Raw genomic sequence first — 288,358 nt, forward strand, 5'->3', positions numbered from 1 at the left:
TATGTCGAAACAGTATTTTTACCAGTTTGGTTGCTTGGGGGTTTTTTTTAGTTATTATTAGGGTTTGGGAGAAAATGTTAAAATTCTTAACATTATTGTTAAATAAACTTTACAAGTATTAGGCTTTTGGGAAGCTTGGAGTGGAATGTAAGTCAGACATATGCTTATATTAGTTGCACTCTACAGAAAAGTAAGCAAGCCACAAAACAAGGAAATTAATATGCATTTCTTCCTTTATTTCTTTAAATGAGCAAAAGAATCTCTCAAAAACTTTCTACTGAATCTTTATATGTCAATGTCCCAATTGTTGTAATGATAATAAGATTAAAATACACCTATACATTTTAGAGGACAAAATACCAGTGTAAAGAAAAAGAAATTAGCTTCTTTCTTTTCAAATATCTTAGTGTATATTAAACAACTGTGACCAATCAAAGTATGTAGAATTAAATGTAAGTAACAAATTGTCTAGTTAGCTCATGCAGTCTTTATCCTGGGAGATTTTCAAGCCCATACTAGATATAGTCTTAAGCAGTCTGGTCTGACATCATAGCTGACTCTTATGTCCGGAATGTTGGAACAGAGACATCCTGAAGTCCATTTTAATCTGAATTAGTCTGCTCTCTTGGCATCTTAGGCAGGCAGTGACATTTAGACTGTGGAGAATTTAACAGCTTTTTTTTTTTCCAGATTTTCATTCTATCAATAATTATTCTACTGATTTTACTGTTTTCTAAAAAACAGATTCTACTGTTTTCTAAAATCCTCAGGGAGTAAAGAAACCCCATTACTACTACCACAAGAAAAAAACCTCTCTGTACTCAAAATATCAACTTAAAAAAAACCCCTGAAACCTGCCACACGCATATTCACATATTCACGTTAGCAATACCAGTTATTTTCCTTATTGCAACAGAACCTCGATTACACAATGTGTTAGATCAATCATTTCATAGATAGCGCTTTTGAAAACAGAGCTGAAATTTTAAAAAGCATTAATTGTATGTGGTAAGTCAATCATGTAAACAAAAATGACAAAGTAAATCTGTTCATTATATTTGTCTAAAGGAAAAACTATCATAATAACTTTGTTTCTCAAAAATGTTTCTTACTTTATTTTCTCCTTAGAGGAAGAGAAAGAGAACTTTTTTTACAACACATTATTAATTAATGTGATTTCCCTTTGATCCTCCCTAATTAATCAAATATGCATAGAAATAAATTTCCTATCCTTCATGTTCAAATATATTTTTTACATTTATTCCATTATGGCATTTGTTACTGTTTTTGTGAAAATTTAAAAGGTTTACGCTTTCTTTTCTGCTGGGTGGAATGTTATAAAACGTTGCTGAAAACTCACAGCTCCCAAAGCATAACAGCATGAATAAAATTTACTTGCAAGATTGTCAAGGCATTTTACTTAAATTCGTTTCCCTTTTAGATATATAGCCACCACATGGAACCTTTCTGGCTAATATGAGTCCAAAGCAATGGAAAAAGAGGGGAGAACTCAGTGTATTATTCCACAGTATGATAAATCATACTAAGAAATATTGAGTAGTTGTGGTTACTACCAGAGCACAGGAGTACTATGAAATTTCTTGCTTTATTTTATAAAACATTGAACAGTTCAAAACAACTATTGCTTTGAGATGTCATCTATAAATCAACACAGGCCAATGACAGCAAAGTGATGGATATCCACCCGTCTAAGAGATTTGATCATAAGACACAAGCTAAAACAGTGACAAGGCAGAGATAAATGTTTGTGTTCAGATTAACATCCCAAGGTCAGAATGCCTAGGCATATCAATGAGGAATTTCAGCTAACACTCTAAGAATATTAATCTAGAAATGTGTAACAGCAAACTGAAAAAGATATTGAATTTTAATGACATTGTCTATTTTGATTGTCTAAGAAAATATTTATAGTGTACTAATCACACAGAGATTGGAATTTGTTCTATCACAGGAACTTGTTTCCTGAAAATATCAGCATTAACTTGGGTTTTTAAGACAATTTCATTTGTCATCTGTTTATTTAACAAACATGCTGTTAAAGTATTAAGGGATAAACTGTACTGTAAAGAGTATTTTTGAATGAAAAAATAGAACAATATACTGTCATGACAGTCATGCAGTACTAATTCTAAGATGACCACGTGTTTTTACAAAGTCTTGTTAAGTTTTTACAGGATTATTTAACATTTTCATTTGTAGAAGTCAATAGCAGAAGATAGTGGGAGAGACATTTCAAGAACATAGCAATTAATGTCAAAAGAACATATCAGCTTCTTAAAGTAGAAAGGGTATATTAACTCTATTTTAAATAAATGGTACCTTGTTCAGTTATAGAAAATATTTAAAATGTAATTTTCACCCTTAAAAACACCTGAATAATACTTCTAGTATTAGATTTTCAGTGTGAATGAGTGTAGGACTTCTTTTAGCAAAATGCTCTTCAATTCACACTTTTCTATCTGAATTTGGGGTCAAGTCTGTAAGAGTGCATTTTTGTGCTGATGTAGGTTTGATGTCGGCTCTTTCTCTCTCTCTTCCTTTTTTTTTCCTTCTCTCTCCCTCATCCCGTTTTTTCCTTTTTTCTCTTTCTCATTCCCTTTCTATCTCTCTCTTTTTTTTTTTTCTTTTTTTTTTTTTTTTTTTTTTTTTCCAGTGCAATGCTCTTCCAATTTGTTTCTCTGCATTCTGTGGACTACAGTAGTGAGAAAAAAAAATCTGAAATTACAAATAATTCATCCAATCTAAAATAACTCTCAGGAAAAATGATTTTGTGAATTGTACTAAGTAAGTCATTTAAATTGTGTATAGTCATGACTGAAATTTGCTGGATTAACGATCTTTGGGCCTTGATGCTTCTGTAAATGCAAGCTGAAATTAAAGTGTTAAGCTTAAACAAAACAAAATAAAAAGAACGCCAAAGCCCTTCTGTTTAAGTATTAGATGACAGAGTTATTTGGAAATGTAAGTACTCATATGTGTACATGTGTGTATATATATTTATACATGTAAAGATATACATCCTCCCTTTCCAAGTGAATCATCCTTTATGCATTGAACAATTCTAAACTAATAACCACTTTTCTGGATTTATAAAATTTAGATGAAGACAAATAAGTGTTTTATTTATTGACGCCAGCATGTCATTCCTATTCCTTTTACATTCAGCAATAGTAGTTTTCCCAGTTTTCAGAGTTTTGCACAAGCTGATATATGTATTATGTATATATCTACACACATAAAAATCCCTGTAAATTAAGCTTTTACAGTTATTGCAGATGAGTGAATAAACTAAAAGGTGCAATTTGAAATAGACAAAGAGGAAAAAATTTTAATCTGTTTAAATTATTTCTAATTAAATAGGCAGGTATTCTCATTTACAACCACTATTTTGGTGGGATATTACAAGAGAAAGAAAGGGTTGCTGCAGGAGGAATTAGTGGAGCATAAGAGACATCTTATAAATCTCAGTAAATTTAAGTAAGATCTGAATCTATGTTTAAAAAAGAAATAAAAGCCTTAAATAACAATTTTATTCAAATATTTAACCCATATTCATATTTTAAATTTAGAAAACAAACTGAACAGCTCCTATAGCTCATGAGCTTACAACAAAGAGGAAGGACATATGGTTAAGCAAAATTGGTCTGAAAACATTTGATTATTTAATATGCAGGCTGGTTATTTAATTTGGCTTCACATCCTTACAGAACCAAAGCTGTTGCCAAGAAAATCTCTGGAACCCTCTGCAGGTCAATTTTGATGTATTAAATCAGTGCCAGAAGAATCAGAAAATAATTATTAATCACTATCTGTGAAAAATCCAGTGAAAAATGTTAACATGATTGCAATCTTCATGTCTTCCATTTCATTGTTATTCTGAAAGTATTTCTGAACATTTGGGAACTGCAAAAGAACATGCTGTTCAAAGTTATAAGGAGGGGAAATTGAGTAGGAAACTTGTTTCTAAAAAAGGATTGGCATTACTTTGTCTGCAGGGAGATCAATGAAATAATGCACTGTATTTAAGTGCTTCATCCAAGAAAAAGAGAATAATATTAATTATAGCCTTTAGCTCTTTTCATGGCAATCCTTTGGTAATTATAGTTCAAGAGAAAGAACAGAAGTAATTTAAAGATGTGTTTCTTCATAAGATACCCAATTTTATTTTTTTTCTTAAGAAGGAGTACATTTCAAAGGAGAACTTTGTTTTAAGTTAGATATGCACTGTTTGCACAGAAGTAATGAAATGAACTGTAGCAATATTTTTGTAGTGTATGTTATCCTTGCAGCTACATCCATCTCAGCAAGCTTGCTTGTTGATAGCATGTTAAATGGCATTGTCTTTGATGATACCTGCTGAAGACCTTACAACTACTGTTGGTGAATTTTAATGTGAAATTTTATAAGGTTTGTGGTTTGGTTTTTATTTCCTTTTTTCCTCCTTTTCTTTTCATCTATGGAGTGCCATCTTACAATGCCTAGTAAAATGTTTATGTAGAAACTTAAGACTCTCTTAGATAATAAAATCTTAAAGACCAAACTCAAGACACCAGGCAGTGATTTAAGCTAGAAAATGTATCTGAATTAGTGCAAGTTTAAAACTTTTTGTAGTGTGCCTCATCACACACACATGGTAATGAACTTTCTTAAAAAGATGAGACCTCAGACCACTAAACCAAATTGGGCATGTTGCTTATACAAAAAAAGAAAAAAAACCTCTCTGAATTTCATTTAAGACCTGTGATACCTTGCTCACCAAACTCACTAAAGTTAATTATTAAATAAGAACTTTGTAATGAAGAATAAAACAGCTAAATGCTCTGGTAATCTTCAGTTTTTAAAGAGCTGGTTAGAACCATGAACAGTTTTCTATATAGAAATTGAAGAAACCTTACTTGGGGTAGAGTGAAGACATATTTGTGGCTTAACCCTTACAGCCAGCTCAGCCCTACACAGCCACTTGCTCACTTCCCTTCCAGCAGAACCCAGAAGAGATCCGTGGATTGAGATAAAGAGCTGCATTGGTAAAACAAAATTGTTCATGCAGGCAAAGCAAAATAAGGAATTTATTCACTGCTTTTATTAGCCAGGGAGGTACTTGGCCATTTCAGGGAAAAATAGAGACTCATCAGGTGCAATGGTTACTTGAGAAGATGAAGGTTGTAACTCTGAATGTGTCCCTCCTTTCTCCTCCTTCTGTAATTTTATGGCTGAACATGGCATATATATGTGTCTATTTGGGTCAGATTTCTCGGCTGTGTCCCTGCTTAAGCTCTGGCACTCCCCAGCCTACTCAATGGAGGGGCAGCATAAGAAGCAGAAAATGCCTAGATGCTGTGTAACCCCTGCTCAACAGTAGCTAAAACATCCCTGTGTCATCCAGACTGTTATGCTCAAAAATCCAAAATACAGCACCTTTCAGGCTGCTGTGAATAAAATGAATTCCTAGCCAAAACTAGTATACTACCTGAAACAGCCGTATTGCATTAAGTAAATGAGACAGAAAGCAGTAGTAGATGGTCTCCTGACATAGGCATTTTTATAGTAGTTAGAAGTGAAATTGTTGTTGTGAAGAACACAAATGCTTCATAGCACCACATGAAGTTCTCCAGATATTATTAATTGTCTAGCCCAAGATAGCAATCTGGGCTTTCACAACCAACTCTGAGAAATACATGCTTTCAAAAGACTATTTTAGCTGCTCTCTCTAGAGACTATTAACCTTTTTGCTGTTGTTCCACTCATTTTCACACCTGGGACCTCACATTTGCTTTCCAACAGAGATCTGCTTAAAAAAAAAAAAAAAAAAAAAAAAATCCTTTCACCCCATTCGCTGATGATTCTTGAATTGTTTTTGTCATTCTAGTCTGAAAATAATTCTCCTGGTTTCTAAACTCTGCATTTTATCAGGCCAGGACTTCAAGATATCATCTCCTAGAGGTGAACTCTAACCACTAGATTAATGGTTAATGGAACTATGTGAAATATTCAGTTTAGATATGAGTTCCATATGTTTGCAGATTTACGTTGAGTGTACCAGCAGGATTAGATGGCTTGCATCTTTGTTTGCCTTTGACAACATACATGCTTGAATCCAATTTAGATCATCTGGATTTATCCTGTGAGATCACCACACAGGTTCTTTTTCACCTGAACTAAATTTCTCGCATTTAGTTTTATGTTTGTTGGTTTTTTGCTTTATTTCAAGTAAAATAATTCATAATTCTGTTTGATGAAAGATTTTTTTTACCTTTTTTCTTTTTTTAATCTTTCCATCTCTTCTTATGCATTCCAGGAAGAGAAGGAAATAAATAAGTATTTTAAAAAATAAAAAGAATCTGTAATCACCCTTTCATCTGTTTGTTTATTTTCACTCAGTGAAAAGGGTATTTCTAACATGCTTTATTTCCACCTAAAAGTTATTTTTATGTGAGATTAAACTATTATTTGGATAACTTTTGTAAATTTTAAAAGGTAAAAAAATCAAGACCTTTTTTTAATTCATTAATCACTTTGATTGTGTGTAAGGACTTAAAGAGCACAGCTGCCTGTCTCAAACACTCTTTAGGCCACAGAATGACATTGCCACGAGATAAGCACACAGAAGGGAGACAGGATGTTTCTAACCGCAGGCCTGGCAGAAGTGAGATCTGGGTCGCACTTCCTGCTTAATGCATCCAGACAAAAATTCCACTGTGGCAATCTGGGTAAAGAAGCAACTGCAAGTACACATATCAGTGGTCAAACAAAGATCACCTCAAGTTATGAGACAGATGGCATCTAACACCAACAATGACCAAGGAAGCTCTCCTGAATATGCCTCCCTGGATGCCTGGAATTTGGACTGGAAGATAAGCTACAACAGCTGGGAACTCGAGATAAGATAAAGATGGTACTATTGTCTGGGTGTTATCTCAGACCTAGGGGAAGGTAACAAAGCTGGAGGAGAAGAATGGATCACTGATAATGGACACAAAGAATGCAGAATTTATGGGCCACAAGGAAAGCCAATTCTGCTGAAATCAACTCTGACTGGGTGAAAGGCAATTGTGGCAGATGGAGATTCTGACCATGGACTCACTGAACCAAGCAACTGACTGACTCAGGAGAAGAGACAGACCAAGCATGGGGCTAATTAGCATTAGAAGTGAGGAATCATTTAATCAATGGACTAAGAGAACTGTGTACCAAATGACATTAATTATCTGCTCAAATCCATAAATATTGTAAAGTTTCGAATGACCAGCCTCTTTCTCTCTCTTCCCCCCTCCTCTTCCTCTCCCGTCTCTCTCTTTTCTATTTCTTTCTGTGTCTCTGCCTCACACTTTATTGTTTAATAAAACCTACAATATTGACTTTGGTGTATGGTCTTGTTTGCACCCTAATTCGAGCAGAAACATCTCTCAATAATTGGATTTCAACACTATGTCTCACTTCTGAATGTATATTTCCACTCACATAGCAAACGTAAAAAAAGTCATTTTCAGTGGTAGATAAAAAAAGGGTTTTTTCTAACAATTCCTGAGGATTCTAAATGTTCTCTTTGATGATCCAGAGTGAAAAAAGAAAATAAAAATGTTAAAAATGTGATGATATTATCAATATAAAAATCGGACTGAATAAATTAGTTGCCTTTTTTGTTTATTTTTATTATTTTATTTTGATGGCAAAATATTTACCTATTTTTACCTTTAAAACTCTTTGTGAACAGAATCACATGGCTATTAGCCTAAGAAAGATACACATTTCTTTTATTACAATTATAAAATTCCGTTTTCATATTTTTATGGAATTTGGATGTGCAGAAAATAAGTAGGATTCAGAACTGACTGAAAATAACACTTTCTTGGTAGTTTCCACATTGCTGTAACATTTTGTTTCATGCAGATAGATTTTTTCAGACAAACACATTTCAAACACACTTAGAGCACTTAAGGCATTCAAAAAACATTATTTAGTAATGAAATCATATCTAAGGAATATGTTTTTGAGACAGAAGAGGATTTTTTTCCCAGCTTTTATCACTCCACAGGGTATGATATGAAAGTACATCCCTAAGTGAACAATTGTGTTTTACCTTAATCTGTGAGATGTTCAGGGGTATTCTTGCAGACAATTTTCCCCTTTCTCCCTGGAATTGTAGTCAATTCATCTTTTCACTAGGTCTGTTTATATTGTTAATGGTTCAAGGAGCATTTGAGTAGGAAGTAGTTAATGATGAGACCAACATAAAAGCCTCGGAGCTTCTCTGTTCAGGTAAGCATTGATGGAACTCTATTTTATGGTGCTATTTTTGTACTCACAACTGTTCTTTGAAGCATGTGAGCCTGAAACATGGCATCCCACCCAATATATTCCTGAAGATGTTGCTACAGTGCCTGAAGTATCTGTTGCAAAGCATGAACAGTTGCAAATAGAGATTGTAGTAGGAATGGTGTGAGATATCTGCAGTATCTGCAGTCTTTTTATCCACCTCCATTAAGACAGCATTGGTTTGTGCTGCAAGCTCTTTATATTTGAAAATGTCTCTCATTGCTTCCTTCCTTGTACTTAGAGAAGGTCTCTAATAGAGGCTAGAGATAAGGCTGGTAGTGGAAAAGGAGGTTAAGAAAAAGTTACAACTGTAGCTTCTACTGCTGTCTTTTTTAACCTTATATTTAATAAGGTGAGATTCATCTTCTCTGAATCTCTCCTTAGTTTTTCCTTAATCCATGATTATGATTATAAAGTTTGAGTAACAGTTTCTTATTTTGTTTCTGGTAGTTAAAAATAGTCTTTATTTTTAGGCACATAAAACTATCCCTAAAATTTCCCTTACTTCCTTCAAGGTAAAGATGTACACTATGGAAATCCTTTTACCTCAACACTTCTATTGTGTGTGTATATATGTGTATGTATATGTATATATATATATGTATGTATATATATATATGTACACACACATATATATGGATATATATATGTATATATATATATATACATACATACATATTATATATGTATATGTATATATATATATATATATAAATATAAGCTAGTCACCCTATTTGTCTTTTTAGGCAATGGCTATAAACTGGCATGTCCAGAACCTGACTCATTCTGAGTAGGTGCCTTTATCTGGTAAGATTAATCTAGATGCTGTAACTCTATTTCACTCCATTATTTATAAAAATAATATAAGAAATGGTGAACAACTCAAATGTAAAAAATCCGTATGCAGTCAAAGGAATTCTAATTCTGCATTATTTGAAAACAACAGGCAGTATGTTTTGTATTTCACTTTTCCAGGACTCAGAAGTGAATTCAGCTCTGGAAACAATTTTAAGTGAAAAAGTATTTTCCAAACAACATAGAAAGACAGCTATTTGACTAAAACTGATTATACAAAGACTTTATATGCAAAGATTTATATATATTTATATACAAAGATACATAAAATTGCATTGTATAGAAGTGTATGTAATAATATGGGCAGAGTATTGTAAAGATTGGTTCCTAGATTGTGGTTCTAATATTAGAAGCCAGATCTAATATTCAAGCCAGATCAAATTCAGTAAGAAATAGAGTTTTCCATTAGTCTAGACTAGGATATTCATGATCTTACTGTCTCCCATCCACTAACTGAAGAAATATAGTTTTACCTGTTTGTACAATTGTATCCTTGAGTTTTTCCCCCTGGAGTTTATTCAGCCTTGAATTCTTTATTCCTTCTGCAAAACCATCTAATTTTGGAATGAGTATGTACAAATATTCCTGAATGCACATCTTAGCAAAGAAGAAATTTTCAGTATTAAAATAAATTGTTAATAGGGATGAATTTATAAAAATAAATGTTTTCAGTGTTGTGTTTTCAGTGCTGTACTTTCAGTACAGAAAAAAACCCCAACTGATAGGGTGAACAAGTACAGATGATAGACAGAAAAACAAAAACTAAGGGAGGCAGATATTTACTTTAATTCACAGTATTTCACTCTTATTTGAAAGCTTACAGAGCAGTAGTTAAGGAAGAGGAAGCTGTCAAAAACTATATTATCAGCCTTTGCATTTTACATAGCTGTATTTGAAGGTATCAGCTTGGGCATAAACTAACTATAAAGAATATATGAAAATCAGAAAATAAGTTTAACATTGTAACATTGATTAAGGCAACACATAATGGGTTTTTTGTTTTTGTTTTTGTTTTTGTTTTTGTTTTTAATGTGGACCAATACATGAAACCAGTTCTTTTTTGTACTAAAACTATGCTTTAACTCAAATTTAAATACTATGTAGAGCAAGCTAACATTAATGTTTCATAAATAATTTGAATCACTTTAATTTTCATTATTTAACAATTGTTTGGTATTTGGAAAGCCTATGTGTAAACAAGTTTATCTCAATAAAGCAAACAAACAAGGAAACAAATCCCTGTTTTTTGTTGAAAACATCATAACAATGGAACCAGCATGAGTTTATGCTAGTTTATTTATTGTTTTTATCCCCAAGATGTTGTCTGTCATTTCCAAACAGTTTCTGGAACATTACTGATAGCAGTAACATGCATTTAAACTTTTGCCAAATTCCACTGACATGGCTCAATACACTGTAAGAGAGTATTGTTGAAAGTCCAATGGTTTTGAGTATTGTTTTTCTCATACTGCTAAATCTTACTGTTTATCTAATATATCAGTGTGCAAGAACAGCTACCAGTTTAGAAATACAATATCAGTAGAAAGGACTAGTCTGACTCCTAGTTATCAAAATAGCAGTTCTGTGGTGGAAGATAGGCATGCTCTTGATGATCTAGTCCCTCCATTTTATTTTTAGCAAACAGCAGGCTTGCTTGCCTTGACAGTTTTCTAAACAGGTAGGAACAGATTACTGTATATTTAAGATTTTGAAGACCAACCACATTCTGGTCTGCATCAAAAAAGGCAAGATCAGCAGGTCAAAGGAGGTGATTCTCCACCTCTATTCTGCCCTCAGGAGACCCTGCCTGAAGTACTGCATCAAACTCTGGGGCTCTCAGCACAGGAAGGACCTGTTGGATTGAGTCCAGAGGAGTGCCCTGAAGATGATCAGAAAGTCAGAACATCTTTGAAGACAGACTGAGAGAGCTGGTGTTTTTCACCTTGGAGAAGAGAAGATTCAAGGGAGATTTCACTGAGGCCTTAAAGGGGCTTATAAAAATGTGGAGAGCAACTTGTACATAGGTAGAGAGTGATAGGACAAGGGGGAATGGTTTTAAACTAAAGGAAGAGAGACTTAGGTTAGATGTTAGGAAGAAATTCTTTACTCAGGCAGTGGTAGAGCACAAGAACTGGCTGCCCAGAGAAGCTGTGAATGCTCTATCCTTGTAGATGTTCAAGGCCAGGTTGGATGAGGCTCCTATCAACCTGGTCTAGTGGCAGGTGTCTCTGGCCATGCCAGGGGGAGTTGAAACTAGAGGATCTTTAGCATCTCTTTTAACCAGACCATTCTGTGATTGGTGGTTTTGATAGGACAGGGTGCAGCCACTGGAGCATGTCAAGGGCTGACAGCCCAAGCTGGTGGCAGAAGAGGAGTTAAACAGGGCTACAGCTGCAGACACTGCCATGGCTGGAGGTTTCAAACACCCTTTTGCTGTAACCTTTATGATCAAAAAGACAAACAAGGAGACAGAGAAATAAGAAAACCCCATAGCTGTGAAGAGGGAACACATATCTATTAGTCTTCTTTCTTATCTAATAAGCAGAAGATTGGAGAGCTAGGAGTGAGAGCATAAATTCTGTAGTGTCTGTACCAGCAGCAGTGTCAGGTTCAGCAACGATGGTAAGACTGATGTTGGGATTGTGATACTGCTGTGGAAATGGTGATTATGATCCCCATGACTTCCTCTCTCAAAGAGCTAGAAAGAGCCAGGCAGCTCCTTCCTTTTAGTAGGCACAACACACTCCCAGTGTAGAACAAACTGGGCAGGAACAGTCATTATTTCTGTGCTACAAAATCTTGGAGATTAGATACAAGGTAGTTGTTTTTCTTCAATCAATATAGCCGTAGTTGCATTCTCCTCTCCTCTCCTCTCCTCTCCTCTCCTCTCCTCTCCTCTCCTCTCCTCTCCTCTCCTCTCCTCTCCTCTCCTCTCCTCTCACAATTTTATTTACATTTAACAGTGCAAGATGGTCAGCTATATTTTTTTAAGCTTGTAATTCTCTCTGTCTAAAAAAAAATATTTTGCATTCTTCCCTTGACTGTATTTAAAACTACATTTTAGTACACATAGTAGCCTGGTGCTGCAGCTTGTCAACACAGTTGTTATATACTTCCGTAGTTAAACTACTGCTATATCTTATCTAGAGTCCATTTTCCATTCTCTTGCTACTTTTGACTTAACTTATTCTCTGACTTCAATTTAACTTACAGAATATAATTTCAATATTGTTTCAAAGATGTGAAGAATATTTAGTTGTTTTTAGTTTTCACAGATACAATTACAAGGTAGTTTACAACTAAGCATAATTTTGATGTACAGTAGTTGCCTTTTTTCCCCCTCCAACTATCCCAAGAGATGAAAGCAGACCTTTAAAGATAAAAGTGAATTTAGAAATATAATGAAACTTAGCTTTTGCCATAAGCTTTGCTATATACCATGTAAATTTACTGCTTCTGCATGTGGTAACCATACTGTGCATTTTTCCCTCTTGGATAATGTGCTTTCTCCTACTTCAAAGAAACCTAAAATAATTGGACTTGTGTTATATGTAGGAAACCAGGGTGAAATTAATTGAAATTGATGTTAATTGTATTATTTTCTTAATTGCTGCAAATGTGGGTCAACACTACCATGGACTTCATATAGATTTTAATAGAACTGTGAATTATAAGATATTTTTGGATTTGCTTCAAGCATTAAATTCTTTTAGAAAAATAATGATTGAATCTCATATGTAATGCCATCCCAGTGAGAGTAGATTTTGAGTGCCATTTTATGAGTGGATATTCACTTTGGGAGTGTACAAGACATGCTTGGATTGTTGTTCTAATGAAAGAACTCAAAGTATGTTTTCTAGCAAGACTTACCTAGCTTCAGATAAAGACTCTTGTTACAGATAAAGAACAGGGTACGGTTCAGCTGTTAGCATAAAGGTGTCTAGTGACATTTCCTTGGGGTGCTCACTGTGATACCCAGTTGCTGGTGTAGAAGATCAGATACTGCCCTAAAGACCTATGTTACACCTCTCAACTCCATATGAAAGCTTCCATTGCCTTAGGACATCTGAAATGGCATTATTCATCTGTGTCTAATGGAGATGAGAAGTCGTAAAGGAGATTTCAATTACTTCAAGTAATGTGGGTAAATGTTCATGCAAGATACAAGCAATAAATTAGATGTCATCAATAAAGTGCTTCTTGGGAAAATTAAGCAGGCTACCACAAGAAAAGAATAACTTTTTCTCCTATCAGTGCACAGGACTGAGATATAATATCATGAAAAACAAAACAAAACCAACAAAAACAAAACAAACAAAAACTCTCCTGGTTTACTCAGAAGTAAAATTCTCATCGGAGGAAAACAGTACATGTGAAACTCTCAGCAGTGAAGTGTAAGGTCGGTAGAAAAAAATGCAAAGGAGTGGTGTAGTTATTTCAAAAACTCTATTTTAAAAATGTACTGCCTATTTACTATTTTTAAATTATTTTTATAATTATTACCACTTTAAAAATTTGTAAAAAAGAAAAGAATAAAAGAGTAAAATATTGCATGTGCCATGAAGGTTTTTCAAGGATATTTTTTAAAAAATTAAAAAATAATTTTAATATCACTTTCTACATGAATCCAAAACTAATTTGAAGTGGATAAATAAAACCCTAATAGCATAAATATGGAAAGGTATCAAAAGTTCATTATCAGAGAAAGATGACTATCTTAAATAAGAGGCATTTCAAAAAGGAAAAGATGTATTCAAACGAAGACAGCATGAACCCTAGAGCTGTAAATGTGTATGTTTAGGAATGTATGTATGCTCCACTAGCTTATTTACACATTATATATGGATGAAAACATCAGTGAAACAGATGTTAAAAGATTTTGAAAAATATCTCATCCGAAATGCTGATAATGTCTGAGAAGGAAGAAAACTCAGAGATTTTGTACTGCTTAAAAATTACCAACATACAACAAGAATTTAAAAAAGGGATACCTCCTTGCAAGTTCATGTATGAAATTGTGAATTAACTAATTAATATGGCAATTATCACTTCATTTGTTTTAACTAGAAGAAGTAGGAAATTTGTTTGTATTTCTAAAGTATCCCAAGTATGGTATGGGGTACAGGCTGCAACTCTGACTAGCGCAAACTTTAATAAAGAATATGCTTTGTACATATTTTTTATCGTACTTATGCTTTAGCTGTAAAAAGGGAATGGATGTCAACTCTTTTGCAAAAGCAAATCCGCTTCTAGGACATAAGAGGATACATAAGAGAACACCACCAAAACTACTGGAACTACATGACCAATAACCTTCAGCCCCTGAGAAGGTAATAGAGCAAATGGTTCTGGAAACCATTTCCAAACATGTTAGGACAAGAAGGCGATTAAGTACTGGTGAAATGCACCCTGAGTGCTGGAGGTTTATGTTCTCTGCTACAAAAGAGACAGGCATATACTATACCAAGTCCACAGAAGGCTCCTGGAGGTGATTTGGTGAGTGAAACATCTCTCATACAAGGAAAGTCTGAAAGACCTTGGACTGGTGAGTCTTGAGAAGAGAAAGCTCAAGGGCAACAAGGTGTATAAATACTGCTGGGAAGGTGTAAAGAAGACAGAACCAGACTCTCAGATGTAACAGGATGAGACACAATGGGCAGAAACCAAAATATGGGGCATTTTGTGTCAACATAAGAAAATATTTTCTTTCTGTCAAGGTGATCAAACACTGGAATGTAGATAGGAATTTATTGTTAGTCTGTAATTCTTAACAATTGAATCAGAATGCCACATTTATTTTTCAGTTACATTGTAGTAATGCCAGCTTTTCCAGTTAAAATTTATAATGGAAAAGCACTTTTAATAACTATCCAAAATGTTTATGGCTTAAAAATAAATATATACACACTCTTTTTGATGTTTTTCTTACTTGTTTGTGTTCTCTTGGCGAACGGCTGGTCTCATCTCTCTAAAGCATGGATGTCCTAGCATCTAACAGTGAGCTGTCAACACCAAGAGTTTGGTGTTCAGAGAGAGTCTGATGCTCACTTAAAGTCTGAAAGCTGCATACTTCAGCTTCCACCAGCCATTACTAAGCAGTAACATTTTCCCTTGATTTCTCATGTCTGTACTTTATGTGGTATTCACAGATTTTCAGTTATAGTATGGCTGGGGCAATGGTCACTAGACCCCTAGGCAATGTCTAAAGTCAGGTCAGACCAACAGAAACAGTGACAAGCCCATAGGTCCACCACTGCCTTATAAGTACAAAATCTATGACTCTCTATTATTAAAGTCTAAAATAATATTTACCACTTGCTGACTTCACACTATTTCTTACTTTCTTTTCCTAAACATTTAGTGCTTCCATAAATGGAACTTAGATCTTAGGCTCTTAGGATGCATGATCTTTTGAACTGAGAAAAGTCTTGTACAAGGTGATAGTCTGTTAAGGGTTCATGCAATTTTTACCTCAGGATTGCCTCCAGAAAGTAGTTTTCTAAACAGAGGGATTTCAGAAACTACTTACTTAAGTGGTGCTAAGGTCAAACCAAGGCCTGAAACAAATCAACTGACACAGTCTAAATAACTGATTGATCTATTTTAAGAACTATATGTGCCTGAGATTTTAAAGGGTCTGCCCTTCCCCTTGCTCTGGTTATTTCTGCTTTTCTCCTTGTTCTTTGAAGTCCAGAGTCTGTTTCACATTGTGCCTTATTCCTAACTTATAACCCATGAACTGGTACTTCTGAAGAAACAAGGCTTGTCACCTGATGCTGAGGTACTATTTCTAAACATTTGAACATAGGACAGTTGAGTAGAAAAGATTAGTTCCCACTGTTGGCCTTGGCATTATGAGGTTTGTTTAGGGGTGTTTGTTCTTAGTGTTTACCACTGAGGGTTCAAATACAAAGAGGAAAGATTTGTTTTGGTTGAGGTGTTTTTTTTGGTTTTTTTTTTTTTCTTTTCTTTCAGAACTTTAATTGTCCTGAGCTTTATTTAAAAAATTTCAGAGCCAAATTTGGTTATGAAGAATGGATTCTTTGACAGAGATCAGAATATTGGAGTATCAACCTCAAGAAAGAAACCTATATTTCTCTTAAATGAAACAAGCTAAAATGGTTGTCTTGAAGATATTTAAGTAATTTAAAGAGGGACATCACATTTAAATTTAAAGATGTGTATTCTTGGAGTTTGCCTTTTCCTTGTTGTTTTTCCTCTTGGTTTTTGATATTTCTTGCTAAGTAGTGGTTTCATGTCCAGGGACTACCTCTACTGAAGATATTCTGATCAGAAAAAGGATTTGTTTGCAGTCACCATTGAGTTACATGAACAGAAAATATTCTGCATCAGCAACCGGTCCTGCTCAGAGGACCATTCAGAGTAGCAGCACCCCGATCCCTTTTCTATGTCTTTTTATCTCTTTGCCTCACATTTACTGTTAAATAAAACCCATATTACATTTTCATTTGCGCCTTAATTCGGGCAGAGGCATCTGCCACCTGTTGGATCATAACAACAGTACAGGATATCCTTACAGCATATCCTTACCTTTTAGTGTGTTTGATGTTTCTATTTTTTACAGGTATTTAATGTAATTGCATATGAGATTATCTAAGAATTTTTTTTAATTGCTATTGTTGATACGGTGTCCAATAACCAACCCCAAGAAATTGCATTTCCTATTTCCTTTGTATTGTATTCAGGTATTTGTTGCCAGTTAAAGTAATAGATGTTCCTGTGGTGAAAATTATAAAATTTACTGCAGGGGATAGAAAATAAAAAGGACTAAACCCAACTGTGTATGACAGGTATACAGCAGTGAAAATCTCTGAGGAGTTAGCATTACATGAATACCCTATTCTAACAAGTGTGTTGATGTTCATGTTTTGCAGAAGGAGATTGAACTTGATGACCTTTAAGGTCTTTTCCGTCTTCAACAATATTTTTTGCTGTTTGTTTTGGTTTATTTTTGTTTTGTTTCATGTTCTTTTTGTTGGTTTGTATGTTTGTTTGGGTTTTTTATTGAAAAGGCCATTTACCAGATGACCTTAGAAATGCACATATTTTTCATTCACATATCCTTACAGTATCTATCTGTAAATAAACACAACAATAGAAAGAAGTAGAGCCACTCTCTTGCTCCTCCTGTACTCTGGAGGGATGGGGAAGAGAATCAGAAAAAAAGTAAAACTTGTGGTTTGAGATAAGGCCAGTTTAATAATTGAAATAAAATAAAGTAAAATACAATAATACTAATAATTACAATGAAAAGGGAAACAGCAGAGAGAGAACAAGATAGAGCATGAGAAAATTCAAGAAAACAAAAATCCCAAGTGATACTGTCGCCTACCAATCCATCCTACCAATCCCCAAGCAGCTCACAGCCTACTTCTCCCAGTCAGCATTCTGACCCTGATGTCTTATGGTATGAGAAATCCCTTTGATTGCTTCAGATCAGCTCTCCTGGTTGTGCTCCCTCACAGCCTCTTGTGTCCCTGCTCACTGGCAGAGAATGGGCAATGGAGAACTCCTTGACTTATTTCAAGCACTACTGAGGAACAACAGAAACATTAGTGTGTTATCAAAGTTATTCTCATACTGAATGCAAAACATTACACTAAACTGTCTAGTAGGAGGCAAATTAACTCTATCCAAGCCAACGGTAGGCCAGCCACTAATGATGTATGTGAGAAAGCTTTACCCTGACAGTCTACCTTTTGCTGTCTCTGCTTGATAAAGAGATACCAGCAGTGTCATTTTTCATCTGAGTGACATGTCCAGTTCTCAAACACCCCAAACAGCCTTATAGCACTATACTTGAATCACTTCCATGTCAAAATCCTCCTTGTACTGCAAATACTTGAGTGCAGGGTTCACTACTTCGTGTGGCACCTGATGGCAGCTGGCTTCCATCTTATTAATAGAGTCCAGCAGGTGATTGCCTTTCTCTTTTTCTTTCTTTCTTTCTTTCTTTCTTTCTTTCTTTCTTTCTTTCTTTCTTTCTTTCTTTCTTTCTTTCTTTCTTTCTTTCTTTCTTTTCTTTCTTTCTTTCTTCTTTCTTTCTTTCCTTTCTTTCTTTCCTTTCCTTCTTTCTTTCCTTCCTTCCTTCCTTCCTTCCTTCCTTCCTTCCTTCCTTCCTTCCTTCCTTCCTTCCTTCCTTCCTTCCTTCCTTCCTTCCTTCCTTCCTTCCTTCCTTCCTTCCTTCAGGAGACTGTTTATGGCTCATGTTTAGCTTCTCTTTCACATTCCTGTGCCTTTCCAACAGTCTGCTTTCTAACCAGCAGGAGCCTAGTCTTCATGGTTGCACTGGAATTATTCTATCCAAGGGCAGGTCTTCCCATTTGCTTTTGTTGAATGTTGTGATGTTCCTCCAGTCTGTGGATGTCCCTCTAGGTAGCAGCTTTCTCCATTATATCAGCAGCTCCCTACAACTGGCTATTGTCTTTGGATTTGTTGAGGCTTTCCATCCCACCTTTTTGGTCTTTAATTACATTACAAAGTCAACAGAGCATATTTTCTCTTCCTCAAAGGCTATCAAATGGACCTCGTTGCTTCTTTGTCAGCTGTTCCTATTCACTTCTTTGTCCTTCCTGCAACTGGTCATTGCTTACAGAGGGCTGCTGCAGACTGATGGGCCTCTAGTCTCCTAAGATTCTCTTCTTCCCCTGCTCAAAGAAGAATTGAAACTTGTCTTGAGAGACTTCTCTGTTCATACTTAGAATAATGTAAAAGCAAACTAATGAAATTACAGCTATGGGACAATTTCCATGAAATACCCTGCCCACAAATGCAAAAGTGATTCACAGGAAGAAAAATATTTCAGCTTTTTTAAGATTCCATGTTTCACCACATTGCTTCTCATTTATAAAAACTGTAACAACTTCAAAGACTTGCTATGCTTCTTGTAATCTTCTCTAATCATTAGCAGCCAGAATTCTCACTGTCCTGACAGCCACATGACTGTTGCAGTACACACGGGGAGAGACCTCTGTCCACAACTCTCCTTTCAGGATATCACTGGTGTCAGCCTGTTTTATTTCCACTTCGACAGTAATGAACCTTACCTCTGCACTCACCAGCATCAGCGAGAGCATAGCAACCTTCAGATTGTTCCAGAGTGCTGTCATATTCCTGACATAATAAATTTACAATAAACTATGATCAGCAAAGACAATGGTCAGAATTCATTCTCACTTTTACTGATGTAAATCCAAAGAGAGCTGAAATGAGTTAAAATGTGATCAGATGACATAGAACTACATTCTCACATGGTAATAGAATTTATCATTTTGAACCCTGAAGTATAATTCTTTAAGTCTACGTTGGCCATTTGATATATTATTGACCTTTGCCAGTCTAGCTGATGCTTGGCATCTGTCCAGTAGCATATACAGCCCTGTGTTTAATAATATCTGTAATATATGTGAATTTCAATGATAGCATTAAATGATTCTTTCGCTCTCTCTGTCTCAAAAAAAAAAAAAAAAAAAAAAAAAGAAGGCAGGTAAAATACACATGGATCTAAAAAATACAAGGCTAAGAGAAATTTTCCAGCTTAAGGACTACTGTGAATCTGACCTTGTACTAGCTTTATATTGCTAAATAATTAAGGAGAGCACTTGATTCAGAACAAATACTTAAAATTAATGAAGTCCAGCAGTCATTAATCCTGCTAGAAAGAAGTGGCTTAGTAAGGACTTCAAGGTTTTCTCTTTCTATTAAATCTATAGCAAACATCAATATTAAATCCTATGTGCAATATAAAACCCCAGAATTTGACTGTGGACATATCATGTGTATGTGCTAGATTATGAAAAGTAATTGAGAGTTCTTATTAGTTTGAAGCATGAAAAGGATTCCTACAAAACATAAACACAGAACATATGAAAAGTTCAGTATTTTTTGGTTGTTGTTTAAACCTTTATTATTACTGTTATTCATTGATTTTTATACTTTTTTTTTCTTTTTTTTTTCATTCTGGGTGTGTTGTGTCTAATTGAAATGGAGTTCTTTTTCCCCATGGCAGCCATCACAGCTCTGTGCTTTGCATTCGTAAGGTGTTAGGGTGTTAGTAACACCACACTGTGTGTTCTGAACAGGGCTGACAGACTCAGAGCTCTCTCCAACACTCCACCATCACCAGAAGTTTGTGTGTGGGCAAGATGTTGAGAGGGCATGTAACCAGAACACCTGACACAAATTGGCCAAAGGGGTATTCCATGTTGTATGACATGTTCAATAATAACAGCTGAGATAAAGAAGGAGAAAGGATGGGAGATAGGGTCATTCATAATTTGTTATTTACTGCATTTGCCCTCTGGGGTAACCATGGCATGTGCTGATGTTCTACTTCCTAGGAAGTGGCCAGACATTGCTTGCTAATGGGAGGAAGCGAATAAAATTTTTGTTTTATTTTTCTTTGTGTCCTCATGAAGTTCACTGCTGTGTTGGTAACTTGCCTTTCTCTTGACCCACACGGGGTTTCTTTTATCTTAGTTTCTCCCTCCGTCCTGCTGAGGATCTGAGCAATAGAATGGCTTGCTGGGTGCCTGACATCCAGCCAAGTTCAAACAGTTACACTGGGGGAAAGTAAAATGGTATTTTTTGAATACACAACATTTAGACTTAGGAACTGATAATATTTCTAATGATACTGCAGATTTTCAGGTAAGTCAGTTGAGCAAGCATCTGTCATTTTTATCAAATGCACATAAGGTATAAATGTTCTGATTCCATTCTATCTTAGAGTTTAATTAGTTCCTGTCAAACTTTAGGTACTGGCAGGCAGGGAGGCAAGTAGAGTTGGTAGAAAGAGGTCAAATAATTCAGACTATCCTAGAGTCACTCCTGTGCAGAAAAGAGAAATTTTAAAATTAAGAGAGATGAAGAATAGTGCTATACCTTTGAAAATGGAACCAAGACCTATAGAGTCAGTTGGTATAACCCTCAATTTAGTTTGCAGCTTTTAGGAGTGTTTTAGGGGACTTTTTTAGTTTTTACAACTTCAGAAGTTTACAATTTCTAGAGATTCTAAAAGAGTGAACATTTTATTCCTTGGAAATGTTCAAGGTTAAGTTGGATGTAGCTTTGAATGACCCGATCTAATAAAAGCTATCCCTGCTTATGATATGGTGACTGGAAGTGGTTCATCTTTAAAGTACCTTCCAAACCAACCTATTTTATGATTTTTCACTATTCGGTAAACTTTAAAATGGGCTAATGTAATTGTTAAAAAAACTCAGCCCAAAACAAAAACCAAAATAATAATAGTAATAATAATAATAATAATAATGATGATGATGATGATGATGAAACTAGACATAAATAAAATTAAAGAAATTTAACATGCATCTACAAAAATATTTAATTTAGAACATTGAAATTTTCAAGTAAGAAAAGAGTTCAAGTATGAAACTGTGAGAGTACAACAGAAATTAATGAAATATATTTCTATTTATAATTTAACTATCTAATAATGGAAGTTTAGTCATGAAGATAAAAAAAGTAGTCTCCTTAATTAAATTCTGAAAAGGTCAATATAGCTTAACCTAAATTTGGTCACTATTCATGTGTATCTCCTTGAGTAGAATTTGTGGTTTGTCTTGTCCATTTCCTTATCTTTTCCACTGCTGTTTTTTACTTTAAAAAATCACAGTATGTGCTACTGGTATGCCTTTTTACTCTACCATTATAGTAGTATGGAGATTGCTCTCAGTCAAAAGATGAGAAGGTGGTGATGCTCATTTGAGATTTTCACACTGATAAGATTATGAAATTTTGACAATAATTTTTCTGATCCTACAAATGATGGAGAAATAACACAAAATGTAATAATAGGCATTACAAGATAGACTTACAAGCAAAAAAATTGCCAGAGAAGAATTTTTTATATGAAACCATTTGAGTTTTACTAGAGATATGTATCTGCTCTCATCACTCTATCAATATTTTTTTTCTATATACACACCCTAAAAATACAGATATTTCTTATGATCAAAATAATAATAAATATTTTATACTTATGCCCTTTAAGTTACTCAAAATCCCTGATTCAAAGACCTATGGGGAACAAAGTAAAGAAAAAGTAGAGCATAAGTTATCATATAAGTATGCTTCTAGGTTAAATAATTTTAAAATCTTTTGCTTAGTCAACTTAGTTTCAAACTTTCACTTCGTACTGCAGGAAATAGCAGAAAGTTAATGGTGTTGTCACACATCTAACAAAATAAAAAACTCCTAGTACTTTATCTTCAAAAAGTTTACAGCTAGTTCAGGTTAGGATTAATTTCAAAGAAATGCTTAGAGCTCTAAAAGTTAACCTTCAGAATCTCCTCAAGGATCACTTTGTAATCAGAGAGAGGAAAATAAATACCTGTAGAAGAAATTTAATGTTTTTATAAGATAGATAGCTACCATAAATTAGATGTGGAGATATTTATTCCTCTCCTTCGGCCATAATAAGACCATAGGATAACTTGGATTGCAGCTGCTAGGGATCTAAATATAGATGAAATTGCTCTGTGCCTTTTTACATGCCAGTAAGTTTAAAAGGTTCTTTTCCATTAAACTCAACTAACTTTAAAGCCCATTTCAAGGAATAAAATGCATCTACTCTTTGTACTTAATCACACTTGTCAGGACTAATAAACACATCCAGGACCATTTTTTGACACCGAAGCCAGGTCCCACAGAAAGGTTCGTGGCCATACTATTGAACTCTGTTTATCACTGGATAAGTGCCCCCACAGCTGCCAAAGAGGATTTGACTCTTGGCAGGGTGACAATGCAGAGTCAAACTGTTCCTGGGGCTGTTCCCACTCGTGAACTAGGTAAACAGCCTGTCACAGCACCTGTGAACACTGTGCCACTGGCTTCTTTTATGAAGTGATTAACTTTTTGTCTCTCAATGCACTTTACTGAGGGTGCATAAGATAGAAAATTACTGACACATTGACAGACTTCATTACTAGCAGGGCTTTATTTTGCTATTTAACCATGTAACTATTACGGCCAACTTAAGTGAAATGAATGACATGAAATGAATATGAGTTAGGAAGAATAGCAATAAACAAGTGGTTTCTTAGTACACATGTCATTGGTTTTCAGATGTTTACAGAGACTGCTGAAGCACTGTGCAGACATACTTACTCAGTTTTTCAGAGCACTGTAGGAGGAGGGAATACAAGTGACTTTTCTCCTGATAAGTAACAGCTGTGTTAATTACCCAATTCAGCCTCGCTCCTGATAGGTCACAGCTGTATCCGATAAAGAAAACTGTGATAAAAGGGAGTGGTTAGCTGGTGAGGAGAAGGGTCATGAAGGAAGAGGGACCTTAAGAAAGAGGGGAGGTGAAGATAATGAAGGATGATGGTGATCCTGATCCTGGGGTGAGAGAATCACTGCTGTGAGATCAATCTGAGTCTGCAGTCAGAGCCTGTTGTTGGAACCTGCAGTCACAGTCTGGCTGGGTAAAAGCCTCCACTCAGAGTCTGCAAACCAATTCCTGCAGTCACAGTTTAGCAGGAAATAACCCGCAGTCAGAGGCTGCAAGGGAAACCTACAGCAGGAGCTTGCTGCAGCCAGAGTCAGTGAATGGTTGGAGTCAGGATGGCTGAGCTGTAAAGAGGAATAACCCAGGATCCTTTTCATGCTGCAATAAAGAAGAAGTCTGCATCTTGGCTCATTTCTACCCTCTGACAAGAGGGCTACTGCAACAGAGCTCTATAAAGTGGTGAAACCTTATTTTTTCTACTCTTTTAGCCCAAGATTTTAGCTCACTGTGCTTGCTGGTTTGGGATGGAGTAATTTTTTATTTTTTTTCCTTGATTGCTAGTATAGGGCTGCCTTTCGGATTTGTGGTGAACACAGGTTTGATAATATAGAGATGTTTTGCTGTTGCTGAGCATGGAAGGAGATGCAGCTAGGTCAGGTGACCCAAACTGGCCAAAGGGTTATTCCAGAACATATGGCATTGTGCTCAGTATATAAAATGAGGGGAAGAAGGAGGAAGGGGGAACACTTGGAGTGATGGCATTTGTCTTTGCAAGTCAATTTACGTGAGAGCAGCCCTGCTCTCCCAGAGATGGATGAACACCTGCCTGCCCATGGGAAGCAGTGAATTGATTCCTTATTTTACTTTGCTTGTGTGCGTGTCTTTGTCTTAACGTAGGAATTTCCTGACTTTTACCCTCTGTCTCCCACTTCAGTCTGGTGGGGGAGTAAGCAAGTGGCTGTGTGGATCTTGGCTGCTTACTGAGATTAAATCATGGCAATGATAAATAAAATTTCAAAATTTTTTTATTTTTTTTTTTTTTTTTTAATTTTTTAACTCACTGTGTCTGAATTGCATATCCTATGTTTAACAAAAAATATCCTGGTTTAGTAGCACTTAGAGATAATTTTAGGGGTGGAGAACAGGAAAACACTGGTTTCTGGCCAAGAAAAAAACTCCTGGGTACACCAGATAACAATGAAAATTAAAAGCAAAAGTGACAATAGTACACTCTGCTTATGGACCCTGTGAGTTAACACTTGTCCCTGCTACATAGAAGAAATTACCTGATGATTATTTAATGCAAGAAATCCCTTGACTTTGCAAGTTTGGATCCATTACATCCCAAAGTTAAAAGTCTTTAACTTCTGAACATTCAACCATTGAGCAAAATTTAGGAATATTTATTTTCCTTGAGAAGAGCGTTATGCTTAAATGAATATAATATATGATTTATTGATTTTTCTTTAAATTTCACCCGATATTTTTCACCAACAAGTTTTTGAGATTTTTTTCAATGGAAAATTTTATTTGAGCATGTTTACTTTATCATGCTGTAATGTCTTAGGAAAAAACCCCAAATATCTTAACATTGCTTGAAGAAAAAGCAAGAGAACTGAAGAAATCCCCACCGATGTTTGTGTCAGAATCACTGCATGCTACAGAACTTCGGACCAAATGCTGGCAGGGAGAATAAGAGCTAAGTCTTCAAATGCAACTGTCAGAGGCTTTTCTTCTGAAAATCAATTATAAGTATCGGAACTGATTCTTTAGTGGTTTCATAATTAAAGGCTAATGGTTTAAACATCAAATATATTTAGTAAGCTCTTTGTGCTATACTTTAGTAATTAGACATAAGGCAAAATTTTTCTCCAAATACCAGAAGTTGATGATATTACAGAATGTCGGTCAAAGCTAATTCCTAAAAGGTACACATTTTGGGGAGTAAACAGAATATGCTATCAACTATATTATACCCTTTATAAAACTAGGTCTGTGGACTAAGTGCTAGAGAATTTATTGAACAAAACCTATTTTATTGAACAAAAAAGCTTTATGCTTTAACCTATACTATTTGTTTAATCATAATTTCTCTGCTCTTCTTTATCATCATGCCTTTAATTTTTTTTTGCTGTCTAACAATGAATTTCCTTTGTCTCATTTAAGTTTTTGAGATATTCTAGAAACATAAATATTTGGGTTTGGATGCTCAAATATTCACTAATAGTTACTAATGACATAACAAAAATGGTAAAAGGCAAAAGCAAACTTACTCAAATTCTTAAGAGCTAAAAATCCCAAAAGACTTCGGGAATTCTACTTTTTTCTATGTGACTTATGCTAAATAACAGCTGAAACACAAAAACTTTATGCATGTGGGATGAGGTACATATATATTGATACATTTAAGTTGAAAAAAATTATGAAAATTAAGAAAATTAAGAAATATCTCCTTCTTTCGGCATAGGGCTAGGGCAGAGAGATCCGCACTTGGGACCTTAAGTTTGTGGAAATAATAACATTGCAGCATGCCACACCAGTAAAACACCATTTTGAATTTCAGCAAGACTGATACCAAATTAGCAACAAAACCTGTATGAGCCATGGCAACAAGAGTTTTCTATTTTGTGAACAAGAATCAATTATTATAAAAGAAATCCATATAAGAAATATTATAAAAGGTTCTCCCTGTAGTCTTTTCATCAGACTTCAAAGGGACTTTTCTCTAACACATTAATAATATACTATAAATCAAAGGTTGCACTTATGTTGCAATATTAGCTGTAAGAAGCAAGAGAACTGAAAGATGCACGCTCTAAGAAGAGTAGCCTTTGTTTCTTCTGAAGAGAAATAATCATTTCAGCAGCAGACATTTTCCATGGGCTTTTAAATTTCAAACAGGAAAGGGAACGAATCCTACATTTTCTGTAGCTATCTGAAATAAGACAGAGAAATCAATACAATCTGAATGAAATAGAAATTACTATGCCAATGTGATTTTTGCAAAGATTAAAGATTGGATAAGGAGAATACTACTGGGTAATGAGACGGGTACTTCTTCACTATTCATGGGTGGGGGATAATAATAGAAGGGCATGGCTAGTTCTAGCGTCTACATTACAAAAAGAAAATGTTAAAAATATAGCACTCCATTATGGCAGATCAATTAAAACAGTTACTGAAGAGTTTGAGATTCATATGTATAGAATATATATATAGGAATATATATCTACATAGAAAATGAACACAGTTTAAAGTAGAAGAAAAATTACTTCTTTGAGATGATATACCAAAAGAAAAAATCAAGTGGACTACTGACAGACAAGCTTGGGTACTTTTTTCTAAAAATATATCTAGTTGAATAATAAACTAACAAAGAGAAATTTCATATTTTTTATTTTATTGAAATATTTCTTCTGTTTTATTTTTTCTAATTGACTATATAGTGCTCACAGTTCTAAACAGTAGTAATTGGAGCTGGTGATTTTAAATTTTAAAATTGTATATATACTTCCATTTTGTTTGTGTGGTGGGGTTTTTTTTTGTGTGTGTGTGTGTTTTTTGTTGTTTTGTTTTGGGTGTGTTTTTGTTTTTTTTCTCTGAAGGATGCATGTGAAAAGTCAGGGCCCTATAAAATATAATTTATTTGTCTTTAAATCAGCCAAGGAGCTACAACAAATAGCAGTAGTACAGTCTTTTTTTGGAACCTGATCCTGTGATACAATCTTTCACTGATTTTTGGAATTTCTTTTATACATATGAATACCCCAGCCCACATGAAGTTATCAGTAAATTGGCAATATTTTTCTTGAAGTCTCTCTCAAGCATTCCCACTCTCTAATAATAATAATAACAGCTTGGTTGGGTTTTTCTTTTTGTTTGTTGGATTTTTTTAAGGGAAAAGCTACATATTTCAAAGGTTTATTTATTAAAAAGCTTCTCAGACTTAAAACACAAATTACTGTATTCTTGGCTTCATAGTGGAAAAAAAAGCAGTGAAGGTCAGATTTGTGCAATACAGAGAGGAGGGGAAAAGGAGACAAAAAAGAAAGAGCAGATGTCAAGAAACATTTGATTGTGCAGAGACTCATGAACCTGCAGAATTGCCTATGAAGCATAATTGTTGAGTCAAAATGCATTGAAAAAGCTTCAAAAATTAGATGGTATCCTAAAGAGACAAGCAATGCTAAAATGGATTTTGATGGGTTGAGTTATCATTGGTCATTTCACGACAATATCTTTATGTTCTGTGCTTACGTTTTTTCTTTCTTTTTATTGTATAAGAAAATATTCTACTTTCCGCTAAAAATTTTTGAGTGTATTTCAGAATAAATTTAGGATTATGTGTTCATCTAGAAATTCCATAACAAGATTTTTTTGCCCTTTTTTTTAGAAAAGAAAAAGAATGAGGAAAAAAAACCCCTCTTCCATCAAGTCAAAATTTCTGAAGTTAATTTAGACAGAAAATTTTATTTGAATACTGTGGAAATGTCGTCTTTGCTCTTTCTCAATAGGAAAATAAAATTAAGCAATTTGGAAAAGTAATAGGATTTATTTCAATACACTCATCAGTACTAATCTGTATGTTGTACAGATATATCTGCGAAAAAGGAACCACCTTAATTGTCTAACTCATTTATGCCAGTCCCAGAGAAGATAATGAGATGATTAATCTAATTAACATCAGTAGAGTTTGGTTTATATGCTAGAAATATTAGTGGTGTTTGGAATGCTTAATAAGTACTCAATTATAATTAATATTTCATAATCCTTACTCTTCTGTTGATGTAAATCCTTAATGCTTTACTAAAAATATTAGTACCATGTTCTTCTTTCATGCAAAACTTTTAAAAAGTAAAAACTAAACTTAATGTAGATGTTGCAGAGACTTAAAATCCTAAAATGTATTTTATATAAAATATATTGTTGTTGCTATATAAAGTAGCAATAATTTTTCTTTTAAATTATGAGAAAAAATAAGAGTTTAATTCTGTTTAATTTTATTTCATGTGCTATATAATTTATTCTTTAGTTTTTCTTTTAGGTTTAAAGCTATAATTAGTGAAGTTGTCTTGATAGTTGGTGAATGTTAACCATGTATAGTTTAGCTGTTCTTTCATTCCAAACCAGATAGAAGAATTTAAATAAATGCACAGATATTTGTTAGTTGGTTTTCAGTTTTTGTAATTGGCAGTAAAATGTTTGTGACACATGCACAGTTACAGTATTTACTCCTAATGATTAAAGCATTTTTACTGCTGTTGTGTTGACAGCCATATCCCTAAAATAGGCAACTTTCTCCTAAGCTGTAATACAGTTCTGTGTCTTTAAAGGTTAATTTTTAGACTAAAAAGGAAATCAATGAACTGCAGCTGGGATGTAAGTCAAGTCATTTATCTTTTCCACAGCTATATTCTATTCTTAAAATTCAAGAGACAAGCAATATGCAGAGCAATTTTCATTTTTTTCTGGGCAACTCAGATTTTTTTTCTTTCAAAGCAACCTATTAAAAATTCATCTTGGTGGGAAAAAAATTGAATTGTTTCAAAATGTTTTTTTGTGGTAATATCTCTCTCCTTAATCAACACGTCCAATATAAAAAGAAAGCAAAAATTTGCTAATCAACAGAAGCTATCAAACAAAATCAAAACTCTCAGTGTTCCTTTGGAAGTTCAGTCAATAAAACATTTAAGAACCTGGGCCTAAGGTGTGCAGCTGCATGAGGGAAAGAACTTTACAGAGAGTAAAGGAGTAGAGAGGTTTTGAAGAGAAGAGGATTTTTTTTTTTTGTGACACTAAACCATTATGTGGTCTTGGTGACACCATCAAACATTAGAACTGGATCTGAGCAGGAAAAAGCATCAGTGAATGAAGTCAGGCACTGGGTGCAGATCTTCCACACAAATTCATCAAGCTGTTTCAGTTGTTTTGCCAAGAAAAATAATGGGCATAGATTGGAGAGCAGTTCCCTTCAGCTACAGCTTGCAAAAGGATGCCTCTTCAACAGGAGTGACCCCTTCATCTCTACATAGTCCTCTCCCGTTAATATCAGATTGCTTTTGTACTCTCCTGCAGTCTCGCATGTTCTGGAGTCTTGCCCTGAGACTCACAGCACGTCCTCTACTTTAGAAGTTTTGTTTAATGCATACAATGGAATCATCACATTTCAGACATTTTGAACAGGCATGAGTGTACAACTCACCCAAACACTGATAACAAATACAGGATCATAACTGATGCCAGGGCTCTGACAGAGTGCCTGGGGCATTTAGGATCCTGGTAATCTGGCAACAGCCAACACACAGATGTCTCTTTAATACACACGAGAGTTGCGCTGCCTTTTGACTCCACCAGAGTGATTTGAGAGTATCACACTACATGGATAGTATGGATGGCATCCTGCCCATGCTGCTGCTATCAGTAAAGGGTCAGGATGGCAAGTGGCAGAGTGCTGGCAATTTGTCTGTGACAATGATCTTGGTAAAAGGACAATAGACCAACAGTCAGGGTATCAGTACTGCATGAACTGAGATTAAATTTGTACTGATGACAGAATATTGTGGACTGCACCCCAGCTGGTTAAAAGATTTGAGTTCTACCTACTTTAAACTTGAATTTACCCATGCCACTTATTTCTGGAACCAGAGATTGATGCCTGCCTTTGTTTTATTCAGCAATATAAAATACAGCCATAGCATCAGGTTCAAATTTTGTCTCCAAAGTCAAAGTAGAAACTTTAACCTCAGTCCCCATAACCCAGGTATTGCCAAACTCATCAGATTACAACTAGGGGGTACATATGTCTTGTTTTCCTCTTCTGAATATTTTCTATTTTTTAATAATAATTAAATAATAATTGCCTCTAAGATTAAAAAAAACAAAAAGCTTCATATACACAAAAAAATAATTGTAACTTGTATTTCTCTGGAGAATGTTTTTTCTCCAGGACCCCTGAAGCCTGTAACCATGTAGGCTTCAAACCATGCAATTTGACCTTTCCTTCTTTTCTTGACCCAATTGGCTAAGTTCCTGCCATCTTCCTCTGAGCAGGCTAGATAAGGCCTTGTTCTTCCTCTTTCCCCCTCTTGCACCCTTGGAACCATTTGAGAATAAAACACTTTGGAACAACCCTGGGGGTAAGAGCCTCTTTTGGATCTTCTGTATTGTCCCTGATATTCCCCCAAAGCCTCCCAAGGTATTTAGACAAGGAGTCCCAGGGGGCTGCAGAGGTTTGTTTCAGTAACTGTTACGGGTAGAATTCAGTTTGCTTTTTTTGTTTTGTTTTGTTTGTTTGTTTGTTTTTGTGGGGGGTTTTGGGGTTTTTTTGGGTTTGTTTTGTTTTGTTTTGTTTTGTTTTTTGTGGGCATGACGACCATCTCGTTGTCTTCTTTCACAGGACTGTTTCATTTAATGTAAGTGGGAATTAAGCTTCTAAATCATATAGGTATCTTATGAAAAAGTGCAACATCAAACAAGCTGCCTGAGCACAATACAATGATTAACCTTGTGGTAGCTACTTGTATGCTTGAAAGTTATATTGAAAATAAAATCAGAAAAAAAATTACAAATAGCTCCATTACAGGGCAAAGAGAATCTTTTATTCTTATTTGAACATTGCTGACAGCATGAGCTATAAAGAAAATAAGAACTGTGTTGTAGAAAGCATTTTTTATTCTCTTCTCATTTTTCATTGAATAGTTTGGAATAAGTTTCCCTCTCATGTAGTTTAACCAAAAAAAGTTCATCTGGGTTTAAAAATCACTTCCTCGCTGTTAGGTTAAACCAGTTCTTCTGAAAATCCATCTGAGTTTATCAGTCATACCATCTGCATGAATGTAGCTAATAATTTTTAAAATACATTTCTTACACAAAGAATGAAAGCTAAGGACAATAACACTGAATGAATTAATTAGGAATCTGTAGAGTAGGATAGAAGTCTTTATCAGGAAAAGTAGTGCATAGTAACACAGATCTAGCTATTGACTATGTAAAGAACAACATAAATCAGTCCTACTGTCTCTTGGTAGGTTTCCAGTGTGTAAAATTAAGGTGCAGATCTCCTTGTCACAAGGCATTATGATTATTATAAATTTGTGGAGGAAATAATTCCCTTGATGGCCATTAGAAAACAAAAATATCACTTCAGGCTTGTGAATTTGCAGATTGCTGGAGGGTTGCAGAATAGTCTGGGAAAATATCACTGCATGTGAGTCCTATTACTATGCTGTTTCACAGTAGTCTCCTTTCAGCTCCTGTTTAAGACAGAATGCTAGACTGATGGCCCTCTGGGCTGACATGCTGCGTAGCTTAGACATTTGTATGATTGTTTGTAATTGCGCTTTTTTTTTTTTGTAATAGCTGAGCTATCCATAGAAACAAAAAGTTTTCTGAAAACATATGCCTGTGGATTCTGAAGACATCAGGATAGAATAAAGCTGTACTCTATTTTTAATTAAAGGATAATCGTTCCTTCCTCTTCAAGATTTTTCAAGTTGTCAGACTTGCCTTCTGCTTCTACAAACTCTTCAACATTACATTAATTACCTACTTTACATTAAGAAGGCTTTGCAAATTTGAATTTGAAAAAGGCAGATATATTGTTGCTGAAATCAGCGACACCATTCTGTGTTCAACAACAGCCTGTGTCAGTGTGTTAACAGCCTGGGGGTGGCTTTTGTTTTAGGGTGTATCAATTGCTGCTGTAAGTGTTTCCCCCTGAGTTCATTCACTGTTCATTCATACTCAAAAAGATTGTGAATGTCTCTCCTACATAGCCAGGCCAACATGGAGGATGCGTATGCACACAGGTCTGCCCAAGACAGCCTATGAAACTTCACAAGCAGGACAAGAATTCTGATGAGATCAAGGGGCTTTAGCTGGTTTACACACATGTGCTGTCCTCTGGTGACTGGATCTGCCCAGCACTGTGAGAGTGAGCACATCATGAAGACCACTAATGGGAATCCAGACCACTAATGGGAATCCCATTGTTATGATGATTGAATAGTCTGTTGCAATTGCTGTATCTTGCTAAATATAATACGCATTTTCTTGTGTCATTGTATCACTGTATCACACATTTTACCACACATAAATCAGAAACACCATGTAATTTCAGCTATCATTAAAATAAGTCAATTTGATATTAAATAGTACACCCTCCATGGGTGAAATACTTTGTCAGAGACTGTTGGATTCTGACATTGATGCTGAGGTCAGGGGTTGTTTTGGTTTTTTGGGTTTTTTTGTTTCTTTGGTTTTGGGTTTGGTTTTGTTTGGGGTTGTTGGTTGGTTGGTTGGTTTGGGGGCTTTTTTTGGTTTTTCTGTGTGGGTTTTTTTTGGGTTTTTTTTTTTGGTTTTTTTTTTTTTTTTTTTTTTTTTTTTTTTTTTTTTTTTTTTTTTTTTTTTTTATGTTGTGTTTTTTGGTTTTGTTTTGTTTTTTGGGGTTTTTTTTGCAATGAACAACATTCTTAGAAAATTACTTTTCTGGTACATGGAAATAAGTCCCAGAAAAGCAAAATAAAACCAAAATCATAAGTGTATCAGTTTGAACTGGTATATATATATACCTATATATATATAGGTATATATAGGTGTATATATATATATATATATAGGTGTATATATATATACACACACACCTATATATATATATATATATATCTAAAACTGCATTTGTGCACAATTTTGTGTATAACGTGTAGGATAGAGGAGAAGAACTAATTCTTCTAGCTGTGTACAAAGACTTTGGGTTTCTGATGGCTTCAGAATCTCTGGGCAGAAAAGCATCCCCGATATCTGCACTTGGTGTCTTGCTTACTGTCATTTCTGTTCATAACACTTCCCTATCTAATCATGGTGTAGTAAAGAAAAGCCAATGAGTCATGAGATGAATGAGACTGCAAGAGCATCATACAAGTAATAGTATTAACATTAACTTTTAATTTGGCATATTGACATTAGGAGACTAAGTCTACTTTGGGAAATTGCAAAGCTTACAGGGTAAAATCAGTATTCTCTCAGTACCAAAGTAAGGTGACTATAAACACTGTATGTTTCCCACACTTTGTCACTTGCAGAATGGTTGAGTTTGTCTGTTTTGTTTTGGTGTGGTTTTTTTTTTTTTTTGTTTTGGTTTTTTTTTTTTTTTTTTTTTTTTTTTTTTTTTTTTTTTTATTTTCCAGAATAGCAATGTAAAACTTTTTCAGATCACTATGCTCAATGACTGTTTCTTTCCATAAAAATTGCCAAGCATTAGCAGCTTGCTGTCCAATTAATTATTTTTATAGTGAACTGGTTTTGTCATCTGTTGTCCCAATTACAAACACTAAAAGTTTTTCAATATGAGTGAATATTTATGAATATTTGCTAGAGCTTCAAATTTCATGCTAGTTTAAATGTTGCTTTTATCACCATTATATGAGATGCTTATGGGCCATTCTCTGTAAAGGTACATCCCTTGTCAAGATATTTTGTGGTATTACAGGATTGCGGGGAAAAGACTTCCATGGATATAGAGTCAGGTCAATTTTGTTTGGAAGAGACACATGGACATCTGCTAGTCCAGTCCCCAAGGTCAGCTAGAGCAGCCTGCTCAGGGCTGTGTCTGGTTGGATTTTAAGTATCACCAAGGATAAACTCCAGAGTGTCTCTGTTTAAACTTTTCTTAATTATGACAATGTCATATTAAAAAAAAAAAAATTCCTCTTACGCGTATCTTACCTATGCTTAGAGAAAAAAACTGCTAGTTTTATAACTCATTCCTATATACAGAGAACATTTCTCTTGACTTTCTGTTCTATTTTATCATGTTTCTGTCAAAAAAACACTTCTCTTTGTGAGGAAAAAATCAAACAAAACATTAGAAGAGAAATAAAGAGGTGGAATATGAACAATCAAATTAAGGCCTAAGAATGCAGCAATTTTTAGATTTTGAACTGAAATATAAAATGATCATAGGCCATCTATCTGGATTCAAGGAAATGTATGATCTTTTGCTAACAAATTAATTCTTTGGTACAAATCCATCCTCTAGCATAATTTTGTAATTGTATTTTCTAATACTGCAATAAAATATGATAGTTTATAAGGGATATTTAAAAAATTGCTTAATGGACAGAATCACATAGAAGAAAAATAACAAAATGTTCCTGCAAGACATTTTGGATGTTTGTTTGAGTGTTTGTTTTGGGTGTTGTTTTTGTTTGTTTGGTTGGTTTTTATTTTGGGTTGGTTGGTTGGGGTTTGTTGTTGTTGTTGTGTTGTTTGCTGTTTTGGTTTTTTTTTCTTCTTTTTTTGTGATATATGCAGCAATTACAAAATTACTCTAGAGGTTTGACAGATAAGCCCAGTAAATTTCAGTAGTCCAAATGTTTCAAATGCTGTGTTTTGTGGGTTGATGATGCACAACATCAGGTTTCAGAAAACTCAAAACACAGTAAATTAATGTAAAGGGAATAATATTTTGCTTTTAAAAAATTTTAAAATTATCCCTATCACAAAATTACAGAAATAAATCAATGTATATACGTTTTACTGGTGTATGTCAAAGTTTTTTAAACTCAGTTTTAGCATTTTTAACTGATATATTTGTTTATATATCACAAATTTTGTGAATCATTGCGAGTCACTTTTTTTTTTTTTTTTTTTTTTTTTTTTTTTTTTTTTCCTGGAATAACATAATATGTGTTAACTAGTCTGGTTGAATGTGTAAAGCTCAGACCCTTAGTTTTGGGAAGAGACTCAATATTTAGACCAATATCCAGATAATTAGACATTCTTCACTGATTACATTGAGACTTCGTATACCTGGTGATTCACCGAAAATGAAATTTGCCAAAAATGAAGCCTCAGAATAAAAGCTATAACTCTAAGAGTCTACAAGTTTGTGTACATATATGATTGAAATGCTAAGTATAGGGTTGCTCACAATAATAAACTATACATATATTAATATTTCACCAAGATATCGATGTCTAACATATTCATTATGACACTAAAATGGTTTGTGCCTAAATAAATACTATGCAGTAAAAGCTCTTGTTCATCCTATCAGTATAAACGCATCTAACACAGGCTTGATTCCTTCAGAAGCAATAAAAGTGTTTTTGCAAGAACAGGTTGCACTTATTTTCAAATTATAAACATTGAAGATAAAATGTAAGTAAACTCTATTTTAAACATTTACAAATGACTATTCAGCCTTTTTTTTTTCTTTTTTCTTTTTTTTTTTTCCTTTTTTTTTCTTTTTTTTTTTTTTTTTTGGTAACTCTTCCTCTTACTACAAGGCATGGAGAACAAGACATGCTACCAGAAAATTACCCTGATTGTTACTAATGTATTGAAAAACAGTGAAAAAAATGCACAACTCTTTATAGACTCTATTTTTTTAAAATTGAAACATAGAAAATGCATACTTTGTCTCTACATCAGCGTTCTGCCTTCTGTAAGAACCCTTCAAAAGGTGAGCAAAAAGGCTGAAATGCCTCATATTGTAGAGGATGTTTTGAGTGATGAAAAATTTGGAATATTCCTGTGATTTCCCTTTAGTTGTACAGGTATTAAATCCTTCTGTCTACCCTTCCAGTGTATAGAAATAGTTAAAACTGTATTCTTCTTCTCTGAACAGAATGTTCATTTCTTTTCTATATGCATAATATTCCAGTAGTAATGACTATGGAAATACCAGAGGTAATAAGGCCTTTCTTTTCTAAGATATCATTTATTAGCTATGTTCATTCAGTTCTGTATTTAAAAAACAATTTAAACATTTTCAGAGGAGAGAAAAGTGTGATTATTCAGAGGATGAATTCAGACATAGATTCAATATTTCTACAGAGACAAAACCTCTCTACAAACAAGCTAGGTAAATCTAATTTCAATGAGTTTTGCAAATAATCTTGTACGGTAAATTCAGGGTTCCTTATATCTATTAACATCCTGATTGTTTTAGCTGATTGAAAATACATAAATGGAATAATATATAAATATTTATTTTGAATATATATAAATAATTGTTTATTGGTTTGAATCTGGCCATTCTGTCTTTGTTATATGTATGGTTTATGTGCTGAAACTGCCTCTGCATTTTTATTCTCTTAGTCTCTCATATCTATTTTTTCTATTTATCCCTCTTTTTTACTCTATTTCCAGCATGCACAGCTATCTTTATAAAGAAGTATTTTAAATAATTCTGAGATATATTTCTGTGTGTACTACAGGTTTTAAAACGAATATGATTATATTGGAGATGTGACTAATCTTCAAATCTACTTCTGTCTCTGTGGGAAGCAAAAGCTGGAAAACAGAATTCTGTTTTCATATTATGCAGGAAAGATGCATGGATCCTTGGTCACCAAGATTTTGTCATTAAAACGTCTTAAAAGGGGCTTTTTTTTATTGAGTGTGCTGTCTAAATCAGCTTTCCCATCAATTTTTGCAACCATTTGTAGTCAAAAGTAATGAGTGTCTCAGCTCATAAGTTTCAAAGTAATGTATTAGAAAATCAAAGTAAGAGTGCACTGAATGGAAACTGCATTGAACTTCAGAAAGCAATATTGATAGGTTTTTTTTTCCTGCTGAGGCAATTATGGTGAACAGCAAAACCTGGTTTTGATGCTTTCAGCTGTTGACAATTTAATTATTGCAAGAATTTTCTTAAGAAGTTTCTTCAAAGTATTAATGTGTTTTCCAACACAAAGTTAAGTTGCTTTTCCTTTTTTTTTTTTTTTTTTTTTTTTTAACAAGGAATTATAAACTGCTACTAGATTGCATTTAAAATATAATATGTGTGAAAGCTTTAAAACTAGAAATATGCTTTCTCTGAAGGGAGCTGAATTAATAAGGCCAATGCAAGACGTCCAGTATTTAAATATATATATTATGTCCAGAAAATAAAGAAAGAGTAGAAAGGGGGAAATAGAGAGGAAATCAGAAAGGATTGCCAGTCTTGTTAGAGTTGTTGGAAAATACTCAATGTCCTTTTACACTATGATGCTGAAGATTTCTAAATGCCCTGTCAAGAAGGATTTGTATTTTAATTAATTAATTAATTAAAAACTATCACCTTGCCATGATACAGCAATTATTATTTTCTATTGCATTTTGGTTTTCTTCTTATTGTATTTTACCTACAGCTGTCAGAAGCAGAAATACTGAACAAATCATTGCTTAGGAAAAAACCCTGTACTTGCACAAAACTTCATGAATGAAATGAAAGAAAAGGTGCTGAAAAGATCTTGAGAAAGTTATATGGTTTGAAATTTTCATTCACTCAAGATCTGAAATACAGAAAAGTTGGAAGACTCTCCAGGTAGGTATTTATTGATTGTATACCCTCCCGTGTTGGAGACTTTGCAAAAAAAATTTCTCCTTAAGTACCTGAGTGTAACTATAGGACAGGTCTCAGAAGCTCACAAAATTATTTAGTGTCCTGTTTAATAGGGAAATATTTACATGTAATTATCTCTGCTGGACTCAGTTGTAAACCTCTATGACTCACCCCAGAACAAAAATAGTTCAAAAATTTTTTATCAAATTTTATCTCTTCTGAAGCTGCTTCCTCCTTTCTCTCAAACCATACCAATTTTTACTGTGTTTTTTTTTTTTTTCCAAAAAGCCTATTTTTTCATCTAAGCCTATGCCATTTTTCATGGGATTCCTGCTTTCCAGACATGCATATTTACCAATGATGTGAGCCCGAGATTAGCTCCGTTGGTTAGAGCATGGTTCTAAAGGTGATAAAAATACCAGGGTTGTGGGGTTAATCCCTTCATGGGCCGTTCACTTAAGAGCTGAATTTGATAGTCCTTGTGGGTGGTCCTTTCCAACTCTCAATTACTGTGAACTGAAGATGATTAGCTAAGCCAAATAATAAATAATGGAAGGTCATGCTTCCCTTTGCAAAGGTATAATAGCACAATATTTTTGTGAAATGAGTAGTATCTTCCATCATGACAAAACAGGAAATCAGTGTTGTCACTATTAGAGAAACAGGCTCAAAAAAATGCTGTAACGTAATTGAATACGAGCAATCTGTGGTTCAGGTGAGATGTGGTGATAGGGTTTAATAAAACATACATAAACGCTAGAAATGTAGAGGGTATTCTGCTACGGGTATTAGGCATTCTCCTAATTCATGTTGTTTTATGTAGCAGCTCACGAAAAAAAAAAAAAAAAAAAAGACAAACGAACAAAAAACAGGAATCAGAGACCTTGAGTCAGCTGTTGTCTAAGAAACAGAAATTCAAAAGCACTCACTATGTATGCAGTTTGTCCCTGATTCATAAACCTTAGAAAAAAAAAATTATCTCTTCACGGAGGATTGGAAAAAGCCTCATAGGATCCCAGAATCTATAGACAATAACTCTCTAATCACTAAAAGAAAAAGCACTTAGAAATCTAATTTTATTTCCAACAAGTTTTTTCCTTTATTTTTCAGTAGTTATTAAAGGAAAGAGGATAAATTGCTTTAATGTGAATTGTTTTCACATTGTTTGCTTGATTTGCGTAATTGTTCCTGTAAATATAAATAGTGATTTATATGCATCTTTTGAACTGTAGGTTATAATAAGTTTTAAATCTAAGTTCTTTTAGCTGGGGGGTTGGTTCATAGTAGCTGAATTTACTTTTAACTTAAAAACATCACTGTCATAAATATAGACTTTTACTGGAGGTGAAGAAAATGTGCTAATTAACCTTTTCTTACAATAAAATCTAGATTTATGAAGGCATTAGTGTCGCTATGTTAAGCAGATCCACCAGGGAGAGCAAGAGCTAAAACATTGAAAACTGCAGTGGAACTTAGTATTAATTTCAGGCCATACTTGCAACTGTGGCAAAGAAACTTTAAATTACATTGGTCATCTGCTTTAACATTCAAGTTTTTTTGGGTATTGAGTTAAAAAAAAAAATCAGCTAAATGAGCCATCTCTAGACTGAACAGTCTCAGCCATCTCTGGCTTTCCTCACTGGAGGAAATGGTCCTTTATTATCTTCGTGGCCCTTTGCTGGACTGTCTCCAGTATGACCATGTCTCTTTGTACTGGAAATCCCAGAACTCTGCACAGGACTCTAGGTGTGGTTTCACTAGCCCTGAACAGAGAGGAAAGATCATCTCCTTTGACCTGCTCTGTCTAATGCAGTCCAGGACACCATTTGCCTGCTTTGAAACAACAGTATATTGCTGCTTCATGTTCAAGTTGGTGACCAGCAGGAAATCCAGGTCCTTTTCTGTCAAGCAGCAATCTCTCTGTGTGTGCACAGCAAATACTGGTGCCTTGGGTTGTTCCTCTCCAGGTGCAGGATTTTGAATTTTTCCTCTTCAATTTCTCCTTGTTGAATTAATTTTGTTCCTGTCAACCCACTTCTCCAGATTATCAAGGTCACTCTGGATGACAGCACAACCCTCTGGCATATCAGCCACTCTCCCTTGTATTGAGTCATCAGGAAGTTTGCTGAGGGCGCACTCTGTTCAATCATGCAAATCATTAACAAAGATGTTGAATGAGATCAAGCCCCTTATTAGTGCCTGGCTAGCTGCTGACTTCCAACTAGATTTTGTGTCACTGCACACCACCCTCTGGGCCCAGCCTTTCAGCCACTTTTAAATCCAGCTCAATCCTCATCCATCCCATACATCAACATCTTGTCTGTGTGAATCTTATGGGAGACAATGTCAAAACCCTTACCTGTAAAGGTAAACAATATCCACCGCTTTCCCTTCAACTATCAAGTTCATCATAGCTATCAGGCTGCTCAGGCATTTTGCTTTGGGAAATTCATGCTTGAGTGTTCCTGTTGCCTGTCTTCTTGTGTGTGGAAATATTTTCTAGAATTAATTGGTCGTTCACCTTCCTGAGGATCAAGGTAAGGTTGGTGAAGTTCCTTAAGAACTATTTTTGATAATAAAAGTCGTATTTGATTTTCTTTAACCTTCAGGCACCTCTCCTAATTACCACAACCATTCAGAGATTATCAAGAGTGGCCTTGCAACAATATCAGTCATCTCCATCAGTACTTGTGAGTATATTCCATCAAGGATTTTGGATTATATAGCCATTTTGCATAAATATTCTGTACCCTGATCCTTTTCCAACGAAGTAAAATCTTGCAGCCTTTGTCCTTGGTATCAGGCCCCTGGGATCCCTGAAGACTGATCTTAGTAAATACTAAGGTAAACACTAGTAAATACTAATTTACTTAGTAAATACCTACTAAGGCAAAGGTAGCATTCAGTATCTCACCCTTTCCCATGTGCTGTGTCACTCTTTTCATTCAGCAGCTGGCCCATATTTCTCTGAGAGTCTTCCTTTTGTCACCTATGTATTTACAGAAACATTTCTTGCTGCCTCTGACATCCCTGGCCAGATTGAATCACAGGTCTTTGGTAAGGAAAGCATGCTCTGACAATGTCTCTGTATTTTTCCCAGATTACTTGCCCTTCCATCTTCTGTAAAATTCCTTTTATATATTTGATTTTTTCCAGTATATCCCTGTCCTTCTTTTCTTTTTTAGATGGAATACTAGAGAGGTGATTACTTTGGAGTAAGGTGAACGTGAATGGCTTTTCTTAGCCCCCTCTCTATTCCAAGGTCCTATCCCATAAGAGTCTTTCAAGAAGATTTATGAAGAGGAAGTGATCCCTTCTCTTCCTAAGGGATCCCTCATCTTCTGAAGTACAGTTAAGATCTTGATGTTTGCTCTACTTTGAACTCACAGGATCCAGAACTCATTACTGAAACACTGATCTTCGTGTCACCAACAAACCTTTGATTTTAAGAAGCAGAAATGTTTTTAAATAATAATCATGCAATTTTTATTTCTTTTAATTTATTGATTTACTGATAAAAATCATAATTTTGATTACCTTAGGGAAAGGAGAAGAGCAGTTTTGAAGTACATTTTCTATAGACATTATCTAAATTATGAATGGAAATTGTAAACTAAGCATTAACTTTTTTCTGCTTGATATGAGTAAACCTGTAGTCGCAAAAGATTAGAGTTGGGGAAAACAGGTACATATTTTTATTAACAATATAACAAAGTGTACCCCTGCAGCTTTATTAGTGGTTATTCTTGCCAGCATAGACTCAAAAAATTATGTAATTCCAATATCTATCTGTGACAGCACCAAGACATGTTGATTTAAGTTGATTGTCTGAAAAATTTGGGCTTACAAATTTTTTGGGAGAGATGATGACATGGCTGCACATGGAATAGTAAAGTACAAGGTTGGAAGCTTTGGATTTGTAAGGACTTAGAGAGTATGGTTACCTGTCTCAAATACTCTTTAGGCCACAGAATGACATTGCCATGAGATAAGCACACAGAAGGGAGACACAGGATGTTTCTAACCGCAGGCCTGGCTGAAGTGAGATCTGGGTCGCACTTCCTGCTTAATGCATCCAGACAAAAATTCCACTGTGGCAATCTGGGTAAAGAAGCAACTGCAAGTACACATATCAGTGGTCAAACAAAGATCACCTCAAGTTATGAGACAGATGGCATCTAACACCAACAATGACCAAGGAAGCTCTCCTGAATATGCCTCCCTGGATGCCTGGAATTTGGACTGGAAGATAAGCTACAACAGCTGGGAACTCGAGATAAGATAAAGATGGTACTATTGTCTGGGTGTTATCTCAGACCTAGGGGAAGGTAACAAAGCTGGAGGAGAAGAATGGATCACTGATAATGGACACAAAGAATGCAGAATTTATGGCCACAAGGAAAGCCAATTCTGCTGAAATCAGCTCTGACTGGATAAAAGGCAATTCTGGAAGGCAGAGATTATGAGAACATCCACTGAATGAAGGAACTGACCATGGACTCAGAAGAGAAAGACTGAGCATGGGCTAATTAATTAACATTAGAAGTGAGGAATCATTTAATCAGTAGACTAAGAGAACTGTGTACCCAATAAGCATTAATTTTTTGTCTCTTAAAATCTATAAATAGTGAAAACCTCGGGACCCCGCACCACCAAGAAGCTCAGGGGTGTAGAAACACCAGCAGGTTGGCACTGGATCCATGGATGGTCTATCTTCTGTTTGATCTCTCTGTCTCTCTTGTCTCTTTTCTTTTTAACTCTCTACCTCAAATTTGTTGTTGAATAAAAATCTGTATTATTGACTTTGGCAACTTGTCTCATTTGCACCTTAATTCTAGCAGAGACATCTCTAAAGAATTGGATCTTAGTAGACATTTTAATATTCATCTGAATATTTTCCCTTGAAGAATTTCACAGTGGGACATTTTAATATTCATCTGAATATTTTTCCTTGAAGAATTTCACCTTACATCTGTGTAAAGATACGTAATACTGGTAGTTTAACAAGGGCCTTTTTGTTTTCATTTAGACAAACCAATGTACTGTTCTCCTCACTGGGAATTTTACTGGGAACAAAATGAGAGAAAACTAAAGTTACATTCACATTCTAACAGAAGCTGTAGCAGTAGGGAATCTATAGGATAAAAGGCAATTGCTACTACCTGGATGGGATGTGACTGACATGCATGGAACATTCCCAACACAGCCTGTAACCTTAAGCACATGCTAAGGGGGATGACATGGGGGATGGAGTGGAGTTAAGACACCACGGCCAGGCCAGGCTCTTTGGTAATCCTTGAACGGAAGGGAAGCTGACAGCACCAGGTAGTGGATACATGAGCACTGTACCCACTGAACAAGTGCTCCAGATTTTATTGACTATACCTTAAGAGTAAAATGAGAGAATTTTACACCAATTAGTACAAAAGCACCTATGAACAGAGACACTCAAGCTCCACCTAAATGTAAAAAATGTGTAAAAGTGAGTCAAGAATGGATAGATGAGAGTCTGCTATAACTTGTGGGATCAGAAGGGCTGAACCTGTACTTCTCTCCCATAGAGACACCTAATGGTAAGAATTTTATGAACATTAAATTGTTATCTTGAGCTAGTTTTCCTTGTCCATTTGAGTGTGTCTCTATATTGCTTCAAATTTGTTTTTTTGCAGACGGTTACTATCACTAGAAATTTTCAAACATTACCTATCATAATTTTCTATTATCTGTGTGCTTGTTAATGAAGTGTCTTACTCTGCAAACTCTTTAGCATTAGTCCCTCAAGGATACTGGCAGTTGCCAACTGTGGATAACATATTTGACAAAAGCAGGGAGATCCAGGTCTCCATGTCTAAAGTGTAATAAAGGAGCTGATTCTGATACTGTTGGCAGGTATCCCTGAGCAAGTTGAATCACTCTCCAATACAGTGGAGTCCTGATAACAGGACACTGACAGACTGGTCAGGCACAAGGCTCCTGGCTTTCCCAGGGCATTGGCAGACTGAGCAAACATAAAGGATTCAGGAGTCCCCTTCACTTTTATATGACACTAATCTGTGCTTCATATGATATTCCTAATTCATACAGAGAATAATTTAAATCCAACTATCAAGAAGATGCTCTATAGAAGCCTCCTCCTTCACACACCAATCTTCTTTAAACTACTTCTACTTAAAAGAAGCCGTACTGAATGTGCATTATTTATTTTTTATGTTTACACTAGGGACTGTGAGCATGTATGTAAGTCTGTTTGCTTAAAACCCACCTGTCAAATGTGCCTCACTGTGAAGGATGTCCCTTATTTTAGGCTCAAACCTGCTGTTATGCTAAATTTATTCCTTTAAATTGCTTGTATCAGAAATGCTGAATCAGTATACTGAAGTGATTCAGAATGTTACGCTGAGTCCGCTTTCCCTGTTGGGACCGTGACAGTGGGCATCGCTGCTGGGATCACTTTCACTGCCAATACCCTTCCTCACAGAGCTGACAACATAGGAACTTTCCCACAGAAGATATGTGCAGGGAAATAATATTTTACAGAGCCACGTAAGAACAACTAGCAGTTAACTCTATTGTCTTGAATATTTGACAGTTCAATTAATCCTTTATTTCACTGTCCTTCCTCTCCTATTTGCCAGTGGGATAAAACTACATAGGTTAATCTTGAAGAAATTCTAAATGCTTCTCCTAAAAAAAAAATCATAATTTATTATTTTGTCTTCCCTGAGAAATGAATGCAAGGCTGACCGGATATACCATCAACACAAATAATCAGCTATTATATATTGTATTTTTAATATCAAGACTTTCCTTTAAAAGTAATTTGAAACCAAATTAATTTAAAGATGCCAAATTCAGTCTTTTACTGTCTCATTTCTGTAAATAACCTTGCTACACTGTAGATGACTTTGCACAAGGTCTTAGTTTTTTCCATTGTCTATCATTTTTCCAATGCTTTTTTTAGAAACCTAAGACAGTAGTAATGAAAATACTTTGTACAAAGCCCACAACACATCAAGCATAGTATATTGAGAATTAATTAAATACTTTTCTGTGGGGGGGGGGTTTGTTTTGTTTAAGATGCAAGTGCAGTATCATTGCAGTATCTGATACCTGTAGCAGCTTGACCATTTTTTATAGCAGCAGGAAGATTAATGTGGTTGTATAATAGCCTAATTAAGTATAAACTTGGTTTCTCAGGTGTCTGAAAAGTCCTTGAGGTTTCTGAAACAGAAAGATTAGAGAGAGGATTATGGTTTCTGATTCAAGAGCCAGAAAATACTTATTTCACAAAGAAGATTTTTATTTTTTTAAGGAAGAATCAAAAAATGCAAACAATATGTATTTAACGGAAAGCCTTTTTATTCCCCTTTTTAATGCAGAGTATTTAAGATGCCACACCCTAGTTGCAGCAATAGAATATATAAGGTCTAACATTTTTAATATTAAATAGTCATTAACCTGTGTTTCTATTAATTTTTCTGGCTAAGCTGCCATTCTCTCTGACAGAGTGTGATTTATTGCCCAGAAAACTCAGAGGCATTACTAAATTTTGGAAAAAAAAGTAACAAATCATAGACTGAAGTGTAATGATTGGTAAGTAAAGATTCTTTTCATTCTCCAGAGAAAGAAAAATTTGCTAACAAGAAACATTAGCTGCCTTATAGTAACATAGACACAATTCTTCTAAAGCATGAGCTTTTGAAGAGTTTCCTTACCAAATAGAATCTTTAAAGAATTAATTGTGGGGAATAACGTAGTTTTTACGATCATATTTTGTTATGTTTTGTTTCCCGTTGCTTTATGTTCTTTTTAAGTCCAGGCTACATATGCTTTACTTCAATTTTACCATATGATTGGATTGAGTATTTTCAGCACTGAAGAATGAATGTGCTTTCATTCTTTTTTCCTTTCAGCTTCTTTCTGAGAACACGCCAAACTGATCTTCACTTCAATGCTCAGTCCTGCCAAGTGGCCACAAAGGCGGGTTTTAGACCTGTCCATTACATAAGGAAATCTCTCACTGGCTGTGTGCCTGCTCGTTTTCATCCTGCTTTTCTCTTCCCTTCTTTCAGAAAGTTGCTTGGTTTTTTCTGTTTGTTTGGGGGTTTTTGGTTGGTTGGTTTGTTGTTGTTGGGTTGTGTTTTTTTTGTTGTGGTTTTTTGTTTTGTTTTGTTTTGTTTTGTTTTATTTTTTGTTTGGTTTTTTTGTGTGTGTGTTTTTTGTTTTTTTGGGTTTTTTCTGTTTTTTTTTTGTTTTTTTGTTTTTTGGGGTTTTTTTGGGGAGGGGGGGTGGTTGGCAGGGGGAAGGGGGTGGTACAGATCCACAGATTTCTTTGTAGACTTTCTGCACTGTGCAGCAGAAACAACTGAAAATTTAGATTAGCTTCACGTTTTTCCTCATGCTTTCAGTAAATTCTCCATTCTGATTTTAGATCCTTTTAATTTTTCCTTGATTTTTTTTTTTTATCGTTGCTTCACTGAGGAAACAGATTTGAGAAAACAGGAAATCATGTCTTCAATACAGTGCTGTTTTCATCATTTTACATTAATTACGACTTGTTTCTTATTGATTGCTTGTTCCATTTTTCCTGTGCCATTATTTCTATTGGCTTTTTGTCCACTATGCATGACTTCTTACCACAGAAACTTCTGAAAAGCATTCACAGTCAATCTGCTCATTGTGCTACATTTTTACTTCTTAGTTTTGTACCCAGAGTATGAACATTATCATTCTTCTCCTCTCTGCTTCTTCTTTCAGCACAAATTTAACACGTGGTTTTAAAGTTCATTTCACTTATAATAGCAGTAAATTACTCAAAAAAAATCTAACAAATAAAAAAACCCCTTTGGTACTTAATGCTGTTGCTTACAAAAGAGCAAGCTACTGCAATTTGAAACACACTAGCTGTTAAACCTGTACTGCAGAAGCAAACATTTAAAATTGTCTTTAATTTGAAAGATATTAATAGTTTTGCTGCAAGACTTCTTCTTTCTACAAACCTTAGGAGTGTGGTTTTGATCTGAAACAGAAACAAAAGCATTGTAGTTTATCTGCAATGTGAAACTACCTCTGGCCACATCCAGGTTATTAACAAAAATGCACCTTCTGCATCTTAAAAATGATGCACTGATATCATGATACTTCATTGTTTCAAAGATGGGAACAGTCTGTCAGCAAGCATAATTGCATAGACTAGTTTTCCCTGTGATTGCAAAGTAAAATGTAAAGGAGAACATTTTTTTTTTTTTCTTGCAGAAGAGCCCCTCTCTCAACCACCAACAAACGACTCCACAATACCTCAAAGAGAAAGAAATATTTCTTTTAAATTGTTTAGGCAAAATTACTAGAAACAGGAAACATGGAAGCAATCGACAAGACAGCTTTCTGACAGCTTGCTTCTCAAACTCTGCAGTGACATTTTGTTAACAAGCCATTCATTTACTGCGATGAACAGCACAATTTTCATATCCTTTTGACTAAAGTATGTCTTATCCCAGTACTGGAAAACCTGTCATATTCCCCTAACTACATCTATGGCTACTACATGGACAATGGTTTCACTACCAGAAATTATCCAAACTGACTTTCTAAAGATGATGTTGCATAGCATAGTGCATAGAACTTCTATCCCAATACATATAACAAAAGGTTTTTGCTTTTTTCATTCAGGCTTTCAATTTAACTGTCCCTCAGAGAAATCAGCAGAAGTTGTTCTGATGGGTTATAGAACAATAAAAAGTATTCAGGTCTTTCCTCAAAGCTACATGTATTACAGTACCCTTTCTTTTTAACCACACAGTAGGAGCTGTATCTGGTTTCTAAAACTGTAGAGTTACAACTAACAGAAGAGGTAAAAAGTAAAAAAATCTTTTGAAATTTATTACTTTATGTAGACAATTCTTTCAGTCAAATAATAGAAATTTAAGTCCTGTTTTGTTTTTTCATTAAAATGATTTGTCTTTTGTCCGTTACCGTCAAAACTTACATGGTTTTCAATAAGGGAAATTGACAACTTTTCAGTCTGCAGTTTTTACAGAAAATGAACCCCAAACCCCAAAACAAAATCAAGTTTCAAAATTGCAAATCTTATCTTCCTACTGAGTGTCATTTCTAGGGGTTCCAATGAATATATTGTGTTAATGAAACATAATCAACTGGGAAATTATTGCTATTTTTAAGATTATTCAAATTACCCTTTTTATAATGTTTATTCAGCGGAATATAATTATCATAACCCATTGTAAATAACATATTATGCAATTTATGTATGTTTGGTCTTTATTATGTAAATTTTGTGGTTCATGTTTCTTGAATTTGTCCCAGCCATTGCCTCAGATATGGAAAACTGCCAACACAAGTTTTTTTGGGTTTGTTTTGTTTTGTTTTAATCTGGATTTTTTTTTTTTCTTTTGTTTTATCATTTGAGGTAGCTGTGTTGGTCCAATTAGTTCACTTCTAATATTGTATGATGACTGCACATAAAAATGTACCTGTATTTTTGAACATCTTAAATATAGTAGTAGTTTCTGTATATTGGATTAAAAACAATAATGCTTTGCTCAGTATCTTTCATGGAAGGTCAGATAACATAAAAATATAAGTTGTCAGCATAAATATATTTTAAATTTATGATCTTGTGCAAGGGTATGGTTTTCTATACTGCATTACTTGACAGCAGTTAAAAAAATTTCACAGAGACTCAAGCACTGTGATGTGTATATTTTTATACCTCTCCCTTCGTAAAGCTATCCCTTTATTTTCAAGTGCCACCACCTCATTCAGCATCTATGTCATTACATTTTGCCATTACTCAGGGGATTTTACTGCTGCTGCAAAATTGTAAGCTGTGTCTTTATCACTACACCTGATGAATGTGTATACTGACAAGCCATCCTGCCAAACAGCAGATATAATTCCACTTCACTCACTCTGGTAAAGACTATAACCTAAAATAAAGCTTAATCATATCCAACACCCATTAACAGTGAATGTGGGTCAGAAGATGAATGTTAAAGATACTGACTGTAGGCCAGATATTTCAAAACCCTGAGTAAGAATATGCCTAAATTTAATGCTCACAGTACTTTGTGTGAAGATTCAAAGCTTGCATCTTCCATTTGAAAGCCTCACTGAGGAGACAAGCAAAAAGATATTTTTAAGAGTCTGTAGTTCCTAGGTAAAGTCAACTTACTTTCTGTCTTCCAAATAATTGAGCAAAACTCAGATTTGTTTTTTGCTTGCTGTGGTTTTATTGTTTGGGTTTTTTTCTAATCCAGTAGTGAATCTACCTGCTTTTTCAACTGCCTTTATGTTAAAAAAATTACATACAAAGAGTGAGATAGAGGTCCAGTTCCTTTCTACGTGTGAGTAGATTAAAAACCATATTTCAATTTTCCACTTAAGTGCCCTAACCATCGTGTAAGCTACTAAGTCTATTAGGATGGTTCCACTGTGCAGAACATAATTCAAGAATCATTGAGTCATACAAAGAAAATGTAAAAAGAAGCACAGCTTTGTAGCTTTAGTAGTTACAGACCTTAGCAACCTGGGAGGGAGATGAAATCTAGTGCCAACTCATGAGTCAGCTTCTGTGATTTAACCAGTGGAATTTAAAGCCTGGACTTTTCCTTCTACTTTTGTATCAGCTGTTCTAATCCCTACAATTCGTTTGTTTGTTTGGTTGGTTGGTTTGGTTTGGTGTGGGTTTTTGTTTTGTTTTGGGTTTTTTTGGGGTTTTTTTTTGGTTGTGTTTTTTTTTCTTTTCTTTTCTTTTTTTCTTTTTTCTTTTTTTTTTTCCCTAGGTCCTTTGTAGTAGCTGCAGGAGAAAATCTGATTGTAACCCTAAGTATCTTATCATAACATATATGTTCATAGGAAGTACAAAACCTCTTTAGATAGGGAAAAAAAATCTACAACATTGCTTGCACAATTTCTGAATTTTTAACTGGTGACTTGTTTAATAATTGGAGTAGATCAACTTATCTTTGTATATATTTCCACATGCATATACATATTTTCAATAGCTGTTTACAAAAGTAGCTCCTACTAATAAAATTTTTGTATACTTCAGCCACATCAGCACTGGACTGCTGAGCTCTAACCAGTTCAGAAAAATTCTGTTACATGCAGAAGCGCATCTCAAAGAAATTAAGGAAACTACTAGTTAAAGTGTCTCTCAATTCAACGATTTCTTTTGTGCTTCACTGTTAAGAAGCAGGTGATAGAGGACTATCAGGTTTATGATTTTGAATGCATACACTTATGTTCAGTAGAAAATCTAAATTTGGTCTAAAAGCTCCACTGTATCTGAAATTTCTGTAGTTTTTACAGTTTTGTATCAATCTGAGATCATTATTAATCTTGCTAAGTACATATATAAAAAATACATATATATATATCTGTTTACTAATAGCCAATCATGCATGCATAGGATGAAATTTTACAACAGAAACTATTTATAGAATAGAATGTGCCAAATATGCTGGAAAATAGATTTAATTAACTTGAACAAAAATCAATATAATTTTGCATTAAAATACACATCTAAAGAGTGTAGCTTCCAAATAAAATAGTTAATGACTGCCATAAAGAGTAAATACAGAAAACACAAATCCTTTTAATTGTATATCACTGCTTTGTAGTGTTCCTATATGTGACACCACAACTAAGTTGTTAAAATCTACTCGTACAATTTAAATATATTAGTACCATTAACCCAACCAAACAATTCTAATGTTTTGTACTTTAAAAGATCATAGCTCATGCTGGTTTTATGAATTGTTTATGGAACAGGGCAGAGGGATGCATGAGGCATGCATGCTTTAGACAAGAAAAGATCATAAAGGATTTATGAAGGTAGGTATGTTTGATTTGGGTAGTAATTAAATGCTGTGGAGTACCATGCTGAAAAATCATCTCTGACTGAACAGAGAACTGATACTCTATGGCATTTTATATAAGGCCCTGGAAGGTTGGGGTTTGTCATAAGTTTACAAATTCATGTTTTACAAGGACTTCTTTAGCAGTAATTCTTAGATGTCTGCATAATAAACTTTTCAAATCCAGAGATACATTAATGCACATTTTATTACAGTAACATATAGCTAACATATGTCATCGAACTGGGCCCTGTGGGCACCCACTCCATAACAGCATACAGGATTAAGGAAGTAATGTGTTAGCACTACAAGCTAAAAAACCTTTGCTGCTACCTGTCTGTGCCTGGCTTCCCCATGCTGTCAGATGATCGATGTTTTTAGGCAAGTGTTGCAAAATCTCATTCTCCACATCTACTGTGTTGATGGGAAAATGTCTACTAAGTGATACATAAATTCCACAAAAGTGTAGTGTCTTTCAGATACTGTGAGTGCAAAATAAGTTTAAAGCGGATATTGAATGAAATTAAAAAAAAATCTGGAAAGTTTACTGCAGCTAATTACATATGGAAATTACAGGACCTGAATCTAGAATTAGATTCTTAAACACTTGTGTTCAGTGCTCCCTAATTATAGGGATGTTTAATTGTGTAATCAATCAACTTTTGACCTTAAGCTTTTGCACACATTTAAAGACGTGTTTTTGCAAAACAGCAAATGTTTGTGGCTATCCCTAGCATAGTATGCAAAAATTTTGTCTTTTTCTGTTAAACCACATTTGCATGTTGTAAAAGAGGCCAGGATTTTTTTTTTTCCTCTGTCCTCACAGCTGTGTGAAATGCTGATTCACATTTGTAGGGACAGATTTGCATCCATCTCAGATCAGGGTGGCCTTGACCATGTTATTTGCATCGAGTTTGTTATTCCCCAGACCATGTCTGATCTCTTCTGGGAGTGTGATAGAGGGTGTGGGACAAAACACACTGAAAAGCATGCAGGCAGTCAGAGAGAAGCGTGCCCATGTTCAGGGCCATGACTTGATTTTGAGGTTTACTGGGACAGATGCAGCCTGAGAGGCACAATCCTGCGTATCTCTTATCCTTAAGAATAATTTTTAATGCTCTTCAGGACCTTATTGCCTATTAAAGTCTGCTGTTTAAGAGAAGAAGTTTGAAGTCTCTCTGGAGAGAGTAGTTTAGGGCCAAGTCACCTAAATGTAAGAATAGTCACCCAAAATATCTGAATGCAGATCCTGAGTTTTCTTATCAACACCTCTTTGTGTACCAATTCTACATGAAAGAGCCCTTGCATGTGTTAGGGTATAGGACTCATTCCTCTTGGACTAGCATTTCACTTCTCTGAAGAGCCACAGTTCTTCTCCACAGATTCAGGGTGTTGGTTTTACCTGCATTTTCTTTGACCCCTGTATAATAATTCTGCTTGATAAGGCCATTGTTAATTAGATTTTGATATTTTAAAATTTAAATAAAAATAAGATTGTTGTTATAGATAAAAGATAAATATAAAAGATATAAAAAAGATATAAAGATAAAAGATATACATAAATACTTGGATAAAAAAGTGGAACATGTGTTTTAATGGAACATGTATTTCCCCCAAATTCAGAGAGCAATATTAAAAAGATTTCTTGAGATCATTGAAAATGAAGTAAAAATCAAAAGAAATACTTATTTCTCATTTTTGCCCTTTTTTAATGGTGACAAGTCTGAAGAATATTTGAAAAATGAAAAGTAATTCAAACAAGATTCAGAAAGCTTTAGAATTATGCACTTCAACTTCTTGACATACTTTGCATTTATTATTCAGTCATGGCCATGAAGCTGGCAAATATTCAGGTTAAATTCCATGCTTACGGATCTGCTACTACCATGGATCTACTATGGATCTACTACTGAAGTGAATGTTAATTCACAGAAAAATATTTTTTATTATGAGTTTTGTCCTGGTTTGGAGTAAATTAGGGAAGAACCTCCAAAAGGAGTCCCCTAAACCAAACGTCCACCACCCCTTCCCCCCCCAGCCCTGGGTTCGGGAAGGAAAATACCTCGGAGGAAAGTGGAAAAACCGGTTTATTGACAAAAATACACTCCCCAACACCGAATAGTGGGAAAAGACGGGTTACTGTGATGATGAGGAGGGTGCTGACGCATCTGTTGCGAGCCCCGGGACTTCTCCAACTTCTCAGGTCAGGTCAGGTCCGGAGCCGGTTCAAACCTTGGGGGGGGCGGGGAAGAAGGAAGGAGGGAAAAAAAAACCCAAACAGAAGCAGCGGGGGGAAAGAAAAACGGCGGCAGGGGCAGCCGGAGAGCAAAGCAAAGCAAAGCGAAGCGAAGAAGGCAAAAGCAGCCGAGCCAGCTGAAGCAAGAGCTGAAACAGCCAAGCAAGAAAAAAAAGAAAGAAAGAACTGCAGGTCCCGCCCAAGAGGGCGGGGTTCAGCTGCGAGACATAACAACATATCCAAGATATGGGATGGATATATGGGATAGGAGGCAGCTCAACCCAGAACAGTTTCAATACATATTGGAAATACAATAGTTGCTTTCTTGAAGTTAAAATCTACAAGGTCATAGACAAATCTTTAAGAGACACTTTACTCAGCAGAAAATTCAGGACAATGGCAACTTCCAGGACTTGCATGAATACTTGCATGAATTCCATGTTCTTTCACCAGATATTTCTTGAGAACCTCATGAATTTCTAAGACTTTATTAGTGCCACACAAATCCTTTTTTTTTTTTTTTTTTTTTTTTTTACATATGTTGTATTGCAGATACTCTTTTAGGTTAATGACACTTTTGAAGTATAGGTTTAATTTTACTTCTCATCATCCTCCTCTAAATTAAATGATCTGCTGAAAAGTACACCTGAAAATGTCTATTCTTTCCATATATCTCATAGTCATGTATCTTCAGTCTCTTTTCATTGACTCTGAAATGAAATTAATCAACATAGTTTGTCTTAGACTACATATCAAATTTAAAGACAGTTAATGTTTGCCAAGATAAATCTCATTCTGGGTCAATGATAAATGGAACACCTTAGCTATCATATTTCTTAGTATATAGTGCAAACATTGATTTAATATATGCCCATAGTCTATAGACATTTATATAGTTTTTATTCATAAATAAATTTTTAATGTGAAATACACTACAACCTATAGTGGAGTGAAAGGGGGAAAAGAATTGATACAATTCCAATTTTTTGGTTCTCATTAGAATTTGGAATATTGTAAAGGGTGCAGTACAGATCTAAAACAATTACTTATATTTGCATTTGAATTATTTGAAGAAGTCAGAGACAAAAGTCCTCATAAAGTCTGATTAATAACAAAAAATTCAAACATCAAAAAAATCTGTAAAATTACAGTCATTTCTAATAGATTAAAAAATGCTCAGTCAAACCCAAAATTACATATTTCTGTATATGTGTATTTCTGATATTTACAGATACATCTATAATGTAATGATTTCAAAGAACATGGTGGAAGTGAATATTTGTATTTCTCAAAGACCAACTTTTGTCAAAAATATTTAGTCTTTTGAGAATATATACACTGTTCATCTAATCATCTATTTGTTAATTTTCAAAATTCTTGAATCCACTGTATTATCATAGGAATTTAGTTGCTATATTTTCTTGATATAGACTAACAAAATAGACTTAATTATTTAAAATCTGAGCTATATGATCAGTTTTCATAACCCCTTAGCTATGTTTTAAAGTAAAAAAACCCAATCCAACATTTTTAGTGTTTCACTAAAATGATGGTGTTCAGTATGACTATTTGCTGTCTTACTTCAATGGTAAAACCATTATATACCTCTATGTGTATTACAAAATTTCACAATACTTAGCTCAATGTAGCAGCACTCCTGACAATTAAATATTTTAAATTTGCAGGAAAACAAATGCTTTGTGAAGCCCTTTAGCTTTGCAATAAATCGGGGGGGGGGGGGGGGGGGGGGAAGGGACTGATTTTCTGATTGATTCAGGTAATAGGAATAAATTATTAGTCCTTATGGTAGCAAAGAAAATTAATCTTTTGAGCACAATAAAATAAAAGGGTTTTGGCTTGCCTGATCCGAACAAAGTAAGATGAATTTTTAATACAGCAAATTAATTAGGCACATAATGAGGAATAGGATGCATAATAACTCTAATTCTGATAAATAGCAAAATAGTTCAGATCCTCAAAGAAATAAATATCATCCATCACAAACACACCTTAAATTCTGTTTGTTCAGGAATATTAATGGCAAGAGAGCCTGCACAGAAGAGTTAGATAAATTCTATTTGCTGATTTTGCTCAGCACAATTACATTACGTGCTGACCCTCATCTGTAACTTTTTATGAAATTGATTTTGGGACATTATTCATTTCTGAAGGTGTTAATGTACCATAAAGGATTTGTATTATCGTTAAACATACTGTCTGCGCCAGGTGTTACATGTTATTTGCTTCTGCCCTGAAGATCATTTAACAGCTTATAAATCTTTATGGCCCCATGATGTTTTGCTACAATAATTTGCATATTTAAATAGCTTCTGAATTATGCATTCTAAAAATAAGTAAAACCCCTACATTTTTGTTAATAAAGAACATGTATCTTCTGTTTTACAATAGCCTTTGTTACAAATGTCAAGCAATACTACTATGGGAAACAATAAAGTTGATTAGGAATGCAAACCAAATTTTTTCCAACTTTTGACAGCATAAAGTTATTTCATTGTAGATTAGGTAGTTGATCAGTTTAAGACCTTATTTTATGAGGAGTCTCCAGGAGTTTTAAGGAATTGCATAACTGTGTAACTATTTCACTAGAACATCATGGATGCCACCTATAAGTCTGCTTTGAAATCTAGGAACTAAATATTTATAAATACAATCTGATATAATATCTTCTATAACATAAAATGGATTTGGAACTCAAAAAGTAACTGATTTGATAAATTTCTCATTACATCTTCTTACTCTCTGTATCTTTATATATTTATTTTAATGGATAGGTTTATGCACCAAAGGAGTCTACTGCAAAGGTAGGAGCCTGTCTTTTTTGGTGCAAAGAGAGGGAGGCTTGGGGGAAAAAAAAAAAAAAAAATCCCAAACCAAACCTGCGCTCATGTCTTCAAAGAGCATTTCAAGAACAGTAGAAACAACAGGGACTTTATGCCAAGAAGGAAGCTTCCTCAGGGAAGGACAAAGAGAACAGGTAATCATCAGAATTCACAGAAAAAGATTTCCTATGAAGGCAGAATAGAACTTCACTTTGCTACTTGATCCTCAGTTCTGGTCAGCTTGTATGCACTTTTTATTATTTGCAATGTCTTGATGTTTCTGATGTTGCTGTCTTTGTGGTCACGTGGTGGTCTGGGTGATTCATGTGCCTACTTTGAACTATCTTTTCAGCTCGAACTGAAATTCATGGGAGAGTCCCCACTGATTAATTTTGTACATCTGAGCCCTCCCTTTTAAACAGAAGGTAATGTCAAAATCTATCATGTTTAGGTTGAAATTTTTGAAATTTCTTACACAATGTTAGTCTGTCTATGTAGATTATGCCCATATATTGTATATGATGACTAATAGATATTTATTAGCAAAATAAATATCTAATAAATAGATGATAAAACATACATTGACTATTAGTTTAGTTAATATAAGGCAATTATCATAAACCTCACTGAAAAACTTATATTATTTTCACATGCTTTTATTAATTAAGTCACTTTTTTACCTATGTTGTCAGTGCTATTTATTTTTTAATGAAAAATAGCCTATATACTCACAGTAGTAGTATTGATTCTCTCATGCGTAATTTAAAGTTTGTATTTTTTTAGGGCTGGCTTTCACAATATTCAGACAGCCTAATTCTTTAACTTTCTGTTAAAATTTAGAGACTATATACTGCATATACACCAATAAAGGCAAAAACTCTGTGCCCTCAGTACCATTGAATAGCTTATTTATATAGCCATTGATATATATTCCAAATAGGAGATGGTCAAAGATGATGATATGAACACAGTTCTAAAATTCCTGAAAAATAATTTAGATGGGGTTTACAAAACTTTAGGATTACCAATTTGATCTTCATAATAAAGGTGGTACATGTCATTCCAGACTATGTGAACAATGCAGTTTATAGTTTATTAGGAAACAAATTTACCTATACTAAAAGTATGAAGGTAGGTCCTGTGATAGATTTTATGAGAAATAACAGAGGCTTTAGTATTCTGCACACTGCTTAATAAGGAGTGAATATAGGCTGTTGGTCACTGTTCATCGTTGACAAAAAAGTCCTAAGAAAACAGTATTAACAATGTTTGGTGTTAAAGAAAAGAAAACCCTATTGAAAATCTTATCATACAGTGTTTAATCCTGCTAATCATGGTAATAAAAATGCACAAAACTAAAAAATAACTTAAAGCCATTAAAAAAGATCTGTTTAGTAAATTCTAATTCTCTGATAATAAACTACTGCAGAAGTAGTTTATATCTTTCATATGTCATCTGTCATATGGTCTGTCTGTTCATATTCTAATTATAGTAAAGGATAAATCTAGTACACAAAGAAAGGTTTTGTGCATTTTCTCTTTTTGACCTAAAGACTAATTGAGTATTCTATTAAAAACATATTTCTGAAGCTGTTTCATACAAGCTGTATTGCTTTTAAAGGAAAAATGTATTTAATATAGTAATCACAAATACTAATATTGTGGAGCAAGAAGATACAATTGTTCCAATATAACTGGCATGGGGATTTTTTATTAGTTTGTTCTTTTTTTTCCTCATTTATTTGATATTGAGATCATCATGGGTTTTAAGTTACGTTTCTTTTTTCAATTTCTTATTCATTTGAAAACAAAACAGTGGTTTCTTAATATGTCTGTACTGGCACAGGACACATCTGTAAACATGCCTTGACAAATGTCGACTCTATCTAAACCCAGTAACTCAGACAAAAACCCAAGAGTTTTCCTTGCCCAGAGAGAGCTTCTCCAAGGCTTTTTTTCTTACAAATATTGAATTCCCAAGAAAGTATGGTTAGAGGATGTCCTTAAGGGCTCTTGATCTACAAATTGCAGTATCTAAAGGAAAGTTGGAAAAATAAACCATCAATTTACAATTAATTTTCTGCAAAATATTGCTAATAAACTTTGTATTTATGAGCTGCAATAGTAATATAGTATATATTATTCCTTTTGGTTGTATTCTGTTTTTCCGTTCCTAAGTTTGTTCTATTTTGGCTGGGTCAACAACAGGTGGTCTCTTGAGTAATCTTTTTTTCTTTTTTTTTATAATTTGTTTTTTCTTCTCTCTGTTCAGTCTGCTATATGTATTTCTTATTTATTTTCCAACTCTATTTCTCTCCAGTAATTCTTTCTTTTGATTATCTTCCTTGCCTTTTCCAGAAACCAAACTTCAGATGGGATTTATCTCTTCTTTATTTGTCCAAAAATTTAGACATTAAGCAAACAATATTACTGCATGAAAATTAAGGGGGAAAGCTAAGGACACTGAAACACAGGACAGTGACTCCTATATACAAGTGAATGTCTGAAAACCTGAGACATTTATATTCCTCTCGTTTTTGGTAAGTGAATATATACATATATCAGGGAGTTGCAAGGAGTTGCAGATTGCTATGGAGTGTTTAGATGACTGACAGATTCCATCAGTGCTAAACTGTAAAATTAAAGTTTGTCTTCGTTTAGAGCAAATTCGGGAGGAAACTTTTGAATGGTGTCTAAGTATATTCACTAGCAAAATATTTCCTTACAAATTATTTATGATAATTTCTGCTTATATAAAGCTTTCACTTTTTAGCAATTATATTCTAAATCATATATAATTTGTAATTATACATTTCCATAGATCTGAAATTGAACATTTAGCACTGACACCTATCTTGTTAAGTCTTATTTTTAGGGTCCAGGTGATTAGGCATGAGAACTTATCAACCAGAGAGTGGTAGCTAGCATGTGAGTTTTCCTTGCTTGCTCTTGCCTGATGGTTTTATGATGGTGCAGTCTTCTCTGCTACTTATTGAACATATGTGATCAGGCTCTAAGTCAAGCCGAGTGATTTCCAAAAAACAACAACGAAGCTGGTAAAAGATCTAGAGAATAAATCTTGTGAGGAGAGGCTGAGGAAATTCGGATTCTTTACCCTTGAGAAAAGGAGGATCAGGGAAGCTCTTATTACTCCGAAACACCTACCTGAGGTTGTGGGAAGGTGAATGTTGGTCTCTTCCCCAAATGATAAGCATGAAGATGAGAGGAATTGGCTTTAAATTGTGTCAGAACTTGAATATTAGGAAAAATTTCTTCACTAAAATGTGGTGAAGCACTGGAGGAGGCTATCCAGAGAAGTGATGGAAACACCATTCATGGTGTGATGAATCCAACGACTAGTGTGAGGTTATCTGTGACTACAGGTTTTTCAGAAGGCACAGGCAAGGAGGGAAGGGCTGAGACTCTCTACATCAAGACGTGGATAGCATAAAGAGCTCTCTGAACAACAGACATAAACAGGTTGAAAGTTTGTGGGTAAGAATCAGACCCTGAGGCAACAAAGGGAGCCTTGCGTTTGGTGTCCACTACAAACTACCTGTTGTTGAAGCCTCCTTACTCCAGCTTCAGGAGGTAACATAACTGCAGATCCTTGTCTGCAGGGGGACTTCAACCAGCCTGGTTCCTGCTGAAAATGTAGTATAGCTAATCTTGGAATTCATGGAGGGTAACTTCTTAGAAAAGATAATAGACAGCCCAAGTGCGCATGTGATACTGTAACAGATGATCCCCAATGCAATGGAATTACTTGGTGATGAGAGGAGTGGAGGCAGCCTGGGCTGACTATAATCATACACTGGTGGAGTTTACAATCCTGAGGAATATGGGCCAGGTACAGGGCAAAATCAGGACCATGAATCTTGAGAAAGCAAGATTTTCTATTTGCTGGATGGTTTCTCAGACAAATAAGGGCAGCAATTGGGACAGATTTTTAGATTAGTTGTGCATATTCTTTGGAGCAATTTGAACAAATAGAATTAGATACTATAATAAAAATGTTCTCTTTTCCTTGACGATCTGAATTACCCTGGTAATTCATTATCAATTGCACTGCCTGAAATCAGAAAACAACACAAAATAACTCTGTCTAGTGATTAGTCTCTAAAAGTCTTATACAGGATGCAAATTAAAATAACTAGATGAATTATCTCTGGAATACAAAGCAGACTTGACAAATCTACAAATTTGGATTTTATGTGGTCCTTTTGCTTCCATAATTCCATTTAATCTTTTTTGGCCATTTTTATTTCTTTATTGATGAGGTCTTAAGGATCATTCAACTGCATGGTTAGTTTTTTTTTGAGAGAAAGAAGGAGCTAAAATGTCTTCACTATCTCTTTTCTAACAACAACTCCTTCAGCCTTACTTATTAAACTCAACAGATTAAATCTTGTGTAACTCTAGGCTGTAGTGTCTGACTATGTCTGATAGGGATACCAATCCTCCACTTCAACTCATACTTGCTTCTCAGCTTGCTACAACAGCCATATCAACAACCTAGTTCTAAAGCAAATCTACAGGACTCATGGAAAAGGGTTGTAAACCATGACAGCTCTACTGCAGCAAGAGTAGAGAGTGCTCCTGTGTCTTACTCAGGCATTAACCTTTCCCACTTAATATATAAAAGCTTATGTGCGGTGGAGTAGATCCCTCCTATTTTCTTAAGCATTTCAATACATATTTTAGGACTTGATTGACGTATTCTTGAATTTAGTGAAACTCCAGAAATCTAAAGAAAGAATCACCTAAATAAGGTACTGAAATTGGACACATAGTTTCTCATTAATAGTAGTTTCCCATGTTTTTGACTTTTCTTCCCTGAGTTAAAAAATTTTATTTATGTATATAGTCTAGCGAAGAATCCTTCTCTACCGGATCTTCAGTGTTTCAGGTTGGACGTGGTGTAGATGATCCATAAGTTTTAAAATTTAGAATTAATAATGGCAATCTGAACAGCAATTCCATTCATATAATGCACTGCTATTAGCACATGCAAATTTAAATTCCTAAGGGGTTAGAAGTATTAAAAAAAACTTGTCTTATGCACAATAAGAAAAAAATGTTATATTCTCTCATGTTAAAAATAATGTTTTTCTTAAGTATTACCAGGTAGATGCAAACTATCATGAAGTTGAGTTTGCTTACTAGGAAGCTGAAGGCCTATTTTACCACACAGAAGTCATTTAATGCTAAAGAGAATTCAGACTCAAAGTTCTACTGGTTTTCTGCCCAATTTTCATTACTAGTTTTGCCTTTGCAATTAAAAATAATGATGGACTGATATAAAATATATGCAAAAGTAGCAAGAAAATGAGGGATCAGCTTATTATTATTGCTGAAATGTGAGAATAAAATAAGCTGGTAAAGTTTTATTCAAAAATTATTCAAAATTGTTCAGTAATCAACAATCATCAACAGTCTTTTACACTGAGCACAAGTCGCCAGTGACTGACAATGATAAATGATATTTATTTCTGTTATTCAGTTGATGATAATGTGTTATTCACATATGAATAATTTTATCTAACCATTATATTTTCCAAGTTATTTGTATTGTTTAACCATTATTTAGTAATGGACAGTTCCTGAAAGCATGCAAGAGTCACTGAACTTAATTTTTCCTCCCAAATTCAAAGAATGCAGAAGGTCTATCACATTTTTTCTTCAAAGAGAGAGATATCTAATTTAACACATTTTATCCAGATATTTCAGTTTAAATCTTATAATGAAAATATTACAGATGAACAGTAAAGCATTCTTTTTTAATGTCTTTTAAAGTATACACTTTTTAGCTGCTGCTAGATGACAGGGAAATATATCTTGAAGCAAAAAAGTATGCTATGTGACCCAAACTTCTACTGATGTAAGTCAGAAGAATCTTCAGAATTTAAATTATCTGTGCAGGACCAATCTAAGGATGTTATATATAATTTTTTCAGTAAGCAATTGATATAACTACATTTTTGCTTGGTTTATTATTGAAGTAACTGGCCTGTATGACATTTGAAATATTTATATTCAAGTCAATCATAAATTTAAATAAACCTATTATCTGCTAGCAATTCCACTTCCTATTGATTTTGTTATATCACTTCTTATCTTAGCTGTCTAGCAATCCTTTGACTTCATGAAGAATCACAAATTTTTTCTAGTTTAATTCCAAACCTTCACTGAAACCAATGGTTGCAAAATTTTAATATAATAATGTTCAAACATTATCTTTCTAAAGATAATTTCTCTCTGATTTTCAATCATATGGACACACATATGCCTTTAATTTTTCTTTCTAAATGGTTTTCATTCTTTGTGTATATCTAAGAAAGATGAATCTTTTCTTCTCCATTCTCAATTTTGAAATTTTTGTCTTTTCCTCTGAAATGCTGTCTATGTGTATATTTTCTTCCCTCCATCCCCATCCAGTTCACCTAAACACACACACTCAGGAATAAAATACATTATTGGTTTGTCAGGTGTTTTTCTAATTTAGAAAGACTGACAAAACAAATTTTAATTCATGAAAAAAGTAGAAAGCCTAGTAAGTCAATAGATTCTCCATAATCTTTCAGAAGAATGCCTAGATTTTATTTTCTTAGCAGCTCCTGTTTTATTTTTTTCTTCTTAGCACCACAATGTGAAGTAGAATAAAGATCTTGAAGAGGTTAATAAAATATTATCAATTAACAGTTTTATATGTCTTCTACTTCACTTCATTTAATTTTAGCCACCTAAAAATTATGCCTGTAAGACTATGTCTGTACAACTAAATTAAAGATGATCTACTAATCCCCAGACCTAAGATCAAATGTTAAAGGTTTGGAATCCATAATATTTAAAGCTGGTATTATTTGTGTCAGATTTGTATGAAGATGGATTAAAAAAATAGTCAAAACCAGAGTCAGGAAATTATTTAAGAGTTAACAATGTGAAAAAAAGACTTAAACAATATTAGAAAGAAGTGTTTAGTATTAGAATGTGCTCCCTGGGCTGCTTTTGTTCTGCAGTTAGTATGTACCTTATGTCTACATTTATTTTGTAAACTCCTTCTACTACTACGGTAGAGATACATATTTCTGTTGGTGTGTGGGGTTGGGGGGGGGGTGTAAAAAAGTTGGTATTTGTAAAAGGAAAACTAAATAAAACTCAGGCTTGACTTGAAGACTCGGGAGATACCACCCTTACTAGCTGGCTGGACGAGAGTCTGCTGTGGTTCTCAGAGATGTGTCTTCGAGCACTGAGGTTGAGCATACGCGCACAAAAAAGCTTGCCTCAACAAATACACACTATATGGACCCAGAAGGACACAAAACCAGGTGGACAGAAGTTTTACAGGCATACCCACAAACATAAACAACACACAAATAAATATGAGCAAGAGCAATTAGGCCAACCCTGTTCCTTCTTAGGGCTATCCGTTAGTAAAATTTGGGTATCAGAATGTACTCACACCATCATGAAGTCACATGCCCAGCCACATTTACTGATTTTTCAAACATTGCCCTTCAGATCATCCAGTTTCCATGGCCAAAACTTGGGTGTTTCACCTGTTCTTCAGCTTAGAGGCTATGTCTTTCCAGATGCTGGACTCCATCTCTTTCTCTGTTAATCCTGAAGTTTAATATTGAACCACTTACTGTGTCCTCAACACAAACAGAATAAAAAATAGTTAGGAATGGAGTCTGCTAAGAGGATGGGATGGATTTTGACAATCAGTTACACTAAAATCTTCATTAAAATCATATTCACTAAAAACTTTTTAAAATGTAACTATTAAACAGATATATTATTCTGTATCTTTGCAATGGTGACCAGTCTTCCCCTGCAATCTCTTGTTTTACACAACAATTGCACAGTTTTAAGATATATATTCACTGACTTACCATGTTTGGTATGGGAATAGGTATGAAGTCCTTGACTCTCTCTAATTAAGATTAATTTCTGTATGCCAAAACCAAAAATCATTGAAGAATAATCTTCAATTTCCTATGTGTGAGTGATTGCACTGTAAATTCTCTTAGGTAGCTGACATTTTCCTTCTGATTAAATGAGGTTGACTGCCTTATGCTAAAGGTGCAACATTCATCTGAATCTCAGGGACTTTTAAACCTTACTTCTAATATGGATGAATTTAGTCTTTGAAGACTGAATGATGTAATATATAGCTTCATAACATTTACACTTGTGTTGGGTTGACCCTGGCTGGATGCCAGACATCCACCAAAGTCACTCTTCCATTTCCCTTCACAACTGGACAGGGAAGTGAAAATACAAGGAATGGTTCATGGGCTAAGATAACGTCCAGAAGACATATCACTCACTAAATACCACTGGGGACAAAACAGGCTCAAATTTGGGATATTAACAGAAGTTATTACTAAAAAATCAGAGCAGGATATTGAGAAGTAAAACCAGATATTAAAACATCTTCACCCAACTCCTGTCTCCCATTATAAATGAGTGTTTTAAGATAATTTAAAGAACCAGCAGGAAAAGTATCAGTAAAAACAGATTTAATATAAAAGTGACAGCACTGACTGCTGCGGTCCAGAAGAGCTCAAAGGTTCTTATTTTGGACTGTTGTTTATAGGCTGCAACAGGGTGGGTTTTGGTCATAACCATGTTTCTTCCTGGCCTCACTTTGGATCAACAACTTTCTCTAAAATTGTGAGAAAAAGAATGTTATTTCATTTAGACAAAAATAATAAGAAAAAAAGGTTCCAGGGGTGTTCATAAAAAAGAAAAGCAGGAGCTCATTAGACAGCACCAGTTCCTGGCAGCAGCTAGTGTTTCCATAAGGTCAAGAGGAGCTCAGCCCAAGTGCTGTTCATCAGTTGCCAGGGCCTAATGAGCAGTTCTCAGATCATGATGTGAAAGGCCTGATAAAGGGGAGTGGGGGGAGGATTCATACCTCTTTCTAGCTCTACCTTCTTTCCCCAGAGGTGCAAGGAGATAGGCAACAGGGGTTACAGCTGGATCATCACACATAGTTTCTGTGCTGCTGAGGGAGAAGAGTCCTTCCCCTTCTACAGCATGGATTCCCTACAGGGTCACAAATTCTGACAACACAACTGCTCCAGCGTAGGCTACTCTTCCACTCTTACAAGTCTGCAGATCCCCGCCAGAAATCTGCTCCAACATGTGCCTCCCATGAGTTCACAGCCTTCTCTCAGGCATCTACTTGTTCTGGTGTGGGTCCCTTCCATGGGCTGCCAGGCGGATCTCTGCATGCCCGTGGTCCTCCATGGCTGCAAGCGCATAGCTGGATCACCATGGTATGCACCACAGGCTACAGGGGAATCTCAGCTCTCGTGCTGGAGCACCCCTTTCTCCTGCTTCTTCACTGATCCTGGTGTCTGCAGAGTTGTTCCTTTCATGCATTCTGACTCCATTTTTCTCTGAGAACAATTACTTTTGCACAATAATTTCTTTTTCTTCTTCTTAAATATGTTATCATAGAGGTGTTGTTGTCATTTCTGATTAGCTCCAGCTTTGGCCAGCAGCACATCCACCTTGGAGCTGGCTAGCATTGGTTCTGCTGGACATGGAGGAAACTTCTAGCACCTTCTGTAGACCAAAACTTGGCCATGCAAACTCAGTGCAATACTCAAAATTTTCACGAGTTAACATATCTTAAAACATAAAGAGGTATATAAGACAGATGGTCCTACCTACCAGTTCTGTCAGTTAATTCTAAGTAATATTATCAGAGTGGCTTTTGGTACGGTGTCCCAAATTTCTCTAAATGCCTGCTTCAAAGGGCATCTCATGTCCTTTAAAAATCAAGTGGAGAACATACTTTACAACTTGTAACTCTAAGGTAAGCCACATGGTACAGAAGACAACACCTGGATTAAACACATACATGACAATCTTTTGGCATATTGCATAGAAATAGAATCGCAGGAAAAAATAGCCTGGTAGTTCAGGTCCTTTTCTGTTGATCATTATAAATTTAGCTCTCAGAAAATGTGGACTATTTAAGAGGTGAATCTGTTCTGTAAAATCAACACTTATTTTTTACACAAGAGATTGAAAATTTTCCATTCATTTGCTAAACTTTCATGTATATATTTCTTTTTCCCCATACGACTCATTTTTTTCCATCTGATACACTGAAATACCATAATAGTGCATTATTATAACAAAAGTGCTATAAAAGCGTCTGTCAACAATGCATAATCTATAAGAGCTCTGATCACTGTTGTGCTAGTGATGCATTGGTACAATGCATCATTGGGATAAAAGCCAGAGGGAACAGAAAAGCAACAACAGGAGATCAACAATTTAAAAACTGTTATGATTCTTTCTTTCTGCTTCTGTTTGTATGCACATATAAATATTACAACAACAACAACAAAAAACAACAACAAAAAAACCACCCCATAACCATCTTTTCCAGAAAAGATAATGAAGGTGGCCCATTAACAATAACTGACATCTTATTATGCAGAATAAATTTACATGTTTTCTAAGAAATCTTTTCCCTTGTATTTCATTATTTTAGATATAGCTCACTTTGAATTTCCTTTGTCATTGGTGGTTGTCATCTTTTCAGGCTTACTTTAAGTTTACTATAAGTGCATCTCAAATACCCTTTATTCATCAGGAAATACTTTGCCTCTCCCACTATGAAATTCTATGATTCAGTCATCCTGAAATAGAATAAAATCCTTTTTCATTCCCTTCTTACTCTCTATTTTATCATAGTAAGCCCAACTGGCTTCAATGTATGTAAGTCTTTTCACTCAAGGACACAGTGTCAATGACTGGCAAAAAGGCTTCAAAGAGTAAAAGAACAGTTTTCCCTTCAACTTAAATAGCAAAAACCGAAAAAACAAAAAACAAAATAAAACCAAAAAAACAAAACAAAACAAAAAAAAAACCCTGAATGAAATGACACAAAAAATAAATCCACTTATGCACATAGCCTCTGGATACTTGCCTTTTACATTTTTTTTTCTCATTTGAGTTAATCACATTTCTATTTGGAATAGAAAAAACAACCCACATTGTTTTTCTGTGACAGCATCACATTGACTTCTTCTTTTCTCTGTCACATACAGGCTTTATAATTAATTCACATCTATATATGTATTAGTTTCTGTACTTCGTCTTTCCTAATTCAGAAATGTTGAGGTTCTGCAGTTTCCTTTGATACTAGTTTTAGTCTTGAGAAAAAAAAAAAAAAAAAAAAAAAAAAAAAAAGACAAACCCTGTTTTCCAGATTAAACAGAAACGGTATATTCAAATTAACATTTTCCATGGATGTATCAAAGACTTTTAATAAGATATCCTTTCTTATGTGAGTTACTCTTTCATTTTGTGTCAATTTTGATTCTGATTTAATTCTATGAAGTCAGAATAATTTCATTACTTAAAAAAAAAGACATATAAAATATAAATTTCCTCATTTCTTTTATGAAGAAAAATATTTTGTGCATTTTTCCCCACCTTTGGCTGGATTTACTACACTGGAGAAGGAAACATAGCTTGCACTTACTACTTTGAATACCATTTTCCCCCCACTTTCCAACAAAACTGTTTTTTCCGTATCTTTGTTACCTACTTACTCTTTATATTTATTTGAAGCTGAAAGCTAACCTGTCCTGATTGGAACTGAAGTAAAAAATATATTGTGATATTTTCCTTTCCCTGAATTTAATATCCAAATTTGTTTAATTTCATCCATTTTTGTTCTTCACAGACACAGAACTAGTCAGTTATTATTACATCATCGTGGTTAAATAATTATGCTATGCAAAGGATACTTATAATGGCATTGTAAATAATTTTTTTCAGGAAAACTCCTAATTTTTTTTGGCCAGGGATAAAATTTTCATTCTTTTTAAAGAAATATTTAAAATAATCTTTCAATTATTTTTATCTTTTATTTGTCATTTTTTAAAAGGTAAAAAGTGTTCTTATTTTTGACTTTTTCTGTAGAAAACCAAGGTACATTCCTTGAGCTTCCATCTGACAGAAGGAAACTTCCATTGCCAAGGTCAAACTATAGTAAATTGAAATATATTATGAACCTTGAAAAACAGAATATTATTAAAATTCAAGTAACCTTCCAAAATGCAGGGGTATTATCATTTACCTCTATTATAAAACATTTTTGATTAACAGGTTAAAGTAAGATGAAATGAGAAGTTCAGAGGTGTAATCATGTAATTATACTATGGTAGATGAGGTTTTGAAAGATTATGACTTTGTCTCACACATTTAGGTAGCTTATGTGTTGCATAATGCCTCACACTGCTGCAGTTTGTGGTCCATATTAAAGATTTTTTGAGGGCTATTTCAGAGAGAGACAGCATAAAGAATAATTTATCCAAACTCAGAATTCTGAACTACTTAATTAAAGATGCTGAGTTCAAAACAAATTTCATCCCTTAATTATTCCTTTTTCTGAGCTACACATTAAGATGCTAGATATGACCCAAAATGGTTATTTTATGATTAAAATCTGTGATAAATGCTCAGATTTCATTATTTACTACTACAAGAGACTTAACTTTAGATTTTATTTAACAAAGTATATGGCTGATACAGTAATTAGCTACTTCCTCATGTCACTTTATTCTGTTCACTCAGATGAGCAAAATCAGTAAAATACCTCATGTTTTTCAAGTTATTTTTTCTCCTTCATATAGGTGCTAAAAAAAATCATAAAAAGTCACTCATTTGAAAATGTTGTTAAGGAAAAGAAAAATCAAGAAAAAGTCAAAGTCCTGTTTTAGTTTCCCTATCTATTCCCACTTGATCCTTTTTTTTGTTTGTTTGTTTTTGGGTTTTTGTTTGTTTGTTTGTTTGTTTTGTTTGATTTTTAATAAAATATGTTTAGAATAATGTAATAATGTAACAATTGAAGTACCTTTTGATGCAGCTCTAATTTATTACTATGTATTCATGAAGTACATATACATACTCTATGAATCACTAATTATATTGATTCAATACCAGATCACAAGATTGGGCAGCTATGACAATCCACAGGTCAACCCACCAGTAGTCAAGAAAGGACTGATCTGTGGTCTCTTGCAAAAGCTCAACCCACACAAATTTGTGTCCCTGAAGAGAATCCACCCCAGGGTTTAAGGGAAGTGGCTGATATTGTGGTAAGGTCACTGTCTATAGTATTTGAAACATCCTGGAGATCAGGGGACATCCTCATCATGATAGAAAAAGAATAAATGCCGTCTACAATAAAGGCCCAAAAGAAGACATAGGAAAATACACACCCACTGGTTTTGCTTCATTCACTGGAAAAGTATTGTAAGGAATCTTCCTAAAAACTATTCCAAACCAAATTATTCAACTGGTAGGGAAAATACAGCACTGTTTTACAGAAGGCAAATTATGCCTAATTAACCTGATTTGTCAGAAGAGAGTAGACTTCAGCAAACTGTTCAACACTCTTTCACACAGCCTTGTCCTGACAAATTAGCAAGATACAGATTGGATGGCTGGATGGTGATATGGGTGATAGATTGACATAGTATAAGCTTCTGCAGCTTTACTTTGTAGTGCAGAACCAAAGAGCCCAATACAGGCTGGATCTGTGTGTCTGGGGAGCAGCCTTGCTGAGAGGGATCTGGAGGTCTTGTGAACCAGGTGAACACAAGTCAGCAAGGGTGATGCTGCAGTAACAAAAAAATCAGATCATGGGCTACATCTGCAAGGGTATTACTGGCAGGGAGAGAGACTCAGCACTTGTCAGGCCACACCTAAATTACTGTCTCCAATTCTGGTCTCTCTAATTCAAGACAGATGGAGACAGACTTCAGAAGGTGGGCCAAGAAGATTAACAAAAGACTGGAGAACACTCTGATGAGGAAAGACTGAAGGACTTGCATCTTTTCACCTTGTAGAAGAGAAACTTCAAGGGGAACTAGTGCTTGAAGCTTTCCTACAAAGAGGATGGAGACTCTCTTTTCACAAGGAGATGCATAGAGAGGACAAATGGGTGATGGGTATAAGTTGTACCTGGAGAGGTTTCAGATTGATAAAATAAATAAATTACTTATATTAAGAAGATAGTAATTTATTTGGACAGCCTCCCAAGGGATATAGCAGAGCCTTCATCTCTGTATGTTTTCAAAATGCAAGTGGACAGGGAGCTAGGTGATCTCATGTTGGCTCCTTTTCCAGCAAAATATTGTACAGACAATATTTGCCCATCCAACCTAAACTGTTCTGTGATTCTGTGATTCAATGAAGTAGAAACCAAATGGACCCAGACTTTTCTAGAAGACAATTTTTTTCACTCAAGTGTTTATTTCTTACAATTAATTGCATTGAAGACACCTAGAGCCATTTCTCAGATTTGAGGGGTTTGGGGTTTTGCTGTATTTGGGCTTTTTAATTTGTTCAATTTTTTGTTTAATTTCAGGAGACATCTGCTTTTGTGGTATTAAACTCCTTTACACTTTTTATTTAGTGGATAAATAGGAGAATCCTAAAGGAACTTCTTAAGCTTACCACTTGTTTACTTTTGAAAGGCTAGACTGGCTATTGAGGTTTCGCTAATACATGTTATCTGGAAACACACTCCAAGACATCTAATGGTATTGAAAGGCCTTAGTGCTTCCAGGTTGCTGCTTTAGGGAGTATCACCCTATAACACATCCCATGTCTCTGTGCCACTCTTGTGCATGTGTCTGATGCCTTAGGGTTCCCCAGGTGGACCTGTTTTTGCATGGGCAGATGGAGGCAGTCTGTGGTCTCCTGCAGGTGGAAACCATCAGCATCTGTGTTTGCTCAATTCTCAGGCTGAATATCACCCATATGATCAATGCCCCAACCAACATCAGGCTTAGGAAGTAATTTATTTATGTGTGTATTTTTCCATTCTCTAGGACTTTGACTAGTAAAATTTCCATAATCTTGTTTCAATTTTGCATAAATAGAAATAAGCACGCAAATTTTATAGACAGTACATATTGTTAGAGTAGTACTTGAAGACTATATTTACTAAGGAATATTCATTAATTACTTCCATTCATATCTTTAGGATTAAAAAACAATAAATATGTTATGGTGATAGTAATGACTGATGTAGTTACATGAAGAAGATAGTATAACATTGAATAAAGTTAGAAAGATGATTTATTTTCTGTAAAAACAGCTCTAAGAGAATTTTTTCTTCTGGGTTTATTTTATATTTTCTATTTTTTTTTATGATGAAACAAGGGAAAAATCTGAGGTGGTGTATTGAACAGATGCTGTGAAAAATTAAATCAAAATATGTAATGCTATTTAATAAATAGGAAACAGTGCTACTTTGAGATTTGCCAGATGTTCCTGATACATTTAATTTAACAAATTCTGTTATACTGATTGCCTGTGGTATTAAGCTTTGGAGAATCACAGTATTTACCATAGTCCAGCCCCTTAGGCAAATGTTTAAAGGAGAATCAAAGGGGAAAAGAAAATATTAGATGCAATATGACATACAGAACAACAATAAAAAAACAATCACTAGTGAGATATCAAGAAGATGAAAGAAAGAAGATGATAGAATAAGGTAACCACTGAATGAAAGTTTCAAGAATGTCTTTAGTGACAGCACAAAAGGTATATTGCTTAAAAACTACCTAATAGGAACTGTGCATCTGTGCACATGCACATGCTTGCTGGGGCAAGAATAATATCTCATAGATCTGATTTGCATTTTTTTATCACTTTGAATAGAATTTAAAGATTACTGGGAAAGTAAATACATTATTTCCATAATAATTTTGTCCTTTGTTTTAAAGCAATATTGTTAATGTCTGAATGCTAATATGCCTGAAAGCACAATATGAAATTTTATTGAATGCATCTTGCAATAGTAGTGTTATTTACTGTTACAATAGCTAAATACACAGTAAATATTGCATCAATATACTTGGAAAAAAGGCAAAACATTGTATTTTTTTCTGAAGTATTTATGCAACGAGTTTCAAGTACTATAGGGAACTATCAAGTAATGAATGTAGATAATAAGGGCTTTCACAACAGACATAGATCAAACCCCTTTCATGGAAGTTTTATTCAGTTAATAGCTAGCAAGAAACCAGAAATAAGTCCTATCCAAGATCTATGGCAATTTGTGTTACACCAGTGTTAATAATGTTCATTCTCTCTATGTAATCAGGTATTTAGCAACTGTGCTCGGGCATCTCCCTTTTGTAACAACAGGAACAGGTAGGAACTGTGACAAACTGTGCTGCGCATATACAGTTAATTTCTAGAACTATTCCTTTGAAATATTTTCATACATATATATTAGCTCTACCTACACAACTTTTTGTTTTATTATTCTTCAGTTTAATACCAATTTAAACCACACTTGGAAATGTTCAGTGACATTTACATTATTGCTCTTGGTTTCTTGAAACAGAAAGTTACCTTTCAACAGGATTCATAGAGCAATGATCCAGAATCAGATATTCACATTAAAGTTTAAAGGAGTTAAGAGCAAATTATACGTTCTTTTCGGTATTTTATTGTAAAGTAAAATCTTCAGCTAATGAGAAATAACATAAAATACAAATTACCAATAATATTTAGCATATATATTCAGCATGGAAGAAATAAATACAGAAAATAATTTTTAAAACACAAGCAATTGCCTTCATAAAACTAATGTATTTTTCTTACTTTTATGACACTTTAGAAGTGGTTTTTGTTCATATTTTTTGTTGCATAAATAGTTTTAATAAATAGTTTCAAAAATTGTGCATCAGCTTACATCTCAGTAAAATTAAAAATGTTATTTAAGCATATCATTGGGTAAAGTGGTTTTGTATGTATTAATATTTACATGTTATATAAACATTAATTTTTGTTATATATATAATGTTCATATGTATATTTTAATATTGCATTTTTTATAAAATTTTGCATTCTTTCTCCAAAAATAAAGTGCCCAAATCAGTCTAGATGTAGTTAGTGAAAGTTTAGCAAGTGCTACAATGCGACTATTTATTTATTTATTTATTCTGAAGCACTCAAAATTCAGGTCAGAAACAGCTGAACACAAGCTCCTGGTGTTATGAAGAATCAAGTCATGTCTGAATGCAATTAGTAATTCAATTGAAAGCATTGGATTGACTTTTTTTTATTTCAACTACCCTCTTATTCCTGATGGAAAGTTCTTTTCTTGACACAGATGAATTTTCCTTCAAATATCTTTGAAATATAGGACTATTATGTAAATCCAAAGTAATAAAGAATGACAGAAGATGCTAGGAAAACATTTAGCACAAAGCTAGCTATGGAAATGTATGTGAAAATGTATAGATGAATGATTTATGTTTTAATTGGGAGAGGAAAAAAAAGAACTTCTCTGAAAACCTTGGATATTCATCATTTCATGTAATATTTCTAATATCAGCTGTCAAGAGTGATATTGATTTCTGCCACTAAAATCACAACTACAAGTGCAAATCACTGTATAACTAATAAGACAAACATATTTTAGTGTACATTTTGAAGGCCTTGCAAAGTGCAAAAAATTTTTGTGATAAAAAATGAAAGCAGTAAACTGAACTTTTTTCCTCAAATATATCACTGTATGCATCATTTAATAATGCACAAGGGAAATCTCCAGAGGGCAGGTGATGAAAGTTTGTCTTGATTAGTTTTTTTAATGCATATTTAGCAACTTCAGAAAACCAATAAAGGTTAGATACAAGTATATTGCTAGAACCTTGAAGAACTTCAGCTGGATGTTTTTCAGCATTTCTTCATGAAGAGACAGGAAGAAAATATTTTCTTTGCAAATTTTTGTGTTATCACTTGAAATTTGAAAGAAAAAATAAAATATTTATTTTCACTCATATTCAAAAGAGTAACCTCCAATTATTTTCTGAATATACAGGAGGCAGTTTTGAGAATGCAAAATTAGCTTATATTCATATTTCTCCTATCCTAGAAAATGAATGTAATGTTTATAAATAGATCTGAGGAAAGAAAGTACTCTGGAATATGCTTACTCCTTATTTAAACAGTTAAAACTGTAAAACCTGAAGAAAAAACCTGTTCATGAACACATTTTCAAAATACTTCCATTATTTAGATTATTTTTGTGAATTGCTGCCTTCTTGCAGATTTTTTTGTTTTCAACTTCAGTTTCTTTTATCTTATCCTTTAACTTCAGCTTTTACTTCTAAATTCAATAAAACTTATTTGACACTAATAATGAAGCTGAAGCAGCAATGTAACTTAGAAGTAGTCAGTTCATCAAGTAAGAAGCATCCCAAGGAAGAGCAAGCACTCCTCTGAAGGGCTTGTGACCCATGGATAGGATCTTGCTTGTGCTGGTGCACCTCTGAAATTATTGCAGCCCCTTGAGAACCAATCCTGGAGCACAGGAAAATATGAAAAGGGAGAAGAGTAAAAAAGAAACTGTTATGTCCTGACCCCAACCTACTGTGCTGCAGAGACTGAGTTATTTGCAGTGAACCTGGGAGTGATGCCTAGCCTAGAAAAGTAGCAAAAAAGGTGGTTTATTGTTTGTTTTCTTTTGTTTCTCGATGCTCAAATCACTAATTATTTATGCTAATTGAAAATAAATTGAATTATTTTTGTCTTTTGACCATAACACCAATTGCTAAGTTTTCTCTGTTTTATCTCCAGCCACATGTTTTTTCATCTGTTTTTCTGAAAGTCTCCTGTTAAGGAGAGCAAGGGGGAGAGTGGCTGGATAGAATTCTTCAGTGGAAATTTGAGCCTGCAATGAGTGAGACTGAGCTGATGAGGGAAGCAAGGGAAAGTGAAAATCACTTCCCCAAAAACCCACATAAATGTCATTAGGAAAAAAGACTAAAAGTCAAAACAAATGCAAATCAGAAGTTCACTGTGTAAAAGCGGCAAGAAGAATGAGGCTTATAAAAATTAATAGCACCAGAGCACAAGACATTTTGATATAGAGCTCAAAAAAAGAAATATACTCAGATACAGAGGTGATAAAACAGGGTAGATTGGGCTCAGACTCAGAATCTTCTTTTAGTGGGATTCTTAATGGTTTATAAAAGGTCGCTGATATGGAAAACATGAAGTTATGCTTGTATTTTATGGAAGATAAAGATGAGAACCATGCTTCAGCCTGGTAAATATCTCTTTATCGTTATTGGTAGAAGGCCAGAGACATTACACTGGCTGACACCACAATGTATAGGATTTGCCTGAGCTTGGACTGAACTGAGCTGGCTCCAGCCTGCAGCAGTTCTCATGTGCTGTATATGGTGTGATGATAAGGATGTGGCTGTATATTTTCTCTATCATATTCTATCTCTGGTTAATAACAGTGTATCAATAGCCCCAGGCCAATTCTGAAGGAGACTACTTTGAATTTTTAGATGGACCCCATAGGAAGGAAGATTATTGTTGCAGGAATAATTTAAAAAGAAAAATGAGCTGACTATAAGACTAGGCAAGAAGACTCTAAAGCTGTGGGCATAAAGTTCCTCCAAGCAAGGAAACAGTAGTGCTGCTGAATTGGAGATTCCTGCATCTACGCCACTTTCTGAGGAAGACCAAAAGTGCTAACTTTAGGACCAGAAGTGGCTGTGGGAGAATAAAGATGCTACTTAAGAAAAGAGGAAGAGACTAATGAAGTTCTGACAGTATTTTTTGCCTTTTTTTATGAAGCTTTTTCTATACTAATTAGAGACATCTAGACAATTAGAAAATTACAGAATTCTAGAACATTAAAACATTAATTTGACTATCCACTTATTTAAATATATATATATATATATGTTTGTGTAGCAAATACTCTTTTGCCCATAATCTCATTTTAAGATTCTTAAAGTAACAAAATCCACCAGTATATTTTTATGGTATATAAAAATCTCTGCTGTACAAAGAAACATACAAACCAACCCTCTAGAAGCACTGTTATTTTATTAATACATCACACCAAGTTTTCTATAAACCATTACATGCATGTATGCATATTTATATATCCATATATATCTATATATATTTGTAAAACCTGTTTTTTTTCAAGTGAGAAATTAGCTCTTCCATGTTGTTGTTATGACTAGCTCACAGAGTAAACACAGAAAAGCTACTAAAAGTGTCTTTCTTTTATTTATTTTTTAAATATAAAATTGAATAATATTGATCCTATTGATTATGTGCACTTATTTACAGCTTTATTTTATGAACTAAACTGCATTACAGTTACATACATATAGTTGTCTAGTAATGGTTTTGTCAATAATTGAATGTTTGGAGCTGTCCATGGGAAATTATTGCTGATTATTGAAAGCAGACTCTATTTTTACTCTCCCAGTGGATTTCTGAGCCAGTGGAATTTGGTTCTTTATCATGAAAAGCCATGATGATTTGGAAATTCCAAAATCTGTTTTTGTTTCTTAATGATTCAGATCTTTGAAATTTAAATATAAGGTCTGTGAAAAATAATTCATCCTTCTGGAAAAAATCAGTTCCTTGAGATGAGACTAAAGTTGAGTTCAAATTTTGAGACTGAATTTTCTCAAGTTGTCATAGCCATATGTGTTATATCATTATGCTTGATCTTGTATCACATCCAAATGTATAATTCAAGATGCAAAATTTTTTCAAATGCAATAATTACAAAATGTTTTTGCCTCTTCTTGTCACTTTTTTTTTTCATCCTGGTTTATTCCTGAAATATTAAGATGGGATATTTAAATCATATAATATGCTTTAGGCTTAATTAGGTTATCTGAGAGACAGAGTGTCTAATGTTTTCCTCTCTGAAAGAAACTGACCTAACACTAAAAAACTATAGAGAACTGTTCAAAGAAAACCAGAAGACCTGGGTGTGATTTGGAAGGTTTGAAAGAGGATGGGAATGAAATGCTTCATAAAGTTTACCACATGCATTGAGCAGCAGTAGAAATAATTAAATACATTTAAAATGTACTTAAACTAAAAACATACATTTTTAAAGGAAGTAGCTTTCATATCAAGTTCTGGTTTAAGCATTAATATTTTTAAACTTTATTGTTAATAAGATCTTCTCTGAGAAGAAAAGGGAAAAAGGTTCCAGAGACTATTTGGCTAAGTACAAGACCTTCCTGCACAATCATGAATTCAGTGGGGTTTTCAAGATATGAAGGTGTTCCTATTCTGTTTTTGTAGTATCAATTACTATATATTTTATCTCTGTTCTTTTCCCACATATTTTATTTAAATTATAACCTTTAGCCTGATATATACTCCATTAGTCAGTTTTTGACTACAGTTAGAAGGCTGTATTGGCATACGACTTGTAGCCGATATTTTAAATTTGGGTAATTTTGATTCTTCTAAATTTAAATTATAGTCTATGACTTTTAAGACCCCATTTTAAGTGCTGTTGTTTTAAATATTTTCCATAGAGTGTTCTTGCATCATTCCATTTCCTTCTTTCTCCTTCAGTGACAATGTCACAGGTTTTCTCCTTCAAATTTAATCTCTTTTGTCTTTTAGACAAAGATAAAACAATCTTTATTGGTGATCAATTACTAATCACAGAATACAATCTAAAGGGTTGACTTTACAATAAGGACATTGCCAGCTTTTATTGCTTGTGTCTAAAGCAAACCTAATGTAACAAGGAATAAAAGGCATATTCAGTTACAAGTCCAAAAGAGCAAGCACATAATGAATAGATCGATAGAATAATCAATAGACTCAGAAAAGGATGAAATAGAGGGTAAGTTAGTCTCACAATTAGTAAGCAGATGACAGTTCATAACAGCATCTCTAAACAAAACACAGTCACTTTTCTGTGTATTTTGAGAAAGAACAAATCTGATAGCTAAATGTACATAAAGAGAAAAATAAAATGGCTTAAGTGACTGAGGACATGGGATAAGAATATTTAAAGTAGAGTAAACCCACAGATGGTACTTCAGAGTATAAGTAACTTTTATTTGATTGAGGAGAAGCACAGTGGAGAATATTTAATCTGATTTTGTGATGATAAAAATTGTAGGCTTATGTATAGTGTGATAAAACGGATCATTCTAGAAAACTAAGCATACTCAATAGATCAAATATGAAAAAATAGCTCCATAAATTCAGTCGAATTCCAGCTAATTTTTTTGGGAAAATACTACCACTTTTAAACAATTTTTCCTTATGCACAGCTTGCACATTAGTATATATTGGATCCCTGAAGTCTTGTACTTTGGCTTTTTTTAAACATATATTTAATACTAAATATACTTATTCATACATCATACAAGTATTTTCAGAGTGATCTGGCCATTATCAGTGGGATTTTAAACTCATGCTGAACTGTACTTCTTTCATTAAAAAATAACTTTTTCTTTTATAAATGTTATCATAGCTCTATAACTCTTGGAGAATCTTTTTATTCTTAATCGTAAAAGGGAAACAATTTGTTTTACATACAGTGAAACTAATACAGCAGAAAAAAATTGATGTTTTTATGTTAATATTTTACATGGATCATGGTGAAATAGCACCACGCTGCCTCTATTTGAGAAGAAGCTTTTTTATGAAAGAGCATAATACATCAGAAAGAAATATTTCTGTCAGCTGCATGGCTGCATCCTTTCTATTCCAAAGAAAACTTTCATTTGTATTGCTTGTCCCCCAAACATAGCAATCTCATGGCTCACATCTCTGTACATAGTGCATTAATTCTGCAGATATTGGACTGTTTCATTAACCAATACTCTTCCTGTTGTGTCTAACTGTATGAATTTGCCTTGTTTCTGACTTCATTGCTCTACCATAATTCTACTTCTATTGCTTTCTGCCTGTATTTTTGGCCTTTACACTTTCTTATTTTCCTGAAGAGAAAGGTTGGTCAACACTGCAGGTAATTTTAGATTCATTTTTTGAAACCTCAGACCCCATATTCCCAAACTAGTATTACAATTATCTCAAGTCAGCAGTATGTGCAGAATGTGTAGCTTGCTGTATACTTTTTTCAAGGGCTGTAGTCAGACAAATTTCCAGTGTTTTCAGTGTGCCCCTGTCAATAACTGCAGGGAGGCAGAGTCAGAATGTATGTGCTGGTTTTGTCTGGGGGAGAGTTGATTTTCTTCACAGTGGCTGGTATGGGGCTGTGATTTGGAGTTACCTGAACACAAGATTGATAATTTAGAGATGAATTTGTTATTGCTGAGCAGGGATTACACAGACCCAAGGCCTTTTCTGCATTTCCTACTGCCACACTGGCAAAGAGTGGGCTGGGGGTGCACGGGATGCTGGGACAAGACACAGCTAGGACAGGTGACCCCAATTGACCAAAGGGATATTGCAGACCATGTGACATCATGTTCAATGCATAAAGTGGGGAAAGAAGGGAGCAGAGGGGATGTTTGGAGTGATGATATTTGTCTTGTCAAGTCACCATTACCTCTGATGGGTCTCTGCCTTCCTGGAGATGGCTGAACACCTTCCTGCCCATGGGAAGTGGTGAATTAATTCCTTGCTTTGCATGTGTGCTGCTTTTGCTTTTCCTACTAAACTGTCTTTATCTCAACCAATGAATTTTGTGTCTTTTACCCACCCTTCTGATTCTCTCCCCTGTGCACTAGTGCTGGTGTGGGAGTGAGCAAGTGGCTGCATGGGACTTGGTTGCTGTCTCAGGTTAAACCATGAGAATATATTATACTTTTTCCTTTGTGTATTCATGCTGATCTTTAAACTCATGTATAACTTCGGTTTAAATAACTATAGATATGCCAAATGTTGAGTGTTTCTTCTTTTTGAACACGGCTTGTGGAGTGCTTTCAGCCACTCAGTGTAACCTCTATATGCAATAGTTTGGTCCCCCTGCTCAATGGCCTTGGTCTTGTGGTTCCTTCCCCCTCGGTGTGTCTCAATGCCCTCACCTGCCCTTTGCCCACCCCCAGACCCTCTACTTAAGGGGAGACAGAGCTGGAGTTCTCTCTCTTACCTCTCTTGCCTCTCACCCTCTCTCTCATAGCTTTCTCCTCCTACCTCAGCTTGGGGTAGCAGGAGGAAATAAAATTAACTCTTGTGTTCAACAAAAGAGACTTGTCTTCTCTGTTTCCCTGCTGGCACCTGCACCTCCCTGGACATGATGAACACTGTTGCCACATGAAGCAACAAAGGATGTCAGAAATTCACAGCTTTTGGGTGGGACTGAATAGTAAGAATCACTGCTCTTCTCTGTGTCATGGTATTTGAATTCTGTCAGAAAACGAACAAAAATACACAATAAAAAGCAAACCTGCAGAGCTCCCAAATTTAGATAGAGATTTCCAGTAAAACCAAATACAATGTAGAATGGAGACTATTAGTAGGTAAATGTTTTCAATCTGTTTAGAGATCTGCAGATGTACCAATGGAAACCAAACCGAGAACATGAGCAAAAACTGGGAGATATAGGATAAGCCTTCCACAACATAATAGAAGAATATAGAGGAATGGAGAAATAGATCTCTATTTCCTGACTGGAACTGTGTGAGGCTTTTGAAGAAGCCCTATTTTCTGCACATGCCAATTCTCATCAGACACCATTAGTTCTGCTGCTTTTACCAATGGAAGTGGTCACACAAAAGAATGTGCGGAGCTCACCATGGCTCCCTTCCAGCTATTTGTGGCCATGACCATATTCCACACTGTTCTGCAGTGATGCCTTGCTCTATGCTGTCATGGCAGTTCCTACTTCTCAACAGGTTTATTTCTTCAATACCAAATTCATTGAAAAAGAACCTGTGAACCAATTTCAACTAAAGGAGAACTTAAACTCACTGTCATCATGTATTATTACACTGTCTATGTGCCTAAGAAAAGGCCACTACAGTATCTTGAGAAAATATTTGGTTTAAAAAAGGATATGCTTTTCATAAGATTTATTGGAAACACTTTCTGACTCAGTTTTCCCATTTTAGGTTTCAGGATACTGTAATTTGACAGTCCTGTACATATACATGCTGAATTTTGTACCCATCACAAGTAGATAAATCTTCCTGTCGAGGTTTTTAACTCATCATGCCTCCTCACCCACCTATATACAAAAATTATGTGCCCAATTTAGGAATTTATGTTTGTTACACAGCTGAAATTAAGTTGCAAACTAAGTTGAGTAAAGTGGATCCCTTAGTAGAATTCACAATCAAGTACCCCAATTAATATTTGCAAGTTATGTTTTTTTCTTTAGGAATTTCATAAAGATTAAATAATTCAGCTGTCTGAACATGAGCCACTGTGTGCCCAGGTAGCCAAGAAGGCCAATGGCTTCCTGGCTTGTATCAGCGATAGTGGGGCCAGCAGGACAAGGCAGTGATTGTCCCCCTCCACTTGGTAGTGGTGAGGTCACATCTCAAGTCTCACGTGTATTTCTGGGCCCCTCACCTCCAAAAAGACATTGAGGGATGGGAATATCCAGAGAAGAAGGGAGCTGGAGCTGGTGAAGAGTGTATAGAGTGGGTCCTATGAGGAGCAGCTGAGGGAGGTGGGGATGTTCAGCCTGGAGAAGAGGAAACTGGGGGGTGACCTTGCTGCTCTCTACAACTACCTGAAGTAAGGATAAGCCTCTTCTCCCAAGTTACCAGCAATACAGTGAGAGGAACAGGCCTCAGGCTGCAGCAAGGAAGTTCAGGTTGGACATATGGAAGAATATATTCATTGAAAGGGTAGTTCAATATTGGAACAGGCTTCTCAGGGTAGTGGTGAAGCCTCAAGTGTTGGAAGAGCCTCAAGCTCTGGAAGTGTTCAAGAAACAAGTGGACATGGGACTTAGTCCTGTGGTTTAATTGACATGGTGGTTTTCAGATAAATGATGGGCTTTATGATCTTGGAGGCCTTTTCCAATTTTAATGGTTCAATGATTCTATATTTCTGTGATATTGGCTAGCCACACAGATCAAAATAAGAGGTGCTATTAGATTAACCTTTTCAGTTCACTGTCACATTTTTGGTTTTCTTCAAATAGAGTTAAAATACATCAAAAGTTTCACGAAGTGCAATTATAACAGTGTTTGTTGTTATGTTGCACATGAACAGCTAGATTCAATGTAAAGATCACCTGTTTGCTCCAATTACTTAGTTACTTTTTATAACTCTACAGAGAGATAACTTTAAATGAATGTATTGAAAGTGTTATTTTTCTATTTGTGCTTCAGTTTTACTGAACTTAGATCCAGTTGAGGCAATACCTTAAATCATCTGATATTTTTTATATCCAATGTTGAATATCGCTTCATACATATGCAAAATCAGTAGATTGTGCTTGAACATACATATATATATAACTGTATGAATGTGAGTGAGCATATATTTACATTTAGATTTACATTGTTATGGTAGAAATGATAGCACTTTCTGAGGCTTTACAGTCCATTTCCACCACCTGACCTTTTCAAACACGTGCCTGCTCTATGTAATAGAATAAACCTAGTATCAGCAACAGAAATATTCACTTTTGCCTCCATTGCTAAACTAACTTTTTAATCAGGTCTTAAATGTATACAGACCATTATTTTTTTTCACGGGATGCTAATGAAGTGATATCCTCTGATTACATTATATCCTGTAGCAATTTGGCAGGATGGCATTAAATCAGTGATTGCTAAATTGCATAAGCAGCCATTGTTATTATTTTTCTTCCATTATAAATTTACATGCATTTTTCCTAAAAAAGTTTCTTTCTCTTTTGGTAAGCAAGGAAATACTGTAGTCCTTCAAGAAACTACTGATTTAGGTAGTTCATAGGGGAGGATGCCAACAATATTATCTAACTATCTCATTTAATACAAAGTATGTAGAATAAAGGCATCAGAGCTGTAAAAACCTCCCAGAGGGAAAAAAACAAAAAAAAAATCAAAAAACAAAAAAACCCAAAAAACCCCCATACACCAACTGACCAACCAAAACCCCCAAAACTAAAACAAACAAACAAACAAAAAAACCACAAAAAACAAAGCACCCCAAAAACCCCACAAAAAAATAAACCCACAAAACCCCCCAAACTAAACCAGCATATTTGATTTATGAATACAGAAAATGTACCCTCTAATTTTTCTTGGAAATAATGCAGTTGATTCCTTTTAGCTTTCATGACAAATTTATTAATATTATGCACAGATCAGATTAATCATTGCAATGAAATATTTATTTGTATAAATATATACAAATTTACAATTCCAGAATTACTGGATATCAGTCACTAGAAAAACATCCATTTATAGATATTCTGATAAAATTTTAAATAGTTTTGACAACAGGATTTCTATACATGAAGATGAAGCATAAATGTGTTTGTCTAAATGATCAATTTTTTTTCCAGATACAGCTGTTGCAGTTTCAGCACAGTACATTCTCCTTTGCTACATATTATCCCAAGGTTTGAAAGTCCCACCACCTCTTGCGCTCAGAAAATTTACTCCCCTCCCAGCCAAAATCAGCACAGTCTGCCAACATCATTAACTGTTTTTAATCTGTAGTGCAAGTAAGAACATAAAGAAGCTTAAATTACCAATTATTTTGTTTATTTGTCTTTTCCCTTAAGCACTTTATACCAAGCATGCTTGTGAGAGCAATTGCTAAGTTACATGTATTTTCCTAGTCTTGAAAGACAACTAAGCTGAATGATTCCCTTTATGTGGATAAATTTCAGCTAATGGAACCTCAGCTAAAGGACTCATTATCATAAGAATTAAGCCACAATATCCTTCCAAGGAAAAAGAACCAATCATTCAAGCAAACAAAAAAAAGCCCTACCAAGAGCAAGAAGAAATCTAGACTAAGGAAAGAAATTATATCATTATAGCTTTGCAATAAAAATAGTCTGCATTCATTCCGTTTACCCTGTTTACTACCATCTGATTTCAGAGTAGCTATCAGTAAAGTTCACATCAATGCCAGCAATTTGTATTCAACATCAAGGGCAGTGTTAGAAACTGCAGAGATGATACTTAGTCAAAGAAAAGACTGAGACATGAATCTGTAGAGATAGATCTGCAAAAATTACCTGGAGAAAGACCAACCAAAAGCTGAGTTGACAAATACTCAGTATGTTACAGACAAAACTTCCCTACAAAGGAGGGGTCGTTCCATAGGGTAGGAATGACAGATAGGAGCAATTCTACTTTTTTCTTCCTGTTTTTCTCCCTTCTTCCTTTCTTCCTTCCTTTCTTTTTCCTTTCTTCCTTTCTCATCTAATTATCTCCAGCCATCCATTTTTAAAATATATAAGGATTAATATTTTATACTCACATTTCTATGAATCCATTCCACTGTATTATCTACTTTTCAAAGTTTATATATAACACTAAAATATAATCCCTATTAATCTTGTTTACAAAGTTCATGATTCTATTCAATTGAAGAAGTAACAATGACCCTGTTTTCACACAATTTATAGAATAGAATATTTTTCCTAAAATATTTCTGAGATCTATCCTAAATTCTAAGATTTCTGTCTGATATATTGTATAATGAAGGACTCTGAATGCCTTTGAAGTTGTTAGCTAATAGCAAAAAAAGATTACAGAAAAATTTAGATGTAATGCTGCTTACATTAAACCCAACACTTTGTTCTAAAAGGAGTAGAATTCAAGGTCGTAAATATGAAATGTGATAGGAAGAAATAATACCCAATATTTTGGCTTCTAGTATCTAACACACAGCAATTTCCAATTTTTTTTTTTTTTTTTTTTTTTTTTTTTGTCATAATTCTTGAACCAAGGACCTGGCAAATATTCAAAGCTGCGCATTGGAAAGTCATGGTCTCTTTTGTAAAAGAGACTTTGTCCTCTTGTCCTCACCAAACATGAGTATTTATTTTTCATTCACTGAACAGCTTCAGAACCTGGAATAGGTTCAAAAACTCGAAACCTACCTACCAATACTATTCAAGAGGAGTAGTATTCAAGGTAGAGAGCTGTTTCATCCTGGGAGAAATGTGGAACAAATCATTTCAGCAAAAAATCCTGAATGTGGTCTTTCTACATCTGAGCCAATAGCTTCATAATAACTGTGAGCATATTTACAGGCTTTCCAGGTTTTACCTATGCTGTAAAGAGTACGGGTAGTTAAACAGAGACAGCAGTACCATTTTCTATCTTTTGAAGAGAGGATTAGAGGATTAGATTTCATTCTTGCAGGAATGAAATCTAATTATGGGTTAGCAATTCTACTTTCAGTTACAAAATTATAAAAAGATAAGAGAAATCTTCCCTGTTTGCAATTTTAGCTATTGCCTTGATATAATTATTTTTAGTAGATTCTAGTAAAACTTTTTTTTGACATCAAGGTAGTTCAAAAAATAATATTTCTCAAAGTGTATACTTAGATCCATGTATGTAGATTAGAAGACTATTTCCATTTTAAAAACAGTAGTTTTAATCAACAATGATCTCTGTGTGACCCAATGTTCATACAACTGTAATTGATAGCAAAATGGAGAAAGAAAGAGGAAGGAGAGGTACACGAAGGTGCAAGAAGTGAGGTACACGATCATTCAATTTGAGTTTTATTAATGTGAATTGTTTCTAATTACTACATCTTTATTAGTCACAGAAAAAGTGGAATGACACAGAATAATGTTAGAATTGTTTTTCTCCTCAAAATACTTTGAATTAAATGTTATCTCCTAATGGACAAGGAGCTATCATTTAATATACCTAAGGAGTAACTGCAGACATTTCTTTGTAATATCTATAGAATATAGCACTAAATAATATAACCCATAATAGTTTTACTAATTCTAAGTTCATTGAAGAAAACATGATATTTTTGCTGGATTTTGTTAGCATAAAGCATTCAATAAATCTACAATGTTTTTCACTTTTTAACTACTGTTTATTGAAAACAATTTTCTTGAAAAAAACCTGTGCTAAATAGATTAACCTTTAGACTTTCATAGACTAAGTACTGCCACTGAGCACATTACATTGATATTTATTCATGTAACCTAAAGACTGAAATTAAATTCTATTCTGACAGTTGTTGAAAATACTTAAATCAATCATTGTTCATTCCTCTTATTTATTAGTCATGGGATGCTCTACACCACTCGGATATTCCTAGAAATAATACAAAAATGTTGGAGGTTTCCAAGGAGGCCATCTCCTCTTCTTCCCCTTCCTCCTATTAAATGAAAAATCCAGATTTTATTGCTTGCTTTCCTTTGTATTGAAAATGTGACTCATTCAACCTGATAATGGAAACATAAGCCATGAGAAATTAATGGTATCAATTTCAATTGCTTTATAATGTTGAATTAAATAAATGTACATAGATTTCTACTAGTGGAAAAATATTTCTGTATTTTATTAATTTATTTATTTCTGTAGATTTCTACTAGTAGAAGAATATTTCTGTTGATCTGATGTTAATACAATGTTAATGTATGTTTAAATGTTACATTAAAGTGAGTGAAGATAATTAGCATGCACAGACCTAAAAGATGAAATCAATGTTGGTAAATAGTTCATGCCTTTAAAAATCTCCCTCCAGAATGGATGGTGTGTGAAGAAGAAAAGACTTGTTTGTGATAATGCTTTGTACATTGTGTACCTTGCTCAGTAGTGGCAATCAGGGTGAATGTTGTGGTACTGTTCACTGGAATGTTGTGTGATACTGTATATAATTCACAGAAGGAGAGTATCAAGGCCATCCAACTGGAAAGAAATGAAATAGCAGCACAGTCACAGTCACAGTCTTGTGATCTGCTGTCCAGCCTGGCTGCTTACTGCTGGATCTCGTCTCCATGAGCATTATCCTTGGTTTAGCTCTTTTCACTGACCCATGTCTCTAAAAACCAGCTATTCAAGTGAGCTACAAACTTTTGACCCATCTCCTACACTTCATAGCACTCTTGCACAATAGGAAAGCATCTGGCCTAATCTTTTGCCCTAAAAGGTTTCAAACATGACTTGTCAGAATAAAAGAAATCAATGGTCTGTAGAAGGATTTGTTACACATCCTGGAAGCCTGTAATTGATTAAATGAATTGAATAAAGAAAAAAAAAAAAAAAAAAAAAAGACACTCATCAACTCCCAAACAGCCTTTGACTTAACAAAATTTTGGCAAGAGTATTAAAAATTAGCTCTTACTTTTTTTTAAAACAATATATGTATACTATTGATGATTCTCAATTTTTATAGAGAGTTAAAGCTCTCTAGAAATAAGAGTACTTCGTCTCATTTTAAAATTGACAAAAAGGCAACAGGAAACTCAAGACCAAAAGTGATACAATTGGGTGACATTTTAAAAAGTAAAACTGCTAATGAGATATTATAATAATATATTTTGTATTTATGATGTGTAGATAAACAGATGAACCTAAATTCTATGCACATATTCGTCTGCCCTTGTACTCTATATATTCTATGTTTAGTTCATTACTTGGTTCATTTTAAGTGTGTTAAGCAGCAGTTAAATAGGAAATTAAAAATACCGAGTTACCTACCCTCCCTATCTGCTCCCTCTCTGCTCCCTCCCAAGCAATAAATTGGGCTTTGAATAAATAATTCACCTTACTTCTATAAAACCTTGTTTGTTTGCTTGTGGTCTGACTTAGGCTTTAGTTAAAGTTAATGTTAGTGCACCTTCAACATACTCAACAATGCTTTGAGTTTATCAGAAGACACTGTTGATGGAATGTAGTTTTATGGTTGCTATAATACCACTCCATATAAAGAAGATCTATTCTGACTAACTTCAGCATCTGACTTTCTCTAAAATAGTTGGCATCCTGGGTGAAATTTGTTTAATCTCTGGGATGTCACATCAGGATAGCAGTTTATCTCAGTCCAAATGAATACCCTAAGCAGGTCAGATGAAGTAGCCTCTGGAGAGGGCTATAAAAAATTCTACCCTCATAGTTAAGACCATATATATAGATGTCTATATTTTAAAGCTAGCTGTCTTTTAGAGATTTGAGCTTTGTTGATACAACTTTCACCTCTGGTATTTTCCCTTTTAATAGATACTTAAAATGAGAAGTGTTTTCACTCTGAAAGTCTTCAGGAGTACTTATTTTCATTGACTACATAGGGAATGCAGGCACTTACTTTCAGCAGATGCATTTTTCTGTATTATATATTTAAGTTGTGATTCAATAGTATAATTTTTCCTCTGTGCATGTATGTGTGTGTATTCCTCATGTGTGCACCTGAACTGAAAGTGACTAAGATTTTCAGTATTTGCTTATACACTTAGCAACTTGTAAGAATAACCTAGCACAAACCACAAAATTTATACCAAGTATGAAAGCGCTACATAATCAATATTTTTAATTAGTTCTCAAAAGCCAAATAAATAAATAAGAGTAACTTATTATAAGTGAAATTAACAGTGTGAATTCCTATTACTATATTTTAAAGCTGTTGTGTTTTTGTTCTCCTAATATCTATGGCATGTAGAACAACCAGCAGCCTATTGTTTTTCATTAAGCCAAAGAAGAGGCAGGGCTGGAAAGTATATTTTCCAGTAGAGAAATAGTTTCAAGAATACTGAAAGATATTGTGACCTCTTGAACCTGGAAAATGAATGTGCTATAGCAGTAATATAATACTAAGGAGAATAATATTTCAGAGATTATTCAATTCAGTGATAACTTGAATATGTTTGATTAATAATTGAATTAAATTGCAGTCTTTTCTCATCTTATAATCTTGAAACTCCTGCTCTGAAATGTAGTTGATTTCCTTCCCTAATACTTTCCAATATCCTCCCCTAATGCTTTCCAGTATCCTCTTAAATGGTACCAAATATTTGGTCTAAGTTAAACTGAGTATGTTTACAAACACAGTTTGTAAAAGTGGGGAGGCAGCCAGTGTGGTGCCCCACCCTGATAATTTTGGCGTTACTTTTTCTAGTCAAACTGTCCCCCTGTGGGTCTCTGAATCCTAACCCTAGCCCTAGCCCTTACCCTAACCCTAACCACAATGCATTCTTGATGCTGCATCTGAAGTCCCTATCAGCCCCTGCATCTGAAGTATGGCTCAGATTGTAAGAGTGTTGACGCAGTCATGTAGTCACATTATTGTGATCCACTTGGAATGCCTTTTCCAGCCCAAGGGTCCCCAGAAATGCAGGCTCTGTGATTCTCTGAACCACGACACAAACCCTAAATTTAAAGGGATCTTCTTGTTCCTCTTTTGAGTTCCCTGTCATTATGGGTAAACATAATTAGAAAAGTGTGGAAGCAACAATATTGGTGCCCTGCTATGACCCTCTTGGCATGCTTTTCCCAACCCCAGTATCCCTTGGACTATGGGCTATCTGGGTCTCTGAACTCTAACCTACAGCATAATGAATCTTGGTGCTGTATCTGAGGTTCCCATCACTATGAGTGTTCCAGAATAGAAAATGTGGAAGTAGTGATTTTTATGTCTGTTGGATATAGGTAAAGCCTTATAAAATAAGGGCCTTGTTACCTTTGTAACATCATGGCTCAGGCCTGCTACTTCAGCTAAGCAGAAAAGGACTATGGGGAAGTGACTCAGCCGAATCAGAGGTAGAAAAATAAGTTAAATAACCATTACCTGTTCACCGTGTGGTGTATGGTGGTTGGCTGGATTATGCTTGTTATGATTTAAAACTATGTAGCTGATAATGGGCTGCTTAAAAAGACCTGTTTTTTTGCAATAAAGGGGCTTTCCTCTGCACCTGCCTGGGGGCTCTGTGTTGCTTTGCTTTGTACAGATGTCCTGTCATGATCCACTTGACACACCCTTTCCAGCCCCAGCGTCCCTGAAGCTGTAGCCTCTGTGGCTGCCTGAACTCTAACCCTAATCCTAATGTATGTACATGTAATACTGTAATAAGCTGCAGCTTAGTTCCCAATCAGAAAGGGCAGCCCAGACGGGGAAGTAGAGGCAGTCAAAAAGCATTTTTGATATTTATTTTAATTTATTCATAAGGAATTATCCATAGCTTAGTGAACTTTTTTTTTGTTTAACCACTAAGGGCTATGAACTGTGGATGTTCTTTTATGAATGTGACTCATAATTTTAATATAATATTTTATGATTGTATATATATATAAAAATTAACTTCCAACACCAAGACCTTAAGTCCTTTCAAGTCCTTTTGACTTGTTTTCAGTTTTCAGTAATAACTGGCTCTATTTTAATATGTACCAAAGAAGCTGACTGTCAATTCCTGTGTAAAGAAACCTGGTATTTCAGAAAAAAAAGAAAAAAGAAAGAAAAAAAAAAAAAAAAAAAAAAAAAAAAAAAAAAAAAAAAAGCTAAACAAAAAATCTGTTTGGAAAAGGACAAAATAAACATTAGAAGCATTATATTTGTACAGGTATATTAATAAACCTTTTGTTACAAAGCTAGTTGTTGATTTTTACTGGAAGTATACTAATATTTTTCAATGTTTCGTGAAACACTCATATATTTACTAAAGCCCAGCTTGCTTAGACATACAAGAAATGAGCAATTTCCTCACCCAACATTAATCAACTAAAAATCGTTGCCTTAAAATCAGGCATCTAATTCAGACTACTCATCTAAGTCTGCTTCTGTAGTCAATGTGCGGATTCTAATATTTACTTAATTTTTAAAAAAAAAAATCACTTTCAAACCACTTAAAATGGTCTAATTAAGTAACTTTAAACTTAGACAACTGTCAATTTGGATTTCTTCTTCTGACCACAGTTTGCTTTTCTTAGTCTTAAGCAAACTGTTTAGTCTATGCCTAGACCTACACCCCTGCCAGCTAAACCCTTTGGGCCTCAAACTCCAGTAGCCTAAACCCCTTCTTTGCCTCTGTTAATATGATGAAAAACATTAACTACAGAATCGTATAATGAGAAATTCTAGTGTATAGTACTATATTTATTTCCTCATAAAGAAATAAACTTTGAGGGCCAAAAAAAGAAGGAACTTGAACTAAGTTAACAGTGCTCTTGCTTTATGAAGAGAAATAGAAAGGATATTCATGACTGTTCCAAACCTGCTTAGATATTAACTACATAAGAAATAAATTCTACTCTATTATGGATTAATCTTTGACAGATATAGGTATTTCTTTTCTCCCTTTTAGCAATAGTAGGTCAGAAATTTATTTAATTAAATATTTTATATTTATAGTAGTCACAAGATTATTAAAGCATGTTGGAATTTTTAAGCTATTATTATTTTCTTAATTGTGCCAAAACTCATGCCTGTAGTCTTCTGCTAAACCCAAATATTTATGCTTTGATCTATAGATGTACACACAAAAGTTCTGTTTTAGCAACAGCAAAGAGTGTTGACTGGTGAGAGTTGCTAGAAAGTATTTGCTAGAGGATGTAGTTCTGCCATGTAAAATGTAACTATCAAATAATCTCCCTGAATATTGTTGTGAATACATAATTTAATATCTTAAGAGAAATTATTTCATGTATTTTTAATGTATATGATGGTATTTTCAGTCAACCTGAATTAATTTCAACATTCTGTATTATGAAAAATGCTTGTGTGTGTGTGTGCATGCATTTTATTTTTCAGCATCCAATATTTCTTCTTTTAGTAATATTTAAAACCACATACAAATACTGCATTCAGAATCAGGCTCAAAACAGTGTGGATTCATTCAAGAGCTTGTTCTTAAACACAACAAAACAATTTATAGAGGAAAAGGATACGTAAATAAAATTTAAGTTTAGTTCCTGGAGAATGATATAGAAAAACACTGTCAAACTTTCTTAGTCACTTGAAGTTACTTTAGAACCTAAAACTGAAGATCGTGAGCATGCATGCATTTACTGCTGCAAATGTCTAGATAAAATACAGCAAAATGCAAAAGAGACTTAATGTATTCAGCATGCTTAGAACAAGCCGTATTTTGCATTTCATAACTCTGTGCTGTGTTATTTCAGTTACGTCACTTAAAATCAAAGGATTTTGAACAAATTTTAAAGGAGAACATTTTCTAGGAGATAAGAAAACATGGATTTAAATTTCTGTGGTGGCTTTCTTCACACCCCAGGGGATTACCACAGTCACCAAGCCACCAGATATTTTGTTTAAAACTATGGGTTCCATATCTGCCAGCAAAAGCAGGCACTGTGCTGCTAGGAGTGTCAGAGACGTGGCACCAGAGGTGGAACAGGCTAAAGAACAGCTGATTACATTCAATATTATAGCTAGAACATGTTGTATGTATAAGGTAGAGACAGACTAAATAAGATTAAATTATTATTTATTTATCTTACACCTGGATATCAGTAAAACAAACCAGCATATTAAGCAATTCATAACTCTGTAAAACAAGATATATAATGTCAGCAGTATATAAAATGTTACTGCAAAGGAGATTTGCAAGATAGATCCACAAGCAAGGCTCAGGAAAACATATGCAAGCAGTAAAATCTATGAAAGAATGTAAAGTAAGAAGAAACAGTATTTGACAAAATGTTAACAACTACAGGTACTACAACATCATTTTTGATGAATTTAACTGTTAAATCACGTCATTTTTGTTGAAGAGAGATCTGTGGAACACAAAACATCAGTGAAGAGAGAATCAAGATGGCATAGAATGAATACTCCTGCCTTGTTTCCAGCTTCCCTTGTCAAAGAGTTCTCAGACATGATCATCTTGATCTAAGAGAACTAAGAGCTGTACCTATCAATTCTGACTATACAGTATCAGCTGTTGGTTTAAATTTTAAGTCTTAAGGACTTTTTTATATATGTAGTAACAATAATTAGCAATGACTGAGAAATAAGATTGGCAATGTTTTTGCTAATGGATAACAGCACAATAAACTATTATTCTAATATTTAAAACTGGCCACATCTCCATCATTTCAATTCAGAATGATTTGCAATTTCCTTGCTGAATGTTTGCATAAGTAGCATGTAAATATAATGTAATCATATATGGAAAATGCATATACAGATTTTTTTAATTTTTTTTTTTTTTTTACAGAAATGTCTACTTTGTACTCAGTCCTTCTTTCTGATGCTGTATTCACCTTCTCAGTATACCTTTGGGTACTTTCTAGGAGGACAAAGACAAGTTGGCAGCATCCAAAGCTTTTTCTTGGGAGGAGCAAGATGGTCATGGAGAAGAAGCTCTTTGTTATCAATAGAAGCTTCTGCTTGTTGCTCTATTTGTATGATTTTTTGCTTAGTTGCTTGAATTTTTTTTTAATCAATGTGTTGATCTCTTGTTCTCTTAGCTAAGGTCTGAAAGTTATCCATCACCTTCTGCAACTTATCTGACCTACTGGATTTCTGTTTATTGCACCTTAGAGTGCCAGATCTTTACCAGGTTAGTTATTCTTGGGCATTCAGCTACAATAACTCTATGTTTTGGCTCAAGTAACAGTTCTGCAGTTAACCATAGAAGTCAACTGGTCTTTTAGCACACCTTGAAACACCTTTTAACCTTTCCACCTTGTATTTGATTTAGCTAAATATACAGATATATTCTGGGAAATCACATTGGAAAAATGTAAGTTTTTCAGAATCTCTAAATCACTTCACTTCCTAGGATATTTTTTTTTGTTTAATTTCACTTGATCACTGAAGAAATATGTCTCTATTGCAATCTTCCCTTGTCTTCTAAGAAAAAAAATAGTTTACAACTTGATATACCATAGTTATTATTTAAACCTTGTAATTGTATGAACAGCAGAACTATCTCATCTGAAAATGTATAATAGTTTTTCTTTAGTAGTTTCATTCCCTGAAATACTGTGATCAGTCTCTGCTAAGATAAATGCTCATCTTTGTATGTTTTTATATGAACTTTGTATGATCTTTACGGAAATAGTGAAGGACATAATTCAGACAGCGTTAAAGACTTCCAGCTAATAATTACCAATATGAAATCTACACTGCCTTTTAGAAGTCTTTTTATACTGGTTTTGAGAGTTTTTTACATTTCAGGGCTCTTACGTGCAATACAGCAAGTTGATAATTAATTGCTTTGATAAAAGATTTGTTCTTATTTTGCAAAATATATTGATAATTCTCCTCCTATCAGAAGAAAACGTAGCTGAAATGTACACTGAAATGTACACTTCTGCTTCTATGTCTGAAAAGAAAAACAACCTAAAGAGGCATCACAAATGATCAAACAACTTGAATTCATGTGTGTTATTTAGTCCTTTGAAAATTTTCAATAGATTGGATCTCAAACTAACTGAAAGCTGAAAAAAAGCTTAACACTGAAAGAATTAAATTTCATCTTTGTACTATTTCTGTTGTATTCAGGGAAAACAGATATTGTATCATCTTTATGATAGGTAGTACCGCATCAGGAAAAAACGTCATACCACAGGGAATTCCTTCTACCTAGAACAGGTTAGCTAATTCATCAAGGAAATGACAAATAAACAAACAATTAAAAAATTCTCCTAGTTAGTGGAAGTAGAAGCATAAAAAATAATTCCCCATGTTCTTTTCCTTTCCACATGATTATTATATATATATATATATATATATTTTTTTTTTTTTTCCAGTTTGGTAAAATAAAAAGAAGTTTTACTATCCTCCTTATATATGTTGATAACACATTGCAAGAGCTGATTCATGAAGGACTAATAGTGACACTTCTTCACTGTAATTATTATACAAAAGAATGTTGTCTATTGTCTTTACAATTAATAAGGAAATATAATAATGTAAAGTATGACATTTTTTTCTTATTATCCTTAGAAGGAGTTGAGTACTTGTAATCTCATTATTTCTGCAGGATGGCTGTAACTGTCTATGTAATATTCATGTGAATTTTACTGAAGTGGAAGAATATATATGAGTAATCTCATTTTCTCTGCTATATGCTTGTAGGAGTACATACATAACAATACCATGACTACACTTGGTAATAAGATGTATAATATTGAAGCTTGCAAGTTTTTGCTTTTAATGAGGTTTAAATTAGACACAAGATTCAAAGTTGCTCAGCTGTTTCAATGAACCTGAAATAACTAAAGCATTTTCAAGAGAATTTATTGTTGTTGCACCATGATACCTGTTCTACAAAAAAAAAAAAAAAAAGGTAAAGTAGAATTGCTTTTATGAGTCATTAGCTAGATTGTGGAGAGTCAGAAGCTAATGAATACTAATTAACAAAGATTTTTTTTTTCTTTCTTATTGATTACATTTAAATTTTCTCTTAGATTCATGAGTGTTTCTGTAGAAAGAAAAACTTGAATTTTATTCTCAAAGGATGTTTTGCTAAACATCATTATTTCAGAGTTAAAGTTAGTAAAAATATGTAGCAATGGCTGTTGCTTGTGTGCTTTTGGACACTTTCACTGACTGCCATCTTTGTACATATGTGGTATCAAAAGTAATCTCAGAAACCATAGTAAAACATCACTAGAATTCTGAGACTATATATGTTCTTCAGATAATATAAATATTATAAATATATATATTATAATATAAATATTATAAATATAAATATTATCAGAGTTTGATGACTATGATTTGTCTAGATTTATTCTCTACAAAGAACAACATTTTTACCCTTACTGCTTTGAAAGATGGCTGAGTTTTTGCGTGCATGGTCTACACAGTCTATTGTTCAAAAGTTATTCTAGATAAATAGACCTCCTCGTTCTCTTTTCCGTCTCTTTTTCTTTTGCTTTCTCTGTCTCTCAATCCCAGCTCTGAACCATCTGGACCATCCACGTGGCCATCCAACTCAGTATCCCAGGATTGATGATATTCTTTGTTCTTTCCTCGTTTTGCCTGGGCAAAGCGTGGTTGCTGTATTCCAGCCTTACTCAGCACTGAAGTTTGTTGGGGGAGTGAGGAGCTTGTGGAGATGTTTGTCGCTTGTGGGCCAGCACCTTTGACAAATTTGCTGTGGGAGTTGAGAACTTACTCAATTGTACTGTACAGAATTAAAGACTTGTTAGCCTACACTAATGCAGAAGTGAAACAGATTTCCCTAATACATAGTCCCAGGTCTTTGTGCACTCCAATGAGAATTTACAAGAAATATCACACCTTTGCTTGTGGGTTGTGACAGCGTGATGACTCTAAATTGTACGAAAGTAGGTTTACATTTGAGATTAGAAAGGAATTATTTACTTTGAGGGCGATGAGTCAGTGGAGCATGTTACTCAGAGAATATGTAAATGTGCCATACCTGGAAGTGTTTAAGGCCAGGTTGGATGAGGCTCTGATGTGTTGAAAAGTGTCCTTGTCTATAGCATGGGGAAAGTCTTTAAGGTCCTTTCCAACCCAAACCATTCTATGCTTGGAACACTTATATATGCCAGTCTGGTGTGGAACATGCACAGGAAATAATCTCAATTGAAAAAATAAAATTCTAAGTGTTTCTCTTTGATATTATTCTTACTAGCATGATAGTATTTTATAAGTTTATTCTGTGAGAAGTATTTTTTTTTTAACTCATGCAATGCATCACATACTGCTAATGTAACTGTATGTTCCAAATGACAGAAGCACACTTGTTCTTTTTCTTTTTTTTTTTTTTTTAATTGTTAGTTTTTTGGGGGTTTTGTTTGTTTGTTTGTTTGTTTGGTTTGTTTGGTTTTGGTTTTTGGGGTTTTTTTTGTTTGTTTGTTCTGTTTTTTGTTGTTGTTTTTTTTGTTTTGTTTTGTTTTGTTTTTCTTTTTTGTTTTTTTGTTTGTTTGTGTTTTTTGGGGTTTTTTTGTTTTTGTTTTTGTTTTTTTGTTTTCCCCTATGTAAGGCTTTCCCACAAAAATAAAATGCCCTAACTACTTTTTTTGTAAGATTTTTTAAAATATGACTTTGTAGATTCAAAACATTCTCTACCCAGGACTATTCTAGGGATTAATGCAAACATTGAACTCAATCTCAAATTAAAATATTTCTCTAATGAGAATTTAAAAAACAGCAATATAAACCAAACAAACATACAAACCCCACTGCTAACAACAAAAATGCAGCCAGACCCTAAAGTGATGCACCCAATTTCAAATAGTTTAGCACTTTCACAGATACAGAGATTGTTCACTCAAATGGAATATTCAGCCCTTATAAATATTTCCTTTTCTGCTGGCCCAATAGTAGTAAATTAATAAAGATTTCAATCAATGCATTACTGCACATCTTTCAACCAATTTACTTCAAAAGACTGAAAGATTTAAAATGGAGGTCAGGAAGCCATCCAGAACATCCTTCTTCTAAAACTCATGTAAGGTCCTTCTTTTTGTTGATCTAGGATAGAATTTAAGTTTGTCAGATCATTGCTTATCAAACTATAATGTCTTTCATCTTTTACACTGTTAATTTTTTTGCTTCACAAGACCTTACACATACTCAGTCTTCAAAGGGAAGAAGAGATATTTCTGAATTAAGGTCTTCTCCTATGCAGGGACATAAAAAAATTTAATTAGTGGTTGGGAAAGATTACTGGAAATACTTCTAAAGAGATCTCATAACTACTCACTAGTATGGCAAGCCCATTCATCGTGAGTTTCTTTTTCAACTTGAGTAGCATATTTAGCAAAACTCTGAATCATAACTTCCATGGGGAATGGGTTAACTACCGTCCAGAAACCTTTCAGATGCATTTAGCAAGATGACAAAAACATGCTTTGCATAATAAAAACCAGAAAGTTTGTTTTTTATTATTTGTATAATAAAAAACAAAAAGTCTTGTTTCTATTTCACTAGTATATTGTCAAAAAAATTTCCAGAACCCTGGAGAAAATTGATGTATGTCCTTGTAATTTGATTTTTTTTTAATTAATAAACCACTTTCAGAATATGAAGAAGGTAACCGAGAATGATTACAGATATAGGTGTCCTATAATTGCTGTTGTACTGCAAATTTGCATTATTTTTCCTGTTATTTTTTGTTAGTCAGTAAGTGATTGATTTCCACCCCCCCTCCCCCTCAGGAAACATGTTTGTCTTCATTAATTGAAACATAAGACTTGGACTTTTATCCTTTTAGTTTTATTTCGAAGTAGAAGCAATCATAAGAATCTTTGTTCTTGTAGGAACTGATAATGATCCTCAACATGTAGCAGAATAATTTCTTTTCAATTTAGAAGAGTTTTGGTGATCTTCCAGTAGGAGCTGATCATATCTATTGATTGACTCAGTGAACAGTAATTCATCAGGGAAACCTATGTCTGTCATTTGAAATTCCTTTTATTAGTTCTTATATCAATGTTTGAAAACTGTCATGGTTTCACTGCAGGTATTGTTCAAAGAATGTTATTAAGATGTTAAGGGGATGCTATTATCAGGTTATCTGCATCACCTGATTACTAAGGAAAAACCCCAAACAAGCCCAAAGCCCAAATTACAGACTTATTGAGAAATAGAAGGTCAGTGTCAAGATTGTGAATATAGTCTGTTGGAACAAGACAAAATTAGAACTGAGATTAAAATGCTTGAAGTATGGAGTAGCTATAAACTGTACTGAGGTTTTCTGCATTTCCTTTTATTTTTAACAATGTATATTAGAAGACTAAAAAGATGATGAAGGCAAATTCTTTTCTGGTATAACTGTATTCCTCTGGATAGAGTAGTTATTTGTAACTGCCTATCCCTGTTGTGACATTGTTGTGATGCTTACTGACTTCACTCAAGGCTTTCAGCTGTATAATATACCTCCATAATTCGCTTTACACTGACAAAGCCTGAATCTCATAGCAGTGTTGTAGCTGTGAGTGCCTAAAATAGTGATGGCCATCACACATTACTCATGATTTAGAGCATTCATCACAAGATGTGTGCCTTGTGGAAGGAGCAAAGGGCCATCTCTGACTCACATTCTTTGGTCAAGTAACTATGTTTGTTATTCTGAGGAACACTGTTTCTGAGAACGAACTGAAATAATTCTATGTAAATGCCAGTCAAAATTTAAACCACTAGTAGAATTGAAATATCAGATGTATTGTAGGCTTAAGAGCTATGACATCTGGACTGTTTCATTTCACTCTCTTCCTAAGCTCCAATGTAGATGCCTATGTCCTCTGTAGGAGAAAAAGTTTTTCTTAAGCTAAGTGTTAAATACAGGCATATTAATATCTATTAACTGGAACATGAAAATGTCAAATGATGTTGTATCCTAAAGGAATGGTTTCAGAAAAATTATCATTTTCTTTAAATCCTTTCACTGCATGTAAGACTGTAATGGCACGTCCATGGGGCTTTCATGAACAGACCTATTTAACTCAGATGAAATTCAGGTATCTTTGCATGATTCCGGAGTAGTTACCATTTCAGGGAGAGGGAAGATTAGGCCAATTATATGCATATTTTACTTTCAAAGTTTATGTAAGACTTTGTGGATAGCAAGACTGATAGTAAGAATATAATTGGGACTCTCATATGTAACAGTAATTATCAAACTCAATAAAGTACAATTTAACAAGTAGTAGCAGGGCTGACTGTTAAATATGGATGATAAGATGTTAAACTGGTGTCCCATTTTTTGAGTCTAATTCACATTATATGTAAAAATCAGCCTGTATTATTACAAATTTTTTGCAAAAAGAAGACACTGAAACTATGCACTCTGAATAGAAAAATAAGCAAGCTCATAGCTGTTAATTTCACTTTATTTTGAATTTTGAAAATTAGTGGAGCAGTACTGAAAAACAAGTAAGTTTCTTTTGGATATAAAAACTTTATAGCTATCAGAAACTAAGATTTGAAAGTTTTGACCTCAGTTTTTATCTGTCTTCAATGGAATTTATATCACACAATAGCTCCTGGCTATATTTAATCTTTTTAAGGAATTGCTTCTGACTGCAAATCTAATGAGATTATGTTGGGTTGTGATTTCTTTTAAGCATTATGCAAAGTTATCCTTAACCAAAAGTGAAAAATTCCAAAGGTTACTCTCTTATTCATTTAAATCATTACAGTGGACTGATAACAAAAAATATCAGAGGGATTTATTTTTTAATTATAGAACAGAACTATGGTGTCTTGTATTTGTAGGAGTGTAATTAATTAATCCTACATTCTCTTGTATCCTAAAACTTGCAGATTTTTCCTGAACTTTTTGCTCAGTTTGGACTGGTGAGGGGATCTTGAATCCCATGTTTGGTTTTCACCATGAAAAACACATTAAGGTGCTGAAGCTCATTCAAAGAAGAGCAACAAAGCTGGTGAAGGATCTGGAGCACAAGTCTTATGAGGAGGAGCTAAGACAGCTGGGGTTATTAAGTCTGGAGAAAAGGAGGCTCAAGGGATCTTATGACTCTCTACAACAATCCAAAAAAGAGGTGGTAGTGATGGGGAAATCTGTGTTTTTTCCAGATAGGACAGGGGGAAATTACCCCAAGATGCTTCAGAAGAGCTTTAGATCATACATGAGGAGAAATTCCTTAATAAAAAGATTTGTCAAGCACTGGAACAAGCTGCCCAGGGAGGTGGTTGAGTCACCATCCCTGGAGGTATTTAAGAGACATGCATATGTGGTGCCAAGAGACTTGGCTTAGTGGTGATCTTGGCACTGCTGAGTCTACATTTGGATGCAATAACCAAAAAGGTATTTTCCTGCCTAAAAATACTATAATTTTGTCCTCATTTTAAGAAAATATTTTGAATAATAAGGAATAAATAAGCAGAATCCAATCTGAAGCTATCAGCTGGCATTACTGTTACCCAGAAGTGATTTTTGTGAATTATTAACGTTATTATTCATATATATTAATATAGATACTAAAAGATCAACTTAGAATCGTACTATATTGTTCCCACTGTGCTATGTAAGGTTCAGTACACCTCAACAAATTTTTGGGTGTGTAAAAAGCAAGCTTTCACAGATGCTTTGATTACTCAGAGAAAAGAAAGATGTTTGTGTCCTTGAACACTATCAGAAAAATACTTAATCTATTTAACTTTCAGGCTTGGGTTAACATATGAAGATTCACTTTCTAGAAACAAGCAAAAACTTCTGCCTATCTCAATATACCGTTCAGGAACATTATAATTAGTGAGACCTGCATCATTTTGGGTAGCCGAATGTTGATATAGCAGATTGGTATTTTTCTGAGGAGGTTAAAGTCAATGCATATTAGATGACCATAAGATTGGAAAAAGTCTATAATAGATGGAAAATAATATATTTATAGCAAATTTCATCTCAATTCAGTTCTGCAGGGGAAATGGGAAGCTTAATTAGAAACTAGTACTCCAAACAATAGCATGAAGTAAAAACTGTTTTGGAAGGACAGCACAAGAATACGGACAATGATACTGGATCTGCCACTGGAGGAAAAGACAGAGGAATAGAGTAAGACATGACAGAAAAAAAATCCCCCCATAGTGTTAACCAAGGCACCTTTAGAAAATGTTCCTGTTTCTATGTTTTAAGGTGCTCCTACCTGATGAGCAGTTCTACCCTAGACCATTAGGACTTAAGATGAGAAATCTAGGCCCTAATATCTCCTTTTGAATAAATTGTTTGTCTCTGTCTTTTCTCCCTGCCTTAAATTTCCTCAAATCATGTCTGATTATGGCTAGTTTCCCTGGTATTTAGATATTATTGAATGCAGTAATGAAAGAAACCATAGAGATACTTAATTATCTACACAGCAGGTGTCCAATGAAGAAACTTAATTCTAACCTTTTCCTCTGTGATAAGATAATTAGTTAGGTGTAATTGCTGCTAATACATATATTCACTGATTATGGTCTAAAGGCTGTTTCTGTGAAAAGAAAAAAAAGATCAAAATAAAAACAGAATAAAAAATGCAAATCTCTTCTATAACACTACAGGAGTGCTGTTTCTTGCTTCTAAACAAATACAGCCATCTCTTAAAGAAAAGAAAACAAACCTCAACTTATTTTACCCCGTTCTATTATGAAATAATAATAAATTTCACTACCTGGATTAAAAATCCTAGCCATGAATACACATCTTTTCACATTAAATTTATAACTAAGAAAAAGCAGGTTGTTGATATTCCCACCAAGTATTATATTCAAGTAGGGAAAAACCACCAAACATATCAACAGTACTGCAGGAATTTTGAGAGTAAGTGACTCTGTGACCCCACATTCTGGTGAAGAGTGGGGAAATTAGAAAAGAGTGTGGGGATTACTTGTGATAATGAGATAAATACAAGATCTGCAAATCAATCACCAGTGACATTGTTTGTGATACTAGCATAACTTCTCATGTTTTGATCTCATTATTAAACATTAAGAGGCTGACATAGTTCACAAAGAAGTTTTGAGAAGATTTGCATTGATTATGTAGGCTTTCAGCCAGATTCTATTGGTGATGATAAAGCAAGAGCCAAACATTTATTTGCAGTGATGTTTGAGATTCTGTGTCTGAGGGGACATTTGCCATTGTTTAGTGTTCATACTTATGAGGTTTTATAGTAAAACAGGGAAAATATTGATAGAAAAACAAAAGAACCCAGGAAGTTTTCTTCTTGCAATGCAGTTTTGCGGCTGGAGAATTCATTGTGAATAGAATACCCTGGGCACAGACTTGCACCGTTCATGGGGCTCTGAGAATAACGGAGATCAAATAGAGGCTATTTTGGAACAGATGTAATAAAAAAATTTTCATTATCTTGGATTAGCTTGCCAGTACTTACCAGTAACCTTTAGAAATGCAGTACTTTCAGGACCTCTCTTAAATTCTTCATGTTAAATGGAGAAAGGGCCATAGTCAGCACCTTTAGAAGCTGTTCAGACCTCTGCAGGACCAAACTTCTCTTTTCCATTGTCTTGTTTTCCACCCATATTTGACACAAGTGGCAGTGCAAAGGTTGGTTTCTTTTTTTTTCGCCCTTGATCAGAAGGGGCTCCTTTTCCTGTACTCTTTGTCTTCAACAGTTCTTGCTGATGCTAGAGCACCTTAAGGTGAAAGTTAAATTCTTGGGTTTTTTTAATTATTTTTTTAATATGGTTAATTATATGAGAAGGCAGCTCTAAGGTTGACAGCATAAAAAAATCTAAAATAATTTAATATTATTTTTCTGGCAGAAGTGTTTCTTAAAAATGAAGAATCATACCTAAAAATACCTTATGATGATTTCAATACTGATAGAAAAATGCTAAAATCTAAATTTTAACCATAAGCAATATCTAAAAAAAGTAATTTTGTAATAATTCTCTCAGAAATAAATTCAGAACATTTACTTATGAGATGTACAGCTACAAAGTAGGAAGAACACTGAAATAATACTGAAATACACTGTCAGAGAGAGCTGGGAAGATTTATAGTTGGACTCCAGTCTTCCAAACAGTAAGTATGAGCTTAATGTTAGTACCACCTTTTTTTATGTAATAGTTACTCAGGAATTTTTCATGCAGTATATCCTGAGACTGTCTTCTGAGTTCCTACACATGTTTGGTGGAGATCCAAAAATTGAGTAAAACTGTTGTTTTTGTTGTTTTTCAAATATACGTGCATGTCAGTTTTTAAACTTGGATGCATGTATTTTTAATATGTTAATATATAAATATTTATATATCTTTACAGGCTTCTACAGTTCTGAAAGTTAGTTAGTCTCAGGTAAACTTGTTGACTACCAAATATAAATATTTGCCTTTATTAAAATTATTGATCCTGAACACATTGGGAAAGTAAAAAGTAATTTTTGACTCAAGAGACATTTAATGCCAATATAACAAAGTCATACTTTGCACCCATACTCTGATTTCTTTTGAGTAAATATTAGGCTTGAAGTTTCTAGTGCTAGTCATTCCTTACATGGACAGATACATAAGAAACTTCTTTAGCTAGAGACAAAGAAATAAAACATTTTGCTTTAGTTGTTTCAAAAATTATGTTTAGGTGTGGTTAAAATGAATGTAGAGCTAGAATACTGATCATTATTTAAAAGTACTGCCACAAAATTATTGCCATTAGGTACTAATTGACTACTTGACTACTAGGCTACTTCCTTTATTCATATTCATGTAATATCTAGAATCTAACGAGGCCAAGGTCCAGGTTCAGTCCATAAGTTCATACACTGTAGTTTCAACAGAACTAAATGTAATGCACAGAGATCAGCTGAAAGCTGAGGTATGTGCCAGCAGGTATACCCAGGCACATTCAGATATCAAAACTTTTAACACATCTTTGGAAAAATGAGAGAATACTGAGCCTCTGGGAACTGGTAGAATGCCAATTCCTGCAAAATTACTGCTGGAGCTCAGAACAGCACTGGCCTTTTCTGCAGTCTATATGACATTGTTACAGCATTTGGACTAGTTGTCTCAAAGACAAGCAAATCACTGCTGCTGTCGACAAAACATTGGATTAGTTTCAGGAAGTGGAGTCAGCTGCTTTGCCTGCTCTTAGAAGAGTAAGGAAGTTACAAAAAAGAAGTGGTAATCTAAATTTGCTAAAATCAGTGGAATTACTTATTTAAGATTAAACATATGCTTAGGACTTTCCAAGATGGGGACATATATTCTTGATTTAAGAACTTTATTTTATTGCAATCAATAAAGAGAGATATGGCAAACTGAGGAGGTTCTCGCCAGAAGTTAGTTTCAGTCTTTCTGGTGCTGGAAAATGCCAGGCATTCTCATTAACATTTATCAGAGGACACATCCATCTCTTTTGACCACTGTCCCATTTTCTCAGTGTCCCATCACATTTGCTAAATGAGGAAATAGATGTTGAATGCACAAAAATGTACCATTAATAAAAGCAGTCATAACTGTTTTAGCATATGCCTCATTCACTGAGGGAAATTGAGCCACACAGTTACTAAATAAAAGAAGGATAATAATATTGTCATTTATTATTTGCGTAATAATTTTGAGCTATGTATATAGTTTGCATAGACTGACAGAGAAATGCAGGCTTTGAAGTGCATTTTTACATATGAGAGTACAGAAATTGAGCCACAGGACAAGCAAAATCCCTAGCTTCTGCTGGAACACTGAAAATATCTCTAAATGTTTCCCTTTTTTATTTTTTTAATTGCAAACATTATTATTAACAGCATTTTTTGATAAAGGTATACAAGCTTCAAAACACATCTTTTTTTTTTTTTTTTTTTTTGTAAACTATATATAGAACATCTATTGCTCTTTAAAGCTTGAAAAGGAACCTTCATTCATTGCACATTATTTGGTAAACAAACCCTATGACAATACTCCCCACTAAGAAGTAAAGGTTGACAATGAAGACTAATAAAACCACATTTTTAAAATTCATCTCTCTGACCAGATAAATTCTAATTCCACATTTTAATTGAGCTTAATGAGGTTTCACACTGTTTATATGTTCTGGCTATACCACTGTAATTAGTACCAAGGCATTACTCACTCTTGTGTTCATAAGACTTTCATTTTAGCCTTTTTAAGAGGTCCTGATACTTTTTTGCCTCATTGCTTTGCTTTATTGAACATTATATGACATAGCAAGTAGTTAAATATATTTATGGAAGAAATTAAATCACAAAAAGGGCATTAATGGTCAGGCTTGAATTCATAAAAGTAGAGAAACTAACATTAAGGTTGAAATCATACTTGTTTTACCTCCTTATGCCTTACAATGGCAGCTTTTATAATATTCAAGTACAATATACTATATAGTATTCAAGTTCATCTATTCTTTTTGTCTCCATATCTGTGTACAATGTGGGGGAAAATGGCAATATTTATACTATAATTGAGCATTTACTTTTATTGGGAGTCTTTCAAGAGCTCAGTACCGTACTGATTATAGTTTTAGCTTTTTAAAAATAACATTAAAAGAGTCTATATCTATATATGCAAATACATCGAAGTAGTTTCTGTTTAAACTATGATTCAAATATTTTGATCAATGTATTTTTATGTGGGCAGTAAAATATCTCAAAGATATTTAGTCACAAAAAAATTTTATAATTGGCATAAGAAATATACTCAAGAACACTCTCATGCAGATATTACAAATTTATCTTTTTGATAAATTCTTATAAATCAATCTTAAATTCTACACTAAAAATTTGTTTTAAATGATGTGAAAAATAAAAATTATTTTCTACTGCACATTAGCAGAAGAATGGCTTTTCAAGAAACTGTGTTAACTTATACCAAGGAGATCTACTTCACTATACCTAGTCTTGAATAGGAGAATAGCCACAAAAATGTATCTTGTTCTAAATTAAATTACTTTTAAAGGTGAAAAAGAGATTGTCTATGGGCTCAAATATACAAAATATTTTCATTTAAAGAGCAAGACTATGTATATTTATAGGCAACTTATATTCAAAAGCATGCTACAGCAAATTGTTTGACAGTTGTAACAAAAAATCCATGCATTAAAATGTCCTGTAAATGCATTTTGCAAAGATGAATCTTTTTTCTTATTTGGAGATAAATTCCCAACAATAATAAAATAGTATGAAAGGATAATTCAATTGAAACAATAAATGTTATTTTCTTATTTATGACCTTTATTTAATACCAGAATAGTTCAGTTCAACTTCTGAGAACTGGATCTTTCAGAATACCCCTATTTGATAGCCTTTAAGACAATTCACTGATATGACACAAAAAACCTATTTTCAGGGAATATCGGTCCCCAAAAATCTGAGAAAGATAAATCAAAGATAAGAAAAAAAAAAAAAAAGAAGAAGAAAGAAAGAAAAAAAAAAAAAAAACCCACAAAACCCCCACAAAAAACAAAACAAAACAAAACAAACAAACCAAAACCAAAACCAAAAAAACCTGAAGAACTTATGGCCATGAAAAGCCCTAGAGTGACATGGCAAAACCCAACAAAAATAAAGTATAATTTTGTTAGTGTGGAACAGGGAATCTTTTGGTAAGAATTATTATAATTTTCTCTGACAGAGCATCAAACCAGGCCTCTTTTTCAATCTGTCCAAACATGTTCTTTGAAGGACTACAGAAGTTACAAGGTAAATATGTAGGAATCCAACCATTATTGGAATATTAACTTAAGCAGTTGATTCTTTGTGGAGAGAAGCCTCAAAGCTAACAATAAGATATATCAAAACCAAAAGGCTTTCAAATCACTTTACCTCTTCCTCTGTACGAATTCTACCCTTTTGCTACCTAAAAGTTTATTTCTGTCTCCCCAAGTCCTGCCAGCAGCCTGCTTTTCACAGAAGCATCTCTGCTTGACCTATGTGTTTAATTAGGGATTATTTTTTTCTCTGTCTAATATGTTCTTCTACATGGAAACTTCTGTTTCTTAGCATGTTCAGTTAATCATAATGGAAGGACTAATTTACCTTCTTCAATACTTCTTTAATACTACCAACGTCTCTTCTAGTCACTAAGTAAATAGTAAAAGAAGAGCAAACAGTATAACTAATGCCAACAAGGCCTTCTGAAAAGGTTTCAGCACCATGAAATAGTTCTACTTGCAAATGAGGGTTCTAATTTCTGCTTTCTAGTCTTTCTCCATTGTCAAATGAAAATATGAACACCATTTTCAAAATACTCTTAACCATTACAGAATGCTTGAAGTAGTTCAGTAATTGTTATCGTGCTTTTAATTTAGTATCAAATGTTCTAGGACAAGAGGACCTTGACAAATTTCAGTGTTTGATTTAAAGGGGTGGAAAACCAGCTTTTTAATGTGAGTCTGCTGTCATTAGAGAAAAGTAGTATTGCCTCAGGAAAAAAAAAAAAAAAAGTCAGATTTTAGAAAGAAAGGAATGATTACTTTGAACTTTCTATGGTAATTTAAAATTATGTGCAATTAGATTGACCACCAATAGTTTTAAGTATTTTGTTTTTGGAAGGACAGGACTTTCCTTCCCTACTGCAATGGTATGTTAGAATGAAGGAACATAACTTTTGCTCTGCAACAGATGTATAACATTTTGCTAGTTAATTTCTTGCAATAGAACTTGGGTAGAAAAGAACAATCTCTTTCCAAAAAATGACTTTTCCTGTATCGCATTTCTATTATGCAATGACAGCAGATATCTCACTTCAGCTCTCTGAATGTGTCACTCTGTGAAGGAAAGAAATTGTCACTGTGACGAGAGAGTCATTGAGTATCAGTGACAGAAGTTTAGAATAAATATCTATTTCCTCAACCTTCTTCCTAGACATCTCAATATTTCCTTGAGAATCAATGAAAATACATAAGGCAAATCTAAAATTTAATTAAATAACAAAGAAGGGAAAACAGCCATGAAAAAATACATTGAATAGCATTTTTTCTTTTTCTTTCCTTGTTTAATGTTGTCTGACCAGTTCGAGGACAGGTTATTCAAAGTATTTGATCACATGAAGGATTGATTAGTAATAGAATTTTTTATTTTGCAATCACCAATTAGCTTTTACAATCGTACATCAAAAGATCATACACATGTTCACATTACACTGTACCTAGTCATGGACAAAAGGACTCTTGTGAGGTCTGCTTGGACTAGCCAGTTCAAAATAGGCAGGATTAATGTTTTTTGTCAATTAAATGATTCTCCACTTAGAATTCCTCTATGGATCAATGCCGTCTCTTCTCCTTTTTTTGGTTATTTTTATCCCATGTCAAGGCTAACAGTAAAACCATCATGCAGACAGCAGAGAAAATTTTGTGGTATTAGGTATAAATTAAGAAAATCATTCAAGCCAGGAAAAAGGCTTTACAATGTGGAACCTAAATTCATAAAATATTCCTTTCACTAATGATAACATTGAGAATTGCTTGCTCTTCATAGACAAAGTGATGTTATACCAGTGTGGTAGAACATTGCTGACATAAGCAAAACTAGATTAAGAGATTGGAAGTTGAAATGAGAAAAAAATCAATCTTGAAATAAGGCATATTTTCCTAGCTGTGATGGTAATTAAACATTGGAAAAGCTTCCACAGGAGGCAATGGACTAACTGGTGCCTGCAGTCTTTGAAATAAGCTGAGCTGTCTCTAAACATATAACGATTTCCTCAAGCCTTTCAGATAAACGTTAGGCATGATATAAACTTGAAAAGAAATTGCTGGAGCTGAGTGTTCAGAATGGCCATCTCTGTCACCAAAACTTGTGATCGTATAAGGCAGTTATTCGTGCTTTTCTTATTCACCTTTGAGGAGATCAAGATAGTTAGTCTTGTCCTTAATATTTGCAGCTCTATGTAAGAAAATGAATACAAGCCAATTTCAACTAATATGTGGTTATATTCTCCCATCCTGTCTTTTCCCTTCAGACTTGGAGACTGACACAGTAAATTTTCATATTTTTCAGCTCTCTACTATGAACATAAGATCTAGGTTATATAATGTGACACTGAGAAAGAGCAGATCCTTTCCCTTAATAGTACATAGACTCTTCTCTAAACAACCTATCTTGCCCACCAGTTCAAGCATAAACACAGGTATTTTGGGTTGGAAAAAACACTTTTTGTTCAGATGCAAATCAAAAGGCACTTTGAGAAAAATGTTCGTCTTTTTATACATGTAGGTATGATTTAACCAGTAAGATAATACAGGAATTGATATCATAATCCTAGTAAGTTTTACATAGTTAAAATTTCTTCTCTTTTAATAAGTCTCCAACACTGAAATCAAGATAATGATATTTTTGTTCCTCATGGTCCCTTCCTGAAACACAAAGTCTACTGTCCTCACAAATGAAAGGTTATTCTACTAATGAAGTACTGCTCTTTTGTAGAATATTTAGGTGAAACTTCATGGAAAGGGTCATAGAAAAACCAAGCTGAACTATTTTTGTATCACATCACACATGGAGAAAGATGGAAATTTTTTTTTTTTTCAGTTTGGCTCTTAAAAATGTGTAATCATACAAATAACATGAACTCATTTATGTGCCATTTGCATACATAATAGAAGCTAATCTTATATTTAAATGTTTAGGTGGGTAAGAACCAATTTAAAAAAAAAAAAACATGAAAATTATGGATTAATTTAGGGGACTAGAAGAATGCTACAAATATTTTAATAATGTATTGTGTAATTTAAGTTTGGATTTTTCCATTTGGAAAATCTCCGGAAATCCATAGAATCATAAAGCTGCTGTTTAAAAGATATATCAGTAAGAGCAAATTCTGGCAGTGTTACAATCTTTGTGATTAATTAGTCCTGCTTTATGAGAATCTTTCTTTGCATGAACAAAACAGACTGAGTTTAGTCTACATGTTTTCTCTTTGATTGAGGAAAAGGAACAAAAGGTTCTCTCTGGATTTTTCCTGGAATAAAAAAATAATCTGGGCTACATAATTCAGTGGAGAAATGTCCTGTTCTTTTGGGAAGAACTCACTCCTGTTCCTTATATACAGTATTTATATAAGCATATAGTTGCATAATTGCAGATAATTTATAAATGTGTGTAAATGAATAACCAAAATCAGATAAATAAATAACACAAAAAAGAACAAAGGGGAGGATTAAAAAGGACTAGCAATCTTAAGAAAAACAGTTGCCAAAAGATTGCTCTCTAAACAGCAGACATGGTTTGCAAATGTCTTCGGCAAAAGTTCAAAGCAGAAATATTTTAATCAATCATCCTGCTTTTAGGGACTATAGCAAACAGTTTATCCAAATTGTTTTAGAATATGACTGTGATCATTGTTGGCTGTTAGGCAAAGTATTTTTAAGAGTTCAGAGCACCAACTGTAACATTTCTTTTCAAGATTAAAAGAAATAGGAGAAAGTAATAACACAAAAGGTATTACAGACTCTCTACACAGGTTTTTATTTTAAAGACAGTAGGAATGAATACCTGCTATGTTTTCAAGAAAATATTGTCAGCAAAGTTTTTAGTCAAACTGAAACAGTTAAACTGAAAAATTAGTGCAACAATAAACATATTTATAATTGAATATTCTTTAAGATGCTCTTTGTATTTTCAATTCATTTGATTACTTTAGTCTTCATTGCCTCCAAAAGCTCATAAAATTGAATTATACAAGAGTATGCATTCGTAGAAGGCCATATAAATTCACATATGAGACTAATTTCGCAGGGGAAAAAAATAGGAAGAAAAGGAACCTTGCAATGTCTAGGGTTAATAGGAACATTCATTCAGCTCCAATTAGGCCAACCCTTTCCATTCCCATCCATTATCCTCCTGTCACAAGTTCTCAGTTTGCCATGTGCCTGAAGGAGCACTCCGTGTGTCTTGCACTGACTCCACAGCTGGCAGTGCTTCCCAGGTGCCCTCTGGGACAGAGGTGGCAGATGCTCTGACAATGACCTGCAGGTACACCAAGTTCCATTTCTACCTCTAGTGCAACTTGAAAGAGATTTTTTCTTTTTTCTGTCTTTACAGAGTTCTTTGTTTTTCTTTCCCTGCTACTAGTTTTTAGCAGAGGTCTTGGCAGGCAGGGAGAGAGCGCAGCTCTGAGATCTTTTTAAGAGAGGGCAGTGACACAGAGAATTACAGCAAAGTAAAATAGAGGTGGGCAGGTGAGTTTGAGTGAGCTGAACCTACTCTAGGGACATATCTTCCTGTTGCCATTGCTTTAATTTCCTAAGAAGATATCATTGAAGAGAACTTCCCTATTTTGAATGCCAATGTGTGTAGATATTCAGAATCAATATTGCTTCTTCAGAGGCAGATAAATTAGGATTAAATACAGACATCTACTTTTAGGGAAAGGATCTGTATTTGGAGATGCACCTTTTTCTCAAAGGAACTGCCAGCTAGGTATCCTAAAGAGTGTTCTTCTTATGTAATATAAACTGATAGTAAAGGATTATCACATATATATCTGAAATATCAGGAAAAAAGTATTGAAAGAACTAAAATGTTGAAAATTTTCCCACTTGGAAAAGCAGTGATTCAAAGTGATTCAAAGATTCTTGAACTCCCTACACTTTTTCTTCTAGGATGAAAGGGTTTTTTGTGGATAATGCAATTAATTTATCTCTATCACCTAAGAACAGAACATCCCATATATTGAAGTGAGATATGTAAATCACACAGGCCTTTGGAAAAAGAAAAAACATGCTTTTCCCCTGAGAGCAGGGTAATTTGATTCAAATTTTTTCGCTAAAATCACAGGAGTGATGAGAGAGGTATTTACTTAATTTAAATACATTTCAAATCTTAGGTTTTAATATTTTTTCTAGGCAATGAAAAGGAGAGGAGGTATGATCTCTCACATTGAAAAGCAGACTTTTTTTTTTTTGTTTCTCATCAATAAACATTTCATTTGAGTTTTTGGTTATGCTGTTACCACATAATCTGCTCAGGTAAATTTTAGGTACTCCAGAAAATTAAGGTCTTTAAGAAAGCTAAAAGTATCTCACCTAGTACTTTTATCTCACAGAAAATCAGTGTTTGTAATAACGATTCAGTCTGAATTTTGTTGATCCTCCCCACTGGATGGACTAGTATTTGCATTTTCATTTGCTTTTTTTCAGAGTGCTTTTTCCTTGAGAATATATTCGTATTCTGAACACTAGTGTTATATTTCAGAGTAATATGTAGAGCAGAACTGCCTTCACGTGCAAGTGTCTCTACTTATTTCTTCTGCTTTTTATGTTTTAACAAGAGAGTGAAAAACCCCAAAATGCCATATATTTATACACTTGGGAATTTTCCCTTCTTATTTTTATAAAAGTGGATTTTTATATAAAGTGGATTTTTAAAACTTGATGCTACATAGGTCATGCCTCAGTAACTTCTTTGTTTGGCAACTTTGATATCCCTGACTGTTGATGGCAATGATTTATTTTTATTTTCTTTTCTTATATTACTTGCAGTGGACTTTATTGGACTGACTACTGTATCCATTTTTTGTGTCACTTACTGATTGTGAATTTAAGGGAGTAATGCAGGTGGGATTCACCTGATTATAGCCTAATTATCTACAAGATACAAGTCTACAGTTAAAACAATAATTTAGATTATGCTTGTTCCAAGTGAAGAGAAATACAGCTCATTTAGCCAATCTGGTTTAAAAGTTAGCCCATTGACTATGTGAACATTCTTTTCCTGGAAGTAACTTGGCTGGACAGCTTCCAAATAAGCTCATTTAAGAATATTGCCTATCAAATAGAAATGCGTGTGATTTGTTATATTCCAGTCTAACCAAGTGTTAATCTGGACAGGAATAAGGAAATCTGAAAATCACAAACTAGAGGGACCAGTTTATATCTATCTTCTACAAGTCAACACTTAAGTGAAGTGAATTCCATTCTTTGCCAATCAGTTCATAAGAGGTGCTCACTACTTCCTCACTGCCTGACGTGCCTTCATTGCACTTAGGTTGTGAGAAACCTTCCTCCATGTAACTTCTTTGAAGATCTCTCACTAGGTTAGCAAGCCTGTTTCTAAATATACTCATGCCTCACCTTGTCAGATGCATTGGTCCTTGTCCAATAGTCCTTGTCAGACTCAGAGTCCCATATAAAAGCCAAAGACCAGTTTGAAACAGGACCTCTGCAGAATGAAATAATCCACTGCATAAATTACTTCCTTCTTTCCCCTGTCGTAACATTATTGACATATATCACAGAGCTGCCACTCCTCAGTCCAAAAGCTATGAAATCACTCTTGAAAACACCTCGTGTCTTCTCTGATGGTACAGCTGGTGCACCTCACAGCTAAGCAGCAAGGGGCAGTGCTTCAAGAGTCAGATCTTGAGTCTTCCTGCAGCATCCTAGGTCTGAGCTCCCCATGAGCATCTGATCTCCTAAAACACATAAGACAAGTTGGTGTCTGGTTAGCTTCATTCCTGAAGGAGGGTCTCAGCGAGTTTCATCTGGATTTTTCTCTTATGCAGTCTCTTAGTTGAGGCTTTTCTGACTCTGATGTCTGCTGTGACAGGTCTTGTCTACAACCATCAATTTCTATTGCACTATTAAGTCTCGAAGCATAGAACTGCAACTAGAAAAGAATCCTTCATGCTTCTAAAAGTTTCAAGTTTCCAGAAAATTCTACTTTAGAAGTCTGCATCCACTGATATATTTGGAAAAATTATTTTGTGCATCCCTCCTTCCTTGTGCCTACATAGACTCAGGATCCTTCCCCACAGACTCTCTGTGAAGACCCTATAATTATTTTAGTCCTACTAGTTGGTGTAAGATCTGTCCATCTCTTCTTCCAGCTACCAGTCATGGCAATTCAGCAGTGTGGTCAGGGCACATCCTCCTTGTGTGAGGCTGCTCAGCACTAGGAACTAAAGATCTGCAATAACATATTCTCTCTGGATCTCTCTCTGGGTCAAGCCCTCTGACAGATCAAGGCAGATTTTTGCCCAGAGACTATGCACTGAATAACTTTGACATGACCTTTACATGACCCCATACAGTCTTGAGGAGAGTGTCTGGACTCCTCTCCACCCCTGTTGAGCTAACTATTGCAAGAATGACAATGTGCTTTAGCTGCCTTTGCTGTCCTTTGCACTCTTATAAAAAGATTGTGACTGCTGATAGCAACCCCACTGTGCAAAAAAAATATTGGTTGTCAGACACTATAACTCTCTGAAATCCTTTCCTCCAAGGCAAATTGCTACAACTTCTCCAGTAAGATTGCCACCTCTTGTATTTCCAAATAATTGCGATAGAGACTGGTTCTCCCAGCTGTGAGCAATACCATAAGTTTGAATTAAATATTTTGTATGAAGCAAACCCTCAAATGATATTCCGTAAGAGACAGTAATAATAATATAGATAATAAGCAACAAGATTTATTTTAAAACTCTGTTTCTAGGTGATATGATTTAAGGGTTAAAGGGGTAGTGTTAGGTTGATGGTTGAACTTCATAAACTTAAAGGTCTCTTCCTACCTTGACGATTCTATGAAAACAAAATGTATCATTTTTTGAAACTTCTCTGACATCTTAGTATCATGCTTTTGAGATGCTTTTAGTGACAATTCAATTAAAATGCATTTTTGATGTGAACGTAAGATTTTGTTTACCTAAAACTGAAAACAAAAACAAAAACAAAACCAAAAAACTTATTTTTGCTGGTAGTTTCTTAATGGTACATCAGTTAGTGGCTGAAGTGGTTGAGCAGTTTTAGTCATAGTTATTGTGTTCTTTGTGAGCTTGTGTCTCTGTGTTTAACTTATTTTTTTCTGTGTCACTTTTTTTACCTTTGAACTTAAGTGATTTTTGCCCCTGAATCCTGTAATGAAACAGATGCTTTCACTTTCTGCATGTTTTTGGAGATTTTTCAGTTTTAGATACTATAATTACCATAAGGTATTAGTGTACCCTCTAAAACCCTTAACCAGTCAGAATAAGTCCATCTGATGCTATCTGTTCAATAATATTACACCCAAAGTGCAAAAGGGTTGGCAAGAAATGTGAAGCAGATGGCAAGTCGTGGTGGTGGTGAGGATGAAGAGGTCTAATGGGCTTGGGAAGTATTTAGAATACCCACAAAATCGTCATGGAAGAAGAAAAAAATATTGATAAATTAGCAAGTCACAGTTTACACTTCACTTTTCCCAGCTGTAAAGTGTTTCAACAAAATTGTATTTTCTCACATAGCAAAAATGGTAGTCATTTCCTTGAAAAAAAATTGCTAAATGACATCACCAAATTTTTGCTTTTCTTACTAGTACTTAAAAAAAAAAGTTTTCCTCGAAGTTAATGAATATACATTCTAATGAGTATTAGAAAAAATCCAAAAGAGAATATGAAGCAATCAAATTTATAAAGGACAGCATAGCTGAAATACATAATAAATGGTACCAATTGTTATTAAAAATAAATTGTGTGACTTTTAAATAATCTATTGGTATAATATTTTTCACAGTTGTTTCGAATTTGTAGCTCCATTTTGTTAACAGAGCTCATGGTAACTTACATAGAAAGTTCACGGACACAAAAAGAGAAAAGATGGAAAATATTTATTATGGAAATTTGTTCAAACCCCAGAAACCATCACATCTCATGTTGGAGCTTTTTCACTTACTAAAATATTACCAAATAAATCAAAAGAAATTTGTGACTCTGTTTTCCTGTAGGACATACAAGGATGAATTTCAATTATTCCAATAAAGGGAAAAAGGAATATCAGAATGTATAACATCCTAATACAAAGTAGGAATAGTCTTTTATTCTTTGTCATCACTAAAAGCAGTAACAATTCTAAAGAAAAGCACATTTCAAAAGCTAGTTACTTGTTTCTGAAGAAAAACGCTGTTTACCTGATATTCCTGCTTCACAAATGAAATAGATCTTAGTAAGTCAGAATATGGCACAGTTTCATGCTGTAGACTGGACCATAAACAGACCAATATGCTTAAAAACCATACGAAGAACAATATAATAGAACAATTTCCTACAAATGTAGGATCCAAAGCTCCACTCCACAAAAGTATTTAGAACACTACACCCCACTGAAAAAATAGCTTTATAGAATTCTCTACTATTTTTTAAGCTGCTTTATATTTCATGAGTGATAACAAGTAGATTGAAAGCTCATATGAAAATCCAAGGATTCTCCTGCTAACTCTTTTTTCCTCTCAGTTCTATAATTTTTTAGGCTCCTGTATGTAGGAGACACACAGATAGGGATAGTGACAGGATGAATCGAGAGGAAATGTGTGTATTGTGTGTTATTCAGCAACAACTAATATATTTTAGGAAAAAATTAAATAGTCTTAAGAGAATAATAGCAGAATCTTGAAACAATTCAGTTGATCCAAAAATATTGTAATTTTTAAGGGAGTGAGGCCAGAGTGAGCATGTTCTTTTTCCAATTACTCAAAACACCAAGCAAAAGGAAGTAAGCACTTGAGAATATTAGGTTGTTTCTTAAGGATGAACCACAAGGAAGCAAGAACCGCACTAAGCACAGGAAACATTAAACAAGCATCCATCAACACATATCCAATTGTTTGTGACTAGTCAGATAATGTGGATGGCATGGATTTAGTAACAGCAAGAGTAGCAATTAAACTGAATCAGCTCCAAGGGCCACCTCTCCTCTATAAAAATGTAGAAAAATGAGAATTGTAAGCAATGAATCAGTCATTACTTAATGTTTTCAAATTGTGTAAACAGCAGCAGAAAAGGACTTTACAATGTTAAAAAAGGTGTCTGTGTTGTGATCTACTTCAAGTAGCATGCTGAAACAAGTATTACCACTCAACTCCGCCTCCAAAATGTGTATTTGAAATTGACATTTTTCATAGGATGTTACATTTCTGTGAAACTCATTTTAGAGACTGATACTGATTTGACCCCTTATCTATTAAAATAGTTATCCTCTTAAAAACATGGCTGAAGAATAAAATAGACTTGTGAACTTTCCACAGTTTCTTGATAATCCAGAACATGCAGTCAAATGGCAGCATCCAATTTAGTTCCACTTCAGGAAGGTTGAATTCACAGGCCCAAAAACAACAGGAAAAGCTGAACTATCAGCCCAATATCCATTCTGAACATACCTCTTTCCATAGACTGCGCCTTGATATTTATAAAAGTGTGTAAGTAAATTTAGTTTCCTCTCCACTTTTTCAAGGAATATATAACTATCTTTCTTGGTCTAATTTTTTTGGATACTACTGTAGATAATTACCTTTTTACAGTGTTCAGGCATTTTTAAGCTGTTAAAGTTTCTATTGCTATGTCTGGCTAGAACTGAAGATTGGCCTTGCTTGTCTTCAACATAGTACAAGAATATGCCGGAGTAATTTGTGAAACGTTTTGAGTATTGGCATTGTGAATTTCAAGTTTTGAACACCATAACATTTCTCTTACTTATTAAGAGTGAAAAAAGCAATTACTATCTTTACTTTAGGAAAAAGAAGGAAATAAATATTCTAAATAAAAAAGGTAATTTTATGATGGACTGAAGGAAAAAAAAAATCATTCAAAAAAAAAAAATTAAAAAAATGTATTAATAGGCCTGGAAAAGAAGTATCATGGAAGAACACATCTGTCTCTGTGTGTTCTGGTTGTGGCTGGGGTAGAGTTAACTCTTCACATTAGCTGATATGGGGCTGTGGTTTGCATTTGTTATGAAAATGTTGATAACTCATTGTTATGGGATTGTTTTCATTACTGTTGAACTGAACCTACACAGCCTCAAAGTCTTTTCTGTTCCTCATCCCACTCCACCAGTGAGGCTGCACAAGTTATGAGGGAAAACAGCTGGGGCAGCTGACCCAACTGATCCAAGGGATATTCCAGACCATATGATGTCAAGCTCAGAGTATAAATTTGGGGAAAGAAGAAGGAAGAGAAGTTGGGGGGACATTTGGAGGTATGGCATTTGTCTGCCTGAGTCATTGTTACGTGTGATGGATCCCTGCTTTCCTGGACATGGCTGAACACTGACCTGCGATGGGAATTAGCGTATGAATTCCTTATTTTGCTTGCATGTCCAGCTTTTCCTTTACCTTTTAAACTGTTCTTATCTCAATCCACAGTTTTTCTCATTTTTACTATTCTGATTCTCTTCTCTATCCCACTGCAGGAATTAAGTGAGTCATTCTGTGGTGTCAAGTTACTGGCTAGGATTAAACCATGACATTGCAGGAAACAAAAGAGATAAAAACTGTGAAGCATACAGAAGGCGGAAGAACTAGAGAATGTCAAAAACCTTGTAAGTCAAACCTGACTGAATAATATAGTTTCCAAAAAGGCTGCCTCTATTACTCTTTCATTTCAGTTTTCCCACAGTGTAGCAATAACCATCACTCAAGTGCCAAATATAATGTGTCTACTGAAATTATAATGTGGGAATTATGCACAATAGGGATTCACTGCCTATTCTATTATGATGTTTTACTGCTTCTATGAACATAAAAGACATTAAATTCAGTTGTAGAGAGAATATATCCACCCAAAATTCCTCAGAGGAATTTACACACTGAGAAAGTCATCATTCTAAGAGGAAACTCTTGAACCGGGGAGGTGAAAACTGTTGTATGTCCAAGTTTTCCTGGAAAGAAACACTATCACCAAAATTCTGGGAAGGATGCAATATTCCATGCTGCTATATCAAGCAGTACAACTTGGATCACCTTAATGCTCTTTAATGGATGTCTGTTCTGTCAAATGTTAGGTAATTTACTCAAATTACTAAGCCAAATTAATTCAGAGATTTCTACAAAAATGGTATTTAAACAATCCCATCACACATTAGAATTCTCCCATTAAAATAATGGGCTATCCCTGATCTAGGACAAAAGACAGAGAAAAAAAAAAGGTTCAGATTTTATTCCTCATCATATATACTATGAATAGTATATATGATTCTAATCAGTTATTCTCAAAACAAAGTCCCCATAATTCTCAAAAAAATTACTATTCCCATAAAAAAGAAGATAAGAAATAGATGAGTTTGCTTTGGTGGCAGTAAATGAATCATGGCTTAGGCATCGTGGCAGACATAATGACAGTGACGTAGTGCATCTGGATACAGGTCAGCAAAGTTGGGACTTTCAGAAACAGCACCCGGACCCAAACCAGCTCAAAGGCCAGGACTTCTGGTCAGTCTTACAGTCTAAAAGGGCTGAAAATGACATGGAGAAAGCAATTAATTTTCCAAATCTATGAAGTTTTGCGCATGTGTCCTCCTGTACTTTACGAAACAGGAATAATTAAAGAACAAAACAAAACAAAACAAAAACAAAACAAAACAAAAAAAACAAAACAAAACAAGCACACCCCCCAAAACAAACAAACAAACAAACAAACAAAACCCACAAAAAAACCACAAAACAAAAAAAAACACCAAAAAACCCACCCAAACCAAACCAAAAAACACAGAAGAATTCTGTTTACTTATTTTGGAATACAATTATTCCCCCTTCTCTCCTTATTTAAGTCTTACAATATACTCTGAAAATCTCATAATGAGCATTACATAAGCCTTAAAGATTGTAGATTTTTTTTTCTTACTTATTTGGAACAAGAAATACCTTTTATATTTGTTTTTCTAATATGCAATTTATAAGTTTTGCATTAGTGCTTATAGGTTTAATCTACAAGAAGAGAGAGAATTTTTATGTATCCCTACTTAAAACCCAAGATTTAATCTTTTTATGAATATTTGCAACCATTTGTGCTATAAATGTCAACATTATGTTTTATTGCTATCGAAAAAAAAAGTGAAAACACATAAAAATATATTCCTACATAGTGTTGGACTATGCTCATTTAATAGCACTAACTGTTAAAGGACATACACATTCCTACAAGAACATAAAAATGCTGCAGCTATACCTAATGGCAATGACATATTTTATTGTAGATATGTTTATTCTTATGGTATTATGTGCATATAGAGGTGTGTACATATCATATGCAAATAATGTAATCTATTTTGTATACACATATTTAAGGACGGATAGCATATAAGTACAGTATACTTTTTCTTGTGTGTCTGGTAACTTCATCATGTTTAAAAGCATATTCTAAACATCCACTTAAAAACAAACAAACAAACACATATCTAATACATATATTCAAATATTATATATACATTTTTAAATTAATTAAAACTAATGCTCAATTAATGTTCAATTAAGCTATTCACTGTAGGATTCACCAGATTATCCATCTGATAACCTATTTTACTGACCTCCAGCACATACTTAAAAATGTGTTTATACAGACAATTTTTAACATATCCCATTACTATTGAGTTTCATACTAACATAATTTGTTGAGAAACTTCTGTCTACAGTACGTTGCTTTTGGTTTTGAACCTGACCAATATGAAAGTAATAGGCTTGCACTGAAAAATAACAATATCTAGATTTCTAAAACTAGTGTCATTCCCACTTTAGTTGTTTCCCACATTTTCTTTATTAATTCAGTCATCGACTGAATTGTAACCCATTCTCCCAGAGGATGCTTGGGCACTGGAACAAGCTTCCCATGGAATAAGTCCCACTACCAAACCTGCCAGAGTTTAAAAAGAGTTTGGACAAGCCCTCAAGCACATGGTGTGAGTTTTTGGGCCTGTCCTGGGAAGGGCCAGGAGTTGGACTGAGTTGGATTCAGTGGTCCTTATTGATTCCTTCCAACCCAGAATATCTTGTGATTCTATGATTTCGAGGGTGTTTCAACTAGTTCTAAATCCAAAAAGAATCTGCTTTAGAATGTCCTAACTCCAATACATTTTGTAAAGAGATCTCCTAATATTTGCTTAAAGTGCAAAGATTTGCAAGTGACCATTCTCTTATTCAGAAACATGCACATAAACCTTGCTGAAAATTGTTAAAAACCACCAAATATAATATTTTTAGAAAACTATTTGCTAAATTGATAAATTGATAGAATAATTAATCATTTCTATTGTTGAGCAATGTGCAATAGAATAAAATTTTTGGTGGGGAGAGAAAACCTTTTTCTTCATAAAAAAGACACATTTGTAAGAAAATATATTACCTCCTACGAGTATATTCTTATATTTTATTGGATATATATTATATATTTGTGGATGTCATTATTAGCCATTTATTAACATGTATTACACCTTTCAAAAGTCAGAAATTTTGAGTATTTGAATATTTCTCCATTGATTTTTAATTTTATCATTCATCCTTATACTTCTACTATAAGCTTCTTGATATTATAATTAATATATCATTCTGAAATTTTGGGGGGTTTGTTTGTCTGTTTCATATACGTAGTTGTTTATCTGGTTTCATAGATTATGTGCTGACTGTGAGGAACTTTACATCTGTCCTGAAGGATCTGACATTTTCTAGCATGTGTCTATTCTCAGTAGTGTTAGAGAGAGCTTGCTGCATCTTCAGCTATTATGCATAGAGATTGACCTAAACTTCAGCTTCTTGGCAGATGCAGGACACATAACTGACACAAATATAGATGACAAGCATCAGCACTTTATTATTCCCAAGTACCATATTTTATACCCTCTTTCTCGCATGCATGACGCCTGTGTGCTCTTTTACTATTTTGTGATTGGTCAATACACCTCAGCATTCCATGCTTCTTTTCCTTCAATTCTGTTCACCTGTCTTACGCAGCTGCACCCCATTAGGGATGAGGTTCAGCCACAGCTCCATTCCTAATGTCCCATAATCTATTCTCCTACACTTGACTTTGACATTATAAGGTCTTTTGTCATACAATCAAGTCTTCAGTCTCTTTTGCTCCTTATCAGGCAGGTCAGAGCACTGATACAACTACTAAAGGGGCAGCTGTACAGTGAGGCTTTCAGAAGGAAGCTCAGAAATTAAGTGATCTGTCTGGAAAAATGGACTGTGAAAGCATTCAAAAAACTGATGGACTGAAACTCTTTGAAAAAATATTGCTAAACACAAAGTATTTGTATTTCAGGGCCTAAATGCCTACAGCAGTAAAACATTCTTATTGATACAAATATTTTAAACTCTCTATAAATATTCAATAAAGTATAAAAATTTAATATACTAAGGCAGTTAAGTTACTAGGTGTATGCAATTTTAGATGGATTTTCCTGTTTATGTAGAGTATCTACTAATCAGGTGCATTTTTTAACATGTTTTTTTCTATTTCTGTTTAAGGACTCACAAGGATGATCAAGTTGAACACTTAAGTGAATGGCCCATGTAGGGATTGAACCCACAGCTTTGGTATTATTAGCAATGTGCTCTGACCAGCTGGGCCAATCCCAGGGTCATTATGTGTAATAATTGAAAAATGTCTGACCAACTTTTGATACTTCAATGCATTTTATAATGCTTTTGAATGTAGAACAGGAGGATTCTGTAAATTGCCTTTTCTTCTATATCTTATCTTGATTTTTTTGACTCAACATTGTTTAAATTTTCTCATTTCTTCAAGACTACCTTTTGTTTATAAATAAGCTCATGATTTTTCTTTTAAATATACAAGTAATATCTTAAAAGAACTTAGACTACTTAGAGAAATAATGAGAGAAAGTAAAAAATATATCTTGTAATATTAATGTGCTATACTGATTTTTTAAAGTTAATTGCTTTCTCTGCCTAGCGGAAGATGCATATCTAATGAACATTCTCAACCAACTTTGTGATCCTCACATCTAAAAAACTGCATCTGTATAAAATATCTGAACACATTTTCACTTGAGCCAAAAATATCTAGCCTCAAGCCATAATCTTCTGACACCTTGTGTGTTTTTTGAAGGTGTCCCCTAATGAAGGCCCTCCCATATTAGATAGCTCAGAATGTGGTTTACGTAGAGTTAGTAATTACTCCACATCGCTACACACTAGTGACAGAATGGACCTTGAGTATATAAGTCAGTCAGTGAATGTTAATCTTAAAATGGCCCAAATCCCTGTATCCTAAATCGAACTTTCAAAATCCTTGCTGCTTTGCTAAACCAGTAGGACTGCTACCTTGCAGTTAAATACTATGCTTTTTGCAATAATTTCCTGTCTTACATGGTGAGTGCTCAACTAATGAAGATGCTGTTAAAAAAAAAAAAAAAAAATAAAACACCCCAAAACCAAAAAAAATCTAGATTGCTCATTCTTAACATTTTTTTGGAATAACTAGTAAGCCTATTAAAAACAAAAGCCAACACAACAAAACACTAAAGTAAACCCACAACAAAACCTTAACATGTCAGTATAAAGTAAAAACTAAAAAGTAAAAACTTTTTAACCAAATTATTTATTTGATCTACTTAGAGTTTGACAAAGATCTTCTATTTTCTAATGAATTGTTTCCTGGATTTCACACAGAAATAGAAAATAAACAATTTCACTGGTCTTGCAGAACACTGATCCTTCACACTGAACTTTCCATATGATCATGGTTTTTTGATTCTTGTATTTTATTAACACATTGTATTTGTAAAACTCAAATACTTTCAGTAAACACATTTACTATTATGTTGTAACATGAAAAGAGATAATATATATTAATAAAAAATAAAAACTGCTAGATTTTAAGAAATTTTTCCAGTTTTGGAAGTCCTGCTATTTGAATGAAAGCAGAGCGACAGGCAGCAAGAAGAGTATTATGAAGTAAGATGTTCTAAATTTAAAAACCAGGACTGAATGTGAACTATGTGTTTTAGCCACCATAAAAAATTAAAAGCAAGTATCGTTTAGGATCAGTGTTAAGCTTTCTTTTTTCTTCCCCCTAATATATTTTCTAAAGTTTGAAAGTTAGGAGACTATTTAGCAAGCTTTACAGAAGACAAAATATTCAATTATTAGGACCAGTTACAGCTGCAAAAAACTTGAAATATTTAAGGCAGCAGTTAAATGGGTAAAAGGATTACTAATGAATTTTAGTATCAATAAAAGTGAAGAAAAGCACACAGGGTAAGAATTCAGATTATTCCTATAGCCTACAACTATTTCAGATAATGGAACTAGCCAGGAAACTAACCTTGGAATAACTGTTGACTGCACAGAAGAAACTGCTGCTTATACAAATATCATTAAATATCTCTTGGAAGAAATCAGAATATATAGGGGATGAAGAAGCGAAATATGCAAAGAATACTGTGGTGACCTTATTGAAATGTGTCTAGGGGCTTAAAATGCTTGTAATATATTGGAAAAATCAGAATTAAAATGTGTTCAAGAGAAGGATAAGGGCACAACAAAAGAGTAGAGGAATCTTTCAACAAACATGGAAGGATTATTTTTAACTTTATTATATGTCTTAGAAGAATAGGACAAATAATTTTAAAAATAAATCAGAAATGAGCTGTATGAACAAGACATATGAGTGTATTTTTTCCTACCTGCCTACAATCTCAACAAAATCTAAACAAGTTAAATAAAAATTAGGAGTGTTAAATAGCTAAGAAAATATTATCTCATGCACTGTTTAATGAAGTATAAAATAAATTTTCTAGAAGGAGTCAAATAAGTAAACTTAAACCACGACCAAATATTAGAAGTTCCATAAAAAGAGTATGAGCTTTAAGTTTAATGGGTTTAGCTCAACATTTTCCTCCATACAGTTTAAGAAATCAATGATTTGGATATGTCTAAGAAAGAAAGATAAATACATACAGCATTTGATAATGATTTTGAACTCAAGAGATCATAGTTTTCCTCTGACAAACATCACTGAAAATTTGCTCACAAAAATATTCACTGTTTTAATTAATAATTTAAAAAGTGGAAGTTATTAAATTCCACAATTCAAATATTAAAATATTATATTCAAACTGGCAATCATGATGAGACAATATAGGACAGATTATCCCATTTCTTTGCACTATAGTGTTCATTTTTTCTGAAACTCTTTCTTTTGGCTTCTCTTGTAGACAGGCAGAAGTAGAAACCACATAGTCAATACTCTAAGTACTGCAACTAACATATATCCATAAATAATTCGGTCACAATGTAACTCTGAAAATCAATGACCAAACTATATTCTCTAATGCAGAGTATTATGGCTATTTTTATGCTACTTTCTCTTTCTTACCTTTATGCCAGAGTGCTGGAACACATGCCAGAGCTGTGGACCGCTCTTATGGTACTACAGATTTTATGGATGAAATAAATTGTCAGTAAAGGAGTTTTTTGTCCCTTACAATGCAAGAAAGTGTTTTAAAGTGTTTCTTCTAGGAGGCACCTATGTTCTCTTTTAATTACAGATTTTTCAGTTTTTACTGGGTCCCAACCTTCAGTGTATCAAAGCCTGTGGTGGTGCATGTTTTGGATTTTACTTTGCCTGTTCGTGTTATATGAGTTTAATTCTAGAAAGTTTAATGTAAAATGGTTTGTTCTTTGTACCCCCCTCCTGTTCCTTTCCCTTTGTTCATCCCCAAGTTGTTTGTCAGATAGTCATTAAGTGTCAATCATTAGTTACATAACCTTCTGGTCCTGTCAGTCACTCTGGGGCCTGTCCCTGCGTCCAGAAAATTCCAAGAGAGGCATCGAGTGACTGGGCAGGATCAAGGGGATCCCCTCCCATTTGGTTATGATTTGATGTTGCACCTGTATGTCATGTTAAGAGTCACTCCTTACTTTTCTGTTATTGGTTTGTCGCTGTACCCATCCCTGAGACCCACCCCCCTTTATAAGTTGCTCCCCTCACACTCTCGGAGTCTCTTCTGACACAGAGCCCTGGGGTGCGGATCCCTCTGATCCAATAAACTCTGTAGCCCTGTCTCTGAAGAGTCCTGCCTTTTATCTCCTGCCTTCACCGTGTCCCTGCTTTTGGTCAGCCAAGAACCCCCAGTGTCATCGAGGTGCCAGGGCTGGCCAAGCTGGGACACACAGGCACTGCAACAAAAGCCATTGGCTTAATCAGGTACAGAACTGTGGAGGAGATGTCAGTGGATTGTGAAACTCTGCCCACCTTTCCCCAGTAGTTACTTCACAGTATGCTCTCTTGGAACAAAAAAACCCCACAAAACAATGAAATACTAGACGAGCACTGTGTTGTAAACAATCTAGCTAGCTAAAGAAGCTACCTCTAAAAGGTTTGACTTTCATCCTCTGAAGTAAAAATTATAAACAGTGATATCAAAGACTATAATTTCAAGTGCTTATCCTGAAATGTCTCATAAAAAATTTCCAGTATATACCTTTTCCTAAATCCAAGTTTGCTTTTAAGCCTGTTTTCTACCTCCATGTCTGTCTTGTTTGGGGTTTTTTGTTTTGTTTGGTTTTCTCTTTTTGATTCTTGTTCCCATTATTTATCTCCTACTGTCTTACTTTTTAATTTAAGTATTTGTGCATATGAAAAATAGAATTTGTGTGTTCTTTTTCTTTTTCCAATCCACTTGATACCTCTCCTTGTACTATTAAAGGAAGAGCATATGTGGTGCCACCTGAAGTTTTCTTGATTGCTATGGGAGCTGAGAATAGAGTGCAGGCTGGTGGTCTGCTGTCTGCTTGCAATTCCTCTTAAGAAAGCTGACAATATCCATAGGAGATGAAACACGTGTTGCATAGAACATGAATGGATAATAAAGAGTGACATATGATTTAACCTACAAATACAATATCAGCTTGCGGTGCATCTATGATTGAAGATGCTTTTGTACTAGATTTTGTCCCCTTAGGATTACTTTTGCTACTCTCTTCATAGATGCTCAGGTTTATTTAGGGTTAGCAACATATACTGTCCTATGTTATTCTAAATAAAAGGCGTATAAATTAAAGTAACATAAGGAGATGAAAATAATTTTGGCTCTCAGTTTTGTGTAAATCCTCCATTAATTTATCAGAAGGTTCTGGTAATAGAAACACAATGCTGCATACAATTTACATCATCAGATCAAGGCAAGAATTAGCTACTAGTTAAATCCATGCCAAACTATGGGCTACATGATATACTTTGCCAGTAACTTTGTCAAGTGACACGTGGAAAAAAAGAATTGTGTCATCTATTACATTATAGCACAAAAACAGGTTATTAAATTCAGTCACTCCTACAACTCAACATCAAATAAAAAAGCAGTAGATTTCCATACCTATACACAGTCCCCTAACTAGTTAGTTATCACAACAAAGACTGCAGAATGAACTCACATGTTGCCCTTGTGTGGTGCAGCAGATACTCAGGGTTGAGATAAAATATGTTACAGACAATATAAGATTTTTCTCTATTCTACCCTGCCTGCTATTCTTTCTGCCATGGTGCAGCAAGAAGTACAGAAATAAAGAAAGAAAAACTGTAAAGATCAGTGCTGCTGTTCACTTTAGCACAATGCTCTAAAGACAGGAAGGGTTTTTATTTTTACATGTGGACGAAAAAAAATGAAGACCAGATAAGGTAAAAGTCCTTCAGCTTACAATGTATAAAAATACTTATTTTCTTAGCACTGATGCAAATCTGACATTGGCAATTTTTACATATGAAATAGGTGTGGATATATACACAGTCACAGTGTATATATATATATATATACACATCTTTCACTATATGTCTGAAATGATATTTTGTTAGAAGGGTTTCCTTGGGGTAAACTTTTGAGATTTTAAAAAAAGTGCTATTTGCTTCTCAGTTTTCCAAGTCTCTTCTTGAGACATACATATAATTTATGAAGTAACATTTTTGTACTTCACAGATGTGTAATTGTTAGCAAAGAACATATTTTCAAAAATATTTTAGAAAAAAAAAGTAATGGGATTATCTATAATTGAGTCTCATCTATAATAAATGAGAAACAATAAATCTAGTAAATAAAGATCAAACCATTGCTTATTTGGAACTCATAGACATTTTTTGATAATTAACCCACTTCTCTGAATAAGGATCTATTGTATAGTTGTGATGTTTCCTTACAGAACAGAGACAAATGTAAACATCGTATTGAGGAGATGAGGGAAATAGCAAAAGATTATTTCCTATGTACCTCATTTTAGATTGAAGCAACAAGGCAATAATATAAGTCACTGAAAAGGGTAAAACCCAGACAAGTGAGTGTCCCATCAGTAAATCCTTTCCTGCTTAATCGAAAAATTGTTTTTTCACTAAAGGGTAATTCAATTTTCATTACAAATGCTCATGCCAGTAAACTGCCTCACAATGTTTAAAACTTTAGTTTTTGCTTTCATGGCTTATTTAGACACTTCAAGTTTGTCTGAGATGAAGCACTGAATGTAGGCAAGACTGATAAATTAAATCTGTTATCTTCTCTTTTTTTTTGTAATATTAATTACTCCTTATATAACAACATCTATTGGAAAGAGTTTTAACATCTTCTTACCATGTCCTATATACTGGAGGATTAATATCAGCTAGTTAGAGGCATAATATAGCAAACATATTATTTATTATATTATTCCTGGTTTACATATAAAAATCTTGTTATATTTAGACCTCTGAGCCAACTATTACAGTGCAATGATAAGGGATGCCTTTTTGTAAACTCTTCTCTATTCACAAGAGTATTTGAGGTGTTTTTTGTTTGGGTTTTTTTTGTGTGTGGGTTTTTGTTTTGGTTTGGTTTTGTTTGTTTTCCTTTGTTTGTTTGTTTTCCTTTGTTTGTTTGTTTTCCTGTTTTTTAAATTTTATTTTGCCAGGATGGGAATTCATGGAAATTCAGAAGTTTTACACTAGAAATCAGTGTTTTCTACTATCCATAGCATAAAGGTTCTTATCTTGACCATTATCAAATCATTAATATTCTCACACATATAATGTTACTAAACTACATACCAGTTCTCTATTACAATTCTTAATATCTTTGAATTTTGGCTTAATTTCAGGAGAACAAAAGGGAAGGATACTTATATGGTTTAGGTACAAAACTGAAGCTTACCTAAGCAAAATTTGAAAATGTTAGAAACAATTGTGGCTTATCATATCACATATATTTTAAAGTACATTTTTAAAGTAAGCAATAGAAATGCTAATGTTTTTATAAATGGCTTTGCACTGAAATTTCAATTTGGGAAATGAGAAAAAAAAAAAAAGTAATAAGCTACAGGATGCTTAGAGAATAGTTGTTCATAAGGTCAAAGAGGCTGAAGTTTAAGGTTTTTTCTTTTTTTTTTAATTGGAAACGTCAACAGTATTTCCGTGGGTAATTGAAAGGACTCATGATAGAGTTATAGAAAATGCTGAGTTGGAAGGGACTCAGCAGGAATACCGAGTCCAGCACCTGGGCTTGCTCAGGACACCCTAAGCATCACACCAGGTGCCCAGGAGAGTTGTCCAAATGCTTCTTGAACTCTGTCAGGCTTAGTGCTGTGACCAGCTCCCTGGAGAGCCTATTCCAGTGTCCAGCCACTCTCTGGGCAAAGAACATTTTCCTGACATTAACCTAAAACCTCCCCTGACTCGGCTTCAGGCCATTCCCTTGAGTCTTGTTACTAGTCTTAAGACTGAAGAGGTTGGTACCTGACTCTTCCTCATGAGGTCTCCCCTGTCTCCTCCATCTCCTCCTCCAGGCTGAAAAGACCAAGTGACCTTACCCACTCCTGATAAGGCTTCCCTTCCAGATCATTCACCATCCTTGTGGTCCTCCTATGGACACTCTCTGATAGTTTAATGTGTAAATGATTTGATTTACCATACCTACTCAGGAAAAAAAAAAAAAAAAGTTTCATTTACCTTGTTTGTTTGTTTGTTTGTTTGTTTTGTGTGTTGTTTTTTTTTTTTTTTCCTCTAATTTAGAAATAATGGCTGCAAATAGTCACTGCAAATCTCAAATTAAGTTCCATCATTGTTGGAGTCGAGGGCACAGGGAAAACCTCTCAAATTGCCCTGAGGGGGCCAAGATCCTTGCTGGGAGCCCAGGAAAGCACTGCCTTTGACCTTAGTCCATGGGAAAAACTTCTAACACTTATGGATGAAGGGAAAACAACAAAAAATTAAAATTGTAGTTTAGTTTGTCACAGGGTGAAAATTGGTAGTTTTGGGTTTTTAGAATGGAAGTAGATAGGAGCAACATGGAGAATTTTGGGCTGTGACTTAAGGTCTTCTTCTTTGACTCCATCTTCTGCTGTGACAGTGGCACAAAGATGTTGGTAGAATGTATGTGATGTAGAAATTGTGTGTCTAGAATTGGTGGTAATTATTGGCACAAAACTGTAAACATCAAATATTTTAAGAGTTAATTGGCCTTGAAACCTTTAAAAGACCTTGAGTACTAAGCCTCGTGTTCTTGGCAGTGATATCTTTCAAAGCATTAAGCCTGGTGTAGGGTGGTGCTCAGACCTTGAGATAAGAAAATTTAATAAACACCTTTTAAGACTGAAGCTGCAAGTCCTGCTCATCTTTTAAACCCTGGTACAGGACTTTGAAAGGAAAAAAACCAACAAAACAACTTATTAGGGAGATTTCGGACTCAAAATACAAAATACCATCATTTATAGTTCACAGTATAGAAAACTCCTCACAAACCACAACTCCCCAAGAAAGCTAAAGAAAGAAAAAAAAAATTAAGAATGGAATAGAATATAGTGGTCTACTAACAATGCAAGTATACTTACACATTTTTATTTCAGTTATTTCCAGATTGCCAGTCTTTAAAGTTCTATTGAGATATGTGATGTCATCTCTTCTAGAGAAAATTATTAAAAACTTGAAGTGGAGGGTTTTTTTTTCATTTCTGTTGAGGTTGCTGTCTTGTAAACTTGTGTGTGGTAAAGATTGACTTAAGTCAGGGAGTTTGTTACTTATTTTCCATGACAGAAGTATTTATCAGAGTAAATTACTTTGAATTTTTTAATAGGAAGAAAAAAAAAGTTAAATTAAATTAAATTAAAGTTAACTATATACATTTCCATTACTCTGACTTTCTCAAACTCTTTCTTTCTTTAAGCTTCTTTGAATCTGAATTTATTTAGTAAGTGTTCATGGTAAAAATATTGAAATAAGTATCTCATTCAGAGTTCTGAAAGGTCTTGGGATATAGCAATTTTTATTGAAAATTTATCATGGTTTTAATCATTGCTTTAATCTGATTTGTCAGTAACACTGTTGAAAAATTGTTCATCTGAATTATTACACTGTAAAGTAACATATCAGCATAGCTGATATAGCCATAATTACTCAAATAAAATTCAGTATACATAACTTGTAAAATATTATAAGTTGTAAAACTCAATATAGTCAAGTAATTCCCCAGCTTAGGGTTCCTGTTGCATCTGTTAGTTATTTCCCAATTACAAACACTGTGAATATGGGTAGACAAGAATCCTTCTTGTTAAAGAAATATCACACTACTCTGCTTGAAATAATTCAAGAGTGACTTGCAACTCTTATTCTGGATATTATTGCATCAATTTTGTGTTAGCAATTTAGTGCTGTGTTACCATTGCCACTTTGGTGTCTGCAAGTCCTAAAATTATCCTTATTTACTCAAAATCTGTGGGTAGACATGACCACATCTGTGTCTGAGCTGGAGTCTGGCAATCCTCCAACATAGCTTGGAAAGGGGCTGATGCCCCAGGCAGAAGTGAAATGGCCTTTGGCTTTGTAGGTGTGGTTGGAGGCTTCAGGAGAGATTGTGCAGAATTTATAAAGTCTCTTAGGGCCATGAAAGTGGGCCCTAATTTGCAAAGTCATTTAAAACTTTGAATCTTTGTGATTACCTTTGAAAGCTACTATATATAATATCATCAATTTTTAATCAGAACTCTCAATAGGGAGCTTTACTCAAAAGCTGATGGGATGACATAGCCTAGGGTTTTGAGATACTTCTTCAATGATTTGCTTCTATTTTGAGGGAAATTATGTGTTTGTGAAAATGTTTGCGTGCGTGCATGCATGTTTATTTGTCCAGATCAATCTGTCTTGTTTTAATGCTCTTGCAAACCTCCTATATGATTCTAAAACTCACATATTGATCTTAATTATGCCATGCAGCATATTCAACTGCCCCAGCTGCATTCAAAAAGAATTAAATCTTGGACTATGCCACCTAGATGGAAGTATTAGGGCAATTAAATCTACAGGATTAAATAACGAGCCATGAAGGATGCTAGTTTCTTGAAAAAATTGTAAATAACAATAGCTACTGTTAGGTGGGAACTGAAAATATGTATTGGATGGTTTCACCAATAAAATTATAATTATCTTAAAACTACAGACTGAATAGGTTTTTTTGCTTACAGAGATAACGTCCATAAGATATATCACAAAATGATTGACTGTTAATGATTACACATGTTTTAAAAGGAAAAATTGAACAGTTTTGTAATCTCAAACATTGATCTACACATTATGGTAATCCTTAGTTGTATTGTGCTGTATAGTTGCATGCTGATTCACTTAAATGGAGAGTATGTATAAATGCAATACAGATGAAGCTTCAAGCTGATAATCTGCAACATTACATGAGATAAATAATTTCAGTCTTCTATTCTCTTCTGTTTTTCCAACATATAATTTAAGTAATAAATAAATGAATGCTACAATCTGCAATGTTCTTGAAGGGGTAATATATAATTCTTGCTATTATGCAAAACAAAGAAGCAATCTTTTTTTGTATTTTCTTCACATATCTTAATATATTTGTGCATGCAGATTTCTGTTTTTAGTTAAAAAGAGTCTAAGACAAAAATTCACAAATCAGATTGTTATCTAGTCAGCTTTCTCAAAGACTAAAATTTATTTTATAAAACTAAACAGAAAGCATTAACTTAATATTAAGACTTGCAAGCTGGTCAAGAAATACAAATGCACTGACCTAACAAAATTAGTTATTGCTGAGAAGTGTATAGTAGTGATAAAATCAAACTCAAAACTTTCCTGATCAGAGACTTCCACTGTGTTGAGTAGACCAGGTCAATGTATTTTTCACTGTATTACATTTTCATCACAAACTGAATTTTAAAAAAAAACAATTAAAAAAATGAACTTGTGGAAATGTAGTGATGATAGATTTCTTTAAAGACAGACTCTAAAAGACACAAAATAAAATTCATTTTATTCTTCTTTTCTTCTGAATATTACATTTATATTCTATTGTATGGTACTTTATGACACCTAAATCAAACTAAAATGCACTTTTATCAAAGCTAAAAGATTTTCAACCAGAGTACAGTTGCTTCATTGGGTCAAATTTTCTTTTTTTTTCTGCAAACAGTTCCTCCCTTTGTGTGATAGTTTCTGTCATTCTGTGCAAGGTGTTCAATTCTCTGCATGTTGCTTTCAGATTTTGGACATTTTAGTCAACGTAATTTTTAGTATTTGAGTTTTTAAGTGACAAACACTGCAGTGCTGTGATACTGAAGTACTTTGCAGATGAAGATATTAGATAGTTAGGCATAAGTCAATAAAAGAGTGAGTGAAGCAGTTAGACAGAAATACAAATAAATTATGCTTCGTGTTAGCCAGTCTAAATCAGGAATTATTATTAATACATGTTCAAACTGCTCCTCCAATGACTAAGAATAGTACTTAAAGGAGATAATTTGGTGAGCATAATGGCTTACTAAAGTCTTACAAAAAAATACAACTTGCCTCTCAGTTATTCTAATTAAATGATTTATCACTGGAAATACGGCAGCAGTATAAATTCACAAATTTTATTCATGGATTTTATGCATAAAATAATATCCCTGTGATAAATCCCTGTGATGCATGAGGAGTTTAACTAGTAATAGTGCTGTATTTAAATTAATAATGTAGCTGAATATGATGAAAATGTTATAATCATTTGAAAATATTATTTAATTGAATCTTCAAGCTTTTCCTTCAACCAACATGTAGTATACGTTTCTACATATTTTAAGGGAAAATATTCTAAGAAACGAAATGATTCCTCTACTGTCCTCTGTTTCACTGTGTGGAAAAAAATTACCAGTGAAATCTACTTTTTATAGAGCAGAAGAGTAGATTTCTCCTTTCCTTCCTCATAAAGGCATGAATTACCTTCCATTCAAAATTCATAATCTCCTCAAAGGCAATATATTTTCTTAACTATTACACAGAAATGAGATCGTTAGCCAGTTAGTCACTAGGTCGATTGGCAAAATAGCTATTTTGCTCCTAGCAGATGTCTCTCTATCTCTACTCATCTAAATTGCCAGAGATATGGAAGTGTAAGCAAGTCTCTAACTCACACACATGAGTGAAAAATACTTGTTTTGCTATGCTAAAAAACTATTTATCATGAACACCGTTTTTATATGCTGATAATGTCAAAGCAGAATCCCTGATGTGACAGAAACTGCTCTAGTGACAGCTGTGCAACAAGCAGTAATTGAACATATTTAAAAATCTATCCCATGTACTGAACAGATTTCAGTGTCTGCCTTGTTTAAGGTCCACTGAGTTGTGAAATGGTTGCTTCAGTCACACAGATGTTAATATCTCCAGGCTCTTCTTTGTTGTTCCTCATTTGCATATTTGCAGTAAGTTTGCTGCTCATGAAGTCAGACACAGCTACTTGTCACTACTCTCTGTTAGAATAATGCATCTTGAAGACAAAATACAAGAAACTATAATTACACCTCATTAAGATTTAAGGAGAAGAATAATAAGAAACATACCAATAGGTGTTCAGTCACCAGTGCTTCATTACTTTCTTTACTGTTTAAATACCTTTCTCTGATGAATATAAATTACTTAGGGAAAACAATATGGTTTTGAATCAGTTTGAGAACCTCTCTTTGTCTGTTCATCTATGAACACACTCTGAAGTAATAAACAAGATATTGGAGTTTTATATGACTATGAAATGTTATACTTAATCATTCCATGGCAAAACCTGGTTTAATTTAATTTTATCCATTCTTTGGGAATCACAACATGATTCTGAATTCTAAAAAAAAAAAAAAAAAAAAAAAAAGTGAACAAAAGACACAGAGAAATTAATTAGTAAATAATAATAATAAAAAAACTAAACTAAAAATGTATTTGTTGAGTGGCTAGAAATTCCAGCCAACAAATTTTAATATCAATGAAAATTCATCTCTGAAATACAATATATATCTACTAATTCTATATCATTGCCAGCAGGTCAAGGGAGGTGATCCTGCTGGTCCACTCAGCCCTGGTGAGACCTTAGCTGAACTGCTGTGTTGAGTCCTAGGCAGTTGTCTTAGTACAAGAGTGACATGGAGATCCTGGAGCCAATCCGGGTTAGTGCTGCAAAGATGACCAAGGGACAGAAGCATGGGTGCCAAGAGGATGGATCCAGACTCTTCCTGGTGGTGATGATCAATAGAATAAGGGCATAAGGACAGGAGCTGAAACACAGGAAGTTCCATCTGAACATGAGAAAGAAGTTCTTTATTGTGAGAGTGACTGAGCACTGGAACAGGTTACCCAGAGAGATTGTGGAGTCTTCTTTCCTGGAGATACCCAAAAGCCATCTGGACACAATCCTGAGCAAGGTGCTCTGAGGAAATCTGCTTGAGAACAGAGGTTGCATGAGGTAACTTCAGCGGTCCCTTCCAAACTCACCTACTCTGAGATTCTGTAATTCTTTGATCAAGACATGAAAATCCTACATGTTTAGGTGTTTAGAGGGGATTTTTTTTTTTTCCTTTACACAGCACAACAGAAAAACACAAACTGATCATGCTGATCTCATCACATTGTTTTTTTTATTGTCATATGGAAATATCATAAGACACAATGCATACAGTGATAACAATGATATAACAGCTAAAACTAAAATTTGAGTTCCAGGAAGTTTTTATTCTTGTTTATAGATCCACAAGTCACTCCTATTGTTTCTCTTCAATGTTTGAAAATTCTTTATGTTATAAGAGCTTTTAATCTAAAATTATTATACTTATATTCCCAAGGTTCTCAACAAATCTCTATTTATTTTATCAGGTTACAGGTAGACTAGAATTTTTGCATTCTAGTGTGATGAGTTGTCCCTGTCTGTCTTCCAGCCACACATCCAGTTGCTCTCTCCGTCTTTTTCTTTAAAGGTAGAGGGAAGGAAGTAAGAAGAAAAAGTGTTTGTGTTAAGATAAAGACAGGGAGATTGGTTATCAGCACTGAAGAAAAAATAAACGCAACTTGAGGAGGATTAATTTAATTTATTGCCAAGTAGACGTGACGAATGAACAACAGAAAAAAAAAAATCATCTCATTCCCTTCTTTCTCTTCCCATTCTATTTTTACCCAGCCTCAATATTTTCTTCTTTCCAGAGTCCTCTACCTCCTTCTTATCTCAAATATGTGCAGGTAGTGGGGGCAGGGATCAATTCATAAGAGTTTGCCACATTTCCATCTTCACATTTTTCCTCTCATCCACTGTGAGTCCTTCCCACAGGCTACAGTTCTTCAGGAAATGTTCATATCTGCTGATGTGGGTGGTTCATGGTCCTCCTCATAGAGGCCACCATGCAGCATCCCTCTGCCAACACTTTGTCTGTTGCATCCAAGAAATACAACTTCCAACTTAATTTTACCTTTACTTCATAATACAAAATTACTTTATCATGGACATTTATTTTAAAGTTTATTCTACCTACAAATGGAAATACATGAACTAATATAGACCTAGTATTCTGCTACTTACAGCTGAACATTGAGATAATGTCCTAGTAAGTTAAAAGTATTTTTGGCTTTCTGTGGAAAGTTGGGGCACTGACTATAATGAAATGGATAAGGTTAATTGCCAATTACATGACAATAGCTTAGAGGGTTTTCTGTTAAACAACATTGTTTTGTTAACCTGAGAAAATGATGTGTTGAACTTATTTTGCTCACAGCATGGATGACAGCTGTGCCCAGCTTTTTAAAAGTAAGGAAATTACCACAATTTGCAACATTGAAGATTCTGAATATTTTTTTCCTTCTAGGAAGCTTTGAAATTTAGGGGATTTATTTTAATGTGTTTTTTGTTTTGTTTTGTTTTGTTTTGTTGGTTTTGTTTGAGTTTTTTTTGTGATTGGGTTGACTTTGTGATTTCTTGCTTTTTCTTTTAGCAAGAGAGGCTTGGGAAATCTGTTATAAAATGGAATCTGAACTTATATGAATTTTTACTTTATTCTAAAATCCCATGAGGTGTGCTTTTACAGTGGTACACTTTTAGCAGAGAATTTACAAATTAGAGCAAATAACAGTTAGCAGCATATATACATGGGGATTTTGTAAACCACTGTGGTGATAGTCAACATTAAATAGGTTAGTGGGAGCTGCTAAAAGAATACAGCCAGCAAAAATACCTAATGACACAACAGCTAATGGAGATTAATGAGACTGCAGCTAGTATGATCAGCAAGGTGTCCATTAAGCTGGTGTGGCTACTGGCAAAAAAAAAAAAAAAAAAAAATCATAAAGTTCAGCAGTAATTCATGTGAAACATCATCACTATCCAAATTACCTTCAGCAGAGAGGGGTTGGAGAAACCTGAAAATTCAGCCCTATTGTAAGGAACGAAAACCTGTTCTCAGAGGAAGAGGCAGAATGAGTTGTTTTACCAGTCACTTACTGGAGGTAAAGGATGAAGACTTTATCACTGCTATGCGATGTCGGTTTTGGGATTTTTTTTTTATTTTTTTTTAGAATTATTAATTGTGAATGGAGCTCAAATGCAGTTTAAGACACTAGAATTAAAGAGTCTACACCCTATATGTGTAAGCAGATGCTAAGAGTTCCTTAATGCTTTAAAATCTCAAAATACATAGGCTTTGATTTATTTAAACAGGTATCGATTGTATCACTAAAACAACATTTAGCACTTTTTGAGATGCCTCCTAACCACCTCGTTGCTACTTGAGTCATGAGTCTCCTTTAATCTATTTCTCTTGTTTGTGTGGCTGTTGCCAGTAGGCGAGAGCATTTCAGGTGGTGTTAGATATCTGTGTTTGTCTCCTAGTTGATGTATTCAATGAAGCCAGGAGGATGAATTTGGCTCCTCCTGAAGCAGATCTTTACTCCTTCAGTTCTGAAATTTCTGAATGGAGCTGACAGCTGTGACACAGAATCCACATACTTTCATGTCCTTTCATGTACTAGATTGGTAGCTGTACGTTAACTGGGTTATCCTGTGGTGTCTCAAATGACATAAAATGTCTGTTTCAGCCTAAGACAAAATGTAGTCTCATGCCCATTCTCTGTAATGGGAATTAAGACATCTAGCTAACAGTCAGAGCATTCATGTAGGTATTTAGATTTAAGTGACATTATCAAATGCACTCAATTTAGTAGGCTAGATTTCTTTCCTTTGCCACAGTCACCTAGTGCCTTTTCAAACATCAAAGGATATCCAGCCTAGCAACCCACTGACACTCCAGGCAGGGTATGGGTCCCTCACAAACCTCCTATGCTACAGCAACTCCCCTATACAGAACTCTTGAATACCTGTGAGATGTAAACAGCACTAAGTCCTTGTGTTCTCAGGTTTAAGTAATTAAATAAAGCCTATCTTTTTTCCCCTATATTTATTGTGTATTCAAATAGCTTAATTTACTTAATTTCAATTTTCTCTGGAGAAATGGGGAATAATATTTTGTTGCATCTTTTTACAGTAGAGTTCTTGAATTTTATCCAAGACCCACTGCTCTTAAAAATTGCAGCAGTCACAGTGGATAGTGTAGAGACAAAAGCTCCTTATAACTTACAATTATTAGTGATTATCAATGATTCTATCATATCAACATATTTGGATGGAAAAAAGAAGAAAAAGCAGAAAAAAAAGAGAATTATTCTTAATTTAACTTCCTTTATAAGGAAGTGCAGACAAGGAAGACTGAAGAGAATGGAGTTTGTCAGAAAATTGCAAAGCCTGTCCAAAAAAGTCCATAAAATAAGGTAATTCAGATTGGTTTCTTTAAACCAGGAAATATTAACAGTTAACTCTGTAAAGTTTTAAGTAGTTTTCCTTTGATTAATAAAAATGTATTTTTATATCTTGTACACAGGTACACTGAAGAACATTCAATTTTCCATCTAGTCAGCAGCATTTACTTGGCTACAACATTCTATCTCTCTCATGTTTTGTAGGCTTATTACCTACGTGACTCAAAAGGCCTAGACACAAGCTTATTTTTCAAGCCATCTTCAATTAACTTTGCATTTTACTGGCCTGATTTATTACTTCATTATACCTGAAACACTTACAGGTGAAAAATGTGTGTTGCTTTTCTCCACTATCATCACTGCATTGTTTTTAGAATTACATTTTTGTTGTTGTTTTTTGGTTGGTTTGTTTGGGGTTGGGTTATTATTTTTTTGGTTGTTTTTTGGGGGGGTTCATTTTAGTCTATGGTTTTATTTATGTTTTTCCTGATGTTACTTGGTCTAAAAGATAAGGATCAGTTTTATAGAATGATGTACAGACCCAGCCTCAATGTAATATTTTTTGGTATTATGAACGTTACCTAACCAATTTGGATTTACTTGTCTTTTTAAGGGGCAATCACAATTTGTCAGATTGATTCATTGCCCTCATCCTTCACTGACTTTCCATAATGACATCCACATCATCCAATATATTTTTTCTGATTGCTTAAGTTCCCATCACTTTAAACAGCCAACACATTTTTGTGGTTTGGTTTTTTTTTTTTTTTTTTTTTTTTGGGGGGGGGGAGTTGTTTGTTTGTTTGTTTGTTTGTTCTTCTTCTTTTTTTCTTTTTTCCCTTGCTGGAATGCATGTGAAACCACTGGAGACAACACATTTCCTAAAGTACTACAAGAAATAAAATTGCATCAAAGCTGTTTGCTTCAATTAAACAGTTGACAGAAGTTTAAAATAAAATCAATTGAGCAAATCAGATAGTGCTATTAACCACACCAAGTCAAACTCTGGGTAACTCTCTCTCTTTTCAAAAAAGCTAATGTGACTTTAAAAGACGAAAGGTCCCGCTCTTTTTCTAATTAAATCACTTCATTGGAAATAGTCTCACTTTTCTGAGATGCATGTAAGTAAGTTTAATCACAAGTTCCTGTATAATATTAAAAGCAGAAGACACATCTTTAGTATATACAAAATATAAACATTAAATTGGCAAACTAAAGGTTTAATAAAGTACTTAAATATATTACAAAACAGAGCATTTAAATTTTGTATTACAATAGATGGGGAAAAGTGTTTTATTGAAGTAGGTGCCAGGTTAAAGTTAGAGAACTTTTTATGCAAATAATTGGCTGTAAAATTATTACATATTTTTAGATTTTTCAAGTAGGCATAAGAGTTAGGCCAAGTCATTACAATGTCAGCTACAATAAGACTCCCCAGTGAAAATAACAGGAGGCTTTCTCAGGAGGCTATTTCCATGACTGCTGCTTCCACAAGGCTTCACTGAGACCAACAAAAACATGGATAATAATTGGCTAGTACATCTCTAAATTATATCTTATTAGTATTTATGCCACTCATTTTAAGACAGAAATGGATCAGTCACCACCCCTTGCTTTTTCCTCCATTGTTTATCACTATAAACTGAGACATCAAAATGTAATATTGCTATAGATAGTAGAAAATAGTATGTGTGTTATAAAAACAGCTCCATCTCAATTTCCTGCTTTTGTTTTGTTATGTGTTTGCTAAGGCTGTTTCAGGTGGAATCTATTTAATTAAGTAAGTTACTCAGTCTTCTTCGAACATTGGAAATATATAGCTATATCCCAAGTGATATTTATCCCATCTTGAAAAGAAATCTTAGAAAGTTTTCAAAAAAGATGAATCCTTTGGTAGAAATTCTTAACTCAATTAAGTTAAGAAAATTAGCTTATTTTCAGGTAGCTAAAATCCTAGTTGTCACTTTTTGATTCTAAATCTTCGGAAGTCAAGGGCAAAAGTTTCCACCTTAAGAGGAAAGCTAACTAGCACATAGAGCTCACTCTTCAGTCTCTAACCATTTAAGGTAGAAATTATCTGGCTCATTTAATTTACTAATTCAATTTTTTTGTATTCTTGTTCTATATCTATTTTGTATTCTTATTCTATAATTTTTCTGAAGCAAATATATAATTTATCTCTCTAATGTTCCTCTCTCCTTGGCTGGACTGGTCAGGCCTGAGAAGAGAAGTATATTTGAGCCTTGGCACAATTCCCCTCATCTATCCCTGCTCCTAATGCTGCTTTTAATTATCTTGGGAACCTGAGCATGAGGGAAACTGGGGGGACTTTAGTGAGAGGAAAAGTGAGGCCCAGAGGACAAAGTGTGAATGCAGAGTCTGGGTTACCAGAGTCTGCAGTGTTATGGGGATTTGGGCTATGCAAACTGATGTTTTTCTCTGTGAATGGCTGATTCCTTCTGTGTATCTCCAGTGGAAATTCCTGTGCACCTGGGCTGGAGCCACAGCAAGTGGCCAAAAGCTGTGTGGGATCCAGTGGGAATCATTTATTTGATGCTATTGATGAAAAGGTGTGACATGAACCTCAGTGCCAGGGAAGTGACATGTTAATGCTACCACAGAGCCCACACACCGTGTGTGGAGACAGCTCAGGAGAAGATGAACAAAAACCAGGATTATATCCCATGTGCTACTCAGCTCTGTCAGAGACTGCTTGGAGTGAAGTCTGTGAGGTGATTGGGAGAGCTGATAGAAGGGACAGCTCTGAGAAGTGCGTGGTACATCAGTGACATCCTAATAATGATCTTTGCACAGAGATGAAAAGGTATCATTTTCCATGGCCTGAATGTCTGTGTCTGGAAATTCTGTGTGTTTGTGAAACAAGCAGTGCTGAGCTCATCTGGCTCTGAAATACCATCTCTGCACCTTATCCAGGAACAGTGTTGGGGTTCTGAACAGTTTCATAACAATCAGTCATAACGCAGAAGCAAACCTTGGCAATATACATCTGTGGCAGGTGAGGAGACCGAAAACATTCTTTATTGTTCTTGGAGAACGAATTCAGCAATCAAAATCCACTCTCTTGGCATAAAAATACTTTAATTTCAGCTCTGCCCTAGACTATCAATGTTAGGTATTTCTCTGTGTGTGGCTGTGGGTTCTCCCCCCATAGCTCTCTGCAGGTTGGTGCTAATTAAAGATGTTCTGGAGGGTTCAGATGTTTTGGTGCCCAGGCAGGGCGTGCAGAACAGGCATTACAGTGCTGACATTTGCTGTGCTAGAAAGTCCAAGGGATGAATTTGTGCCAATGAACGTCACGCCTTTATCGGGGATGATCAATTCTTGTTGTGCTTGTAGCAGAGTCTGGTGCCAGAGGGGTTTCCAAAGGAGACCTTGGTCCGTGTAGGCCGGAGGCCCCAGTGCTGCAGCTCCCTCCAGGCTGTCTCCAGCCCCTCAGGGTGCCCGGGAGCAGGGGTTGCCCACAGCCCAGTGCACCCTCGTTATCCCTGGGGCTAGCCAGGGAAGAGCCATGGATGAGGCTCTGCAGGCCCAGGCAGGCTCAGCCCTGCTCCCTCATGGGATACCATGGGACAGGGCCCGTGGGGATTTGCCCCTAGAGACACCAAGTGTGTCCAGAGAAATGGCAAGGAGAGAGTGACCTTTGTCAGTGGGACCCCTCTGTGCACAGGTGTCCCCACTGCTGGGGTGGCTTTGCCAGCTCCCCCAGGGACCTCCAGCCCTGGGAACCTGGAGCAAGTGAAAACCACAACTTTGTAAATGCTGCTTGTGCCCAAAGCAAATGCAAAGACAACAGAGATGTGGAAAAAAGATTTTTATTTTCAGAAGAACAGCAACAAACATGAACTGCAGAACAATTTTAAATTGTAAGAATATTTGTAACAGGAACAACTGTTTGAACTTATTTACCTAAGAACTTATCTACCAGAATTTATGAAACATATTTACAGAAGACAAAAGAAGTCCTAAAACCTATATGCCAAAGATAACAACAACAAACAACTCTAAAACCTATGTAGAAAACGGTGGCATCTCTGTCTGGGATTTTCTTCAGACCTGGAAGAAAAGCAAATGCCATGGTCACTGCAGTCAGGCACAAGGGTGTTCCATGTGCTCCCAGGCTGGCACACAGCTGGCACAGCGGGGCTCTGCTGCCAGAACTGAGCCTGCCTGGGGTTGGGGATTGTGTCCCTGCTGGGACGGAGCTTGTGTGGCCACAAGCAAGGACAGGGCAGGCTGGGGATGGTCACCAGGACCCAGGGCACAGGGGGTACCGTGTTCTTGAGCAGCCCCAGCCTGGGGTCAGAGGGCCCACTCTGCCTGTGGGGAGCACATACCAGTCCTGCTGCTGGCACGGGTCTTCATACCAAGACAATGATCTCCTCTTCCTCATCACTTTCATCAACATCTGAGTTGTCAACGTCCTCTTCTATTTCCAGCTCTGAGGCTTCCTCCATGTCCTCCTCCACATCCACCTCTGTCTCTTCCTCTCCAGTCTCTTCTCTGTCCACTTTCTTTTTCTCTCGTGTGTCAATCTGCATCTCGGCCTGCACACCTTCCTTCATATCCTTCGCATCCACTTCCATCTCTTCCTCTGCGTTTGCTTTTCCATCCACTTCCATCTCTTCCTCTCCTTTCTCTTCTCCGTCCACTTCCATCTCCTCCTCTGTATCAATCTCTATATCCACCTCCATCTCTTCCTCTGTATCCTCCACATCTACCTCCATCTCTTCCTCTCCATTGTCTTCTCCATCCACTTCCATGGCCTCCTCTATATCAATTGGTGTATCTATCTCCATGGCTTCATCTGTGTCCTCCACATCCACCTCCATTTCTTCGTCTCCGTTCTCTTCTCCGTCCACTTCCATGGCCTCCTCTGTGTTAATTGGTATATCTACCTCCATGGCTTCCTCCTTGTCCTCCTCCACATCCACCTCCATCTCTTCCTCTCCAGGCTCTTTTCCCTTCTTTCTTTGTCCTCCTGTGTATCAATCTTTATCTCCACCTCCACGTCTTCCTTGATGTCTGTGGCAGGCTGCAGAGGTAGCAAAACCTCAGAGTGGGGTCCCTGTCCCACACCATCCCCACCGAGCTCCAGCCCACCCAGGAAGTCCAGGGGTGTCCACCTCCCTGGAATGGCACCATACCATCCTCAGGACAAATAGGAACATCATGGAGAGATGGGTCCAGCCAAAATCCAGCCAGGCGGGAGGTCTCAGGACTGAGGCAGCCTGCAGAGGTAGCAAAACCTCAGAGTGGGGTCCCCATCCCACACCATCCCCACCGAGCTCCAGCCCACCCAAGAAGTCCAGGGGTATCCATCTCCATGGAATGGCACCGTACCATCCTCAGGAAAAATTGGAGCATCGTGCAGGGTTTGATCCAGGCAAAATCCAGGCAATCGGGAGCTCTCAGGGCTGACAGGGGTCTCAGGGAGCAGGTGAAAGGCAGGGAGACAGGAGCGCTCTTGGAGCGAGGGCGAAGGGTGGGCTGACACAACGGCCAGTGGTTGTGTTGTGCTCGTTGCTGGATGCTGGAAGATCCACTTGGAACCTGGACTGTGACATCACAACTGCCAGGAGTGTGAGGTCAAGCTGAACACTGGAGACCATGGAATGATGGAAGCCCTGAACGGTTCGGCTTGGAAGGGAGCCTAAAGATCCTTGTGTTCCAACCTGAGCAATCTTCCCCCAGACCCTGTTGGTTGCAGTTCCTTGGATATTCCCAAGGATGGGACATCCACAGCCTCCATGCACAGCCTAGGCCTGCGCCTCAGCAGCCTCAGATTAAATAAACAGCTTCCTTAGATTCAGCTTACATTGCCGTCCTGCAGTTAAAGCCATCCCCCTTCCCCTCTCACCACAGGCCCTGTTGAACCCTCTGTCCCCATCTTTCCTATGGGACCCTTCAAGCCCTGCAGCGAGGCCTCCCCATGGCCTTCTCTTTCCAGGCTGAGCATCCCCAGCCCCACATGGCCAGCAGTCAGTCACATCAGGGGCAGTCAAGGCTGCAGGGTAGCAAACAGCATCAGGGACTGAGAGATGGGAGCTTTAGAGCCAGGTTTGTCTCCAAATGTCCCAAATTAATAATGGTGGAGGGGACGATGGTGGGACACTGGCTCTGTTCTAGCTGGTGAATATTTTTTTTTTCCTGCTTTTCTGTCATGCTGACCCAGGTTTTGCTGTTTGAAAGGAAGCTTGGCACAATATCCATTGTCTTGTCCATTTGTGAAACAGCGAGCAGACTCTGAGCAGGCTGATCATGCAGAGCAAAACCAGCAAATATAGTGGTGATCCTGAGCTTGGGGGCTGCAGCTAAACACAGTCAAAAGTAATTCCTGGAAAGCTGAGACTGGTTTACATTTTCTGGATTTTGGCTGTGGCAACTTCACCAGTCATTTTATAACAAAGTAAACAAGAAACTAAAACCAAAACCATAAAAACCCGAACAAACCAACCAACCAAGCAACCCAATGAAACAAATAGATAAAAACCTCCCCATCAAAGCAAAGGGAATGACGAGTTAGGATTAGTTGTGGGGATATCACAGCAGGGGAATGGCTGCTTCCCACAGGATCACCATAAAGAACCACATCTAACTGCTGCTCCAAAATATACCCAATAGGAGCAATCTAAAAAGTGATACGTGGCAACTTTTTGGGCAGCTCTGCATTAAGGTGAAGGATGAGCACACAGTGGTACAGATCCAGCATTCCCCATCCTCCAGGCTGCTGTTTGCTCCTGATGAGAGACCCTTGTGGGACTGTGGCCCCTCTCAGCGCAAAGTAAATCATTCCCACAGCTCATAGTTGAGCCTCTGGCATTTCCAGAGTGACATTCAGGCACAATCCTACTGCCAGCTAAGCATCCGTGGAAGCTCCTGAGCATCTCCATGCCTAGAACCACAAAATAGCTCAGGCTCTCCCTGAACTGGGTTTTTAGGGGTGGTTTCGATATCTCTGTGAGAGTTTTTCATCCTCAACACTTCTGACTTTATAGCCAATGATGCATTTGGGTTCCTTCCTTACTCCTGTGTGCCAGTGAGTAACCATCCACATGGGTGGAGGAGATTGAGTGCAGGAAAATTCATTCCTGGACTGCCATTTTGCTTCCCTGCCACTCAGTTGAACATGGTCCTTATCTCGGAAGGAGTTAGAAGAAGTGTGTAGGAATTTTGGCTCTGAGAGGAGCAGAAGGCACATTTTCTACCCCAAAATCCCAGCTGATTGCAGTTTCCCTGGCAAACCAGTGATTCCCATTCACCTTCCTGGGAAGAATGTGAAGACCCATTCAGAGCTCACAGGTTCAGCTGGCCTTTGGCTTTGTGTACCTCATTTCACACGTCCAGTTCTAAGGGCCATTTAAAGGGACTCGAGTTTGCCTTGCTACCCAGAAGTGCTGTAGTTATTTCCAGGAGAAAACCAAAAAATGCCTGTCCTGTGGCATGGTTGAAATCTCACCACAGCTGTGACTCCGTGAGCAGACAGGCAGTGTTGTTTGGAGCTGTAACAGCTGAGAGTGTGGCAGAGCAGTTCTTCTATAATTTTTAGAGTCCTGAAAGCATTGTTCCCGAAACAATCTTTTTCTACTGGCTTCTTTCAGAAACTGTGGAAGAGAAGAAATGGAAAGGAGCAGAGGTTTGCTTAAATGGGCCTTTTTAAAAAAAAGTCTTACAATAGTGTCATCTTGATGCATGACACTTTAGTAATCGGGTTAGTAGCACCTATTTCATCCCACCATTGAGGTGGGATTTAAGACTTCCAACAACACAAACACTGGATTTTGGTTTTCCAAAGAGCTCAGTTTTCCACCCCTCACACCCTGCCAATTTAACACTGGGATTGTCTCATCCCAAGCACTGACCACACATGTCTGCAGCACCTTTCCATCCAGGAATGGTGTGAAAAAGGGTGGCAAGCCCCCTTTTGGATGTGACAAGATTAATTTTCCACATCAGTCCTTTCTTGCTGTGTTATTTCCTCCCGTTGTGAGATGATGTGCTGGGATCCCTTGCAGTGGGATTTGCTACTAAGTGAAATGCTGCGGGTTTTTTTCCGCTTTTTGTCACATCCCTCTTGTGCCTGGAGCTGCTAATCTTGTTCCAAACACTGAACACCTTTTCAGCTTCTCTCATTATACCTAAATTTGATAACTGCTTTGATTGCACCCCTCTCTGATGCAGGCTTTTCCTCTCTCCTTGGCTGGACTGGTCAGGCCTGAGAAGAGAAATATTTTTGAGCCTTGGCACAATTCCCCTCATCTATCCCTGCTCCTAATGCTTTTAATTATCTTGGGGACCTGAGCATGAGGGAAACTGGGGGAGATCCAGATCAGTCCTGCCGCTGCCCTCGTTGCTGCAGAGCCGCGAGTTCTCCCTCACGGGGGTTCTCAGGGACTAAACTGAGCTTCTTTGGTCTAGGGCTGTCCCTCCTTCCAAGTTCTCTAAGGTATGGCACAATGCAGGAAACTGTCCGTAGATGTCCCAGGGTGCTGCCGAATTACTGCTGTCTCCTGTGGGTCTCAATTCTATGTCGGCTTGTCCTGGCCAAGGGCTTGCGGCACCCATTTTGTGCTGGCTCCCTGCAAAGCTTTCTGGGAGTCTCGGGGATCTCCATAATGGCGGCCGCAGTTTGAGGGCAGGGCAGACACCGGCAGGCAGCAGGAGGTGGAGCAGACAGGAGGCAAGCTAAAGAACTAGCAGAGGCTCAATTCGAGGTAAGGGGCATATAAGGAGGAAGAAACTGGGGTCTGGGCTACAATATTTGAGGGAAGGTAAGGGGCATACAGCATAAGGGTCAGAAACTGGGGTACAAATGGCATACAAGTTACTATGGGTACAGGTGCACTTGACATACAGTACCCAAAGCTTCTAACACTGTGAACAGCAACATGCAACCAGGAGTCTCCTAATTTTATTCACTTCATTAGGTATTTCTCTGTGTGTGGCTGTGGGTTCTCCCCCCATAGCTCTCTGCAGGTTGGTGCTAATTAAAGATGTTCTGGAGGGTTCAGATGTTTTGGTGCCCAGGCAGGGCGTGCAGAACAGGCATTACAGCGCTGACATTTGCTGTGCTAGAAAGTCCAAGGGACGAATTTGTGCCTTTATCGGGGATGATCAATTCTTGTTGTGCTTGTAGCAGAGTCTGGTGCCAGAGGGGTTTCCAAAGGAGACCTTGGTCCGTGTAGGCCGGAGGCCCCAGTGCTGCAGCTCCCTCCAGGCTGTCTCCAGCCCCTCAGGGTGCCCAGGAGCAGGGGTTGCCCACAGCCCAGTGCACCCTCGTTATCCCTGGGGCTAGCCAGGGAAGAGCCATGGATGAGGCTCTGCAGGCCCAGGCAGGCTCAGCCCTGCTCCCTCATGGGATCCCATGTGTTGTGGTTTTGAAAACAAACCAAGTGAGAGGCTCTAAGTCAGAAATAAAATTTAATGAGAGGAAAAGGAAAATAAAATAGAATAAAATAAAATAAAATAAATACAAAAAGAAAAACCACTGACAGAGTCAGAATACAACCTGATCAGGGTGATGGAAACAGTCCAGACGAGGTGGTCTTCCTGAAACAGAAATCTTGTAGAAAGGTCTGGTACCTCCGGTCCTCTGGGAATCCAGTGTTTGAGGGCTACTTCTACTGTCCCAAATCCCAGCTTATATCCAGGTGAGAATGCTGGGCTCTTCCCCATGGGCGGAGCATCTCACAATGGGATGATGAGTCATGGAAGAGGGCCTTGATGGCCCATTAAAGTCATGCAAAAGGCATTGATGGGCCATTAACTGAAGATGGTGATAGAATACATCTTAAACTACAACCCAGGACACCATGGTACAGGGCCCGTGGGGATTTGCCCCTCCAGACACCAAGTGTGTCCGGAGAAATGGCAAGGAGAGAGTGACCTTTGTCAGTGGGACCCCTCTGTGCACAGGTGTCCCCACTGCTGGGGTGGCTTTGCCAGCTCCCCCAGGGACCTCCAGCCCTGGGAACCTGGAGCAAGTGAAAACCACAACTTTGTAAATGCTGCTTGTGCCCAAAGCAAATGCAAAGACAACAGAGATGTGGAAAAAAGATTTTTATTTTCAGAAGAACAGCAACAAACATTAACTGCAGAACAATTTTAAATTGTAAGAATTTTTGTAACAGGAACAACTGTTTGAACTTATTTACCTAAGAACTTATCTACCAGAAATTTATGAAACATATTTACAGAAGACAAAAGAAGTCCTAAAACCTATATGCCAAAGATAACAACAACAAACAACTCTAAAACCTATGTAGAAAACGGTGGCATCTCTGTCTGGGATTTTCTTCAGACCTGGAAGAAAAGCAAATGCCATGGTCACTGCAGTCAGGCACAAGGGTGTTCCATGTGCTCCCAGGCTGGCACACACTGGCACAGCGGGGCTCTGCTGCCAGAACTGAGCCTGCCTGGGGTTGGGGGTTGTGTCCCTGCTGGGACGGAGCTTGTGTGGCCACAAGCAAGGACAGGGCAGGCTGGGGATGGTCACCAGGACCCAGGGCACAGGGGGTACCGTGCCCTTGAGCAGCCCCAGCCTGGGGTCAGAGGGCCCACTCTGCCTGTGGGGAGCACATACCAGTCCTGCTGCTGGCACGGGTCTTCATACCAAGACAATGATCTCCTCTTCCTCATCACTTTCATCAACATCTGAGTTGTCAACGTCCTCTTCTATTTCCAGCTCTGAGGCTTCCTCCATGTCCTCCTCCACATCCACCTCTGTCTCTTCCTCTCCAGTCTCTTCTCTGTCCACTTTCTTTTTCTCTCGTGTGTCAATCTGCATCTCGGCCTGCACACCTTCCTTCATATCCTTCGCATCCACTTCCATCTCTTCCTCTGCGTTTGCTTTTCCATCCACTTCCATCTCTTCCTCTCCTTTCTCTTCTCCGTCCACTTCCATCTCCTCCTCTGTATCAATCTCTATATCCACCTCCATCTCTTCCTCTGTATCCTCCACATCTACCTCCATCTCTTCCTCTCCATTGTCTTCTCCATCCACTTCCATGGCCTCCTCTATATCAATTGGTGTATCTATCTCCATGGCTTCATCTGTGTCCTCCACATCCACCTCCATTTCTTCGTCTCCGTTCTCTTCTCCGTCCACTTCCATGGCCTCCTCTGTGTTAATTGGTATACCTACCTCCATGGCTTCCTCCTTGTCCTCCTCCACATCCACCTCCATCTCTTCCTCTCCAGGCTCTTTTCCCTTCTTTTCTTTGTCCTCCTGTGTATCAATCTTTATCTCCACCTCCACGTCTTCCTTGATGTCTGTGGCAGGCTGCAGAGGTAGCAAAACCTCAGAGTGGGGTCCCTGTCCCACACCATCCCCACCGAGCTCCAGCCCACCCAGGAAGTCCAGGGGTGTCCACCTCCCTGGAATGGCACCATACCATCCTCAGGACAAATAGGAACATCATGGAGAGATGGGTCCAGCCAAAATCCAGCCAGGCGGGAGGTCTCAGGACTGAGGCAGCCTGCAGAGGTAGCAAAACCTCAGAGTGGGGTCCCCATCCCACACCATCCCCACCGAGCTCCAGCCCACCCAAGAAGTCCAGGGGTATCCATCTCCATGGAATGGCACCGTACCATCCTCAGGAAAAATTGGAGCATCGTGCAGGGTTTGATCCAGGCAAAATCCAGGCAATCGGGAGCTCTCAGGGCTGACAGGGGTCTCAGGGAGCAGGTGAAAGGCAGGGAGACAGGAGCGCTCTTGGAGCGAGGGCGAAGGGTGGGCTGACACAACGGCCAGTGGTTGTGTTGTGCTCGTTGCTGGATGCTGAAAGATCCACTTGGAACCTGGACTGTGACATCACAACTGCCAGGAGTGTGAGGTCAAGCTGAACACTGGAGACCATGGAATGATGGAAGCCCTGAACGGTTCGGCTTGGAAGGGAGCCTAAAGATCCTTGTGTTCCAACCTGAGCAATCTTCCCCCAGACCCTGTTGGTTGCAGTTCCTTGGATATTCCCAAGGATGGGACATCCACAGCCTCCATGCACAGCCTAGGCCTGCGCCTCAGCAGCCTCAGATTAAATAAACAGCTTCCTTAGATTCAGCTTACATTGCCGTCCTGCAGTTAAAGCCATCCCCCTTCCCCTCTCACCACAGGCCCTGTTGAACCCTCTGTCCCCATCTTTCCTATGGGACCCTTCAAGCCCTGCAGCGAGTAACATTAGGAAGAGCAGTGCCAGCAGGTCAAGGAAGGTGATCCTGCTACTTTCTTCAATCCTGGTGTGGTGTATCTGGAGTGCTGTGTCCAGTCTTGGGATCCTCAGTACCAGAGAGATGTGGAACTACTGGAGAGGGTCTGGTGAAGGGGAATGAAGATTAGGCGACTGGATGATCTCTCTTATGAGAGTTCCATCTGTATGAGGAAATATGAGGAAAAAATTCTTTACTCTGAGAATGATTGAGCACTGTCACAGGCTGACCAGAGAGGTTCCGGAGTGTCCTTCTTTGAAGATACTCAAAACCACATGTGGGCATCATTCAATGCAACCTGACCTAGGTGAACCTGCTTTAGCAGAGCAATTGGATTAGATGTTCTCCATAGATTCCTTCCAAAGCTCCATTGCATAGTTCCATGATTCAAAACAGAGACTACCCAGTTTCATGGCTAGCAGTAGTCAGCACTTCTGAAGCTTTGGGGCAGAGCTTAGTCTGAGCTGTTGAGGAACGGTCTTTCCCTGTAACATAACACTATTAGATTAGGCAGATGCTTTATGGGACTTGGGGAGTTCTTTCCTGCCCAAATATCAGGGTACTGTACTTCATGGAGTATCATTGACTCAAAGACACATCATAATACTCGAGAGAATAAGTGGTGTGCATTAGAATATTTGCATACATACAGAACTGTGGGAAAGTATTCTCCCAGCTGTAAAAACAGAGGAGCAAGCTCCTTTAAATTCACAGCGTTTCTATGCCAGCTGATTCATGATGAAGGCTGAACATAAAGGAGACATCAACACTGTGCAACTGAGCTGATAAGAAATTAAATTTCATGTACTATCCTATATTAAAAAAAAGATTTAGATAAGACACCAAAAAAGCAATATGTAATATAATAAATTAAATTACATTTGTTTTATTTTATTGTAAATACATAATATACTGAAATGTTTTCTCTTTTTTTTTTTAATCTCCCATATTTTCAGAAACTTATAATAAAAAAAAAATTTCATAAGAAAATATTTTATCCATGGTAAATTAGTACCAAAATGACCTCAAAGATATTCCAAAATATTGATTCATTTAAGTGCAATTGGTGGAACCATAATTGATAAAAAATAATAAAAATAAATCTTAAGAAATTTGCATTTTTAAGATCTTTTATTCTGATATAATTTTCATTTTGAAGCTCTCACATCTTAAGCAATTAAAATGCTTGAATAATAATTTTTTTTAAAAGATTAAACAAAGAATTTCAAATTAAGCTAAACATCATATTTGTTATTTTTTAAATTATAAATGGTAAGGAAAGAAGAAAAATTCTAAATAAAATCAGCAATTTGGTAGTATTTAATCTTTAGTTTTGCTTTTTAACAAAAACATCTAATACTTAATATTGAAATTCAGAATATAAATATGTTACTGCATTTTTTTTTTATATAGTAGGTGGGAATGTTATGTGGATGTAGGAGAAGCAAATCCTTTCATAAATATATGGCTAATGAAGAGGACATTAATTTAATCCAACAAATAGTGAGTCTCAAGGTTGCATCTAAGATTGTTCAAGTGCAATTGTTGGCATTTGTGGTGACTGGAGTGTGCTGTGAGATGTGGCGTTCACACACCATAGTTTCACCTGGGCATGATGAAGACAAAAATCACCGTGGCAGGACAGCATGCAGACACCTGGCCTAGAAAAGGGGTGTGTGGAGTAGGGAACACCCAAGAAATGCATGTCTGGAAAATACAGTCAAGAGAGGGTGAAGCATACTGGAGGTATGAGCCAAAACTCTCAAGCCTACTGTAAAATGGGTTGTGAGCTAGACTGTATTCTTGATTTGCCATTTCTTTTGAACTAGCTAGCAGTGTTAATGATTCAGAAGTTTGATAATGAAGAAAAGATTTTTTTTTCCCTCTCTCTACATATTCAGTCTAGGATGCAATCGGACTATAATAATTGGTGGAATAGCCTTAAACTGCCTATTGACAAATGCACTCAATTTCAAGACGAGAATATTTCAGCATGTGAATTCTAATGGCTAACTATAATTTTTTCTCTGTTGCCTCAATAGGAGAGATAAGAAGAGAAAAGGGAAAGCAGGTATCATGTTTGAAAATAAATATATCTGCTAACACAGAAATTTCCAATGAAATGACAAGAATGAGTTTTACCCAGCTGTGCAGAAGTAATAATTTGACAGAAGGAAAAATGAGTTCTAATATTTTTCTACATCTTCCAGCAACTTTAGCTCCTCTTATATGCACAATGAATAGATGCTTCTTGTCTGTCTGTAACTGTAAGGAAAACTGGACCGTGATCTTTGGGGTTCTACAGCCAGAATATAAATATATAATAAATATTTAAACTATGAGCTTTGTAAAATTCTTAAGGGGCTCTTGAACACAAGGATGACAGTGCAGACTATAGGAAAACTCTTTTCTAGATCTATTTTGTAATAGCAGCAATAACATAAAGAAGGGTAGAATCAGCATGAACGACAGTACCAACAAATAATATTTTGCAAGTTATCTAAACATTAGGTAAGGATCTTAGTTCAATAGTTCTTGATTCACAGATGTATTTTTCCAACAGCTTGAGTATAAATGCCATGCCTGTGTTCCATTGAAGTTAGTAGCAATTAACTACATAATTTATGCTAAGTACCTATCTAGGTTTTTTGAAAAACAGGGAATGTTTTCTGAAATAAGAACTTTTTCAATAAAACAGTGGCTGAATTAAGAAATCTGGAAACTGCATTTGATAGACAGGAGCAAAACTTTAATGTGTTCAAGGAAGATTGTTAATGGAGTTTCATTTTATGAGTGATTTCAAGTTTTTTGGGGTCCAAAATGTTCAATTTGTTGAAGGAGAGAACAAGGACATACTATTTATTTATGTTTAAGTTCATGGAAATAAGACCTAACATATTCTGTATAAATCATGGTAAACTGGCAGGGTGAAAATCACAGAGAGTATTTTTCAGATCATTCTGCTTCAGACCCATCATTAAGCTGACACACATTTCATTTCAGGTTTGTATTTTTAAATACTTACAACAGCTGTGTGCTAGAGATTTATGGATTCTAATTTTCACTGTATTGTGAATAACGAGCATTGAATATTTAATATTTTTGTATATCATTCTCCGTCATACTTTATAAGGGTGAAAAAGAGAGAAATACAGACTTTTTAATTTTCAGTCTTTATTTCCATCAAGTTATTCCCAAAAATCTGATGAGTATTCCAGAAGTGATGGGTGTTAAGAAAAAAAATAAAAAATACAACCAAATAAACATTGAAAGTCTGCTGATGTTTTTCAGTAAAACTTATCCTACTTTGAAATGCATTTATTCATCACTAACATAATAAATGTATTAAAATGAAGTAATACATCGGCATACATCATGACAAACAAGATACATTTTCAAATTGTCCTAAAAAAAAAAAAAAATCATACCAAACAAACAAACCAAAACCAACCAAACAAACAAGTGGGATGAAATAATTAATCAGCATACAGATCTTATTTTTTTTTACATGGCTTCTTCATTTCTTCCATGATTAACACAAGGTTTTTAATTTCTTGTGTACTCTTCCTGTTTCTAAAATACTACTCTCCTGTTTCACCTTATATAAAATACTTCTAGATAGAAATAAAAGAAATAAATCATATGCATCAATAATCACAGGCAAAAAGCAACTGATAGAGAGGAAAGATGGCTTAGAAGGGACAGACACTCGTCAGCATTTTTCTGACCAGCATACTTTTTCCTTATTCTTTAATTACTTAGTTATTATGAGTTTAGATCTGGAATGGGGGAGGGACGAGGGAAGAAAAATAAAAGAAAAAAAGAAGTAAAAGGAAGAAAAAACAAATAAAAATAAAAACAAAACAAACAAAAACCTATAATTTTTAAGCATTATGTTTTCTGTATTCAGTAGTAGAGCCCAGAACATCCTTTCCCTAAAGAAAATCAGAACATAAGTAGATAAAATAAGTGAGACAAATGAGTCTTCTAGTTTATGTGTGTGATGCTTATTAGGTAGAATAATGCAACCAATAAGCATAGATATATAAATGTGGTGAGTGCACATACTTGGGAGCTTTAAACAAACCAGCTATATATGTGAATATTATTTCAGTCATTTATTTCAGAATGACATGGCAGCTTTATTTAGAAGAGTATTTAAGTCACAGGCTTGACTGTCTTCTTATTTTATTGATTATGAAGGCAAAGCTAAAATGTTATTGAATCACAGCTACATCACAATTTCAAAGTTTAATTTCAATGGATCAGAAGACTGTAATGTATTAGCAAGGACTTCTGAAAAAGCTATCTTTTGTTTGTACTGAAAATTTGTCCTAGTAGGAAATAAGAAATGGAATCTTTAAAATATGTACTGTTCAGTAAAAAAAGATTAGGCAAGAAAAGAGCTACTCTAATATTATGCAATGAAACAATACTACACACAAAATAGTGTTATTCTAAAAGAAGTAGTTCTGACAATACATTTTCACAGATTGAAGAAATCATATTTCAGTGACATCTGAAACAAAAAATAGGATTAAAACTGTTTCCATCAAACAGTATTCAGAGACATATAAACATCTCCCAGCCAATAGTATCCAATCCAAGTAAATTCCATAAAAAAACTGGGCAGGATAGTGAACAGAATCATAAGGGAGAAGGCATGTTTTATGGACTGTCAGACAAGACGTCATGAGCAAGATGTTGATCTTGCTGGACTGAAATAACTATGTAATAACTGTGTATTTATAGCATTTATCTCAACTTCTACTATAGTGGAAAGGAACTCTCACTGTAAAGTGGAGGGGTTGGACCCATAGTGTATTTTCTCTTAATCAGTGAAATAAAGGAACATAAAATGACTGTCACATGCTTTACATGTCTAGCATGGGATGGATCCTTTAACATCTATGGCATTATTTTTTGGACAATGCTATTTATAATAATGATGAAATCACAGGACAGAAAAGAAAATAAATGTAAAGATACTGATAGACAAAAAACCCAAAAAAACCCCACAAATTTGTAAGTCCTCCTGTTTTTTGCAGCAACAGAGGAATTAAGATCTTGTATTTTCTTGACATAGGTAAAAAGACCTGAGTCTTGAACTGAACTTCCTTTTCGTATAATAATCAGTATTATGGAGTTTCAAACATATTTTTATAGCACTCTGTTTCCAACTGTACAAAAATCCTGACTCTAAATGACTTAATGAAGCAATCCGATGATACTGATGACACTTACCTCTGCAGACACATATCAAGAAGTTTTTGTTCACATTTTTTATTTGATCATTCCTTGAAAATAATTCAAATAAATTAAGATGGACATATCTACTGATTTTCTTTTCCTGTTCTTGTAATGATGCTATTACGGATCAATTCTCCAATTCAGACCTATTACAAATGCCAGTGTACATTTATGAGATGTTGTGACAGAGAGGTGTTAAAAATCAAGAAGGCACAGCACCAAGATTACAGTCAAAAGAAAAAGTGTTTTATTTCCTACATTCTGTATAATTTGCTGTTCATGGTTACATCCTCATATGAGAGAAGATATGGAGAGATTGCTTTTCATGGCTAAAAATGTCATTTTTTGCCATTGAGAAGTTTTATATAGCTCAGTATGTTTCTAACTAAAAATTCTAAGTTAGCTCCTGTCTTTGAAAAATGTTTTGAAATATCTGCCAAAGTTTCAGAGTTTTCTCTTGAAAAACTATCATCATAATCACATTATTTTTTTCCAATAATTTTCACATTTCAAAAGAACTCAAAAACTAGAAGAAATTGGAACTTTTTTCATCATTAGAAAAAGAGTTTTCCTAATTTGATATTTCTTTTCTAAACACAGTAGTAACTTTGATCATGCAGAAAAAATCTATGACATGGTTATTCCTTTGTTACCTTTTCCATTGCAGTCTAGAATGGCAATTAATTATTGAATACTTATGTATATACACCTATTCTCACTGCCCAAAAAGTTTTATAGCACTATGACATATAAAATCATATAAAATATAGTGACCAATCATTTGTAATTTGGTAAATTTAAAAATGTGAATAATACTTGTTTCCATTTTTATCACTTTCCATGAAAGCGTAAGTCTCAATCTGATGGTTATGTGATTTAATATTATTTCAAGATCTTATCAAAATATCATATCTTTTTCCTTAGAAAAGGTTAATAATCTATATTAAAATTTTTGAATGTGTCATTTGTATGCATTTCAGTGGGATTTAAGCATCATATGTGAATTAATAATGTACATAATTGTCTGGATTTTAATTCAAGGTTCATTAAATTGTCTCATGAAAATTCAGTGGGATTTAATTTTACGCAGATATCAGAAGAACAGTTGCTGCAACTATAATTTAAGCTCTCAACTTTATGGAATTTACAGCACTGGGTAAGGCACTAAAGATGAGATTCTGTCTCACAGACTTCACTTTCTGTCCTATGGCAAGAATAGTCATAGTCCTTTAGAGTTCATATTTTATATCCTTTAAAATATTCTAGAGTAAAACCTAGTTCTCTTAAACATGTACACTTCCATCATAGAGCATTCTTTATTAAGAGAAAATCATCATAAGCTCTTTCTTACTTTTGCTCAGAAACTGTACCACAATCAGCTGTTCCTGATGGATAGGAGAGGGATTCATTAAACTCTTATCTGGAGATGTGCTACAATGCACTGATAACCGAGAGGTCTTGGGAGGCATTAGGAAAATTTAAAATGGGGTTTGTTTCCAGCTTTTTACCCTTTTTATTATAGATATAATGATTTTCCTTTGTCAACAGGGATTAAAAATATGAAAGTGTTCCCAGGGCTCCAGACAACTCCTTGACAATAGACAGAAATGAATAGTAGAGAAAAATACACGCAAATTTATTTTCCACTAAATACCCTCTTCCCATGGATATAGTCAGATTACTACTAAATTTTAACATTTGGAACCGAAAGCAGGATTAAGACTACTGGTCTTCCATTTATTCTGCTTGGACAGAGTGTCGACTTATCTCTGTGGATGATGTGCATTATAAATTCCATCACTGGGCCTTATTTATCCTATCTAGCTGCAAGAGTTGCCCTGAGAATGTTTTGTGGTCTGTGGAGAAAAAGAGACATGCATATAACGATTTTTTGGCCCACCTACAATCTTAACCATATTTCAGATGTGTCTATTTTGCATGTTTGATTATAGAACGGATTTAAGGGGATGTGAACGGGAATGCTGACTTTTGAATTTACTAGAAGCAAGTGTGTGAAAAAACCTCACACCCTTCCATAAACAGAATGGGACACTTTTATGGCACTAGGGATTCTTCCTCATCTCCATAAAAATTATAATTAAGAAAGATGCTTTTAATAGCAATAAAACCTTCTGAGAACAATAGGAGGCTGTAGTTCACATACCAAAATGGTATTTGCACATAGTTAACTAGATTTATATGGACTTTACTTGACTAAATCATGGCTTATATCTGAACATATTTAGAGGATATTTTCTTCAATTTATTTCCCTTCCCTTTTTCGTTTCTTTCCTTTCCCTTTTTCTGTTTCTTATATTTCCTTTTCCAGTTTTTTCTCCCTTTTCTCCCTTTTAATATATATATATATATATATATATATATATATATATATATATAAATTTAGCCCTTTTTTCCCCTTTATTTGTAGTAAGCAACTTCAGTGAAATGCATGGAATATCATGCATTCATGTATGTATCAGAGAGAATCAGAATCTTTTCCCATAAAAGGCCTCATATAATTCCCCACATACTTCAAATTACATGCAAGAAATAATTTTTTAGGTGTTTCAGGCTTGGCTAGTTGATCATATAATTGGCACACTTATAGATTTTGTTGGTGCTCCCCAGAAAAATTTGTATGGGTAAGAGTTTACTTATGGAACCTTACATTATTTTATTGGTCACACAATTCTCCTACTGTGGCATTGAAACAGCATCTGTAGTAAGCTCGTAAAACTCTTTCAGATAATTGATGAAGTATAGATATTACCCTGAATCTGATTTATTTTTATTTTGCCAAGTCATATACATTGCTTAAGAATTGTCTGTTCAAAAACAGTGTTCTGTAATACTAGGTGAGGTAAGAAATTAAGTCAAGCAAGTCTCACAAATGTTTAACAAGCAGTGACTAAGTAGTTTGTGAGCAGCTATGAGATAAATAGTAAATATTTGATACTTAAGATGCAGGAGGAAAAAGAAAAGTTCATCTCACATTTTCCTTTATTTCAATTCACCTTTTACACAGGCATTACCATTATTTCTTCCAGATGACTCTGACAATTCTGAGATACCATTTAGTAAAAGTCCACAGAACTGTTTCTGGATCTAGGATTCATAGAATCATTAAGGTAAGAAGAGATATCTAAGATCATTAAGTCCAACGTGTGGAACATCTAAAAATGTTCTCTGTTGAAACTATGCAAATAAGATGATACACCATGGATGAGATAAGTATTGTCCCCAAGTGGCAAAGTTCATAATTTTTTTTAAAAAATGCTATAACTTGAGAGCTGAACCATAGTTTGAAATCTTTGTTTTAAAACAGAAGACTGTCCATCATAATCAGGCTGCTACCAATAATCTGAGATTCTAACAAATTTTATAGGAACATGTGGAGTCAGATATACCACACAATGCTTCTCGTTAATAGAAAATGGATGTGAAAGGGAGAGAGCCAAGATCTTTTTTATGTAGATCTTTGTATCAATTCTACATTGGTGTTGAAACCTAACAAAGGTGCTTAGGATGAAGAGAGATCTACCTTTTTTTTTTTTTTTTTTTTTTTTTAATTTGCAGTGTCAGTTGATCTTTTGAGTAAATTACACAAGGCTTATGCATGCATGTGGTATGAATATGTGTTTTATTTGGCAAAAGATTTTTCTGGTTCTGGGAGATGAATTCACAGAGAATGGAGGTACAGTTTTCTATATATGCCATAATGTTTTATGGATTTTCTGATATCAAAAACAAAAGACAGGAAAAATCTCTGAAAAGAAGGTAAACATATTTTTATCAATATTTCCATCAATATTGATATTTTATCAATATTTCATCCTAAAAAAATCTTGACTCCAGTTTAATTGAAACTACATTGTAAAGCTTTTCAAGAAGAACAATATTGTAAATTAATAGAGAATTTTTCTTCTTCCAATTAACACCAAGTAAAATATATCATGCTATTTCTAAAATCATATTTTAGTAAAAAATAAATCATACCAGCAACATTGTTTATCTTACCTGAATTTTCCACTTTGTTGACCCATACTACTAATAATACACAATAATAAAATTACTAAGTCAGCTAGGGATCAAATTTTATACTTTAAAAATACTGGCATTATATCTAATACTCATTTACAACACATGATAAAAGAATCTGAAATTAAATACAGAATTTAAGGAAAATATAGCTTAATAAAGATGAAAACATGAAGTGTTTGGGAGTATCATTTATCAGGCAATGAATTCCATCTTGCTTCAGAGATTGTACATTTTGCTGTGACCTTCATTTGCTATTTCCACATTGTGCTAAAATTACCTTTGGGCTTTGGTACAAAAAATTTGTAGTGTAAGTTTGGCACCAAATAAAAAGGCTGAGAAAAGGTGATGGAACAATCAAGAGTCATTAATGATGAATGACTAGTGGCCCTGAATATATGGGTTTTCAACCGGGCTGTTGACTTTGACTGATATTGAGTATAAAAGTCAGGGGTTGAAGTGGAGCCTTTGATTTCCCCAGTGCAAACATTTAAGGATATTGCTTTCTAAACAAGGGATGGATCACTATGACATGGAGGGAAAAGAGATCAAGATTCTGAAGAGCAATCAGCTCTGCTTTAAATTTAGACTTTTTCCTTGGGCCTTAACGTCTCCAGTACCATAAAAGGTGAAAGCCTGAGAGATTAGGAGATGCTTTTACAGTCTCTCCATTAATCCTACACAAGACTTTAAGTAGAACTGAAATCTTGGGGGAAAAAAAAATCTGAGCTGTGGAAGGCTCAGGAGGGCTGTGAGACCCCTCCTGAGGTTTAAGATTGCTACAAATTTAAAGGACTTACACCTTCTGAGGTGTTCTGAGGAACAGGAGAGAAGCTGACAAACTGACAAACACAAACTCAAAACTGAAGAAAACCAGGAGAGGAAGATAGTGATGCCATCAGCAATTAATCTTGTCTTACCAGGAATTTGGGTTGTTTACCATGGAGGCTTTAGCCTCCAAATTTAGCCATGGAGGCTTCTCTCCTTTGCTTTTCTCAGAAAGACTGCTCAGGGATTCTTCATCAGTGGGGAAGACTAAAAACAATATCAGAAAAAGACTAAAAAGGAAGTCAGAAAAGTGGACCAGCTATAAAATAGCACAGACTGTATATTTTTAATTGTAATATATTTCTCTCTGTTTTTTAAAATTATTTCAATGGAGGATTATGTATTTCTGATGTATAAGTTTTCATTTTAACTGAAATACCTTAATTTTCAATTCAGTTGGATTAGCAATAAATTATTGTATCCATAAATTGCATTTCATTTTTGCCCATTACAAATTTTATCTTAACAACTCAAGAAAGTGTAACTTGATTCTAAGGCAGTATCTCAGAACAGATTTATTTCTATGGTTTTGTGTGTCTCATTCCACAGAATGTAGTATCATAAATTAATTTAATTGGGTGAGTTAAGACTTTTTTCATTAATGGTCTCAAATATGTTAAATATGCAAAGTATTTATGCTGACTTTATCAGATAGAAACAGAGTATTGCATCTTTTGATGTAACTCTTCCAATCAAAATCCAAGGGAGCACATAATAATAAAATCAGTATAATTTGCTCACTGCTGCCTCATTTTAATTCCTGGAGTGTTCCATGAAGCCTGTGAGATGCTTTAAAGCAGATAGAACACACCAATGCACTGAAAATGCTGAAATTATGGTAGAAGGAAAAAACCTAAGTGATGACAAAAGTGGAGCTTAATCTTCTTGATATTCTTCATTATTCAGGGATTCTTTTCAAAATCTGTTTGCAACTCAGGATTTCAAGAAATCACAGTTATGCAATTGGGCTGATGGTATAGTTTAGTTAATTAGCAGATTTTTTTCTTCGCTGTTTATCAGCTTGAACCCTCTTGATGTATATAATTATAATTAAACATCTTTCCTCAGAAAATATCAGGAAATAAGGTATCCAAATTTTTTGCCACATCAAAAAAACACCCTAAATGTATGAAAGCTTCTTTTGAGATGATTCCATCTCTTACTCAGATGGATTTGATACTTGTGATGGTTTTAGTTTACCATGTAAATTCAGAAATATTTAACCTATTATCCTTTAAAAAAAAACCCCCAAAAACCTGTTGTTTCTGAAACCACTGTTCAAAAACAGGAGGAAACACAGTTATTGAAATAAATGTCTAACCAAAGCAAATCTTATCTAACATGGAAACATTCTTAATGATGATTTGCTAATCCTTTCCAACAGGTGTTTGAAAAATATAAATAGCATAATAATACAACAGTGATATTAATTTTGTATGGGGTGACACAGCATGAATCTTACTCCCCATCTAAGTCCTAGGTCTTCTTGTAATCCATCAACCACTGCAGCATGAGAATTCTCCCAGGTTTATTTTCATACTAAACTATGTTTTTACCCAAACAATTTGCATTATACTGCTAGCAAGATGTCTTCTATGCTTTTTCTCCTATTTTGTATGTGTTATATTTTATATATTTATTTGAGAATATCTCTGTGTCTCAAAGAGGACAGAATTTAAATATTGAAGAAATAATTTTTCAGTATAGCTGGTGACTACTTCTAACTGACTTTTAAAAATATTTCTCACAATTTATAGAGTATGTAATTACCAAATTATTCATAAGTTTTTTAAAAATTCTTAAAAAATTCAGTTTACTGTAAGAAAATTCATGGTCTCATGTTTGATAAAATAAATTAAAGTAGAGAGAAATCACTTCTTATAGTACAGGTTTTATCAAGGTATCAAGGAATATATACTAGTAATCTGTTACCTTGATTTTTTAAAACAGCCACTAATCCGTAAGATGTCAGAAATTTTCTACTTACCAATAAAATAAAAGGTAAAAATTAAAAAAAAGAATCAGTGAATATCTCCTGAATTATAAAGGGTTTTTTTTTCACATTTAAGATCATGTAAATTGCAAAAGAAAAATGTTCATATATTGAAGTCAAAGGTAGACTCAAGTCTTTCAGTATACCTGTCAGAAGCTAAGAGTACTGAATTTATTATATATAATAGAAATATTGCTTCTCCCTGAAAAAAATAGTAATAAAATAGTTCTGCAATTTGCACATTAATATCTCTTTTTAAATAATGTTTCTGTATATACATCATCACTGCTTGTCCGTTTAGTTAAAAGTGTATCTCAAGCATGATGTGGCATTTAATTTTTCTCTTGCCTGATTTCCTGAGCATTTTTAGGAAATCATTATTAAAGGATTCTTCATTGAAGAGAGACTGAAATTTTATAATTAAATCTACTTGAATACTTTCTTCAGTCTTTTCCAGTACAAGTAAGTCTGGTGGTTTACAGTTTTGTCAAACAGTTTGTATTCGTTTCAGCTGAATGTGTAATCAGCAATGTTTACACAGATGCTCCGAGTACTACATGTTTATATTTTTTGAATAATAAATTAGTTTTTATTGAAAGATTGTATTTCTCCTATGCTTGTTAACTGACCAAATTTTCTTGCCAGTGTTTTCTTAAACATTTCTTACACATTCATTTGACTTTTAATTGACAATATAGTTTGAAAATATTTTGTTTTTTTCATATTCAGTCACTAAATATGATGGTGGTTTGGGTTTTTTTTTCAATATCTTTCTCATTAGGTCTTTCTCTGCTATTAAACAAAAGATATAAACAAGATGGAGGGGTACTTAAAAAATCATGGTACAAATCTTTTTACATCTATTAACCAGAAAGACTGGTTTTGAAGCAGAATTGTTGGGGGGGGGGCGGTGTGTGGAAAAAACAGCTATTGAGATTCAAAGGAGAAGTAGGACATGAGTTAACAATTAAGAAGCATGAAAAGTATGGAGTCCAGCTCTTGAATTTTACTCTCTGATTTTCTTTTATTTATCAGCACAGAAGCACCCAAGACTTTGGAGAATGTGAATAATATAATAGTTTCTAATGGAGCAAGGAGAACAAGACAACAAATATATAATTTTCAAGGACATTAAACAAGAAGGTGATTTATATTTAGACAGTTTATTTAAATTTTTTTAGCCAGAAGATTTGAGCTCCTTATTTACAGAATTATCCCATCCTACCTTATTATTTTTGTGTACAAATTAAACATAGCTTTAGGGATTAAGAGTTACTGATGTATTTTTTTGTTGTAAAATAAACACAAGAAAATAAATTTGTGAGACAGATTTACAAGAGTTCTATTTTAAGATATAAATAAATTGGGAGCTGTTTCACATGTTTATGCTTTTATTTTAATGACGAGAGTTGTTTTCACCTATTTAATAATGTGATTAGTGATCAAAATGCACTAATCACATTATTATCACTATTTGATCACTAATGCATTAGTGATCAAAATGCACTAATACAAAATTAGTAACATATTTTAATTGTAATTTTAGAGCTTAATCAGAACATTCATTTTCAAAACTTACTTATTCTGATGTAAAGAAGGGATTACAGAAACATGATCACTCCTTCAAGGTACTGCTATAGGGGTGAAATGCATTTGACATTAGAAATATACGGAGGATGAAACTGGAAAAAACACAGCTCTTCAGAGATCTAGTTGTTGCACAACATGCAAACAATGCTTTGAAAAGAATCAATGAAATAATATAACCACCAGAAGAACAAGATACATGATATAATAAAAGACATGAATCCAAGAAGTCATCGAAATTAAAAAATTCTCTTGCAGTGACTATGGTTTACAAGTTCTTTACCCTCATCATTTTGCATCAATACTTCTGGTAAGGGTGGTACCAGAGGGATGATTTAGAGTATAAAATAGTAATTTAGTTTTATTAATTTCAGCAGTAGCTCAGTGGGTCACCCTCTGTGCACATAAGAAATGCTCCATGCATATAATTTGTTTGTTGCTTTTCGGATCAAACTGTGTAATTGCACCCACACATGTAGAATTTCAAATACAATTAGAATGCAAAGACAAAGTGATGAAACTTCTACATATAGAATTTCAAGGTGTACAATGATGTTCTTACAAAAATAACTATGTAATGGGGAAGATAAATAAGACATGGTCCTATATATATTCTTTAGATACATTTTTTCAGGCTAATTATGAGTAATTTGTTATGAAAAATTATGTCATCTGGTACATAAAGAATAATTTGTGCTGTCATTTTGTTACTAAGAAAAAGTTCATTTCCGGGGGCTGTCAATCATGCCTTTTAGAATTTGATTGAAATGTAATTTTGAAAAAAAAAAGAGACACTTTTTAGAACATTTTAATATGAAATCACTCAATTCTTCCTTAATTTGCAAGAATAGGTGATTGCTTCCTTTTGCATACTTTTCGTAAAGAAGTACATAATGCATAAAACATAAAAATGATTAAATCTGATCATTTTACACTCAGAGAAATAGATCATAATTTTATGTTTCAATATGGGAAAGTGCTACAATATTCTACAGTTTTTGTTCTAAAGTGTATAGACTAATGTCTACAGGTTAGATTCCGCAGTGTAACTGTCTGAAGATTTTGGAAGAAAACAAAGTAGATCTCTTCTACCTAAAGAAGGGTCACTTACATCTCTATCTAAATACGGAAAAGCTAAATATAAGTAGAAAGAAGAATGGAACAAACAGTATTGTGACTTGCCACACCTTCTTAAAGAGAATTTCAGGCTGCTTTTATTAACCTCCATGTCTACTTTAAGGCATAGATGCATTATCCTTTATTTGCACCTCATAAGGTGGAGGTTTGGGCACCACAACATGGAAGAGACATTCAGCTGTTAGAGAGCACCCAAAGGAGGGACAAGAGCATGGTGAACGATCTGGAGGGAAAGCCTTATGAGGAGTGGCTGAGGTCTGTTCAGCCTGGAGAAGAGTGAGGGGGGAACTCATTGCAGTCTACAACATCCTCTCAGGGAAATAGAGAGGCAGAGACTCTTCTCTGAGCAGTGAGAGGACTCAAGGAAATGGCATGAATCTGAGCCGGGGGAGGTTTAGGTTGGATATCAGTGCAAGGTTCTTCATCCAGAAGATGGCTGGCCACTGGAACACGTTCCCCAGGGAAGTGGTTACAACACCACAGGTTATCTGGTTGGTGTTGTAACAGACAGAGTTCAAGAAGTGTTTGGACAATGTTCTCAGGCACAAGGTATGACTCTTGAGATGTCCTGCCCAGGGCCAGGAATTGGACTTGATTCTATGTTTCTGTAATTCCCCCTTCCTCCTTCTTCCCCCTACTTCATATATTGAGCATGATGACATATGGCCTGGAATATCCCTCTGGTCAGTTTGGGTCACCTGTCCCAGCTGAATCTCTTGCCAATGTCCAGTGTACCCCTCAACTTCCTCACGAGAGTGGCAGTACAAACAGCAGAAAGGGTCTTGGTTCTGTGTAAGCCTGCTCAGCAATAACAACAACAAAAAAATCTCTCTGTATTATCAACACTGTTTTCAGCACAAATTGAAACACATGGCTCTATAGTAAACACTGTGAACCAGCCAAAACCAGCCCACAGGGGAAAGCTGGAAATTATCTTAATCACTGATGCCTCCTTGATACACTCATAGTTTTTGGACTGAGGCATTTTGTTCTATTCTTGGCTGACAGTATCACTATGCACATCATTATCCATCCACTAGGCCTGTCCCACACCTCAAAAACTTGACAGCCTTTGCATGCAATGAAGCCTCTGTTACATGCAAAATAATATTTTGGACTTTTGTTTACAGTTGTGCTAGGTATCTGTGTGATTCCTGAGTTACCAGTAGGTGGAAGGAATGCTCTTCATCTGCCACCAGTTGAGCACCTTTCACATCCATCCTGACTATTCGTAGATTCTTCTCTACAGTTTCAGGACATGCAGCATATGAGAATATCCTGGGAGATGTCTTCCTCTGCTACTGTGGAGGTTTTAATTTGCATGATAGGGTGTTGTTTTGGAGGGGGTGGGGAGTGGGACATTCCATTTTCATACTGAGTTGGGGGTACATATTGTTATCTGGTTCTATAAAGACACTTTGCTGTCTTCTTTTAGACCATTTGATATTTAGACCAGTTCTTTGAGTTTCTTGGGCTATTTTTTTTCCTTTCTTAGTTTGCTTGTAGTCCCCTTCTGGAAAGCAGGCATAAATTTCCTCAATTTATTTTGCCTACTTTCTTCAACTACAATCCTAAAGTTAATTTTGTGGTCGTTATTACATTATTATCCTACTATTATCGTTTGTACTCAATCCTGCGTGTTACTAACAGAGTCAGATCAGAATGCCATCTGCTCTCTGTGGGTTCCAAGACTAGTTCTAGATAGCAGCTTCTCTACATCTCTTGTTTCAAGGCATTAGTCCAGCCCATCTGGCTAGCTAGAACACTTAGTGCTACTGTTACTAAATTTGAAGCTTCCCTAATATAATTTAATATTTCCTGAGTCACCCTGCTTAGGGTGTTGATAGCTCAACCCTCATACTTTGGTTATGAATGCAACCCACAAAGATTCTGAAGAACTTCTTTTTCCCTTAATATCCTTCATATACAGTACTATTTCCTGCTCTGTAATCCCTAATGCATCACTCCTATAAGGTTGATAGGCTGGTAATATTATAGCACAATTATTATCTTCTTTTAGCAGGTTTAAGACATACCTGTTTTCTTACTGTAGTTACCCATCTTATATTTTTAGGATTTCAATTTCAGTGAAAAGAACTGATAAGACTTCTCTCTGTTCTGCCACTTAATATTGTTCATGCTAGTTGATGACATGGCAGACTAATTTTGCCTGTTTTATTTATTGTTATTTTGCTGTTTATTTCCCTTCTGACCTTTTCAGATTTGTATTGAATATTGTTCTTTTACTATCATTCAATCCATACACCTTGTTCCCTAAATTAAGGAGATTACTATTTTGCTACTGCAGCTGCTCCTACTTAAGTTTATAGATATAATTTGTAGATGAATTTGAAATAGAAAAATGTACATGGTACACTTGATTTATCCTTATAACAGAATTTTTCAGAAAAACCTTTATTTAGAAAGGCAATATTATGATCTATATTCTTCTTATATTGAACTGCTCTATTTGCATACTGTGGTATGAAACTGCAGTGGTTCATAAGACATTTGCAATACAATTGCAAATTTGAACCAATAAAAGAATAAATGTATTTTCCTCTGCACTCAATATGCACTCACACACAACCTTGTGCATACTTTCTCACAATTACAACGGCAATAAAATCAATTAATCGGAAAAAAAAAAGTCTTCCTTTTTTTTTTTTTTTTTTTTTTTTTTTTTTTTTTTTTTTTTTTTTTTTTTTTTTTTTTTTTTTTTTTTTCCAGAATTGTAGGGTTATTAACATTCAGTCAATTTAATACCATGACTGGCTAAAACTTCCTTTTTAATGACAGCAATAATACTAGAAGTCTGCTGATAAAAATTAAATTAGAAATTAAAGTCTCTATAAAAATAAGCATAAGAAGCATATAGTTTTAAGCTGATATGCCATGTGTAAAAAAAATTAAAATATTATTGAAGGGAATAGCTAAAAATTTGTTACTATTGTCTTCATAATATTGCATGGGAGAACTCTTTAGCTGACCAGAAATTTTTAGCAGTGAATGAGCATGCATAAAATAAAGCTAAATGAAAATACATAAAGACTCTTCAATGCATGGAAATGTAAATATTTTTATATACTGTACATGTACAGTAGTGCAATGAGAGAAGAATGTATTAGTTTTCTGTCACAATAGCTCATGATTTCATAGTTTCTCCATAATACAGAAAAAAAAATCTAAAAATTATTGTTAAATTAAATAAAATGCCTGTAACTTATAAGCAGACTCCTCCTCTCCATCAAGTAAATATTTCTTTTCCATCTAATAATAATTCATTCCAAAAAAAGTAGGATTTAAAAAAAAAAAATGTCCCTGTGAGAAATAAATGTTATTATGCTGGAATATTTTCTAACTCTTTCAGTTGACCAGAGCCCTTGTAGGGGAAATTGTTAAAGCAACGTCTTCATAATAAGACTCTTTTTTGATATAAATATTACAACATTTTTTTTGAGATTGTGTCTTATCTACAATAACATTTTTAGCATTATATTTTTACAACTTACATAGTTATATTATAATACTGAATAAATACCTTGTACTATTTTTTGTACTATTAAAAATAAATATTCTGGGTACTTGCTAACTAACAACGTGTATAAGATGTTATACACATTGAGAGACCCAGCCTCTCTTTTTATAATTCCTCAGCAGCAAATGTGTAAATCCTCTTGTCAAATAATAAAAGCAGCTCCTGCATTGAAAAGGAAGAAAACTTACTCTAAGTAAATATATATATAGAGAAATTTTCTCCAGAAATTAGATTGTAATAGATATTCTACACTCAGCCACAGAAAGGTTTGAATCAAATTAATATTAAACAATTTACTTTGCTAGCAAAGGTGGTGTTTCTGAACTCGAATTTCCCTGCTTTCCTAGAAATGTCAGTTAAGTTGTATTCCCACCAAGTTCAACATGCTTAATGAATTCCTTGGGGAAGCCAGAATATCTGTAGCACAATTAACTTCCCATTCTTATGTAAATGAGGAGTTTCAGTGTCCCTGATGGAAGCCTGCTTTTGGCTACAGTTAGCAAGTGTATGCCATTAAATGACACATGAAGCCTTGAGCTGAAATTTAGACTTCACTAATTTGTGCTGTGACATGTGCAAAGCTGCTTTAGAGGAATGTGAAACACAATTTTTTAAATGTACCTGATGAAATGGGGATTATTACCCCTGGCTAGACTGCAATCAGCAGTCTGATTACTTTTGTTTTTCCTCGATCTTCACAGAATAAGCACGCTGATACTCTCTTCACTTTTTTAATATTCTTTGTAATATTTTTGGTCGCATTTCTTTATTATAATTGAGATTATTGATTTAACATGAGAAAACTGCAATAGAGTGAGATCATATTTTAAATTGTATGTATGCATTTGTGTTCATGTAATTAAAGTTAATACTGAAAATTTTATACTGAATAGAGAAATAAACTCCAAGTCATGTAGATAGACTTGTAAAGGAAAATAAAATCACATGCACAAATTTAATCGCCTGAGTGAAATAGATCAGTGAGAAAACAATATCCAAAATGAAAAGAGAATGTTACTGAAGAGTTCAATCTTTATTGTTTCTAGTGAAGTCCTTTGAGATCTCGAGATGAAAGGCTTTCTATCTATGCAAAGTATTATTGTCTCAGAGGAAAAGAACTATATGTCAGTTCTAAAACACTGAAATACAATCAAATTCAAACTGTAATCACAAAATGGGATCTGGCTAAGTATTTTGTATCCAACTTTTAGTTACTTAGGAAGATTCCTAAATCCAAGTTGGAGTCTAGCTTCCTATTTTCATCAAATTAGTCAATTGCAAAATAAGGGAAAAGCAGAAACAAACAAAATGTACAGAGACACAAAATTAAGACCAAAAAAAAAAAAAACCCCACAAAAAAAATCAAAACCAAAACCAAAACCAAAAACAAACAAACAAAACAAAACCCAAAAAACCCCCCAAAAACCCTCCCTTATGGATACAAAGTCAAGACACAAAACTTTATAGTTACACTCATTCAAGGACAATATATACACTACAAGCACCTCTTCCAGGAAGTTGAGCATGGACTTTGCAAGCAGGATAACATTAAACAAGGGGAGATTTTTGCTGGAATTAATAAAGTTTGACAGCTATGAAGAGACGTGCAGTGTAAGGGAAAAAAGAAAGGAACAATTGTTGGGGGTGAGAAAGAAAGTCATATAAATGGGGCCCGTCCATACATGTCTGTCTGAGGCCTATGCTTGCTCACTGCAGTCAGTCCTAAATTCTTATACCTTTTTATTAAATCTGAGTTCTCTATATATGTGCTGTTGAAGGCAGCACCATGTCTGTGGCCATCTGTGTAGCTATGGGAAATGGGTTTGTAGAGAATTCTTGGAGCCTGACAGAAGGCTCACATAGTATGCATCTGGATGCAAACTCTGAGAGAAAAAAGAGAAGAAAAAAATTCTCTCTGGATCAGAAAAATATATAATCCGACATGTAGCCAAAGATGTGACTGTGATAATGTCCTCTTAGTGTGCCTGTGAGTCTCTGGGATACATATTCAGTGCCATTAATGTTTGAACCTGTGGACGTGAAGCAGCATGGACAGATCCTCAGCATGGACAGATCCCAACAGGGATCATTGGTACTGGAATGGGCCACAGTAGCCAGAAAGGAGGGTTCTGGGTCAGGGAGGCTGGAGGAGCTACCACTTGAATCATATACAAAATGTCAACATATTATCTAAGTTACCCCTTGCTGCCTAACTTTAGCAATGCAAACAAAATAGGGATCTCTTTAGTTATCTCTAGTAAATTTAAGTATTTCCACTTTAATGAGAAAACATTTTTGGGCACCTCTTGTCCTGTTTCTCTGCAAACAATCCAGCTCAGAATTTTTCCCTCTCAAGATTTTATGATTCTCACAAAAATCTCTCTTCTGAATAAATTTGCACATTAGACCTGCTCAGATAACTGTAAAGGAAAAGGAAATAATTTCTGATTTTCCATAATGCTATAGTGAATGGAATACTAAAGAAAGTAAATGCACACACAGAAACAATTCTTCGGTTTGACAGATTACAAATCCTACTGCGTGAGGAGAATGTCCTAACCTGCACTTTCTAAATGAGATGCAAATCTGATTCTTTTTCAACCCTTCTGAGAAATATAAGCTACTGCAAATTAACAGTATATGGATTTATTAAACCAGTCAACAAGCAACAGGCATATCTCTTTAATCCAGAAATACCAATGCTTTCCTAGCAGTGAGAAGGATTGTGATAATTCTTCCCTATGTAAAAAAGAGTGTGTCTGTTTCTATTTTCTAAATCAGACTCTATTAAATAAAAATGTCATAAAGACTTCACCAAATGAAGGTTTGTAAAGATCCTGTGTGAAAGAGCATTTTTCTGACTGCAAAAATACAGAGAATCTTCTCATAATTTGAAGTACCTTTTTGTGTCCCTTTGAAGAAAATACTGGAGATGAAAGTTTAAATAATATACATCTTGTCATGTTTGGATCAGTGTCTTGCGAATGCAGTCAGCATTACTTATACTGTTAAAGCCATTGCTTTCTGCTTAACAAAAAAACAGAAGCAATTGACCAAAAATCCTTCAAAACCTTGAGAAATTTTATCTGTGCATTAAGTTCCAGTGAAAGACATTTTTATCCTTCTCTGTCTCTATTTAATGATTCAGGATATGTCAGATCAAGCAAGGAGAAAGCAAATAGAAATATACAGAAGATATCCACACCACTACGGTAAGAGTAATACAGTAAATATATTTTATGAGTTAGAGAAGAAATTATTCTTACCTAAGGGGATTAATGATGTAAAGGACAGATGGCAGTAAAAAAACCTCGATCAACTTTTATATACTCCACTACTAGACAAGTCAATATGCCCAAAACCTAGTCAATTTTCTGGATTCTAGTATTTAAATATACACATGCACATCATTAATATGCATGCACACACACGTAGTGAGCTACATTTAATTTTGAAAGTTGAAGAGATAGATAAGCACACCTTGGACTTGTCAAGTTCAATTTCCCTAAAGAACATGTGGCAATGGGTTTCTCTTCAAGAATTAAGACCTTTCCTGAACCAGAGACACAACTACTAAACCGAAGCTACACTTCCTCTAACTTATTCTACTTTTGTCTTTATGCTTCTTACGTATTTTTTCTCCCTAATGACATCATGGCATGTGGAAAATACGGACTCAATCACCATAGTCTGGAAATGGCTTAAAATCTATACTTCCAATTTTTTTTTTTTTTTTAATGGTAAAGGTTTAGTCTATGGAAAACATGTATCAGGGGCACCACTATTGCTATTAGTTATATCTGATTTCCACCCTTATGTTTTTCTCCAGGAGAATTGTTAATATAAATTAATATATACAAAAAATGAGGTCTAGATTGATAATTTTTCTTTCAGAAGCAATGTAGCTGGTACGAGACATAACATGGTAAAATTAATACTCATAAAAGCTTGAATTATGGACATTTTGAGAGGATAGAGTAACACTGCTATTTTCCGGTTTGAGTTGTAGTTTTTAATATGAAGTAATCCAACAAAAAGAGCTGATGGTTCAGGCTTTTACTCTCTGTTTTTGTGATTGCAGGATACCCTATCATCTTCAGGAAACTTGTTAGAAACAGCTAAAAACAAGTATTAATCTAATGAATTTTCTTTCTTGGGTATGGCTCTTGTTTATACGTAACATAAGTGAAGCTATTTGAATACTTAATTACAAACTGCAGCTGTAAATAATAAATAGCTGTTGAAGCTATCCAATTTTATTTTATACTTTGTTCATACAGAGAAATTGTGTAAATTAAAATTCCCTAGCCTTGTACTACTTTGAATCCTTTGATTATTTTGTCACATCTCCTTGTCTGAAAACAACCTTGTTTTAGTAGATAAACATATGTTGTTGAGATACAGTAAAGGAGAAATTAAGCAGGAAAGATTGAGAGTCAGCATGTAGGTATCTATAGTAGTGCAACCCGAAGAAATTTCGTGATTATGTATTTCCCATGTACTGTTGCTTAAATTATTTATGGGTTTTTTGCATGTTTTATGCATGCTAGAGCATGAGATCAAAAAATCCCACCTCTATCTTCTGCTTAAATTAATGAGAAAAAATATCTTGGAAAAAAATAACATCACGTGGCAAAAGTTGAGCAATGAATGATGCCATTGATATATTTGAAGAAGCCCTTCTTCTTACCCTTGACATCCTTAGCCGGATTTAATTCCAAATGGGCCTTGGCCTTCCTTTTTGGAAAAGTGAGCCTGTGCTTAGAATAATGCTTTAGTTTCTGCTTCAGGCTATGTGTCAGAAAGCATGAAATCTTCCTAGTGGCAAAAGAAATCATCAAGAAAAACAATGATTCTAACCCTGACATTACAGTTCTCTTGAGACAAGATATAACATGGCTTGGGGCACTGCTCTGAAGGCAGCACATAATTTTTTATCAGTCACACTAATGAAGAATGCAAGTACAAGTCAGAAATGCAGCTCAGCATTGCTACACCTAATTTGCTTTGTTGGTAGAAGCCTAAATTACTACTCCAGGCTCTAATCAGAGACCTTATGAAGGATTAGCCAGCAGAGCCTGGCTATGGCTGCTTAGTAGTAATGTAGATGTCTATTCTATGCTTTTGAGATAGTTTTTCCACTTGACAAAATTAGGATGGAAAGTGATAAGGACGGGGCTGTGGAGAAGGGTGACCTGCATATCCACAACACTGTGGCAGTTGGATGGAAATTAATCTAAGAGTCAAAACCAATAAAAGTTTGGGGGTTTTTTTCTTTTTTTAATTTTTACTTTTTAGTATAAAAAGGGGTTATTCCCTCAAAATTAGCATTTAGACTCAAATTTCACTAAACTTTGATAAGGAGCTGAGGGCAGAATATCATGCAGATTCCTCTTATTGTAGAGAAATACATTTGTAGTACTTGCAATTACGCCTTACATGAACTAAGTCTCAGCAACTGGAGGATGAAGTTGCTAACACACAGCTCCCTCTCAAATTTTAAATATAGTTAAAAATTAATTGCACAAATCCACAGTAAAGTGATTCTTTCAGTGTCCTAGGTTGTTCTGAGGTGAGATGTTTACCTGGCAATCTTTTAAGTAACCTTTGAGAGGGTGTATAGTAGTGAAAAATTTATAACTTTCCATTATTAAAAAAATAAAAAAAAGTTGTGACACAACCATATGAATAATAAATATATTTAAAATAGTAAGTGATCTCCCACTCTAAACCAGAATGAATATCTCCTCTACTGTATCTCAGAAATAAATAAATAACCTAAGTTACTTATGCCATTCAAAGCAACGTGAGTCGCTTCTCATAAATATTTTAGGGGAATTTTAACTTCTTCCTGGAGCTATTAAATGTATTTATTTATTTAATTTCTATTTTGGTTTCTAGTTCACTTTCTCAAGAGTTTCTGCCGCCAACAAAGAAGGCAAAAAACACACATAAAAGTTGTGATTGGAACTGTAGGAAAAAAACTCACATTGTGCCATGAAGGGCCTACATTTCTCAATTTATTTTGTGTGAACCGTAGCAGAAATTATGTATATATTTAGATTGCAATTTTTTTAATCATATATTCTCATCAACAGAACTATGTACTTACTTCATTGAGCATGGAAATGAATGGTGACAGTTGTGTATTTAGTTTTGTAAAATTAAATAGAAATATTGTAGAAATATTGGAAAGTATTTGGGTTTTTTGTTTGTTTGTATTTTGTGGTTTAATATTTTTGGTTTTGATGTATTTGTGGGGTTTTTTCCCTTTTTTTTTTTTTTTTTTATTTTTTTTTTTTTTTTTTTTTTTTTTTTTTTTTTGGGAATACATGAAAGAGTAGGAAAGTGATATTTTTAATGATATTGACTTATTTGTCACACTGGTAAAAATTCAGGATAAGGTGCTTTTCTACAGTATCTGAATATAAAATTCAGAGTTTCTGCTATTTTGTGTTCCATACCTTTATTGATTGACAGAGGTAAACTCTCGATATCCAGCATGGTAGTCAGCATCACCCTTTGGTGATGGTAGTCAGCCATCCAGAACAACAGAATTATAATGAAAATATTGCTTCCATGTCAATATGGGGTAACTAGAGTGGACAGGCAATGTTTTAAACATCTGACAAATGGTCATGATACTGTCTATATCTCTGACCCTGTTTATTTTTCTGACTGAATTTTACCTCAATTTAGGAAAAAATAAAAGGAATGTTAATCTGTATTTACTGGTAATTTGCCCATGATTTGCCATCACCAAAATAAACACTATCCATATCAGGAGAAAGAACAGGAGAAAGAATGAAAGAATGAACGAATGAATGATTAGTTTAGTTTAGTTTAGTTTAGTCTAGTCTATTTCAAAGATTTATTTTTTTTTACATTGTTTCATCTTTTACCAGATATGGATAAACAACTATGTTCATCTTAGAATTGCTGATATATTTGTGATTCTCATTAGGATCCAAATATAGAACATAAAGAAATTCCTGGAACTGAAATTGCATATTGCTTGTTCTTTAACTTGATTATATCTTAATAGTTGCAGGCACATAAAATATCCCTTTTCTCTCCATATATTGTGAGAGATCCAGCCTGTCTCTCAAGACCTGTTTAAACTCATTTAGGGTTATGTTTATTCTAAAGTTTTCCCAGGTCTTAACTTCAGCTACCTATGTACTCTGAAAAATATGTGCTCAAGGCAAAGAGTGCTTCTTTCTTGCTAAGTAGTCTATAAACATGGGATAGATAGACAGGCATTTGAGCTTAGTTTAGGTCCTCTAAGGCAATTTCACAAATGTGCTGTGTTAATGTATGTGTTATGTATGCTGTAAAAACCATTTGGTTTCAGAGACATTGAACCTCTGACCTTCCCCTTCCAAGACTGAAGTGCTGAATAGCCAGAAAGACCTGACTCTTCAGCAGCACCACGAATCTATGTATTGTTGTAGAACTATACGAAAATGAAGCAAAAATAGAAAAATAAAACAGATACTCCAATCTCAATGATTTTTCATTGATGAGAAAAGAAACAGATGAAACAAAAACAGAAATAGAATCAAAAGGAGCAACACTTTTAAATTACACGGATTAGGTTATTCTGGGAACAAAAGTGAAATTAATCTATATAAAGAAGTGTGAAATAAACCCCCACAGCCTCCCCGGGCTCCTTGGATAGCTCAGTTCCTTGAGAGGCCTTGGAGGAATATCTCAGGGGCAAGACAAAAGAGGCTCTTACCCCCAGAATTAGTCCAAGGCATTTATTCTTGAAGGTTTCCAGGGGTGAAAGAGAACGAGCAAGGAAGAGCAGGGCCTTATCTAGTCTGCTCAGGGAAAGATAGCTGGACATCAGCCTTTTGGGTCAAGAAAGGAAGGAAGGGTCAAACTACATGGCTACAGGCTTCAGGGGTCCTGGGGAAAACCCATTCCCCAGAGAAATACAACAGAAATATACTGTTTACAGAGGAATTCCATTGTCAGTTCCTTGTGAACCTGAGAAAGAAAATATTTTTCTCTCTAACTCTAGTCACAGTAAATTTTGTATAAACTTATTCTAGTATATTGGAAAAAAGAAACCTCAAAATTTCATCTAACTGCTATTTTATGTTTATCTTCATATACAGTAGACCAGCAGACCAGCAGGGGCTGTGCTTTATTCACATAGAAAAGCACAGAGGAAAATAGCTCACATGACAGAAATAAAGGAGTTCAGGATGTGCACATACATGGGCTCAGTAGCGAGTGATATTCTCAAATACTGTGGTATTTTCCATTCTAAAGGTTTTCCCTTGTATTTATCCGTTGTGCATGCTTCTGGAAAAGAAAGGCCTTCCTATATGCTAGCTTCAAAAAGCAGATTTTGAATTATCTGACATTTATGGATAGCAGAGGGAGAACAGCATACAGAAGACTAACTTTTCTTGACGTTAAAAAGAGTGATGAGACTAATACAAGAGTTTTTGTCTTCTCTCCTTCCACCAGATGATAAAAACACAATCTTAAAGCTTGATCAATAAAATCTATCTTTCATTCAAGAGCAAAGATTAAGGCTCAGATTTATACTTTGAGAACATGTCTTAATTAGTTTACCATCAGCTAATTTTTTGTTATGTAATATAAATAAAGAAGGGCAAAGGCTATGAACAGCCATTTAGGGCAATTGTCACTAGCAAAAAAACTTAGTGAGAAATTAAAATGTGCAAACTCTTAGAACTAGAAACCTATAAAAAATTCATGAAGTATATAAAAATTGACTGGGTTTCATCAGGTTGCAGTTACAAAATACTGCATTAAGTCAAATAAAATTGACATCTAGTTGAGAAAAACACACAAGCTTTTTTAAAAAAGAAAATGAGGGCAACTCTGGATTATTCAACACCAAGAACTATTATTCTGTAAGAAATTTCTACTGAAAGTACAGTGTCTATAAAGATTTGACTTCATTAGTCAGTACAATTGATAGAAAGTTATCAAAGGAAACTGAAGAGAAAAGAGTAGCGGGCTGCAAGATGTATCTTCAAAATCCTAAGAGATATATTCCTTTTATGCTTAACCCATCTTAATATCAGTGGGAGGTATGTGCACAAATGGAAAGAAAAGACACCTCTGTAGGCTAACAGTAATTTTCAGATGAGGAACAAAAAAAACCAAAACAAACAACAACAACAAAAAGGGATAATACTAAAAAACACCCAGATTATTTGAATTTAGAGAGCACTTAAAAAAAGATTGCACAGAGTATGAATCAGAATGTCTGTGCAATTCTGATCAACATATACAGAGATGACAGTAATTCCCTGTACACTGACAGAAATTTAATCATTACTGTTCCCAAAATACATGTTTTCATTCAAACAATAATGCCATTAAATGCATATAATAAATTTTAAAAGCAGTATAACTTTTATTCTTAACCCTTCTCTATCCAGAGGTGAAATCTACATTTCTTCAAGTTGTTTTTTGAGTAGCAATTTTTAAGTTTTAAGGCATATATTCTCAGCATCATAAGAATTGAAGTTGTTAGATCCAAAACCTGTAAGTGTTTTTTTGTATTTCTGTCAATAAAGGAGATAAAACCCCAAGTAAACAGATAAGCTGAGGAAAATTCTAATACAGTTTAATTAGAAAGGTATTATTTAACCCTAAATTTTACTATTTCTGGATTCCAGTTCTTTTACCCTGACTATGTATCTTATGAGATTTTTTTTTTTTTTTAATCTTCTGTTTGGTTTTTCAGCAGTGTGTCAAGAGGTTTACTTGGCTGTTGTATGTCATTAAGGTTTCATGTGTTATTCCCCCTCCAAGATTGAAAACACATAGTTTTGCTTATATGAGAGAAGGAGAGGCTACAGGAAACACACAAACAATAACTTTCATTGTAAAATATTCCCTGGAGACCTCTGTATTATGTTGTATGAGAAGGCATATAAGAGAAAATAGATACTTTGAAGATAATGCAACATGATTTGGAAAATAATTCTACTCTATCAGCAACAGCAGATTTTTTTTTTTTTATTGCATTTTTTTAGATGAGTTGTAAGATGTTTTCAGATTGAACAGTAAATTTCCTTCCGAGTAATGGCTTATCCAGCCCACCATGAGAGGGTAAGGTTTCTTTGCCATCAAAACCAATAGTCAGGCTCTCTCATGCAGAAGCATCCAGAAGACCTTTTTACTCAGCCAATAACAAATGATTACTGTGCTTTTTTAAATAATATCAGTCCGTGGAAATTTTCTCTCTTTCCAAGTCTTCTGTAATGACTGTTGTTTGTATTAATTTCTTTCAGGAAAACACTTCCTCATCCGTTTTTCTTCTTGCCTTAGTTTCCAGTAATTTTCTGAGCTGTCCAGAAAGCATAAATGTTACATTATTTTGGATCTTTGAACTGATATGGAATTAAGTGTGGAGTCTATTTTGTTTCCAAAAGGCAATAATTTTGAGAGTTATTTTAATGTCTTTAAATTTTTTTTCTTTTATTTTTTTCCACTCTTGTTATAAGACAAGAGACTATTACTATGGCCCAATGCTAGAAACTCCTTATCCCTATGAAATTCCAAAATGTGCACATTGCACAATGATGTGAAATAAATGCAAAGAGTTTATTGATAATAATTTTGGATATTTCAGAACTAAAATTGCTCATCCTATAAGATTGATTTTCATGTTGTTCAAAAATAAAAACATAAGTGTTAATTGAAAAAAAAAATCAACCCTCCTCTTAAAAAATGCTATAAACTTTTGCCAATCATATCAAGAAGGAAATTGAAGGTAATTTAAAAAATATATACCATAAAAGAACTGTAGCTAAGACACTGTAGATGAATGGAAATCAAACTTCATCCATAACATCATAAGGACCATGATACATACTCTATATTTTGTTCTTTGATCAAACAACAAGCAGAGATTCATTGCTTATTATGTAAAATAATATTTGAAAATATATTTTCAATAGGGTTAAAAGTGCATTAGTGTTCCTACTCTCTTCAATCTTTCCTTAAAGTATTCTGTAAAATTGTTTTCATCAAGTAATAAATGGAGAACATTGTGAGAACTTATAGATGCTAAAGTTCCTGGTAACTGAGCTTTCATGCCTAGGACACGTGAAAGGGTGAGGTTGATAGCATGTTCCATAAATTAGTCTGGAAAAAAAGACGTAGCTATTCCAGCTGGTGGATGGGGTCCGCCGCTTGGGACCCAGAGAGCCACAGCCACCCCAAAGGATGTCTCACTAGAAACAGCTCTTTGGGGGGTCAGGGCGCTCCTCAGCTGGCAGAGGAGCTTTCTCAGCATCGGGCAGAGCAGTGATTTTTCAGTTCAGTGATTTCAGCTCTCAGTGATTTCAACTCAGTGCTCTTAGCTCCTGCCCTTGTGAGTTGCCCCTCTTTTAGCCAGCCATGGTGAGAGAGAGAGAGGTCTCGTGTGGAATTTCCGCAGGTGGTACTTTATTGCAAGGGTACCAGTGAAAGGGATCCAGGGACGAGAAACCTCTTCCGACCAGAGGAAACCCAGGGGTTTTTATGGGACACCAGGGTGGGAGGAAAAGGGTACAGAACCAATCAATTGTAACAGATCTACATAAAATCCCGAGGGGGCTTGTGGGTCTCCGGACAGGTCGCCGTGGCTAGGAGGTTTATCTTTGTCTTAGGGGCTCTGGGTGAAGTTGCGAAATTCTTCCTTAACTCCTCAGCTTGGCCCTCTCCAGGGCAAAGCAGCTGGGGCTCCGCCCACTCCCACACGTAGCAAGGAGATGTAGCTTTCATCGTGTGCTATGCAAAACAACAAATACAAGAAATGAAAAAAAATGTCATGAGGACATAGTTTATATCCTGATTTTTAGCTGAGTTTTTATTTTCTTGTTTGTTTGTTTTCCAAGTGTAAAACTTTCCTTCAATGACATTTCACTAGAAACAGATTTTAAACCAGAATATGCCTATACAAAATCTATGTTGGACAATACTTTTCTTATAAATTCCAGACCTGTAACTTCTTAGTCATGTTAATTTAGGACTTTTCAACTATCTTACTTTTGAACTGATTTGATTTATATGGAGTTTGATGGCACTCATTGCACTGGGGAATACTTTGTTTGCACGTAGTAAATATACTTCTGATGAAAATGAAATTTCAAGGTAAATAAATATCTCCTATGGATCATTACAGACATTATTAAAATTATGTGCCAAAGTGATAAATAGCATTACAAGCTAATTTTAATTTAAGGGAAAAAAACCCTATTTTTTAAGTGCATTAAGAAGCAGAAGAAAAAAAAATAGATCAGAAATTTGTTTCACCATTCTGTGCAAAACCATGAAACTTGAATATTAAAGAAATGATATGAAAAAAGAGACATAAGTAAAGGCATTCTGAACAGTTGGATTAATATAGAAATCTCCAAGTATGCAGGATCTGTCTACAACAATTTTTTTTTCTTGCTTTGCATGCTGCTTTTACCCATAAACATAGCAGGTAGGAAATATTTCAAACATTACTCTTTATATGTTATGATCCTTAAGACAAATTCTGCTGGCCCCAGATTTTTATTTATCAATGAAGTACTTTATTATCTTTTCTGGAAAAAAACATTGAGAGCTATTCTCTGTTAGGTTATGCAGATTATTCAAAATCTAGTATATTGTTCTTTTATCTGTATTCTGTTCATTAGCAATGTGAAGAATCATAAATTCTTCACATAGGAAATATGCACTTCAACTGAAAGCAGTGGGAAGTATATTTTTGTATATTACATTTCCCTGTTAGGACTTAGAGCTCAAAATTATGTTGCAAAGAAATATAAAAGGGTTTTCCTGGTAAAGATAACATAGTAAGGATAAAAAGAGAAAAAGAGCTGTAGAAATCATATGGCTGAGAGCTCTTCACTAAGGAATTCTAGAAGACACACAGGTGACTTTTTCCCATTGTACCTTCACTGCTAATTCAAGATCACCTTTTATAAAATGTTTGGGATTTAGTACAGTCAGCTAAGCTTTGCTTCACACAGTGAGTTACATAACAATTGATAACAAATCTAAGAGGTCAGGATGACCTATAGCAGTGTTAGCACAACGGCTTAATTCTTGTTTCCAGTGATGATGATAATATGGGCCACTGGGTGCAGAAATGTGTTGCTTCCTAGCTATTTGTATCAGCGGGTTAACATTTAAAGTTAAAGCAAGCTAATATTACTTTAAACCTGCTTAGTGTGCCTCTGTGTTTAGAAAAGCAGCAAGTCTCTGGCTCCACAGTCCTGTCCCTCTCAGTTTTTGCACTCTTCTCTATGACAAATTACCAACTGATTCCTGAAATTCATGCTGCACAGAAGATGTGCCAAGGAAAGCAGATCAATTAATTAGGTCTCTTAACTCTCCGGCCTGAATGTAAAGACTCAGATGATAAGAGCTATGAGCAGCAGAAATTTCCTGTAAATAGTAGGAATGGCTTTGAACCTCCTTTTGCAAAAGAGAGATTTGGTCCCATGCATTGTATTTTTTGAATAAATTTATTAAATGATCTGATATTTAGGTAGGTGAGAATGGCCTTCCTACATGTTACTGGTTATTATTACCTATATATTAATAAAAGCAGTAGGAATGTTAGCGAAGAAAACACATAATCACGGATGATTATGAGCTGCTTTATTGAGAGCTCTGGGAGTCAGGGTACAGACCCAAATCCAACTCCAATGAGGGCCCAAAAGGGGCCCCATACTATAATATTTCGTTACATAACTCTATGTTAAACATTAAACCTCCATTGTTCTATTGTATACACCCAAGCACGAATTTTGGTAAAGATCTTCCTTTATGATTGTCACAATTCTAGTTTAAGATAATAATCATGTTCAGCTACCAACAATTGTTACAATTATATTATCTATCTTATGATGATTAGGCACAGTTTCACCCAACCTAGTGGAGGATAGCTTTATTTCTAAAATACATAGCAAATCCTTCCTCCCCCCCCGATTACCCTGGCAAAGTCATACTTGATTTGGTTGGAACAATGAAAGCACATCCTGGTTGCAGTAGTGCTGAGGTTTCTATTCCCCAGCTTTGTGGCCACAGAAATTATTAACCCTATCTTAACAGGAAGAGTATTTTCTTAGTTACACAATTTGTGTTATCTAAGGTCTGGGAAGGTCTCTCCACTCATCCTGCCTTCTAATTACTTTCTTATTCTCTCTTATGGAGTCTTTCATGAGGTATGTATGTATGTATTTGCTAAGTCTGATTGACTGTCATATTCACACCTGCTAAGAAATTCAGCTGAAAACAGTTAATAAACTTTCATAGTATAGTGGAAGATATTTAGGGATTTATATATGCTCTGAAGTTTTACTAGCAGTTGGATTTTTTTCTGTCTGTATGGTGTTTGCCAAAGTTGGCAGTCAAGCATGCACTCTACCACTCACTCATTGTTCCTGTTCCAGTGGGATGAGGGAGAAAACAGCAAGAAGAGCATAAAAATTCATCAGGGAAATCACTTACCAATTACTGACTTGCTTGGAAAATTTAACTTACTTGATTTTCAGTTAGCATAGACATTTAATTACTGATGGGATATTTAGGAAAAATCAATTAGTTGAACACTTAGGGAAAATATCTTTTCTTCCCATTTCCCATTCACTCCAGACACCTCTCTTCCCCCTTTCAAATTCCCACTCCCTTGTCATCAATTTAGGTTAAGCTTACTTGCTTTGGTGAGGCAAAGGGATGAGGAGGAGACTGGGACCAGGCTGCAGCGATTCCTCTCCCCTCTTCCTTATTCTCTTCTCTTTCTGTCTCTGCTCATGCCTTCTGTTTCCTCTGCTATGGGCCAATCCATGGTTCAGAGTCCCTTCAGGAAGCATGATGTATTCTCATGTACATATGTGCTTATCTATAGGTGACAAACCTCTTCAAGGGATTTGCCTGTGGTAATGTGTTCATCCACTGGCTTCAGTTCCTCCAGGGGTGTTATCAGATCTACGATGAAGTGTTCAAACTTCTTAAATATGGTGTCTTTGGGGTGTTAAGCTCCTTAAATATGTTTTTGTAGGCACCAACAACTTTTGATGGCAGGCTCAGAGATGTCCTTTAGTAACTCCCTTGGAGGCAGCAGAACAGGCTGTGTCTGGCATAGGGCAGCTTCTGGCCTCCTCTTTCAGGTGTCACCTGTGTGCAGACCCCACCTCACTGCCAAAACCATGGATTTATACCAACCACCATCTGTTCACTTAAATGCTTTCAGAGTGTGATTTGCAAACTCACGAAAGCTCTGATATTATTGTGAAAGTTCTGTTATCCTTTTAATCCAGAATGATAAAGGTAAAAAGGAATGACAAAAAGGATTATGAGTATTTTGAATTCCATGTGGAGTCAAACTGAGTTATGAATTCACAGAAGTCTAATGTACCAGAGTAGAGGAACACATCAAAAGAAAACTGAACTATATAGAAGGCAGAAAAGAGAGAGGTCTGCTTGGGAGGAGCATACAGATGCTATCAGAGCATGCAAGGCTGCAGTTAAGGAAGTGAAACTCAGCTGAGACTGAAAGTAGGAAAGATTGTGAAGTGCAACAAGAAGAGCTTCTGTAAGTACATTGTCAGCCAAGGAAGAATGAGGAGAAAGTGGACTGTAACTTGATGTGTTAGAGTATTAGGGAGAAAAAATAAAGGACTTTGGAAAATTTGAGGTATTACAATGTCTTTTTTGTCAGTTTTAAATGATAATATTTGTCTTTGGGCATCCCAGGCCATCATGACTTTAAATAGCCCCTGTATGAACAAGTCATTACCCATAGCACAGGAAGCTTAAATTTGGGAACCCTTTGACATAATTGGACATACAGGTGTCCATCAGACGAAATGACTGGATCCAGAGCTATTGAAGAAGCTGACTGGGGACAGAGTGAGGCCATTTTCTGCCATCTTTAGAAGTCATGGTGGTCAGAGGAATTACTGAAAGACACAAATGTAATGTTCATCTTTATTCGGGGTAAGAAGGAGGATCTTGGTAACTACAGGGCAGCCAGTTTAATACCAGTTCCTGGGAAGATCAGGAAGCCATTGCACAGTATATGAAGGACCAGAAGGTGATCTGGGACAGTCAGCAAGGGTTTAAAAATGGCAAATGATACCCTGTTTAACTGATTAACCTCTGCAATGAGACAAATCTCTGCTTGGTAAAAGCAGGAGCATTGGATGCTCTATACATAACTTTAGAGATAAAAGGTTTTTAATCTTTTTAACGCAGTTCCCTATTAGTCCCTTATTATTGCACTAATATTAGTGTATTTTTCAAATCCTGCTGATGCCATTTTATTTGTGTCAGTTAAATTTGAGTCCGCTTCATTTAATCTGTATACTTATATTTCTTGAGAGGAACAGAGAGAAGGGGGGTTTTTGTATGCATTACATCCACCCTATTTCATTACTTCTTTCAATAATCTGGGATGAAGACACAGAATTATCAATCCTTGTGATCTCAACAGAGCAGTTTCAATGATAGTGCATTACCTTCTAGCCCTTCCAAAACATTTGAAGGAGAGTAAGAAAACAAACAAATCAAAATATGTTTTGAAGTTTATATGATGGTTCCTGATAAATTTCATACAAACAGCAGACAACTACAGTTTATATAAATATAGTTTTACAAGACTCTATCAATAAAAAAAAAAAAAAAATCTGAAACATCTATTTTCTTTCCAATCAAATTTCTTATCTTACTCCATAGGAAACTGCTAATACATCTTTGGGTACAGATTTAGGTCAAAAATCTGGGTCATTTTGTATTGTTACAAAGCTCCCACAAATATCTATGGAGTCAAGATATCACTCACAGTCTTAAAAAATTTTATGCATGAAGTTAGAAGAAGATGTAAATCTTGTGTAACTTGTAGAGTTTTTTATTCTTTTTGAGGTACTTTTTTGATGTTTTGATATCTTTCTATCAGAAAAATTACATAAACATGCACTCCACTATCACTTATTACCATAGAGAATTAAAGTAAATTGAAATGCAAGAATCTGATATTTGAAGTAGATCTTTAGGTCAATTAGATCAGTGGCTATGTACCTCAGTCCAAAGATATTATTGGAAGTGTTAGGTAAACATTGATATTTTCTAAGGAAGAACGTTTTCCTGGAAATGCAATTTTTTCTCTTTTCTCTTTGAGTTCATAAGCTATTTCTGATTGCTCATACTGAGGTTATCAGGAGCCTTAATAGTCAGACTTGAAGAAATGAACTGAAAGGTAGGTCACTGATCAAATGTCCTTCATTCTTCAACTTACCCTGAAGGGGACATGATATCATCTATTCCAAACATCATATTCATGAAAGAAAATAAGCAGCGTTGTTGGATAACTTTGAAACAAAATCCTCAAAGCAAATTATGTGTATATTGAGATCCATCTTCTACTCTCTGAAAGTTTTATTCTTGCTGTTATATTTGTGGTTAGCACAATCTTTCCAATTAAATAATGAAATAAAATTAAAATGTCATTTTTTCTACTAAAAATAAAATTATTCATGGTTCAAACAATAAAAATTCAGTTGTATTTGTCTGTTTTGTTTTGCTTTGTTTTCACTGACTTATATGTGATCCTATTTGTCCAGTGTAGCATAATTAGGCATACATAATTGTTCCTCAAAGGAAGCCATTTTTATAATATTAGCATCACAAATCTAAGTGAATCTCTATGAGACAGGGGAAGTAGAGACAGAGGAGATATTGTGTGACCTTGTCTGTCCAATATTATCACATTTCTGGGGGAAATAAAAAGAGGTATATGAGCCTCTGAATACCTTAGTTCTATGCCAGATGCAACTGGTTTGTCCCAGTTTAATAAAAACAAGTTGAGTCAATTCAAGAAAATCCCAGACCTGATATTCCAAAACTTCCTTTAAGAGTTTTTGAGATGTACTTACCATCTTCTGCCAAGTTCAGATTTCTCCTTTTCATGGTTAGTTTTATGTCATCAGCTTCCTAGTTGGGGTTACATCAATGTGAGTTAAAACTTCTCAGAAAAGTGGGGAAAAAAAAAATATATATATATATATATAAAAAGGAAGAAAGGATCTTCCCAGTTTTGGTCCCCATGAAGAATTAAAACATTTGTAATGTGCAGTAATTTCTTTAATTATATAAAAAATATTATGTTATATACATTTGTAAATAAAATTCCAGTTGATGTTCACAGCAGTAAAGCTCTTGAGAAGAAACCTGAACATCTTTGGAATGATTAATTTGAAATATAGATGTACTAGTGTTCCAATATGAATTAGAGAGTAATTAGAGGTGGTAGAACTGCAAGACAATTCAGTTGCCCAACACAAATTAATTTCTCCAGTGCTATCTGAGGTGTCAGGACCACCTGTTTGTGTTCCAGCAGCCATATATTCTTCACTGGCCCTCTGTTTAATCTCCCAACCCTGACTGGGTCACTTTACTATGTTAAGACCTTTCAAATTACATTTGTGTAGCGTTGATAAATAGAGTTGCAAATATAATCAGTAATGCTCATTTTATGAGTCATTTAACTAAATGTGAATGTCCCTTTCAGAAATTAATAGCTCCTTGGTCTTTGCTTACTCTACGGACTAGATTTGATCCAACCACCTACACACTCTTATTGTTCTTCATAGCACTTTGTATGGTGCTATTTTCGGGTCTGGGATGAAAACAGGATTAGTAGAAAGACAGGTTCTTTAATTTTTGCTGAGCAGTGTTTACACATCAAGCCTTTCTACCTCTCTTCACCCCACCAGTGAGGATGTTGGGGGTACACAAGGGGCTGGGAGGGGATGCAGCCAGGACAGCTGACCCCAACAGATCAAAGGAATATTTCAGACCATATGCTGTCATGCTCAGTGCATAAATCTGGAGAAAGAAGGACAAAAGGTAGAACATTCATAGGGGTGGTATTTGTCTTCTCAAGTAACTTTTTCTGCTTTCCTGGAGATGGCTGAACACCTATCTGCACACAGGAAGTGGTAAATTAATTTCTTATTTTGCATTGCTTGTGTGCACAGCTTTTGTTTTACCTATTAGACTGCTCTGACCTTTACTCATAAGTTTTCTCAATTTTACTCTGATTCTTTACCCCATCCCAAAATCAAATGGCAATGAGAATCTGAACAGCCTATTGGTGTAAAGAAAAATATTCTTGACTTTTTTCAGGTCTACAGATTGTAACGCAAATTATTTCAAATTTTGTTCATACATCATATCTGTACATTTGTAATATTATTATTATCTGTCCTTGAAGCTTCTGTGAGCTAGTCTATACCATTACTAAAGTGACATTGAGTCTCACATTAAAATTTATCTCAAAGTCAAGTCTTCAAAGATATCCAGGACCTTTGAATCACTGGGATGTTTTTGATTTTAGAGTTTTGATTTTCAGGGTTTTTTTTGTTTTGTTTTTTAATTAACTTTATATGTTTCTATGCATTTTGAATATCTTATTTTGAGCTTTTGAATATCTTGGTTTGACCTGTAGGTTTTTTCAGGAATCAATTAAGACCAGTAGTCTGGTATTAGAGTATGGTTTTGACCATGCAAAGGGACTTTCCATCCTCTTTTTACTGGCTGTATTTAAGTAAAGCTAGCTTAAGAGATTTAAGGGGTAAGAAAAGACACTGACAGTTTAAAAGGCAATACAAGATTATTCAAATTACAGAAAGTAATGCTCTCCGGATGTAGAACAGGGAGAAAATAGCTTTCATGATGAAGTATCTTGGTTTCCTTTTTATTTTTTGTTACCCCATAGGAAGAAGGAAATACGTAATTATTGAAACGGATCTGGGTACTTCTTTCACCTTTACAGCCCTCTATTCCTGGTGTCATTACTCTCTAGGGCTTTCATTTCTCAAAACCAGAGACGTTACAGAAATGAGCAAAGTATTGTATTTTAATCTGAAGTGCTTCCATGCTTTAATACTAGATAATATAACAGAATTTCTATACTATTTTGTACTGAAACAAGTACCAGTTTCATATTTTAAAGGAGCCATAAAGTTGGGGACCCTTCTTTAAGGTTGGGCTGAGTACAACACTCACACCGAGACCATGTTTCATGTCGCACTGACTTTTATTGTTTGTCTCTTCATCTTTATTCTCTTGCGACTTTATTGACATTAAAAGGCACTTAAAAAATGTGCACATCTGCTGCCTTAAGGAGGCTTCCATATGAACACTATAAAACTACATATGAACACCTGTTAGAACCCGGAATACCTTAAGAGAGAGAGGTGAAATTTTTGCTGCGACACAACTTGAATTTTCACTGCGTCACAGAGGCCCACAGATTCTGCAGGCCAAGGGCCCAGTCTGAAATTGCTCACACCTCATTTTCAAATATTCTGCAACAGAGCCACTGTGTTGAAGAGTATATATCTATACTAGTAGCTTAAGGAATTAATTTTCTGTCTCAAATTTTTTTTTTTTTTTGACACCACTTTTTTTCTATTTAACTTTTTGGACTATTCTGGGCTGTGCAATAGAACTTAATTTTCTGATGTCATGTTGCTCATAGATCAAATGATGGCTGTGTGCTTCAAACAGCAGGAAAAGAAAAGAAAAAGAAGCAAGGAAGGAAGGAGAAAGAAAAATAGAAAGAAAGAAAGAGAGAGAAAATCTCTTCTGCACTTTAAGGCTATCAACTTTTACTTAATTACTAATATTTAAAACAAAGAAAACAAAAACAAAAAAAAGAGAGTAATTCCTTGTTTCCACATGTATGTGTGAAAAATTAATTAAATTCTAGCTAAAAAAAAAAATCACTATCACTTAGATTTTGGCTAGAATATAGTACAAATAAAAGAATATTTCTAATTTGTCATGCATTGTGGTAACTTGTTGCTCTAGTGTTTTCGATTTTAATTTCTCCCCAGCCATGGGACAGTTATCATTCATGCAATTTTTTACCAGGCTTTAATGTTTACACAAAAAAATATTATTTTATTTTAACTCCCTGCTGTCATCATTAATTTCTTTCTATGTTAAAATCTTTGTTTTTTAGTAACTTACTAGGATATCCAGTTGATCTGAATTACGCCTGATCTGTGTCACTTCTCAACCTGCTGCTCCCAGCAGTCTGGAGTGATGGTAGCAGGGAATTTTCTCCTCATGGTCTCTTACAGCAGGGCATGGAACAGGAGCAGTTCCACAGCACTGAGCAGGGCAGTTTGGGGGTGCCAGGGCAGCCCCAGTTCCAGGCACTGGGCATCTCCATGGGGAGATGGGGATTGGCAGGGCTGGCCCTGCTGTGGCATCACATGGGCAGGGGTTCATGTCTCAGGAGGCTGACATGGGGTCCTGAACTGTGTCCACTCTGGGAAAAGGCCCAAGGGAGACTGAACAGGGACAGTAAAGATGATAATGGCTTGATAATAAGGGCCCTGACACAGCTATAAATTCATCTCAAATAATAAGCAATTTCCACCCTCCCTTTCCCTCTGCAGCTGTCAATTAAATATATCGAAGAAACCTTAGAAAAGCACATTGATGGTAATTAAACAGGAGTCCTTTAAACACACAAAAATGCTTTTCTCATGTTCCATATTTTTGCATGTTAAGAAATTAAAATTTCTCATTTATGCTTTAATTTTTGCCAAAATTCACACTTACCGACCTTCTCACCTTTGTTGTTGTTGTTGTTGTTGCTGTTGGGTAGCAGGAAGATGTGTGTAATATTTGTCCTCTGGCAAACATGCTATGTTTTCACTTTGTGATTTGAAAGAGGAAAGGACAAAAAGGTTTGTATTCTGAACATCCTAAGAAATTCAATATTACTAAGCTTAAAATATGTCTCAAATATTTCTTTTACCTTTATTCAGAAAATATTCTGGGATCTGGGATATAGAAATAAAAGCTATCTTGGGCACTTTCCTCCTCAGTGTCACTGTTTCCATTTAAATTATCAGAGTTGTCATTAAAAACTTTTAGTGGAAGATTTTCATAACACTGTGCTCTACTGCTATTCACAAGACATGCTTCCAAGGAGTCAGGTTAGTTAGCTCATGCCAACTCCACTCATTACATAGTACTTAAAGAGCAGAAGATGACACTCTTTTCTATTAGACCAAATTAGAAATTCAGCCTTTATGACAGATGTCATCCAACCCTCCTGTAACTGAAAAATATGGAACTAAAATGTAACAGAATGCTGGAGGCTTCACAGCTCTCTCAATTAGATATAAGGTTTCATTTTCACAGCTTATTTTACCATTAAGCAGTGTATTTCTGTGCTCTTTTACCAATTTTCTGTTATTGACTTTGTCTGCTCCTGAACTCTGTGAGTGTGACAGATAAACTGAAAACATTCTTCTGATTTTCTCTCTGAGTTTATTCTGTATCATAACCTCCAGTAAATAACATTCTCTCAAAACTATTTCAATATTTCTCATATATATATGTATATATATATATTTCTGTGTCACTAAGATACATGGAACATAGATTTTCAGAGTTCTCTAAAGATACTGAGATTACTGCTATAAGTGGGGTTTTTTTTGTTTTATCTTGTTTTGTATTGAAATTTTATTCAGAATCCACTGCTCTTCACTCAGGATTGAAATATTTTTTCTTTAAAATTATTTCATTAATACATAACACTTAATTTCTTCTTGCGATCCCAATATAAGTGTTCAATCTGTGAAGTAGTAAACCTCTTTAGATTTCATATGCTTTTGTCACTATCTTTGTATAACAGGACACCTGTACTTATTTACATAGTTTTCTCCTTTTTTGCTTTCATTTAAATCTTACTTACCCTGTCATTCACTTTTCCAGTCTTCTTTTGGTGGATGTTCTCAACATTATTTTCTGCCTCAGGTGTCAACCAGCATTTTTTACTCACTCTACCAAACTTAGAGCAGTTAATTTTCCTGTTGGATCTTTATCTCGTTTTTGTTCTTGTAAGCTGTTCAGTGTTTTCTTCACATTCTGTTCTAGTCTGTGACATATACATAGTACCTATGCTATGTTCACCTCTCTCAGTGGGATATTATGAGATACATTTGTGTCAGAATGAAAATAGTTTAGAACCCTTAGAAAATAATGCTTTATAAAAGTAGTAAAGATGACTAATGTTTCTTTTGACAGACATTTGCAAGCAATATATTTGCTGTTAAACTACTAAGTGTTTTTATTCATTTTTTCTCTGCCAAAAATATCCCAAAGCATTTAATTTACAGTTATCTTTACCATCATATCGCTCAATTATGTGATTAATTCTGCTTACTTTCTGTGATTACATTATAAGCCGAAATAAACTTCTTTTTACCCTTACTTAAGAATTAAGTAAACTTTAAATTAAACAATTATTTTAATCTTTTTTCCAAGAAAATATGTAATTTTGCTTTAGATACAGCAAATAAAAGCTGGAAAATATGAAGTGTCTTTAGGAATATTAGTGCATTTTGATTCTTCCTTGAATAAATTACTCCATTATATGTTAAGCAAATATATGGCAATACTTTTTTAATTAATACAGACTGGTGTCTTATTAATAACTTGGCAATTTAATGACCATTCTTTTTGTTTAAAAGTTGTTGAAAATACACTTCTCTTTAAGGAAATGCACTAATGTACAAAGTCATTTTTTTAAAGAAATTAGCTAGACTTTTTGATAAAAAAAATATCTTTTGAATGTCAAGAATTATTAATAGTCAAATTTAAGACTTAAATGGCAAATTAATGTCTTCATAAATCAATATGGAATCTGCTGTAAAACCAATCTTTGCATGCATTTTTCTTACTCAACTTTATGCAGTCTATTTAAACTTGTGTGGATTTTGAGAAATATTCGTGGCAAATGAATAACACTGCCTTTTGCACAATAAACCTATTTTTTAGTAATTTCCTATATATTCATTTAAACATACAAATATGCATTTTACACACAAGCAGATCCTGTGTAGTATCAAACAAAAGACGTCAAGCATTTCCAAATCAATGCAACTTGTATTAAAACTCACCAAAATAACTTTAAACTTCTCTTCAATATCCAATATTGAAATACGATGAAAGCAAACCCTGCTTAACAATCCATTATGGCACGCCAAACCTTGCACTACACATAATACTTTCAGAAATTCCTTATTATCTAAATATATTGGCCATTTATTTTTTTATCATTTCACATGTGAGCTTTTTTGGGGGGCACTGGAAGTTTGATTGAAGAACCATATCAGATGCTGAACAGTGGGAAAAGAAACTAGTTAAAATTCTGCTGCTCTTTGCAGAAAAAAAATGAATTACTCTATTTCAACTTTTCCAGTTCTCTGTTGAAGCAATTATAGAATGCAAATATTTGTAAACCATATATATTTACGAACTTCAATATTGTTTTCAAAAACCAAAGTTATATTAAAAAAATCAATATAACTTTCTTATTTTGGCGTACAGCTGCTCAAACAAAAGGAGATAAAAGAATAGAAGCATCATTTACTTCTCACAAACTGCTTTTTCATTTCTACCAGAAAATTATTTTTAAGTGCTGTTTCTGGATGACTTCAACACTTTTCTCCTAACACAGTCAAAGGTTTATTTCTTTCCTGGGTATGTGTTTATACAGAGATGTATTACTTCTACTAAGAAAAATACGTATAAATTTTGTGATCAAATTCAGTTATGATTTTCATTTTATGTAATCATGCATATGTTAGTGAAAGGATGCAAATTGCAATATCTTATTTGATATTGGGGCGTATGAAGTGTTTGAGTTTATATAACGTAAAAGTATCAATAAAAACCCGTGGAAGTATTTTAAAAAATATTGACTATAAATTGTTAACTGAATTTTGCTTGCACAAAGGTGTTACATACTCATAACATAATAAGTGACAAAACCCTATAGCTCAGTTTCATCTTCAGTAGCCAATCAAGGTCAATAGACAGATTTATGCTGCAGAGGTGATCTGTATCAGCTGAGAATCAACCCTATGTTCTCCTTAATAAAAAACTTGCCTATCAGAGAATTTTACTGTAGGCTTTTTCTTATGTACTCCTTCAAGCCCAAAGCGCTTGTGGTATTGATTATTTCCGTCATTTGATTAACACTCTACTTAGTCTTGTCAGGGAGATGGAAAGATCATTTTTGGCTGCCTAAGGAGTCTGATTCCAGAAGTATTACAAAAAAATAGAATATACAAACTTCAAAATAGAAATAACATGCACCAGAGAAGCATAACAACCACAACACACCCCCCAAAAAAACCCAAAATCCCCCCAAAAACCCCCCAAACCAAACCCTAAAGCAGTAATACTTTTGCAAAAAGCAAAAATTTTTAATTTTTCAGTGTTTCCAAAAACATGGGAAACTGTCCATCATAAGGCAGCTAAGAAGGTTATATAATACAGAAAATAAACATAATCACAGGCAAAATAGATACATTTTGTTAAAGTGATAGCAGTGCAATTACTAATACTTGCACTTTTAATGTGGAGGTGACACAGTACTTAGATCTCATTTAGGTATCAGTGAAGTCACTTCAAAAATTTCTCATTGATTTAGATGAACTTTTTATTATTCTTCCTTGCTGGAAAATTACTAGCACACTGTAACAGCTAACCTTAATTTTAGTGCTGCATGGCAATGTTCAAACAGTGTGATGAAAGATGGATTTCTCCCTATGATGACATTCATAGGAACATTTTGTTTTATAATTGTTTACCTGTGTTGACTGCATTAGCTGAGCTATGACAAAAAAATTCAAGAAAACATTTATCTTCATTGAAATATTTAGAAAATGGTTTCAAGTTTTGTGTTTCAATGGAACCATATATGGAAACATAATTGTAGGTGCCTATCACACACAAAGTCATGTTCAAGTTGTAGAAATTATATTATCATGCTTCAAACTGTAGAAATTTAAAACCTGTGATGAGCTGATGGTTTCAGTATAGCAGGAATAGACTCACTTTTTTCCCCAATTCCTTTCAAACAGCAGAACAATCTCACACAAATAGGCAATAAGAGTCTCTTGGCACACTGCTGTCTCATGTTCAGCACCTCTTGAGCAGTACTTGCCTGTCCTTTTCCACTGGGACATTTTTCAGCTGTATGGGGCTCTTGTGAAGTGCAGAATCTGACACTTGACCTTGTTGAACCTCTGACAACTGGCCTCAGCCCATCCAGCCAGCCTTTCCAGATCCCCCTGTGTGAAGCACTCCCCCGCAGTCCCCCGGGGCTAGCTCTGTTTCTTGGGAGGCTTTGGGGGAAATGCTTCGAGGGGACCAGGGCAAAAGATTCCAAAAGAGGCTCTTACCCCCAGGGTTGATCCAAGACGTTTATTCCATACGGGGAGGCGAAGGCAGGAGGGCCAAGAGGCAAGGGCCCAGAGGGTAGGAGGCAGGGCCCCAGGAGGCAAGAGGGGACCCAGGAGGTAAGAGAAGGCCCCAGGAGGTAAGAGAACGAGAAGAGGAAGAGCAGGACCTTATCAAGGCTCCTGCCAGGGGGGATGGCTGGAACTCAGCCAATTAGGTCCAGAAAGGAAGGAAGGGTCAAACTATAGGGTTGCAAGCTCCAGGGGCCCTGGGAAAAACCCATTCCCCAGAGAAATACAACACCTGTGGATTCTTCCTACCCTACAGATCAGCACACCTGCCCAGTTTGGTGTTCTCTGTGAACTTACTGAGGATGCACTTGATCTTCTCATCCAAATCCTTGAGAAAGATATCAAGCAGATCTAGGTCCAATACCAAGACTTTGGGAACTCTACTGATGACTGGCCACTAACTGGATATGTTGGATTTCTTCCATAACAATAACTTTCACTTCTGAAAATAGCAAGTTGAAGAAAGCAATTTTAAATATATCAGGAATTTATTTTAACTGGAATATAGAACTTTTACTGCCTCTGAGTATGACTGTGAGTTTTGAATAGTAACACCAACTTCATTGTTTATTTCCTCAAAGTTATCAAGTAATGTAACATGGAAGTTTTTTAGCATAAACTTGCTGAAAATTTCAAAGAAGTACACAAAAATAATCAGTTTCTCTACAAAGTTAAATTCTCCTATCAATTTATCTTTTTTTTTTCATAAATATTAAGAACAAAACTTTTTGCACATTCATTTCTATATATTTTACGTCATAGAAAATGCACATACAAGTGTCCTTCACAGATAGAACAAGTGTCTTGGATTTTTTTGTTTTGTTTTGTTTTTTTAAGATGAAGGTTGGGATTTTTGTGTGATTCATATAACCTTCATTCACAGCCAGGTAACTTCGTACTGGATTTTATAAAGAAATTAAGACACCAGGCATTTGGATTAGTAGTGTTTGCCATCATTCATACTCAATAATTGAGGTCAAAGGGATTATAAACTCTAATGTGTCAAATTGAATTCACCAGCAACACATCTAAAATCCTTTAATTATCTGCTTTGGGGGCAATGGATTAGCTAGAGCCTGTCAGGAGGAAAGAGATATCCTGTTTACGTTTTCTCTTTTTGATTTTTTTGGTTTTAAGTAGGTACCAACAATAATTATTTTTAAAATAAATATAAAAATAATATGTAATGTAAATCCACTCTCTTTCTTAATAAATTTTACATCACTATTTAATTATAACCACTGTATATTTATATCACCTTTTACACAGTGGATAACAAGTGAAGTAAATTACAGGTCTTTGTTATTTTCAACCACTTATCACAGAGAATCATATTAGGCATAAGAACTTAAAATGTCTTTTAGTTTCTTCATAAAATGATAACTAAATAGATTGATGTGGAAAGAGATATATATAAGTAGTTACAGTGTTCTACATTTAATTTCTTTCTTAATTTATTTGAGATTATTTTCCCAAAGGTTTTTTTTCTGCTTTCAGTAACTAGAAGTCAAGCATAGTTCTTATTTTATTCAATTTCTTCACACTAGATGTTTCACATTCATCAATTAAAGGCTGTCCAAAATGTCTCAAATTCTATATGATAAACTTAATCAGTATTGAAATTTTAGTTGCTTGGAAATTTTGTCTCAGTTTCTTTCACAGTGTTGTTTGTAATCTGACCTTATAAAGCTGTAGGTCCATTTCCAGTCAATATTGTCTTAGAAATCATATATTTAATTATGTATATTATGTAATTCCATATATAGTTTTACAATATCTAATCTATGAATATATTTGAGTATATATTTTAATAAAATAAAGAAGCATTTACTTCTTCAGAAAATGTTCTGTTGTTAATTTCCTCTGTAATATCAAAATGCATCACGAATGCTAAATAGGAAGCCTTCCTACCCTATCTTTCGTTAGTATATTAATGAAGATATTTTGTGGATCTGGATTTATATTTTAAAATATAACTTTCAAAAAAAATCCTTTTCATACAAGATCTCTCATATTTGATTTCTCAGCAAAAAGGCCATAAAAGGAGGAATGTTCAGTTAGCCTTATGTCTCTGCTTCAAGGTTTCCATTGTGGTGGTTTTACTAGGTGACTCAGGAGACTTTGGTTTCAAATAACTGTGGTGAATATTTAATACATCACTAGGCATCAAAATTTAGAGAAAGAAGCTCATGGGGGGGCATGGGAGAGAAGAAAGTCAACTCATTTACTCACTCACTCAAGCTTTCAAAGCCACTATACAAAAGAATAAACAAAAATGCATACTAATAGAGACATTAGCAATGAGCACTGGATTTTGTGAGTTTTTTCTTTAACAGCTGAGAGGCAGTAATGATTAAAAGGTGAAGATGGAAATATAAAGGCCTGACAGATAAATGATATCCATTGCTACAGGATTTCAAGGGTTTTTTGCGTTCTCTGATTCCTTCATGTACCCCAGTGAGTTATCTGCTTTTGAGAGATGCATTTAAAATCATAAAAGACAGATATTTCAATAACTATTTCATTATTCATGAAATAATAAAATGCAATCAAGGACATAAGTTAAGTAAATATTTTTCTCATTGCAAAGTGAATTCATTGTAGCATTTTACTTTTTTTTAATGTATATTTTTGTCCAGTGTTTGAAGTACTTCAACAAAATGGACTAATGCGAGAAAATGATAGATGAAGGATTGTCCTTACTCACTGCTGTTTGACATTGGTTTTCTGTGACAATAATTGCTTCATTATTTAAAGAAAAATAATGTCACATTTCAGTGGCAAAGCTTCATCTTCTCAATACTTTATTACACAATTGAATAGATTGATTGGATTTTGTCTGAGGACACAGTCACTTCCACATGATGCTGGATTTAACAGTCACTTTTTCCAGTCTTGGATCAATCAAAATGTCTTTGTTCATCCTTTACATAATCTTTTCTGCAGATGTTTTGAAAAAAAAAAAAAAAAAAAAAAAAAAAAAAGTCTTTTCCAATTCTGTGTTAGATCTCCAGTCTCTATGTTATATCTCATAAGAAAAACTGATTATGCAAAAGGAATAACATTTTACCCCCTCCAGTGTTCCAGTGGGTCTCTATCATATTTGTAAGCCTTATACATTAGCTTTGCTCCTTCTCTCAATGCTATTGCAGAAGGGCTTTCACTTCATTGTAGGTTTTACTCAGTAATTTCCACTCCCATCAAGCAAAAACTATGATGTGTAACATGCATCAGGCTTTGACAGGACATTGAGAGAGTCCTCTCTCAATGGCAGCAGAGTTCTATTCCCTCCTTGTTAACAGCAGGTGCAAGAATGGTTCTTCAGGTCTCTCTTCTATCTCATATAGATCATGTTTCTTTTTTCCAATTACTTTGCCTTTTCTGCAGGGAAGAAACCAAAACACACCAACACCACCACCGAAACAGGAAAATTTTTCTTTCTGAGTAAAAAAACCTGAGCTTTGCTTAGAGAGAGAAATGATGGCATTGCCAGTGCCCAGTGCGTGCCTTATGCACACAGATGTTGCTGTTTGAGGACCAGGGTCAGTGACCAGCAGGAAGGACTCAGATCCCCAAGAAGCTGGGCATTGTAACCACCAGAGAGGGATGAAGTATAGTGAGACAACAGGGTCATTTCCTTCAAAGAGCAAATACCGTATCCTCTTTACCCTGTAAACATTAATGATTTATTGTTTAAAGACTGATGAAAGAAAAATTGACAGATATCTTTTAAAAATCTATAAATTCTGGAGGATCAGATAAATTTTTAATTAAATCCCTATGAATATATAGAATGCCCTATATTTAAATATAATATATAAAAATAATAAAAATTTTCTAGATAGTCCTAAATAAAACTAGCCTCCTACTATTGCATCACAGTAAAGCATTCACAGCAGTGAATTTCTTTTGCTAAAATTATTGTATATTTAATTGAATATACTGCATACTCCTAGCTGTTATTCTTTACAACATTCACAAATAGTTGTATTGTGTATATCTCCTCTTGCTATCTTTCTGCTCTTTAAATAGCAAATTTATAGAGAATCATTCAAATTTGGAATCCATAATATTCTTTTGTATTTTTATAGGTTATCTATTTTTATTAGATAAAAACATTTATATAGGCTGAATAGATGTTTTCGATTAAAGTCATCTCTTTTAATATCTGTTATTTCAAAGTGTAGTAAGCCTGAGAATTGTAACTTAAGAATAGACGTATTCTGTAGTTACCAATAAATCACGTAAGTTCCTGTTGTAATCAATATATAATAGGAAAAAAATAATTTATTTTATAATTGCATGCAATTATATATTTTGAACATGCTTAACTTGGAATGCGGAAGATATTGAGCATATAGAGGTTAATTATGTTCTTCTATGTTAAATATGCAGAGCATGTTATCTGATTTAAAATGCAAATTAGTAGAAGATAGCATAAAATGCATTTTAATTTAAAGATTGTAAAGTAATAATGATATAATAAATGTGAATAGACTTCTAGAATTAAAATTGCATTATTAACGATTGCATCTATCTATTCCAATACTCCAAAATGACAACATACATATGAGGTTTGCATGCAATTTTTTTATACAGCATGATTATAATAGTTTGAAGATTAATTTATTACAAGCAAAAATAGTGGCATGTTAAGCAAAGAGCAATGACACATTAATAAGCAGGTTATTTTTAGCTTTTGGGACTAATGAAGATCTGAACTTGCATCATATTGTAACATTGTCACATCTGTAGCAGTATTGTAATTTGTATATCTTTTAGTAATTTTCATGCCATTGTTTTTCTGTAAAGTAAATATCATATGAACCACAATTTAAATTTAAAATACATTGATAACATATGAGGATAGAGCTGCAAAAGTGATTTGATACTACAGGGGCCTGGATCTCTCTCATGTCAACAATCACCAAAGTAGGAAACAGTCAGTGGTCTAAACATTAAGGAAGGTAATGTCAGTAAGTTATGTGGAAACAGCGCAAATGGTACTTCACTCACTGAACTTGACTGTACACCTCTGATCCCTTCAGATACTCCTTGCCAGCTGTGTACATGGTACAGATGTATATAACATTAGGATAATACAAAATAGGTGCATCTCATTTCAGTTCCTGGAATTACAGAAATTTCTATCAGACCATTTGCATTAAAAAAAAATAAACTGAAGAACCCCAAAGGAGAATATATATATACGCACACTTACTATATTAGAGGAATTTATTCTGTGAAGCAAGAGCACAAGACATAGGAAATGTCCAGTTGCTTGGGTTCTGGAAATCACGTAGATCTTTATAGGGTAAAAATTACCAGGAAAAAAATGCTCAGCTCATATGACCTTGGCTGAATATCAACAGTGAAGAATAAATTTTCAGATAATTTGATGTTTGATGCCAAGCTATAATTAATCTCTAGTGAATGAGTGTGAATTACAAACTGAAGCTTACCTGAACAAAGGAAAAAGGATTTTTTATTTTTAATAACAGATACATTTCATTGATTTACTGCAAAGTATCAGCCAAATATCATATGTGTGCTATTGAAGGAAGAAAACTCTTAAAAAATGTATTAAAGCTTAACAAAAAAAAAAATAAAAATAGTATGTGTTTCTTTAATTCCCCTGGAGGTAAAAAACCTGAGTGGTTTCAGATTAAACTCTCCAAGACAATTCAGACTTTTGAAAATATCTAGAATAGAAAGAGTAGAATACTTGCATACCTGTGAAAGAAAAATTGAAAACAACAGCAACAAAAAAACAACAGAAGTAGAGTCATTGGAAAAAAAAAATATATATATAATGCAAAATATATCAGCATTTTGTAACTATTAGTGTCAAGACACATGCTATGTACCATAACACATTGCAACAGATCTTGAGTTAATCTTTATTCTTCTAGAGCCAAGGGGTTCTTCACAGGAGCGATATTTGAAAAGCTTGTTTCCAGCTAGACGTGGTCATTTAATGACTGCCACAGAATTATTCTTTCCTCACTATCTCCCCTTGGTTCAGCTCTGTAGAACACAAGGAAGAGTTTACAAAGTGCCAAAGTTTCTAATGCATTGCTCATGGTTACTACAGTAAGTTTGGTCTGTATATACACAACTGCAAACTTTATAACCACCTGACAGAAATACTTAAGAGAAACAGCAATCTACATTAAGTAATTTCACAGTTCTACTTCTAAATACCATGCAGTCCTATTAGTTTTATTTATTCAACAGAGTTTTGTTATTTTTCTGTATTTCTGATATTTAAATCTAATTGTGTCTATTCTATTAAGACTTTTGAGAGATGCATTTAAAATCATAAAAATTTCTAGCATTCATTGTTAAAAGAGATTGGTTTCCTAGACTGAACTTAAGATTAAACAAGAGCTTACTGTCTGTATTTGGCTGGGTACAAGAATACAGAAATGGTCATTTGCATCAGTTACTCAAAATATTCAATAAATAACTTAAGAACAGGTCAAGTCAGTACCTAAATTCCTTCTAATGGATTATTTAGTGAGAAAATGTTTCATATTCTCTGGAAGTGACACTTAAGTCCATGGCAGTTTTATGAGCGATGGTAAGTTTCTACTTTTCAGAGTATTTGCTGAATTTACATACCAAAATTTCAGTAATTGAAAGATGATGTAAAAAAACTTTAATAAAAAAATGCATGAAAGAAACAAATTTCAAAAGGTTGTTATGGTTATAAGAAAAGGAGAAACTACCTCCATAATTATGATTAATAGAAAACAGAAACCTTAAGCCAAAAGTGAGCTAAAATTTTAGTACACACTCTCAGTAGCATAGGAGCTGGCAGACTTGTTACAGAAATAGGCCAGCTGATGTAGGTTTTGTTATGGCTGATATCACACAGGCATCACAGAAAGGGACTCCATTAAAGGACAATCAAGTATGATTCATTCTTTCTGTGGGCTGTAAAATGTAATCCTGGATTTATGATTCCCTAGTTCCTGTCTAAAGAAATGCAGAGTTTCCATCAAATATAAAAAGAAAAATATGTTCATTGACACTGACAAGAAATATGTATCAATATTTTTATATACTAGCTAACAATACTGCTCAGAAACACAGAATAACTGAAGCTGAAAGGGACCTCAGGAGACAGTACAGTCTAACCCAGAAATTTTGGAAGTCTTTGTTGAATATACACTGGTTCAGAGGAGAAACCTGAATTGTTAAATGTCAGGCTGAATTAAAATGTTGATAGTGGAGGAAACTGAAGGAAGGACCAAACCAGAGCCTATCCATGTGTTCCCATGCTCTAGCCTTTTGTGTCTAGGGGAGCAAGACAACAAAGGGGTTCTATGTGAAACTGACTTATAAAATCATCCCCATCAATGACCTCAGAAGATTATTCTCCCTGGATGTTAAGTCAGCTCAAGAATTGCCACTGATACTAAGATGATAATTTTCCAGACTATGTTTTGGAACATTTTGAAGAAGAAAAGCAAAACTGAATAATGAATAAAACACTCAACAACTGTCCTTGCATCTTTACTATACAAACTGTACAGTGTAGTTATTGTCAACTTGATTTCTTTCCTGTTGAGTAGTGTCAGTTGGAATCCCTCTAATTTAGCAAGGACACTGGTAAACTACAGAATTGTGGCTTTTTTCTTGTAAGTAATAAAAAGCTTATGGTTAATTCACCCTTGGAGGGCGAGGGGAAAAACAAAAAAAAAAACAAAAAAAAAAAAAAAGCAGAGCTTAGAAGCTAGAGCTAGATATTCATCTGCAAGGTCCTTGTCAAGTTAAGGACGTATTTTCAAAGACTGAACAATAACATCAATAACAACAGCCACAGTATACCTTCAAGGTATTAGAGTTGCCCTGTGCTTGGTGAGCACTCAGCCACTTATGAAAATACAAATGTTTAAGAAAAATGTCTTCATGAAACCAGAAATAAAACTTTTTTTTTTTTTTTTTTTTTTTTTTTTTTTTAATCAGGTGAAATGATGAGTGAGAGGATGTGGTCAGAAGTGTAGTCAAGGTGTCATAATTAACATTTCATGTTCAGGCATGGCAGTTGTTTAAAGATTTAGGCACCAGGCAAGACTAAATATCCCATGTTTCCCAAGTATTAAAATGTAATCTTATGGGGTTTTTTTTATTTTAACTGAAAAAAAAATTTGGTTGTTTAAATGTTCTAAGCCAGAAAATTGCAGCTCTTGCTGGAAATTTGGGAGGAAGTTAGACATAGAAAAAATCAATTTTCAATGGTTCTTCATCAGCTTATAACTTTGTAATGAATATTATAGTTTACATAATCTTGACATTCTTTTTGATAAAGATTTTGGAAAAAAACCTCATCCCTCTTATAGCTATATGCTTTTAGTGATTTACAGGATATAATAAAATATATTACTTTCAAAGGAAACATACAATAAGGGAAGAACACCAGAATTTAATAGTTTCCAACAGTTAATGCTTGGGGTTTTTTTTCCCCTAGGATTCTAATCCCTATACCTAGGTTTTTACCTCTTTTTTCTGGACTTAGATGGTAAACAAAAATATTTAAGAAAGCTTTAATAGTGTTTAGGTGTTTTCCATATGTCAAGTTTATCATTAAAAAATTCAATTTAAAATATTGCAAAATGATATACCTCATTCTTAACAAAATACTGATAAGAGAATTTGTGGAGCTGGCAAACAGCTAATTGTTCACACACACACACACCCACCAACCACACAAAAAAAAACTGCAGGAGAAGACCCAAACTGTACAATTTTCAGTATGTCTGATAAAGGGGGAAGCATAAAACAAGTAAGACTGTTAAGGCAACTACAAATAAGGCTGTGAGCCTGTGAGACTAGTCATAAAGGAAAGAAGTAAATTGGAGTTTGATGATATTTTTGAAAAAACAGTAAACGTGGTGGCAGTAATGATCAAAAAAGGATATGAAACATCAAGCAGAAAGTACAAGGAGGACGATATGGGAGTATCTATCTTCTGTTCTGTTTTCAACCTCTGCAGCTTGGCCCAAGATAGTAAACCTGTTGCATGTCTACAAGTCTGTCTGAATTATCTCTGTGGTTAAGGAACACCCAGAGTGAATGCCATAAAAATATTCCCACTAGAAAAAACACCTTCATACATGTGAAATTTAGACAATAAGATTTTGTAATGAAGTGACATCTCTGTTTATGAAAAATGTCAACAGTCTTCTTAGTAAGATGCTGACAACACTTAGGTTCTATTTGACTCCTTCTATTCTTCAATAAAGTGAGAAACATTTTTTATTGACTGCAGTAAGAGAAATATGGCTTTTTATTAGCATATGCTTCCAAGATTATGATAGCAAAATATCCCCCTATTAAGTTTACAGCATATTTTTCTAGTAGGCAAACATATATATCAAATGGTTGTGCTATTTCTTCACAGGCATTTTCTTGGAATTCTCTAATCAGTATTTACTTCAAATATATATATAGGAATAACAGAAAAACACAAGCAACTCACTGAAAAAATATATTACTACAGCTAATAAACAATGATTCGCTCTCAGCTGCCTTCTCACCAGAACTATATATGTGCATTAACAGAGGGATGGACAAGAACATTTAAGAAAATATAAAATTATACTTCTATCACTAAAGTGCCAAAAGTCACAAAGATGAAGGATTTCAAAAAAAAAGAAAATTCTTTTGTTTCACTTCTATCTTTTTGAGAAATTGCTTTTGCTTTTCTAAGATGTTTTCATATCTTCAATGGGATACTCATCTAGTAACTTCAAAAGGTCTGCTCAAAGCAAATATTTAAATCTGTCCCCTGTAAAGTGTTACAGATTTGATCCAACCCCATCAATGCTAACCTGAGCATCATGTAAGATAACTCAAGTGGCATTACTGTGATATAGGAAAATGTGAACATATGAAAACGGACGATAATTAAATTTACATTTACTCAGACTAATATTTTCATCATGCCATTTGCAAATAGCTCTGTGATAAGCTAAAATAGTGGCACATGAATAGTGTCTTTTAGTAAACTCAGAGTTGCATTTCATGGTTAGAGTATCTGATGTTGAAAGGGCATTGCTGTATTCTTTTCTCCAAAGACAGAGAGGTGGACTCTCTCTTAGACTCCTGCCTGGAAGATTTTCAATTAAATGGTAGCAAATGTAAGGAGAGGGGACTGGAGGTAGTGGCAGATGTGGAAGTGTCTGCAAGTAAAATCAACCTTGCCTAAGGCAAGAGCTATACACATTGAAGTTCTGCTAGCATGCTTTTCCTTTTTACTAGTCTGTGGAGGTTGAATTTAAAAGTGGGACAGATAGTTACCCTTTAAGTTACCATAAAGTTTCCAGCTGGAACCCTCAGAAGTGTTTGTGTGCCTTGCACATATCTACACCGCTAACTGTAGCTAGCTGTAAGTGAATTGTTCCAGAAATGAAAAGCAAATTAGCTGTTTCATCAGAGAGTAATTGCACCACAGCTCAGTGCAGCTTAATGCTCGCTTCAGAGAGCAAGAATTGATACACAGTGTGATGAATGGTAGAGCTATTTAAACCTGTTTATTCCGGACCTTTAATGGGTTCATCACAACATGGGTAATGCTAGGCAGTAGGGGGTCACCTTGTCTTTGATAGTACACATTTAGGAGCACCCCTGTAAAGAGAAAAATGTACTTTATATACCATCACTGATATGCTTAAAGAAGCCTTTGAATTACAGGTTGAAGAAAAACACAGTGACATAGAAAGGAGATACCTTCATCAGGAACAGAGAGTGGCAGACATGGATATAAGGTCAGCTTGCATCAGACTCACAGCCAGGTCCTGCAGGGATCCAGGGAGAGTTTGGAAGGATTTATCAGACCAAGTAGTCACTGTGAGCTGTCTGACTATAGCAAAAGAAAATTGAACATTGAAATGTGAGCAAAATGTAAACTTCTTTTCAAATCTCTTACTTAAACAGTGTCATACTGTTTATGTAAGCAGTGTCATACAAACCATGATGTGTTTTTTTTTTTTCTCCATATAATTGCAATGCTCAAATCTCTTTAATTGTAGTCCCTTTAATGCATACATCTAGACATGGGGAAAGTTTAAACCTCTTTTCACTTCATTTCTAAAATAAAATAAGAGACATTTCCACTTCAATAGAAAATTGTTTTTACCAGTTTTGTGTTCCAACTGGAAGTATTGAGTCTAGTTGTACTGCAGAGAGACATTAATGGAAAGGCACAGTTAAAAGAGACAGGCTTACCAACAAAATTCTCTACTTGTATTATCCTCATGCTCAGATGACACCAATCTACTGTTAAAATAGTTATTGCTCCCTCCATTTTTGCATCATTTCTTATGATAAGTATTATCAAGTAATCACACTCAAAAGCAGCAACTATGATGATACAACAGAAAACTTATATTTTACAATTTTTATTGTATGTATGCATATATGAAATTTTCTAAAGAAAACAGTGGAATTTTACTGCCACTCAAGGCAATTAACAAATTTATATTACTTTCTCTGAGAATATAATGTGATTTTTACTTGATAGTCCAATTTTTCTTCAAGGGTACTTATTGCCATTTATTAGGAATATTTTTTGTCCTTTCTCCCCTTTTTTTTTTTTTTTTTTTTTTTTTTTTTTTTTTTTTTTTTCAAAGGGTAGAGAAAAAAGCATAAAGTTCAGAAATAGATTAAAAAGATGATGTCAGACTTTGAATTGATGAGCTGATCTGCATACTGAGGGACAGTAATTCATTTCCATGGGGTAAAAAAGGATCAGTGAACATGAAGTTGAGGTTTACAAAAGCTTAATAGAAGAAATAGTATGAATACAGATACATTTTTGAGTGGAGGGAAACTGTCAAAAGTAATGAAGTAAGATTGTTGAGGCTAAGTATGCTGGAAATATTTTCATGCCAAAGTCAAAATCTCCAAACAATTAATTGCCATTAACAGGAATTTTTGAAGTATCATCCTTAGCTCAGATTTCTTTGATGCTACCTATGAAGGATCTTCCATACATTTTTAATCTATTTTAAAGAGACAAAATCAAAGTGAAAATTACTCATAAAAAAAAAAAATACAGTTTCTTGAACACCATAATTTATGGTGTTGTACCATCTTGAATATTTGAAAGGATCCTAACTCAAATCCTCACTGGGATTTGGTGTAAGCAAGAGATTCAAAGTTCTTTACAACCACATCTCAGACTAGACTTTCATTACACAGAAACCTATAAAATTCAAATTAAGAGAAAAGAAAAAGATTTTACAAATAAAACAAAAATATTGGGGGAAAAAAATGAGCACACTGCACTTACAGATCAACATTTTATTTCAGCAGATTGATTTTCATCGTATCTGTTGTTATAGAGGTTCAAGACTTGGTCACTCTTTATATAACAGAGCAGCATGTATATTTCATTGTAAAGATTCAAAACAGTACTAAATTTGGATGACATATAAATAACAGTGATAAACACATCATAAATTTTGTCAGACAAGTGAAAGAACAGAAAGATTATCCTTGAAAATTTGATTAAGTTGAAGTAGATGTATACAAAAGGGAAAAGAAACCTGTTTGTGGAGAAAGACATCAGTTTGGATATGAGATTCTGCCAGCTATGCACCAGAATAATCCACTTGGTGGTGTGACTGTGAAGAAAGTGCCTCCATCCCCTTTGTAGCCATTGTTACTGGAACATTTTGATGGAGATCCTCCTGAATTTTCTCTTCTTCAGGGCCAAATGACTGAGCTTCTTCTGTCTTTCTCCACAGGGCAGCTTCTCCAGTGCTTTGATCATCTTCCGAAGCATTTACTGTTTGTGCACCTGTGTCTTCTTTTGTGGGAGCAGAGCTGAAAACCAGTTCACCCAGGTGTGGCCTAACAAGCACCGAATAGAGTAGGATGATAATCATAGAATGGCTTGGGTTGAAAGACACCTTCGATATCACCGTGATCCAACTCCCTTGTTCCAGTCCCTTTTCTGTGCTAGAAATGCCCCTACAGATGCAGCCCAGGGTCCATTTTGCCTTCATTGCTGCAGCAGTGCAGTGTTACCTTGTGTTCAGCTTATTTCCCACCAGGACCTCCATGTCCCTTTCGGCATGACTTCTCCTCAGCCACACAGTCTGCTCTGGGTCTTTGGCTAATTTGTTTTATTTTGTCCCAGGGGTAGGGCTTTCACTTGTCAATGTTGAACTTTATAGTGAAGGAAAACTAATTCAAAATTTTCAAGTTTTTTTTCACTCTATCAAGTATCAGTTTATGGGGAAAAAACAAACAAATAAAAATGAAGAGTGCGCCTGAAAAAATAGTGCTCTACAGCAGTTTATTTCAAAGGTATATGCAACATTTGACAACATAAGTTTTTTTTCTAATAAGCAGAAATTAAAATCGGAGTTTTTCTAATGTTTTTTCATACTAAAATAAAAAGTTAATAGTATCTTTAAATATATTTTAAACTTCATTAAAATTTTTTTTCATTTCAGTCCTGCAGATCAAACCACATAATTCTGTGAGAAACCCCTCAGTAAAATTTTTCAATATTTCTCTGAAAATACCATCTGTTGTTTAAACCTTGTATAAACATATATATTATTACTTATTCTTTCTTTCCCATTCCAGGAATTAATTTGGTAAAATCTCATCCAATCCAGGAAATGCTGAACAATGAACACATAGTAAATGGAGCTTTTGTCAACCACTTATTACATGGTTTCAGAACCACTTTCTCAGATTCTATAGACCTGGAATTGCCATTCATTAGTCATTAGTTTATAGAGCAATGGTATTAATTTTCAAAATTAAAACACATGATGTGTTGAAATCTATATTTCTAACAAAATAAATATTCACAAATAAAATGATGTATTGATTTAAAAAATAAATTTAATCCCAGCAATCACAATGAATAGAAAACCATGCTGAAATTAGTGTTTACAGAAATTCTAAATCAGTGAAATTCTATCTATAGTCTCTCTTCTACCTTATCAGTACATTGTATAGAAACCAAGCCTCTTAGAACTCAAGCTGAATTTTGTGCACATTCATTGAAGAACATATGTGAAGCTGTTCTGCAGAGAAGAGGACTCTTGACAGACCAAATAACCATGATAATGGTTGATGATTTAAAGTTTTCTAATGTTCTTTTTTAATCTGGGAAAAAAAAAAACAACTATCTGAAAATCTACAGCAGCAAGGAATAATGGTGTCTCTTCCCATTTACAAGAACTACATGCGTAATTTCTTACAGTGAAGAAAAGAACAATTATTTCACTATATTATACGTAGAAATGAATAAAATAATGAATTGAGATTTCTAAACCTTGAACTTAATGAGGGGAAAATCCCGATTATCTACCCTATTCTCTGCACTAGATGGTACACATGTGTAATTTTTTGTGTTCTAAAACTTCTATTTCAATGTGAATAGTAAGGAGTGTTCTAGATCTTGGTAGAAGTTTCCCTAGTCCCATTAGGGGCAGAAGGCTGAGAACTACTGTGAGCTTTATTGCTCTTTCAGTCCTGGACAACTTTTTCACCAACAAACTCTCTGATCAGCCCACTAATTGTTCCTGCACTGTTTGATTAACAAAACTCAGCATTTGCAGTCCAAAATAAATATCAGCTTTGCATTCAATGTCTTTTTGGGTATATAAATGACAAGTCGTTTCATACTAATGACATAAATATCTTCTGAGTCAATATCCCAGTTATATTCCTTTGCTGTTAATATGAAAAAAAAAAAATTGTAAGAGCTCCTTCCGTCAGTAAAATTCTGCTATTAGTTCTGCAAAATATTTTTCCTTTCCCAAGAACTTGCTAATGGCCTTGTTACTTTAATTGCAATAGCATCTCACTAATGTATTTCCTTCTGTGCCAGCTATGTTAGAACATTTTAAACTGGGAATTTTGGGGTGTAGTGGACTGACCCCAGCCAGCAACTGAGCATCCATCAGTTTCTTGCTCTTCCTCCACAGTGAGATGGAGGACAGATTCAGAAGAGCAAGCATACCAAAAGCTTATGAGTCAAGATAAACCGAGTTTAGTGATTGAAGGGAATAAAACAAGCCAAACTAACCAACCAACCAATCAAGCAAAAAAGAATTAGAAGCAAAAAAAAAATGACAAACAAACAAAATTGCCCACCACATGCCATAACCCCATATCAACAAGCAAGTGATGCAAATAAATTACTCACCACCTCCTACAAACAGACCAACACTTAGTCTTTGAGCTACGACCCCTTCCAAAAAATTTTACCCAAAACTTATTACAGAGCATGGTGTTATACAGTATGGAATGTCCTTTTGATCCACTGAGGTCAGCCCTCTTGTCCATGTCTCCTCCCAAATTTTTGCCTATCCCTGTTCTACTTGCTCAGGGTTGTCTGAGAAGCAAAGAAAGCCGCAATGTTGCACAAGCATTGCTCAGAAATAGCTAAAACAATTTAAACCAACATTGTTTTAATTACAAATCTAAAGCACATCACCATACAGGCTGTATGAAGAAAATTGTCTCTACTCTAGGGAGGGGAAATGTAAACCAAGAGGATGTAAATGATCAGCTATATGGATTATATATGACTGAAAGTATTATATATATACAAATGTTGAACTTTTGAGATAACAATGAGAAATCAGTAGGAGTAATCACAGTATTAGTACAAGTATATACACACTGCATAATATAGTTGCAAAAAGATGCTGTCACTTGCAGGTATCCTTAGATCTTGATCACGCTCTTCATGCATCAGTCCCAAAGCACTTTATATATCATGCAAATAATAACACAGATCCTCAGCTAGTGTTCAAATGGACTCACAGGGGCAAAGTTTACTCACAGAACTTTCTGGTTTGTATAGAAGTAAAAAGAGCGAAGAATTAAGACCTAAATCCTGAATAGGAACCACCTACTATGAGCATATCCGAATCAGTTTTAATCTAGACCAGAGGAAGCTTTTGAAGCAATCTACTTATAATCAGTCCCTATTGAAACTATTCCAGTTCATTGTGGAGCACTGTCTTCACCTAAGAACTGAGCTTATTTAAGAGAAGTGGAAAATGGCTTGCAGGACTACACTGAATGACCTTCAGCTGAAGATATGTATTCAGTCTATATGACCAAACTGAATTTACTCGAAATAAAACACCTTCAGATGTGTGATGTACAGGGTGTTGATTATATCCTCCATAACACGATTTTTTCTCTACACATCAACCCCTTTTCATCCACAGGGATTTCAAAAGTAGCTGTTGACTATGTAGCTAACAAGAGTAACACCCTACAGATAATTTGAGCTGCCTATATTTTATTTATACTCCGAAAATATTTTCTAGAATCTCTCTCCAACCTTCTCTCCCTCCTCTTTCTCAGGCACATGCACTTATACACACTCACACCTCTCTCCTTGAACTGAGAACAGAAAAGGCTCAAAATAGTTTCAAACCCTACAGTTAACATTTTATCAGAACACAAGTGATATAAAAAAATAGCATAAAATGGGGGTAACTCTTTGATTGAAGTCATTAAATACAAAACTTTCCTTTTCCCACTGTCATTGCAGTGACTTTGCATTTTTTTCTTCTATTGCTTCTTCCAATCTAACAATTTTCAGTAGCTTCCTAGGTTGAATAAACTTCAAAGAATTCCCTTTTCTGTTTGTAGGAAAGTTTCTTGTGTTACCTCTGAGGTTTTCCTCTGGTCTGTTGTCTGATTGTAGACAGAGTCCTGCATAACTCTTTTAAGGGTCTTCAAAGTTACATGCAACATCTTTTATTTCCAGTTTTCTCTCTGACACTTCAGATATCTCTTTCCAAACATGAACATGCATATACACAAATGTGGAGATGATAAGTTGTATTTAAGGAGATTTCCCCTTTCCTTCGGAGTTTATCACTGAGCTAGAATAAACTGATCAGAACAAGTAAACAAAATATATTGAATTGCTGTGAAACACACGGTGTTTTATTATGCTTGGTTAACAAAATATAGTATTTATACTGTAAAGCAGGAGATTATAAATTAAATGATTCATCCTTCTTAAGAAGTCTCAGATAAAAGACATAAAGGTTAGCACAGTTGACGTTAACTTGAGAAAATTAGAGAAAGATACATAGCACAAATGAAAACTTGTTAAATAGAAAGTTATCACTGTTTCTAAAAACCCAGAAGGTATTTACAGTAGATCTGAGAAAACTGTGGGAGTATTTAATTAAGATCTCTCATTATTTCTTTTTAAATCTTTGAGAAGTCTGTTTATTTTAGTTTCTAGCAATGTTGCAGTCAGTGTAATTATCATCATTAAACATTGTCTTTGTTGAACTCCACAAATGTATGGCAGGAAAAAAATCATGAAGACTCAATGCCTGAATTAACTCTTTGATGATTGTACCCTCTAAAATCATGGCTTTTTGCTGATCAGTGTTTCAGTGAAATTCAATATATGAGAATCATCTCAAGTAATGACATTCAGACTGTCAGACAGTCAGCATTTCATAAAGTTCTCTCAGAATACTTTGTGATCTTGTGGTTTCTAAAATTGTTCCGTATTTGCCACGATTTTTAGATCTAATGCAATTGAACAAAAAGACTTTTTAGAAATGTCCATGCCCTGAAGATATTGACAGGCCCAGCTATCCTTGGCCAACCTCCAAGACTTCCCCCCACATTGCACATATCCCAGGACTCCACTGAAGTCCCCCATGGCTGGCAGACCCTTGGTGCCATGACAGCCAGAAGCAGTGCTGGTGAGGAATCAGCTTCCTTTCCCCAGTCTAAGTGAAATTGTTTCTGTGGAAGGAATGACTTGACATAAGCAGAGAGGTTGTAATTTCAGAGGAGAGGTGCCTTGGGTGAGCGTGAAATTATGTTTTCATAAATGCCATGGAGAACAAAGAATGGACCATTTCTTTGTGTAGTAAAGCATCCCCCACATCCCCAGCAGGTGTTTCCAAATAGGCAAAGAGTTTCAGTTAACCTTTAGAAATTTTAGGAAGTTTAACTAGAAAATTCTGTGTTTTTCTCATTGTAATTGGCTCAGTGCCAGCACAGAAGCATTGATTGGGCTCCAGTAGTGTAACTCAAATTACTGTCAATCTCATTGGACCAAGCATCAAATACCCCACCTACTCTATTAAGTACTAAAGAGAGAGAACAAAGAAACTCCCAGCTTTTCTAGGTGTTGTAGCAAGTAGGAGACCTGTCTCTATACCGTGTTTGGCTTTGCCTTTTGTTTTGTATTATTTTCTTTACTTATTAAAACCCTTTTGATTTTTCAAGACACAGTCGATCATGCAATCTTGCTGATTGATTTTAGCCAATTCTCTGCAGACGCTGGACCCTCAGAGATTGAAACATTTACACCTGGCTTATAAGACTCTGGCCACATGTTAACCTGTATCATCTCTGTCTTCCGGTGAAGAAGCTGGGAATCAGATCCAAGCCAGAAGGTCGTAGTTCACAGAAAGTAGTTGTCCTGTGTGAAACTCTGCAAGATCTTTCCCAGTCTCAGTGATTCTATGTTTTTTATGAAAAGAATGTCGTAAGTTTGTTTGGGTTCAGGTCCCTGAAGTTTTGAATACAGATGAAGGTAAAAAGGATATCAGGAGATGTATGTTCAGGAATTGTTTCTGTCAATTGCTCTCTGTGCCTTTTTTAGCTAAAGAGTGATACTTGAAATCAAGACACTGAACAAGATCCAGCTTTGGTCTGACCCAGCATATTATCATCTCTATGTACCTCATACAATAAATATTATTTAGTATTTATAAATTTATTAATTTATACCTGTCCTAAATTTATGAAAAATTAATATTCAGTGCTATCTTATAACACCAGGTGTGCTCTTCTTAAAAAGATCAATCAGCTTTTTTTTTTTTTTTTTTTTTTTTTTTTTTTTTTTTCCCTGGGTGTGGGGGCATGGGGGAGAAGGTGTCTTTGGTGTTATTTTGGGGGTGTTGGTGTTTTTGAAAAACCAAAGCACTAAGGAATAATTAAAACCTAGAAACAGTCTCCGAATATTACCAAGAATACATGTCATAATGGGAAGCTCATATCTAGATGTAATCACTAGCATTAATCAGCAGTGCTGCACAGAAGGAAAGCTGTTCAACATAGCATTTCTGATCTGTAAACAATATGTTATTTTGAGCAGTTTTAATGAATATACATGACAACTGAATAACCTCATTATTATAGGTACATACAAGAGAGTTAATAATATTAGGTTTTTAGCATCTTCATCCCATTTTGATATATAAAAACATAAAAATATTAATAATCTTATGTGAAATATAGCTGTATCAAATATATGTTGGACTATTAATATTTCACAAATTTGTAGTTACTGTATTTAATTAGAAATGTGAATTATGTTAAAAACACTGACTGCCCAGGACCTAATGTAAAGAATTCTTTGAGCAATTTTTTGGGGACTTATAAAATGCATGCATCAATCTATACCACATGTTCCACACAAGGAAATACTGGTATTTGTATGCTAATTAATTGCAGTACTACTGGTAAATTCCCAACAGTTTGCCTGCCTTGTAGAGTTTAGAACTGTCATCAATCACCTTTTCTGCTTTCAAAGCCTTGCATTTAAATGACATTTTCTTTATATTTTACATTATTCTTGTGTTTTGTTGTGTGACAGCAGTAATATTTTTGTTTCCTTATCCCTTAGTTCTGTAACTCAACTGTAACTGGAGATGACACTAAATAAGTTAGACTGTAATTCTGAAAGTATGCAACAAATCCAAAAGATATTGTTTTCTGAATTAATAAAAAATGAGACAAATGGAAATGTAATTCTCAAAGATGCTTTCAGTTCCACAAGTGTAGATTGGGAAAGAAAGTGGGGATTTTTGTCACTGCTTACTTATAGTCTCATTCTTTATTTCTGTTTCAAGGAAAATGTAATATATTTTGAGAAATGTGTTATACAAACATCAAACAAATAGAAACTGAACATTCAAGATTGCACAAGATGATCCATAATTTATATAAGTGAAATAAAACACTCAATGCATTATTTAATTAAGAATGCACATGTACACATGTACATGCCATTGACTCCATCAGACTTTTAATCAAAGTCTTTAAGATCATCTTTTGCTCATTCTATTCAATACCCTATGTGGCATTATGTACACACCACTCATTTTGAAAAGTACTTAGAGCAGTGTTCTAACCAAGTACCAGCACCACCACCAAATGTTTCAGAAAAGTTTTGAAATAGGCGATTATTTCTTTATGCAAACCAAAGCACCAAGAAAAGAACCTGTAATTTCTCTAGAGGTCAGTAACTAACGGTGTCCTTTGTGGTTGTATTTTTCAGACAAATTTGGATTTTTTGTAATAGTAGAAAGACAGCTATAATTTTATTTATTTGCTTCTTTGCTTGTGGCAGGCATTTAAGGAAATACCAAACAACTCTAGATTTTTTCTAAGTCGTCTGAATTCTGCAGTACCTTATGACATTTCTCAGATACAGTTTCCCCACAGCCCCAAAGGGTAATTTATGCCAGAGCCAGAGATTCAGAGAAGAGCTTGTAAATTGATGAGCCTGTAAATTATTTTTCGGTGGTGCTCTCCCAAGAATGGGAAACAGAGTTTTCTACAACACATTTCCCTAAGAAAATGTTTGTTAGACCAGCTGCTGATGCTAGTCAGCATTATTAACAAACAATATTCAGGCATAGTCTGAAGGCTGCTGCTTCAGGCTGACAATATGGATGTCATTGACACTGTCTGAGATAAGAAAATTTGATAGAATGGGTGCAAGCTGCATATCACCTATTGGCCCATTGGCATGTTGGCAGAGAACAAACCCCAACAAATTAGGTTTGCACATGTACAAAGGACTGACTCATTTACTAAAATCTACCCAAGGCATAAACCTTATTAGTTTCAGATAATATTTGTATTACTTAGTTTCAGATGTTGGTTTCATGGAAAGTACTAAGGAGAGAAGTCTCTGTAAAAGTATGTGAATTATGCTGAACCATTGAGATATGACTTCAAATGCTCAAGTTTTATCTTGTGCTTTTTGTCTTGACAAATTTTATACTGTGACAATTTATACAGAGTCCTGGTATATGACGAAAAACTATCGTGCATTTAATAAAGGAAAAGAAATGCAGTGTAAGATTTATAAATGGTACTTTATCCTTTCCAATGATAACAATGTTCAAATAAAGACTTTATAATAAATGCCTTAGTTCTACAATTAATATGATGCAGATTTAAGTGGACAATATTAAATGTATTGCTATTTTAATAAAACTAAAGCATACATGGGACCTACTACTTTGATATAAACAAGCTATGCATCCTGTCAAAAAAGAGAAATTGAACAGTACAGCTAGAGGGAATGCATTACTGGATATAGGGCAATATACTACACCATAGGGTTTAGGAAAATATACTTTATTATGTTACTCTTTTGAGTCTAAGGGAAATTCTAAATATTTACAATACAAAAACAAAACAAAACAAAACAAAAAAACACCCCACAAAAACCAAAAAAGGGAAATTTGAAATGTATTTTTTTTGCTTGAAGAGATTTGAAAGTTGTTATGTTAACAATTAAGAATGATAAACAATATAAATAGTGAGATTTTTTATCCTGTTGTCAGAATTTATTACTTAGTTTTTAAAAATAGTCAGATTGTTACTCTTGGGCTAGCAGAAAAAAAACATTAATGGTAAATGGGGTAAATAGTGATCCTTTTCTAGTAATTCTGCAAAAAATTCAACAGCTTCTCATTTCATTTGCAACTTTTTTATCCATTATTTAGAAATTATGTATATGAAGTTGTATTAAAACTAAGAATTTCAAAATAGAAATTATTCTGGGAACTCCTACTCAGATATATACTTTAGTTATCTGAGATGTTTTGTGTCCTTATTGTTAGCATAGTAAACACATAATCACAGAAATAATTATATGTGGTGCTTTATTGAAGAGCTCTGTGAGTTGGGGTAGAGACCCAAATCCAACTCCAACAAGGGCTCAAAAGTACACAGTCTTATAACCTTTCATTATACAACTCTATGTTAATCATTAAGCTCCCCATTGTTCTATTGGATACACCCAAGCATGAATTTTGGTAAATATCTTCCCTTGTGATTTTCACAATTCTGTTTTAAATTAATAATCATGTTCAGCTACCAACAGTCATTACAATTATATCATCTATCATATGATGATTAGATACAGGTTCACCCAACCTAGTATAGAATAGCTTAATCATCCATTTTATTATAATGATAGCACAATTTTTACTTCTTCTGTATTGTTTTACTCATTAAGAATTTAAAGCTGGGTAAGATTGTCTTGTTTCCTGAGCAAAAAAGGCCAAGATGACCTATAGAAGGCATGTCTACATTTTAGATATGCACTAAACTGGTTATGTCCCCAACTCCAAGCCAGAAACAGAAGAGATACAGCAAAGTGAAGCAGATATTTTTTTCTGGACAAAGCACAATATAAGCAAGTTTCTAAGACACAAGCTAGCATGGCTTCTTTGTGCAATACTGTGCCATCAGGTTTGTTGTTAGGTCTACAGACTAAAAACACTGCTGTACATAGAACTGTAAAAATGCTCAAAGTCTTTCCACTGTCATAAATAACATTTTGAATAGACCCCTAAAATAATTAAAGCCCAATGGAAACATACATATTTGGAGATTCTTTATCTCTTAATCACATTCTTTACATTTTTATTAAATTATACAAATAGTTGTGTCAGTTACCATAAACACATATAAAAATTAATGTTGGAAGGCACTCGGGAAGTAATCTGTTCCAATTCTCCACTCAAAGCAGCATCAACTTTGAGATTTTTATGAAGGAGCTAAAGATCTTGTGTTTAACACCTTCAGGAATTTCCCACAACCTAGCTGGCTTTACTAAACTTGAATGTTATATTTACTGTCCCATCTATGAATGTAAGCTTCTATAGACACGGGAATAATCCAAAATAGAACTAAAAAAGTGTTGGTGTTTAGAGAGTAATGATTTTATAGCAAATATTCTAATGCTTTTGGGATTTCTCTTATGCAATTTTAACATCTACACAGCAGTTACTTTATGTTCTTCATCTATTGCTTTTTATTTATAAATCATATGTCAGATCAAAAATTATAACAGAAGTTTTTTATCTATCCTTTGAATAATATGGTGATGTTATCTTAATATTCACAAATTCATATCACTATATATTGTGGATATTCTGCACCTTCTTCACCTAAACTTTTTTGAGTTATCATTATTCAAAAGATTTTACCATGCACAAATAACTCCCTAGATCAATAGTGAGAATCATTATAATTTTCTTACTTATCTTGTACTCTTTCCTCATGTTTATTCCTGTCTTAGTTGGAAATTACTCAGCAGATAGTTTTCTACAGTTTTTGTATTTCTGCATAAAATGTATCTAGTCAAAATTTTTTTTAATTTCCTTTTTTTGTTAAAGTGATATTTCATCTTATATACAAAACTCAAGAAGGAGGACCAGCAAGAATGACATGATGGATGAGCTCATATAATGTCACTTAAATTTCAAGGAATATAATGAAAGATGGATACTATAATTAATTTTTTTAATTAAAAAACCTATCTGGTGTGCCTATGAGCATAATATTAGAAAGTTGTGTCTTTATATATTTAACTTTTCTAGTCCTGGAATTTATCCAATTGTAGTGAAGATATGCATGTAGTGAGAGCGAAGAATAAAGCAAAAGGTTTGATTTCTATTACTTAATAATTTCTGATCCCAGCCTTTCTAAAATCCAATAATGTTTTCTTTTTTTCTAAATTGGAGATAGAAAAAATATGAGTTCCAAAGATGCGACTTGCTCTTTTATGTTTACTTCAGTGTGGGTTTTTTTCCTAATGAGTAATGATAGAAGAAAGTAAAAGAAAATAGGAAAAAAATGCATTCAAGAACAAATTTCTTGTTATACATTATCTATTCCTAAAGAATACTAAGAAAACCTAGACCAAAACCAAAACCACCATCATGCCTTCAGAGAGCTCATGAGATCAAATCAGACCTGGAACCAGTGTGTCAGAAAATAACATGTAATTATTTGTAAATAGACAAAGAATCTCTGTGGAATATCTGAATCTTTGCAGGAACTTGATAAGAACATTGTGCTCTGATACATTCTAAATCACTGTCATGTTATATATATTAAAAGTAAAGAAATAATACAAGTCTACTTTTAAGTGTATGGTGCAAGATGGCTGTGTTACCCAATGCCACAGTTTAAGCCCAGCTATCCATTTAGCCCACCCAGCTGCTCAGTCACTCTCACCCAGTGGGATGGCAAAGGGAATCAAAAGGGTAAAAGTGAGAAAACCTGTGGGTTGAGACAAAGGCAGCTTAACAGCAAAACAGCAAAAGCTGCATGCTCAGCACACCAAAACAAGGAACTTATTTACCACTTCCCAGCTGCAGGGAGGTTTTCAGCCATCTCCAGGAAAGCAGGGCTTCATCACACATAATGGTCACTTTGAAAAACAAATACCATCACACTGGTTGCTGTTTTCCCTTCCTGCTTCTTCCCTCAGCTTTATATGCTGAACATGTCACCATATAGTCTGAAACACCCCTTTGATCAGTCTGGATGAAGTGTTGCCTCTGTGTCCCTTCACACAGAGGCAACACTTGTGCTTCTTGTGCACCTCCAACCTCCTCACTGGTGAAGTGGAATGAGGCAGAGGAGGTCCCAACATTGTGTAAGCACTTCTCAGCATTAGTAAAAGTATCTCAGAGTTAACAACAGTTTCCAGCAGAAATCCAAACCATATTCCCATGCAAAATACTATACTGAACAAAGTTAACTTTATCCCAGCCAAAACCAACACACCTCTCTTCACTTTGTAAAACCAAATGTAAAACCTCTAAAATGGAACATAATGTTTCTCTTAGACCTTAGTTTAGTGAATATAATTTTAAGGAAAGTTAACTCCCTTACCTAATGGAAGGACACTTGGATATTAGGAAATAATAAAACTGCAATGGAAATTAAGCAGGTAGGATTCTCTTTGTGTCTTAAGAATTAAATGACATTTTACATGTTTTTTTATCGTCCTTGCCTTTTTTGGCTAAATCTACCAAAATTTCCGTCTCAAAATATCACATTAGAAATACCCAGAACCATTTCTGTTTATCCTTTAATTTGAAGTAGTGAATGTAAGTATTTATATTACTGGTATAATGAAAATTAATTTGTCCTCACTACTTGCATTACAATTCATCAATTAACCCCTTTCGAAAAAACTCAATTCACACAACTTCTTATGAATTCCATAAGAGATTTTGTTAATAGAGCATATAACACTGAAATTTCATTTCTAGAAATGTATTGTATATTTTCTATTGATTTTAGTCACAGAATTCTTATTCTTTACCAAATGCCTGAAATGTGCAGTGTGCAGAGGGAATTTGACAAACCAAAGAATGACTGCACTGAGTGGTGGCCTGTCACTGGAATATGAAAAATCAGTAGCATAGTTACATCCCAGGAACTTCATCCAGAGTCAGAGGGAGGTTACTGAATGCCTGAATGTACAAATAACCCTTAAAGACAACTCCTTAAAGTTCCACCTACAACTTGTGTTTTTTCCTTAACTCATAAGTTTTACCTAGATATTTTCCATTATTTTCCCCTCCTAATTCTCTTGCTTCACTGTCTTTCTCTGGAGACTGTAAGCTCTTGTTTTCCATTGTAAATGAAATAAAGCTTTTTTAGCTATGTTTCTTTTAATGAACTCTTTTAGCTGTCTATTTTGTTTACATGTTCATTTTCCTTCTATTCTGGAATTTCAAAGGATATTAGATTTGTGAAGGTATTTGTCTTTTCACAGATTGTTTGATGCATTTTTAGTTTAGTATTAATCTTTTTTTTCAAGAAGATTTTAAAATATCAAATAATTATTTCTCTATTCTGCTGCTACTCCAAAATCAAGGAAAAAATTAAGTATTCCACAAGTGTTAAAATTTCCTCCCTCAGGAGTTATAATTTTTTTTCTCATATTCTTAAAAACATTGACATAAAGGTGTCAAAAATTATTATGATTAAGTATATAATTACCTGATTAATTATAAATTATATTATCATTGATGAAGTCACTGAATGTAATTTAGGCTTTTACCAGGTGGCTGAGAACTCATGGCTGACTTGATAGTCATGCGAAAAACAAACAAACAAACAAACAAACAAACAAACCCCAAACCCCCTATGGTCAACACCAGTGGGGAGAAAAAAAAAAAAAAAAGTTTGGTGAAGATTTACTTACAATGTTATTTGCAGTCATATCTCATTTTTTCTAGTTTATAGGAAAGTGCCAATACTATAAAAATTGTTTAACATAACCTTCCCAGAATCTTACCCCCACCCTCCCTTCCTTGTGCTATGCTCGCCCTTGAAATGCTCCTTTGGGTCCTAAATTCACAATTGCTAGTCTTACTTAAACTGTGTGGGGCTTAGAAAACAAGAAGGCAAACACAGCAGACAACAGAATTCTTTGGGGTGGAATATGAACAGCAAAAAGAAAATAAAATCAGATTAGGATAAGACAGATCCTTACACCAAGTACTGTCAAGTAAATAAATAGCCTATGAATTTCCACTACTAATGAAAAAAATTAGGAATATTCCAGACCATATTTATTTAAATATTTTCATTGCACAAATCCTGACTTTATCATTTTATCACTGAAATCACCCAAGGAATTTTTTAATAATTTTTTTAGCCATGCTTGTACCAAATGAAAAATGTGAGTCAGCATAAAACTGATAAATCTAGTCATAACTCCTCAAAATTCTAAGAAATCCCCAGTAGACGTGGCAGCAGTAGAGGGAGTGACAGAAAAATATTATTGATTTGTAAAATGAAAGGAACAAGCAAAATGGCTTTCTAATTGTTGAGAAGTAACTATTGTGAAATATGCCCTTGTAGATATTTGAAATCTGTTCTCACTCTATTAAAAAAAAAAAAGTTTCTAAATAGCTTATGATTATTGTGAATATGAAAATAGGCAAGAATGCACCAAAGCTATGCTATCTTACTCTTAAGTGTGTCATCACTCACTGTGAAAAACTGCATATAAAATCAGTGAATGAAATGTAAATTAAAGGATTTATTAATACTTACCCAATTGAGATAAGTAAGATTAAAATATTATTCAAATGATATTTCATTTTAATTAGATTCTCCTTGTCAAATATTGTATGTATTCCAATACATTCAGTAAATTAACTGTATTCTTTGGAATTAATTTTGCAGTTTAAAATAAATCTTAATTTATTATGAAAAGTCTACTCTCAGCAGTAGCTTTATTAACTTGTTTTTTTTATATAAAATACATTCCAATTTTTCAGGTAAGATTTTGATTTTCAAATTCAGAGCAGGTAAAACTTTCAGGATGGTATTTGAAAACTGCAGTATTTGCTGTTTCTCTGATCTAGTAGAAAATTTTCTTAGGCTTCACATTTTGCATGGCAGTGATTCATAACTGACTGCACAAAAATCAATTTGTCTGTTGAATATAAGTATCATGAGTCAAGTTAATTGCTTTTTTGACTATCATAAATAAAATTATAATGTTTTTTACTAAAGATAAAATTTTAGTGAAGTGTAAGTCTGATTATATTTTTTTCCCTCTAGGCTTCAAATGGTGATGTTGTATATGTTGTCTTTTTCTCTGGAGCTTCCATTAATTTGACGGAATGTTCCTCTGTTAAAAGAATTAAAAATATTTGGTTGTTGAGTGAGAAGTTACATTATTGCTATTATTATTATTACCAGGATATATGTTCTTACATTGTTTTTCTAACACATCCATAGCCACAAATGGAAAATAGAAAATGTTTCAGCAGTATAGATTAGAAATCTAAGATGCATAACAATAGACATCTCATGTGTTTCATTTCTAAAGTTTTAATATTCACCTCTTACATGTGTTGAGAAAACAGAAACAAGGAATACATACTGTTGATTCTTCAAAGAGGTGCAGAAGTATCAAGTTTATGTCTACCACATTTTATTGACATTGAGATTATTGAATGGATTCCTTTAGTGAGGATACTTCCAAACAAACAAAAAAACCGTCAAATGTGACAAAATTTTAAGTAACTGTCACCTTTTTTTCTTCCACAACTTGCAGGTAGTTTTGACAAAACTTATATTTAATGCACTATTTCACCTAAGCAGAATTGAATAAAAAGTTGATAAAATTTATCAAACTTAAGGCATATAAATTAATGAATGTTTTTAATTTAGAAGCTTCATATGCCCGTGCATCACTGGTGAAACACAGTGGTGGAAACAGGCTCTTCAGGGAGGTCAGGTTGGGTAAAACCAGAAAGAAATCTCACATTGGCCAGTCCTGGTTTTCATGGAGAATTTTCACCACCTTGAAATTTGCTAAAACAGCTACATATCAATGCACAAGAAATCTATAAATTCTATAAATTGAGCCTTCAAATTATTATCTATATGAAAGTGGAGTGGAGTTGGGAGTTATTTATGAGAACGCTGAAGTATATTGTTAAATAGGAAGTTGCTTATATTCTCTTTATTAACCGTGTAATACATGAAAGCAATGAAAAGAATGAATCATGACGTTTCTCAAAATTGCATTATTCACTTTGGGAGAAGTTTATTTTTATTCCTTAATAATACAATTGCTATATTTCAATGCCTTTTTGGATGAAAATTAAGGTACTTAGTGGGGGCATTTAACTACAGAATCTGGTTTGGGGTATTTCCGTTTCTTTTATTTTTTTTCCTCTGTGTGTCAGATGAAATAATTATATTCCTGGGCTTCCTGTAAAATCACTTTTATAACTTTTCTATAATTTCCTAAATTCCATCAGGCAATGTGTAAATTATTGTTCCCTTGATAGATAAAGAAAAGTTTGAATAGACTTTCTTTTTTCTTTTTCTTTTTTTGTTTTGTTTTTTTACAATTTACACACATTAGCTAAATCTCTACTTTCTTGCTAAGTAGACTGCATGATTGGAAAAGCACAGTTACTTCTGAAAGTGGAGTTGATATAATCAATATAATTGTTTAATTTAACTTTATATTTTAAATAATTTTATATTTCAAAAATGACACTTTACTATCCATTGTGTTCCTTATATATATTGTGAAAAAAAATAGTAAATTTGTGTGTGAGAAGGTGACCTACACCCAGAAAGCACAGCATTTTTTAATTAGTATAAAATTGACTCCATATGCATATGTACCAAGTGGAGATAAACATGGTCTAATGGGGAGTGGGGGGTGGTGGCAGAACGGGAAGCAGTAAAAAAAGACAAAACCTGAAGAGATCTCTAAAATCTTTCCTCTTAGTCAATGAAAATCCTCCTCCAGAAATCAAAATCACTTTGAGAAGTTATGGAAGTTTATCCTTAAGCCTCAAAGTAACAACAGTGCTCCAGGACATGCCACTGTATGTAATAACATGATATAGCTTCAGGATCATCAAGGTGCAAAGCTAGATATAGTGTTCTAGTGACAAAGGTTAGGCAAGAGCTAAAGGTCTGGAGTGAAATGCAACCTCTTTGGGTAGAGGACAATGGCTGGACATTCCAGAGGTGTGCTCTTGCTGCTCCTTTTATGCAGTGCTTTCATTCTTCCAGCCATTTGATCCAGGTTTACACAGTTGCAGTACATCAGAGATGACCTGGAACACTGGTAACCAAATTTCTGGCAGGGGCAGCACTTGTGGAACAGGAATGCAGAGAATGATCTTTATAGCCTGGTCGGGACCCTCAGAGCTTGTTGGCACACTTGGGGTTCTGATATGGTCTCTTTTAGCATCAAAAATTGTGTAAAATATAGGATTAGGTATTTCAGTGTCCTTTATCATTCTGGACCAAATATGATTCTATTGAATTGGAAAAGAATTGCCTGTGCTTATGTGATCATTGCTATTTTGTTGTTGTTTTATTAGAATGTTAGTTCACTACCAGAGTAGTGAAAAGGCTTCAGTTTGCTGCTAATGATTATCCCCCTATGCCATTGACTTTGTCCTGGGACAGCCAAGACAATTCTGTGAATTTGACAGCTGTAATGGAGGAATGCTGGAAGAAGTCCAGACAAGTGACACAAAGATGATAAGCCTGGAGCACCTCTATCATGAAGGCAGGCTGAGAGAGCTGGGATTGTTCAGGCTGCAGAAGAAAAAATATCCCAGAAGACCTTAAGGGGGCTTACAGGAGAGCAGGAGAAAGATATTCATAAGGACAGCGAAGTGACAAACTGAGAGAGGGTAGGTTTAGAACAGGCATTAGGAAGGAATTCTTAACTGTGAGGGTTGTGAGAGACTTGAACAGATTGCCCAGAGATGTTGTGAAGGCCCCGTCCCTGGATGTGTTCAAGACCAGGTTGGATGGAGCCCCAAGCAACATGGCCTAGTGAAAGTGTTCTTGTCCATGTCTGTGAGGTTGGAAATACATGAATTTTCAGGAATTTCCTCATGCCCTGAACAAGCTTGGGGCTGACCTGCTGGAAAGCAGTCCTGCAGAGAAGGACCTGGAGGTCCTGATGGACAACAAGCTGTCCATGACCCAGCAGGGTGTCCTGGCAGCCAAGAAGGCTGGTTGTAACCTGGGGTACTAGGAAGAGCATTGCCAGAAGGTCAAGGGAAGAGATTCTGCCCCTCTACTCAGCCCTCATGAGGCTACATCTGGAGCACTGTGAAGACTTCTGGGCTCCTCAGCACAAGAGAGACATGGTGGTCCTAGAGGAGGTCCTGCAGAGGCGAAGAATATGATGAGAATATTTGATCATCTCTCTTATTAGAGAGTTAGGCCTGTTCAGACTGGAGAGGACTGAAACAAGGTCTTGTAAATGTAAGCAGGTATCTTAAGGATGGATTCAAGAGGATGGAGCCAGGCTCTTCTTGGGAGTGCTGAGCAATAGACAAGAGGTAATGGGAAGAAACTGGAACAAACAAAGTTCCATATGAGGAAGAACCTCATGTCAGAGGATGTCAGAGAACTGGAACAGGCTGCCCAGAGAGGTTATGGAGTCTCCTTCCCTGGAGACATTCAAAAACTAGCTGGACACAACCCTGAGGAATGCACTCCAGGGGACACTTCTTGACAGGGTGGAGTTGGACTAGATGACCTACAGATGTCCCTTTCACCATTACCTCTTCTGTGATTCTGTGATATTAGGGAGGATTTAAAAGTAATTTTATAGCCTTAGGCAATTGATTTCAGCCTAAAGAACCTAAGCATGACTCACAACAAGAACAGTTAGATATATCACACCATTGTTACCCTGATGAGAATAAGACAACGGAAAAAGAAAAGAAAAAATACTCTTATAATCGTATCTATGGTTTTAATAAGGAAAAAAAAGCAATGATGAAACATTGCTTGGAAATAAATCTGACTAGTTACTAAGAGGCAATAGTCTTCCTCAGGTTACTCAATGTCATATCAAGCCTTTCTTATTAGATGAAAGAAGAAAACTACAAGTGAAGATGGGATGGATACAATCAATATTAAGCTAAACAGACTGAAGAGTATAAAAAATCAGAATACATTTAGTCCCCCAATACCTTTTGTAAGAATGTGCTTGAAGAAAAGATGATTTCAAAAAGCATTTTGTTGTGTTCAAAGCAAAACATTGGAGTAGGTTTTAGATTGATTTTCTTCCTTGTAACATTTTAACTCACTGGCTTTCATCAGGAACTTTGCTATTTCCTTTGAGACAGATATGCAATAAGTAGAAATAGTCTTTTATTCAAGGAGGGTGATTATTTACATTATATTTGGACAGATATATAATTTATGTAGCATACAGTGAAGACAGAAGCAAAACTGTATCTGCCAGAACTCAAACTGCTGCTTGTGAAATAACAGACTTTATTTAGAGAAAACTGTGACAAATGTCTGACCCCACAACAGCACAGGACAACAACACTATTTGGTGCCTTGCATTTCTGGAAAGAGGGAGTAGGGGAGTGGAAGAGAAGGTGCTGTTGTTCACAATCTTGAAAGAATCTGTCTATCACAGAAAAACTAAAATGCCTACTGAGAATCTGAAAAGTATTAAAATAATGCCTTCCAAGATATAGTTGCAGAACAGGGAAGTACAGTAGCTTCCTGATGTTTGCTGTTATTCATCTTTACTTACAAGGTTCAGAGATGGCCAATACTGATCTTATGAACTTACATGGCATTACATCATTCAAATATATATATATATTTTTTACCAAGTAAGTAATACTCTCTTTCAAACTCAGCAGTAGGCTATGAAGGACTAAATCCACTCATTAAGTAAAAAGACTTGTTCGAACTCACTTTTTCCTAATATTTCAAGCATTCCATTTAATCTGAAATGTCTGCCTTGTATCCAGCTGCCCTGAGGTTTTCTCTAAAATTGTTGTTCATCCATGCCTGACTACTTCTTTAGCCTTCTGCTCTTCATTTTTGGTCAAGTCCTTGTCCCTTGTTTTCTCTGTAATCTTCATAACAGAAAACATGTTCAGCCTGTGTAGCTTGATTTTTTTCACATTCTTTTTCTCTGTCCCTGAGTTTATCATTGTACCTCTACTGTTTCCAAGTAGCAGTGAATGACAGAATAGTATAAAAAATTGAAAGAACAAAATTGTTTTTCTGATTTTCACATTTTTTTCACTTACAAAATAAGGGAAAAAAAGTGATTAATTTCATAAATGATGTGCATAACTAATTTTTAATATTTATCAAAACATGACTAAAGCCACACATACAAATATATACATACACAAATACATATGAACATACTTGTGCATATCTATACAAACGTAAACACACACAAATATTTGTAAATTTTTCCAAGTATAGGAACACTATATCTATGATCACAGAGTTGAAAATATGAACAGATGTACCTTTATACTGCTTTTTGCATTCATGCAAATGGTATTTTTATCAAAAGAGTTCTTCCCAAGTGGAATTTTGTGTGTTAAAGGCATGCATCAGGTGCCAGTGATTAACTTATGGTATAAGATTTTGAACAATGCTTTCATAATTTTTATTAAATAGCTTAATTTCAGTCTCTTTAAAAGATAATTTCTTACAATGTCTAATATAAGAAAATTTCCAGGCATCTCAAGGAGAGTGAAAGGTGACATTTAAAGATATTTAAATAATTTTATGTAAAATTTTTAGTAGGCCCTATTTTTTTATATGTGCTGGGTTTTTTTGCTAAGGAAGAGTTTATTTTCTTCACAATGACTGCTATGGAGCTGTGTTTTGGATTTGTGCTGAACACAGGGTTGATAATATAGAGATGTTTCTGCTGTTGCTGAAAAGAGTTGATTTGCTTTTTGTACTCTTACATGTACAAAAGATTGGGGTGCATGGGAGATTGGGAGGGGACAAAGCCAGGACAGGTGACTCAAGCTGACCAGGGAGATATTCCAGACCATATGGCATCGTGCTCTATATATGAATTTGGATATAGATAGAGTAAGGAGGATCATTTGGAGTTGTGGTGTTTGTCGTCCAAAGTCAACATTAGAGGTGATGGAGCCCTGCTCTCCTGGAGGTGACTGAACACCTGCCTAAATGTGGGAAACAGTGATTTAATTCCTTGTTTTTCTTTGCATGTGTGAGCAGCTTTTGCTTTCCCTATTAAACTGCTTTGAACTAACTCACGAGTTTTCTTTTTATTCTTCCAATTCTCTCCCTGATCCCACTGCTGGGAGAATGAGTGAGTGGCTGTGTGGGGATTGGCTGCTGGTTCAGTTAAACCATGACAAAACAACTAGCAACTTTAGGTAAATAACCATGTATCACAAGACTACATGGGTATACTTTCCATGTCTGGTAAACAAAGCACTTCAGCTTGTGAACATCAAAAGATGTCTACATATCCCCTCAAGCACTAAGCCCTGGAGGGAAAAATATGTGTTTTTCTTCTCTCCTGATTCCCTTTCTGGTATTTCTTCAGTTTATCCTTTGTTACCTAAGGATTTAACAAAATGTTCTTACAGCAAAAGAAAGAAATGCAGCAGGTCGTCTTATTAGAAACTAGGATGCACATGCTCTGGCTTGATGGGAGTTACAGTAGCAGTGTAGCTGCTGTAGATATAATGACTGTGTTTCACATATAGTTTGGGGTTTTTTTTATTTTATAATGGAAGTTATTAATTCTATTGAATTGTAGCATGTTCATGGAGAAGCAGGGCTGGGATGGAGAGAATTAAATGTTGAGATTGTACATAACATACACTTGGTTCAGAATTTTAATAACTTCAAAATTTTCATAATTGTCATAATTTTTATAGCTGTCATATTTCCTACTTCTTCAGATTCATTTCTATTTTTTGCACTCAGTAAAATTACAGTAGATGATAGGTAAAAGTCAATCAGTCTTACTTAATATAGTAATGGAAACCTTGACAGAAATGGTCAAGAAATTCTAAAAATAGACAGGTTGAGGTAGTAAATGGTAACACATCATGTTGTATGCAGATGATATGTTGCTGTTATTGATAGCAAAGTCAATTATTAACCTAGTCAGAACAAGAATATTCAATATGAATCCGGATTGTCCTGAAGATCAATTTAGACAAATTTATATTCAAAGTGACACTAATGTATGTGAAGCAAAAAATTTGAGTGGTTTGCATTTTCAGATTTTAAATGGAGTACATGACAAAACAAATGTAAATGTGGAAGTGCTTTTTCTTTTTCTTTATTTAGCAAAGTTGCACACCTTACCATCCCTTTCTCTGCCTTCAAGAAAAGGTACGGAGTGCTGAAAAGGGAATGACACAAAATCAAGTTTTTACAGTTACTGGTGCAGGAAAGATAGATGCAGTTTGCAAAGTCACCTTCACATGATTTTTATATTTGTCATGGTTGCCTTGTCTAGTCTGCTTCTCAAAAATTGTTGAAGATTATTAAAGATCTTATCTGAGAAAAGGAAAGTGGTCTCTGTTCACTCTTAGATAACTTTAGAGATGGGCCTTCCCTTTTTAAGCGATCTCACTGGGCATTTGTGCCTCAGGGCAAAATATGTCACCTTCATACCTCTCTATATAAATCACTCTGTGCTTATAACACACACTCTGAATTCCAAATGGATCATCAGCCTCTCTAAAAGTAGCTAGTGAAAAATATGTAAAACAAACTAGTGCAGAAGGAAAAATACAACTTTTAAGTACTCATAGCTTATATTTGATCCATTGAGAAATGGGAGAATTTTCTCCTGCTTCCAGCTAAAGTTGTGGAAGAGAATGTCATTGAGTTTGTTTAAATCTACCCAATTATCAAAAGGCAAAACTTTACATCTGGTAGTATTCTAGCCAGTGGTTTGCTTGGAAAATCTATATATGTCTCAAATTAAGGATAAATATGGTTTTGTTGAATGACTTAAAAAGAACAGCAACTGAGCTCTAAAATTATGCTTTTCTCTTTCATGAAACCTTCTAAACTCATCACCCCAAGAGAAGTCACCTGTGTTTGAGATTAATATCCATGCTGGTGCAAAGCACTTGTCTCTGAATATTTACTGAATACCATGTAGTACCACAATGAACAGTGCCACAGTGTACCTGAAATAAGAGCATGTGCTGGAACAGGCCAAAGTGTGAAAATGTGCCATCTGCTTTCAGTGTATTGAAGAGTGGTTGAAGAGAATGGAGGTGAAAAGAGCCAAACGCATTGTAGGAACCGACTGTCGTGTCAGATGAGTCTTTCTTTGATCTCTGTTTTCAATCCTGGTCTTCCCTTGAAGTTTAACAGCTAAACAAGCCAAAAATTGTACTAGGTAAAAACCTAGAGATTGGATAGTATCAGTGTTGTGGTTTAAGCCAAGCTGGAAATCAAGCTTTATGAAGCCACTCCCTTTCCCCTACCCAAGCTAAGATAAGGAAAATTTTATTTGAAACAGTAATGTGAATAAGAAAACAAACAGCAACAGTAGTATTAACAAATGTATACAAAAGCACAGTTGTTATATTCAAAGTTCTCACAGAGTCCAACTGACCCAGTGTGAGCTGGTGCCATGTGGCTCCCTAGACAAAGAAGAGAATGGCAGACAAAGCCATCTGCACACAAATTTTTCCCACAGCCCTAAGGCAAGGAAAGAAACCAACAATACTGGACGAATTGTTTGCACCCATGCCCCTTCCCCAAGCCCAACACAACAGAAAAAAATGAGACAAAGCCCATTGTTCACCATTTACTTCCCTGGAAAGAAGGAACAAAATGGTGATTGAGGATCTACCTATCCACTTTTTCTTCCACTTGAAGCCACGGACCCCTCTTCATGGAAGTGAGAATCCCTTATTAGTGCTCCTGTGGCGATGGTGAGAGTAGTATAGAATAACAACCTGGACACAGCCACATGGCTCTATGCTCCACCTCCCACCCGTCCTTGGCCAAAACAAGGACAATCAGCAATCATCAGTCTGTTGAGGGGTGTTCCAGAAGACTCAAACGTACCTAACAACCAGTCTTAAAGAATGTGTTATATCAGTGAGTTACTTTCAGTTCTGTGCATGATGATAATGCTTCATGCCACTGGCTATGCCTGTAAGTTTAACAAAAGTTGATAAACAATCTCAGGTCATTCAATCAGCTTGTATCCGTGATGCACAGAGCTAACTCCTGCTACAGCATGCTGACTGCGAGTTTTCTCTTCCTTAGGAGAGCATCTATAGTGGTCTGAGATTTCTGTCACTTAAAGTCACTGCTTTGTGAGAAGTTTTGGTTTTTTTTTATTTGACAGCAAAATACAATAAAGAATGTATTGCATGCCAGAAAATAATGTGTGTTAGTGGCTACTATTCCACTTCAAAATTCTATCCTATTTAGTGGTTCATAAGGGTCTGCCAGATATCAGCTGCATAATTTAAAAGATTCTGGCAAAATGAAGGCTGGGCAGTATTTGCTGCAGGAACGTCACAAATTCTAGACTATCTGCTAGTTAGATTTTGGTGTGGATTTTTAAAATTTTTAAAATTTTAGGTACAGTTTTTATTGCCTAACTTTATTTTCTTCACACAGATTATTGGTTCATTATTTTAATTTCTTATTTTGAGAGTAGATAATTTGTATCATGACCTATGATTTCCTTGAAAGGTACTAAATTAGATCCTGCAAGCACTATTAGATATAATAAATTAGCAGAATTGTGTGAAAAAAGAAAATCTGATAGTTGGGATTTTTTTGTTTATTTATGTGGGGTTTATTTTTTGTCTTTTTTTTTTTTTTTTTTTTTTTTTTTTTTTTTGTGGGATTGATTTGTTTTTTTGTGGGGTTTTTTCTTTTTTTTTTTTCTTTCTTTTTCCTTTTTTCCTTTTTTCCTTTTTTTGTCTTTCCTCTTCAGTTTCTTTTTCTAATCTTGTCCATAGAATGAAAAATTTAATTTAGAAAAGCGCACATGAAGATGACACATTCTACAATGCACCAAATGGTCTAAAAGGTCAGTCCTAGGAGTCTTTAGATATTTGCTAGTTTTTAAAGGCAAGTCTTCCAAATAGTCTTCCTATTTTACTATATTTTGAACTTTTCAGTAGAATGGTGCTGTGAGTTTGAATCTTAGAGCATTAATCAACAGGGCTGCAAAATATATGTACTCTGACTTTTACAAAGATCCACTCAGCCTGTATGTCTGTCCTGGCTGTGTTAGAAAAACTGGAACTAGATTAATGCTGACATAGCTGTGATAAATCAGTTAGCTCCATTGCTGAGATAAATTGACAGTGGTATAAATAGCCTTTACAAATTCTACACATCCTCCAGACTTTATCCAATAAATAAAACTTCAGTAAAAATGTGTGCTTACTCTTTGATTACTGACTATAAAATTGCATTTTTTTTACATCTACTACAGACAGTATCTTTATAAAAATTGTTTTAAATTTTATTTATTCATTTATTTATTAATTTTGCATGTTACATCTTGAAAGTAAATTATATAGAATTGTCAATGCTGTGCTTTAGCACATTATTGTTCAAATATTGCAAAGGTTGACTGTAAGCACAAATTCTGAAAATGCTCTCATTCCTGAAAAACATTCTTCAAGCAACATTAGAGGCTTGTATGTAAAGAGGTATAGAAAAAAATTCTTTTACTTGGATATTTTTTCCCCTCCAAGATAGTTTTCTCTTTAAATCCAACAAGAGGGGAAGGGAATGGCATTGATTTAAATATGTACTATATCTTTGCTTATGTTTAAACTAGTATTAAATAAATATATTATATTCTGCTCTACTCCAGTGAAGTCAAGAGCACATAGCGAAATGTGAAGAAAATATCTGACAATGTATTCTATCTTGCTTTTTTTTTCATTTCACCATATATTACATTTTTATGCATTAATTTTCATTCTTTTTCCTTGTCATTGCATTTTGAATTCTGTTAGATTTATTGGGAATTTTCCTCAGGTTGAAATTTTATACTTTTTTATATTTCTTTGCAGATAAAAGGAAAATACATTGCTGGAATAAGATAACCTATTTTAAGACTGAACTTCAAGATTCAATAAATAATCTAAATGCTTGAAACAAAGAAACAAGCAATTCCTTCTCTCCAGTGTCCTGTAGTTTCATTAAATTACATATTATTTATGTGTAGGAGATGAGCTTTTTCCCTGGTGGATTAATTAACACAAATGGCTGTTTTTGTAAACTATGATATTTTTATTGTTATTTTAGACCAAGCAATGTCTCATTTAATGTCATATTTTTTACTGAGTAGAAGAATTTAATCATAAAAATGTACAAAAGCAATATAAATAATACATAATTTCAGGGGCTTTTTTTTTTTTGTACATTCAAAAATTGTTGTATTTTGTTCAGAAATTAATTTCTCTAAATTAAGGGATGTCTTGGAAATACTTTAAAGTTCTGTCTTAAAAAGATTGGACTCCTACTCTTAGTCCGAAAATTTTTAGTCAGGTGTTAATTACCCACTAAACTAAATTAGGCATTATTTGTATTTCTTTATGTTGATAAATTGCATATTTCTATAAAATAAAGAGAAAGCCTTTTGACATAGTCTGTGTTATTTGTGATTCTATTTATATAAAGGTTTTTAGCATAACTTGCCTAGCTTTAGCAGCTCAGTTTGCTGAAGCCTTAGGTGGCAAGCTCTGAGCTTTCACCTAGATGTAGTGAACTTTTACCTAGTTAAATAAAATAAGGCTCTAGAGATTGTTCAAGACTGAAGATAAGGAAGGTACAATCACCAGAGGAGCCTGCAGCCCAGAGATAAGGGAAGAAATTGCTCATCTATGAAGGGACCCAATGAAGAACAGGAATACACCAGACCCTAATACAACTATTGACCCAAATTTTTTGTTAGTGGTGAGGAGCTTAGATTGTAAGGGTATGTCTGCCTGGGGATTTCTTCATTCAGGGTCTTTCTTCATACACAGCCAGCTTGAGCTGAAGTGTCATTAATAAAAGGTATTTTTATAGTGGAATGCATGTTTTGGTTTATTTATCCAGCAGAAACCTAGTCCAGCCCTGTTATAGTAGCTGGCATACATGATTTTTATAACACATATAAAGGAGTAAAATAATCCACAATACTGCTCAGTGAAAGAGGAATATGGTTTGGGTCTAATTTGCCACATTCAGTCTAATTTTTCCACAAAAACATTTGCTGGAGTGGTACACATATATCTACAGCTTTCTAAAAATGTGTAATTAAGTTTAATGTATTATCCAACATTAATTATTTTCCTGTCTGAAATAGAAATGAGACACCTTGCTTTTTGATATATGTGGACATGGCAAATATGATAAATACCAGTAACTATAGAAAATTTAGTTCAGCATCTGGATGAAAATATAGATCATTATACTCCAACAAACAAATTCTCTTTTCTAAAAGAACACATTTTTCTCTTTCCACTGGTCTCCTTTCAAAGTCAGAATTGAGTCTGGTCACAAAACCAATAAATATATATTAGTGAGACTCTTCTCCTGAGCAATGGCTTTCCTCCATTGCTTTTTTCTTCATTTTTATAGTAGGATGTTTCCCTCCAGGCTTCAAAAAACAAGAATGCTATTTCATTTTTTATAAATGACTTTCTCTCTCATATTCACTAGTTTTGGCATTACCTTATGCCTTTGATATAATTTTAACCTCCGCAAACTTGGCAACATGAAATTTCTTTCAAAACAAAGGAATAAAATAGACAGTTCTGAGTTAGGTTCAGTAGTTGACTTTGTTCTCTTGTCAGAAAGAATTTTCATCAATATGATGAAATAATTTTGAATCCTTCAAACACGAGATGATTCAGAAAGTCATTCTGTGAAATGTATTGGTGGAAATTAGTCTATTTCTGACATAGATCTTTATCAGTTCTAAATTCAGAAATGGCTCAGGGAATTCTCTGTATCTCTACTCACAAGCAGATAGTATACAAACAGTTCCACTGACTTCAATGAGATTCCTTAGGCAAATAATGGTAGAGTACAATGAATTATGTCAATGGCGCAAAATAAAAGAGGGTCAGGTCTTGTGCTTTAGCTTTGAGGATAAAAGAAATAGTTTGAGTATAGCCGCATGACACTGCACTGGTTCTTGGTCTCCTCTGGATTGCATATGGTGTCCCTACATTCACACAAGGTGATACATACATATACACATGGGTATATATGTACGTGTGCACATAGTATTTTCTGGTTTTAAACATCTGAAATACATTAGATTTGTGTGGGAGTTTGCCAGACTGATATTTTACAAAGTCACATGAAAAGGGGATGTTTTCTCAAATCCTAGGTGTTGGATTAGTCTGTCAGCGCACCAGGAAAGCTGAGACCTTTGTGCCTGGCCACCCTGTCAAGAGTCCTGTTGTGGGGACTCCACTGAACAGTGTGCTGGATCAGAGGTCTATTCACCTGACTTATTCAGGGACACATGCCAACAGAGAAATCTCCTCATGGGTCTCCACACCTTTACTCACCACAGAAGACTGCTAACACCTTTGAAGAATTTCCACTAACAGTTTACAGAAAAATATTCTTTAATAATAATATCATGACAGGTTAAAGTTTGAGGATTATCAGTGGTAGTATCTGCTGCAAAAATACATTCAAAAGCAATGCACAGACATGCCCTAATCCCTAACAAAAATTGCCTCAAGGTAATCATTCAAGGCCTGTAGAGTATGGCTCCTACTCAATAGGTATCCCTGTGGAAGAGAAGACATGCTTAGCTAGAGTCTTCCCTAAATTCTCACCATTCTTTACTTACTTTTAAAGTATTTCTTTGCATTTAGGTAGAGCATGAGTGATTCTAGTCATGTGTCTTATTCAGAGAGCAGTAGTCATACTTTGGAGGTGGGTAATGTCAGTATTGTATCTGAGATAACCTTGGGATAGGGATCCACATCAGTCCAAGGAAAGCGATTTTGCGACAATTGCTGATGCAAAAGAAGATCATCTTCCTTTATCTCTCTTGGCTGTCAACTGCTACAAGGCTTGTCAGCTAGAAAATTCCACCAAATTCTCTTGGAATGCTACTTTTAATCCCCCTTAGATTGTATTTCCTACTGGGGAAGCTCGGTATGCTGACTGTTCCATCCAGGTTAGCAGCAAACACATTGTCCCCCATAATTTCCATGTGGTTATAACTGTGTCTATAACTTTCCACTTTAATTGTGCCCCCAGACATTTTTCCACACACAACATGACACAAAAGACATGGCCTGGGATGGAGTGAAAGGATGTAGAGATTCTTATGCAAGTATAGTGGAATATTTTTGGAAGATTGGGAAGTCAAATCAGACCAATTTTATCAGCACTACCTATTGGACGCATTCTTTGATACATTCTGTCCTCTGAACCACGCTATTTTCTGTTTTCTACAGCTGTGGATCAAGCCTATAACAGACAATATTTTAATAAGCTGTATGGAGAATCAATAGTGAGTGACACCGTTTGCTTTTAGCCTGGTTTATTTAGCAATATAGATATGTCATTTATTTGTAATTCATCCAATTTTGTGTGTTATCCATGTTTCTTCCCGGGACAGGGTTGATTTTTTGCAATAGCAGAAGGAGGAAGAGAGAAGGGGCTGTGGCCAGGACCTAGATGCTATTTGCTTCCACTTCACTTTTTTGCTGGTGAGGGAGAGGGGGTATCACATGGAGGTCGAGTTCCTGAGCATTTTACATGTAAATTATCTTCTTTTTTGTACACTTTGTAATTAATATTGTTGCTGTTACTCTTCATTTTCTTATCTCAGTCTTATCTTAACCCATGACCTCTTCCTATTATGCCTCCAAATCTCCTCTCTGGCCATCCATGGGAGGGACGGGTGGGTTAGGGAGAGGGTGAGTGGAAGATGAAGAAAGGAGAGCAAGCCAGCAGCAGTGTGGTTTGGGGATTCTCAGTGAGACAACCACACTGGGGGGTATCATTCCTAAACCAGCACCTTCATGTTGTGTTCTGCTACTCCCTGAAGGCCAGTTTAAGATCAGGTGAACAGTTCAAATGATTATTTCAAAGTAGAATCTTTTTATTATTCTATCATTTATTCTTGATGCTCTTTTGAAAGCAAAGATTATTCTTGCAAAATTTTTATGAACTGGTAAAATACTATCCCAAAAATAACTACCTCCAAAATGAGTGACACAAAATAGACTATAGTTTTTAAGAGTAATTTTTGAATTATTATTTTCACTTGAAAAGTAAAAGACCACTATTTTGTTATGAATATTTACTTGTATTCTACAAGTGATTGGAAGAATAAGAAATGTCAAGAAAATCATTCATCCACCTTAAAGGTTAATATCTTAGTAACAGTCAAAACTGGTGATACTTGCAGAGATAAAAAAGGCAAGCACAGAGGCACTCTAAGAGAAATTACTTTTTTATCCTGTGAATATTCTTACGCTTAGGCTTTACACAAAGGACCACCTGTCTATAAAATAAACAAGTATTGACTACATGGATGTTTATTTCATCAAAATTTAACATAGGCAGCAGTTTTTCTCATGAAGACCAGTTATACAGGTTTTGCCTTGAGAGAAAAACATAACAGCATCTGGACATCCAGTTCTTCAGGGTATGATGAGAAATTGAAAAATTCCAGATTCCAAGAGATATGCTGATGCACTGTAGATATATTTCTATTTTGTCAGGTTTCTTGTTGTTGTTGTTTGTTTTGCTTTGGTTTGGTTTTGGTTTTGGTTTTGTTTGGTTTTGTTTTGTTTTGTTTTGTTTTGTGTGTGTGTCTGTGGTTGGTTGGTTTGGTTTCTTTTTTTTCCTGCAGGACAAAAATATAAACTGGTGAACAAAGGTTTTCAGGATTTGCAAGATTTACAAACTCCATCAATGACTAGTTACACTTGAATATAAAAGAAAAATGAAGCATAAATCTATTATGCCCTTCTGAAAAATAAATCTGAATAAGCTTCTTGGAATATATCTCTTGTATTTTCATCAGCTTTTTACTGAGATTATGGATGTCTGTGTTAAGATATATGATAACCAATGTCAGTGTAGTCATTTGCTGTCTGGAGAAGATCGGAATTTTTGTTGTTGATTCAAAGAGAGGGTTTTTTTATGTACTAGGCTCTCCAAAAGTCTGCAAAATCTAAATCTGTGGGCTAATTTTCAAAAGTATTACCTTTAAAAGGTGTTGATCATCCATCTATTTTTTAATTATTAATATTGTATAGAGAGACTTGGTGGCTCATTCTGAGCAGAAAGATACAAGCTTCTGATCCTTAAGAATTATATAATTACAGATACCAAAGAGAGAAGTACTCAGTAATTTCTGAAGAATGAGAACTACAGTTTTAACTGTATTTTTTGGATTCTCCTCTTCTTTCCAGCAGTTCAGTTCAATATGTTAAAGAACCACTATCCCTTGTTCTATGGACAGTGTGCACATTCATAAACAAAACATAGGTTTTAGCTCAAAAATCTTATTCTGTAAATCTCAGAAATTGACAATGACCTACAGTGTCCAGGCCGCTGGTCATGGTTTATATTTGTGTGTGTGAGTTTGCTCTGTTTATTTGGTTTGGGGTTGTTTGTTTTTGGGGTTTGTTATTGGGGTTTTTTTGCATTTCTTGTTAAAATAGTAGCTACTTCTCTCTGAGTAAAGCAAAATGTTTATTTGGTTGCTTCATTTTGGTTGGTTGATCATTTTCCTAAAAAACCAAAATAACATACAAACAAAACCAACCCAATCCCCCAAAAATATTCTGCAGGAAAGAAAAAGAATAATACAGTTTAGCCACACTTATGTGTGGAAGGGATTTTCACAGCTGGTTGTGGGAACATTCACAATGGCTAAACCCTTAAAATATCTCACCATTGACCTATAAAAATGCCACCTCAAAAGTCTGATTTACCATATGGATGAGATACTGTCTTAACTTACCACATCTCCACCGCGATATTGTGGACTGGCATGTGTGTTATCATGAGGATAAACCCTCAAAACAATTTACCTTTAAACTGAATTCTACGTCACCAGTAAAATTCTTGAGTCCACTTCTGAACCTTTCCTGTACTAGTAATGAGAATATGTGAAAAGAGGATTTACCATACAGAGCCAGTTAGCCAATATAAATATTGACTGTGAGGAGTATTTTGTAGACAGAGAGCCCTGGCACCAATGTAGGCTGAAATTGACTTTTGGAATAAATACTTTCCTCACTTATTTTGAAAAAAACCCCAACAAACCAAAAAAAATGAATTCTCATTCTCATAAAATGATATAACTTTTTTTTTAATCTTCTTTTGAAAATTAAAAATTAGTACAACATGTCTGTAATATCCACCATAGAATATTATAATTTTTATTGAGGAATTTTCACAGCTGTCACCTTGCTTGGAAATGGCATAGCAAACAGACTACATGTTGAAAAGAAGAATCTTGATAAAGAAAAGGATGGAAGAAAATATTTGAATCTGAATGTGATACTGAGAGGACTCTAAGAATATAACTATCTCTTAAAGCCAGAAGGATTTGTAAAGATGTGATTCTCCTTGACAAATACAACTCAAAACGTAAGGTACTGAGCAGCCAAACAGATCTTTAATATTATGTTTGTGTAAATTAGGAATTGATTTTCCTTCACTTGTCTTTTCAAAGCATTTCTAAGTATGTTGTCTTTATCAGATGCTGTAAATAAACACCTTATTTGCATTGTACTGTGACCTTTTAAGTTAAAGGTAGTTTAAAAAAAACTACCTAAGTTATGCTTACCAAAGTTGCACAGATCCAGATAACTAGGTCACTGCAGCGTTTGTACACAGAGCCCAGCACTCCTACCAATTTCCACAGGGAGGCCATAGGGTAACAAGTTATACATCTACTAAAGCTTCATAAATCAATTTGAGAGCTGATGTTATAGAGGTCAGTAGAGAAAGCATCTTCAGTGATCAGTGATAACCAGAAAAAAATCACCCACAAGACTGTGAGTTACTGAGGAATATTACTGAAACAAAGCATTCCAAAGGAGAATGTAAGAAATAGAACATTTTCTTTTGTTAATGCTGCAAAAATTTCAAATTTCTGTTTTAAGGCTGCAAAACAAAACTCTTAATGAAATTGTCATTTCTTTTGAAATTGTGAGATAATACAATTGGTAATCATGAAAGAGGAAAACAGATAAATGCATTGGAATACATAAATCACAATTTATGACAAATACTATAAGGATGCAGTCAGTTCCTAGGCATTGTATAGACCAAACATATGTAGACTGTTACTGAGCAGCAGAGGTGAAGATTGATATTATGTATAGTCTTTGCTTCAGCATATTTTATCAGGTTAAATCCTAAGAAATGAGGAAGGACAATTGACCATGATTTGAGGAGGACTTTTTGGACCAGAAGACAGAGACATATGGGTGAAAAAAGACAGTAATCACGGAATCTGCTGCAGAAAAACAAACCAGAGGAGAGAGAGGAAATTTGTTTGGGAAAAGGTGGAAGTAATACTTTCCAACTATAGAAATGCAGTGAGAAGGAAAAAGATCTATTTTCCAACCTTTTTTTTTTTTTTTTATCTTTATCATTCATCAGTTCAAACACTTTTAAAAATATATATTTAATTATCTTGTTCAAGTTAAATCAAATATGAATTCAAATGTGAAAAATCACCTTCCTCCCCCGCCCCCCCATATTCTCATCTCGAAAGAATTATGAGAATTTTATCCCAGGCTTTTGACTTTGTTTGTTTGTTTTCACCTGGGGTGTTGTTGTTTGCTTTTGTCTGCTTTGATTCCATAACTTTTAAATATTTAAAGCTCAAATCTAAGTGATGTAGCATACAACATTTTTGGGTTAAGCAGTGGGAAGTACAGACCTTACTCTTGAATTTCCAGAATCCATGGACCACCAGAGAGGAGTTTCAAAGCAAAAGTTTCAGTATGAATTAACCTGTATGTTTCTACCATCTTCCTAGTCCTTGATATCCCAGAAATAGAAGGCTTTTGAAGTTCATTTAGTGTGCATTGCTCACAGCTGGATGAGAAATGCTTTAATTCATTTCTTTTCTAGAGCTGAGCCAAACTGAATAGTTTATGGGATCTTAAACTGAATATTTATCTTCTTGTGATCCTCAGGAGACTTTGAGAAAGAGCAAAAATTTGCAACAAATTATTTTGATACGATCATTTTTCCCCTAACTGTAACTGTCTTTTCTGAAGATTGGCCTTGAAAATCAAATACAATTCAAGTCAGCCAAGTATATCATCAGAAGTGGAATGTGTCTGAATTAATATGTGAATTGATGTTCTTGTTGATTATGGTTTTCAATTTTTTTTTCCCTCGGAAAACAGATACCCATTACAGTATTTCTTCCATGATACCACTTGTGGAAAAGGTATTTGTTAGATTTATGAGACACTGCTGAAAATTCATGCACGTATTCAAAAGAACAGAAGGCCATTGTATTTGAATGATATGCAAATAAGAAATAAAATAGTTGGTCATACTTCCATGAAAGTATGAGCCAGGTTCTGCAGTGGATTGACTCTGTTCTAAGCAGCTGTATCTGAAAGCTTTAGGTATTGTATAATTTTACTATATAAACCTTTAGAGATTTTATTGGGCTAAAATGATAAAATTTTGGTTGCAGAGAAACTTCAGGGGTGACTTCTATGAAAAGAGACTAGGAGCTGCCCATATGTCAGGAAGAATCAGCTCAAGCTGGCTCAAAGATGGAGCCTCATCTGACAAAGCTGAGCTGAGCCTGCTATCTATGTTAGTGGCACCTCGGTGATATTATATTTTAAAGAGATGGTAAAAAATGTTGTGCAGCAGATTTGAGAGAGGATTGAGAAATATGAGAGAAATGACTGTCCAGGCACCAAGATCAAACAAGAAGGGGAAGGAGGAGGTGCTTCAGGCATTGTGACAGAAATGCCCCTGTGGTTCATGAAGAAGGCTGAGGTGACACATGGTGTCCCTCTGAAGCCCATGGAGGATGACAATGAGGCAAATATCCACCTGCAGTCTGTGGAGGAACCTACAGCGGACCGTGTCAACCATGAATGAAGCTGCATCTCACAGAAACCCCCCACACAAACAGGTTCTTAACAGGAGACAAGGCCCATGGAGAGAAGCCCTAATTATTGTGGGGTTTTGAAAGAAACTGTGGGTTCCCTATTAGAGCAGTCTGTTCCTGAAGGTCTCTAAACTCTATCACATAGAAGAAGAACATAATGAAGCAGTTCCTGAAGCATTGCTGCCCATGGGAAGAGATGTTAGAACAGTTTGGTGAGGACTGTATCCCACTGGAGGGACCTCACACTGCAGCAGGGCACCAGTGTGAAGAGGAAAGATCAACAGATATGAGGCCTTATGAACTGACTTCAACCCACTTTCTCCAGGCAACTGAGATATGTGAAGGGAGGAGAATAAGAAGTCTAAAAGAAAGTGGAACCTGGAAAGAAATGAGTTGGGAGAGGGTAGGTGATTTTAGATTTGGTTTTAATAACTAGAAATAAATTGAACTAAATTGAATCCAATCTCTTTTGCCCATTTTGCCCATTTGCCCAGGTGAGTGAACTCTCTGTCTTTATTTCAAACCATGACCTTTCTGAATTTTTTTGTTTCAATTTTGTCTCTCTGTTCTTTTGAGGAGGAGGAGTCATAGAGGGGCTGGGTGAGCATGTGGTGGCTAGCCAAGGTAAGCCCACCACAGAACCACAAACATTTTTAATATTTATAATGCAATTGTGCACACACACACGTTCTGGTGTCAGGAGCCTTCTTACTTGCTGAGGAACACACATTTTCCTTCTAAAATGATAGAATCAATGCTGTATTTGCTTTAAATTCATGGAGGTCCTCAAGAACTAATCCTTAGGTTCCATAAATTCATGTTTGTTACATGTAATCCAATTTTCTAGAAAATTCTAGAAAAACTTAAAATTATATGCCTTGCACAATCATTTGATAAGAAGAATCAAGGTAAGCTTTTTTCAGAAGCATATGCATCTGTGTTCAGACTGTGCTTTGTATTGACACGAATATGGATTTAGCTGATTCCACTTTCAAACAGATGTTTCATTTGTATACTGAATCATTTCACATAACCAATTCAGTATTAAAATTACAATAAAATAAATAAGCATTTTTTAATAGTTACCTCTTAGGTCTTTAACCAATTTGATTTAAAACAAGAGTGGCTGAATAATAGCATACATTTCAGAAAGTGCTGTAATAGGGAAGAAGTCAGGTTCATTTAAAAAATCCCAAAGTAGAAATATTCGTGGTTTTTGTATACATTTTCCCTCTCTTTCTAAACTGAGAGTTGGAATGGCTTATGCAGATAGAAAAAAAAAATACTAAAAGAGCTCTATTTTGCTGGATTTTAGTGTAGGATTGCTCTAATACTGCTACCAATTTGAATGCTACTCAACAGCCTACAGCAGATCGGCATTTTGATGCAAACAGTGCTATCTCGATCATTAGAGGTTTTAGGGTATAGGCTAGGGATTAATATTTATAGCTGCCTAGAGAAGTGGAAATTAATCTCACAGTGTATTTTAAGACTTGTTTTCACTCCTTATTGAAAGGAAAAAAAAGATATATGACAGAGTTCTGAAACACAGCTAAGATGCCTGAAACACTAAGCATCACTGAATTTTGCATGTCTATAAGGTTAAGTTTTCTGCTCTGAAGGAGAGAGGTCAAAAGCATATCAGGGTTTTGATATCTTTTTCTTTCATCAAAATTCTTTTTCAGATCTGAAAGACAGGTTTTCAAACCATGACATTCTTCTGAAAAGAAAAATTGTCAATTCTCATCCACCACTACTCTATCCTTTCTCCCAGATCACTTCATAGCTCCCCAGTGAACAGAGGAAGATGTGTTGCAAGCATTGTCATATCATGAACCTTACAAGAATTTTACATTAACTTAATAGCAAGAGAGATAGTATTGATTATGGTCTCTCTACTGTCTATCTCTGTAGAAAAAAAAAAAAATCTCAGAAAAAACATCAAAAAATCAGTGTTAACAGAATTATGCAATCATGAATCAAGACAAGGAAATGTTAAGAAGGTTAAGAGATGAAATCAACATATTCATAAATCTCAAGTTTCTGGATTTTAAATTCAGTTCCACAACTCTATTTCACCTCTTCTTTTAAAATGATTCACTGAAAGGTAAAATCACTAAGGAATATGACATTTTCTTTTGAACATTAAAGTGAAAATATTTTTTTAATATAAACTTTCAAAGATGATAAAAGAAAGAAATATAGATGTGAAGAAATTAATTTTTTTGTTAAGTAAGTCACATACCTACATGTAAAGCTTAGAGCAGTGTAGAAAATTCTCAATAAAGGAGAGAGTCAGAAAGAAAAATCCCTTCAAAGACTACCAGACACACTGGGCAAAGCACAAAAGTGATTTCAACATTTTTTCCCTAGTTAATAAAATTTAGAATTACCTCCATATATTTTAAACACCCCCAAATTAGATAATCTTTAGTGTAAGCCTAACCCTAACCTATTTTTTTTTACCCTTATTATTTAAGAAAAGTAAACCAACTGTGCAAGGCAATGTGCCAGTCTCAACACCTATGAAACACGATGCTCATTTAAAAAATTGCAGAGTTAAATTTTTGAATAAAAACACCACTTATTTGCTTTTATGATGTGTGAATTATTGCACTCTTGGGATGTGGAGTGATTGAGCAGCCAGGTGGGAATTTATTCCTCAACCAAGACAACCTACCATATCTTGCTTATATTTTGAACCAGCTGTAGTCTGAAAAGGTGCATTAGCTTCATGGACTGCCTCTGATAGGCCTGGGGATGAACTCAAAGAAGTTTATCTATTTCAGTCTGTGTAAGTTTGCCCTTAAAATGGAAGTGCAAAGCAACCTTTTCCATGGCAACTGCAGCAACAAAGTTTAACTCATGTTTTATATTCCCATATAATATGCTGCCCATGACAACTTGACCTCAGAATTATCACTTTCAGCCTCTTCCCCTGTTCTTTCCAGCCCTTTCACAGAAATGCTGACTTTCCTTTCCCTGGTGACAGAGATTACTTGTATTTCAGTGAGTTCAGAAATCCACTTGCTGTGACTGATAGCCTGACTGTGTGCTGATAGGCCAGCCTAATAAAGTATTTAGTTTTCCTTGATCTACCTTCTTTTTCTCTCGGCACTCAGAAGAACATTTTTTTCATTTTGAGGCCATCATCCTCTTCAAGATTCGAATGAAATTGATTAGTTGCAAAGTTTTTGATGGATAAAAGGAGAAACTGTGATAGGGAAAAGATAGATTAAAAAAAAATCTTAAAAACCCAGGAGAAACTAAGGAAAACATCAGAAGCTAATCAGTAGAGAAACTTGCAGCTAGATAGAACCCATTCCCATTGCAAGTATCTTCTTCAGCCATGTCTAACCCCTTTTCTCAGTTTTTGATCTAGGGTTCAGATTTCTTCACTAAAGAGCAGTCTCTCAACTACTTTTTGTGTAAAACCACATATTAAGAGCATTTAGAAAGATAGTGGGACATCTGGGCTCCTCTTTTCCCCATAGCCTAACATATATAAAGGCCATGCCCCTTCAATGACTAGCATAATCAATAAATTAGACACATTATGTCCCTTTTGTTGTGTGCCCTTTTTTGTTTTTTGCTTGTTTGGGGAGTTGGTTTTGTATGGGGTTCTTTTTGTATTTTTTCCTTACTTATTACTTCTTATGTAACAATATTAAGTAACTAGATATCCACAACTTTGCATCCTGCCTGAGTGATAGTTTCCTGATAAAAATATTCCTAGGAAGTTAAAGCTTGTTTGTTCTTGTTGTTGTTTTTGGTTTTGTTTTTTTTTTTTTTTTTTTATCTGCAAAGGGCATTGAACCTAGCAATCTTTGACAAAGCAAGGTCTCAATCAGAGAGGTGTTCTTAGAGCATGACTAACACATAGTGACAAGACCTGAGTCTTTACAAACTATCACTTACTTTTAAGTGCCATAACTGTCAGCCTATGAGTTATTCATGTCTTTTGGACTACTCTTCCTTCCTCCTATTGAAGCTATGGCACTATGCAGGGAAGAATTCAAGATTTATGAGGTTAGAAAGAGTATTGAGAAGTGAATATAGCTAAATATCTTTACAGCTGGAACATTGATTTCAAAGATGGGAACTCGATTTTCTGGGTTTTTGTTCAGCCTGCTTTGACAGAGAAACATAGTTTATTTGATCATAAACATATTTTTTTAAGAAAACTGGATTTCATATCAACCAGTGTGGACAGATATGTGAGGGTTCTAAGTTTATTTTTTCAAGCTTCACAAAGCTCCACAGGCTTAAAAGCTAGGCCTTGCAACTGGGAAAAGAACCTGTGCAAATTCAGTTTGCTAAGTGCTAGAGAATGAATTTAGGAGAGAGAATTTTTAAACCAACAGTGGCTGAACTTCTGAGGATACATACTTCTTTTTCTTCGTGTATCTTGTCCTGTAACCCCCTAAGTTCAAGTGCCATCCTTTCTACCTTGATTACTAGTTCTTCCATCTCTGCAAAATAAAACATCAGTAACATCTTGTATTTTTTACAAATTTTCCTTTCCATTACTCAGACTCTCTACTTTCCAGCCACTCTAACATAGTGATAGAGTTTTTCAAACATCTGTACTATCATCCTTGTCAATTTGGTGAAGCTTAATTTCCTTCATGACCTACTTTTATGTTGTTAGACACATGGCATCCAATATTAGAAATCATTACTTTCTTGCTCCTGACAGCATGTAAACCATCACAGTTAATTCTCAGGTTTAAATAGATAAGCTCTCAGCTGGATGCCACTGCCCCAACCCATTTATCTCCCGAGAACAAAAGGAGAATGAAACAGAACATACACCAATTTCTAATGCATTCTTTAAATCTTCCTGTGTTGAGACTATTTCACACAGACAAGTATGACTAGGCCTTTGCTGATATAATTTGCCCACTGTGGGAATGCTTCAAATAAATTCACTAGTGATATCTACTTACTCCATGTAGGAGAAAAATCTTTGTGGTAGCTTAAGTGCATAAATATCACTTGGGTTTTCAATGATGGCAAAAGGGATTATTTAATCTATATTTCTGTCTGAGGGTTCCCTTCTGGAGAAGGTTTTGAACCCACTGAGTGATTTAAAGCAGATTTAACACAGGTGTGGAAGTCTGAAAGATACCTTACTTCTAGTTTCACAGAAATAAGTGGATGAGTAGTGCTGGGATGGAGGCCTAATTACTTTCAAGCTGTCACACAACAGTCTTTACTAAGTTGCCCTATTTCATTGGGGAAAGAGATTCCAAAATTTATTTTATCGAATACAAATTTACTGAAGACTTGGTGTATTAAAATTAAATTGATTAATCAATGAAAATACACATACTTGTGTAAAGAAGACCTCATTACAGCCAGTACTCTAATTGCTATGACACAGAGGACTGCATCCTGATCTACTAAGAAAGTGAATGAATTTGTATTTATCTTTAATGTTGTAGTATAGATTTTTATTCATTTACACTTTAAGTCTGTTTCTATTTGAAAATAAATTATTGACTTTTTGTTCTCAATATATTTTAATAACATAGGTTTTAAGGGTCTAAAACATGATTTTAAGATGAGGAAGTAAATTTCTTTTTTAAAGAGCAGAAAGTTGATATTTAACTTTGGACTCTGTCTTTAGAATTTTTTAATGGCTATGATAATGGCTTCCTAATGCACAACATGTGATTTTAGTCAGTATCTGTATATTGAGATACTCAGCATTTCCACTGCACAGTTTGGATAACTTAGACACATTAATTGAGATTCTCTATTCCTAACAGGGTCTTGACAACATCCAAATTGAAGCATCTCACTTTTAGGCACATCTAACCTTTTTTGGATCTAGCTCAAAGAGACTTAAATGAGTAATTCACAGATAAAGATACCAAAACCAATGAAAGCAAACTGAATTTGGAACTTTTTTCACCTGGAAAGGAAAATTTATGGTTTGAACAAATTTCTCCACCAGGTCCATGTCCTTCTTATGTTGGGGTTCTCTAAGCAAGATTTAGCACTCTAGGTGGGGTTTTGAGAGAGCAGAGTTGGAGGTTAAGAGCCACCTCCCTCTGCCTGCTGGCCATGCTGCTTTTAATGCACCCTAGGATACATCTGGATATCTACGCTGTGAGTCTACATTACACATTTCTAAGACAGTATTTTTTTAACAGCATTATTTGTGTGTATATTTCCAACTAACTCTAATTGCATTTAGGCTTTTTACAAGAAAAAAAAAATTGAGAAAGCACATGCCATGGAAATCAATGTCAATGAAAAATTATTCCATTTTTAATCTTTAATATACATCTTTGAATAAGTTGCTCTCTTATTGCTAGAAAATAACTTTTTGATAATACTAACCAGATATAACAATACAAAACACCTCTCTTTCTTTGCCTAAATGTTCTTTGTGTACCTTAATCACTTTTGATTGAATTTTCTAGCCCCTTTATAGTCTGCACTCTGCCTCCAAGCAACTTGCAAATCTGCTTTGGGACGCCTTCCTCTGATTCTCAGGCTGTACTCAATAATGCCGATTCTGAGTTTTTGAAACCAGTTGCACAATGCAAGCAAACTTCGCAGGAAAATTTACCCTGTTAGCAACACCATCAGAAGTTGAATAAACAATCCAAAGTAGAGAAATTAGGTCCAAAGGCAGAAGGTGGTGTTAGAGTAAGCAGCAGCATACTGGAGCTGTAAGGAAATTTAAGAGGATTAGTGTAAATAGCATGTGTGTGCCTGGAGGCAGAAGAGGTTTTTTTAAAGGTCACCCACAACTAAACATTGCTAGCGGACTTGCAATTGTCAATATATTTTTTGTTACTTACATGATGCTTGCAACTCTATCTATATAAATCTTCATTAGAACAAACAAACAAACAAACAAACAAACAAAAAGATAGTTTTTTCACACTTTTCTTAAATCATTGATTTAGAGATATAGGAGAATAACAATAGATTCCAATATTATATAGCAGGTTAATATAAAAGTGAAAATGAAGCTAATATCCAGTCTTCTCTCCTACATGAGTAAACACTATAGCTGCTACATAATGCTATATATCCTAAAATATTATTATCATGTCTTCTTAGAGGTTCTTTAATTTTACTAAGAAATACAAACACAGCAGCTTTGAAAGATTCACCATAATATATAACCAGTCTATTATTTTCTATTAATTTGATAATATCAGTTATATAATTTCTCTATTGGTCCAACCTAAATGTCCTAATTAAAACAGCTCACAAAATCAAACTGAAAGCTGAATCCAGTCTAAATTCTGCTACTCTGATATACTGTGTGTTCCAATAAAATAATGAGATTATACCCCATATTTCTAGAACCGGCTCTTAAGGTTTTTTTTTTTAATATTATTTAGTGGGAAGTAAACTATAAATTCCAAAAGAAATTTACCTACTTACTGTGTTTGTGAGCTACCTGTGACTCTGCTCTGTAGCCATAAGCTCCACAGCCTGCAATCCATCGGCTTGGAGGATTAACTTCTCTTACTATTGTTTCAGTATTCTTACCATAGAATTAATGAAGTTCACGCAAGTGTATTTTTGATCTAAAGAATCTTGCACTGTGTTGATAAGTTTAATGGATAGCCCTGACCTTTAAATTATAGCACACATTTAATGAATCAGCAGATTAATAGGTCATCTAGCAAACATGAGTTTTACCTCCAGTATATATAAAGAATAAACATCTAACAAAATCTTATCAGATCATTGGTAAAATACTCTGCACTGTACAAATAAAACATTTGTTTATCCTATTAAAATGTCAAGCTTTATTAACTAGAGGAAGTCACCAGCTAGAGTTTCAACACATGTGCATGTTAATTTATTGTGATATAAAGGTAAACAAGAGAATGTAACCAATACGTCTTGACACAAATTTAAAGTCTCAAGTATTGCTGTTCTCAGGGGAATGAATATCTGAATGTAGTTAAACATTAAATTCTTCTAGAAGTCCAAAGCCTGTGCAATATATGAAGCCTGGACCAATGCAATCTGTACTGTGGTCTCACACAGGCAACATGCTAACCTAAAGTGAAGTGGGGTTAAAGAAGTTTATATTAAATGTACCAAACCCCCCCCCAAAAAAACCAAACACCCAAAAAACCAAAACAAAAACACCTGAATAAGTTAATACAATCAAACATATGACTTGTTTCTCCCTTTTTAAATAACTTTCATTCTTGTTAAGTACTGTCCTGTAGTTTTTACTTCTAATTTTAACACAACATGTAGGAAATTTTATATCAGTACATTGATATAATGTATGTCAATAGAACATTGACAAATAGGTAAAAGTGACTTTGTACAGAAACTTATTTATAAACAAAGTGAGGTTTTGTTCTTACAAAATAATAATAAAAAAAAATCAGAAAAAAATGTAAAAACAACTCTAAAAGCCACTCATTTCCACTAGCCTTTTTTCACAGAGAAGAAAACAGCTGATGAACTTTCACCAAATGCTCCCTGTAGGAGCATACTACCATTTACTTTTAGAGTCGAGGATTAGGAGAAGTTCTTAAGTAGAGTTAAATTTAGAAATGACAAAAAGGAAAACAGGAAACAAAATAAGGTCCTATACAACCAATACCAAAGGGGCAAGGATAGGCTGACATTGTCTTCATGCTGAAAAATTTTATTCTACAACTGTGCACATTGGTTACAATAGTAAAGTTAAAAGATACAGTATTAAAACCTGCTGTGTTCAGTCTTATTACTTGCTGGAAAAGTTATTTCCCCCAATATACCTGTAAATAGACAAGCTGAATTTCTTCTGAAAAGCTCAGTATTACAAAAGGATATGTACTGCTGACAACCAGACGTATGCCATTTTTATCTCACTGATATACTACACATGACTAGTGTCCAAAAGATTTTATCTGTCAAAGGGAGGTTTCTGTTATAATCTGTTATAATAAGTTATAATCTCTGTGAAGGGTACCTATGAAAATTAGAGGTGGACTGTGGGCTCGAAATTTTCTTAGCCTCAGAAATGCTGATTAAAGTTGGGGTCCCTTTTTGAGAGGTTGGGCTGAGCTACAACATTCACACCGAGACCATTTTTCATGCCACACTGGCGTTTATTGTTTGTCTCTTCCTATTTATTCTCTTACAACTTTATTGACATTACAAGGCACTTAAAAAATGTACACATTTTCTGCCTTAAGGAGGCCTCCATATTAACACTATAAAACTACATACGAACACTCGTTAGAACCTGGAACACCTTAAGGGAGAGAGGTGAATTTTTTGCTGTGCCACAAAGACTCACAGGCTCTGCAGGCCAAGGGCCCAGTCTGGAATTGCTCACCTTATTCCAAATATTTCTGCAACAGCTGATCTTTTTCCAAGGGAAACTTTTCAATGGTTTTCTTTTTTTCAAAACAAACCTTGTGTAAACAATATTCCTTTCCCACAACAACAAGCCTTATTTGCTATTTCTGTTACTTAGCCAATGGGAGAGGTGTCAGTCCTATGGACTAATAATGTTCCTTTTAGTGCAGCATGTTATAAACGGGCTGAATGGACTGTAAATAAAGTTTCTGATTTCTACTGCCTACAGACTGGAGTGAAGCATCTTTATTGTGTGTCCTATTGCAAGAGTGGACAAGTATTTCTTGATCTTGAGAAGATCACTACTTTTTTGTTATTACAAATAGAAGATATTATTTATTTGTCCATAATACTATTTAAGAATTAATAGACTGCCAAAAGACTTGGTTTTCTTTTTTTTTTTTTATTGTTATTGTTGTTGTCATTACTATTATTACTATTACTATTAATTATAATGGTCATAATGATAATATTATTACCATTGCCATAGTAATATTTTAATGTGTTTCAATTATTAAAGTATTAGTATGTGAACCCATAGGTTTTACATTTTTCAGATTCCCCTTCCCATCTCACAGGGAAAGGCAGGAGGGGAATGAATGAAGGGCTGGGTGGCACTCGGTGGCTGGAGCTATAAACACAACAAAAACTCTAATTTGACAATTGTGTAAGACCATATATTTAGAAAACAAACAATCCCCCCAGTTGTATTTTATGATACTTCCTCACTAGGGCCTTACAACTGTAGGCTGGCAGCATCTGTAGAGTCTGTTGAAGGGCACAGTTCATTCCTAGGCTTCAAAGGAGGGGTATAGCAAAAGGACAGCAGAAGGAATCATGGAACGTGCCCTTACAGAAGCATCATCAATTACCAGCACATGAAACTGCTGATCAGTATTCAAAGTGGAAAAATGTAATGCTGTCAAGTACTAGTGACCTTCTATTAAAAAAAAGGAGAACAATAGAAAAAGAGCTTGTTGCCACCTGGAGAAAACAGGTTTGATAGGTCAAAGGACCTTCTTGGGAGAAGATAAACTTGAGACAGGTGTTGTGCCTGACCAAGAAAGTTCAAAAGGAGAATGAATATAGGAAAAGCACCAGAACTGCTTAGAGCAATCCTTTCTGTACAATAAAAATGTACAGAAAGCCCTAATGTGTTTAAAAAATACATCTGAAAATTAGAAAGAACACTGACAAAATATTGGGAAGAGAGTGAAATACACATATTCCTCCTTTAATATATCTTCGTATTTCTTTAGACCATTGTAAAGAATTATTTTTTCTTAAAGTTTTGTCTTATTTATCAACTTTATTCTGCTCTTTAAGTAGACTTATAATCTAGAGGACCTGTGAAAGGGACAGCAGCATACTTGAGAAAGGACATAAGTTATTTAGAGGTATTAGCATGTGTCTGGTAGGGTAAGCAAATGGGTTTGATTGTGAACTAGATACTCAATTTGGAAAGTTCTGAAAAAGTGCACTTGATTACGGTTTAGAGGAAAAGATAATGAGGACTACAGAAAGTCAGAATTAGGTTTTATTCAGATCAAGGGAAACTTGAAAACAATGAACCGGATTTTCAGACCCTGGAGGGAGCATTTAATTAATAACTGAGATAAATTAAAACATGTGAATGTCATTTAAAGCTTATTTTTCAAGAGCCTTAATTAATGTACTTATATAGCTATTGAAAAAAATTCTGTGGGATTATTTTTTGTTATTTCTTTTCTATTGTTTATTGGTCTTATTATCTTTCTCAAAACCTAATATTTATTTTTTAGAAAATATTAGAAATTATTTTGATGTGCTGGGTAACTAAAAACAATAAAGAAATCATGCTATTTTATGGTCTTATTGATTTGACTTTTTAAATTTTTCTGCAGCATATTCTGTTACCTAACAGCAGAAAATCATGTTGTAATGACAATACTTAGCATTGTGTAATCACTGCTTATGAGTATTAATAACTGAGATCACAGCTTGACTATTCCATTTAGCTCTAGTTCCACATTGCTACTCATTATAAGCTGAAGGGTTACAAGAGGGAGAAGACAGAAGAAGAACAAATTTTGTGCTGCTTTTCACCAGTATCAGTGGCTAGAAATTTTTAATCTGTAAGCATGTTATGTTTCCTACAGTGAGAGATACACTGCAGTGTAGAAATAGGCAAATTACTGCTTGCAACAAAAAAAAAAAAAAAAAAAAAAAAAAAAGCTACATTTTGAATCTGTCTGTGAACAATGATGCTTGCCTGAGTTTTACCTGAAAGAGAAAAAAAATAATTCCTTCTATAAGCAGTAGGGTATTTTTGTACTCAAGGGAATGGAGACATAAGAATCAATGAGTTAAATAAAGGTGCTTTTAAGAATACCTTTTCAGCTGCTGCTTACATGCAACCTAAGGTACAGAAGAAAGCAGACCTTAAAATTTGAAAGGACCCAACAGCTAGCAACCATTTACTTTTTACTTTTTCTTTGCTCCTTGAATTTCAGTGAAGCGAATGTATATATCATGTAACTACCTTATTATTAAACTGAATGTAATGTATAATTCAGGTGTGTTTGTTTGTTTGTTCATTTTTTCTCAGTACAGATGAAGAATTTGTTTTTTATAAACTACATTCAAGGTATTTTAGTGAGGAAAACGTTCTGCTCTATTGAGGTATAGAGTAAAGCACTAACACAACTAACTCCTTCATGTGCTTTGGATAAGGCAGCTGTGGCTGGCTGTTTTGTTCAGGAAATACAGGCACAGAATCTAATTAAAAAATAATTTATTCAGTATCTGATTTTTATGTGATCAAGTATATGAATCTGCATATTTTATTCAAATAGACAGTGACAGTTATGTCTGGATAGACTGAGTTCTCTGTAGCTTAGATGTTTTTTGACAGCAATGCAGAATATTAAGATTAATGTATATATCTGTATAGCTACCAGATGTCCCTTTGTCCTTCATCACTACCTATTTGTGCTGAACTATGCAAAATACTACTGAGCACCTCTCCATGGTGTTTTTCACTATAATTGCTCTTTGGTGCTCATTTATGTGAAATTCATTTGAAACCATAGCCAGATCTGATTACAATTTTGCAGGTAGAGAAAAATAAATTACTGAACCTATTTATTCTTGGCTGTTTACAGGTCCTAAATAGTGTCAGCAAGAGTATCTCTATGATTACATATTTTCTACAGATAATTATGCAAATGATGTCTCCATACAGCTTACCATGCCTCCATTTTCTTTGTGATTCTTTAGGACAAATCACCTGAGATTTCATATCAGTTGTTTAGCATCCTCTGGAAGTAGAGAAGAAATAAAGAATGCATCTGGGAAATATGTTCCCCTGGAAACAGGTGCACAAGAACTTATGTATGCCATTTTTTGCATTCCTTGCTCCCCAGAAGGAGATCTTCATATTGGCTGAAAAATCCACCTGTAAGTTGCTGTACAGCTGTCATCCAACTCTTTGTACCCCAAACACTTGCTTTAACAAATGATGGTGAATGTTCAGGTGAGTTGTATTGGTTATATGTAAGATTAATAGCTTTGCCTCTAAATAAAACATTTTGTATTTTCAATAAGGCTGTTAAAGCTATCAGTACATTTTCTCTCTGAAATGAATGTGCTTTGACATAACTTACTGATAATTAATCTGAGTTTTCCTTAGTGATGGAATAATGTCAATGCAGCAACTATCTCTTGGGTTGTAGTTCAGGATGTATTCTATCACCATCTTCAGTTAATGGCCCATCAATTCCTTGTGCATGACTCATAGATAACTCCCTCCAGGAGCTATCTCTCTTTAATGGGCCATCAAGGACCCCCTGTATGACTCATCATCATATTGTGAGATGCTCCGCCCATGGGGAGGAGCCAAGCATTCTCACCTGGATATAAGCTGGGATTTGAGACAGTAGAAGCAGTTCTCACTTACTGGATTCCTAGAGGAGTGGAGCTACCAGACCTTTCTATGGGATCACTGCTTCAGGAAGACCACCTTGTCTGGACTGCTTCCATCACCTTGCTCAGGTTGTATTCTGACTCTGTCAGTGGTTTTTCTTTTTGTATTATTGCATTTATTTTATTTTATTTTTTTCTTTTTCTTCTCATTAAATTGTATTTCTGACTTAGAGCCTCTCACTTGCTTTGTTTTCAAACCACAACAAACTACATGGGAAGTGCTTTTATTGTCCTCACCAAAATCTCCATTCTGGAAGTCTTTTCCCTCCCTTTCCCAGTTAGCTCCATGGTTCTTCTCTGAGGAAGTAATGCTGGAGAGTTGAAGACTGTAAATATAAGTATGTTTTCAGACAATAATGAAATAGTGAATTTATTATTGCTTAAAATAATTAGTAAACTGATTGTATTTTTAGGAAGGAAAATAGGAAAATAAGATTGATTTTTTCTTTTTTTTTTAAGATATATGAAATCGTAAGTGAAACAGACTGGCTAGTTCAGTGATGACCGCTGAAAGTTGGCAGTATTGTTTATTCTCCCCCTGTCTTCTGACAATGAAGTTGCTGGCATGAGGGCACCTATCTAGAGCCTAGAGCTGCATGGAGAAATTACCCTGACCATTTGTGTCTTAGGCACATGCTTGGGACTAACTGCCTGCATGGAGTTGGGGAAATTTAACAGTATTGACATGCCTTGTCAGATACAATCTATAACATTTTATGACATAGTCCACTGGGGATAAAGCCAGGTGGAAGTTTAGTGATTTGCATGACTTGATGTTTGCCAGTAAGTTCATAAAAATCTGCCTGCATGCTGGTGGAGTTTATGAATTGGTACTCTTGAGTCACTGTCCATCTTGTGGTGCAGAATGAACTAGGTTGGAAAAGACCTTTCAGATCATCTAGTCCAAACTATGACCTCACACCACCTCACAACTAAACCATGGCAATGAGTGCCATATCCAGTCTTTATTTAAAAACCTCCAGGGACAATGACTATTTTGACTATTTTGAATATTCTAAAATTAACTATTTTCTAATGCTTAACCTAAATTCCCCCTGGCACAGCTTAAGACTGTGTCCTTTGCCTCTGTCAGTTGCTGCCTTGGAGAAGAGAGCAAGCCCCACCTGACTACAACCACCCTTCAGGAAGTTGTAGAGTGGTAAGGTCACTTCTGACTCTCCTTTTCTCCAGGCTAAACAACCCCAGCTCTCTCAGTCGTTTGTCTCAGGGTTTGTGTTCCAAGCCCCTCACCAGCCTTTTTGCCCTCTGGATGCATTCAGGTATCTCAACATCCTTGCTAAACCGAGGGGTCCAGAACTGGACACAGCACTCAAGGTGTGGCCTCATGGTTTGCTGCCTGGCCTCCCAAATCGTCGGGCAGTCATGATCCCTTGTCTGAAATAGCCATTTGTCCAGAAACGCCCTTCAGGGGCTCACAGTCCCTAAGAGATTTGTCTAGTTTCTGTTTCAGGCCTTTTTGTGCATTCAGGTCCTGTATTCCTAAGGAAGTCACACTTCCCAGGCAAGTACAATTTAAAAAGAGGATTCAGAGGTGAGGAGAGAGTCCTACAAACAAGCTTTTGCTTGTGTTGGCTATTTCAAGCATTATCTCAAAACACAACAAGAAAAGACGTGAGATGCACAGTCTTTCCCTAAGAAGATTTTGACTGCTATAGAACTGTTACCAAGCTAAACAACATTTTATGTGTCCAGCAGGGCATCAAAAAGAATACTTTGTAGTGTGGAGATAAACTGTGGGTTCAATATCACTCCTAAGTTCTAGATTTTGAAAAGATTGATAAAAATTCAGTTTCCCACTTCCATACAGAAGAGTGGGTGGGAAGTTTATAGTTGTTACTGGATTATAAAACCTTAGTCTAACTTTTCTATTAGAGATTGCTCTCTATTCCATATGGGATAACTTCAGTAATGCATTGTTTTTTATAAGAAGAAATAGATTAGTACTTTCAACTTTCTTTTAAAGTTGCTTCCCTAGAGCTAGCAATTGCTCCTGCAGTATTTCAAATGAATCTTTTATAAAAGTTTTATAACCCAGTCTATTTCTCAGCTTTGATTCTACAAAGGTTTCTATATTGAAATGCTTTCCAAAGTGCCTTCACAGGTCATTTGGATCCAGCTTCTCATTTTACTTAAGCCGTTCTCTGAAAAAATAGTGGGAGCTGTTTCAGTACTTTTCTGAATTCCAAACCTGCACTATAATCATTGTATGATTTTCAGAGTCATAGAGACTATGTTCATAGCTTCTCCATTTTTCAATAAATCTCAATCTACCAGATATGAGATAAATAGACATTAGTAGATTTTCCTTGCTCAAGAAGTTGAAATGAGATTTTCAGATTTTGTGTAGCTTGTATTTACATCAGCCTTGTGTTTTATTTTATGCATACAAAAGGCACTAGAAAGACTCAGACATCAATTACTTAATGATTTTATTTTTTCTTTGTTACCCATGTCTAGTCCTTTTATGGATTTTTCCTTTTCAGATATGTAAAAGATTATAATAAAGCTTTTTATTCCTTCCTTTTGTGTGATGCTCACATCTGTTCCTTTAGTAAACAGACTTTATATCCTGATGGGATCCAGGGATGTCATCTCTGTCTGTAAATTTAGGATTTGCTTTTTTATTCATATTATGTGCAACATTTCCTTTTTATTGAGAATAGTATAAAAATAAAGCCTCTCAGAAAGCCACTGTTCTTTTCAGAAACCTATTTTTCACCTCCTGCTTCTCATGTAGGTTCAGATGTTTTAATATAATAGGTATGTATTTACATATGTGCTCCAAGAGGGCAGGATGACCCACCTTCTGACACTACAAACCTTCATTCATTCGTCTTTAGTTTATGCTCCCTTGATAGACTGCCTTTATGCCCTCGCATCTGCAGTATTTCAGTGCTCATTACCCCTTTAGGTCTCATACAATTTTTTTTTTTTTTTCTCTGCACCAATAACCATTTTTCTTAAAGACAATTACTTTTGTGTAATCTTTATTATTCTCTAACCTTTCTGAACAGCTTAACATGTAGACAATATATGATGGTAGCTCAGATTTCACTGATAAGAGATAGCTATTTCATTTCCTTCCTACAATTCATAGGAGTGCTGTGGATATAGAAAACACGAGGTGCATGCATATAAATACCCTGCTTATAATTTCCTCTAATGTCCATCAAAAGGTGATTTGTTTAAGGGTAATCTTTATTTGTATTTGATATCTTCTTCCAGACAGCATCTCTGTTTTCTAGTCTGGTGCTGGTTTCATACATTTTTTTTTTCCTCTTAAGCTTAAATAGCTGATTGAATATTTTCAATTCAAATCAGGAACTGCAAGATTTAGATCTTTCCAGGAACAATTTTAACATAAAAGTGAGAGCTGAAATGGAGTAATATGAAGGAAAAGAGTGCATTTAGGCCATAAAATTGTTTTCCTTTTTCCAGCTGAGTACAAGAAGATAAGGAATTCTTCTGTATCTATTATCTTATATGGGTATCAGTATGTCACAGGAGATAGACAAAGCTACCAGTACATGCCCTTTACACATGAGGTTTTCCCTCTAGGCCATGTCTTCCACCCTCTGAGAGGACAACGAAACTTGCTCAAAAATGGTTCATTGTTAGCAGTATGTGTCTATCAGTATAAGTTTGTGGCGGAAGGAGTTTAGGGATAATTATGGATTTAAGACTTCTCTGAAAATTTAAGCTCTATAAAATATAAAGAAATAAATATATTTTTATTTTCTAAGCCTAAAGGCTTTTGGATAATGACACAAGAGAAGGAAAAATAGAAATACAATAGAAATATGTACGCAAAGTAACAAAGTAATTGTCCATTTTTCTTAATCTGTATATATAATTAATAAGTATAATCTATGCAGCTCATCAACTGGAAAGCAGAACACAAGAGAGCTTGTGAGAAAAGATTGAAGTATTCTTTTAATTCATATAGTTTTAAACACAGTTTATCGCAAAGCAGCGATGACTGCAGAGGTAACCCATGTGGCTGTGGAGAACAGGGAAAAGAATTAAATTATCTAGAAGCAGAAATTACACAAATATCACAAAATCTACAAAATGTTGATATGCAAAATATCTTGAAGGTAGTCTTTATAAAAGTGTAAGTATTTTCACACATAGAAGTATATGCAACAGGATTAAGGCAGAGGGAGATATCAAGTAGGAAAGATAAACCAATATGAAAAGTTTGGATGTGGAGGATGAAGAACTGCAACCAGTTAAACCCATAATTACAAAGACGTGCAATCAACTCTCCATCAACTCCCTATATATATATTTAAGAAAGAAAGAAAAAAAGTTAATATTTAACAAGAACCATGGCTAAGAAGGCTAAGAATTGAGGTCTAAAATTAATATCTGTAGTACATTAGGAGAAATGTAGCAAATTAAATAATGCCATACAAATGAAAGACTTTGGATGGTTTGGCTGATGGAACTTCCTCTCTTTTTTCAAAAAACTGTCTTATATTATAAGTTTTTTATGTATTAGTTTTGATTTCTTGGTAGTATAGGAACCTAGTTTTCTCATTACTTTTAGTGATAATGTATCTGAATTTTAAAAAGAACAACATTTAAAAATAACAAGAAGATAGCATGCATATCCATGCTTGTGAAGACGACCATTATAATTCTTGTACAGCCATGCACACTTTTTGAATGGTATGAAAAGAAAGAAATGTAAGCCATATATTTGGAAAGTTCTTTGATATGAAGCTACTGAAACTGATCATTTAGCAAGGATAACGTAATACTGATACTAGATACATTGCAACTTGGTACAGAAATAAATATTTTAATTCTTTGTGACACTTATGTGGATCACAGCTTACAGCTTCGTAAGCTAGATATATTTTAAACACTACCTGATGCTCATTTTAAAATGCTTTGAAGTAAATGGTATATTTTTCTGCAGTTAAAAAAGCACTTATAAAATCTGCCTATGCTTTCCACTAAACTTAAATTATTGTGTATTATGAAATGTAAAACTCACATAGCTTTCTTGCGCTCAGCATTTAAAGATGTAATGCTGTCAAATTGCAGTAGATATGATATTACATTGTAGAATATTAAGAAGTCTAGCAAAAAGGTAAGAGATCCTGTAAACAGGGAAAAGTGTTGGAGGTTTTTTAATAATGTAGTAAAGCAGACCTGTAAATTTCAGTTAGAGGACACTCTATGATATATATTTGTTTACTATTTACTGCTTACAACCTGAAGGTACACTAAAAGCAGATGCAGGAATATGGGAGTTTAGCTCCATTAATTTGTTATCTAGGTTATTGGAGTTTCAATGAGCATTTCTGTTCTACAGTCCTGAATTCAGAGGGAACAGAAACAGGTTTTAATTAAATCTATAGATTCCACTCAACATTTACGAATATTTTTACTTGTAATTTAGATAATCAATACCTGCATTAAATATATTTAAAAATGCAGTGAAATCTGACTGCTAAATGTCATCAGTTATGGACAATTATGCTTTTTAAAGTAAAATTATGTTAAGCAGTAACATCAGCGTGCTTCCTTGTTAAGGCCCTTTCAAGTAACTCTTTAAGCTAGCAAACGTAATGAAAATCACAATATTAAGGTTCTGAAGTTCTTTATTATTAAGTATTTGTGTTGGGAATACTACTGTGTAGAATGTGTTGAATGATGATCCCTTTAAAATACTTGTTTGAGGGCCCTAATCTCTAATTCATATTACCACACTGGTTTCATTCTGCATAGGAAAATCGTTGTGTACTGTTATCTTTTTCATATGGTTAAGTGAAATTTTATGCTCAAGTCAGTTACGCTTCCACAGGAAAAAGTTGGTGTAGTACTAATTTCATAATATCATATATTACATATACAAATGTGAAGAATAGTGGAGCGTATTTTCTTGCTATAATTAATGACATTGAATTGATGTCCCTTTTAATTATCAGCAGTGTTAGGAAAGCTATGGTATAGCTCAAAGTCATAGTTCTCTATTCATTATCTAGTGTTATGAAAGTGAAAGCTCATTAAATTAAACAATCTGCATTATTTACATTAGTTGTAGAACCAAGGAGTTCAATTTGCCATAAGTCACCTCTGAAATGAAAGTTTAAGAAGTGTAGGGTGAGCAGATGAACAACATATAACTATTTCAGAATATGAAGTCTATTTCATTGAGAAATAAAATCTATGGAATAATAATAATAATAAATAATTTTACAGTCCTTCTAATTGTGCTTTTAAGGCTTGAAGTTGCTACAAAATCTAACATTCTGCCTAGATATTTCCCATTATATCTTATAAGACGCAAGAAAATGGGGTTTCTCTGTTTTAGAAAAGATTTAAAGGCAAATCAGTGCTTGTTATCTAACTTTATATTTTAGGTTGATACTCAGATTGTACTAAATACTTCACTTTTTGTATGGCTGTAAAACTAATGTGCATATGTTATCTACATATATGTAGATTAATGACAAAATATATGACAGGAACATCCCTGCAGACACTCCAGTCAGTGGAGATGGAGTGGAAGGAGGTGCTCCAGACATTGTGGTTGATTCCCTTGGAACCTGTGGTGCAGAGCATGGTGAGTAAGCTGTACCTCTGCAACCCATGCAGAACCATGGTCACACAGAGATCCACCTGCAGCCCATGGAGGAACCACACAGCAGAGCAAGTGGATGCCTGAGAGGAGGCTGTGACCTTGTGGCAGCCCTGTGCTGCACCAGGGTCCTGGATGGGACCTCTAGGCCTGTGAAGAGGAACCCATGCAGGAGAAGGTTTCCTGGTAGGACCTGTGACCCTGTGGGAGACCCACTCTGGGATAGTGTGTTCTTGAAAGGACTGCACCATGTGGAAGAGTGGCTCATGATAGTTCATGGAGAACTATCTTCCATGGAAGGGACACCATACTGGAGGAGGGAAGAACTCCTCTCCCTGAGCAGTAGGAAAAAACATGTATGAAGAACTGACCATGACCCAAATTCCTGTCTCCCTGAGCCTCTTGGAAGAGGACAGTAGAGCTGAGAAAGAGGGAGAAGCTGGGCTGAAGGTTTATTTTTACAACTCATTATCCTGCCCTGATTTTATTAGCAATAATTCAATTAATGTCTTTAGTTCAAGTCTTTTTTTGCCCATGATTGTATCTGGTGAGTGATGTGTCCTGATCCTTTTCTCAAGTAATTTCCATTTGCTGTATTTTCTCTTCTCTGTCCACCTATGGACGGGAGTAAGAGAAAGGCTTTGATAGGTGCTTGGCACCCAGCCAAGATCAATCCACTACAGAAGTCTAGAAGTACTTATTTTACCAGAGAAAAAGGAGGTAGAATAGATAAACTTTCAAGTTCTAACAGACCATCCTCTGCTGTAGTTTTTATGTATGTATGCATTAGATTTGAAAATATCAGCTCTGTACATGTCTTTCATTATTGCAGTACCTGAACACCATCTGTTCACAGAAGTATAGGACTTTGTCTATGTGCATACAAACCACACAAACTCTCACTCTCCCTACCACAGCTTTTAATCTAATGTCCACCAGGTTACTGTTCCTTTCCACAAGCAAGAGGAAATGAGCATATGTTATAATAATTTCATTAAAATCTGAAACAGGGAAAATTTTATATATGGCACTATTAAAAAATTAAATTCAAATTTCATATGTCAATATTTTGTGGAGTGTTTAGCTCTTAAGAATGTTTTTTAAATCTCTGTATTAAATTCCTAAGGGAAATAATGTTTTACAATCCAGATGGATACAAGTTTATCTGGTTTATATTGAGAAGAGACCCCTGTATATATTACAGAGAACTTTAGAGGATAGTGAAACTTGCAGACAGAAATTTGAATAATTAAAAATTTCAGAAAACTATACTGAAGCAGTAGTTAAACCAGAAATCTTCCATAATTTCCTATTTCTAATTTTTGTCTATTATCCAATTTATTCAATTTCGATACACTGAACTTTTTTTTTTTTTTTTTTTTTTTTTCCCCCTCTAGAGGAAGAGTATAATCCTGTCACCTATCTAAATGTAGTTCTACTGCATATGAAATTATCTAGATATCTGCCTTTGGATATGTTGAATTTTATTCAAAATAACAAGTTAGGGGATGAAAAGAATCAACCTTTTCTTCAATACCTTTAAGTAGAGTTCTCTGTCCTTGTCTCTTCCACTGATCTTTGTTGCAGATGGAAGCTGATGGTATCATTGTCACCTTTAACCCATCCGTTCACTGCAACTCTGTGTTATTAGGTGTGTTAGGCAGGTCTTGCTTAATGCACATGGATAGCCTTTGTATTTAATGTCCTGATCGGCAATTTCTTGAGATTTGTCATCACGCTGCAGGTCACACTCTCTTTGGAACTCAACTTTGTGTCCTGCACATCCTGAACTGAACTTTGTTTTAAACTGAGGAGGGGGGCATCTCCCCACATGATCACCAGAGAACTCCAAAACGGTCCACACAGGCACAGTGAGAAGTATTATGTGAGGTTGTACAAAGCTAAATAATTATGCATTATTTAGCAGGCAAAAATGTATTGGATAGATGGGTTTATACAGAATTCCATGTATAAATTGTCTTAATTTTATTCCTTTGCATACTCTATTTGTGGAAAACATTCATCTTGCACCCTGCATAGAATAAACAATGTCTCCTTTCTAAACCTGATTCTGTCTGTGTGTGTCTGTGTTGAGAGAACTGCTAAATACAGCACCGCTTCCAGAGGAGGTGGAAGCTAAGTGGCATGCTAAGGTAGGTCACCTCAAATAATATCCAAATACCATGTTTAGGAAAGTGAATTGACCTTGAAATATCTCAAACGATGTATATGTAAAAAACCTGAAGACTCTTCACTTACATTAAAGAATATTGAGCCATCTTTACAAAAGAAAATAAATGGGACAGCAAAGTTATTTGTTTTAGAAGTGAGCATAGTGAACTCAAAAAATGTCATATGACATTCTCTTAAAAAAACCCAACACCTCCTCTTCCAGTACTCAAAACAATTTCACATTATTATAAACAACATAAGATGGGAACTTTGAAATGCTAGATGGTTGCACTAACTAGTCAAAGGCAGAGTGTATCCCTCATTTTCAAGGCAGAGTCCCTTTGCTTTTCTCTTTTGCAGTATAGCTCAGCTGTGTGATCAGGGCTTCATTTTTACTCTTTCCCAAGCTAGATTTTTTTTTTTTTCTTTTAGGGTGGAAATCACCTGATTCACTATATATGGTTTCCTCAGGATAGGATCATAAAATCACAGAATCACAGAACATGTTAAATGGAAGGGACCCACAAGAATAATTGAAATCCAACTCCTAGCCCTGCGCAAAATCACATCACATGCCTGAGAGCATTGTCCAACTGCTTCTTGAACCCTGTCAATGCTTTATGCTGTGACCACTTCCCTGGGACTCTGTTCCAGTGTCTAGCCATCCTCTGTGTGAAGAACCTTCTCCTAATTTCCAACATAAACCTCTGCTGACACAGCTTCAGGGCATTCCTCAGTTCTCGTCACAGAGCAGAGATCAGTGTCTGCCCCTCCTCTTCCCCTTGTGAAGGTGCTGCCGACTGCAATGAGGTCTCTCCTTGGTCTCCTCCAGGCTGAACAGATCAAGTGACCTTTGCTGCTCCTCACATAGCTTCCCTCTAAACTTTTCACAGTTTTAGCACCTGTTTTTCACCTCCTTTGAATGCTTCCCAATACCTTTCTTTCTTTCTTATGTTGTGGCACCCAAAACTGCACCCATAACTTGAGGTGGGGTGCATATAACCAGCATAAAGTAGAGCAGGACAATCACCTCCCTTAAATGGATAAAATTAATAATGTTTTAGATTTGCTTATTTCATTCTAACAGCCATAAAGACACCCTTGGGTAGCTCAGAGACGCTGGAATAATCTGCTTTTATCAGATGAATCCCATACGAAGTATCTTTCTGAATTCAGATCTGCTGCTAATTTGCATTGTAATATGTTACTTAAACAGAAATCAGGGGCAGAATTTAGCAGAGAGCTAAAAAGGAAAAAAAATAGAAATAAAATATGATCAAAATCACTGCAGGAAAGTAAAGAGAAAGAAGAAAGGAAAGTAGACAAATAAAATACACAAAATACACACCTCTAACTATGGGGAAAAGTTACATTATTTGAATGTCCCTTATCTTCATAGTGTCCAACTGTGTTAAGAAAGCCAGAGTAACATTATGCACTTATGTTAAAACAGCTCCAAGTGAGTTGCTTCCACTGACCTTTTTTTTTTTTTTTTTTTTTCCATAACTTCTGAAAAAAAATCCCCAGGAAAATTTGAATCCATACAGATAATGACACATACTCTTACATGCCTTCCAATCAATAAATTGAAACAAAACAAACAAACAAAAAACCAAAAGAAACCCCCAAAAAACCAAAAAAAACCTTCTACAGAGCCTCCCAAAATCAAAAGTCTTTTCTTTCAGGGGAATCCTTAAGAAACCTCTTTTTCAGTACCTTGGTATCTGGAAATTAAAGACAGAATGTGAGTGGGATAAAAACAATAGAAAACTGCAAAATACTCTGTGAGAAACTGATCTAGCATTAGGGGGCAATAAACAGAGATAAACATTTGATTTTTATTCAACTTTTTTCTGATTTTTCTGCCCCAAGGAGAACAAGATTAATATACCAATACTAATAATATTAGTGAAAAATAATTTATTTAATCTCAGTCAAAATTCTTTAAAATTTGACACAGATATACTGTCCTGAGCAGTCAATTGCTACCATCCTTTTTATGTCAATGGAGAAGCAATCACGACATAAACACACATAACTGCCAAATGGTAATTCTGGAATAGAATAGAGATTACAAAAATATATGAACTTCCCTCCCTGACACTCCTGCAAGGCTATCAGTTGCTTCAAAATGGTGATGCAATGTTTCAGGAAGGACAGATTACTGGGGAGAAGAAACTTCCATGAGGCTTTTTTACCCCAAATTTTCCAGCCCTTATTAATTAAATGGTTATGAATTATGACTTTTAGCAAATACAAACAAAAATACACTCTTTCTCTTAACTAAATGCACAGAAACACATGGGAGAATGTTTGGGCTTTAAGAGTTTTTATTCTTATTGAATGAATAAATAAGAAAGTAAACAGTAATAACTATGTCAGTAGTTCCTGCTGGAATTCTCAAATAGTGTGCAGTTATGCTTCCAACTTCTGGTCAAACTGATTACCCAGCCCCAGTAATTAGTACCACTTAATGTAAAGTGCTGTTCAGTGAATTAGAAATCTCTTGTCAGAAGATGCCCTGGGCTGACAGCAGGGTGACCAAACTAATTCTCGCTTTTAGAACAGACAGAAATTGTAGGTCAGGGATAAGCAAAATATGCTCACATTTCAGCTGCCTCAATTAGATCTGTATCCAGGATAAAAATTTCCTGTGGTTAAGTCATATGTGCAACTGACCCTTTGCCTTCATGAATATGAATGCTCACAGAAAAGTTAAGCTGGAAAAAAATACAGTGGTGATTTCTCAAGAGTAAGTTGGCAGGTTGTGCTCATTTATTTATTTATATCTTCTCCAGTCAAAATGCCTGCTTCAGGATACACAGCATTTCTTTTACTCACACTTTGTTTAGAAATATTTAAAAGCACAAAAAATGCTAGAAATATTAATAAAATAATGCAGCTAATTTCCAACATAAAAATATCTTCAGAAAATGACCAAAACTTTCACAAAAGTCACCTACTAAACAAGAGAAGACTGTAAGATTTGTGATGAGAAAGAGTATTTCTGTAAGAGATGTTTATTCACATTTTTCCTTTTTTTATTTTAACACTAGCATTTTTGACACAACATACATTTTGTATCATCTCACTCAAGTTCTAGTCTTTGGAACTAGCCTAAAATCAACATTAAGATTGGCCCTGTAAAATAGCTGTAAATTAACAAAAAGCTGATGGAAAATACATTCTTAGAATCAATACTGAGGAAAGAAATTTTCATATTCTTAATATTGAAGTAATAAATTAATAAGTTTTTGGATTTTTTTTGTTGTTGTTTTTTGGTTGTTTTTGGTTTTGTTGTCGTTGTTTGGTTTGGTTTGGTTTGGTTTTTTGCTTGTTTGTTTCTGTTTGTTTATTGGTGTTAGTTTTGTTTTAACTTATATCAGGGAGAAGAGGTAGATGTTATTTGAAATAAATTTTAAAACTCCAGCCTCATAAGAAATGACTGAAGCATTTGTGTGTTAATCATTGAATGGTGACATTTTGGACCTTGATATTCAGAGCTAAAGATATCATATTGTTTGATATTGTTATTTTCAATGATGCAATTCCAATTTCAGAAATGTAGATAACTAAAAAGAAAATGGATCATAAACTGAATTATTCCATAATTCATTATGAAACAAATTTGCCTTTCTCAGTGAGGTCAAAAAAGCAGATTTTAGGTCAAACCATAAATATAAATATATTTATATTAGCAGTTTTAACATATTTCAGATGCTTTAATTTATATATAGCTTTTCACTGTTCTGAATAAATTTAACCTGAAGGGAATCTACAAGAAAGGTGAAGAGGCCTTTTTCACACAGACGTGTAGTGATGGGACAAGGGTTAATTGCTTTAAACTGAAGGACAGTAGGTTTATATTAGATACAAGAAAGATATTCTTAATTATCAGTGTGGTGAGGTACTGCAACAGGTTGACCAGAAAAGTTGTGAATGCCTCATCCCTGGAAGTGTTCAAGGACAGGTTGTTTTGGGCTCTGAGCAAACAAGTCTAGTGAATGACTATTCCAGCTGGTGGATGGGGTCTGCTGCTTGGGACCCAGAAAGCCACAGCCACCCCAAAGGATGTCTCGCTAGAAACAGCTCCTTGGGGGGTCAGGGCGCTCCTCAGCTGGCAGAGGGGCTTCTCAGCAGCAGGCAGAGCAGTGATTTTTCAGCTCAGTGATTTCAGCTCTCAGTGATTTCAGCTCAGTGATTTCAGCTCCTGCCCTTGTGAGTTGCCCCTCTTTTAGCCAGCCATGGCGAGAGAGAGAGAGGTCTCGTGTGGAATTTCCGCAGGTGGTACTTTATTGGAATGGTACCAGCGAAAGGGATCCAGGGACGAGGAACCTCTTCCGACCAGAGGAAACCCAGGGGTTTTTATGGGACACCAGGGTGAGAGGAAAAGGGTACAGAACCAATCAATTGTAACAGATCTACATAAAATCCCGAGGGGGCTTGTGGGTCTCCAGAACAGGTCGCCGTGGCTAGGAGGTTTATCTTTGTCTTAGGGGCTCTGGGTGAAGTTGCGAAATTCTTCCTTGACTCCTCAGCTTAACTCCCTCCAGGGCAAAGCAGCCGGGGCTCCGCCCACTCCCACAGATGACATCCCTGCCCATGGAAGGGCTTGGACTTAGATGATCTTTAAGGTCCCTTCAAACCCAAACTATTCTGTGGACATAAAAACAGAGCATGATATTGAATTCTGAATGACATTCTACAGAAGTGATTGCAATTAATATTAAAATACAGGGTTTTGTCTAATGAACTGTGAATAATCAAGTTTTATTTAAAAAGCCCTAATTTGTTTAGGTACATGCATTGCCTAGTTATCTAATTATTGCTGCAAAATTACAAATGGGGAAAGTCAAATGTGTTAAATTAGGAAGGTCACCAAAGTAATTAAGACTGCTGAAGCATATTATTAATACTTTACAGTAGGTGGGGCACTGCTGAAACTTACCTGCTTTTCCTTGTTATGTAAATATCGAACTTTTGTACCATTGTGTTTAAATGAGTTAATTTACAGATAAAAGAATTGTAAAAGAGAAGGCAAAGTTCTGGGCAAGAAAATTCTTATCAGCAACAAAAATAAATTAAAACTGTTTTCTTTCCTTAGTGAGTTTGTGTGTTGCTAATTCTGTGTTGAGGATGTTGAAATTTTTTACCTGTGGTTCAAAGGAACTAAGATAACAAGAAAAAAAGAGCAAAGGTGTTATAGGTGAAAAAATTTGCATTGAGGATGAAGAGAATGATAAGCGTACTCCTGTGGTAGATTTATGTTTCTGGCATTTAATAAAGAACATGGAATTTAATGAATAATAAATAAGACTCTATGTCCCTACAGTCTTAACCAGAGCTAAATTTTGGTTTACTATTCATATTTTGGTATTGGTATTTTTAATTTTTGACTACAGGAACAAAATATAGTTTCAGACATGATATAAATGGAAAATAGCATCAAACACTCATTGCTTAAGACACATCAGCACCTAGAATTTTAAAGAGTTTGGTACAGGGAAATAAAAAGTCTTCTGATATAGAATTATATAAAGTAACCATTAGGGAGCTGTGCAGATATTTTACTAATTCCATCCTGAACATTTTCACATATCATCAGTTGGGGTAGTATCAGCCACAGAAGCAACCATTATATGGATGTGTACATTAGCACCTATTACCATACCACTCAGTTTTATTCAAACAGTAAACTAACTCAAAATGTATTGGAAATGCAGCATAAAAAGCAGGGAAACAAAACAAACAAACAAAAAACAACAACAAAATAACAACAAAAAAAGATAGAAAGGCCATGGTAGAAGATCTTGAAGCTGATAAAATCACCCAATGCAGAAGTGAAACTCTGTGTGTGCAAGCCTGTTTATTCCTGCCCTTCCGAATTTGACACTTGTACAGCAAACAATACTTATGGTCAATCTTTACATCTCTGAAGGCCTGAAAACAAGTTGCTAAATACCTATGATGTTTATTTAATTGCATATCAAACTATATGACATTCAGATTCCAAATCACTCTCAGCTTACAGGTGACACTAAGATGGGCAGGAGAGTTGACCTGCTGGAGGGTAGGAAGGCTCTGCAGAGGGATCAGGACTGGCTGGATCGATGTGCTGAGGTCAGTTGTATGAGGTTCAACAAGGTAAAGAGTCAGGTCCTGCACTTGGATCACAACAACCCAACAAATGAAACAATACAGCATTTAACTAGAATTCATTTGTTCCCTTAGTCGCATGTAAGAGGCTCCACATTCAGTTTATTGTGATCTTTGGGATATCAGTTTACTACGACCCTCTCCTCTCCTCTCCTCTCCTCTCCTCTCCTCTCTCCTCTCCTCTCCTCTCCTCTCCTCTCCTCTCCTCTCCTCTCCTCTCCTCTCCTCTCCTCTCCTCTCCTCTCCTCTCCTCTCCTCTCCTCTCCTCTCCTCTCCTCTCCTCTCCTCTCCTCTCCTCTCCTCTCCTCTCCTCTCCTCTCCTCTCCTCTCCTCTCCTCTCCTCTCCTCTCCTCTCCTCTCCTCTCCTCTCCTCTCCTCTCCTCTCCTCTCCTCTCCTCTCCTCTCCTCCTGTGATATAGAATCACAGAATAGTTTGAATAGGACCTTTTGAAGGTCAAGTCAAACACCCCTGTAATAAGTATTTTCCTGCATCCCTGAATTTGCCATTTTCAATTATGTCAGGTTGCTTAGAGCCATGTTCAATCTGATCTTGAATGTTTCCATGGATGGGGCATCTCAGCCTCTGGCCAACCTGTTCCACTGTTTTATCATCCTCATTGTATAAAATATGTTTCTTATATCTAATATAAATCCCCCTTCAATTTAAGACCATTACCTCTAATCCTAGCACAACAGATCCTGCCATATAACCTTTATTCAATGTGTTTTCCAGTTTTCTGAAATATTTTGTTTAACTAGACCTACAAGTGGACAAGGATGTTTGTAAAATCCCAACAAAATCAGGCACTGCTCTTAGATTAATCTCTTGACTCTACTGTGGACAGTGTTTTAATGTGAAGCCAATTATGTTGGTTTTACTTGTAAATAGGGACCAAGAGTAAGGTTTTTTCCTGACTTGAATTTTAATACAATCCCTATCAGAGATCAAATTTGTTATATTTTTTCTTTTTTCATTTTTTTTTCTTTCTGTTGGAACACAGCACCAGTGCTATCCAATGCTCTTTATGGTGAAAAATATACTTACTTCTGGTTACCTTGTAAGGGGATTTTTGAGGCCCAGACATACAAAATTGATAACTTAGACAGGCTGTACTACTTATTAATGGAAAGTTTTTAATCAGGAGTTACTAAGTAGGATAAAAATGGCTCTGTTGTGAACAAGAATTTCTATCCATCTTATTTTTCTTTCAAAGTCTTTCTTGCGACAGAGACAGCTGGAAAGATAACATCATTTAAAGTGACAAACAATTATCTGTCATCATTACCTGCAATGATCTCAGGAAAGTTAGAAAAATGGGCTTGTTTTTTCTCAAAAGTAAATAGCAGGAAGGTAGGAAAGTTGCCTTAAAGCAATTTAAACTATGAGTTCCACTACTTGCAATATATATATTAAAAAAAAATTAAATATCTATTTTTGCTTCACAAAACTCTGTAGGTAAAGCAGCCTGGTTTTGCTATGAAATTTCTTGAGTGGATTGTCAATATCTGAAGGATAATTGAAATTTTACAGTCATTCCTAGAGAGAATTTAGAGCTCAAACCACTTCTAATTAAAGTAAGTGGAAATATTTTCACTAAGCTGAGAAGGAAACAGAAAAGGTCATTCTCTTATATCAAGTAATATAATGAATGGTATGACAGACATGAAAGCATTAATTTAGGTTTTTATGGAGAAACAAAAGGGCTTGGGAAATCAATGGTCTATATATAGAGGAAGGGCAGAAAAGAAGCAACCTTAGAGAAGTGTACATAACTGGAGGCTAGTCAGGAGTCTTCTCTGGAAGAATAATAGCTATTGAAATAGATTCAAATTTTTGTTGGGAATTTGTTGTAGACCACCAGGTAAGAAAGTACTGTAAAGTTGCCTGTGAAAGCAAAAGAGTTTGAGATAAAAGAAAAATAGTTTTGATGGGAGATTTTAATTATCTTAACATAAACTGGTATGAATATGAACTAAGACTATAGTTGGACAAATGACTATGGAAAGAATATTTTGAGGTCTATTTTCTCTAAGTGGCTCACACATCAAATCTGCTCATTTTACAGATCAAAAATGTTGCCATTCTCCATTTCTTAAACCTAAACTCAATGCCTAAAAATCAATTTTACAGTCTTACTTCTGCTATGTCTAGTTATCCTTGAAAATCATATGTCAAACAGAAATTCTTTTCATATGAAAGCATCACAACCACAGATGCTTCAGTACGGAATTGTTCATATAAGAGAGTAAGTTTCTTTAGAAAGTAACACAAAACTACTTACAGAAGATGAGATGGTAAAATGTAAATTCAAAGCACAACTTTCCTGAAAATTATTTTATTTCCCTATAGGAAATTAATCCTACATAACAGCAAAATTGGCAACTCTTCCATGGATGAAATAAATTACTTTACCAAATAACAGTTTGCTGTGTCTGCAGCCATATGACAGCCTTATTCACTTTTAAATCTGAACATTGTAGAAAGCATGAGGCCAAGAGAAACCTAGGAAATGAATCATTATCTCTTTCAGTTCTGAATAAAAGGGAGCTATTGCATGGATAAATAAAATGCCCAAAATCCTGAAGAGGACAAGACAATTTACAAAACTTACAAAATTTATTTTAAAATAAGTTTGTTTATATATAGATTCTAAAAAAAAATAAAATAGAAGATTATTAAAAAGTTTGTCTACGGCAGAGTGTATATAGCTATTCAAGGACGAGTTTGTGAAGACTAAAGTTGGGCAAATCAGGTTACTCTATGCAGGTGAACATGGAATTGAAGAGTCTTGGCACTTTTATTCATATACTGGTTACATTTTGAATGTTGTCAGTACAAGACTGAGATACACAAGATCTACACCTAATTAGATCTGTTCTATTAAAAAAATAACAACTGTTCTATTAAAAAAATAACTTCATAAATAGTAACTAAGATTATTACAAAAAAAAAGGCAAGGTTATACATTTCTTATAGATTCAAATAAAGTATATGGCTTTTTCAAAGCATTCTTCAATCAAAACACCCATCAACATTAACTTTACACTGGACACTGAATCTTTCAGATCTTCTTCCATCTGCTGAGCATGAAATAAAGGGTTTCTTACTGTAAGTCAATGAATAAAATTTTGTCTTGCAAATTAACAAATTAAAATGCAGGGCTATGTACTAAAAAATTTTTCCCTTATAGACTTACAGAGAAAAAAGCAGAAGTAACATTTTACATTGTTTTTCTCAAAAAAAGTTTGATTTTTTATTCATTAATATGAGATATATCCTGGGGAAATAGTTATTAAAAATAACTATTATATAAAATTTTAAAGATATTATATATATATATGTATATATCACATATATATAGCTATATCATATCTTAAAGATATGATAACTATCATATCTCTAAAAGTATCAATTTCTTACATTCTTCTTAAATTACTGAATCAGGCTATTGCCTGAAAACTAGCAGACTGTACATTGTTAAAAATGAAACAAATAAACATATAAAGAAACAAAACCACCGTAAAATATTTATTTTTTATTAATAACTGGAATTCTGTAGAACTCATTTCTTCAAGACATTTTCTCCATACATAATAGATTTTAGAGAATCAAGATACAATTAAATTTAAAAATAAATCAAAGTATATTTTAAAAATAAAATATGAGTAACTTTCTTTAACCATCCAAAAAAGTTTCTCTCTAACCTTTGAGTAAAAATTTAATCTAACTTCACCTTCACAGCATTCTTACATTCACCAGAGAGAAGTGGACATTGATTCATTACCTAATTATTACATGAAGATAAATAGGACAGTGAAGCCAGATATTTTGTGAATTTATGTATGCTTTCATTATTAACAGTGTAGTGCAATGTGATTGCTTAAGTGGAAATTTTAATCTGAAGGTAGATTCCTAATTTAGAGAATACTGGAGGTTTTTTATAGTACAGAAGAGGTACAGCTGAAACAACGACCCAGCTTCAGAAGGAGTTTAGCATGTCCGGGAATAGTATTTCAATCTACTGTTTCTGAGGTTTTGTTACTATGGATACCATTGGTTGCTTTGGTTTATTAATGCTCTGGGACATAAAATAACACCCTTCAAACATATAGTAACATTGCAGTGCACTATAGTAACAGTTAGACATTACAAACTCTGCTAATAAAGGCTTGCTTTGCTGACACAGGACTTACATTAGGCAGTGCAAAGATTCAGAGCAATGTAACCCATAAAGCAAATCTGTAAACAAAGCCATTTCTGGAGACAGATAGGATTTTAACTGGAAGATTTCTTGTTGAATTACTAGATGATGATCATTACTTTTCAACTAAAACAACTGCAAAACACCCATGATACTCAGTTTTAATCCAGCTTTGGCCTCCTCCATCCATTAGATAACTTGCCAAGGTCAACTTGGCCATGTTCAGAAAATTGCATTGCAGATATTCAATTCCATTCTGAAGGTGAACATTATATTCCCACAAAGTGGTTGCATTTTATGGCAGAATTTTATTAATGTATCTTCTGTCTGGAAGACGTGTTTTCTGAGAGGTTTATTTCTCCACAGCAGCAGCCAGTTCCCAATCTCAATGACTGTGTTTCCAGATTACTTCAAAAGATTATATTCTGAAACAGCTGCAAAAAAACTGCTCTCTGCTTTGTGAGAATATATCCGTCCTCCATGCCTGCTCCAAGGACAGGCACTTGATTGTATCTGACAGTACACTGGCCCCCATGGGCAGGCTTAGGACAGTAGGGCCCTCCCTGGCCTCTTGCTATCCATTAGCTTCTTGCACGGCCAGTTACACTTTAGGCTACCCTGAAAAGGCAGGATAAGAGACTTACATATCTCATTTGATTTTGTTATGTATGCTTCAGAAAGAGATACCAGCAGAAACTTGGGTACAATTACCCTCTGACTCATCTAGATGGATATTTTGGATACAACTCAACTTTTCATGCCATTAAGTCCTTTGAAAGGTACTGTGCAACAGGTCTATAGTGTACTGGATCATGAAGAAATAATCAGGGAAAGTTTGCTGCTCTTAAAACCTTGTTAAAGGCAATAAAAATGCACCTTGCACTTCACCGATTCAGTTAAGAACCTTTCATTGGTTTATCTGCTGTTTGACCTGTATAACAAAAATGGAACAAACAGAAATGAGTAGTCCAGCTAAATACTTTTAATGGGTTACCTGCCTGCAAATAATACAGGAAATAAAAGCACTAAAAATTCCCTAAGAGTTATCATCTCTGTATTCAAATTTTCTTCACATAATCATATGAATATGCATAACTAAAATTGAGTCAAAATGTTGACAGATATCAAACCCATGACTTACATTTTAAGTTCCCAATCAAATATAACTTTGTATTTATGTGTCATGGCTGAAAAAATGGTTGAATTTCATATTTTTATCTAAACTTGGATGCAGTAGTGTTAAATAGATTGCTTTAAATCTATAAAACAGATTTGTGTTTACATAAAGGTTTTATTCACTGACTATGGTCCTTATTAATTTTGAACCGAACAAAACCTATCATACTTTCTGTACATGTGTCTGTCATACTGTGAATAGAAGCTGATAACAAGCAAAGTAGTTTCAAGGGACTGAGGTCTTACTGTCACTCAAATGAAAATAAGATTAAGGACCTAATGAAACTGTAAAGGAAAACACTATTTCAAAAATAAATCTGATTATAACTTCAGTTAAAAAGGAAAAGGGTGTTAAACCAACATATTATTCATAAAATCAAATGCAAAAATTTAGACTTACCTAAAACTGTATATTTCAATAAGCTCGCTCAGCTGCAAAAATATTAGAGAAAAGTGATATCACATCAACATTTTATACTGAATTTTGATTTTATGAAATGCCTTTAAAGATAATACTGTGAACAACTTACTGGTTTCTTTAGTCGCAGCTTTTTTATTCCTTATAAACTAAATATAAACTTCCATACTGTAAAGGCATATATGGAATACAACTTTAGAATATTAATTTATTGATTTCACTGTAGTACAAGTAAAGACAGTTTTAACTTAGTAGCATAACAACAGATATTTGTAGATTTATTCTTAGCATCTTGCAGAAAACCAAGATCTATCATCCTATAAAAGTTTTAGTAACTTATTTCAAAGCCCAGTATCTTTGTCTAGCTTTGTCATTCAGCTGAGTTTTCTTTGATTACTTATGAATAATATTCATGTTTTTTCTTTCTTTTTTTCCCCCAAATTGTATAGACTAATAAAGTGATCTTTGTGATGGTGAATTAACAGACTTCTCCTGTTACAAGTGGATTTCCCCACTGGAACAAGCCCAGGAATGAAATCTCTTCTCCTGCCTCTGGCAATAAGTGAGCTGGTATAAAATAATGCCTTAGTCATTCCCCCTCCTAGCTACTGCAAAAGAATTAACTCTGTCCTGGCTGAATCCAGGACAAAGAGCTATTTATTTCTTTTTATTCTTCTGCCTGTGGAAAAACCTTCACCAGTGGCATATAAAGCATAAAACATCCAGGCATTGAATCACAAAGAAGTTAAATATCAATTAAAATCACCTTGATTCACATGGCCATACTGCAACAGCTCTGTTTGTAAGTCACCAATAAATGCAACACTCTGATAGCTGAAAATAGCTATAATACTTACAAATATACTAAAAGATTTGTCTTTAAACCTTCATCACTTAGTACTAACAGTGCCATTCAGTGACTCTATATTTTACCTCACCAACCTGGATTTTGTTATCTGCATGATAAGCAAGGTTTATTTTGCTAATATCTAAAAGCAGGAAAAATAGTTTGATAAGCTGAGATGTAACCATAAAAACCAAAAAATTACATAATATTTTATTATTTATGCATCACAAGGATGTTGCTTGGTTAGGAGAATTTAATTTACAGGTCAAGTAATTCTGGAAACCTCTTCCAGGACATTAACCATTTCATACCTTAACTTAGAAGAAAAGAGAAATTGATATATATCAAACAACTTAACTTTCTAAGTCATTCCTAGTTTTTAGTTGTATAAACATAGCATAAATGTCAGTTTATTTCTGGCCTTCATTTTATAGGAAGGAGGCTAGTGCCCTTCAAACTGAAACATGACATTTTATTCTAAGCTGTTGTTTATTCAGTGGCTGTTCCAAATAGATAGTACAGAAGAGGTTGTTTCCTTCTGGGTTCCCTGTACCTGCATAATATTTTAATACAATTTCTGCAGGCTTAAAGTGTACAGCCTTAAAGTGTGCAACATAGGGAATACAAAGCAAATCCTCAATTTCATGATATACACACCTTTCTGATAAGTCAGCTACAGCAAGTATGTTGCTTTTGAGTTGCTCTAGTAGTTTTACTTCTATAAATTAGCACTACTGACATTTCATGGTACCATGTTTTTATGGGTTTGTCCATACAGAAGATGATCCAGAATCCTTTGCACTTTCTGGATTTTAGACACTAAAAGACTAAAATATTTTTTAAGAATTCACAGCCTATTTTCAAAATTAAGGGGACAGCACCAAGAAACTGTTTATGTAAGGAATATTAATTTCCAAAACAATACAGATATTGCTAATTCAAATTTCATGTTCTTTCCCTTATACTTGAGTTGCCCTGAAAATATTGTCTAAAATATCTCCCATCCAACATCAACAATGACCCTTTACACTGGAGGGATTAATTTCAACTCTTGAGTGGTTTAGAGATGGTTATGTAATCTAATGCCTAGAAGTGACCAATAGAAATAATTCGGCATTTCTGGAATTAGGCATTTCTAGAATTAGGTTTACATGAGAGCTGTCTTTGTCCCTTCATATCTGGAGATTCACACCCCCACCTCCCTGGAAAGTCTTGTTGCTCATTGTTGATAAGTTTTTAGTCAGCTAATGTTTGGTGGTGTTGAATGTAGCCACAGCTATCCCATGAATAAGCCATATGTATCAAACAGAACTTCCTTAGCTGTTCTCCCTTTGTGCATACCACTATGGGAACAGAACAGGGTTCTGTTCAGTGACTGGTGTGATGGCAGCTCTCATGACCTAGGATTTCCTTGCTGTAAGCACCAAGAGCACGGGCTGAGAAAGAACAGATTTACTAGGGGCTGGGAAGGATGGAATTGTGAACACTTCATCACCTCACACAGTGCAGCATTTGTCCCTATGTCTCCTGGCATAGGCATATGTATGGATTTGCATATGTCTCTCCATTTCAAAGAGAATAGGGCAAGGATGAGTCTCCCAAGGTAGTGACTTGAAACTTCACTACTTTTCTACCTGATTTTAACTGCTGAAAAGGCTCCAGGAAAGGCAATAATTCTGATGACAGAAAGGCAAGAATTCAGATGACAGTCAAATGACTGCTGCAAGTTTTTGTGTCAGGTTAGAGGTTTTTAATTAAAATGAAACATATTTGTAAAGTTTCAAACTTTTCCACTTCTCCTGGTCAGTAATGAAGAGTCAGAATGTAAATATACTTTTTTACCTGTGAAATTAAGAGACATACCAAGATAATGCTGCCAGAGAAGCAAAGAGGAAGAAGAGGTACTGTTAAATAAAACAGATGCATTAGACATAGTTTAAATTATATATAACACCAGGTGCGTAATGTCAGTAAATTGTCTTTTCTCTCCCCTCACACTCCTATTTTTTTTTTTTTAATTGTAGATTGAGTTTCTGAGACATCTTAGATAAGATTTGGAAAATCTGGAGGGCTGTTGACTTATCAGCAGAACACAGCTTAACATGTAAATGTGATTAATTCAAATTTCCAAAGATAACAGACAGACACATTTATAATCTCAATGAAAAAGAGTCTCAGTAGGTGAGGTGAGAAATCTATGAAACTTGGTGCTATTAACTGACTTGAAATAGATATAGACGTATACAAATAAACTGGGCTTCTGTTTAAATTAAATCAATAGATACCTGGGATATTTCTCTTTTTGTTCAGAATGTTGCTAATCATAACTATGGTAGATGAAAAATTAAGCAGTCTTAAAATACGGATAGCAATTCCCCCCTGCATATTATTATTATTGTTGTTGTTATTATTATTATTATTATTACTATCATTATTGTTATTATTATTATTACTCCCTTGCTTCTATGATTTCAGTTCATTACAAGTACAGAAAATTAAGAAAAAATGTTTCCAGGATTCCTTTAATAATCCTTCAGTCCAAATTTCTCACACAACACCTCTTGTTTCAAATGTCCATTCTGAGATATGTGGTTGATATCTCTGAGTACTTCTTCAAGTCAAAATGAAATGTAGATTCAGAGTATTCCTCAAAATAAAGCTCATGTTTCAAGTTTTAGACACCATAGCTTAAAAATTAATGATGTATATCTGACAAAAATCTGGAGATATTGCATAACTATATAAAAAGAGGTAATGCCATAAAGCTTACAGAACTGACTGTACTTCTGATTTTTTTTTGGGGTTCTCTAAATTTATCAGTTTCAGCCAAGACCTGAGTTAGCACTGCATGATGCTGATAGAGAGATCTAAACAATACCTGTGATCATACAGTAAGTCATAGGCCACATGTCCAGTCTACAATCCATTTTCTTGCAAGAAACAATTAATTCAAAATATTTATGTCTTTCTCTTGCAAAGGCAGGAACACGGTTGTTTTGTGAAAGCCAATTATTAAGTGAGTGAACACAGAATGATCAAAGGAGAAAAATCATCTCTGTGTGTATATATATATATAATTTAACATTTCTTGGGTGATGTCCTCATTCCAGCTGTGAATGTTAGGCAAATTCCCTCACAAGCAATAAAATTCTCCTCTTTAAGCATCTGACTTCTCTTAAAAAGACTGCCAAACATTGTTACAGCTTCAATCTTGCCACCTATTAAGGACTACATCCTGGCCAGAGCCTTTCATATTCATTTGAGGACCACACTAAGGTTTTAAACCAGAGTGCTCTGTGTTGCCCTTGCAGAATGCAGCGTCAGCCTTGCAAGTATTCAACTCCCTGTTGCTCTATACATTTTTCCAGAAACTAATTGCCAATTTAGGCAGTATAAGCATAAAGTAAACAACACAGCGATGTAGTCACGGCACATAAATCATTCCAAGTGATTGCACAGCTGGTGCTGGTGTTACTTTTTGTTTCTAGGAAGAATGTACTTTGGTAAGTTATTATGCAAAACTTTTTCACACTTTACAGTGAAGAAAGAATCATTTATTTATGCAAGTATGGAAAATCTGGTGAATTATGAGCCTGATTCTTACTATTTGATTAGTAATTTTAGTGTATTCAGGTCTATAAGGAAGAGTTTTTCTTAATATTATTTAGTATAACAAGACTGGATTCCCCTAAAATCTTTTTGAATTCTATTCCATTTGTCTGTTTTGAAAGTGCCCCAAAAAGGATTTCCCTAAAATATTTCACATTTCTATAACCTTCTAATTTCCTACTGTGAACTGAACATTTTCTGAGACAAACTAGAACTCAAATGCTCTTGGCCTAACCGTCCATCAGAAAGCCTGGACCCTGTAAGTGTAACTTAGGAAAAACAATGAGCAAATCAAGAAAATGAAGAAATGGAACCATGAACCACATTTCTTCCTTTCTCTTCTGTGTTGGACATTATGCCTCTGTTTTTGTGTATGTATGTGTGTGTGTGTGTGTGTGTGTGTGTGTGTGTGTGTGTGTGACAGAGTATTTCACTAGTTTAGAAAAACAATAAATCCCTCCTATGGAAAATAGTAGGTTGTTAAAGTGGCACACAATGAAGTGTTGATGCTATTTGTTTTTTCATTAAAAACTAATAGTATATGAGGCCATAAATTCAAGGTTAACAGTGATACAGAGTTGACCTTTAATAAAACTTCAGCAGTGCAAATAAAAAAAGTGAATAGCATAAATAATACTAGAATCATTCTTTTGGAACTGAATAATTTACCCTTCTCCTCTTATGAAAAACGCTAGACATGGGTATTTAGGAAATGAAAAGCTAAAATCTATGGAAAAGGTAATGATCTCTGAAAATTTTCTCTAATGACTAATTTGTGGCTCAGTGGATTTCAAGAGATTATTGGTTTTTGAAATGGATTCTATCAACTAAAGAGATAATGGAAATCATTAGGCTGAATAAAGTAAAACAGTAGTGCTCCATGTTATGTGGAGTTCTATTACATGAGTCTTTATTTCCGATAGAATTTAGAAGTATTTTTTCTTAAGCTGAACTACTGTTTCAATTTATATTATGCTACAAAGTCTGATAACACAGCACTCAATGGCCAAACTTTCATTAACCTGAGCTGAATAGAGATTTGACTCTGATTTTTATCAGAAGACGTTCTGTGATCAGTGAGAATTTAAGGTGCTCAATATTGTTCAGAATATGGCTCTGAATCAAGTTCCAGGTTTTTCATAGTCAAGCAGAATAAAAGGATTTTAATCTTCATTATCAGCTCATGGACAATATATCACAGGACCGGTGCTGAAGTTAAAATTCCACCAGTAATTTATCCTTGTGACATTTATTGGTTGTACTCACGATCAGACTTATTAAACCAGATGCTGTACAAATTACCGAAAGACAGATCTGATGCTTTGAAAAGCTTAATAATTCAAAGTGCAGTATCTTCCTGGAGACAGTACAAAATGCTGAAAATATCCTGATACAATATTATAAATCCATCTATAATATTTTTAGCTGTTGGCTTTTTACTTTTTTTAATACTTTGCATATTATTTTTCTTTTTAGTACCATAATTTTATTTTCTAACCTTAGAAGTAAATTGCTTTTAAAAATGCATCTCTACTATAAATGTCACTAAGGTATATTTCTATGGCTGTATTAAATGCATTATTGTTTGGGGTTATTTCTTGTTGATATTTTGTTTGCTTTAAATGTGTTTTCATTTCATTCTATGCTTATTTAATATACAAAACAAGGGATAACTAATCAGACATTTGTTATTTGCTTACAAAATTTTTATTGAAGTAAGTTTAGGAAAAATATTTTACATATAACATTTCAGTGTTAAGCAAGGCTATGGAGGTTTTGAATTCTTGAAGTTTTTAAAACCTTGGGATTTTGTCTTTTATTTGGGGTGAGGCAGGGGGACAAGGATGCATGTTTTACCTCTTTATGAAGTAGCATAATCATGTAAAGGAAATGCTAACCAAAATAAACTTATGTCATTAACTCTGGGATAACTCTGGCTTAACTCTGGTTAAATGCCAGGCATTCACCAAAGCCTCTCAATCACTCCCCTTGACAGTTGAACAGGCCAGACAAAACATAAAGAAGGGTTCATGAGTTAAGAGAAGGACCAGGAGAAATCACTCACCAAATACCATCATGGGCAAAACAGGCTAGGATTGATTGAATTAATTTGACTTATTACTAGCAGAATCAGAACAGGATAATGAGAAGTAAAATAAAACCTAAAAAATGTTCCCTCATCACTATGTCCTTCCTAGCCCTACCTCCTACCCTAGCAGTACAGGGAGACAGGGATTGAGGGTCATGGTCAGCATATCACCCATTCTTTCTCTCATTGCTCAGCCAGAAGAGTCCTTCCCTTCTCCTACATGGAGTCCCTCCTGCACTGCAGGAGATAGTTATCCATGAACTTCTCCAGAGTGAGTCCATCCCACAAGCAGCAGCTCTCCCCAAACTGTTCCAATGTGAGCCCATCTCATGGCCAGTGGCCCTCCCCAGACTGCTGCAGCATGGGGCACTCTTCCATGAGGTACAGTCCTTCAACCACAAGCTCTCCAGTCTGGGCCCCTGTCTCCAGGGGCCTCCTAAAAACTCAAAGCCTCCTCCCAGGCATCTGCTTGCACTGATGTGCATCCACGGGCTGAAAGTGCATCTCTACATCCCCATAGATCTCTGTGGGCTGTGGCGGCACAGCTGGTTCACCATGGTCTGCACCACAGACTGCAGGGGAATCTCAGCTTCGATGCTTGAAGCAGGTCTTTCTCCTCCTTCTGAACTGACCTTGGTGTCTGTAGAATTGTTACTTTCATGTATTTTCTCTTTGCTCTTGTCTGGCAGCAATTACAGTTATCTGCAGGATGACTTTTCTTTTCTTTTTCTTAGATATGGTATCCCAGAGGCATTACCATCATTTCTAATTTCCCAGCCTTGGCTGGTGGCACATTCATCTTTGGAGCCACCATGAACTGGCTCTGCTCGACATGGCGGAAACTTCTGGCAACATCTCACAGAAACCAGCCTTGTAGCCCCCCACTATCAAAGCTTGGCTATGCAAACCCAATACACTGGAGAAACCTACAATCAGGCTCATTCTCACAGTTATGTGTGTAAAATCTAAAAGCAATGCTAACTTTGTACTGAGGTTGAGGAAGACCTGCTGATGTCTAAGTAGCAGTGCTGATAATTTGCAGTGTCCTTGAGTAGGGGAAGACACTACCCAGGGCTGATCTTAATTTACCTGTTTGTGTTGAGGTTATAGCTGTGTGCTTATACCTTGTTGCCAGTTTTTTTTTTTTTTTTCTCATATGTAATATACATCTATACTATACATATATAGTATACATATCTGCAGAAATATAGTTATTATTTTTTTTTCTTATCTTTCTTCTTTTTCAAGCCCTAAGAACAGTTATATCCAACTCCCAAAGTTATTTTTCTTTAGTGATCAATAACTGGCTATGTAATCATGTGATGATAGAATATCTCAACTTGGAAGGGACCCATAAGGATCATCGAGTCCAAATCCCTCACAGGGATTCTCATAGTTTCTCACAGGACTACATTGAACTAACCCATAAAACTAAGAGCATCATTCAAACACTCCTTGAACTCTGATGGGCCTGGTGGCATGACCACTTCCTGGAGACCCAGTTCCAGTGACCAATCATCCTTTCAGTGAAGAATCTTATCCTAATGTCTAATCTGAACTTCACCTAACACAGCTTCATTCCATTTCCTCATGTCCTATTGCTGTTGAGCAGAGAGAGGACCTCCGGCTCCATGGCTCACCCTGAGGAAATTGTAGACTACAATGAGATCTCCCCTAGACTTCTCTTCTACAAGCTGAACCAACAAGGTCACTTAAATTGCTCCTTGTGAATCTTGCCCTTGAGGCCTTTCACTATCTTGGTCATCCTCCTCTGGACACACTCCAGCAGTTTGATGTCTTTGTTATACTACCCAAAACTGCACTCAGGACTCATGGTGACTATACCCTCATGAATGTTTGCTATCATCCTGTGCTTGTGCATTCAAGAGCTCTGATAACATAAATAAACCATATCCAATATATTTTAACTCTATTGGTCTTTGGAAGAAATTCTTCAGGACAGTTATCATGTGGGCTCTTATCTCAGAGAGAGTTACATAAAATGGAACTATCCAGTGCCTATTTGAAAATTTAATAGAGCTTAGAAGCAACCTAAAAATAAATCTTGTGGAACTCAGAATTATGCTTTGCCTTTCTTGTACTTGCAATTATAAAGTTATTCTTTTATGTACTCACACATATACACATACACACTCTCAAAATCATTCCAAACAGGAATTTTGGCCTTCTGGAAGCAATGGAACTATGGAACAGTGGAACAATTTCTTATGATTCTCATCTATATCTAAACGGAACACTGCTAAAGAACAAATAAATAAATAAATAAATAAATCAAAAACATACTTTGCTCATATAAAGGAAGTGCTATACAACTTGTTAACCCAATGTAGTTTTTTTCCTCACTCTTATAAATACATTAAATTTCTAGTTTTGTTTCAGAGCTCCTTTGGTGATTTTTGGATTTCCTACATTATGATGCAAACAAAGTTTAGTTGTTCCAAAGTACTTCTTAACATGGATGGATTCTTTGGATTTCCAAACCCAAAAAGTAGCACACTTTTTATTTCACTTATATCAAAAATAAGTATGATGTTGGCATAACAAGGAACAGCATATATGAGGAAGTCCTATTCAGAAAATTTTGCAAGTAATGACTTATAAAATTAGTAAACTTGATGTTAATTTCCAAGCAAATGAACCTTTTTTTCCCTCTGTGCATTACTGAAGCAAATGATAATAGGCTGAGCCTTGTGTAACACAGAGCATGTCATTAGAAATAAAAGACTTTGTTAACACTGAAAAATCACCTGTCATGGTGACAAACTTTATATTATGAAAATATGGCTTGAATACAAATTTTAAATGCTTGAAAATAAAAATGGTCTCATGAAACAGAATGTGCCTAAAATGCTAGGAACTGTTAAAATACTGTGTAAATGTGTATTTAGGAGATTTAAGATTATCACTGACCTTGGACAAATAGAGAACAAGATTTTCTCATTACTTAGAGATAAAAGATTGGAGAAATGCAGATAAACAGATGATAAACTGACATTCACCTTTTTAAGGAAGGTGAGATAAATTGCATGCCATAAGAGGTTAATGTCAGTTAACTAACATTAAATATTTCCCCTCTGAATAAAGAAAAAAATGCATCCTTACAAAAAAATATTCAAGGGAGATAAGTATTTATGAATACTTCCGTCCTGAGTAATTGCAGCTTATCTTTCATAAAACCCATGGGATTTGGTTTTATGTTGTTCATCTTTGTATTATGGTTAATTAATCAGACCTAAGTCAGCCACTGGACAAAGGGAGCCAATAGGATTAAATTTTTTGACCAACAAAACCGTTTCCTTTTACCATTCTATGACTTAATAGGATTTGTTAGCAAGTAAAATTTATTTGGTGTAGATTAGACATTTGGAAAATTGAATTTTGATTTAAATTGAATCCCATAGTGTAAAACTTCTCATATAGTTACAAAATTGCTTTATATTAGGCCAAATCTATGCTTCCAACTGGCAATAGTTTTCCTTTCAAGAGACTGGTTTTGATGGTATAGTAGATGTCAAAACAAGAGATGTCGAGAAGTCTTCCAAAACTGAAAAATCTGTGTGGACAAAATTTAAAAAATTGTAAGTTGTCAGAGGGATAATCAGTAAATAAAAATGACCATGGAACTTACAAATCTACTGTGTTTGAATTTTTCAGAAGTTGAGTTAGATAAATTAGGTCATGTTATAAATTTTGCTTCTCATTACTATTATTTGAAACATGAGCTACATTTCTATAGTATTCAGTTTACATAATTAGTTCTTAAAAGTAGATCTTAACAAAGGCATTTCCTTGATATATATGGGGTTTGCACATTCTCCACTGCTTACAAACCAGTGATGGCCACTGTCTTCATTCCCTTTTCCATGAAAGCCAAAAGGGGAAGAAATGGCAAGGAAGTAGTCAAAGAATGTTATATACAGCCACTCAAACAATTTTTTTTTTTCCTTTCTTTGCAGTGAAACCAGTGATGGCAGCTTATGAGAATAACTGTATCCCAACAGCAACAAAACAGTATGCTGAATGATTACATAATTTAAAAGAAAACAATTTATTGTAATTTCTGTAATATTTAGAGTAATATAAAAGCAATACAGAGCAGATCTTGATGCAGATCTTTAGGTTCTTGGACATGAACCGAAATCAGCACAAATTAGTGATTTATCTGATTTTTCCTTTTTTTTTTTTTTTTTAATTTTTTCTTTTTAAAGAAAAAAAGAAATCCATAGATATTTTGCTTACACAGACATATCAAACAACTCTCTTTGAAATACTAAAACACATTTCCAACTCAATTACACACAGAAAGAAATTCCTGTTGGCAGTTATTGAATCTAAACCATGGTTTCTCGTGGTGAGAAACCATGAAATACAACAGTTTTTTAAATTTAAAGATCCATATTGTAAATAATTTTTGTACTGACTTGTGGTTTTTTGATGTTTTTTTGGTTAAGGCTTTCTTTAGTTAAGGAGGCATTTATTAATATTTTTCCTTTATAAAGACCTTGTAAACTTCTGTATTGTGTTAATAATCAGTCATTATGAAAAATTGACACATAATTTTACTCTTAAAATCAAAAAGATAAAATAATTTAGAGTGATACAAACAATCAGTCTCATAATAAATCATGAATACTGAATGATATGTAGGTAATATCAGCATGAAAGAATAGCAATTTGGAAATTAATTATAGCATTTTTTGCACAACAATTTCATACAAGTAAACACACTTGTCTAAGTTAAAATCCAATA

At 34.8% G+C, this 288,358-nt stretch overlaps 1 long non-coding RNA gene across 1 annotated transcript; it reads left to right on the top strand.

The window, feature by feature from the left end:
- Positions 1 to 32,788: 32,788 nt before the first annotated feature.
- LOC136374311 (uncharacterized) lies at positions 32,789 to 168,343 on the top strand. Its single transcript, XR_010745873.1, has 2 exons — positions 32,789 to 32,894; positions 168,272 to 168,343. It is a non-coding gene; the product is annotated as an uncharacterized lncRNA (long non-coding RNA).
- The last annotated feature ends 120,015 nt before the right edge of the window (positions 168,344 to 288,358 follow it).

The sequence above is a fragment of the Sylvia atricapilla genome, chromosome 2, assembly GCF_009819655.1.
Source record: "Sylvia atricapilla isolate bSylAtr1 chromosome 2, bSylAtr1.pri, whole genome shotgun sequence".
Lineage (NCBI taxonomy): Eukaryota > Metazoa > Chordata > Aves > Passeriformes > Sylviidae > Sylvia > Sylvia atricapilla.